Genomic DNA, 288,358 nt, shown 5'->3' on the forward strand with positions numbered 1-288,358 from the left:
GATGATGTTCTAAAAAGAACGAACCATTAATCTAAAGCTTAAAACACTAAATAAAGCTAAAAAGCTTTAAACTAAAAACCAAACTATGCATTCTTGTAAAAGAAGCAAGAATTACACTTAAAAGACTAAACAAACTAAATAAGTCGACTAAAAAGCTAGAAAGCTAAATAAGTCGACAACTAAGATGACCACTAAGAATAGAAGATGACCATTATATAATAGACATAATATTATTTTAATAAAAATGGTTAAAAACACATGGAACTCAAGATAATTTCAAATAATCATATTTGCAACAGTAATAGGGTTTTATATGACTATCATAAATTTATTTGTACAACAAACCACTTCTGAAGCAAATATAATAAAATTGAGATCCAAAATGTAGCTTCCACATGCACTATTGAACAACCCAGCCAACAAGAAACTATTGTCGTAACTAGTAATATTCCATTGGCTTAACTACTCCATTGGTAGTTACTATCATTATTCTTGGTGGTTACTATTGTTATTCAACTGTTGTGTAGACCACAACAATACCTCTGCTTTGACATGCTCAATAATATTTATCAAATCATTTTTGCTTTGCTCTCCTCCATATGGTATCAAATCCTCGTACATAATCAAATGATGAATCAAGTGATGAGAAAGGAGGCTAATATGCATAGTGGCGATTTGTGAAGGTATAAAGGATCCACAGAGTCCATGGTGGCGATAGAATTGTGATCATACACTTGTGACAAATGTGATAATTGCGTTGAATTCTCTCAAAGCAAAATGGTGTTGAATTTATCTGATTACAAGTCATAGAGATGAACATTTTCACTGTGTTGACAACTTCTCCTTGCCATGGGCAACCCTCTAATTTGCATATTTCCTTTTCTTTGTATTTTCTCATGGGATGGTAGTGTGGAATCCTATGCCTAGATGTTTGAGAGACACCAAGCAATTCTTGCAAACTGTTTAAGACCTGTAAGGTGACAATGAGAGGCGTGATATTGGTAAGTTTGTTTGGATATATGGCCTATACATATGCAGCAATGGAACAAACTTGAGGAGTGTGGAAAAATAAATAAAAATTTGACTCTAAAATTGGAGAAAGTGGCATAGTAATATGCACTATTAGGAGTTAGTGAGATAGTGGATGAATGTGTGAAGAAAAATAAAAATACTAAGGTGCATTCAACTAAGAGTTATTATGACACACTTACATATGACAACCTATGATAGATTTAATGACAAAATGGACAAGTGGTAGGGGATATCTTTGCATGGAGAAGGTGGGCGACCAAGTTGGGTAATGACAAGCTATAAAAGGATTTGTTATAAATAGTTAGTTATTATTGATTCTCTTACAATTGTAAGTGTTGTTAGTCATTATTATATAAAACATGTGCTAATAGATGGAGGACTCGGTCTAAATATATGCACTCTAAAACTTATCTATGCATTGGGCTTCTCAGAAAAAAGCAGTTGATCCTAAAAAGAAGATAACTATAAAAGCATATGATGATGAAGAAAGAGCAACTGAAGGATTGGTGGTGTTTCCCATTCAAGTCGGACCAATTCAGAAGGATACCATCTATCAAGTCTTGGATATAGACTTGTCTTATAATATACTCTTGGGTCGTCCTTGGATTCATGAGATGCAAGCAGTACCATCAACATACCACCAATGTCTCAAGTTTCCATACAATGGGCAAGAAATATCACATCTGCGTTGAATGTTATATTGGGGTCCTTCACTCGCACACCAACCCTCATCTGGTCAAGCATAGAGTCAATGCACTCATACACTTCTCTTTTCAACATGTGATTTCCCATTTGAATGCTTTCCAGTTTTAGATTTCTTCTTGTTCTCACTTTCTTCATCATCCTCACTATATTCACTTTCATAATCATCATAAGTACCTTCATCTTCGTCATTTTCTTCCTCTTTAATTCCATCTTCCTTAGCAGGTCCCTCTTCATCTATGAAGCCCCTTGTACCAGCTATAAGAGGTGCAACAACCTCTACCATACCTTAATATAACAAATTTTGGGCATGCAACTTAGGAGGTTTGAATTGTTGGGAAAATGGTGTCTCAACCTTGCATTTACATGACGTTACTATTTATAGTAAGTTTTCGTTTGAGCACGAAATGGTGCAAAATTCTCCCCAAAGCTTCTGGTTGGCTAGATAAGCATGCCGGTAAATTTTCATCACAAGATCACAACTAGTTTTGAAGATATTAAAGTTTCTGTTTTTGGAGGGTGCGATGAAATGTTTAAAATTAATTCTAAGGACTTTAGAGGCTCTGAAATGCCCTAAAACTTGGGTGCAAATGGTGTAGTGGTTTATGAGGTAATAGATCACTTTGTGAGCTTTCCGACGCTTCAAACGTTTCATCAATCAGACACATGGTTCACAAGTTATGGCCTTTGGAAGTTTGGACTTCTGAAACAGGAAATATAAAATGCATAGAACACATAAATGAGTTGTAAAAGAGAGGAACACACGTTGATGTGTGTTTTGACACGTCACAGGGAATCTAGAATGGAGATAAGGTCGGCTCTACTTTATTGGGTGGTTTTAGCCCATGGTTTTGTAATACTGTTTGATGGTTTATTGTATTGTATCTCCTATATATAAGGTGTGTGAGATAGAGGTTGTGTGTAAGAGTCTTATGGCTATTGAGTTACCTCGAGTCTTTGATTAGTGGTACTCCTGCAAAGAGCTTGATCTACAAGTATATTATAATTTGTTATTGATTGCTGAATAATATATTGAGCTACTTTTGGAGTTGGGATTTTTCTCCTGAAAGGGTTTTCCCCATGTAAATCACTATGTTGTTGTGTTGTGGTATGCATGATATTTTGTTTATTTCCGTTGTTTTTGTAAATGTTGTAACGGTCTGTAAATTATTTTGCATCACCCTCCTCTCAAGGTTAGTGTAGGAAGTTGTTCTACTACTTAATTTTCTTACATGAATGAGGAGCCATTTGGTGATATACAGGTTGTTGAAAAACTTTGCCAATTGTTTTTCATATCTCGCTCTTTTGTCTTCATCTAGAAGCTTCCTTCTTTGTTGTATTTCTCTATATAAGGTGGTCTTGGAGAGCATTATGTATGTTATGTTTTGCAAGTGAAGTTTTATGTTGTTGTTGTGGGTTGTTGGTCCTATACTCCTACTGAAGAAGCTAAGAATTGATATTGTATTGTAATTGATTAGTTTACTGGAATACAAAGTACTATGCTTTTGAACTATGGATGTTTTATCTCGAAAGGGTTTTCCCCACTTATATCTTGTGTTTATTGTTTCTTATCTATTTGCATGTTGTTTATCTCTCTTTGTATGTGTTTCTCCTTATATAACAATTTAAGATTTCTAAAAAATATTGCACTATCTCACCCACTAGATTAGTGTTAGGAAATGTTTTTCACACCTTTGCTTCCTTTCATTAATCTTCTCATCCACATTAATCAAATGAATCTTAATTATTTAATTAATCCATCCATTAATTCTTCTCATCCATTATAATTAAATAATTCAATTCTAATATTTTCTCTACAATTTTTCTTTTTCTATAATTATTTCCTTAAAAAATAAATATAATTACTATTTTATTTATTTTCCATCTATGCACCTGAAACTAAATATACTATTTATTTTATTAATAATTCTTCATACATATATATTACATCAATTCACTCAAAGTCACTCCTACTCTACCTATCAATCAAATCCACTTCACTCATCCATGCAATCAACTAACACATCCATGCAACAATTAACTTAACAATCCCTTCATTGGGACACATGTTAGGTGCCCATTCTTCCTATCCTCTCCAAAATTCTCATCCATTGGTTCTTTTGATCATTCTCCATTGTTGATCGATATCAAGTGAAAGCTAAAAGTTGGTCATCTTGCAACACATTAATCCTCCACAATTTTTGGGAATTTATACTATCATAGGATCATTTTGCTATCACAAGATTATGCTATTTTGAAGAGAAATCCACATATAAAATCATTGGATCACACACAAAGGATCAATTTAGCAGTATGAGATTATGTTAAGGTATAGTTGTTTAATTATTTTGCATGGTACATTGATCTCATGCTTTCTTGAAGTGATTGTTAAATGTAAAATTTGGTGCTTTCGTAGCATTGTTCCTATATATTTCACATTCCATCACGCACACCCCCTATTCTTGGCTCTTATGCATCATAAGATTTTGTCATATGTTGTACTATGACCCTACCAAATTAGGAAACCCAAATATACTATAGATATGCATTTTATAAATACATCTTACAACACTTCACAAAGTACCAAAATATGGCATGTGATGCCAATTCAAAATCTCATGTCCCACTTTAGTGGAACACAATTAAACAATAATAAAATAATTTTTTTAAGTCAAATAATCAATTAATGAAATTAGGAAATTGCAAAGGTTGAGGCAACTTGATTCCTAACACTAGATCAATATCACAATGAACATTTCAACTATAACAATTAACATTTCAATTATCACAAATCAACTATTCATTATAAGAATCAACTTTTCCACTATCATTGTTCACTTTACAACTATCATAATCAACATTTGAAATATTACAATTAATATTCATCCATCGTGGTCATTTATCAAATAGTATATACCACCAATGAAACATTACAACAACAATTCCTAGAATCAACATTACAATTATTTTGTTGACTTTGATGTGGCTTTTTTGTGGGTGAACTTGATTGAGAACCTTGTCTCCTTGGTATTTTTCACTTGTAGGGATATTCAACTATTGACAAATACTTCTTCTATTTATTTTGTTGGTCCATTATGTACATGCACAATAAGTCTTCCAAACCCTTGTTCACTCTCTCAATTTGGCCATCTATTTTTTTGGTAGGTCGAGATAACATTTAATTTGGAACTGCAATAAGGGTCGTCAAAAGCCTAAATGTTAATAACTCATCCTCATTAGAAATAATGATTTTAAGGATTCCATGCAACATGAATACTTCAATTATGAATCTTTTTGCGAAGCTTTGCTCATGATCCTTCACAATTGTTGGGTTGAAATGTGCCAACTTGGTTAGTTAATCAACGACAACTAAAATTGATGCATGACTATCTCAAGACTAAGGCAATGGAATGATAAAAATAATTGAGATCACAACTCATTTATGATGGTGAATGTCATAAGGTTGTGACTTTTGTTGGATGACAATATTCTACCTTAACTATTTGGCATTCTAGAAATTTGACAATACAATTAACAATTTATTTCATTATCCCTATCGAAAAGCATCACTTTTTCAAGTCATAATACCTTTAATAGCTCCAAATACCCCAACATTTTGAGGCTATTCAAATGTTGAGAATAGCACAACCACCAAATGTGCCTCCCAATAGTAGAGTAGCCATAAAAAAGTTCAACATTGGCCCTCAATTCTTAGTTTCACTCTACCAAGATATATTATCACAATCTTTCCAAAGAGGTACATTATTGAGAATAGTTAGATTGACCTTATATTGGAAAACCTTCAATAGTTTTTCAATAGTTTAAATTTGTTTTGTGTGCATTGTGTGTTGTTTGTCTTCTCTTTAATACAATAAACACAATAGTTGACCAAGTCATAATGTAGAATTAAAAGACCACTTTTTTCAATTACTACAACACTATTAGTTGCAGCTTCAAAGCTATTAGTCATGGCTCTCATTGAGAATAATTAAATAAATTAAACTCTTAAGAGCAATCCACAACTAAAAAGCAAATAAATCATGTAATACCGTAGGGATATACCAAAGAGACATGACTTAATGCACAAGTATCAAAGTGGTTTTCTTTGTACGACACCTCAACGAATTTATATTGATGTGACAACCTATTTGATAATATGGACCTCTAAATTTAGGTAGTGAACTTGTCGAGTAAACAAATATAAACAGGTACATTTAGAAATGCAAAGAGTGCAAAATTATTGAGTCCTTCCCCTTAAAATGCAAGCACCTTTAGGTGTTTTTCAAAAAGGGATAAAATGATGAATAAAACTAAGTTGAGGTTTTCACCTTCTGATTTCTTAATGTGTTACAACTATAATAGAATACATACTACTTCTAACCTTTGTCAATAGAGAGAAGAACACAATTTTTTGCTAATTTAGTTTATTAAAATTGTAAATTACAAAAAAACTCTTATTTTGTAATTTAGAAGAATAATATCATTAGAGTGAACTACTATTAACAAAGATAACTTTTAAAAAGAAAAATACTTATTGTGAACAACTATTTACCAAAAAGTAATTTAAAAGATCTAAAATCCATATAAATCAAATCCAATGAAAAAATATATTCAAATTCAAATATTCAAATAGAATTTCTTATAAATTATTCAATGTTTAGTTAATAAAAATTAATTAAATAAATAAACATTTTGAACCACATGAGATTATAAGAATGATACAAAAGTTAGTCAATGTAAACATTGATAGCAAATGGGGTAGCAAGCTAAGTGTACTTAACCTTAAAGGAAACTCTATGGTTTGAGTACACTTGAGTTGGAATAATATTGGGATGGGTGACCCTTTAGGAAGGCCCAATGCTTCACCTTTGTGAGCATTACATGTATGCAATAAGTGTTAAGTGTACCATTCATTCTTATGAGAGATGCTTTTTTGTGAACCACTACTCATGAAACATGGGTCAATGAGTTTGACTTGAAAACTACATAATTAAATCCTAATAGCAATATCATAGTTTAACTTGCTGTAAAAAATATCTCCTACTTATCAACAAAGACAATTATTAAGAAAAAATTAAAACAACAAAGGTAATAATTTTTGTTTCAAAAGTTGCACGTAAAATATAGCCAAAATGAAAAGCCCCATGGATGAAGATAAAAGTCACGAGCAAGTATGAATAAGAGATTAAAATACTATAATATTCATACAGCGGGAATTGGAGAAAGAATAAATAGTAAAAAAATTGGTACGGCTTTAGCTTTTGGTTGTCCGATCACGGAACAGCCACAGTGAGATTGCTCCTGGCCAAAAATTAGCTTTCAAACCAAGGCAGATGAAAAATTCTGAAGATGGTGTTTGGTTTATAAGGAATGTGAATATGTATATAAATAAGTGGTCCCTGAGATTTAACACATGTACATAAATAAGTGGTCCTCATCTTTCCATACTGCTTTACAGGATTTTCTACGACTTTTCACATTAATTTTGCCATGAGCCTTACTCGTATAGTTTTTTATATTTTCACAATTAACTATTAAAGGCCGTTCATAATGTTAGTTTAAATATATATTTTGAATTAGATTATGTTGACTTTTATCTTCAACATTTCATGCATCAGATTGTGATGATATCAGATTTTCGTAGCCATCATAGCTCATGCATTCAGAATTCAAAATTATTTCGTCCAATAGAAGATTGGAAATGTAAGCGATGGGATTTTCGTAGCCATCATAGCTCATGCATTCAGAATTCAAAATTATTTCTTCCAATAGAAGATTGGAAATGTAAGCGATGGGTACTCAGGAAATTTCTCAAATGCAACTTTAATCTCCAAAACTTATTAATTTAAGGCATCTCTACGCATTTAACTCTCATGCAGTAGTGTGGGGTCCATGCAATTTAAGGATGTTGATGACTGTTTCCAGATGGCAGCTCTCTGCACCATCTTTTAAATTTTTTCTGCCTACGTCGAGGTTTTAGTTGATCGTTGATTATACCAAAGACTGCAATAACATTCCTATGGGAAAAAAAACAAATCATTTAGGTTATGCTAAACCTTTAATCCTAAATGATCGTATTGAAGAGATATTTTCAATCACTAGTGAATAGGTTCTAACAGATAAACTCGGGGAACACAACTTGAAAAATGTCTGATCCCAATCTAAAATGTAAGGACACCGATGCCCAAGTCCTTATATGCCTGAAGCAGTCGATTAAATTACAATTGAGGATTTCTCACAAACCAAATATAGACGTATCATTGGCTTTTCAGTAGATAAAATGTTACGACACAACTAAAGCTTGTTTCAAAACAAACTCCCTACTCCAAGAGTACCATGATTAATTCCAAACATAAGATCATTCAATTAGAACGTTTGAGCTTGTGCGAGCTCTTCTAATTAGAACATTCTCGAGAAATTTCAGAACTGCTGACAGTCCAGGAATTCATCAAGAGCTTGGCTTTCTGGCAGTTCTTGCCCTCAAACGTTCTGCTATACCACCTTGTGGATAAGTGTTGCGTCTTGATGGCTTTCTCTGGTTTTTCTCCTGTTTGGACTCCTGAACAGAAATGATTTCAACATCTCCCCAATCATTCTCTGTTGCTGCTTTTGATGTCTCTATCTGGTTTTTATCCGGTTTGGGCTTCTCAGTTGAAATGGTTTCCACATCTCCATAATCATCCTGTGATGCTGCTTTCTCGGTTGAAAAAATGTCAACATCTCCATAGCCATTCTGTGTTGCTTCTTTTGATGACTCTTTCTGGATTTTATCTTTTTCAGGCTCCTCATTTAAAATGATTTCAGCATCATTCTGTGATGAAGCTATTTTTGATGATTCTCTCAGGTTTTTATCCTGTTCAGGCTCCTCAACTGAAATGATTTCAACATCTCCATAACAATTCTGTGTTACTGCTTTTGATGACTCTCTCTGGTTTTCATTTTTTTCAGGCTCCTCATTTAATATGATTTCACCATCTCCACAATCAGTCTGGGATGCTGCTATTGATACAATTTTTTCATCTGAATGATGCCTTTTGATATCACAAATGTTTGGTTCTTCAGTTAAACGGGGCAAAGAATCACTTTCGCCTCTCTCGGAACATTCTGAATTGGAGAAAGAATTCTTTTCCTCTCCCTTTCCACTCAATACATTGGGCAAAGAAGCAAATTTCAGAGATCTTTTTGCACCATTGAGTGAAGTATCATCTTTATTATCTTCAATGCGGCAACTAGAGGAAATGGTATCCGTGCTCTCTGATTGTGTGGAAGAGCATCGAGTAAGAATTAAGTAGTGTGCAACTGATTTGAAACCTTCATTTGTTACCTGAACCAGAAAACTATTAACATAAAACAAATTTGCATGGGTGCTAAAACAATAGTTGTAGATGAGATGTCATTAATGTTTTCTTCTAATCCTGGACAAATTATTTAAGGATGCTTTTAATTAATAAAGCAAATCCACAACCAATTAGAACATCCAATTTTTTTGCATAACTTAGTTCCATGAAAGATCGTTCAAACTCTAGTACTCATCACACAAAGCACTCAATATGAATGATTGCATATCACATCCAACAAAAATGAAATTACGGATGGTTAAGACGGCTTGCCTTTCTATATAGATAGCCAGTAGGAGCCCAACCTTTCTTAACTCTACACAAGCTGCAATTACAAATACCCCGACAAACTGAGCACATCCATTCTGGATTTTTGTTTACTTCCAAGACATTTTCTCCATATCTGCATTTAAAAATAAACATTTTCTTGATTTGTACAGGAAAAAAATGCAGATGCTTGAAATATTTATATTTAAATAGTGTAACTACTAACAGTCTCAAACGCTACAATACTTGTACTTGACATGGAATTAATCAACTTTGATCTAACAAATTAAACACAAGGTTGTAGGCTAATGACCTACATAACGACAGCTCAAAAGACTCGTAGTACCATATATATTATAAAGTTCAACCAATCAAGGCAAAAAAACATGAAAGATAACTTTAAAGACCTGTATGATGCCTTTCAATAGGTTTACAACATATTCTGAGAAACTTATTTCGTATCTCAAAACCATAGATCAAATAAAATTTTCTTGAGAGAAAATACAAATGAGCATTGCAACCTTCTCTGGAACATTTTCTTAATTGGGTTCTGCCAATGTTCATGTTTTCTACATTCTTTCATTATTCCAAATCAGATGTCAAGATTTTGTCAAAAAGCAAGGTTACCCACACCACCAAACGTTTTACAAAGATGTTGTCAATAGGTTTACAACATATTCTGAGAAACTTATTTCGTATCTCAAAACCATAGATCAAATAAAAATTTCTTGAGAGAAAATACAAATGAGCATTGCAACCTTCTCTGGAACATTTTCTTAATTGGGTTCTGCCAATGTTCATGTTTTCTACATTCTTTCATTATTCCAAATCAGATGTCAAGATTTTGTCAAAAAGCAAGGTTACCCACACCACCAAACGTTTTACAAAGATGTATCATTGACAGCAGTATGCAAAATGTCAAATGCGCAATCATAATCAGATTGCGTATTTTAAATACTCTTTGTTTAGGCAGCCCAAGACTGTTGCATATCACTAGGCCATTGGGATTGTCATTGTCATCCTCACTGTCCTCAAGCTCATCCATATAAGCAGTATCCTCTAAAAGTTTCCAAGTTGAAATCCAAGGAGCTTTATGCAGACTTGAAGACAAGGGCTGCTACGCACAATAAATCGCTGCTCTGTTGAAATTACACCCATTCATCTTGACCAACTGAATGAAGTTACAGCCATTAACCGGATTCACTCCAGAACTGTAAACAAAGAATGCTACACCGGTTGGTAGAAAACATCTCCAAAGTCATAGCCAGAAACAACCCCCACGTCTCATCTCACCTGCCAATTCCTCTACCACATCTTTTATTTTATTGATGACATATATTGCTCTCCCATTCAAAGACTTTTTTTGTCTTCTTCTCAAGCCAATTTTTGCAGTTTCAACTGATTGAGATGGAAACATCTACAACCTAGCCTTCAAATATGCCTTGAAGGGGAAGATTTTATGGCCAGTCTCATAACGAAGTTTGATGATGGCATTACTGTTGGAAGTATGTATTGGTGTGGTTGTCATTGATGTCAAATTTGTTGTTCCAAATTGGTCCGGAATGTTTGTGGTGCAGAGCTATCTTGCTATGTTGATGTTGCAGTTGTTCTATTGGTTGTTTCGAAAGTGTTTGAGTCCAAAAAGTGGTGTTGATATTGTTTATTATGATTATCTTTGTTTGATATAGTTTTGATATCATGGATATGATAGTTATGTGGTCCGGAAATATCTTTGTGCTCTCCGAGTGTTGTGGCATTGTTCGTTGTTGGTCGTGATATTCTATGTTAGACCTATCCTTAGGTTTGGATATGATTAGTAGGAAATTGTTTGATGTGTTATGGGTCTCACCGTAGCATGTGGAGATCCAAATTTAAGTTATTTGCATTGGAGAGTATGTTTTGACCGTTAATTGCTTATATAAATGTATAGCATGTGGATATGCTATTGGTTATGTTCCGATGATTGCAGATCAATGAATTGATCTTTGGAAGATGTGTTGTGGTCCGGAAATATCTTTGTGTTCTCCGAGTGTTGTGGCATTGTTCATTGTTGGTCATGATATTCTATGTTAGACCTATCCTTAGGTCTGGATATGATTTGTGGGAAATTGTTTATGTGTTATGGGTCTCACCATAGCGTGTGGAGATTCGGATTTAAGTTACTTGCATTGGAGAGTATGTTTTGACCATTAATTGCTGATATAAATGTGTAGCATGTGGATATGCTATCAGTTATGTTCCGATGATTGCAGATCAGTGAATTTATCTTTGAAAGATGTGTTTTGGTCCCCTCTTTCTCCAGGAGTGGATCAGCGTGTGTTTTTGGTTCGAGAAGTATATTTTGGCTCAGGTCAACTTGGTTCAAGCTTTGATGATCTATCTTGTATATAAGGATGAGTGTGATTGAGTTGTGTGTGGGAAAAATGATGATAAAGTGTGGAATGTAGATGTATGATGCTAAGATAGTCAATGAGGATCAGTGAAGAGCAGTGAGAAAGAGTTGTGTTCAAATGATATGCAAGCTGTGCTGAAACTATGACAGAGATTTGAGACAGAGTGTTGACGGTTTGTGGGCAGGTGCTCACCGTGGTTTTTCCCTGTTTGGGTTTTCAACAATTACCATTCTGGAATATTTGGATCTTCTTAATCCACCAATGTCAAGTATTCATTTTCTTTCTTGTTCCTAATGCCAAATCAAATAGTTGTACTTACAACGCTTAGACATTCCTTTTGAGACACAGCCTTGTATGCCATTTATAAATTTATAACAGTAGGTTCTACACATAAACGATAGAACTCTTCTGTAGTCACTATTTTCTGGCTTCTTTACCATTTAATTTTGGTTCTGCAATACGTCTACAGTATAGCCTCTCTTGTCTTTTCTTACCATTTTATCAATTCACCCATTTTCCATAAATTTCTTGTTTGCATACCATACTTCCCATCTGAACCCTTCTTTTGAGTGAGTATTAAAATGAAGGTTTGCTTCACTTATGTCAACCTATCACAGGAAAGCATTCTAAACTCAATAAGGATAAGAATCAATTGCAGCAGAACATCAAACAAAAGCAATAAATGATATAGATATGAGTCCAGCCAAACTTCTGATGCAAACAAGAGAAATATAGCAAGACAACATTCAAATGGCAAATGAAACAAAATCCAACTCAGGATAGGATAGATCCATCACCTCCTAGAAACAACTTGACAAAATACTAAGTATATCTTACACAGCTACAACTTGAAATTAATAATACAAATAAGATTTGGAAGCTTTGTTGACATATTGTCATTGATGTCTTGATAGCAATAAGGAAATATAACTATGTTCTAAACCATTTGATAGACATCAATGAACAGAAGGCGAAGTATGATAAACCATTTGTTAGCAGCAATATGCAATCAGAAGTATCAGCAATGATGTCTTGATAGCAATAAGGAAATATAACTATGTTCTAAACCATTTGTTGGACAGCAATGAATAGAAGACGAAGTATGATAAACCATTTGTTAGACAGCAATATGCAATCAGAAGTATGAGCAATGAGCAGCAGCATTACTGATACACAGCAATCAAACTTCTGATCGAACCAATGGGAGTCAATGATTCAGCAGAAAAAGATTAAGACACAGTTGTTCGCATGTCATCATTTGTTAATGGACAAATGATTCATTAATCAAAATGGAATGCAACGTTTAAGACATATCTTTCCAAAAGGCGTGATTAATTTATGAAAAGGTATGATTTGTTAAGTATAATAATTCTGAAATATGCGTTTCCATGGTTAAGGGATATGCTTTGTAACTTAGGGTGTTAGGTGTGATTACAATAGGCAAGTGTAAAATGTTTAAATTATTTTTAATTAAGAAAAGTCATAAACATAAGTCACAACCTTTCTATAAGAGATGTACACTCTAAAGGGCACATCTCTAAGAAATAGAAGATACAAAAGGATCGATTTGATAAGGAAGTAATGCTGTGTGGTAATGTGTGCTTGCTAGAACATAATATACATGCACCAGGAGTCGGTGATGAGGAAACAGTTTGCAGATTGAGTAAAGAAGTGTGTCTCAGAACTATAATAAAAATTCATAACAGACTTGTGAAGTGAGTAATCTGGTCTATGACAGATTCATAGGAGAAATATATGAGCAGAATTAAAGAGGAATTATAAGCAGACTTAAGAAGTTGTATGGCAAATTTATAGAAACTTTATGAGGAGATTATAATCAGTTTTTGTAGCAGACTTGTGATCAACTTATAGCAGATTTAAGAAGGAACCATTGCACATTAAGAAAAGAATTGTATCTCTTGTGACTACATTTTTTGAATGAGGGGTTGGTGCCTCTAATTGAATGAGGGATTGGTGCCTCTAATGAGTTGGTGCTCACAAATTGAATGAGGGGTTGGTGTTTCTACAAGTTGTAAAGGAACTATTATTCATATCAAGTAATTTCATTGCCATGGTTTTCTCCCTATTTAGGGTTTCCATGTATATATTATGTTCTTGTGTTCATTGCATTTAAGTAATTGTTATCTTTGATTAATAAAGTTTAAATTTGAAAAAGTGATTGTTACACTGATTCACAGCCCCCCTCTCTCAGTATAACTGTGGGCCTAACAAGCATAACATGCTCCCACATTTCACAAAAACTTCCACAAGCTTTTTCCTCGAAGCTTTACCATAGCAATGTATGCTGCTGCATTAATTGTGTCTTCTATAGCCATCACCCTTCACTTGATAACATGCTCTATAAAAAGCATGTCCTTGAGAAGTTGAGGTGATTGTAGTAATCAAATAATTACTTCAGACTCAGAATCAACTTGCCTTCATCTGTTTCAAGTAGTTAAATCTGCTGGAGTGGTTTGTACAGCTACATTCTCAAGGCAAAAGATAGAGAAAGCTTTGAAAATATGTAAAGCTTAAGATACCGGTAACTCATATGCCACTTTACCAATTGTATAGAAGAGATTATATACGGACAATAGAATTTCAAGGTGTCAATTTCTTTTTCTTTTTCTATGAGCATGTATTTCTTATAATAGTTTTAAAATTATTTGTATAATTTAACGTTTGAATTTTTAAAATACAAATCAATAAAAGAAATTACATTTCAAACAAATGAAGGTGGTTAACATGTGAGCTCAAGCAAGATAATCAAAAGCCAAGCCAAAATTAAGCAAAAGGAAAGACAGTCTGTATTTTAACTTTACTGTCATCATACATTTCATATTCCTTTCAAACTACCCATTTTTATTTTTCTGTGGACTTCACTATTCCCTTTTACATCCTAGTTGTAGCTGTTGATCAGGGTGCATGAATTTTCTGATGATCTAGCTTGCAAACAATTAGCGGCCAAAGGGGGTTCTGAAGGGGTCATTTGGGATCACCAAAAAAAAGGCTGGAGCATTTTTGAGGAGGCGGAAGCTATTGCCAAAAGTTTTACTATCATTGTTTTGGGGAATGCAGTCATATTGTGGATTGTCAATTGCCTTTTGAGACAAGGCTCAGTGGGAACCGAATGAAATAGAACATGATCAGAAAACTCAGGCTCAAATAACTAGGCTGACCCAGACAATTTCAAAAACTCAAGAAAAAGTTCTACAAATTTTCCAAACATTACAAAACACAAAAATTTGTACAAAATATTCTTCAAAATCATGCATATTACTGAATTTAGGGAACATATTACTTCTTTCCTTAATATATAGATCAAAATTAGAGTTCAATAACTCCAATGCACATCAAAGACCAAAAAGCAAGATCAATACATATCAACTTCAAGTTTCAATCAAAATAAAAATTACAAATTCTAATTCTAATTTTCATAATTTATAAATTTCTTCTACAACTAAGGCTCAAAAAGCTTGCTGCTACTGAGTGGATGTCCTCAAACTGGATGGTGTAAGTGCATCATGCTGAACAAATCCTCAGCCATAGGATCACATTGTAAATTTAATGAATCCTCCACTAATGGCACGCCAACCTCACCTTCTACCTTGTCAATTGCTGCCACTTCCACTTCCCATTCCGCTATCTCCCTCTCTTGCCCCTTCACCTTCTTTACACACAACTGAAGGTTGTACCACACAAAGACAAGGTTTTTTCGAGCACTTTTGAGTCAACTTCTTGTGCTTCTTTGCGTGAATGGCCTCAAAAACATTTCAATTATGCTCATCCAAAAGTGCTGTAGAGCCAAGACAGTATGTGGATTGCAAGGTTTTAAAGATTGTGTTGTTGCACCAAAATCTTCCCACCCCAAATCTGCAAATATGTTTTTGACTCGCTGCGAAGTAGCTCTCCTTCAAATGCATAGAGGTGAGGAAAACAGCCTCCTCTTTGACCTCTTATAAATCTGTAACTCATATATGATGCCTCTAAGGTTCTCATTGGGAAGTGGAACCATACTATCTATGTGCCCATACCACCCATAAACTCCTCATCTACTTCAAATTAAGCGTAGAAGAAAAACTTAAAAGTAGGGCAGTCGCGTGAATATATTGGTGGAGATGTTGACTCCACTCCCTTCAAAACTGTGCTAGATAGGTTCGTATTTGTTCTTATTCAACCCATACAAATGTTGAATTGCCTCTTTGGCCCTATCCATGGCTTTATATGATACCTTGAGATTTTTATCCATCTACCAACTATAAAAAATATTCAATAGTTTAAAATTTAAACACCTAAAACCAGTGTTCCATGGGCGTTGGGGACGGGGGGACCAAGGGCCTAAGTTTGGGGACAGCGGTGGGGGGGTGGCGGGGTGGTGGTGCTGATATAGTTATACATATACATATAGTACTTGAAAAACTAGTTTTGAAAAGATGTATGATAGTATAAGAATTACATTTCAAATGAGATTATAGGAAATTTGAAATACTAAATCTAAATACCAAGATTTCTTCAATGCTAATTGTGTTGTTATATGGAGCCTAATCAAACTCGGAGGTTAAATTTTCCCTACTTCTATCGACGCAGTTTCCCCCTATATTTTTCAACGGGGGTTTGGGGGCAGTGCCCCCAAGTTGGGGTCAAGAGGCATCGAGTTTCTAAAGGCGTCGAATGTTATTTTTCTATTGGCCCACGTCCAATTAGGGTTGCCCCTTAATCCCCAAAAAAGTCACTTTTTTTTAAATTTTAATTTTAAACATTGCATATATGTGGGGGCAACGGGAGACGTCTAGGCATCTCCCCATCCTTCAAGAGACGTGCAAACGTCTCTCAAAGAACGAGGAGACGTGGAGGCGTCTCCACATTTCCTTGGGAGACGCAGAGACATCTCCGGCAGCACTTGGGTGGTGGTGGCTGGGGATGTCGCGTCCCCGTCTCCGAGACATGGCCAAAAAGGGGGGGGACGCGTCCCCGTGGAACACTGCCTAAAACAAGAAAAGCATATGAAAATGAAATCAAAAAATTAATCTAAAGTCTACATATCTCAAGTCTCTTTACTCTCCCTTTGACTTCCAACATGGTTGTAATCAAAGCTTCAAGGCAAGAGTATGTAGAACCAGAGATCACAGCGATAGAACAGGATGAAAGCTTTGTTCCAAGATTATCATACAGCTTAAAGGTGGTTATGTTTGTTTCATTTTCTTTTAAGTCTTGTCTAGATTTTCAGTTCATTCAACTTAGTGTATTATCAGCTTTTATGCCTTGATGTATTCATCTTTGGATCGTGCATTGTATATGTGGATAAACTTAAGAGTAATCCTTCATGATGGTTGTCTAGAGATCTTAAGTCTCTTTACTCTCTCTCTGACTTCCAAACATGGTTGTAATCAAAGCGTCTAGGTGAGAGTATGTAGAGCCAGAGATCAAGGTGGTAGAGCAGGATGGAAGTTTCGTAGACCAAGACTATCATATAGAGGACAGGGTGATGTTTGCTTCTTCTTTTTTTAGTATTCTCTAGGTGTTTCAGTTCATTCAACTTTGGATATTATCAGCTTTTATGCCTTGATGTATTCATCTTTTCTTAGGTGTTTCAGTTTATGCCCTACCACCTTGTTCTATTGTGAGCCACTATAGAACATGTTGATGTTCCAAGTTCCACATCCTAGAATTCTAGAAAAATATCTGAAACTAACTCCCAAGGACATCAAGTTGGGTAACGAACAATGTTAATAATCAAAATGAAGGCAGATACAGCCCAATCAACAAGATCAGCAGGGACATTCAATGAAGCATCAAGTAACCATATGCAAATGAGAATGACTGAGCTGCAAGATCTGGTGGACAAGTACAAAATTAATGATCAGTTCCACCATCAGGTTGCTCAGTTGAAGACTCAATTCAAGGATACCCTCAGAGGTCTGTTGTTGAAAAGAACTAATTGTATCATAAATGCTAAAGAATTTGTCACCAAAAATTTGGATAAGCATTTGAATCCATTGCAGGCATGAAAGCCAAATAAATGCTGCAAATGTCACATGGAATACTATAGTATTTCTCACCACAAATTTGGATAAGATGCAATTGTCACATGGTACTATTGTTTTTGTCACCACAAATTGAGGAGGATCAGGCCCACCATAGGGTTGCTCAATTGAAGACTCAATTCAAGGATACCCTCAGAGGTCTGTTGTTACGAGAGTAAATTGTATCTTAAATGCTGCAGATATTATTACCACAAATTTAGATAAGCAGTTGAATCCATTGCAGGCATGAAAGCCAAATAAATGCTGCAAATGTCTAATTGCTTTTATCACCCATGGAGTATGCACTACTGGATGATGCATTTTCTGCCAGAGGTGGCAAAGATTGATCAGCTTGATGAGTTCTGTAGGTTATTGACAGCAATCAACTCTCATCTTTATTTCAGAGGTAAGGTTCTTAATTAAAAATTGACCATCTTCAAGGAGATGACAAGGCTCAAAGTACCCATGCAGCAAGATTAAGAGTCTTCATGAGATGTCATTCTTTCAATCCTTCGAATAATATGCATGTGCATGGACCTAGTGGTATAGAGTGTGTACAGTGTGTTGTCAGTTTGTTTTGGTGTGCATTTGGCAGTACAGAAGTGAAGTGATACAGAGTACAGGCCAGCGAACCAGTTGGCAAATTAGGTGAAGGTGTCATGAGCAAGAAAAAGAAGGGTAATTGAACTGATTGCAATCTATATAAGAATCACTAGACAGAATGATTTACTCATCTTTTAGGTTTAGAAGGTAATTCAACTAGTATGAGAGGAAATTTCTTCTAAAAGATCTAGTTTTTCTGCTGGTCTCTGTCCTTGTAGTGCCTTCTTTGCTGTTACTAAAGGTTAGAGAGGATATGGCTAGTGTTTATTCTCTGTATGAGGAAGCTAAGTCAAAGCTAAGTTAAAGTATGCTGAAGGAGGAGCCAGTTGAATTACCTAAGTGTGAGTATCGAGCAGATGGCTTGTGACCATAGCATGACCCAGGCCAATGTTAGTGAGCTTAACAAGAGTTGGGGAGGTTTAGTCTGCAGAGAAGCATCTGTACGGCCAGGAGAAAATCAATTCTAATGTCTTTTGGTAGCTACAGTACCAATATCAGATAATGAAGAATATCTGTTGGTCTGCAGGGATGCATCTGTAAGGCCAGAGGCAAGTCAGTTCTAATATCTTTTGGTAGCTCCAGTCCATCTATGTATCCTTACCATGAAAGAAAAGATTGATAAGGTTTGAAGCCAAATTTATGAAGTTGATACGTGGGAGAGAAGAGAAAGGCTGCTTGAAGAAAAATATGCCATGTGACAAATTTTAAACAAAAGGCATTGTAGTGACAATCTTGCTGACAGGAGGACGTTGTTTATTTTAACTTCGGTAAAAAAATAATAAGTTAATCGGATTCCAATTGCCTTAAAGGCAACATTGGAATCCGATAACAAGGCTGGGCCCTTCTCTCCCCTTACATGCCAAGCACAAAAGAAACGTATGCTTCCATTATAGGGCCGACCCTATATTGTAATGTGTGAAGTTAAGCCCTAAGTGGGCGGCATTGTACACTCCAAATGTGTGGACCTATCCACAACATCGTAATATGCAAAAATCAATATGTAGCGTGCAAAATGGTTTTGGCGCCCAAGGTTAAATGGGCCGACTTAGAGATAAGTCCAAAAGATGAACCCCATATATATACAAGCCACTTGCAAGGCTTAAACATACATTACATCATGCGAATTAGTCTGATTTGAGAAGTACAAAATATCTCTGCTCCTTATAGTGAGAATTCTTCCTCCAAAGGTCAGCAAGGTCTCCTTCATATCAGCGAAGACAAATAATGATGATCAATGAATACCTCTGCTCTGTAAAGTGCAATTCTGATTGTTGAATTGCAAGGAAGGTGTGCGAATTCATTCTAAAGTGTTCAAGTTCTCATTGATGTGTGAAATCACTATTGTGTGAACATACATTGTTGGGTCAGTGAATCATATTGATTGTACTGTAAATCCATTGAGGTCCTCTTGCTCACAAAGTTCTGAGATAAGTATTACATTCACTATGATAATTTCTGCCCTAGCTGGCTAACTTTGTAACTGTAAAACTGCCCTAATATAATCAGAACTTGAGTTCCTTTGTTGTTGGGTTTTTCCTCCAAGAGGGAGGTTTTCCCAGGGTAAATAGTGTTGTGCGCTTCATTTTGTGAATTTAATTTCCTTCTACTATGCCTGCTAATTTTGTTCAATTAAATCAAATCTGACCTCTGAACTAAGTCAGTATAATTTTGTTAAGCATTCAATATATGTTTTCTGTCCTATACTGCTAATCTGAGCACTAAAATCAACATGGTATCTGAGCCAGTTTCATACTAACCAGTGATCAGATTTAATCATGTAATTTCAGTCTAATGTTCTTTCCTTCTTTGGTGACAGATCCAAATAAAAATCAGGTTTGAAGCAACACTGAAACCAAAAGAAAGAATTAGGTTATGGCATGTTGGTCAATGAATTAGGTCTTCAAACTATGAACATCTTCTTTAGGCTGGAAACAAGTTTTATTGATCAGCGAACCTAATGCAAATGAGGGCGCATTTGCAACAATTAGGATATGATTCACCTTTGACCAATGGAGAAGCCTACATGGTAGTATTTGCAATTCGTGTGGAAGTCTTCGTCAGGTTGATAGTGAGTCTGGCATATTCAGGTGTATTCTCTCAAATTATTAAAATAAAAAATTTGTTCATTTAACATTTAATGTTTTCATTGTCATCAAAGTCCTCTTATTGAGAGATTCTTATATTTACTACTTGTTAAAGAATCTCTATTTAGTCCTTGTTAAACCGAATATTATAAGAGGGTTCTTGGTTAATTAAGGTTGTTGTTAAGGGTTTATTATTTCATTTGGGCTGCATATTCATATAGTGTTTAAGATCTGAATTGTTGAATTAAGCGAATAAATATTCTCTAAGCTAATGTTTTGAATCTGCATGCTTAATCTGAAAATTTTGAATCCACAAGTTAACTGAATACTATTGGAAGTCTAGTTACTGTTTAGGTTGCAAGGTTATTCTCACAGGATTACTGTTGAATACTATTGCAACATTTCATTCTTACATGATAAATTATGTTCAAGATATAGGATTGGAAAAGACGGTAGTATATTGTCCTTCCTGCACCATTTTGGGACAACTCAGTTACCAACCATATATTAATGTTAAGATCTCTCCCATTGACTTTCCATGCATAGTTGGCAGTACCGTTGATAGCTTTAGTGAATGTCATGAGCTATGGCATCGTGGTAGCTTGATTCTAGCCCTGTGTTTTGAAAACATACATTATAGGTTGTCATGTATCAACCTTAGCTGGTTTGTCATTTTGATTATATATATTGCAACTTACTAATTGCTATTGATTCATGGAAGTATCATTGCTTGGTAAGTATACTTCACTCTCCTTGTAAACATTCTATGTCACCATCATGTGGTACATCATTATTAAAAGGTATTAGTACTTCCTCATCTATGATCTGATTGAGTTTTGACTGTCAATTGAATGATTCTATAATAGTTACATAAAACTGACTTTTCAGTTGAGTATTTGTTATCATGAAGTGTGAAGTATTATGGAAATTAATGATATACACTATATCCTCAATTGTTGACTTAGAATTGTTCTAGTTGATAACTATCGTACTTTTTGTGATCTAATTGTAGACTCTATTAGGTCATACTAATGGTTGAATGCATGTACTCTCAAATTTGTGGAAACCCTGGTGAGGCAAAAAATGAACATGACTTAACCCTTATGAGTTTCTTTGTACATCCTTCATGAAAATTAGATTTTTGTTATAGCCTGTATGGTGATGTACAAGTTTCAGGTTGTATGTTACAGGCTGGCTCCTTTTAATTTGTGTCACATAAGTATTGTCTCAGCATTCTATGTATCATTGGTTATATTGTTAAAGGGATGCATCTAACTTATCATGAATATTGTGATTCTCACCCAAGGTCATTTTTATATAACCTCATATAGTAGATGATGTATGGCAAGGACCAAAGCCATACTGACATCAGAAATCCATAAGCTTGGATTGATGTGGCTTCAAAGGGACCTTTGAAATAAGGCATAAGGATCTTCACACTCAATTAGAAAAGGTTTGAAGATATGTCATGATAATAATTGTGCCATGGGTCCAATTCATAAAAGATGAAGTTGGCATTTCTCATCTTTGTTTATGAATACTTATGATACTATGATACTTGGCTATCAGTCTAATATTGAGGATTAAGAGGGAGCCCTATGATCTTCAATAAAACTCTTGACAGTTACTTCATAAGCCTAGGGTTTTGTAAAGATTCTAACATGTTCCTTAAAGTATTTGAAATGCTAATTTTGATTTCTTATGTGGATGATCTAACTCTGACTGATAAAGATAGTCTCATAATTTAATATAAGAAAGAATTAACTCAGAATTGAGATGGAAGATCTAAATCTAAAATGCATTACTTCTAGGTTAGAAGTGTGGCAAGGATCTAATGAAATTATTCTAAGTCAAGTTTTCTATTGATATGTTGAGAGAGTTAGAATTATGGATTGTAAACCTATATGAAAACTAATTTGAAGAAGTTGAGTATGTCTGCAGCCAACTATGATTTTGCAAATTCATCTGAATAGAGGCAGGTTGATTGGTGAGTGCTTCAGCTAATCAAAGCTAAGCATATTGTTGCAGCCAAGCATATCTTGATATATTTGCAAGACACAATTGATTATGGGTTGAAGCTGCCATCACAATAGAAGACTACTTAGGTTCAAATTGGTCAAGAAGTGTTACGGACAAGAAAAACACTTCAACCCACTGCAATCTCTTGGACCTACAGGAACAGTCCTCTACGGGGGGGGTGTTGGTGTTGGAAATAAGCCACACCCGAACCTACGATGGACTGGTCCAAGAGGGGCCAATAGCTCAGTGGTAGAGCACTCCAGCAGCATATGGAAGGTCCTAGGTTCGAGTCCTAGCTGGTCCGTGTCTCAACAGATGTGCCAAGATCCATTATCCAAAGAATAATTGTACAATGCAAACAAGATCAGAGATAACAAGTCACAACTTTCAGTTTTGGCAGTGCAAAATGAGCCATGCCCGCAAGGGGAGGAGACAAGTGAAGTGGCATTCCTAGAAGAGGGGTTCTATAAGTACATATTTGTTTCTGGTACATTCCATTTGTCATTTAAAGAAAGTGGTAGTAATAGAAAGAGCAAGCAAGATAACCTCTTCTTCCAAGTCTTCTCGTAAGCACAACATTATACCTGCAGCAGATTATGCCCTGAATAAGACCTCAACAAAGTGAGATGCTAAAGTGTTAATAGATGTTATCCGCACGTGCCTCCCATGTTACTATCTCCAACCAGAATATAGTAAGCTCAGCATCTAAGATCTATGGCTATTGGCAGTTCTCAGATTCAGTACACAAAGGTTGGTTGATCACCAGCCTAGTTTTCACGCAGATGCACCAAGTGTTCAAGGCTCTTGCAACCATTTCAACATTGCTTGTAGACCACCTATGGCAGACTCTTGAAACATCAGTTTAGCTTCACATTTTCAATATCCTGGACGCCTGGCTAGTGGGTTAGGTTTTGTCATATGTATGCCTGGAGGCCATAAAATCTTTGGTGTCAAGAGTTGCACACCTACCAATTTGTCACGCAGATGCACCAGTGGTCCAGGCTCTTTGCAACCATTTCAACATTGTCCGTGGGCTGCCTGTGGGAGATTACTGAAACATCAGTTTAGCTTCAATATGCTGGACCCCTTGAGATGGTTCAGTTTTGTTATATGTAAACTTGAGGAATTTAAAGCCAAGAACAGTAATAATCTATTGTATAACCACTGCTCCTTTTGGCTATATAATGCAACTCTTGTTCAAGCTTTTGGATTTCTTGCAATTTTTGTCTTTGTGTCCTCTGGTGGCTATATGATCTTTGGTGTCAAGTGTCGCACATCTAATATAGGAATGTAATGTCCCCAATTGGGTTACCTCGAGAAATACATGATTCTTCAATAGTCTGCAAGCTGAATTTCTTATATAATCACCACTAATGAATTATATCCAAACATATCTTGTTGCTGATCTGAATTCAGAGCATTAAAATGCAACCCAAGTATCAGTAATTAATGCAAACAGTAACTATCATAAACTTGATATCAAGACCCAGATCTGAAATAATGACAACAGCAGCCAATTATATTGCATTTACTGATAACACCTGCCCAACAGCTGATAGCAACAATGAAACAGTCTGATGTACTGCACAGCCTGATAACTGAATATAACAGTCCACAAATTCTGAAACAGCGAATACTATTTGCAATACTTGTGCAAGTATAAAATGTTGAGTAACATGTAACAATGACTAACATATAATATTGAAACCCTGAGCCATACAACTAATGATACTAATTCTGACGACTCATTTATTCTGGACATTCAATTGCAAACATCATTCAACATAAACAACATACTCCTGTGTTATACTTAGCAACAATAACCCAAAGAAGATGGTCAAGATTTATATTTCCCAAACAATATTCATCAAGAGTAACAACAGTAGAGTCAGAAGAGCTGTGAATGACCCAAACAAAAATTAATGAACACAAAGTGAGAAGAGAGAAAGAAATGGAAAGGGTAAAACCCTTAATATCTCCCTCAATATGCAAACAGATCACTTCAGGTTTTCAATTCACAGAACCCAAAATCGAAAAGATTCATAAGCAGAAATGTGGGGACAGATCATGTCAAGGCTGTTCAAAGAAGCAAGGTAGTTATAAAAAGAAAACATTGTCTCAGAGAAAAGGTTATTTTCACATAAAAAGACAAAATCAAAAGAAGATCAAAATGGAAGCCAACATATTACATTTGTAAAGGAGAACATTATGCTAATAAATGTCCAGAAAGACACAAGGCCAAGAATAAAGGTAAGATCAGAATGCTTAAGGAAGCTGGATTGGATAATCCAGATGAATATGAATATATCAATGATTATGCTTCTGATTCTGAGGACATAATATTGACTGATGAAGAAGAATATCAGTCGAATGAAAATGAAGAGTTTTTTGATTCTGCAGAAAAATCACTTTCATCAGAGTCTGATTCTGATGATACTGAAGTATCATTCTTTGTAAGAATGATGAGAGGACGATCCTATTCTACAAACACTTCTCTATCATTGGACAGTATTATTGCTGAAATTTGTAGAATACAAAAAATACAAGAATATGATGAAAATGGGAATGAGCTTCAGGAAAAACGCTTAGTGGTGAATTATAAACCTCTCAATAGTTGCCTTCAGGACAATCAACATCCTATGCCAGGAAAAGATTACATTTGGCAAACCATTCAGGGAAGTAATATTTACTCAAAGTTTGATCTAACCAAAGGGTTTTGGCAAATATCAATACACCCTGATGACAGGTATAAAACAGCTTTCTCAGTGCCTCAAGGATGGAATCAAGACAGACCCCTCTATTATTCAGCAGCACATGGATGTTATTTTCCGAAAAACATTCCAAATATATTTTGCCCTATATTGATGACATTTTGGTTTTCAGTCAAAGTCCAAGTGGTCATCCTGAGCATTTACAACAGTTTCTTCAGCTCTGTCAACAGAATGATCTTGCTATCAACCCTACTAAAAGTCACTTAGGCTCAGGAATCTATCATCTTTATTGGCATTCATCTTCTTCCCGGGGGGAGAATGGAGACGTAACAGCATATTCTAACACGAATTGCCAATTTACAGGTAACTAATCTTAAGGAACTTCAAAGATTTCTTGGGTTAGTTAATTATATTTCAGGATTCTATTCAAATATAGCTCAAAATAGAACAGAGTTAAATAAATTGTTAAAAAAGAATTCCTCCAGTTTGGACAACTATAAGCACAATGATGCAATTGAAAGGAAATGTGCTTCTTTACCACTTCTGCATCTGCCAAGTAACGGTGATAAGATCATAGAAACAGATGCAAGTGAAACAGTATGGGCAAGAATAAAAAAGGCAAAAACATCTCATGGTCAAGAGGAAATTGTCAGATATGTCTTTGGGAGTTTTAAGGGCCGTGAGTTAAATTATCACAGCACACACAAGGAGATTCTTGCTGTGATCAATTCCTTGAAGGCTTTCCATCTGTATGTGGCAGACAAGAAGTTCCTGATTTGAAGTGGTCTCCAGAATCTCAAAGGATTTTTCAAAAAAGAATCCAAAGATAAGGTAATCCGAGGACAACTCCTCAGATGAGCTCAATTTCTAAACATCTTTGATTTTGAGATAGAACATTTACCAGGAAATAAAAATATCTTTGCTGACTTTCTCTCTCGAGAAGGCTATCAACAAACAACTGGTAATGTTCATGTAATAAGAATTAGGGAAGAACGTTGGCATGAAGAAAGCTGCAGGGAATACAGCAGCAATCCTTTCAATCAAAGAGATCAACGAAATTTTGATCTAGCAAATGACTATCTCTTTGATCATCAAAGAATGATTCAGGCAAAACAGACACTAACAACTCCAGGAATTTGGAATGAAAGTAGTTTTTTCCAGATCTCAGAAGAATCAGAAGTTGTGGATGAGCAGATAAACAATACTTACACCTGAGATCAGATTCCAAATACCTATTCAATTTCTGAAATCTCACATTCAGAGACCTGAAAGATGGCTACATCAAGAAAAAGGTATGGAATATATCAGAGATTTATTTCAAGGACCATTCCCATATGAACATCTTCAGTTTGAATACTCAGGCTACCCAAGAGTTTGTGGAAAATGACACTGGGATCATATCAGGATAATCTGATTAATAGATATATGTGTCAGAATTATGGTCCTTATGGAGAAGATTCTATATTTCAACATTGGACATATGGAGCCCGAATCAGATATTTGTTCAACAATCGGCAGCCTATGTGGCTTCATACCAGAACTTATCGCCTAGAGCATGGAGATCCAGGAGCTCGATCAAGAGGCATGCATGGTCCATGCAAAATCAAGACCTTGCGCATAATCTGGAAGGAATAGGATCCACCACTCCATCCATGCTCATTGGGTGAAACACATAATGATGTAGACTGTACACGATATATTCATGGTATGGATGACAGTGACTAATGAGTGGGTCTGTCACTCATCGAAGTTATCAATCTCTTCAATTAAAAGATTGAGATGGACTAAAAGTTTCTCGCTGTATCTACATGTAGTGGTCCCACATGTTTGTCCATGTCTCTCATCTCCTGTTTATCCCACTATCGGTAGTTGCCTATCCACTAGTGGTACGGAGATTCTTTGCTTTTCGTGTGTCCTATTTTGGTTCATGGAACTCAAACTGCATTTTAACCTTGTTAATAAAAAGGCGATGGGATGGGTCTATAAAAGGTGCCCACTTGCTCATAGCAGGCATAATGTAAGTAGCCAAAGGAGTCCAAGCCATAGTCTAAAAGTTTGTGGTGTAAGAGTCTGTAGTGATCTCAAGATGAGAAGATGAGTAGAGGAGTATGTGATGTAGAGGGGATGCTCACTCCTACCGGGTTTGCTTATTCTTGATGTCTCCCTAGGCAGTCTCTTGAACCATCCAATGGTTCCACACTATCCCAGCCTTCCAAAGGTTGTAGGGCGCACCCTTAATGACCTTCCCAAGGTCCTTAGACTATGGTGACCACCTCTTGTCTTGTGAGTGTCCAACACTCCTTAATTGAGACTCTCCTACTCAACACCTTCTCACACCTTCACCAAGAGCCAACCCCCTCTACCTTAGGATCTTCTCTCACACATTCCCAACTCACATAGGGTTGATTTGCTTTTGTTTTCTAACCCTGTCCCTTCATCTAGGTCTTTGGAGATTACCGTTTCCAAGCTTAAGGACCAATTTGCTCTTTTAGGCCTACTAGGAGACCTAGTCCAATTAGCCCTACCGGTGAGGTATTTTACACTTACTGCCCGAAGTCCTGAACACGGGTATAAACTCTTTAGCTTTTCAGATACCCTTTTGGAAGCTTCATACAATATCACAAAATTGGATATGGGTTTGATTTCTAACCCACCTAACCCTTTTTAGGCCTAATTCCCTCCTTTTAAGCCTACAAAATAGGGTTCTTCTCAAATGCCTTCACCAGTCCAAATGGCCAAGGATTCTGATGATTGTCTCAGGTCTGTACACCCATGAGGATGTCCAATCCAACCTGGAATCAAATCCATCCAACGGATTTACCCATCTAGGGCCTGCTGTCCATGATCCCCATTGCTTGCCAACTCAACATGCCAAGCCTAGGGTATGGTGGTAAATCTAGAGTTTAGCCTCCCTTGTCTTAAAAACAAATTGAAAGCATACTTTACAAGGCCTCCTAGCATTCCACAAGGTTTCAGTATGGAGTTCCACCATATAATGCTAAGTATGAGCCATAGAGTCTTCAAAACCCTTGTTTTAAGGTCTTTAGGACCTGCCTGCAACAAAAATGACAAAACTTACAAACTATAACACTTCACAAACCTCAAATCACCATGAAATGAAAGGTATGTCTCTTCTCTAACAATTCATGCCTTGGTCCAGGCTTAGAAGTCCATACAGACCGTACAATGTCAATGAAACTCAACTCAACTCGCTGAAAACACAATTTTTGAAAGGCTAAACTTGCTTTTCTTCATTCAAATATTCAACCAACATTTTCATCGGTTGTCCCAAGCCTTATATCGGCCTTGGGTTGGTTACAAATGTCTTTAACTGAAAAAGACAACCAACTAGCCATTGGTGTTTGGAAAATGCAAATGTTGCAAAGTTGCTATGAGCAACTTTTGCAACTTTTTACAACTTTTACATAGTTGAGCAACTTTTGCCCAAATCAAACCTAGGTCACTTCTAAAGGTTCAAATGACCTTAAAACCTCCTAAACTTCATCAAACCAACCTATTCTAACACAATAACAACTTATTCTACCAAATGCTCTCATCGGTTGTCCCAAGCCTTATATCGGCCTTGGGTTGGTTACAAATGTCTTTAACTGAAAAAGACAACCAACTAGCCATTGGTGTTTGGAAAATGCAAATGTTGCAAAGTTGCTATGAGCAACTTTTGCAACTTTTTACAACTTTTACATAGTTGAGCAACTTTTGCCCAAATCAAACCTAGGTCACTTCTAAAGGTTCAAATGACCTTAAAACCTCCTAAACTTCATCAAACCAACCTATTCTAACACAATAACAACTTATTCTACCAAATACTCTATTTGGCACCCTTAAGAACCAATAGGCCAACATTGGTCAAACAATAACTCCTAGGGTCCTTACATCATCTGAGCACTTATTCAAAATCCTATTGACCTTATTACAAACCAAAATCACAAGATTCCAAACTCCTGGAACTTACACAACCAAATTCCTACACCAGTATGCTCTTCCTAAAACAGGAATCAAAAACTTAGACCTCACTTAGATCGTATATCTAGCTATCAAAAGTCTAGCATTGTAAGAAATGTGCGATTTAAGTAACAGAAGATGGTCTTGCTTCTGTCTCGCAGCTTATGTAAAATTTGGTCGTTGCTACATTGAACCTAAAGAGGTACATGCAAGCACAATTATCCCTATGCAAAATGTTGAGGTGAGGGTAGGGTTCATTAAGGCTATTCATAAGATTTATGATACTACAAATGTCGACATTATTTGTACTAAATGGACAAAATTTCCTACTCTTAAGGAATATCCATAAGAGATAGAGCTAGATAGGGAAGCTATGGCACAAAAGTATCCAATTCAATAGCAGACTATGCATGGGCCTACCTTTTTGACAACCATACTACCCAATGACTTAATGTCCCAAGTTTTTAGTTCTTAAGAGGAACTAATCTAATTATGGCTTCTACCACTTTATTGAGAGGAACAAAGAGGGCAGAGAAGCTTGCAGTTGTACATAGCACCTTACATCTCATTCCACAAAGATGGCAAAGGGTCCAACAACCCAATGAGATGTAAAGCTTAAGGATCCAACCCAAATTGAAGTTCTACAATAAACATATTCAGCTAATTGTTCATAAGAGATGCGAGAAGCTCAACACCCCCTTGCATATGGTTGTCTTTGCATTGAACCTAACACAGTATTTGTCTCTGCATTGAACCTAAAAATGGGGTTCATTAAGGCTATTCAGAAGATGTCGACATTATTTGTACTAAAAGAACAAATTTTCCTACTCCAAAAGAGATCAAGCTAGATAGGGAAACTATGGCACAAAAGTATCCAATTCTATAGCGGACTATGCACTGGCCTACTCTTTTGACAATCATACTAACCATTGACCTAATGTCCCAAGTTTTTAGTTCTTAAGAGGAACTAGTCTAGTTTTAGCTTTGTCCACTTTATTGAGAGGAACAAAGAGGGTAGAGAAGCCTGCAGTTTTACATAGCATCTTGCATCTCATTCCACAAAGATGGTAGAGAGTCTGACAACCCAATGGGATGTAAAGCATAAGGATCCAACCCACATTAAAGTTCTACAATGAACACATTCAACTAATTGTTCATAAGAGATGGGAGAAGCTCAACACCCCCTTGCATATGGTTGTCTTTGCATTGAACCTAAAGAGGTACATGCAAGCACAATTACCCCTTCACAAAATGTTGAGGTGAAGGTGGTGTTCATGAAGGCTATTCAAAAGATGTATTATATTGCAAATATCGACATTCTTCTTACTAAATAGACAAAAATTTCCCACTCCAAGGGGATATCTAGAAGAGATCGAGCTAGATAGGAAAACTATGGCACAAAATGATCCAATTTTGTGGACTATGCATGGGCCTACTTTTTTGACAGACAAACTAGCCATTGGCCTGTTGTCCCAAGTTTTATATTCTTTTGCTTCTAAGAGTTACTAATCTAATTATAGCTTCATCCACTTTGTTGAGAGGAACAAAGAAGGCAAAGAAACTTGTACTTGTGCATAGCGCCTTGCAACCCATTCCACAAAGAGGGCAAAGAGTCCAACAACCTGATGGGATGTAGAGATAAAAGATCCAAACCAAGTTGATCCAAACAGAGTCCAACAATTCTAGTAATGTGTTTGTAATGGACTTTGGAGATGACTAGAGGCATTCGGCCATCGGCCAATTGTAATTGAATTTTGAATATAATATAAACATTCAACATTTTGAATATTACACATTTTCATTGTTCAATGCAATATGTTTAGTATTTCATCCACTTTGTTGAGAGGAACGAAGAAGGCAAAGAAACTTGTAGTTGTGCATAGCACCTTGCAACCCATTCCACAAAGAGGGCAAAGAATCCAACAATCCGATGGGATGTAGAGACAAAAGATCCAAACCAAGTTGATCCAAACAGAGTCCAACAATTCTAGTAATGTGTTTGTAATGGACTTTGGAGATGACTAGAGGCATTCGGCCATCGGCCAATTGTAATTGAATTTTGAATATAATATAAATATTCAACATTTTGAATATTACACATTTTCATTGTTCAATGCAATATGTTTAGTATTTCAAAGCTTTGCTTGTTATTCCTTATACACTATTTATAACCACTTTTTAAGTATTATACATATTTGCAAGAAGATTTCCCACTCTAAGGGGATATCTAGAAGAGATCAAGCTAGATAGGAAAGCTAGGGCACAAAATGATCCAATTTTGTGGACTGTGCATGGGCCTACTTTTTTGACAACCATACTAGCCATTGGCCTGTTGTCCCAAGTTTTTGATTCTTTTGCTTCTAAGAGTTACTAATCTAATTATAGCTTCATCCACTTTGTTGAAAGGAACAAAGAAGGCAAAGAAACTTGCATTTGTACATAGCACCTTGCAACTCATTCCACAAAGAGGGCAAAGAGTCCAACAACCCAATGGAATGTAAAGCTAAAAGATCCAAACAGACTCCAACAATTCTAGTAATGTGTTTGTAATGGACTTTGGAGATGACTAGAGGCATTGGGCCATTGGCCAATTGTATTTGAATTTTGAATATTTGACATTTTCATTGTTCAATGCAATATTTTTAGTATTTCAAAGCTTTACTTGTTATTCCTTATACACTATTTATAACTACTTTTTAAGTATTATACATATTTGCACCATCATCCCCTCACCATCACCAAATCTAGGCCTTTAGTCCCCTTGTCCCCTATGGCAAATAGCATTGCTAAGTGTGATTTAACAATGAAAGAAAGCATGCGTCAACAAGTAGAGTGAATAAAACAAACACATAATGAAGGTAACAACTACATCCATCTTGGAGAAAATCCAAAATGGGTCATCTCCTCTCCTAGTCCTACCTCATGAGCTGAGACAATACTTAACTGCCTTCTAGAGTCCTTCATGACCTTTTCTTGCTGAAGCAACAATTGCTCTTGTATTTCCTAATCACACTACCACTCTTCTAAGACTTGTAGGTTGAAACAACAATAGCTTAACTCAACAAAATTTGCTTAGAAAACACTAAGGAGCATCATTAATTATAAATAAAATGTTTACAATAGCCTCTCCTAGAAGTATACAATGAACAAGAGTAGCAAGTGCCATAAAAGGGGAGCCCAAAAGTCTTCATTAATCAAAGCAAAAGCATTTGAAACAATTGCATCTAAACCTAAAACTCTAACTTTTGCAACTAAACCCAACTTTGATAATTGTCTCTACACATGACTACTTCAACTAGGATCGAACATACCACTCATGCTTGGTTTTTGTATGACATCAACACCCTAGTTGTCCTAATCCCTTACTACACCTCTTTATCTATTCTAACCTAAAAACCCGATCTCTACAACTTTATCTAGTCACCTTTCTTTCTAGAATGAGGCACTAGGAATGTGAAGTTCAAAAAAAATTGCATGAAACCAATATAGCTGACTTCACACTAACTTGATTGAACCAATTTCAGTTTACACCATTCCAATTACAAGACTTTAGGTCCTACAAAAGCTAGGATCACTTCCTTGTCCCTTGGATGACAATAGCCCTTGCTCACCTTTGCCTCTTCAAAACTATAAAAAAATCCTTAATGAATGATGATATAAACTATGGATGCAATAGTAGTATACCATCATGCCTAGTTTCAAAAGACAACCTCCAACGGACAATAAAGAAACAAAAAAATAAGAATACAATACTATTTGCAACCTCCCATCTACATAAGAGGAATAGCAAGCAACACAAAACAATTACCAACTGGCATTGGAACCCTATAAATATTCTTTCCTTTATATGCCCAAGTTTAGGGTATAATCAATAGAGTAACAATATTGGCTTGCCTATAATCATAACTAACTCCTACAATAACCTAGACTAACTTAAACATTATGCATACGAAATGATAAGCTCCTCCATTACCTTGATTTCATGCCAAAAGGGTAATTATATGAAGAAGGTTATGGGCTAAGTTGCCAAATTGGCCTATTTCCTACTGATTTCGGGTACCATTCGTCTTAGAATTGAATACTGCCAAGAATCCCTACAAAATCAGCTAGGTTCAAAGATAAAATTGACTAAAATGTATTCATAACAGCTGGTTGAACCCAAGCAAATCCAAAGCTAACCTAGCATTTTTTAGCAAATCATGACAAGGTTCCAAACGAGCAAATTTTTCAAGGCATTTTTCACTTTCTTAGCTTGCAAAACCCTAACCATTCATCCCAAACACAACAACCAACATATTATTTCTTGTGTAGCATCACAATGAAGAAAAACATTTCATGTGTTGCAGTTGCAACAAGGGAAAATGGTCATTTCATGTATTGTAATTGCAACAAGAGCAAATAGCAAACAAAAAAAAGAAGCTAGCAATGAACAAGAACAATTGAGCACTCACAAACAACAGATGTCTCAAGGATCCATCTACTCACTTTGATTGTAATATTTTTGTATGCTCTTAGGGTATGCAAAACAAACTACAAAATCTAAAAAATTTAGAGCAAGATTCAACAACAAAATTTAAAGCAATGTTAAATGTCTTTAAATTTGAATATCAACCTTATTTTATCAGACAAATTATATTCTTCTGCTATCTCACTTTAAACTTGATATTTCCAAGTTTCATAATACTTGGAAATTGTTTTATAATGATTTTAAAGACAATTAACATTTTCGTATATAAAAATTATTTATTTATATTATATTATTGTATATTTATCATTACAAAGAACATACCTTCTCCACCCCTCCGCCCCCCAAAAGAAAAAACGTCAAACCAACATATCCTAAATGTACCTTATTCTGTTTCAATAACTTAGGTAGAGAATTTTTTTTTTTAAAAATCACAATCTCAAATGTGAAAACAATTAGAAATTTTTAACACAATACTCGAAAACAATTTAAAATAATAAAAAAAAGTTGTAATCAGTAAATATTAAAGTCTTAGGTTTCATTTAACTGATGTATAAATGTACTAATCATATAGCCAGCTATAAGACAAAATAAGATTTACTTTGCAGCTAGAACAACCATGACCCAATCATTTTTTCTGTTGCAAGTTTAATAAATGCCATTTGTGGTTTGTGGTGACTAAAAATGAAAACCATAAGAAATAACATTTAAAATGTCCACCAAGTGGAAATGAATAACAACCAAGGACCATTGACCAATAAAATCACAAGTTTGAAGCACTCGCTGAGTAGAGGAAAATGAATATTTTCATTGGATTCCAAAAGTCAAGGCCAATATTGGCATAGGAAAATGGCTAAGTTGTGGTGTTGTTAGTCTTACCATCAAGGTTCAAACCTTGTTGGGATGTTTTTAGTCTCGCCATCAATATTCAAACCTCATTGGGGTGGTGTTGTTGAATGTTCATATCGAGGATGAGGTCCTCAATGGTTCATAGCTCCAAGTCAAAAGTGTTTACCCCTTAAAAAAAAGTCTAGATCAAGATGAATGTATCCACCTATGTGGTAGTTCACATCTCGCTACCAATACAATCCTCAATTCCTATCAACAAACCTATTTTCTGAATGGGAAAAAGCGAATCTCAAATAGAGGGGACCACAACCAAGGACCATGAAATCACAAGTTTGAAACACATACAATGTGGTGAAAAATAATTATTTCCATTGGGAAAATTTTGTCAAGATTGGGATAAGTGGATGCACTTTAGTGTTGGTTCACATCTCCACCAATACAATCCTCAATTCCTATCAACAAACCTTTTTACTTAATAGGAAGAAATGAACATCAAAAAGAGGAGGCCAGTTCGACCAGTACACTTAAATCTCCAAAGTTAAGGAAGTCAAAACAAATTCTCAAAACAGGGAAAGGAGAGGAGCAACCAAATTCTATGCATATCCCACCTCAATATAAAGACTAACATCTTTTATGGCTCTTGTATAGAAATATTTGCAAACATATGCAAGTACGAATAGAACAAAAACATAATCTTGATTGTTTTCCAGTTTCTCATCTAGATCAAATGCAAGCAAATGGTTGTAGAAGCAGTCAAGGAGATTTAATTTTACATTTCATCTCCTTTGTTTATTGCTAAAAATAACATATCCACTGAAATGATTATGGAACTTAATAACAAGAATCACATATACTTAGCACTACCATGCATAAAAGTGTCAAGATTCCATGCCTCCTAAGTTTGCTATGATAGGAAGAAAACATTTCCATGTATTTGAAGTTTAAACAACTAAGAATTTCTTCTTCAATGGACAACAAGAGCAAAGACTACCTCATAAACAGACAATCTCCACAAAACTGTCCTTGAACTAAGTTGCATGTGCTGCAGTGCGTTCGAAGCCCAAGTGTCTTCTGCCTAAAATCACAATATCAAAAATCAGTCTATGCAAGTACTTCAAACATATATCTGCCATAAAAACTATTAACAGTGGGTCATAGGAATCCAAAAAGCATATAAAACAGACATTACAATTTCTGGAGCCTCCCACATTAACTTCAAGTGATAAGAAAACAGTCATTCTGTTAACATTAGTGAAGGTACAAATACAATAAACATGTATAGCCTAGGGGCAAATGGCATTTTTACAGTATAATATGATAATGCAATTGAAAAAGGTTAAGGCACATGAGTATAGGTTGATTAGATTTAAATATGTTGCTTGGTTTGTGGAGGTTTATACTGCCTCCAGAGGTAAATGTGCATTAAGAGAAATGATATTAAGAAACTACTAATACCTGCATTGATGGCATGTCTTTCCTTTGACAGAGTCATAAATCCGATTGCCATCTGGTCCATATCCATCTTGAAAGAGAACCCATTCAGATTCACATGACCCAAGAAGCTTCTCGTGCTCTTCAGTGTAAATTTCAGTGTTGTAAGTTGTTTCACTTGTTTCATTCCACTTTGGGAGTTCTGCATAGCTAACAGGGGTTGCATTCTGCAGCCTGGATCACACAAGAAAAGGGTTATTTTCTGGAGAAAATACTAATTATATAAGTAAAATGAAAACCCCAAACCCCAACCTCCAAAGACAAGCAATGAGAAGATCATTATCAAAGAGCAGGGATAAATTCACAAAAAAAAATATAAATTATAGGGTTACTTTAAAGCTGCTTTAAAAAGGCAAAACATTTATATGCTATAAATTATAAAATATTAATTATAATTATAAACAACATGACATCCAAACCGATTCAAGATAATGTCCAAACATAGATGATTAAACTTTATTTTTCCTTTCATTCTAGCAATTCTACATAACTAACAGAAACTGCATTCTGCAGGTTAAGAATTGCACAAGAAAAAGCTTCACTTCCAGAACCAAAAGTAATCATAGAAACAATGTCCACCCTTAAAAAAAAGATGAGATATCTTCCACAGAAAAAAAAAATTCATAGCAGAAGACACATCAAATTACGGATTGAATTAAAGCAACTTTTTGAAAAACCCTTGAAAACTTTACAATGTGTAATGAAAATACCTTCAAGGAATATCTAGCCCAATAAAAAAGCATGAATGTTGGTACAAATGTTCAACTGAAAATAAATATGTTTATACATACATTATGAACTTAACCAATACAAATGGTGGGATTGGACCTGAAGATGACCAATTTGAAACATTCTTTTGTGTAACTACATCAGCTAAGGAAGGGTTTGAATGACAGGACATTGTGGAAGAAACCAAGAGTAATTATACAAGTAAAATGAAAAATCCAGGCTCCAAAGACAAGCAATGAGAAGATCATTTTCAAAGACCAAAGACAAATTCACAAAAAATATCTAAATTATAGGTTTATATTAAAGCTGGTTTAAAACACCTAAATATTTATATACAATAAATTATGTGTTATGATCAATAGGACATCCAAACCAATTCAAGTTAATGTCCAACCCTAATTACAATACAATTGAACTTGAGGCAACCTCACCCAGATTTACCGACAAAATAGAAAACTAAAAAAGATCAATTCAGTTGAAACAAAGTCACTACCCTAATTAGAATAAAATTGTATTGAACATGTCCAAGGATTTATGGTGAACTAATAATGAAGGACATTTGTAAAAGCATAAATCATGTTCAAATCTCCACATTGCAACAAGACAAACCATGAGTCACCCAAACACAGAAGATTAAAATATAACAATAATGAGATACATTCAAAGGTTTTTCTATTGCTATGAATCAATTACTCAGCTCTTGTTAAGGGAACCCTCAAAGGTGCTCTATTTAATGAATCACTTAGCCACCCCGTTTTTGAAGGTGCCCCATAATATCTCCAAGATATTGCAATTAAAAAAAAAACTACGAAACCAAAACCCTAAGCAGAATAAAGCAGGTATTCACACATATTACTCCACAACCTATTAAAGGTAATCTCGTATAAAATATACAGAACAAAAACACAAAACAAAGTAGAAGGGATATTTTCCAAAACCCTAAGCAGAATAAAGCAGGTATTCACACATATTACTCCACAACCTATTAAAGGTAATCTCGTATAAAATATACAGAACAAAAACACAAAACAAAGTAAAAGGTATATTTTCCAAAACCCTAAGCAGAATAAAGCAGGTATTCAGACATATTACTCCACAACCTATTAAAGGTAATCTCGTATAAAATATACAGAACAAAAACACAAAACAAAGTAAAAGGTATTCACACATATTACTCCACAACCTATTAAAGGTAATCTCGTATAAAATATACAGAACAAAAACACAAAACAAAGTAAAAGGGATATTTTCCAAAACAGGTAAGAAACCTCCTATTTAACGAACAAAAGAGCATTGCAGCATTAAAGTTAAAAACCATATCATCAAACAAAAACCATTTAGGTGTTTTATTTTTGTATAAACTTTAACTACATGGCATATTTAAAATTCCAGACATTTTTCAAAGAGTTTTAAACCCCCAAAATCCTCCACTTATGAGCAACGTGCCTAAGGTCCCTAAGTCAGCTGAGTTCTTCACCCTACTGATTGATGAAACCTCAGTGATTGAAGGACGACTAGAGTATTGAATACCTTAGAGAGTTAGATTGCCAAAAAAAAACATGATCTAAATAGTGCTGTTGGAAAAGCAATCCTCGCCATGTTGAGGACCATGGAGAACCTGTAACCTCACCGGTAGAGTGCCAGATAATGGGAGGTGAGAAGTCATAGGTTCGAGTTGCAGCTGGCCATGGAAAACAATACCTAACATACTAATTGGAGGTGTTATATTATGGCTATAAATAGCATAACATTACTTCAAAATGTTATAAATAATACTAGGCATATTAATGGGGGTGAGTAGGTTTTTCCATGGAAACCAACATTACTTAGAATTTAAAGGCAACCAGAATACTCACCAATAAGCAAGACACTAAAAAAACATTACTTCAAAGGCAAGTGAAAATACATAACCTCCCCAGTGGGAGGTGGCAAGGTAAAAAATGTAGCATTACTTAAAAAGTGACCAGACCACTCACTGATAAAAAGATTCGGATCTAATTGCTCCATTGAAAATAATATAACAAGCAAATAGAATATTTGCCCATAAAAATATGTTAAAAAGCGATTAAAGGCAGCAGGCTCAAACCCAAACCAATCCATTAAAATATAGCATTATTAGACAGCAACCAGAATACTAACCAATGATATAAATATATGATATTATTTCAAAAGAAAAAATCTCAGCCAGCTGCTAATGGGAAGCTACATTGAACCTTAACTGATCCTTCAAACAATAGCATCACTTTAAAAGCCCAGAATACTCACCAATAAATCAAAAGTTATAGAGTAATAAAAAATTTGCAATCAACTGTTCTTTAGTGGCATGAGAGTAAACACAATGGTCACCAATTAATTAAAAATTTAAAAGACAAATAAATTCAAGAAAGGAAAAACATTACTTAAAATTAACCAAAATGGTTTAAATGAAATTAAAAAAAAGCAATACTTAAACAGCAACGCCCCAAAAAACATAAAGCATAAACATAACGAGAACACTGACGAATGAATGAACATAAGTGAATAAAAGTACCTGGAAGAACGTCTGGGAGGTAGCGGGATCGAACCCCGGGGCGGTACACTTTGGGCTTGTGAGCGAGGGCGCTTCTTTCGAGTTTCCGAGACTTGTTTCGCCAGATTCAAAAGACCCAGCTCCTGCATTCGCTTCTTGTTCTCCTCAATGCGTGCATTCCTCACATGCTCATAATCTACTACCTCTGCATTCCTCTCTGTCACGGTTGCCATTTTTCGTTTTCTCTTTTTGCCGGGCATAATTGAAGCGAATAATGTATATAGGAGGAGTTGTTCTGCTAATGGTACCAGTTGATCTGACGTATTGTTTTTAATATTCCTAGTGGATAGAGAGTATAGGGCATTACGAAACAGCCCTCTCCAGAGCGCCAACGGCTATACTAGCTTGGCGTGCGCCGATGACAGCCGTCATTAATGGCTTTTTTCCTTTTAATAATTCCAGAAGTGCAGTTTTCTTGGGCATCTTTAGAGGCCCATAAAATTGGCGGACCGTATGTTTGGTGGTTCCCTGGGTTGAAATCCCAAGGAGAGTGAGCTTTTACTACAAATTCAAAAAAAGAAAATTCAAATAAAACTTTTATTGAAAATATTTTAGAATTGTTTGTTATAACTTGGGAAAGTTAAGATCGATCCACGTCATTATCCAAGCACGATAAAATAGTTGAATTCAAATAGAAAGTGATGTTTGAATAGAATGGAATGTAATGTTTTGGACGCGAAAGGATGATTAGCTTTCAAATTCACAGGCTTAAGATATATTCACCTTGTAGTCTTGTGTGAATATGGGCGATTAATATATTTTTAATCTAAGAAGTACATGTGAAAGATTAAGGGATAAATTCGAACCCCCCACCAAACAAAAAATGAAGTACATGTGTTAATCTAATGAACTTGAGGAGGTCCATTGCTTTTTACTTGTCTATTAGATTTAGTGTGTATCTTAGATTTATGTTTTCGTTTCATTATTAGTAGATAGTATATTTTTCGAAAATAATGTTAAAAGAAAAGATGAAATTGTTTATTTTATGTCTGCAACAACATATAGAGAGAGATAAATAAATCGAGAGGTATTATTCTTGAGATGCTTATTACATCTTAATGTGAGAAAATGATTAAAAATAGGGGCTTCCAAAGGATGTCTCTCAATGTATTTTAAAGCAAATGTTTTAGATATAGTCTTCTACTTTAACAATGTTAAAGTGCAATTAAGATGAGTAACCTTTGTTTTTAAAAATCCTTTAATTAAATAATTTGATCTGAAAGTTCTGCATTTGTCCAAGGGTAGAAAATTAGGGCAGAATTAACTTTAACTTCAAATTATTTTATGTTACCAAGGAAGCGTAATAGTTTTTCTCTAAACACATCATATAACTTTGCACCAATGCAAAATGCCAAGGCAATCCACACAAATCAGAAAATACACACAAAGAAAGGAGGGATGTCGACGCTGCCTTATTCAATTATACTGCTTTATGCCATGAAAGAGTAAAACAAAGCAAAATAATTATAATAATGGTGAGGCTTGTGCCAAACAACCACACCATGACTCCTCCTAGTCCCACTCACTAACTCACTTCAAATCTTCATGTAGCATTAGACAGGGCTAGAATTTGATGGTCACCCGTGCCTATCAAATGATTTTTTTATGATGGTTTGTCATTGCAATGTCTTTCATTTGACATTTTCAAAAAAATATTTAATTTAGACAAAGTAATAAAAATATTATTTTCTTTCACCGAGCAAAAAAAAATATTATTTTCTTTCACTGAGCAAAAAAATATATTATTTTCTTTCACAAAGCAATTAATGGTAATTTTAAAGTTTTTAATTGTGGTTGTCTACAATTTAGTTTTTGAAAAGATGATAATTAAAAATCCTTATCCTTTCATTATTCATATCACAAATATGATATCTTATACAGATAAAAAGAGTAAAAGTTTAGGAAACAATGACAGATCTATAATATATGCAAAAATAAATAAAAAATTACTATGTAGGTTTCTAAATTCAAGCTCAAAATTTTTGTTTATAATTAAAATAGAAACTATTCTAAAAAAATCATATTAAAATATCATATGAATTATGACAAGTTTCTAAATTCATATGAAAAAATATTTAAAATAAATAAATTGACTAAATTTCTAAATTCATGTAAAAAAATAGATACAAAATGCATATTTAAATATTATAAAATTAGAAACAACTATATCCTACCATTTCAAAATATTTGAAATAAATTTGTATTTTTATGACACAAGGGCATCCCGAATGCACCCTTTGAGTCAAATTATTGTCATTTGTCAAATTTTGGTTTCTTTTGGTTTGATTGAGTCAATGAGGTCATATAAAACCATTGTGGGTCATTTAGGACCATTATCAAAAGATTTGGATGATTAGATGTCAAAAATGCAAAAATTGTCAATGTTGCTCAATAGTTGTCAAGCAACTTTTGTAAAAGTTGTCAAATTAATGTACTTGTTAAGCATAATGATTGGTGGGTCGGTTGAGGTAGCTAATCTGAATGAAAATGTATTTAAATGTCACCCAAACTTGAATTTGGGGTTGAAGAAGTTTGAATGAAAGAGATGCGTCATTTTTCACTACTTTTTCCTTGTAATTTCTATGAAATTCGACTGTAATTTGCATTGTACAGATTGGTATAGATTGATATTATCCTGAAACCAATTGGAAACGTTGAAAAATGTTGTTATCTTTCAAATTATTTTTGTTTGGTTTATTTTCATTATGTCTTGTGAAAGTTGTGATCAAATTAGTGATTGCCATTTTTAGATTTTTATCATTTTACAGCAAGAAACTTTCTTGGTACTATTTTGTACAGCCTGGTATGGTCAAGGGAATGCATGGGGATGATGTATCTATGAAATACAAAACTTTTGGTTTTAGTTTGGAGTCATTTCATTGAGTTTTGCAAAAGTTAGAGCATTTTTTTGTGAAAACAGTCCCAAACCCTACCTAGGGTTTCCAACAAAAAAGAAAAATTCATATCTTTTGATTGAACCCTTAAAAATTGATATAACTTTGTGAAAACCTTATTTGCATTGCTACCTAGGTTTGTACCAAAGGAAATTGCAAATTTTGATCATATGTGTGAGTTATGCAAGATTGTTTGTTTCATGTTGTGGGAAGACTATGAAAGAACCTAGGTGCTTGAGGGTTTGAAAAAATCATTTCATTATTTGATCATGGTTGGATGGAAAATTTGTGAGATGTGTTGTGTTGGGCTTGAAAAACCCAAGATCCCCACTTTACATGTTGTTTTCATTGTTGAATGCTTATTAGGCCATTGTATCAATGTTTCCAAGTTGAACTAAGATGCATTTAGCCATTGTTTGAAATGAACCATTGTGTGAAAGGTGTCAAATCCGTCGTGTTTTTAGGAGAAGTTCTTCCTATGCATCAACATGGTAGCAGCTAAATCAACTTGTATTATTTGAACTTCAACAAACAAAAAAATGTTGGAGGGAAGCACAACAGTTAGAGGAATTGAAGAGGCTTTGTAAGGAAGCACAAGGAAAGCCAATCCGGTGTTGTGAGTTGGTGTGAGGGCACAACTGGAGTAAATAAGGTACTGCAGCATCCTAAATTAGCATGATTTTCAACGGACAAGTATATAAGGAGGCTTTCCCCTCTCATTTGCATATACATCAACAAGGATAGAAGGGTGAAGTTATAATCATCAAGCATTGGAATATTCATCATCAAGCATCTTTAGAAGTCTTCAAGGCTACATATTCTTCATTCATCAATTGCGGAGCATCATTACATCTTTCATTTGCAAGTATGTGTGTGTGATTAGGGTTTTGTCATGTGCATGTCATTTCATACGACGTATGTGATTACATTCAAGAAGCAAAGCGTCATTATCAGTCATTACAGATCTGAGGTATATCCTTCCATTATTTATTTCAATATTTGCAATATTTCAATCATGGTTAATTCCTTAATCAGGGTTTGACTTTGGTAAGCCCCTATTCCCAACCTATTTCCCTTTCTTTCTGTGTGCGAGAAACAGATACAAAGTTGCGATCTTCAGAATCAACATTATTTGCAGAGACGAATCAACCCCTTTTGGTGTGCGAAAAGTTAGGAGGACCAGGGCAAATTTCACTTTGGTCTCGACATTTTTGGAGCTTTTTCAGGGATCGGGTCCGAATCTTCTTCTATTCCTCAGATCTAGGTGTGTGCCTCAATCAGACGACTGCAACTGGTTGTTTCTGCATTTTTACCTTCATTTTAGGCACTTTACCTTGATTTCAACAATTCAACTCACAAAAGAGGGTAAACAAATTTACCCCTTGAATCCAATCAGTATTTTTAGTCCTTATATTTGCTAGTTTGTGACTAAATCTATTGGATTCAACCCTCTTTTGAATGTAATAGGTCCCCACGTAAAATATTAGCAATTTTCATCCTTCTTGGGCTGGAAACCCTAATATTTTCACCATTATAGGTACCAACACAGGAAAGAATTGAGAAGAGTGTGACAAAAAAAAATAGAATACGTAAGAGAAAATGAGATAGATAGGTATGTAGAGTTTAAAAGATGGGAAGAATGCATGGAGGATATGGAGAAAAACAAAAAGCATGGAATTATTGATTGATAAGTTTAAAAACTAAACATAACTATGGAGAGTTTTAAAATATGCTTAAAGAGGCAGAATTGACACACCAAGATAGGCTGATTACATTCGAGGAAATAATGAGGGAAGCATTGTAAGGAGGGGAATTGTCTCAAGTGCACATCAAAGGAAAAAAAATTCAAGTTGATGGAATAGGTGTAGAACTTAGGGGAGAAAATATGAGATTGTATGTTAAGATTGAGGAGGTTTAAAGACTAGAGATAAAAGAAGTTGCATAACTAATTGGTATGGATAGTCCAAAGACTAAAGTAAAAGAAGAATATTAATTGGAATGGACAAAGATTAACAAGAAGAATCATGCATAGTTTCACAGATAGGGCTACGTAGGAAGTTGAAGGACAAGGGAGGTTGCAGAACAATCAAAAGATAAAACAAAACATTAAGTAAAGAACACATTAAATATAAAAGAAAAGAGAGTTTGCTCCACAAGAAGAAGATAGCACATGGTTTGCAAAGAAGAAGAGTAGACAAAATAAATTATTTGTTGCTTGAATGAAGGCATAAGATGCAAAATTAAAACAGATATAGAGGAAGAATAAATTAGCATAGAATTGCGAGGACTAATAAAATCCACAAGTAGATATGTCAAATGCAATAAGGAATGTAAATATTTGACATAGATAGAGAACTAAAGTCTATGGAAAATTTGTATTTATCTTCTAGTTAGTTTTAATAAAATGAATTGAAAATTCTTCTAAGTTTGAATTTGTGTTTGTGAATGAGATTAATTGCAATATAATTGAATTGAGTTTGTTGTGATAAATCTCAGTCTGGTAAGACTCATGTTTACCTTCTGCATCAATCCATGAAAGAAATAAATAAAGAAAGATTCTTTTAAAGTCCACGATGTTGGGCAGTCTGTATATGGGTCTACAAATGGCTTATAGCAATATGGGACTTCCACGTACTCCTTGCGGGAGGCACCTAGCTATGCTACAAATGATGCATACATAACTTACCCTTTGTGGGATTTGAACTTGCGACCTCTCTTTCAAGAGCACAAATTCTCCACCACAAATTCTTCGAAGGATGTGAAAATAGCTTAATTTAAAGTCATATTGTGAAAAGCACACAAGTCAACAATCCATGTGAAAGGTGTAAATGTGATAGTAATAAAGGTCTTGCCTTCAACATTCCCTTAAGTATTTTTCTTCCAAGATGGGTATGGTGATTAATTTACTTCTGCGTGCACTTGTGTTTATCATGTCTAGGCCTTTTGTAATAAGAACTACAAGAGAATGAATCTGATTTAGGAGTATTAGAAAAAAATGTTCATAAACTATAGGACCATTTTATTGTCCTTGTTCTTCTCTTTGTTCTTTTTATTCTACCAATCTTCTATTCGATTTATGGGATCCCATCTGAATAACTTTGTCTTGATCCATTGTGAGAGAGACTATAAACTAATATAGGGTAGTCATTTGAAATGCATTAACAAGAGTACCTTTTTGTAGCATAAAAAATTGAGACAATGATAAAATAATCGAGACCCAACTTAGAAGAACCATTTGAGTGTCATCCTTTTCTATTCCACAAAATCTTAAATTATGTTAAAATTATTAGGATTAAAAATTACATGTTCCTCCTCTAAGAGATTATCTAGTATTGCATTTTAATTTTGTAATATGAATTTCAATAGTTGTGCTTAAAGACAAATGAAAGTGTAAATCAAAAGATGTTGCAAGGTATAAAATATTCAATAGCTTCATCATGTCTTATCTACCAATTAAACTTTTCTATTATATCTATAGGTTCAGGAACTATTTTTGTTGCATATTTAGTATATCCTTTACTTTTTATAAAATTAGTATTTTAAACTTCCATTCAAAGTAGTTTTAATGTGAGAGAATTGAAACTAAAACTAAAGTTGTAGGATGAAAAATGCAAAAAAGAAAGAGATAAACAAGATAGTAGCACACAAACAATTCCCCTTACACTATATGTGAAATGATTGGCACTTGTGTTCAGTGTATGTTACAATACAAAATATTAAATTAATGGAGTATTTATAGGGCCAAAAAGTGGGCCAAATACTAAAAGTGATGTGTTTATATAGTAGGGTCAACTAAATTACACTAATATGTAGAGTTTGAAAAAATATGGACTTAACAAAAATAAGACTCAAAAACTAGATTATTTGAGAAAGTTGAGCATATTAAAAGTTTCAAAAAGCATAATTGAACAACAAAACACCTAATAAAAATTAAACTCCAAAAATAGGGGAATCGAAAAAATTAAAAAAATACAAAATTGTGAAGTGCATGAAATTATGCCCCATTTAAAAAAAAATCTCAAAAAAAAACCTTTGTCTAATTGAAAATGAGATCCTTAAAGTTTCTTCCTAACTTAAAAGTGTGATGGAGAGCAGTAGAAAAGCTTGGTGGCAAGTTGGTGGTACTTAGGTGGTGGATGGACAATCTCATCAATAGAGATGGTGATCAGGTTGAGCATGAACAACTTTGTCAAGTAGCACCATTAACAAATGGTGGCAATGGCAATCGTCGGTAAAGATAAGGTGGACATGGGGTAACAAAGGAACATAGAATGAGCTAAGACACCAACACTAGAGCAATGCACAGTGGCAACCAACTGTAAAATGTCCTAAAAATAATCTATTCACTAATGAACACATTTAAACCATTGACTATAAAATAGATTTTGAATCTTTGATTAAGTAAAACAAAAACCAAAATTGACTTCTAAACCTCTCAAGCATAATGGAATAGCCGAAAATGCTACCCAAATTAGTAAAAAAATCACATCTAAAATACAAAATACTAAGAACAAATCCTGGAGATATTATTTTTCCTACCGAAACATTTAGATTTTTCCAATCATTGCAAGAGAAGAGCATACTAGGTTTTGTGAAAAAAAGCATGCAAAGTGATTAACCTTTTAGATCTTTCAAAAATATGAAATGAAGTGCTTTGCTTTGAAAATCACAATGGCATTGATACCATCTTAGAATCTATAAAATAGAGATTAATCCAAAACTTATGTAAGAGTTCAAAACATACACTTGAATCAACAACTAATCAAATGATTAGAATAGCAAAAAGGAGAGCATTTCAAGAATGAGAGATCAAACACAATAAGAAAACAAAAGATATCTCTAAGCAAGAAAGAATCATAAAAGAAAGCTTGGAATGACATATAGAGAAGGGATGAGGCAAAAGTGACAAATGTGATATAAACTTGAGTAACCAAGTATAGGCAAGAGTTACATTCATGGAAGATGCTCTATGCCCTTATAATGACCCACTTTATCTACCCGAACAAGTTAAAATAAACCTATATAATAATAATATCCAACATAATAAAATAAAAATCCTACACTAACAAAAATTAATTGATATTATCTTAACATTAATCAAATCTAACAAATATTATTTAGAGTACCAACACAAACATATTTAATAATGAAAATGGACTTGTTTAGACATCATTGAAAAACTACTATAAAAAGTCTACATATTAAATTTATATCAACTCCAAAATTATCTAATGTACTTAATGCTAGCTCTAATCTACTTTGTCTTGTTGATAGTTACACACTTTCATTTGTGTAACATGTTTTTGTTAAATGGGTAAAGCAAGTTTTGATAAGACCCTAGAAACACAAAACAATATACAAAAGCACAACTGACCCACAACAAAAACTAGACATGAGTAGGTTTTGGAAGGACCTAAATCCAATACACTAATGCAACCAAGCTACCAACACAAATATGCTCTTGTAGGCATCATAAACCATGTACAATTTGCAACAAGGCTACCAAACAAAACAAACCGAGAAGACCACCTATCAACCCCATGCCACACATTCTGAGCAAACTTAACCCAAGTTTGGGAGACACACACATGTTTAGGAAGACTTCTCGTCCTTTTAACAATCTTCCATTAGACATCATCCTCCAAAGAATTAGAATGGGGGCGGGGGGTGGAGGGAAGGGCTAGCATTAGCTAAAGACCAAAACAAAGCCCTCACAAGCACAAAAAGAGGAGTTAAATTTTGCACTGAAATATTCAAAAGAGAAAGAACAAAAAACTTAATGCCCAACAATAGGAAGTCCCAAGGTGGAATGGCCATTATTGAGTATTGAGAGGGAATCCCATCAAGAGAAATCTCTAAAGTCTTGACAATTGTAATGGAGGGGACCAGCAAAGGCTTGACACCCTCAAAATCAAAATCGTTGATAATCAAATGGTCATAAAGGGAATTCCTCCACCAAATTGACTGCTACTTCTTGTGGTGAGAACAAGAACATTTCAAATCAAGGTGTCCTATAACAAAGCATCTCCTACAAGACAATATCCCCAAGCATATCCTTAGAAATGTCAATGTCCATGAACATGCAAACATTGGTAGTATGGCCAAAGTTTGACAACATTGCATCCTCCTATAAAAAGTGACCAAGAGCATTGCCAATAAATTCTAAACAAGAAACTTCCCAAAACTGAAAAGGGAGATTAGATAGTCTTAACCCAAATAGGCATGACTCTTAAGGATCATGTTTGAAGTTTGGAGGGAAACTACAATTTGAGTGAGAAGGTAGTGTTGTCCCCACATCTAAACCCCAACATCCTCCAAAACCTATTTCCTATCAACTTTTGATAAGAAGGACACAATAAAATGAAATAATAAAAAATGAAAAACCCTAACATAGGAATATAGTTCAATCTTACCTGCAATGAGAGGCTTTTAGGAATCCAAAACCCATTTGCTCAATTTTGAGAGGAAGAGCCAAAAAACATTGAATCTACAAATTAGAGCATTGCTTTTAAAATATTTTTCATTATACCATGTTAGGTTATCGTCAAACTATATATATTTTTCGGATGTTAGTATTTATACCCTTCAAAAAGCTCATATGATCGTTCATGTGCGAGCTCAATATAAAGGACAACTCAAAGAAAACAAAAATATAATATTGTAGATTGTTCAACCAATTAGTCAATTTTAAAACTGTTGGTATTTTGGTATGGTTTTGTCATTGATGTCAACACCTACTAAACACTTATCAACTCTAGCACTTTGGAGAATCAACAACATTCATCGCCAAGTAAGTGACTTATGCACAGTCACCGGTATCTGGTACACCAGCAGGTTATAATGTTCATCGACACTTGGAATAGCATGAAATACACCTGGTTATGTCGAAGACATCGTTTGGACACTTTGTCTTGGAGTTTTGTTCATTGGCATATTCATATTTGCCTATTTGTTGTTACCGACAAACAAGTCCAGGATTTACACCGGCAGGTTTATCTTTTCCAGATTAGCACGACACGCTATAGAGATGTCTTATTATTGTTGCAAATGCATCAAGCCGACATGTTGAATCGGTTATTGCATCGGACATTGTTTTGTTTGTAAATTGATTTTATTGTAATATCCTTTAGAGCCGACCTACTAAAATTGGTCTTAGGTTATGATATAAATGTAAGATCTTATTTGTAAGATCATGTGTGGAATGTGAAAAAGAATTGTGGGAAGGTATATGCGAGAATAAGCAGAGCTATACACGCAGACATCATTTGAAGGTTGAAAGAGGGTTTTTGTGAAGACAATCAAAACTACACTGGTACTGAATCCAACATAGAAAGATGCTAATTTGAGCAGTACATCTTTATTGGATTTAACCATCCAATTGTAGTCAGTGTGACTCCTATTTGTGTTTGAGCAGTGAGCTCTAGGCACTTGGCCTTTCTGCATGTGCATACCCCATTTGTATACACATACTATCTGCAATAGTATCATCTGATTGTGGGTAAGGTTTCCCACCGTGGTTTTTCCCCTTACAGGGTTTCCACGTACAAATATTGGTGTTATGTGTTGTGGATGACCTTGTCTTTTTGTTTCATGCATTTCTCTTTACCGGTATTACAATTAACTGATAAAACTATCTACCGGCATAAAAAAATGGTTTACCGGTATTAAGCATTAAGTTGGTAAAGTTGTTTTTGGTTTGAATTTGTTAGACAACTGATTCACCCCCCCTCCCTCTCAGTTGTCTTTGGGACCTAACAATTGGTATCAGAGATGAGTCCTCTTTTTGCAGAAGTTTAACAGCTTGAGGAGATCCAATGTCTACTAACTATTTCAGGAAGGACAGTCCTAAACTTGATGGAACCAACTATGGCATATGGAAGATCAGAATTTAGACACATTTAAATTGCATTGGAAAGGACATCTGGGAAGTTACAAAGATTGGCTATACTACTCCTACTCCCGGTCAACCTAATCCACCTACCTTGGGAAAAGATGAAGAAAATGATTGCAAAGCAAGAGAAGCACTTTTGAGTGTATTAACAGATCAACAAATCATGGGATTATCATATAGATCAACTACTAAAGCTATTTGGGATCATTTGGAAACACTAAATGAAGGAGATTCCACAGTCAATATTGCAAAACTTGAAAGCTTCCGGGTCAGGTATGAAAATCTGAAAATGGAAGAAGATGAAAGGATTTCTGCTTTTATGGAAAGAGTTGATGAAATTGTTTTGGGTATTAAATGTCGTGGAGGAACCTTAAGTGAAGATGAAATTGTTTCAAAAGTTTTAAAAGGATTGCCACTGACATATAAAATGAAGGTTACTGCTATAAATGAGTTAAGAGCAATGCCTAATACATCAGTAACTAGGGATACATTGATTGGAAAACTTTCAGCTTTTGAAATTGAGGAATTTGGTCATGTTGCTACTATAAAGACAGATTTAGCTTTTAAGGCATCAACATCATTTGCACCATCATTTGACAAGTCTGATTGGAAAGCCTTTTATGCAAGAGAACTTGAGGAAAGCAAGAGAGAAAATGAAGAACTTGAAGAACTTGAAGCACTATTTGCAAGAAAAATGCCTAAAGGTCCAGTTGGAAGTAAGTATGAAGGTAAAACACCCTCTAAATGTTTTAACTGTAATAAGATTGGTCATATGGCTTCTAGATGCCCTGATAGACATGCTAGACTAAGAGAAGAAGCTAGGAGAACATACAAGCCTAACCTTGAATATCAAAGATACAAATTTAAGAAGAATAAAGATAAATCTTGTTATCTTGCTGATGAAGATCCGACAGACAATGGATGGGTTTTTGTTGCTATAACAGAAGATCAACCAGTAGAGCAGGCCCTGACAGCTAAAGTTGAAGTTAAGGATGAATGGATCATTGATTCAGGATGCTCACATCATATGACTAGAGATAAAAGTAAATTCTTGAACTTTCAGGAATATAATGGAGGCTTAGTGAGATTTGGAGATGATAAGGCTTGTTTGATCAAAGGTAAAGGTGCAATATCTCTTGATGGTAAGCATAATACTGACAATGTTTACTATGTTGAATGTTTAAAGCATAATCTTTTGAGTGTTGGTCAATTAGTTGAAAAAGGATTTCAGTTACAATTCAAAAATGGAAAATGCAAAATCATGAATAGAACTGGTTTGGAAATTGCAACCGGTAATCAAACTAGAGGTAATATCTTTCATTTGAATAACAGTGAAAAGACATGCTTGATTGCACGTATTGATGAAAGTTGTCTATGGCATAAGAGACTCTGTCATGTAAATTTTGATTGCACGGTAAAAATCAGTACTACTAAGACAGTTAGAGATTTACCTCAAATTGTCAAACCTCACAATACAGTATGTAAGGAATGTCAATTTGGAAAACAAGTTAGAGCTACTTTTAAAAGTATTCCAGAAAAATCAAATAATGTTCTTGACTTAATTCATACTGATTTATGTGGTCCAGCTAGAACTAAAAGTTTGCAAGGTGATAGATATTTCATGCGAATCATTGATGACTACTCTAGAATGTGTTGGGTTACTTTTCTTAGAGAAAAATCAGAAGCACTTGGAAAGTTCAAACTGCTCAAAGTAATGGTAGAGAATGAAACCGATAAGAAAATCAAATGTCTGAGATCAAATCAAGGAGGAGAATTTACATCTAAGGAATTTAATGCATTATGTGAAGTGAATGGAATCAAAAGACAACTATCAGCACCCCAGACACCAAGGCAGAATGGAGTTGTTGAAAGGAAAAACATAACTATCTTGGATGCTGCAAGAAGTATGTTATCAGAAGCAAATCTACCACATGTGTATTGGAGAGAGGCAGTAAGTACAACGGTCTATACATTCAACAAAGTTCACATCAAAAGTGAAACCGGTAAGACCCCTCATGAGCTATGGTTTGGTATTATTCCTACTCTTAAATATTTTAGAATATAATTTGGAAATAAATGCTATATTAGAAGGGATGAGTATATTGGCAAATTTGATCCTAGAAGTGATGAAGGGATATTTCTTGGTTATTCATCTAAGAGCAAGGCATATAGATGTTTTAACAAAAGATTGCAAAAAATTGTTGAGAGTACAAATGTGAAGATTGATGAACAATTCAGAGGAACTTCAAGGTATATAGACTCTGAACTGGCAACAAAGATTCTAACAAATGAACCTACATTGAACCCACCGGTACAGAATGAAGATCCAGTTACACCTATATCATCTGAAAGTTTTTGGCATAAATATTCATCGAGCAAAAAAACTCACAAGTTTTCAAGACTTGGAGAGTACTTTGTGAGTCTTCCATCTATGCTCCACACCACTTACTTGGTCTTCAAACCTTTATGTTCAAGATATTTTAAATGCCAAGAAAAGGTTGGAGGTTTTAGAAGGTATTGAGCAAGAAAGAGACCATAAATTCCTTGAGTTTGTAGCAACAAATGAATTCTTAATAGAAAGTAACACATTTTTAAAAGAATAGGTGGCTATTTTGCAAGAAGCCCTTTTGGTGGGTAAGTTTGAGTGGCAAGACATGAAGATACATTGGCATACCGTGAAATAATCCATAATGGTGAATAGGGTTGAAACAAACTCTAAATATTCTCATGCTAAAAGACATACTATTCAACAAACAAATTGTTAAGGAGTGAAGGCAAAGAAAAATAACAATGATTATATAACAACAAAAGCCAAACATGGGCTCAAGTTTGTAGGAATTGTGCTAACAAGGAGGCATACACGAATGGTAGGGTTGAAAGACAAGAAGTAAGAGAATCAAAAGAAAAGCAAGATAGAGAAGCAAATGTCATTATCAAAGGTATCAAAGACTGTGGTAAAAATAAAAGTACTCTTAATCTTAGTAGGGACTTTTAAAAAGACAAACTACAGTGGCAAGGGCAAATTTGTCAAGCTTGGAGGGTGGGAAAGATATGTGTTGAGAGGGATAGGCCAATAAAAGTCGTATTGGCAAGTGTATATGACAAACGACAACTTCTAAGAAAAAAGAAGTTTCTGAAGGGTTCCTATTTCTTTCTAGATGAGGACTTAATTGTCAAGCCAGTAGTAGAGAGAAGAGAGGAAGTGGCAAATATAAGAGCAACAAGAGAGAAAGGTAAGAGAGCATAATTTTACAAAGACAAAGCGGTTATTGCTTATTTTGGACCTCATAGAAATACATGACAACAAACTGGTAAAAGGAAATAGTAGAATTTTCTTCAATAGGTAGTAAAACAACGAAGTCAGCATGGTCAAGTAGAGCTGAAGAGTCAACTTTAAGTCATTCGTACCAAAATAAATAGCAATCAAAGGCTACCCAGGTTCCCTTAACCTTAGTTTGTTGGAATTGTAGAGGATATCCTTGGAGACGTGGATCTAGGTTAGGGCCTATTGCAGAAGGTAGAGACATAATTTGTCTCACAGAAACACATGAGCATGAAGGATGCAAGACTCCTATGTTTAGGTTACATAAATTTGGTGGTTTGGAACAAGGCAACATGGAATGGTAAAGGGCATAGTGGTATAATGGTCTTAGTGAAAGAAAAATAAGGGTGCATTATTCAATTAGAAAGAGAAAATTCAAATAAACAATATATTTGGTTCAAGATTTTAGAGTTTGAAAGTAACATTAGAATTGCAACATGTTACTTTGCCCCTCAAGTCTCAAAAATCTACAAGCATAATGGGATAGACTTCAAGGACCCTTTTGCAATCTTAAAGAAGGGTATTGCTGATTTTTCTCAGCAAAGTGATATCCCTTAAGTGGGAGACTTCAATTCTAAGACCGATAATGAGCAAGCCAATATTCTTTATTGTGAAGAGGACTACAATCCTATTTGGCTTATGAAAGAAATCAATCAACAATGGTCTAGATGTTCTAAAGACACGAAGATCTATAATAACTTTGGGGAAGAATTGCTTACACTATGTGGTACCTATAACTTGATCATTTGCATTGGTTTGAATAGGTGGAAGAAATTGAGAACTTTTACTTACTATTGGTTGACAGATTTTGTTCCCTTTCAAAATATAATCAAATAACTCAATGCCCACATAAAGAACAAACCATCAATCAACAGTTGGATAAGTTGCCACTACTTTTGCAACTTTCCTCTGAATTTTAGAGGTACAACTTGTTGGCATTTTGGCACTAAGTTGTCATTGATGTCAACCGGTGGAGATGAAAAGGAAGAATGTTAAGGTGTGCAACCAGTACTGGGTGCTATACCTGTTAACATGTGAAGAACTTGACCGATGAAGGAACTGGAAGGCCGTGTCTTGATTGAAGTAATACAATGTGATGCTGAGGTGGTAAGTAGGGTGTAGTTGGTGAAGTTTCACTCGCTAGGTTGATGAAATTGATATTCGTCATTAATGAAGAAACCGCATTTCTAGGAATCGTATCAGACTGATTGCGGTTCAAGGAAGAAGGAATGTAAGAGGAAGATCAGGGGAGTAGTTGGCGTCTGGATCAAAGACAAAAGATCGGATTGAAAGATCTCCTCGAGAAGGAAACAACAGGAGCATTAATGGCAATCTGTAAGATGCACATCTAAAATGGAGGATCACATTTCCCATATCTGGAATAGCGTGAAAATGATGGAGAAGAAAAGATGGACATCAAGGAGATCAAATCTTGTATGTCTAATTGGATCTAATTGGCCTCGAGAAAGGAGTAGAAAACCTAATCGCCCGGACTTCGAATCTGCCTTCTGGCGAGAACCTTTTGATTAAGGAAAGTGAACAATGAACAGAAGTGGATTGATGTTGCTGGATTGATGGGTGTGAAAAAGTAGTGCAGTAGGAAGAAGGAAGGAGGAGGAGACTGGAGGAGAGACTTCGATCAAGTTACAGTACAAGGTAGCTAACAGACTGGTGAGTAGCTTGTACAGGTGGTTGCACAATAGAACAATTGTGTTAAATAAGTAAGGTGTGAAAGTGTAGGCAACATCCTGGAGTGACACTGTGTGTGGACATACGGTGAGTTAGTTGATTCAAGAGTTGCAAAACTCATTTGCAGCGAGAAGCCTTAATTGTATTTAATCAGTATTTCAATATACATCGCCAAGTTTGAGCTTGGTGCAGGGGTTGTAGCTCCTTGAGTTGGTACCCTAGAGTTAGGGGTTGTAGCTCCTTGGGTTGGTGCCCTAAAGTTAGGGGTTGTAGTTCCTTGGGTTGGTGCCCTAAACTGTATAACCATGTTTTACTGTGAGGTTGGATTGGAGCAGTAGACTCCAACAACATTGCTCACCGAGGTTTTTCCCACATTGGGTTTTCCTCGTATATACCGGTGTTATGTGATGCTTCTTTGTGTGTGTGTGCTTGAGTTAGCTTTCTGCACTAATCCGTAAGTCTACTTTGCACTTAATTTACATATTGGTGTCACACATAGAAGAAAGGCTGAAAGAAAAAGTTTTGAGAACCACTGATTCACCCCCTCCCCCTCTCAGTGGTGCATTGTGTCTAACACAACTCCCTCTTATGATATGAATTTAGGGTTTTTAGGCTATGCTTTTAACCATAAAGCGGGAAAGGCAAGATTCCTAACTTACAACTTTATAGAACATAAGATAAAATACAAATGACAAAGCATTTACTCCACCGAACATTAACTGAGTTCATGTTGCATAATATCATTCAAAGATAAAAATTATACCACAATGAACAATAGAGGAAGAAGAACTATCCATGTTTCAAAATACGAAAAACTGAACAAGAAGCATTCACATAAGAAAAATGCAATTTATCCAAAGTAGCACAAAGTTTGATCTATTAGATAAATTGTTCGATAAAACCAAAACATAAACCAAATCATATTTTGTCTTTGGAAAACAACACAAAGTCCGTCTTTCCAAACTCCCCCCTCTCCTTCTCTATTCTATCATCTTTTTATACCTATAAACCCCTTTTTTCTGTTTCCAAGAAACGATTCTTTCCATAGTAACGATCTTTGAAAATGACTATTTTTAAACATGTTTTAAACAAAACAAAATTATCAGAAAACCCTATCATTAGCATTAATCCTTGCATTATAAATAACTACCAACTTCACACTTCTTTTTTATTAGCCGTCGGGTTCCGACTTGCAATCTGATTATCAATCATCTTGGCTTTTGTCTCTTCCTCGATAAGCACCTCGAGAACTGCTGAAAATTCATCTTCATCTAGTTTGAGTTCTCGAGCTAGATCAGTGAGCTCGAAGAGGATGTCATCCTGCATGTGCTCAACATCTAGTTGTATCATAGGCCCTTTCCCTTAAGTACCACGTCTGAAAAATAATTACCAAGCCCCCTTCTTGCAACAATTTCTTCCTCCAGATGTTGTTCGTGATTTCTAGCTTGCTCTGCAATCTTTTCTAGCAGAGTGATGGTCTTTCTATATTCGACAAATTCAATTTGTTATTTCAATGCAAGAGACCACAATCCTAGGATAATATTCCCTTGCTCAGTTGCTGACCAATTTAGGTCTAGATTATCAAATGGCAGCTGACCATCACGAGGGAGAACCATCTAAGGAAAGGAAACTCATAATGACATGCATTACTCTGATCGGCTCTTAAGGGTGGTGCATTAAATTTCTTGCAAAAATATGATAATATCAAATTTTACGGCCTTCACTGCCACCTTTACGTGCTTCCAAATGTTTAACATGTCATTAATAATGGTACTTGCAAATCTTTCCTTAATTTGCTTCTTGGAATTTGAGTGTCACATGGTGGCAAGTTGAGTTAGAACCATGACAAACAAATATTTGAATCCTTTGATACTCCGACATCAGGTTGCAAGGGAATGTCAAGTATCGGGATAAAATGGGAAATGAGGTTGATGTGAGCTTCTGGTTATCGCCCAATGAACATCGACTCCTCTTCAAGTATCGCGACATCGGATAAAATTAGAACACGACGATCCTAACACAAGGTTTCAATATATCAAAGCTTTACCAATAAGGTTTAGCCGATAAAAGGAAAGAAAAAGACAAATTAAAATGTTTTTGGATAGGGGCCGGTATCTTTGAAAAACAACATGGAGGCTAACAGCTACAAAACTTATGATGGGGCAAGTGTGGTTGATTATATCATTTGTTCACAAAGCTTTATTGAAAGGATATAGGAAGTTTTGATTGGTGAGCAAATTTGAGATTTAAAATCTGATCATAAACCCACTCACTTAGGTTATTTTTTGGTAGAAAAGAGGCAGCATGACAGGAAAATTAATTGTCATCAACAACTATCTTTAAAGGGTAGAATTCTTTTAACCCAAGAAAATTGTATAAAATTCAAGAATTCCCTTGAGAGGTTATTTAAGGAGAAGAATCCCCCTTTGCGATCTCTTCACAATCATGAGCTAACAAATTTGATTCAAGGTGCACTCAATGAGTGCAAAAGAGCCAAAAATAAGAAATCAATAACAAATTGTTTTCCGGTTAATGCTTGGTTTGATGAGGAATGTAATTTTCTAAGAAAATGTTGAAAGGGTCACTTAAGAATATCAAGTTGTATAAGCAAATTTTGAGGAAGAAAAAAATTGATTTCATGAACACAAGACGTGAAGAACTAAGTTACCTTGGAAAGAATAATCCCAAGCCTTTTAGGAGAGAAATCCAGCCTAGAAAGAGGTGGAGATGGGTATTAAGAATTTGGGGACTAGTAAAGCTAAGGAATTGGCTGAACTTCAACACCACAACAAAGCTTTTCACCGTGCAAGGCGTGGAGATGGGTATTAAGAAGTTGGGGGCTGTAAAGCCAAGGATTTGGTTGAACTTCAAGCAGAATATCTAAAGTGGGAGATGATATTTCTTGCACCTCACATAATGAGAATATTCAACAAGGATTTCCTAAGGAACGATTAACCAATCTAGCAATACCTCTTTTTAAGAGTGGTGACATCAATATCCTTCTAACTATAGTTTGCCATTATGATAAACCCATTGTTTACAAAGCTATTTGGTAGTATGATAGAAAATGCAATCAACACATGGGTTGAAGAAAAAGGGCAAGCAGGTTCAGCGTGTAAAAGGGCACGCAGGTTTCAAGCCTAAACACTTACGAATAACCATGGCATCACTTTGAGGCCCTTAATTGAAAAAGTTTGGGCGAATGAGAAAGAAGCTTTTTGTTGTTTTGTTGACTTCAAAAAAGCATTTGACATGGTCCCTAGGAATAAACTATGGCATAAAATGGAAAAACTTGGGATTCCTTTGCATCTTAGGGTAGTTGTCCATAGGCTTTATGATAAGGTTAAAGTTAAAATCAAAACTTCAACAGGCATCTCAAAAAGTTCTCAGAGCAACATTGGGGTCAAGCAAGGGTGCCCCTTATCCCTTACTCTTTTTGGTCTTTGTATTGATAAGCTTGAGGAATGGTTAAATTCATAAGGTGGTTATGGGGTTCACTTGGGGGAGTTTGTGATAAGGCTTCTTCTTTATGTTGATGATCTTATTTTGATTGCAAATTCTGCTCAAGGGTTGCAAGAACACTTATATGCCCTTGAACATTTTTGTAGTGTTGTGGGGATGCAGGTTAATATTAGCAAGACTAAAATCATGTTTTTTTATAACAAAAGAAAGCCAAGTCGACATAAGCTTCCCTTCGAAGACAATATTCTTAAAGAGTACAAATATCTTGGATTTGACTTCAACAAATAATTTAAATTGTGAAAGCTACATAAATAAGATAACTTTAGGAGGTTGGAAAGCATTATATGCTCTTCAAAATAGATGTAGGGACGCTGAACTTTGGGATTAGAAAGCTACTTATGTTTTTATGGTCTTCTTGTGCTCCCAATTGTGCTATATGGGTATGAATTGTGGGCTAGTAGGACTTTTATTTCAAAGTGGAAACAAATTGAGAAAATTCAAAAGCACCTAATCACAAGCAAGTTTGAAATTAAAAATTTGGTTAATTATGATATTTTATTAAGTGAAGTGGGGGTAGTCCATATTGAAGCAATTGCTATGATGTGTCGCATAGGATATTTAAAATTAATTGAAAAAATGGAAGCAAGTATATGGCCTAAACTTGTTTTTGGTGACAACTTGAGCAAAAGAGAAAAAGACATGGATGAGATATAACAACAGATGGATGAGTAAATTGAATATCTATTTAAATATGTGTCGCATAAACAAAAAAAAGATTAAGGCTTTTGTTATAGATAAATTCAATAAACATACTTGAAATGAAGAGCTAGGGAGAAAAAAATTTCTTATATTGAGGAGTTCAATATCACATGTGAGCTTTTTCAAACAACATACATAAACTTTTGTATCGCTTGGAGAGTCAAAATTCTTATTGCTCAACTAAGAACCAACTCTCATCAACTCCGATGTGAAATAGGATGATGGAAAAGACCAAAGGAAACTCGAGAAGAAAGGGTGTGTATATTTTGCACTTCAGATAGAGTTGAATTTGAAAGACACTTCATTTTGGAGTGTGATGCTTATAAAGACATTAGGAGCAATTATAATAATGTTTTGATAGCTGAATCTTGGTATAGTCTTTTCAATGAGAAGGTTTGTTGGGAAACTTGGGAACTCGGCTTATACAGAAAAAGAACCAAACGCAAAAGTCTATAATTACGAGACTGACAGTCAATATTTAACCTCGTGAACATAACATATCAAATTGAACGCTTTAAATTTTTACCGAGGTTTAATAGAAGGCCTTGGGCGTAATGAATGGTGTAAGTATCTTTTCTACGCGTGGGACTCGACGCCTCCCGGCGTAAATGGAAATATCGAGCCAAACCCCATTTAAAGCTAGCCGATTTTCCTGATTTAAGGACAAGCGAATTCTGTAATGCCCAAGCCATCAAGAATGCAAATCTGAATGATATTCTGCAGCGAAGCTAAGGCTTGCAGCATGCTGAAGACTAATGGAGAGCAGCATGCTGAATAATATATTGCAGAGAAACTAAGACTTCCAGGTTATTATACTCTTCCCTGTGGACCACTTAAATTTTCTGTAAAGGTAAGAGAAGTCTCTTTGCACCCACAGGTAGCTAAGAATTTCAAAGATTATTTAGACCAAGAAAATTTCATGGCAAAAGATGTGACTTTTAATTGTTATAAAATGTAGCATAAAAGCAGTGGAAACATTTTTGAAAAATCACAATACAAATGAGCTGCGCCGAAGAATTCCTCACGGCATCATTCAGAATGACAAGGTCTCACTGGTAAGATAACCTCGTTCCAATTATAAGCCATATCTTATATGACCTTCTAGATATTAATGAATGCAACATACCGAAACGGATTCCTTGGAGAATTATCAAATGGGATGTTCACTTCAATACCTACTCAATTTTCGGAAAGGAAGGTTCATAATACGAAAATCTTATAAACCTGGCACATCTATGTAAGACATCTATACTTCTTGTGGCACATGTTACCTTTTCTGGTTTTCTAAGAATAGAGATTCCTCGTAACCCTGTTATTAGATTCTGTAACTCTTGTTCCACGGGATAATCTATGATGATTTCTGCTCAAAAAAACATTAGCTTACAAAATTACAGCAGTAGATTCAGCCATATCTGAACTTCCAGAGCAAAACTTTTACGCAGAATACCGTCTGTATATTAACTAAAACTTAGGATATGTCATTGTAAGAGCTTGCAAAAGTAAGAATTTCAAGGTGTGCCCCATTTTACATTTCCACTTTAGGCACTTTCAAAAATACATCTCTTGTGATTGCCGGTGTCCCGTTGTTTGCTTTGACACCATGTGATTCAGTTTTAATATCCAACTTTGGGATTGGCTTCGAGGATTTTTTCTCTCTAGTCGAGCTCACGCTGTTTTTCTCAGATTCCTCATTTTTCCGCTTTGTCCCTTCTACCTTCTTTGGGGGTATGCAGTCTTCTACAACCCTATATATATGTACCTTCAAAGTGAAATTTTTCTTATCTTCCAGTTCAAACACACAGACATCTCCCTCCTCAAGATTATTATCAATCGCAAAACCCTTCCACCCACCACTAAGCCCGGGATTTGAACGGTCTCCAAGGTATTGCACACGCCATTTCTTTCCACGGGGTCCCAAAAGAGTAATTTCAATTCTTTGATCTGGTAGCCAACGTTTTGTGAAGTCCCTTGACAAGCCCTGCAACATAGCATCAAGACTGTGAGATTGGATTGGGTCCTAACTATTTAACATGTTTATTTGCCAAAAAGAGCTGTACATATCTTATGATGTAACCAAAATAAACGCGCTGTGCGGCTGTGCCAGATTAATGAAAAAATTGGAGATTCGATCGTACAACAAGGAAATAATAAAAAACTATTTACTGATAATGATCTTCCAGCGATGAACCTCAAAAGTTACCCCTACACATACTTGGAAAAGTATTAATCTGAAATAGAGACTACAAATATTACAAGTGGTTGTGATAAATGAACTCTGTATTACAATATGAATAGGGTCATTAGAATAGGGACTTCGATTGATGATGTCCCAGGTCTACATTACAATATGAAATAGAACCGACTCACTATTATCTATCACCGTGAACTGACACAAGGCCTAATACTGCTAAATGAGCTGGATTGGGCAATCCTGGGAGGGAGCACAACCCATCTTTCAAGTACTCTCCTAGAACCCAAAGTTCATTTTTTCCCCAAACAACATAAAAAGCTGGTATCAAAAACCATTCAAGGTCACATGTACTTTGGGAGAGGTGAGGTGGTCAGCTTTTTCGGCTAAACAACAACAGATCCACTATGCATTGCTCTAGGAGGGAGATATGGTTGTGGTGATCTATCAACCTCTGTGCAAATAGGTGTAGTATCCAACAGGGGAAAGGAGGCCATAAAAAATAACAAGCATTGGAGGAACTTTTCTGAGAACTTATTGAAGTTTTGCTACAGAAAAGATCAGTTTCCTAGGACCTTGAAACATATCAAACAAAAGCAGTCCCATAAGCAGAAAGCAGGTCTTTGACCATTAATGTCGTTTAGAGTTGAATTGATGTCCAAGAGGCAGTCCCATCTGTAAATTAGGAATGTGAGCGGATGACATTTATTGTTTATCTGGAGACCAAATATCCATCCTGTTGATTTTAAGATGCTTCACACCTCTGCCCAAGGCTTCAGCCTATATGAAGAATAAGAAGGGAGATCTTGAGCTGTTATAGAAGCCTCTTTGATGCAGGAGTATCTTAGGTGTAAGAGTAATCTTGCATGTCCAAAAACATTTTATTTCACATCATTTATTCATTTGCAAGTTTACTATAATGTTCCAGTTATCACATGATCGCCACAATTTATGATTCTTACAGCAAAAGCATATCAAAGTTCCAAATTAAATCACAGGCATATCAAAGACCATTGTTTTAACCATGTGACAACTATACGAACTTTGCAGCAACACTTGTTTACATTTCTAAGCTCACTGGTCCAAAGAGGTTCAAAATGAACCGGATCAAAACCCATTGCATATTCTTTATCTCATTTAAAATTTTTCCCAGCTACATGTTACCAAGATACGCACTTTGTCTAGAATTGAGTTTTACACCACTTTGCAGCCGACACAGATCTTTCCTAAGGCTAAAGGCCCACTATAAGCATCACTTGTGATCATTCTAAGCTAATCAATCAATAAAAAATGAGGAATTAATGTTAATTAGAATGTTCAGAGGCAAAACAAAATCTTTGTATTGACAGAGAATTATGTGACTTGCACATAGTGATGCCCATATATCATTGAAGGTCAAGGCCTTATGTTGTAAGCCTGTTGCAACAAATTGTAATGTGTTTCATTACTGTGAATTAATAAAGATCAATTTTATTATTTGTTGCGTCATTGAATTCTATTATTTGTGTTTGCTTCCCCCTTAATTCTACAATAAGTTTTAATATTGCAAATAAGTGAGTTTGCCAAGCGTAGGTTAAATATCCTTTCTTCGATCCACAATTTGCAGAGGCATTAATCGATTTTGAAATGAAGCCCTAAAATTCTTTTAGCTTGGATCTGATGCTAGATCTTTCTTTGTGCTCTACATGTAAAGTTGGGGTCTATGAAGGGAGGCTTCCTAAAAAATAGAGTTGGAGCTGCTGAAATGTTTTTGGAATATTTGAAATTTGGCAGTCCCACGAATTTGTATTGCACTTCAGCTTAAAAATTTAAGCTTCTAACATGAACTTTGTAGTGGAGATCAACTTAAATTTAGACTCAAATTGGTTATTTTTAAGAAAAGATTCTAAATAATAGCAATTTTAAAATTTTTTTTTAAGACCACTCTTCCTTAAAAATAGAGCTTAAGCCCTTCCATGAGACCCCTGCCTAAATTTGATGTTCATTGAATGCAATACGATTAAATATGGTTTTGATTGGAGTGTGAGATTCAATTAAAATGTTATGTTTTTATTACTGTATTTGTTTCATTTTTTATATATATTTATTATATTATATATTTAAAAAATATGATTTTTTTTTAATATTATGCCAAAGGCATATTATATTCACATATGGATTAAAATTTTTGAAGTGTTTGTGACAAAAAGCAAAAATTTATTATTTTCTCCTCTAATGCATTCAATAATTATATCTTCACTTCCACCTACCAACTACCACTCACTTTGAGTTTTAAGTGATAAATCAATTCTATCTATTTCCATAATGCAATCAATTATCATAATTATCTAAATCTAATATTATTAATTATGAGAGATAGAATTGTCCCTATATATAAATATAAAGATTGTTACATCCCACTTGTGCCCTAGTTATTAATATGTTGTGATTACACCATGTTATATGTGTGCCCTAGTTGATCTATGCTATACTTGCGAGATGTTTAAACGTGCCCTAGATTTTTCATGTTGTAACTAAATGAACATGCCCTAGATGTTCATGTTTTAACTGAGTAAAGATGCCCTAGATGGTATTTGTGCCAGTATGGTGAAATGAGGACTTACAACGGTTAGATTGGTGTTTTGATATTTATCATGATGATATTTAAGATGTTTTATTTATGTTAATAATATTTTTGAAATGTTAGAATTATGACAAGATTTCAGACTAATTGTTTGAACTAGGCCAAGTGTGTGTAGGAGTTCGTCGCCTCCAAGAAGGGAGGGGAAGTATCATCAGGTCGGGAGGTAAGGTTAGGAAGAACTTCCACCATCTGAAACCCTAACCCCGAGTCAGGTAGTCTCATGTTAACCTTGGTAATTTGCGTCAATCGTCGCGTCAGGTAACCCTAGTCGGTCCGTTCAGAGATTTTAGGGTATACGATCCTAAGTTATTGAGTGATTTCTGAGTTAATTTGTTATTATTATTAATTAATTACTTTATTAATATTTAAATTAAAAATTTATTTGGCTCTTGTTGATTGCATAAATATATTTAAATATTTTTGCAATATTAAGTCTTTTGTGCAAACTTTAGCCAGTTCAATTATGGCTATTTTTAATCATAATCAAGTATATGAAATAAAAGGGGGAGGCCTTGATATTTAAATAAATTTTGGAAAACTCCTTAAAGTTATTAAATGTATTAAGTGACATCAAGCAAAGGGTATTGAATTAAAATATCAAACCCATTCTTAACGCTATGAGCATTAATCAAATACTAAAACAATGTCATCTTAATAAATATTATTGGGCCTAGTATAAGTGAACCCGAGGCACATATTTGAAAAAAAAATTAAAAAAATTGGAAGTTCATTTAATAAGAAATGAATAGAGTTGATAAGGGGAGAATGTTTTTGGCGTGTTTGTTTACCTTGCTTGTTAAGATACAAGGACACGAGAGGGGCGTGAAGAAGAAAAGAAGAGGAATTCTCGTGAGTGCAGGAGAAATGAGGGCGAATGGAAGGAATAACGCTAGGGGGAGAGTATTTTAACAAGGATGATGGTAAAACGATAGTGATATCTGGATTTTCTTATGCTTCCTTTGGTCATTGAGGTATACATTTTGCTTTGCAAGGGCATAGGAGATGAGAAACGTGGAAGCCAAAGAGGTTTCTTGTGAAGACGTTGGAGGTTAAGCTCATTTGTTTCTTTCCCTCATTGCTTAGGTTATGACATACTTCTTTAACCCTATGTTTGAGCATTTTTGTGGTCTTCCAAATGAGCAAAGGAAATAAGAAGAAAGCGTTTAATAGAGTTGCATAATAGTAATATATTCTTTCTACACTTTCCTTGTGCATAATAAATTGAACTTTCTCTCTCTCTCTTATTCTGCTTTATAATGAGATGTCAAGATAATCTATGTTATTAGAATGTACCATTCAGTTTGAACTAAAATCTGACAATCATAAACAATATACCAGTTTTGAGGTGCAGAATGTTGAAATAATAGCTAGTTCAGATCAAATATAAGTATTACTTGTATTGGGTTGGACCCAAATGCATTATGTAACTTCTAACCATTAAGGATGTTGTTATGTGTATGTAACTTGCAAATATGAAAATTGTGTGTGACCCATAATGTAACTTGTGGGTGACTAATTGGCCTATCGGCCTTAGTCACATTAAATGTGCAAAATTAAATATAACTTGTAATTTGGTCTAGCCCTATAATGGGTGATGTAACTTGTGGATAGGGCTAACCCTATATTGAACATTGTAACTTGTAAATGCAATGGGGCTGACCCTATATTGGGCACCAAGTTTAGGTCATCATATTATTATTAATTAATTATCCTTGTGAGCCGACCTAGGATGAATTAGGTGACTAAGATCACATATAAATACAAGGTTCATTCATTCATCATCACACACAATGGAAGACATCGAATTACATCCTTGATCAACAACAAAATTATCCAGTCAGCAAATATAACTACAAGGACAACAAATTGCATCATAAAGATCAGCGAGCATCTCCCTATGACATCGAATTCATCTCCAAGAACAACGAACTAATTCTGGAGCAACAATTATCATTCATGGTCAGCGAATTGACTCCTTGATCAACGAATGGTCCTATGATCAACAACAACAAAACATCTTCAGTCAAGTATATTGCAAATAAGTTCATCATACTGTTGTGTATATGTTGATGTTCATATTGCTTCAAGTGTTGAAGTAAACTTGTAAAGTCACATATTGATTATTGCCTAATATAATTTGAGATTAATTGTTGGGTTTTTTACCTCCAAGAGGGAGGTTTTCCCAGGGTACTCTTGTTTTTCTGTGTGTTCATTGTGTTATTTCTGATTATTGCTATCAATCTGATCTAAAATTAACATGGTATCAGAGCCAAGTTCCTTCTATAAGGCCTAACAGCTTGAAGGAAGAACCTGCACTTCTTCTTGTGCAGATTAGGGCTGAAGAAGTCTACAATGAATCAGAAAGTTCAACAACAATGTTTGCTTGACAAATTGAAGGCATCGATGGGGCAATAGCAAGAATAAGATTTCAGGTGTTCTCATTCCTCTATTCTCAATTGTAGTGTCCACTTGGTTTGGAGATTTGCATCTGATTGCCTTATTGTTATTGGTGTCTTATCTTGTGCACAAGGCTCTCTCGCTTGTTAACTACTTCATCTCAAGGTGCTTTCATATGTCGGTTTGTGCACTTGTTTTTCAGATCTTAGTATTCCTTTTATTCCTTTAAGGGTTGCATAACTATCTTCCTAGGGTTTGTAACAATCACCCTAGTTAGAGCTTTGTTCTTGTGTTAAGAATTTGTTCTAATCCAGTTTGAATTATTGAAGTTAGTATTTGGTTATGCCCTACTCTCTATTTTGAGTATGTTTATCTCTCAACCTATTTGATGTAGTTTGCTATGAATATGTAATGATCTGAATTGATGCATTGATCTAAATACATCCTTGGCACTTAAGATTTTTTAGCATGTGTATTCAGATATAAAACTAGGAGTATTATGATGGATATAACAGCAAGCACAAATAGGAAGATTGAAAGTTGAATAAAATTATAGGAGATTCAAAAACATGGAACCTTAGTTGAAAACATATAGTATCCTCTAATCATTGGTGTGGTAGGCATGTAAAGGTAAGATGTCTTAGTCATCCCATTTAGTATCTATGCCCAATGATGACCCTTCTATCTTTTTCTGATGATACTAGTTCAGATGCATCATATTCTATCTAAATCTTGAAATGCTCAATAGTCTTGCTGGTGTGTCTCCTAACATCATACGGACTATAGTCTATGTTCTATAATAAGGTTGGCATGTAGGACTGAGATTATGTAACACTTGGTTCTCTTCAACTCTTCATAAAAGGCTCTCATGTTCTTTGTTATACATTTATTATAACCTTTCTCTGCTCTTCTTGTGTAGAAGATTGCCTTTAACTCTAATGCATTTTTCTATCATGGCTTTCACTATCCTCACATAATATTCATTGTGATATTATCTCTTCAATTTGAGCATACTATCTATTACCTTTTTGAAGTAAGTATTCTCTTGATGATGAAACCTAAGATGAATGGGGTATCTAACTTATTGAAGTTGTCTTTTGATCATACGTTTGTGCTAAACTACAATGTGTATCCTTTTGAGTGGTTGATACTCATTCTGATTTTATGCATTGGCTGGAAAGAAAATTTGGCTTATATACCTTGCTTATGGATTTTGTAAAATGTTAGGTTGTCAAAGTTTTCTGAAGTCATACACTTGCCTTAGTTTTCTGATGTGATCAAGCACAACTAACTCTTTGTTATTCAACTATGGAAAACAATTTTACATTTAAAGAATGTTGTGTAGCTTTACACTATGATTGAAGTTGATCATAGACTGACAATATCCTTTTGAGTAATCTTGGCATATGTTGTCAATGGTGGAAGTCTAGTCAATAAAGAGATATTTAATCATGTTGATGCTTCTCTTCAAGATATTCTTGAATTACCATGTCTTCAAGCTTAAGAGGGAGCTTGGTTTCTTCACTTCAAGGTATGCCATGATCATAATGATTGTGCTATGGGTCCATTTCGTAAAAGTGAAGTAAGGAAAATATTGGCATTTCTCATCTTTGATTTATGGTAACTTATGTTGGTTGCCTTCCTTGATTGATTCTTATATTATGCAATTTTCATGAGACTTGGTTACCACAATTTTACATTAAGAATCAAGAGGGAGTTCCATATGAAAGTTTGTGAGAAAATATGAAGCTAGATGTGTAGCTCATAGTTAGAAGGAAGAATTTGCTATTGCTGCTAGATATACGAATATTAGAACTATTATAGCTAATGTTGCAGGCTGGAAGTTGGATATAAAGATTGTTTTCTTAATGTTGTCTATATTGAATAACTAGAAGGTTATGAGAATCAAAATAGAGAATCTCATTAAAGAAAATCTATTTACGGCCTCAAGCAAGCTTCTTGAGCTTGGTATGAGAAGAATGACAAGTATTTGATTAGTTTAGGATCTTGCAAGAATGATGTTGATTCTAACCTTTACTTTAAAAGTATTCAATGGTGAACTGCTAATTCTGTTTCTTATATATATGTGGATGATTTATTTCTAACTGTTGGAAATAGTCTCATCATTAGATGTAAGAAAAAATTAGCCATTGAATTTAGAATGAAGGATCTAGGCCTAATGCATTACTGTCTAGGACTATAAGTATGGCAAAGATCTTATCCTTAGTCAAGAAAAATATGCCATTGATATGATGGATTGTAAACCAATGTCTACTCCTATAGAAATTGAGTTTATCTACAACTAACTCTGATTTTGCAAATCCATCGAAGTACAAGTAGTTGATTGGATCCTCAATGCATCTAGTTAACACTAGACATAATATTTGTTATGCAGCGAATGCCCTTCAGGCAGTTCATGAACAAACCTAAGCATGTTCATTTTGTTGCAACCAAGGATATCCTGAGATATTTGTAGGAAACAGTTGGCTACGGGTTGAAGTATCCAATCAACACTATCATCACCCTAAAAGGCTACTCAGATTCTGATTAGGCAGGAAGTGTTAGAACACTTCATGAATTTTGCTTCAACTTGAGTTCTACTCTAATCTCTTGGGTCAGCAAGAATCAGTCATGAGTTGCATTGAGCATTGCTGAAGTTGAGTACATTGTGAAGTAGTGTGTTCACAAAGCTTCTTGCTAGGTTGTTTGGGCAACCTTGGGAACCCTCAGTCATTAATTGTAACAATCACAATTGTATTGAGATGTTTGTTAATCTTGTGTTTCATGACAGGCCAAAACATGTGAAAACTCATTATCACTATGTTCATGATATGGTACATAAAGGTGTCATTCAGCTGAATATGTCAACACCGATGAGCAGATTGCAGTTGTTCTCGCCAAGCCTTATGTTCGAGTGAAGTTTGTGTGCTTTAGAAAGAGACTTGGAAATTGTGGAGAACACAACCTTGGCTGAGAGGGAGTCTCAGTCCTAGTGATGCATTAAGTTGCATCTTCCACCCTTTGCGGGCAATGGAAGGTGACATTGGATCCTTCTTTGGGAGAAGGTTGAGGTGAAAGACCTCCTCCACCCTTTGCAGTCAATGCAAGGTGACATTAGATCCTTCTCTGGGAGAAGGTTGAAAGACCTCCTCCACCCTTTGCGGGCAATGCAAGGTGGAAACACCCTCTGCGGAAAGCAAGGTGGCAGATTATTCTTCTCAGTAAAGAAGTTTTGAGGCGTAAGACCTCTTCTCACCCTCTACGGGCAATTCAAGGTGGATCCATCCTCTACGGGCAATGCAAGATGGATATCATGGAAAGGTCCATGATGGTTTGTTATTTGGCTAGAATCCTCCCTAGCTAAGAGGGAGTGTTGAAATAATAGCTAGTTCAGATCAAATATAAGTATTACTTGTATTGGGCTGGACCCAAACACATTATGTAACTTGTAACCATTAAGGATGTTGATATGTGCATGTAACTTGCAAATATGAAAATTGGGCGTGACCCATAATGTAACTTGTGGGTGACTAATTGGCCTATCGGCCTTAGTCACATTAAATGTGCAAAATTAAATATAACTTGTAATTTGGTCTGGCACTATAATGGGCGATGTAACTTGTGGATAGGGCTAACCCTATATTGAACATTCTAACTTGTAAATGCAATGGGGTTGATCCTATATTGGGCGCCAAGTTTAGGTCATCATATTATTATTAATTGATTATCCTTGTGAGCCGACCTACGATGAATTAGGTGGCTAAGATCACATATATATATACAAGGTTCATTCATTCATCATCACACACAATGGAAGACATCGAATTACATCCTTGATCAGCAACAAAATTATCCAGTCAGCGAATATAACTACAAGGACAACAAAGTGCAGCATAAAGATCAACGAGCATATCCCTATGGCAGCGAATTCATCTCCAAGAACAACGAACTAATTCTGGAGCAGCAATTATCATTCATGGTCCGCGAATTGACTCCTTGATCAGCTAATGGTCCTATGATCAGCAACAACAAATCATTTTCAGTCAAGTATATTGCAGATAAGTTCATCATACTGCTGTGTATATGCTGATGTTCATATTGCTTCAAGTGTTGAAGTAAACTTGTAAAGTCACATATTGATTATTGCCTAATATAAACTGACATTAATTACTGGGTTTTTCACCTCCAAGAGGGAGGTTTTCCCAGGGTACTCTTGTGTTATGTGTGTTCATTGTGTTATTTCTAATTATTGCTATCAATCTTATCTAAAATTAACACAGAAATGTACCATTCAATTTGTATTAAAATCTTTAAATCATAAAGAATATACCAGTATTAAGGTGCATAAATGTACCATTCAATTTGAACGAAAATTTGAAAAATTATAAAGAATATACCAGTATTGAGGTGCAGAAATGTACCTAGTTTGAACTAAAATCTGAAAATCATAAAGAATATACCAGTATTGAGGTGCAAAATTGTACCATTCAGTTTGAACTATAATCTGAAAATCATAAAATTATAACCAATATGGAGGTGCAAAAATATACCATTTAGTTTGAAGGGTTTGCATACCCAAGATTGCATTATGAAGAATTTAATCTCTTTATCGAGTTGTCTCAAAACTGTCTAACTCTAAAAAATTATAGCAACAGTAAGGATGATCTATTCATTTGAGATTTACCATCTCTAGATTATGTTAAAACTAAACCCCTAGCCTAAGAAGGTAGTGGCTAGAGGAGCACAGTTGCACCTTGATTCAGATAGCATCTCTATTAAAGAGAATACCTTCAAAATTGCCTTGACAACAGAGTCATGTCAGGCATGGTAACAATCCAAACTCAAGGGTCGAACGGACAGCTGGCGGCTCTTATGCCCCTTACTTTCCCAATCCAAGGAAATAGTTGTATTATTTAAACTCTTTTGCAATCTTGAATGAGCAAAATATAACAGAAACTCCTTAAGAGAATTAGTGCTGGTAACGAAAAGAATGTAAAACATTTATGTGACCAATAGTCTTTAGATGTGAGTGCAAATACGGTCTACTGTAAGTTAAAACTCACTTGTTCCAAACCTATGCCCTAGATACCTTAAATTGTAGTCGAGAAGGGTGTAATTATGATTTCACACGTAAGTGTGATCGCAACTATATGAAAACCTTAGAGCCAAGAAGGTCCTCATACCAAAGCGTTAATCATGATGGTTAAGTTATCTTTAGCTTGGTAAGATACGACTGGCTAGAGTAGAATTTCAATGCTCATTAAAGTAGTTGGGCATAATAAATTTTATGGAAGCCCTTAGAGTTTAAGTAAACATTACTTCAATGCAAAAAGGTTTGATAGACAAGGGAGCTTATAACACCTCTTAATGCAGATAGCCATAAGTGTATAAATACTTAGCTTCACAACTTCCTAAAGCAGTTTGGCATTCAAACAAAATAAATTGTTTCACTGAACAAAATAGTAGCAGCACGAATGCTCATAATACTCATAGAACGTAGAAGCTAATGATGATGAGGGAGATGGCAGTCTGTTGTCTACCTCATCTTTTCCTCTCCTAGGTAAGTTTACCGGTTAAAACCTTGCTACAATAAAACTAGAGGGGAACAATTTTCATCTTATATAAAGTAAGGCCTTTAACCTCAGGATGAGGTAGAGTACCAACCGATACAATCAAACATGCCAGACTAGGGAGAACTATTGACTGTTGATATTCATGTAATATTCATGTGTGGAGAAGGGCAGGGTATCGTATGTTTATCATTTGCAACTTAATGATGGATGCAAATTATAAAGACCAAAAATGGGTTATTTCTTTGTGTAACAACATTGAGACTATGGGAAATATGAATTAATCAATTATTGCATTTAAGACTGGTAAATTTGTACATAACATTGGTTCATAAAAAGGACTATAAATTCTACATATTCATTAAGCTTGGATTCATCCTTGTTCACATGAGAGAGCAGGTTGCTAGCTCAAGGGCACAAGTATGAACTCTGTATTATATTAACCTAGGGTTTGTCAATGAAAGGTTACATTCTAAGAGTATAAGTTATCTCGAGTTTGTTGACCAGCATAGGAAACTTGAGTCCAAACATGTATGACAACCAATGAGTCTCATAGAGTCAGAATGCAGTAGCATATAGACAAACATGAGGACTCAGATACCTTTAGGAATTTAATCCAACCAAGCAAGACGATGAACAATTAACTTCATGATCTTGCATGGATGCATTTTCATAGAAATCCTTAGCCAAGGTGATGTTATTTCTGTAAGCGTCAATCAGTTTGTTAATCCAAATACACAATCCAATCAGAGGTCATACTAGTTAGGGGTAGCCTATAGCGTATGACCTATTGATGATATAGCATTGGTAGGAATCCTACAGGCCGACTCAGCGAGATTAAATGTGTGAATGGCCTATTGGCCTTACACATTTGATGAATCTATCAACTTATATTAATCCTTTAATATCTTTATTAAGTCACATATACATTATCAGGTTTAATGATTAAACATACATTATCGAGTTTGACTTATCGGATTTGTTTCAAAGGGGCCGACTTTTGGTTAAAATCTGCCACGCCTCATCTGAAGGCATGTGATGCTTCATGAAGGTCGTACCTTCTAGATGAGAGTCGACTCTTGGATATCTCCTTTCGACAAATATATATGGACGTGGTCTTCCCTCTTTGGAACAAAGATGAGACAACAAGCTTGATCATAATCAGAGAGATCGAGTTCATGTACAAGCAGATCAATTGATGGTGAGAAATTTATGTAGCGTGCTCAGGGGTGACGATAAGAGCTTATTATCTATGGTTGGGAAGGCAACAAATCTGATGTTTGCCTGTGGTTAACGAGCACTACCTTAAAATCAACACGGTATCAGAGCGGGTTCCTTCTATAGAGCCTAACCGCTTGAAAGTAGATCCTGTGCTCTCAAGGGAAATTCAATAAAAAACAATTACAGATTTAAGATCTCTTCCAGATCGAAAGGCGACTATAGAGGATAATGCAGCGATTACACTCGTTGACCTTCGCCCTTCACAGTGGCGTCAGTCAGGCATCTAAATAAATCTAGTGGCAATCAAGGGATAAAGTCTGCCCAGGCCTTCAGAACAAGTATGATGGCCCAGAATCCTTTGCGTTTGAAGTTCCGTGGGGAATGTAGACGACAACCTGTGCAAAAAAAGTTGCCTGTTGCCCAGTCACAGGATTTCGCCCAAGATTTAAAAGCTCAACATTATCAACGTTGAAAGATGTTGACTTGTGACTTGAACTCGGGCTGTTGTGGCTAGAGAGGTTTTTGTGCTCGATACAAATTCTTTGAAGAAGAAGAAAGGGCTAGAGACGGAGCCCACAACTCTGTGGAATCGGTACTTGGATTGGCTTTATCAACACAAGGAGCTCGGATTGTATATTGATGTCAGCCAAATTGGGTTTACAGATGAATTCGTGGTGGCGATGAAACCCAAGTTTCAAAACGTTTTTAAGGCCTTGGAAGAGCTTGAGGTTGGTTTGATTGCCAATTTGGATGAGGGCCTCATGGTCAGACATTATTGGCTCAGTAAGTCTAGTATTGCTTCCATTCCTAATTTGCGGTAGCAGATTGATAGAACGCTTGACGTTATCTGCAAGTTTGTTGACGATGTAATCAACGTCAAGGACGACCTCTCTAATCAGAGCATTGCCCGATTCTTGTTGCCAGCTTCCCAATGTGAATTCACTTTGAATTTGGTTTTGGAAGAGTTGCAGAAGGATCCGTGGGTGGCGTAGACGGATGCAAGAGCTACACGTTGCACTGGCACTGCTCTCAGCGTGGTTGCGGGGTTGGTTGAGGCTTGTGTGCCTGGCATTGCTGCCAGAATTATGCTTTTCATTGGCGGTCCCTCTACCCAAGATTCAGGCACTAATGAATCTCTATTCAAGGAAGGAAGATTGCTTGCATTTCTTCGCAGAGGAAGAATTAGCATTCAGAGGGAGTCTGACATATCATCAGAAGTAACCTTGGACGAAGAGGTCAGAAGGTTGATATTTGCTTCAGAGGGAGCTTATTTTTCAGCTTCAAAGGGAGCCTAACATTTTAGCTTTAGAGGGAGCCTGAGATTTCAGCTTCAGAGGGAGCCTGAGATTTCAGCTTCAGAGGGAGCCATGTCATCATGAAGATTTGGTTAATACATTTTTCTTTGTGATGGAGAAATTTGAGGTGAAAGCCTTTGTTAATGAGTTCTTCTCTGAGAGAGAGAGAAGTTCGAGGTGCAATCCCTTGTTAATGAGTTCTTCTCTATGAGAGAGAAGTTCGAGGTGCAATCCCTTGTTAATGAGTTCTTCTTTGGGAGAGAGAAGTTCTAAGTGAAAGCCCTTGTTAATGAGTTCTTCTATGTGAGGAGAAGTTCAAGGCGCAATCCCTTTTTAACGCATTCTTCTCTGGGAGAAGTTTGAGGTGAAAGCGCTCGTTCCACCCTCTGCGAGTAGGTATGGTGGATCCACCCCCTATGAGTAGGCATGGTGGAGATGCATTCTTCTTTGTGAGAGAAGTTTGAGGTATCAACCCTTGTTGTGCATTCTTCTCTGTGAGAGAAGTTTGAGGTTCCAGCCCTTGTTCCACCCTCTGCGAGTAGGTATGGTGGATCCACCCTCTGCGAGTAAGTATGGTGGATGTCATGTGAGAGACTCCATGACTTAGCATTTGTGTGTATTCACCCTCTGAGAATAGCCATTGTCATCTGAGGTGATAAGCTTCTTTCATTCACATGTGTAGTCATTATGTTAGTCATCACGATGAGGTGATGTGACTTGTAGAGATTAAGAAGGATTCCTCCCTAGCTAAGAGGGAGTGTTGATGATATATCGTCGGTAGAAATCCTACAGGTCGACTTAGCAAGATCAAATGTGTGAATGGCCTATTGGCCTTACACATTTGATGAATCTATCAACTTATATTAATCCTTTAATATCTTTATTAAGTCATGCATTATCAGGTTTAATGGTTAAACATACATTATCTGGTTTGACTTATCGGATTTGTTTCAAAGGGGTCGACTTTTGGTTAAAGTCTGCCACCCCTCATTTGAAGGCATGTGATGCTTTGTGAAGGTCGTGCCTCCTTGATGAGAGTCGATTCTTGGATATTTCCTTTCGACGAATATATATGGACATGGTCTTTCCTCTTTGGTACAGAGACGAGACAACAAGTTCGATCATAATCAGAGAGATCGAATTCATGTACAAACAGATCAATTAATGGTAAGAAATTTATGTAGCTTGCTCCAGGGTGACGATAAGAACTTATTGTCTATGGTTGGGAGGGCAACAGATCTGATGTTTGCCCGTGATTAACAAGCACTACCTTAAAATCAACAGACTGACTAAGGATCTGTGTAGGATTATCCACCTGTTCAGATGGATGAGTTAGACTTTCGTTACCTCCCAGCGAAGGGTTGGGTCAATCCAATCGGATATGGCACGGGGGACTAGTAAGTCCATGGTTGGGCGAAAAAGCGCCCTGATGCTTTCCCTTGTTGTTCAATTGATGAAATTATGAGAGTTTTAGAATTTTGGCATCTGGAGAAAAGTTCTTTCTAAACCCTTCCTTTCATTTGAATTGAAATGTTTAAAGTTACTTATACTTCAACATAGATCTTGTTTATTTCAAGTTTCCAGTTATTTATAGTTTCTTTTTAGTTATTTGATGTTTAAAAAAAAAAAATTGGTGGTTTTTCCCTTTCTTTCAGCTGAAAAGATTTAAAAGTTGTTATTTCAAATTTGTATAGGTTGTTGCATGTTACAAAGATAATGATAACATAATAATTATAATTGATATTAATTTTTAACTTTTGTAAAGAATTTAATGAAAATATAAATATATAAAAATAAGAATACATTAAAATATAATTATAATTTAATATTAATTATAATAAGATAATAATAATTATAATAAGATAATAATTTAATGTTAATTACAATATAATAAGATAATAATTTTTTAACTGGAATAATTGAATAAAAATGATATTTTTTCACATACTTTGCCTATATTCCTCAAAAGATATGTTATATGAAAAAAAACTTCCCTCAACTACCACTCTCTCATGATCAATATAGTAATAATAATTAGTTTGTAACATTTAAAATATAGAAAAAACAAACAAAAAATAATTTATTATTATTTATAATTATTTAATCTTAATTATATGTTCACTTCCACCTCTCAACTACCACTCTCTATGATCATATAATAATAATAATGTAGTCATAATAATTTATTTTTGTTACAATATAATTTAAAATAGTTTTTTAAGTGAAATAATAAATATTAATATATTCTAATTTATGAGATGCTAATTTTATAATAAAAATAATAAATAATAAATTTTTATTTTTATTTCTCAAACATAATGAATATTTCTCAAACATAATGAATAGTGTAAATATCTTTTCTACACGTGGCAGTCGACGCCTCCCCGGCGTAAATGAAAATATCGAGCCAACCCATTTAAAACTAGCCGATTTTCCTGATTTAAAGACGAGCGAATTGTGTAATGCCCAAGCCATCAAAAATGCAAATCTGAAGAATATTTAGCGAAGCTAAGGCTTGCAGCATGCTGAGGATTAATGGAGAGAGCATCCTGAATAATATACTGCAGAGAAGCTAAGATTTCCTGGTTATTATATTCTTCCCTGTGGACCACTTTAAAGGTAAAATAAGTCTCTTTGCACCCAGAGGTAGCTAACAATTTAACAGATCATTTAGACCAAGAAAATTTCATGGCAATAGATGTGACTTTTAATTGTTATCAAATGTCGTATAAAAGCAGTGGAAACATTTTTTAAAAATCACAATACAAATGAGCTGCGCTGACGAATTCCTCACCGAATCATTCAAAATGACGAATTTCTCACCGAATTATGAGCCATATCTTGTATGACCTTCTAGATATTAATGAATGGAACATACCAAAATGGGATGTTAACTTCAGTACCCACTCAATTTTTGGAAAGGAACGTTTATAATACGAAAATCTTATGAACATGGCACATCTATATAAGACATCTTTACTTCTTGAGGCACAAGCTCAAATGTTACCCTTTCCGGTTTCTTAAGAAGAGAGATTCCTCGTAAACCTGTTGCTAGATTGTGTAACTCTTGTTCCACGGGATAATCTATGATGATTTCTGTTCAACAAAACATTAGTGTACAAAATTGCAGCAGTAGATTCAGCCATATCTGAACTTCCAGAGCAAAACTTTTAAGCAGAATACCGTCTGTATTTTAACTAAAACTTAGGATACGTCATTGTAAGATCTTGCAAAACTAAGAATTTCAAGGTATGCCCCATTTTACATTTCCACTTTAGGCACTTTCAAAATTGCATCTCTTGTGACTGCCGGTGACCCGTGGTGTGCTTTGACTCCATGTGATTCAGTTTTAATATCCAACTTTGGGACTGGGTTGGAGGAATTTTTCTCTCTAGCGTTATCTTCAGTATATATTATTTTTCTTGAGCTCACGCTGTTTTTTTCAGATTCCTCATTTTTTCGTTTTGTCCCTTCTACCTTCTTTGGGGGTATCCAGTCTTCTATAACCCTATATATATGTACCCTCAAAGTGAAATTTTTCTTATCTTCCAGTTCAAACACACAGACATCCCCCTCCTCTAGATTATTATCAACTGCAAAACCCTTCCACCCACCACTAAGCCCGGCATTTGAACGGTCTCCAAGGTATTGCACGGGCCATTTCTTTCCACAGGGTCCCAAAAGAGTAATTTCAATTCTTTGATCTGGTAGCCAACGTTTTGAGAAGTCCCTTGACAAGCTCTGCAACATAGCATCAAGACTGTGAGATTGGATTGAATCCTAACCATTTCGGACTATAACATGTTTATCTACCAAAAAGTGCTGTACATATCTTCTGATGCAACCAAAATAATCACGCTGTGCGGCTGTGCCAGATTAATGAAAAAAATTAAAAATTGGAGATTCAATCGTACAACTAGGAAATAATTAAAAACTATAACTGATGATGATCTTCCAGAGGCGAACCTCAAAAGTTACCCCTATACATACTTGGAAACGTATTAACCTGAAATAGAGAGTACAAATATATAAAATGTTACAATATTACAATTGGTTGTGATAAATGAACTCTCATGCTATAGAGTCTACATTTGAATAGGGACCTTGATTGACGATGTCCCAGGTCTAAATTACGATATGGAATAGAACCGACACTATTATCAATCACCGTGAACTGACACAGGGCCTAATACTGCTGATAGGTCCGTAGCCTAGGCTAAATGAGCTTGATTGGGCAATCCTGGGAGGGAGCACAACTCATCTTTCAAGTACTCTCCTAGTACCCAAAGTTCAATTTTTCCCCAAAAACATATAAAAAGCTAAATCAAAAACCATTCAAGGTCACATGTACTTTGGGAGAGGTGAGGTGGTTAGCTTTTTCGGCTAAAGAACAACAGATCCACCATGCATTGCTCTAGGAGGGAGATATGGTAGTGGTTATCTATCAACCTCTGAGCAAACAGGTGTAGTATCCAACAAGCGAAAGGAGGACATAAAAAATAACAAACCTTGGAGAAACTTTTCTGAGAACTTAATGAAGTTTTGCTACCGAAAAGGTCAGTTTCCTAGGACCTTGAAACATATCAAACAAAAGCAGCCCCATTAGCCGAAAGCAGGCCTTTGACCATTAATGTCGTTTAGAGTTGAATTGATGTTTAAGAGGCAGTCCCATCAAAAAATTAGGAATGTGACCGGAAGACATTTATTGCTTATCTGGAGACCAAAGATCCATCTTGTTGATTGAAGATGCTTCAAACCCCTGCCCAAGGCTTCAGCCTCAATGATGAATCAGAAGAGAGGGACAGGATCTCCCTGCCTAGAACTTTTGTAGAAGCCTCTTTGATGCAGGAGCACCTTAGGTGTAAGAATAATCTTGTATCACCCAAAAACATTTTATTTCACATCATTTATTCATTTGCAAGTTTATTATAATGTTCCAGTCATGACACAATCACCACAACTTGTGGTTCTTACAGCAAAGCCATATCAAGGTTCTAAATTCAATCACAGGCATATCAAAGACCATTGTTTTAGCCATGTGACAACCATACGAACTTTGCAGCAACACTTGTTTACATTTCTAAGCTCATCGGTCCAAGGAGGTTCATAGTATGAACCAGATCAAAACCCACTGCATATTCTTTATCTCATTTAAAAAGTTTCCCAGCTAGATGTTACCAAGATACGCACTTTGTCTAGAATTGGGTTTTGCACCACTTTGCAGCCGACACAGGTAATTCCTGAGGCTAAAGGCCCACTATATAAGCATCACTCGTGATCATTCTAAGCTAATCAATCAATAAAAAAATGAGGAATTAATGTTAATTAGAATGTTCAGAGACAAAACAAAATCATTGTATTGGAATAACATCAGAGAATTATGTGACTTGCACGTAGTGATGCCCATATATGATTGAAGGCCAAGGCCTTATGTTGTAAGCCTATTGCAACAAATTGTAATGTGTTTCATGACTCTGAATTAATAAAGATCAATTCTATTATTTGTCAATTCATTGAGCCGTATCGTTTGTGTTTGCTTTGCCCTTAATCCTACAATGCACATAGAGTTATGAATAGTCAGTTTGTGGCTACCTTAACTCTTAATCAAGTTACATAATCATTAGTACAGTTTTATATAGGTAGTTAAGTTGGCATGGGTAGCATCCAAGGCATAAGTAGGGTATATATAAAAGTTGTTATTATCATCATACCGAGTATTCTGTTGTTACTGAAAACTATTGGAGGCATCCGCTTTGAAGTGGTTTAGGATGCTACCCCCATGAAGAGGCATATTATTATCAAGTATTTGCAACATATTTCTTATATAAATTTCTATTGTGCAAATTGTTTCATTACAGCATTTATGTACTTGTCTGCATGGTGGGACAATCCTTGATTGGACTCTCTGGCCTTGACTACATTAGATGGCATCAAAGCATTGTTTTGCATATTGTTAAGTATAGGGTTTCTACTGTAAACGTGGAAGATTTTGAGACAGCCTGCAAGAAGCTTGTAATTAGATTGCCAAATTTGAGGCAGCTTGCAAGAAGCTTGTAAACAAAGCACCAACTTTGGGGCAGTTTGCAACAGTGATTGCAGACAGATCACCATCCTTGAGTTAGTTTGCATCAAATCCAAGGGCAAGATACCTCCACGGAGATGATAAGGTGTTGTTAATGTTATTGGAAGAATTGAGGATGTGTTTAAGATACTAAGAGCAATGAAGATCCAATTGGATGTTGTAGAAGAAGATAGAAAAAGAGGTCATAACCCTAGAAATGATGAAAGTGATGATGCAGAAACTAAAAGAAAAGAAAATGTACCAACTGCCAAATAAGATATAGAAGATCACGAGGAAGATAAGATCAGGTAGAAGTGTGGAAAACTATCTCCAAAATTCATAAGAGAGCTAGAGTTGATACACAAATAAATCTTTAAAGATGTACAGGTCCCACTAGAAAATAATATAAACAGCAAGATAGTACAATTATCCCCGATATTGTACAACCAGTAATAAAAATAAAACCATACAACATAGAATGGTACAGATTGGCTAGAAATGGTACGTCCAATATAGTATTAAACAATTTACTACTAAGCGCCAATAAAATATAAAATTCTAAAAACACCAAACTAGAACTGGAAAACATCTGCAAACTAGCAATCTTCAAGATCTTTAAATAATGAACTGAAACAAACCACAAACTTTCAACACACCAGTGATCCTTGAATGGAATCACTCCAATGAATCAAAGGGTTTCACTTTCTGTCCTTCAGTTCACCTTAGAAATCCAAATGGTTTTCGTCCTCCAAATTTGACAGGGTTTTCATCCTCCAGATCCTTGTTAATTTTGTGCCCTAGATCAGTAATCAGATTTATGTCTTTTAATTATGCCCTAGTTTGTTAATCAGATTTGTAATATTTTATTAAACCATAATTCAGTAAACTCATAAATGAAACAAGTAAACAAGAGACAAACGCAAATACCTTGGGAAAACCTCCAAGGAGGAAAAACCCAGCATTAAAGACCCACAGGTCAGATTATATATTCTCTCTTAATTGCACAAATACAATACTTAGCTTGCTTCTCCAAATCTGATCTCTTTTGTATGTCAGATCTGCACTTCTAAGCACTTCAAGTCTGCACCAAAAGAGGCCTATATCCTCTTGGACAAGTTTGCACAATCCTTGACAATTTCGCACAATCCTTGGATAAATTCGCACTTTTATTAGCAGAGCTAATTCGCTGATTGCATTGATGATTGAATTGTGTTTGCACTTTAACTTTATTTATATGGATCTTTTGACCAAGGTCGGCCTCAATCCTTTTTGGCGCCAATTTATATTTTGTGGCGTGAGTCCTTTTTGGTGTAGCGTGGAGGATGGGGCTGGACTTGTCTTGGGGCCACGCTACCCCTTAAAGATAGGACCCAGTCCTAAATGGGTTCGGATACCCATCTTTCCCTAGTTATAAACAACACTCCCTCTTAACTAGGGAAGAAGAGAATACATAATCTGAACCTTTAGAGTTCCATCTAGCACACAAGCATAGAATTACATCTTCCACCTAGCACACAAGCATAGGATGGTTCTAGCACACAAGCATAGAAGGTGTAATACACAAGTGGGTCTTTACATAATTACAATTTTCCATCTAGCACACAAGCATAGATTGGACACAATTCATTCTTGCACACAAGCAAAGAATGATCAAGGTGTTGCAGATAGAGTCACTGAGATTGGAGCTCCCTCTCAATCAGGGTTCTGTTTTCCACAATACCAAGTCTGTCTCTGAAGTATTCGAACTTCACTCTGGATAAGGGTTCGGTAAGGATATCTGCAACCTGTTCATCTGTGCTAATATACTTTAGCTAAATGGTGCCTCTTTGCACCTCTTTGCACAATATCCCATAGTATCCATCTTGTAATGCCTGTGGAGGATGACTTCAAACTTTAACATGCACACTTGCAAGTCATGAATACATACACAATTTATTCATGCACATCATGGAGTCTTTCCATGCCATCGATCACGCATATCCATCATTCATTGTCTTTACCTCAGTCTTCTCCCAAAGAAGAATGTAACATCATAATCTTCCATCTTGCACACAAGCAAGGAATGGAATAGACATAATCAGAATATTGTAGTCTTCCATCTTGCACACAAGCATAGAATGGAACTACATAACAGTCTTCCAGCTCGCACACAAGCATAGATTGGATCCACCTTACATTGCCCGCAGAGGGTGGAGAGGATCTTTTCTACCATCTTACATTGCCCACTGAGGATGGTTGATAAAACACAATGTATCACAGAGGTTGAGACTCCCTTTCAACCAAGGCAGTGTTCTCCATAGCTCCAAGTCTATCTCAAGCTTCAAGAGACTTGGTGAGAACATCTGCAACATAGGATTGTCCTGCCATAAAACATTGAATTGTCAGGCATCAATATACAACCCTGATAATAAATCAAAATAGCACAACAAGAATTTTGAGAAACCACACTGCTTCTCTTGATGCAACACTTGCAACAATGTATTTATCTACAACAATACTTAATGCAACTGCGGACTGTTCCTGTAGGTCCAAGAGATCGCAGTGGGTGAATGCTTGAAGAGTTTTCCTTGTCCGTAACACTTCTTGACCAATCTGAACTTAAGCAGCTTCAACCCATAATCAACTGTGCCTCGCAAGTATCTTAGGATGTGCTTGGCTGCAACACGATAAACATGTTTGGGCAAGCTCATGAATTGACTGAGAGCATTCTCTGCAAGACATATGTCTGGTCTAGTGTTAACTAGATACATCAGTGATCCAATCAACTGCCTGTACTCTGATGGATCTGCAAAATCAGAGTTAGCTACAGAAACACTTAACTTCTTTAAGTTAGATTCCATAGGAGTAGACATGAGTTTACAATCCATCATTCTAAATCTTTTCAAAATATCAATAGTATACTTTCCTTGACTTAGAAAAATTTCGTTAAACCTTTGCCATACTTCTAGACCTAGAAAATAATGCATTAAACCTAAGTCCTTCATTTCAAATTCAGAAGCTAGTTCTTTCTTACATCTAATGATAAGTTCATCTTTACCAGTAAGATGAATCATCCACATATCGAACTATAATTAGCATTTCATCATTGGATGACTTAAAGTAGATGTTAGAGTCAGCATCATTTTACAAAATTCTAAACTTAACAAGTATTCTTTAATACCAAGCACGAGAGTCCTGCTTGAGGCCATACATGGCTTTCTTCAATCTGCACACCTGAATCTCATATCCCCTTAAGATATACCAAAATAGCTGGAACTCCCTCTCAGCAGCAATTGTGTCCAATCACAACTTCCAAAGTACTTGAACTTCCTTTTGAGTGTATGCCCATCCCAATAATTTCCCTTGAAGATTTAGTATGCCCTGTTTCAGAAGCATTCCAAGCCATTGAAAGATCCAATCAATTTCCTGTACTCCGGGATAGGAAATCATACTCTATGATGAAATTGAAAAATGCTTGACTCAAGAAAAGAATTACATGCTAATACTCATAATAAAAGGTAATCAACCAACATAGGTTAGAGTATACCAACTCAGAAGGAGGCGCTCCTCAACTTCTGCACAATCAATCTTTTATGTTAATCTCAAGGATCCTGTCCATCTATCTTTCAATAAGGTGGACCCATAGCACAATTGTTGAGATAAGATGAGGATAAATTCCATCAAGAGATTACACAACACGATTGCCAATAGATGTTATCGATAGAAAACGAAAATTTTAAGAAATCAACAATTTTAAGAAATCAACAATACATTCTAAGAGCATCATCATAACCAAGCAACCTGTCATGCAATTATTTTAACAGATAACTGACACATAATAAAACTGCATTTGTCACAACATGTAATGACATGAGCTCGAATGCAACAGGGATGATATAAGGATGTTAACTCGGGATAACACAGGCACAAACTTGCTTGCAGACCTACAAAGATAAGCACCTGTCACAGGGAACCTCAAAACATGATTGGCCCAACACGGGTTAATTCAAAGAGAATATCATTTTCCTTTCACACAACCCAACAAGGGTTTTACAAAACTAAGTAAACACAAACCCATAAGAAGCAAATGGAACCCTTATTATTACAACTTGACAAAGAAACCCCATATAAACAATTGACAAAGTTATTCAACATGAATACTTAACCTTCAATTATCATAAAGTCTCTCATCACAAAGTTAATAAAGAATTAAGAAAAATACACCTGTTGATGCTTAGATAACACTGACACTGGAACCGAAAGCTTCCCCAAAAGAAACTATCTTTGCAGTCTATCTTCAAAAGCCATGATTCACAATCTCCTCTTGATGTGCCTTAGTACAGTCAGCTAGGGTTTGAAGATTGGTGGTGTTGTGACCTTTTCACACATCGCCCCATTGCAAATGGGGACCCTCTCTTTTCCTGCTTTCTAGGATTTTGTTAGTATCCTGTGACCTTTTGTTGCAGTTTCACCAAGCCTTGTCCAGCTCAGAGCATTTCAGGCCCTGACGATTGAAAGCTAGTTTTTGCAAGTTATGTGATTCCGAAGTGTGAACACCACCAGAGTGCTTAGAGAGGCCAAAGGACGAAGATCGCAATTGATTTGGATGAATTTGGACAACTTTCTATTTTTAGAAAGTTTGCTTTTTTGCTTTTTCCTATTTTTTAGGAAGTTTCGTTTTTGGCCTTTTTAGCTCGATCCCCGGTATGGCTATTTTTAGAAAGTTTTCCCTATTTTTTAGGGATGTTTGTTTTTTGCTTTTTCGGAAGGGAAACCTAGGGTTTACACTTGTGCCACTGACCTGCTTCGACCGAAACTCGAAAATTCCAAGTTTCGACCTAAAAAGCTAAATCCCTAGATTTTAGGCTTTTTGCTTTTTCGGGATGCAAACCTAGGGTTTACACTTGCACCATCGACCAGCTCCAACCAGATCTCGAAAATTCCAAGTTTTGACCTAAAAAAGCTAAATCCCTAGATTTTAGGCTTTTTTGCTTTTTCTGGAACGTAAACCTAGGGTTTACACTTGTACTACTGACCTGCTTCGACCGGAACCCGAAAATTCCAAAATTTGATCTAAAAAGCGAAATCCCTAGATTTTAGGCTTTTTGCTTTTTCGGATGATCCACCTAAGCACGGATTTCAAATTTCAAGTTAATCCGGTTAAATTAGATTAAACTGTGAAATTTTGAAATTTCTTTGAAAATTCTTCTAAGTCTAGCTAACAAGGGTTTTGAAGTGTTTCTGGAGGTTCAAACACCATCATGAAGGCTGAATAGGCCATGGAGGAGCAAGGGTCAAAGTCCGCCATGCCTTAGGAGGCCATGGAGGAGCAAGGGTCAAAGTCCGCCATGCCTTAGGAGACCATGGAGGAGCAAGGGTTGAAGTCCGCCCAAGTCTATAGAGGTCACAGTTCGCCCAAGGAGGAAGGAGACCATGAAGGCGCAAGGGTTGAAGTCCGCCCCACCTTGATGGAGACCATGGAGGAGCAAGGGTTGAAGTCCGCCCAAGCAAGAAGAGGGGCCATGGAGGAGGTAACTTCAAAGTCCGCCATGGGTTGAAGGGGCCATGAAGAGGCCAAGCCAAAGTCCGCCCAAGATGAGGGATGCCTAAAGTCCGCCCTAGGAGGTGTCTCCAAAGTCCGCTCAAGGAAGGAGCTAACAACAAAGTCCGCCCAAGCTCGCCAAGTGTTGGGAGCAACCTCCAAAGTCCGCCATAGGCTAGAAGGGTCCATGGGTGTCATAACCAAAGTCCGCCAGGGTGATGGAGACCTTGAGGGTGCCTACTCCAAAGTCTGCCCCACCTAGAGAGGCCATGAAGGAGTCAACACCAAAGTTCGCCAAGGTAAAGGAGGCCATGGAGGAGTCAACATCAAAGTCCGCCCCAATGACTTAGTCAATTTTTCACGTTAATAGAGGCCACAAAGGAGTTCTAGCCAAAGTCCGCCATGCCTTGGAGAGGTTGGCAAAGTTCGCCAAAATTTGAAAAAGATGGAGATAAAATCTGAAAAATCAACCTACACATGGAAGGTCAAACAAAGTCAACATGATGTCACAGAGATTTCAAAATTAAATCCAAAATGAAGAAATACCTAAATAAAAAAAAAATCCTCAAAATAAATCCAAAATGGAAAGTTTTTTGGGAATATCGAGGGAATATTAAAAAATTATTGAGATATTAATTCAAAATGGAAAGTTTTTTTTGAAAGGGAATATTGGAGGATTAATGAATATCTTCAAACTTAAATCAAAATGGAAAGTTTTTTTAGAATTAGAAGTATGAGTTGGATGATTTTAGGGGTTTTGCTTAAACTTGTCTACAAATACTTCATTATCAAATTCATTATTACATCAAGAAGTTCAAAATTACTAAGGAGAGCTTAGTAAAGTATGTCAGTTTGAAGATCATCTGGAGGAAATTCTAGATATTGCTGGAAGTGGGATAATATTTTTTTTGGCAGAAGGCTTACAGATTTTTGGAGAAAGGCATCTTTTTTGAATTTTCTCAATATTTTGGAGAAAAGTCTAGCCTTATTCCTATCCAAGTCAGAGGTAAAACTAAAATTGTGAATTTTCTGAATATTTTCCAGAATTTAATAAATGATTTTTTTCAAAAATTTTGGAGAAAGAAAATTATTTTTTTTTGGTTAAGTATGAAAGTTTTTGAAAATTTTAACACTTGATGGTAACTTCAACAGACCTCAAGGCTGAGGGTCTGGAGGTGAAAATTCAATTTTTTTTGGCTAAGTATGAAAATTTTCGAAAGTTTTAACACTTGATGGTGACTTCAACCAGCTTCAAGGTTGAGGGTTTGGAGGTGAAAATTCAACTTTTGTGGCTAAGTATGAGAGTGAAAAAATGGAAAATTTTCCAACACTTAGCCATTTCGCAGCCCCATTATTTTTTTCGAAATTCTGCAGAATTTTTCTAACTTAAAGTTTTTATCATTCATTTGCAGGTCTTAAGCACCATGAAGTTCCAAGTAGATAAAGATGCTCCTCCAGAGTCAAGGATGACTTCCAAGTGGAAGAACATCAGCGACACCAACCTCGGACACATCAATCTGAGGGAGTTTAAGAAGTGAATGTTTGGTCTAGACAACCTTGTGCCTACCACCATTGTGCGGAAAATGATGAAGAGTGGTATCGTGCACGCTGTCGGCTTCCTCCCCACCATGCAGTGCAATGAACTAGTAGTTGAATGTGCCAAACACTACAACCCCATCAGTAAGGATATTGTTGCACCTGATGGAAGAGTGTTGGCGAATGTCAGCGATGAGGCCATCAAAGAGGCCTTCAGGATCCCTGAGTACCACAACACAGTATATATGACCAAGGACGAAGCTGACAATCTGTACCATGATCACCTGGAAGAATATGATGCCATAGTTAATCATTCCTGGCTAGACAAGCCGAGGAAGGGCGCCTCTAAACTCCAGAGAAAAAGCCTAGTGCGAGCATACTTCAAGGAGGACATTGGGGACATGATTGTCTTGCTCAATAAAATAATAGGAAATCCTCAAGGAGCTCCATTCGAACCCTGGATGTATTATTTCATTAATGAAATAATCAATGGAGTAAAAATGATAGACTGGGCCCGTATGATCAGCGACAGTTTAGACAGCCAGCTAAGGAATTTGGAGGCAAATAGGACTTTCTTCATGAGTTCTTACTTGTTCTATTATTTAGCCAGGACCTACAGGTACAGAGGTCTCACTTGTAGAGGAGAAGTTGGGAACAAGGAGAACCAATTTCCGGTATATGATTGCTATCCCCAACTCCATATGGAGGAGAAGGTCCATTTCAAAAGGGTGAATGATGCCTTCCTGATGCACATTACCTAGACCCTTCAAGGTGGCCTGCACCAGAGGCTCTCTCAAGAGTCTATGGACTTCATCGGTCGGTTCGGGTGTTGGTACATCCAATATCCAAAGTTCACTTACCTCCGAATTCAGGGATTCTTTGGTCCTCCATACAAGCTTCCCAGCTTACCCTACCAACCGAGTGGTGTTGCTCGAGGTTGTGAGACAATTGGAGGAGTATATAGTGATTCAAAGGGATAAGCAGAAGAAGGCAGGGACATCCTCACTTACAATTGGTAATGGGCTGGAAACATGTCCATCATCACAAGCTGCAGCTACCGCTGAGAAAGAACTGGCCCGGTATCCCTTTTACCAATACAAGGCAAGAAAAGATTTCGATCCATTCCATAGGATAAAGAAGATCGAAGGGACAACGTTTGAGCACAGACTGGATCTGGAAGACTACTGGGCTAATGCAGCCGATAGTTTCGAGATCCGGAAGAGGTTTTGGTCAAGAATTCCTTTAAGTATGGTGAGAGCAACGGAAGTGTTCAAAGTTGCCGATCAGGTGGAAGAAAGCCTAGAACTTCAGCAGCTGGGTTTTGAGAAGATGAAGAATGAACCTTTAGTCTTGATAGATTGGACAGAGGGAGAAAAATCAGATCTAGTAGACCTCATGAGGTCAGTGGTTGAGTACTCAAGTTGGTGGGCATCTGAAAAGACAAAACAGTTGAAGGCCAAAGGTATGGTTCTAACTTATGAATTAATGGGAGTGGATGATACTCTGTCCGTCCACCCTTGTACCTCCGTCGGTGATGCTCGAAATCCGGAAAGCGTTGGATCTTGAAAGAGAAAGGAGTTGGGTGGAAGCTCCACAAAGTGCACAAGGAAAAGGGTTGTAGTTGAGAGAAGAGAATCCAGCGAAAGTCACTCCATCCTAAGTGCTGCTTCCATTGCGCCTAATCAGAGTACAATTGGGGAACAAGAGATGAACATCTATGTGAGTGATGATGAAGTAAGAGTGCTTTCTCAGCCAGTTGAGGAGGTGGTGGAGAAGGTCTTCCGAACTCCAGACAGAGGGCAGGATGAAGCCCCTATAATCTTCTTGGATGGCATACCAGCAGACCCAGGAGAAGCAGACGATGAGTTTGATCGGAACACTGTAGAACAATTGACCATTCCTGATTGGCTCAGAGCAAGGATAAAGGCCAAGGTTCCCAAGGATGTCCACTCAACCGAGGAGGTTACCGCAGCATTCTTGGAGAAGGTGAATGATCCCGCCGCAGCTAAACCGCCCAAACCAGCCAGGAAGTTCTCCTTGATCCAGAGAGACAGTGCCGGATTCAGGACAGTCCAGATAGCAATGCCCAAAGAAGGGAAGACTAGGGACAATGTCACCGCAGATGACTACAAGATCACCACCATAGAGATGGGTAAGCCTACCCAGGACCAGGAGATCCAATATTTTGACGACTCCTGTAATGTTCTAAAGACAAGGTTGGCTCATGAGAAAGAAAAGAGAAAGAAAGTGGAAGAAGAGAACCAGCAGTAGAGGAAGTATGTTCTTCACCTTACCAGCCCGCTCAACTATGAAGTCCCAGCTACTCCACCACAGCCTCTTCAGCAAGGATCAATGAAGGACTATGATGAGATGAAGGGATCATACACTCAAGAAAAGGAATGGATTTCAGATGCTGTGATATGTGCTGACACCCTAGTAGAAAACTTAGTATCAACACATGAGGCAACTTCTTTGTTGATTGGTCGTATCTAGGATCTATCATCCAATTGGGAAGAAGTGGATGAAATTCAGAATGAAATACTCCCTCACCTGAAAGTTATCTGAGGCATGTCAAAGAAGAGCTTAGTGGATGCAGGCATCATACAGACAGGAGACAAGTACGACTTCGGCACGTGGTACTATGCTCTGGTCACTCGGATTGAGGTTCTGAAGAAATCCAAGACCAAGTGTTTTGAGACAGAGGCAAGGGTTAGAGAAATCCTGGGCAAGGTATTCCGGGTGGCGTCAGAGATCTGGCAGAAGGAAAGCCTAAGGGAGAAGCATTTACAAGCAGAGAGCCTGAGAGCCAGGATTCAGACAAGCTTCTTCCGAGATTCAGGGATGATTGACAAAGGCGATCTTTCGAAGATTGTAAACTTCCTCTCCATCGATGACAACTTCCTCACCCAAGCGGTGGAGTGGGAAGGCATCCTTGCTACATGCGCCGACGATGTGGATCTCGTCGACTTCCAAATTGGCGGTTTGCCAAGTGTCACCATGGAGGAGGTCAAGCTCGTGGTGTCCAAATACGTTGAATCTCTGAAAGAGGAAAGTGGCCACTCACCTCAGTAAAATTAGCAGCTGCGCCACTTGTCACTCTTTCATTTGCTTGAACTGATAGAATTTCGGGAAACCCTAATTAGGGTTTAGGACTTTCAATCTTGGCCCTTGATCACTGTTTGATCTCGGCCATTCTTTTATTTTTGAGAAACTATATAAGGTTGCCTCCTCTCATTTGAAAAGGGTGAGGTTTTTGATGTATTGTTGCTTAAGGTCATTTCCAGATAATATATTGCATGTGCGCTGCTTTGTAATCTCTATTATTTGAATGATTTGCATGGTTTCAATTGCCTCAACACTTAGAAATAATTTAGATTTGCTTTCATTGTTGTTAATTTGAATGAAGGATTTGATAAGTATCAATTGATGGTGTATTTCCGCTCATACTTTTGGTAAATGGATGATTTCCATTCTACCGTGCAAAGTTAGTCTGAGCCCATCCCCTATGCATCCCAACATCTCGATCATAAGCACAATCCATTGAAGATTGCACTGGCCTTGTGTAGTTGTCCCTAGTGTGGTGAAGCAAGGTTTGGTTTCTCGAAAGCATCCAGTTGATACCGTCTCCAGAATTCGTAGGATTAGATTAGCCTTACTGAACCCTATCTCTTTTTCCCTTTCTTTTGAAAATCTAAATCCCAGAAAATCCCCCCCCCAAAAAAAAAAAGAAAGAGGAGCCTAAAATTGCTATATCCATCTAAGTCCAGCATTTCAAGATACTTGTCAAACGTAAGTCCCCCTTGAAATTTCAGCATACACTACCCAAGAAGCTACTTGTTCGCACATATAGACCTTGGAATCAGTAGTGATTTTTCAGGAGAGGATAGAATACCTTCGGGTATCCTATCCTAATGTTTGGTAGATGATAAAACAGACACCAACAGGTGGGAATACAACTGATTTTGTTAGCAATACAAAATAGCAGTTGCATGTCTAGTAGCAAATAAATCTACCATACCATCAAAGATTCAATCATTATTAAAATTGGATCGGATCACATCAAGGGTTAAGAGTCATGAAATATATACCAATCTAGGGTTTAGACCAATTCTGAAAATCAACAACTCTGAAGGTCTGAATAAGGTAATAACTCCACAGTATACACTTTGCATTCCAGAGATCTGAAAATCTGAAAGGAGAAATATCAGTTACTTGCTTCTTTGGTTCTTCACTCGAATCTCCACAATGAATTAAAGAATGACTCCTTGATGAGGACCCAATGATGCCCTCTAACTTCACCCGTCATTATCTTAATAAAAGACGAACAACAACCTGAAGGTAAGAGCTTACCGAAATCTGAGGGTTAGTATAACCTTAGCTCTGATACCATGTTAATTTTGTGCCCTAGATCAGTAATCAGATTTATGTCTTTTAATTATGCCCTAGTTTGTTAATCAGATTTGTAATATTTTATTAAACCATAATTCAGTAAACTCAGAAATGAAACAAGTAAACAAGAGACAAACGCAAATACCCTGGGAAAAACCCAGCATTAAAGACCCACAGGTCAGATTATATATTCTCGCTTAATTGCACAAATACAATACTTAGCTTGCTTCTCCAGATCTGATCCCTTTTGTATGTCGGATCTGCACTTCTAAGCACTTCAAGTCTGCACCAAAAGAGGCCTATATCCTCTTGGACAAGTTCGCACAATCCTTGGATAAATTCACACTTTTATTAGCAGAGCTAATTCGCTGATTGCATTGATGATTGAATTGTGTTTGCACTTTAACTTTATTTATATGGATCTTTTGACCAAGGTTGGCCTCAATCCTTTTTGGCGCCAATTTATATTTTGTGGCGTGAGTCCTTTTTGGTGTAGTGTGGAGGATGGGGCTGGACTTGTCTTGGGGCCACGCTACCCCTTAAAGATAGGATCCAGTCCTAAATGGGTTCGGATGTTGCCTTAAGGCAATCCGAACCCATCTTTCCCTAGTTATAAACAACAATCCTTATGTCAAGAGAGTTTTTGTCCTCAAGAAAAACGATAAACACAATTACTCAATCTTCAAGAAAAGAATTTGATAACAAGAACAATGGATGATTCCTCTTCTATGCCCAACTCTCCTTATATTGACTCTTTAAGGAAAAACAATTGAATATTATATTCGTTTTCTCTTTTCCCTCCAAAACATTTTTTGAGGTGTCTAAAAAGACTTTTCAATAAAACATTAATTTTGCGGCTTGCCCCTTTCTTCTAAAGACACTTTATTGATCTTTTATTAAATATACTTTTAAGTATCATTTTTATAAAGTTATAACATAATGAGACCAATACAACAAAAGCTAATATTTTTTAAATATTTCCCTCTTCATCCACTTCAGCCTACAAGAAACAATGATTTTAAATTGCTTTGCTTGTCAGTAGTTCCTTGCAAGCCTTCATTAGTCATGTCCAACTTATAACTTTGCCAAGGGCTGTCCTTCATGAAGAATGAGCTCACTATTCAACTTCCACTATGCTACCCTATTCAACGAATAGAAAATTTGGAGCAGGCCTGGGGTTCACCTTGCAAAACTTTGCAAAGTGTACTTCCTTACTTTCAGTCCTCAGCACAAGAAATGGAAATTTTAAACTCTTGGGAGGCCACTAGAACTGTTGTGTACAAAAACCAGTTTGACCCTAAAAAAAACAGAATAACTAATGAGAATGCTAAGATCTCTCTCAGACCAAGCCTATTCATGGATATTAGAAACTCAACTTTGACAGGGCTTAGAGGGGTAATCCTGTCCCCACTGCTTATGGAGCTGGCTACATTGGCCAAGATATTAATGATCTTGCTAAAGTAGGAGTTAGAGGGGTAATCTTGCTAAATGATCCCAGCTCTCTCATTGCTCTCGGAGCTCACTACATTGGCCAAAATATTAATGATATTGCTAAAGTAGAATCTATTGTTCCAGATTACGATTAACTGAAAGAAAAGCATCAAGAGGCAAGCAGGCCAAACCACTTATTTAGTGGGATGCATATACATTACTAGAAATAAGTTCCACATGTCCAATGGTGAGCAAGAGGGCACATCCACTTGTTTATACAAATTGAAAATAAGTAACAATTTTGAGCGCCTCCACTAGCAGTGGGAAAGCTTATACAAATTGAAAGTAAATAACCATTTTGGGCACATCCACTAGCAGTGGGAAAGCTTATGCAAATGCTAAGAAATAAGCAAGCTCCTTCCACTTATCCAGTGGTGGGAAATTACAACAACCATTTATTTCATGGGGTAAGTAATAGCAATAATCAAATTCAACTCACTGGCAGTAATACCATCCAATTTCACAATGACAATGCTTAGGAATTCGGAAACATCTCCACCAGTATGACCATCTGAAGCTTATAATGCTAGTCCATAAGCAAATGAACACTAACAACTATTGAAATGAAGTATTGCTGAGAGCAACTACTAAAAACACCCAAGGACAATGCCCAATTTGAAGAGTAAGCCCGCCCGCAATGAATTAACACCAATTACTTTGAGAGAATATTTGTAGGTAGACTAGTACAAGTTTGCTTGCTCCTTTTGCACTCGTGTTCAAGTCACTTAAGATTGGCCTACTAGCTGATGGTGCTCTATAAAGGCTGCTTTATAGCATGGCACACATCCCAAACTGTCATTTCACCTTATTCATACCCCAACACGACTTCAAACACATCAAGTAATGAAGAAAAGATAGTCGTAGGTCTGTCCACAATGATCAACAATTATTGCAACAAGTACAACAAGTTGTATGGCCCCAATTTGAACATTCAAACATGAAATGTGCAACCAAAAACAGATAACACTAGCCTCCAAGGATCAAAGCGCCTCCAACCAGCAAAGATAACTCCTCAAAAAGGCTGTGCTTGGACTTAGGAACCCTCACAAGCAAGCATCAATATTGTACAACCCCTGCAATCTTCAGTTTTGATCCTCCGTTGAATGGTACAGCCTCCAAAAATAGAGGGCATTGCATCTGAACAACAAGAAAAAGAAGTACTAAAACTCAAATTATACCCACAGTGCATGGTATGGCCTAGCAAGTAGAAAGGTACAGCCCAACCAATGAGAAAATCCTTCAATCCCTTCAAACACACCATCAAAATCTCTATAAACTCTACAAAACCCTCAAACAATCTGCAACATAAGAAAACATAAAAATCTCCATCTTTGCAAATTGAAATCTGAAGCACAATGGTTGCTTCTAGATGAAACCACACCAGTCTAGCTAGGGATTATCTTTCAAACCCCAAAAAAGAAATCTTGAGAGGGTTTTCGCCTATAGAAGATTGTGGACGAACCCAAGTTCATTCCAACAGCACAACAATATCATTCATCAACATGTTGCAAAAATGTGCTCCAACATCTCCTTATATAATTCTTGAAGGGAAATATCCAATTTGAAATTATAAAATAATTCAAGTTCCCACCAAAATGACCTTTAAAAGATTAATATCTCTTTTATTTGTAAATACCCCTTATTTCTCCTAAGTGGTTACTTGAGGAACATAAACACCTTTTATAAAATGATATTAAACTAAATTGTCAAATTAATAATAAACATCAAAAAATTAAATGAATAACTAAAAATATTCATTCAAGTTGCAAAAAGCACTACAACAACATCGGAATCCAACTCTGACCACACCATGATGACTTAGTAAATAGACTCGCTCTTTAAGAAGTTTGGAGAACACCCCAAGAGTTAGAAATAATAGAATATTAAAATAATGTTAATTTTAGTATTAATGCTCAATAGTGTATATTCTATTTTAGTTAGATCGTCTTCGATCTTCTCAGCAGTTTCTTATTAGAAACTTGCTATTCTTGTAAATATTCGTGTATTATTTATGAGCGTCTTGCTCATTCTGTTAATAGATCAATTCTTTGAAATCCATATGCTTTTGCATTTGTTTTATGGTATCAAAGCTATAGGAGAAATTTTTTCGAAAATTTTTTAATACTAATTTCCCATTAGTGGAAATTTTCGAAATATTTTCTGGTTTTTTTTAAAAAAAAAAAAAAAAATCCATCAAGGTTTTTTTCTGTTGCCTAGCTCCTGTGACCTACCTTGGGGTTGTACACTCGCGTTTTTCTTTCGTGACCTGTGTTCGCGCGACCTGCAGGGTCGTCGTGACCGGTGTTCCGTCTGTCTGCAACCTCCAGTGCGTCTGCGATCTCCGGCGTCGCGACCTGCAACCTCCGGCGTCGCGACCTGCACCCTCGGCGAAGCGACCTGCACCTTCGGCGACGCCATTTATTTTCTGTGAAATCCATGGATTCCACGACCCTCTGCAATTTTTGATTAAGGTGTTAACCTTCCAGTTTTTATCGAAAATCAATTTTTCTTGTAGATTCTTGGTGGGTTTTTCGAACCCTAATCTGGGTAGTTGTCCGTTTTTTTGGGGTGCCTCGATTTTCGAGCCCGCGGATCCAAATTCTGACAGTAGATTCCTTCTGGGTTTTTCGCACGAAGTTCTGGGTTGTCTTTGGTTTTTTCTGGGTCAGCCGGGAATCTTTTTGAAATCCATGCCTGTTGTATCTGTCTCTTCCTGTCTTTTTCAGTGTCTTGGGAAACGTGCACATGGCTTCTCTAACCAACCTGATGTTAGAAGGCAGTCAACGCTTTAATGGCAACAATTACAACATCTGGAAATAGCGTATGTTGACCATTTTTGAATATAGGCGTCTTGACCAGCATGTTTTGGGAAAAGAGCTTAGTCCTGGTACACCTGGTGCAGATCAAGATAAGTTTGATGAACGCAATCGGGAGGCAGTTATGCTTCTCAAACTCTCAGTGACTGATGATCAGTTACCGCAGATTCCTTCCGGCAAGACAGCTTCTGACATCTGGAAGCATCTGAAGGAATTGCATGAGACATCCAACAAGAGCCGAGCATTCTTTCTAAAGAATCAACTGTTCTCCATTATGATGGACGAATGTATGTCCTTACAGGAACACCTCACGAGGATTAAGGTTCTCCATTATGATGGACGAATGTATGTCCTTACAGGAACACCTCACGAGGATTAAGGACATTCGAGATCAGCTCGAAGCTATTGGTCGGACTATGGAGGAAGAAGACATGGTAGTAATCACTCTGAAAAGTCTTCCGAAATCGTATGAACACTTCATTGAGACCCTCAATATTACTTCCACGAATGTTGATCTGAAGTTTTCAAAATTGTGCACCAAACTTCTACAGCAGGATCGTTGGAAACAACAGTTTGGTAGTGGTACTACATCAGCCTCCTCGGAAAATGCTTTCACAGCCCAATCCTTTCACAAGGATAAAGGCAAATTTCAGTCCTCTCAGTCTTCTTAGCAGAAAGGCTCTTCTCAGACACAGGATGGAGCTAAGAAGAAGAATGTGCAGTGCAATTACTGTCACAAGTACGGCCATATGAAGAAAGATTGCCGTCAGAGGCTCGCTTCTGAACAAAAGAAGCAAGGAGGGTCACACCAAAAGGCGCATGTTGCTGAACATTCCGAGCAGAAGGAGTCTGCCTTTTATGCCTTTATGGCTAAGAGGTCTTCTGATCATGCCAGGTCTTCTGCTTGGTACATCGACTCTGGTGCCTCACGTCACTTTTCTCATCGACGTGACTGGTTTACAGACTGCTCACCTTTCAGTGATTCCGTTGTATTTGGCGGAGGTGAGGAGTATACAGTTGTTGGCAGAGGCACTATTCAGATACAGTCTGGTGGCAGGACTCTCCTTTTTTTGAATGTGTACTATGTTCCTGGAATGGAACTTAATCTGCTCTCTGTCAGCTAGATTATGAGGAATTCTCCTCAACTAGATGTGGTGTTTAGTGCTCACAAGTGTTCCATCATTGATCGGGAGACTCGTCTTACTGTTGCTGTTGGTCTAGAGGATCATGGCCTATATAGGCTTCTTGACACTGGTGATTCTCTTGAAGTGGCTCTGGCAGCTCGTGTTTCTCCTCTCAGCACTTTGTGGCATTAGAGATATGGACATCTCAACATTCAGTATCTCTCTCAGCTATCTCGGGAGGGACTTGTTTCAGGGTTACCTAATATTCAGACTCAGCATCTTGGAGTATGTGGCGCCTGTCAAGCTGGCAAACAGCATCGGACTTCATTCACACATGGAAAGTCTTGGCGCGCATCTAAGGTACTTCAATTACTTCATGCTGATATTTGTGGTTCTATGAATACATCTTCTGTTACTGGTTGCAAATACTTTTTGCTTATTGTAGATGATTTTAGTAGAAAGATGTGGGTGTACTTTCTTAAACATAAATCAGATGTATTTAGTATCTTTCAGAAGTTTAAGTCCTTTGTTGAAAAAGAGTCTGGACATAGTATCATTACTCTTAGGACAGATAACGGGGGGGGATTTTGTTCTTCTGCATTCTCCAACTTCTATGATACCCATGGCATCAAACGCCAATTGACTACACCCTACACTCCTCAGCAAAACAGTGTTGTCGAGCGTCGCAATCGTACGGTTGTTGAGATGGCTCGCTCTATGTTACAACACAGGAGTGTTCCGAATAAGTATTTGGCTGAAGCAATGTTTACTGCTGTCTACCTACTTAACCGTTCTCCTACTCAGGCTGTTAAGGGGAAGACTCCAGAAGAGGTTTGGTCTGGTCGGAAGCCTAAAATCAGCCACCTAAAGGTTTTTGGCTCTGTTGCCTATTTTTGGATTCCAGATGATAAGCGCTCCAAGTTGGATTCCAAAAGTCAGAAACTCATGATGACAGGATACAGTGATCACCATAAGGCTTACAGACTGATAGATATAGACACTGAACGTCTTATTGTTGTGACCATTTCACACATCGCCCCATCGCAAATGGGGACCCCCTTTTTTTTTGCTTGTTTTTCGCTTGTTTTCGCTTTCGTTTTTAGGGTTTTGTTAGTCCGTTAGTTGTCTGGATTTAGGGCTAAGCCTTAGGGTTTTAAATCTTGCCTTTTCAAGCCAGAATCCAGTCACTTTTGAGAGCTTTTGAGCTTTCTTTTCTAGAATGCAAATTTTGAATGCAATGATTTCGCCAAAATGGTCTAATTTTTTCAATTGGAATGTTCTTGCGGAGCTTAAACTTGTCTAAGTGTTGACCGTCAATGTGAATTTTTGTCTGATTGAATATTTTGACCAAATTTTGACTTTTTTGAAGTTTGATCCTGGGCATTGGAATTGATTTGTTTTCGCCTCGTGAAGTGTTAAAATGTGAAAAATCTTGTTATTTTGGCCTGTAGGAGCAAAATCGCTCCTGTCCCTCAGTGAAGGACGGGAGCTCAATTTCAAATATCTCATCGTCCCTGCAGAGTCCAGACAAATTTTACGTTTGAAATAATGGAGAACGACGAGATCTTTCCATTGAATATAAATTGAAGATTTTCATGAGCACAGAAATGCCTCCAGGGGAAAGATCGCTCCTGTCCCTCAGTGAAGGACCGGAGCTACAATTCAAATTTCGCCATGTCCATGCAAGATTTTGATGACTCAGCAATTGGAGGACGTCCGAAGGAAGATACTTTGCCAAATGAATATAATTTGAGATGCAAAAAATGAAGGAAAATGACCTATATTGACTAGTTCGCTCCTGTCCCTCTCCAAGGGACCAGGGCGAGGTACCTTGTAGCTCTCGTCCCTCTCCCAGGGACCAGAGCGATTTCCTCCATTTTGCAAAATCCAGACAAGGGTCAAGGCAAGTTTACGTTCAAAAACGAAGGAGAACATGAGATGAATGCATTGAATATAAATTGAAGATTTTTGGGACGTCCATACCAATGCTAAATGCCTAGTTCGCTCTTGTCCCTCTCCAAGGGACCAGAGCGATTTTTGATATAATTGCCTTTGTTGCAAAATTACAAACAATGTCAAGGCATGGACGGATCGAGTAAAGAAGGACGAATCCGTTGAATATAAACTTAGAGCATGGCCAAGTAAGATGAAAGCCACAAGGAAAAAATCGCTCCTGTCCCTCTCCAAGGGACCAGGGCGATACAATGGTGAAGATACGTCCCTCTCAAGTTCAAGGTCGTCCCTCCAAGGTTCGAGCCCGATCCAAGCCAGGACGAAAGGTGGCGAGGACATTTCAAGGCGCTTTCATCATGCGTAAACACTTAAAGGACGTTAAAATGAAGAAATTGACACCCTATAACATAGATCGCTCCTGTCCCTCAGGAAGGGACCAGGGCGATGTTAGATGCATTGGCCATTTCATGCAAAATTTACGTAAGGATAAGACATTACAATGTTTTAGAGGGTCCATGGTACGACAACAAGATGATAAACAAGAGTTTTGAACGTTAAATAATCACCAAAATGGATCTAGGAACCATATCGCTCCTGTCCCTCTCCAAGGGACCAGGGCGATTTGCTTTGGATTCCTTGTTTGTTTCAAGTTCAAGCTAAGTCAAGACGTCCTAAGATAGCATATGGTCCAAGGCGTCGTTTGAAGATAATTCGCAAGGGTTTTGAACGTCCAAACATCACCAAATAATGTAAAAGCCTCACATCGCTCCTGTCCTTTGGACAAGGACCAAGGCGATATCATCAAAAGCACGCACGTTCCTTCAAGATCAAAGCGAAGCAAGGTTAGGTAAGGTGAAGGACGACGTTTGGAGGACGTTACAATGAAGATCGAAGTGCAAAGTTGACAAGGTCAAGGAAAGGACATGGATCGCTCCTGTCCCTCTCCAAGGGACAAGGGCGATGGTCCCTTTAAATACGTCCAAACACATAATGAAGCGAATGGGAATGAGCGCAAAGGACAGAAGCAATGATTTTTCGAAGGTCAAAGATGCAAGATGGACATGAAAACAAGAAGATCGCTCCTGTCCTTTGGACAAGGACCAGGGCGATATGCACTTAAAGGACACCCATATGCGCACACAAGGCGATCAAATTCGAAGGACCATCAAGGTGATCGATTTTTAACGTGGAGATGAAGGAGTTGGACGTAAGAAATGCAAAAGTCAAGACAAAATGGTGAATCGCTCCTGTCCCTCTCCAAGGGACCAGAGCGATGAGGTACGTCCCTTTGTTTTCCAATTTTGGCGCCAAATAAACAAATTTAAATTTCCTTAAATGCTAAATCGATTAAAAAATTGAAAATCCATTTTTATTTAGCATTTAATATGGCGTTATCCTTTATTAATTATTTTTTGCCTTTATTAAAAATCGAAATTCTCATTTAAAAAACGCAAGGCATTAATAATTAATTATTTAATTAATATAAAAATCGATTTGAAGCGCCCAATTAGGCAAGTCGGCCTTGTTATTTTATTGCAAATCATTTAAAAAATGGTTTTATTTGTCAAGTCGGCCTAAGGGGTGAAAGGGTATGAGCGCTATTTATAAGGGGAGTGAAATGTTCATTTTCACATAATCATTTTTACCTTTCTTCATGCGAATCAAGAAGAGGCGAATATAGTGCGAAGTGTGTTCAAAGGTGGTGCGATTTCAAACCAAAGGTGGCGCTAGTATCATCTTGTGTGGAGTGTGAATTGCGTTGAAGGCCAAAGGTGGTGCGAATTTGAAGACCACACCAAAGGCGAATTTGGAGATCATTTAAGACCACGTCTAAGGCAATACTTGAAGATCACGTTCCCTCCAGAGGTGGCGAAGTATATTTTGAGGGAATCATATTGAAGATTATCTTATACCTCAAATTTTGCCTAGGCAAATTTTGTTTTTGCATTCTAGAGTTAGCTCTCTGTCAAGGTATGGCGGTTTAATTATTATTGTTTTATTCATTCATCGTCATATTTCAAATTTTGAATTTTAAATCTCTTAGCTCAATCGTTGTATTTTAGGAAATGATAACTCTAGGGACTTATCATGAGGTTTCCTAAAATCTATCTCTCTTATCTACGTTATTTATTTCAAAAATCTATTTCTTATAATGAAATGTTGTGTAGGTATGGCGACCCCAAAGGCGGGAGCATCCACCAGTCGCTCGGCTCTCATGAAAGAAGATCAGAAGACTGAAGAGGTGGAGACCAAGATCGTGTCCAAGTGGAGCAACATTGGAGATACAAACTTGGGAAACTTTAGCACGAAGAAGTTCCGAGAGGTCCCTTACATCGGCAAGCCGTCACCTGTCGCCCGGAGAATAATAGAGAGTGGCATCATTAAGGCGGCCGGTTTTCCTCCAGCCATTCAGTGTCACGAGTTGATGATCGAGTGTGCCCGTCATTACAATCCACAGTCCAGGACAATTGTGTCCAATGAGGGAAACACTTTGGCGTACCTTTCAGAGGAGGCCATAAGTGAAGCCTTCCATCTTCCAGAGCACAGGGACATGATATACAAGAGCATTGAAGGAGCCAGATCAGTGTACGATGATGATCCAGATGCTTGCCTAAGCATAATCAACAAGAACTGGCTACTTAAGAGTCGTCCCCGTCTGAGCAAAGTACCGAACACACCACACCGGATTGATTTCCAAGAGGAGTACAGAGATTTGATTACCATGCTCAACAGAGTTACAGGAGCACCTCATGCCTTCTATTTTGAGAAATGGATGTTTTATTTCATCCAGGTGATTGTTCAAGGAAAGGGTACAATACATTGGGCTAGGATAATTAGCCATTGCTTAGACGTACAATTGAGAAGACTCGGGGCTACTAAGTCCTTCCACATGAGTTCATACGTCATCTATGCCTTAATCAGGAGCGTCGAGTACGCAGGACTACCTCACAGAGGAGTGATTGGAAGAAGACCCGGCGAGGTCAGAGTTTGTGAATCCTATACCTACTTGCATCATCCACCAGGGAAGAACTACAAGTTAATCAATGATACTTTCACGATGAACATCACCAGGACGTTGCAAGGAGGGATTCACAACAGATTATCTCAGGATGCCCAGAGTTAATCAAGAGGTACGGTGCTTGGTTCATTCAGTTTCCCAAGTTCACTTACATTAGAGTGTATGGATGTCCTTTACCTCCATACATGTTGCCGAGGTACCCGACAGATAGAATTGTGTTACTTGAAGTAACAAGGCAGTTGGCAGCATATGTGAAGGCATTCAGACACAGACATCAGAATGGAGTTCAGGTACCTATTATTTTGGGTAATTCAGTTGAGGTATGTCCCAATGTCTCAGCCATGGATGACGCAGAGAGGGAGTTAGCCTTGTATCCTTTTTCATCTTTTGCTTGGAGGAATAGTTTTGATCCTCATGGACATTTAGAGGAGACAGTCGGTAGAAGATTTAGACATGAGTACCAAATTGAAGATTTTATGATGAATCTCCTAGATGATCTCGAAGTGAAACGTAAGATACATTCTAGATTGCCTTTGGATTTCATCAGGAAATGTAAGATTTACAGAGTAGCCGACCAAGCTCAGGACAACGGCAGGCACATCCAATCTTCATATGATAGAGAGAGCAAAACAATAAGTTTGAATTGGAATGAGCCCGAAGCCGTGGATTTAGATGATTTGATGGCACCAGTCTTGTCTTGTACTCGCAGATGGGTAGACATTCAACATCAGAAGTTGAGAGAACAAGGCATAGCCATGTCTTTTACTTTGGAAGAAAAGCCAGCCGAAGGTGGAGCCAGTGTTAGTGAAGGCAATCCTAATCCTAGGAATTCAGGTGAAGGTAACCTTCGATGTGCCAGTGAGGGCAATCTCCATCCGAGAGGTTCAAAGAGAAAGGAAAGATCAGAAAAGAAAGAGCCTTCCAAGAAAAAGCAAGGTGCTAACAAAGACCAAACACCAGGTACTTCTTCCAGGCCAGAAGATAGAACAGTTCGAGTGGAAGAATCCATGGAATCGATGGTACAGAATGACAGACAGGAGGAAGAACAGGCACAGCATGTTTCATCCGATGGATCTCTCCAAGACTATGATTTAGATAATGATAATGAAGTAACATCTCCTCCCAGACAAGAAGAAATAGTACACAAAGAAATTCAAGTTCAAGAGACAAGATCAAATATCCCAGATTGGTTGAAGGAAAGATTGACTAAGGTGATCGTAATTGAGGACGAGGACAGTGCAATCGATCTAGAGAGCCTTGTTGGACGCTCACATATGACAACAGAGAAGAAGAAGGCTACAAAGATGTCCAAGATGATTCGAGATGAGACTGGATCTAGAAAACTGCAGATAGCTACACCGGCAGCAGACAAATATGAGGGTGAGATCCTAGCAGAGGACTATCATATACAGACTATTGAGTTAGGACCATCCACAGCAGAGCAGACTTTAGATGATGCCACCGACACATTTGAGGCATTGAAGGATAAGTTTAGAGAAGAAGTAGAAAAGAATAGAAAGCTTGAGAGAGAGAGAGGTGCATGGAGAACATATTTCAGTCACATCAATGAACCTTTGGGACGTCAGGATCCAGTTAGATCACCATTGCAGGCATTGCCCCTTCAATCAATCAATGAAGCAGAAAGATTCAGGAATATGGTTCAGCGTACATGTAATTGGATGGATAGATCTCACACGGTGGCCATTGAGTTTATTACAAGGATGTCGAAGATCACCCATCAGGCTATCCAAGTTCTAGAGATAATCCACAGATTGATGGCAACAGTAGCTGCATTTGCCCATACCAAGGACGTTGTCATCCCTGTCTTGAAAGTTATAAGACATACATCTAGAAGAATTTTAGCACAAGAGAGGATCTTAGAAGGTGATTCTCACAGTTTGTTTCAGTGGTCAACCTTACTCCATATAAAGAGTGTTCTCTTTGAGGACATCAGTGTTAGATGTGGTCAAGTTGAGGAGGTGATCAATCCGATCCAGGACAGAGTATTTGAGGTACTTCGTACCATTCTTGGCAGGAGGATCGAGGTCGAGACAGATGTGGATTTACAAGAGTTTGAGGATAGAATCACTATCATCTTTCGCAAGGACGCAGATGTTACAGATGAGCAGTATGATCAGATGTATGCCACCATGCTCCTGATTGATAGAACAAAGGAACTTGAACCTACTTGGGACACAGCTCTTCTAGATGCATTTGATCAGGTTATCCACTTAGAAGAGAGTATCAAGAATCTTCCCGAGATTCCAATCACAGAAATCGAAGGAATTGTGACAAAATTCATTGCATATGCTAAGAAGGAGAATTGGAAAGGGAATAAGATTCTAGATGAAAGGTTGTTACAGATGACATGACATCTTATTTCTCATTGGCTGATACCTCCTAGATTTTTGTGCCAAATTTAATATTTGGCTATGTATTTAATATTGTTCAGTAAAAAGGAGGTCATTTGTAACAAACCCTAATTAGGGTTTAGGTGTCATGATCTTGTCCGTTGATTTACTTTCAATCTGGACCTTTCATTGTAATTGGGGATGCTATTTATACCCCCATTTTCATTTCATTTGTAAGAATCAGTTAATAGAGAATAGAGTTAAGAGTGAAATAGAGAGATTAGAGTTGTAAGCAATTTTTATTTTGTAGCAAGATTGAGTCTTGAAGAGAGAAATTCAAGCAATTGTTGTATATGATGACTTGGAAATCAATAAAATATTGAAGTTATGGTGTTTTGTTGCAAATTTCTTAAGTTATCTTCATGGTTGTTGGATGTACTTGAATCACGCTCAATCAAAGTAGTTTGTTAATTTGAAAGACTAAGTGTGAGATTTGATATTTGGTAGGATTCGCAATCCAAACCACTAGCTTCTTGCTGATTGTAGGAACGCCTTGCGTGGTCGACTGGAAAACACTTTGCATCCTTAACCTTCAAGCATTTTTGTATCTAGGATATGTACCTTCATAGTAGTGTCCTTGGTCTTTGATGCATTGAACACCATTATTACCTTAGAAGATCGCACTAATTTCAATTGAGTTGTTATCTTATGGCAAAATTGAAGTTGGTTGAGTCTTGCCAAATCTCATTCATGCTAAGTCGTTCATAGGGTTAGGCTAGATTAGACCTCTTAAGCCCTATCTTTTTCCATTTTTTTTTAAAGTTCCTTTTAGATTAGTGAAACCTTCGAACTATTGAATCCGTAAGAAGCCTTGAAGGAAACAGCAAATCACATCATACCACTAAAAGCTTGTCCACACGTGGAGACCCCACTAAAAGAACCTTGGAGTCCACCTAACTGATCCTTTTTGCAGATCTTCAGCAGTTAGAGACTATTTTCTCAAGAGAGGATAAGATGCCTGTCGGTATTTTATTCTGTGTATGATTGTGTACAAAATACACGTCAACAGAATTGGCGCTAGAAGGAGGGCTTCTTTAGTTTCAAAGTTCGAAGTCCGAAGATTTTGAAAAGAGAAAAATATTGCAAACATGATCATGAAGTACGATGGTGTTGCCAGATGAAGGACGGAATCAAGTGGTGCAACCCAATTTGCAAGTAGGCGATACCCAAGAAGACATCATTTCCCAATTGAATCAAGTAGCTTGGAACGCAAGGAGAAGTCAAGTCGAATATAACAGAGTCAGAATCATCTTAGAGCAAGAGGAAGATATAGCCGAAGGACATCAAAGGGTCATAGCTAGGAATCTTCGCAATCAAAGGAACCCACAATAATCCTTGCAAGACTTCACGCTGGATCGCATTGGTTCTTTCTCGCCCGAGAAACATCAAAGGTTGTTGAGGTCCACACCAGGCATCAAGGATCTAAGTGAACTTCAGTTTACTTCCAAAGCAAAGCGAGTTAAAAGAGAGGACACTCCCAAAGAGTTCGAACTAAGATTGGAAGAATCTCCTGAGTCATCACAAGTTCTTCAAGAACAAGTCCAAGCGGCAATCCAATCTAGTATCCACGCAATTTCACAAACAAAGAGCCAAGCTAGTTCATCAAGTTCAGTTTCAAGGAATACAATGGCTCATCGTGCTCCACCACCACCTCCTCCTCCTCATGTACTCAATGGTGCGACGTGGCTAGTCAACAATCCATCACCATTGGAATTTGCAGTTTATCATGATATGCCGAAGAATCCAGAACACTTTTGTTCCAAGTTCAATGTTAGTGATTTCCATCGCACAGCAGAAGATCACATCAAGATGTTCGAGGACCTTCTTCGAAACAGACAAATTGAATATGGAGATGTGGCATGTAGGCTTTTTCCCTACTCATTGGGAGAAGAGGCATACTTTTGGTTTATTCATTTGCCTACAGGATCCATCAGGACTTGGGATGCGATGAAAGACGCGTTTATTGCCAAGTTTGGCATCCCAACTACACCAGCAGAGTTATACAGACAGTTTGTTGAGGTTCGAAGGAGAGAACATGAACCTATTACCTCCTTCAATGACAGATTTCACCGAGCATACACAATGCTACGTCCTCCTTATCTTATTGCAGATCCAAGGGAAATTTACTATGAAGCCTTAGATCATCTCACAGCTATGTTCGTAAGGACACATCCAACTCCGAATGATCTAAATGCGGCATATACAAGAGCCATTGAAGTAAGTAAGCACATGGGACAAAACATCACTGGACCACTACTACATATGGGACCCGTCGCAGCACCTAACCAGATGCAGGCAGTTGGCACGGCTTTGGCCAACCAAACTCCAGTCATGAATCCAATTCCGCAAGCGACCTATCCAAGCGTACAGCCGGCAAATCAGTTGGTCCTTCACCCAGGAGCTCCAATTTCTCAAGCCCCACCCGCTCAACCTGTGTACCTGCAAAATGCTACAAATTCGTCAAGGACACAAGAAGAGAAAGACGAAATGAAAGAACTAATTGAACAAGTCAAGAGGTTGTCAACTGAGGTAACTCACTTGAGGAACCAGAATAATCAACTCCAGAGCATGCAGAGGGCCAACCATGGCCAACACACGAACAACCAGAATTTCCAAGGGAATAATAATCAAGGATTCAGAAACAATTATCAAGGAAATAACAATCAAGGTTTCCAAAGAAGACCATGGAATACAGCTCCGAACAATGGAAATGTGGTGACGCCTTTGGACAATCCACCAAATGCGCAAAGTCAAGAGAACCCCTCTTCGGGCAAAGTGTTTTTAGCCGAAGCAGCCTTATCCAGTTGGTGCAGACTCCACAACACGAACCAACATTCCGAGTTGCAGTGTCCTGAGTTCAAGATTGCGGCCGACATTTTCCAACAAGAGATGCGTACTACCAATCCGCCTGAAAATCCTCCCACTACAGGGTACGAAATTGTTCCAACCACGCAGTATGGTCAAGCCATGATCGTTGAAACCTGCAGATATTCGCAAGAAGAAATTAGTCAAGTACAAAATGGGAGATTTCCTCCAGAATCGGCCAATGGACCAATGGTGCCACCAGGATCTCAGTTTCCGCCAGCATCTGCAAATGGACCTGTAGAGGATTCAGAATACTATTTCCCACCATTGAACGACAGTGTCCTAGTAGAGGGAATCAAGGAAGTATTCCACCAAGCGTCAGGAGGTGCAAACCAAAGAGTTTATCACAGGAATCAGAGAAATCCCGAACCATTAACAACATCGATTCCTCCAAACAATTTTTCGACTCCGCCGGATCCCCAAGCCAGCAACGTCCCTGAATATCCACAAAACACTCAAGAATACAGACAAAGAAATATTTCACCCCCCGCGAGAAATGAAATGAAAAGATTGGCCGCCTTGGTGTTAGATGAACTCAAGAAAGTCAAGGTAAGTTTACCACTCTATGAGTTGCTCAAAGTGTCTGAAATCAAAGAGGCAGTGATTAATAGTTTGAGTGAACCTAGTGCAACAAGGTCAAGTGTTCAAGCCGCTATCAATGTGACTCAAGAGGAGGCCGATTCTCAAGAACAACCCGAACAAAACGAGTGCATGGTTCAAACTATAACCTTCCCAGCTAAAAAGGAAGATATGTTGGAAGGAAAAGTATTACTCAAAAGAGGCGAAGCTAAGAAAGCTCAGCCTACAGTCGAAGAGAACCTCACTACTAACTTGGTTCTTCCCGAAAAGGAAGTCGCAATCAAGAAAGATGTGGTTAAAAAGGGAAAATCCGCAAACCAAGCCAGTCACTCGAAAGAGGAGAGCCCAGCGAAGGAAGATCACTCGAAGATTAATCAAGTTAAACATCAAGAATCAAGTGAAGGAAATTCAGTGCCTTCTCAAGGAAAGGACGAACCGGCCCCGTTCCTGTTATCAGTCAGAATATTTGGAAAGCTATTACACAATTGCCTTTATGATTCCGGAGCCTCAAGCAATGTCATGCCTTTAGCCGTTTGTCAAAGACTTGGAATAACTCCCGCACCTACCAAGAGAAAGGTCACTCAGCTTGACAAGACAGAAGTTCCAGTCATGGGAGAATTGAACAATATTCACATGCAATTGGCCGCAGACCCAAGGGTCCAGAATTTTATAGATATATCAGTAGTGGATATTCCAGATTCATATGGAATGCTCCTGAGTCGAGATTGGTCCCGAAAGTTGAATGGATATGTATCGACCGATTTCGCACACATGTGGCTACCATGGAGAGGAGTCCCGAACCAGATTAAAATTGATAGCACCCCAAGGTTGAGATTGATGATAACTGAATATGGAGAGGACAACGAAGTTCTATTTTTAGAATCCGACCTAGGAACATATAAACCAAAAGTAGAGGAGATCTTAATGATACAAGACATACAAGATGAAGATACCCAACAAGAGGTCATGGAGTCAACTGAGATCGTCATTGAAAGCGATCAAGGATCCGACCAAGAGGACGAAGGGATGTTTGAAAACTTCAGAAGGTTTGTGCAAAGAAACATCCAGCAAAGTGTGCAACTTGGCAATCTAGCATCTGTTCGAGAGTTGCTCCTTCCGAATTGGTGTAGAATTCACAATGCCGTCCACTCAGAATTATCTTGTGCTTTATGCCAGACCGCATTGGAGCAAGTGAACAAAAGAATCCCGCAGACACTAATTGTAGAGGAAGCTCAAGATTCAAAGAATGAAAGCTCTACAGACACCGAAAGTTCTGTAGAAGATGAAGTTTCGTCCGATACAACAGATGAAAGTCATGAAAGTCCAGAAACAGACAATCAAGAAAATCAGATATGGACACTAAGGTTCGACGGATCTAAGTCCAAACAAGGATCCGGAGCCGGATATGAATTAATTAGTCCTAAAGGAGAAACATACCTTGCCGCTCACAGATTACAGTTCCCTTGCACCAACAACGTAGCAGAATATGAATCTTTGGTTCATGGATTACTGTTAGCCATCCAAAAGGGGGCAAAGATACTGCAAGTATACGGAGACTCAGAAATCGCAATAAGGCAAATCAGGAAGCAGTATGTCTGTCATGACAAAAGGCTAACTAAGTATAGGAATCGAGTCTGGGATCTAATTGAAAGTTTTGAAGCTTTCAATATCAATTCTATTTATAGACATCAGAATCAAGTGGCCAATTCACTTGCACAGGCCGCGAGCTCATTGATTCCATTAGCAATGGAAGGATTAAAGAAGTTTACCATCGAGTTAATATCAGTCCCTTCAGTCCCAGATAACATCACCAATTTCCAAGTTTTCGAAGACGACAAGCACATTCTAGACTTCCTAACCAGCACGAACGTTTTCTTAACACAGATCATAGATGAAGATGAAGTGGGTGAAGCTGAGTTCGATGCCGAAGGAGTCCTGAACTTAAAGACAAACACTATTCCGAAAGGAATGGTTGAATTAGAAAGGATTTTTGATCCTGACAAGTTGAAAGAAAAGAAGAATCACAGCGTAGAAGGCAATATGTGCGACGCAATCAATCTAGGTGACGAGACACAAGTTAAGAATGTTTTCATTGGAAAGTCCTGCACAGCGGCTGAAAAAGATGGAATCCTAAAGAACATGAGGGACTTCCCAGATGTCATCGCATGGAGCTATGAAGATCTCAAGACCTACGACACTGCAATTATCACTCACACAATCCCGTTGAAGCCAGGAAGCAAGCCATTCAGGCAAAGACAAAGACCCGTCAATCCTTTGTTAGAACCGCTGATATACCAAGAAGTGAAGAAGTTACTCACAGCTAAAATCATCTTCCCAGTAAGACACTCGACGTGGGTCGCCAACCTGGTGCCTGTTAGAAAGAAAAATGGAGAGATCAGATTGTGTGTGGATTTCAGAAATCTTAATAGAGCGTCAGAGAAAGATAACTATCCGCTCCCATCATTGGATGAAGTACTACAGATCGTCAATGGATCGCAGATGATGTCCTTCCTAGACGGATATTCAGGATACAATCAAGTCCTAGTCGAACCTGAAGATCGAATAAAGACTGCTTTCACCACCAAATGGGGAACATTTGCCTATAAGAGAATGCCTTTTGGACTCATAAACGCCGGGGCCACATTCCAGAGAGCTATGGATATCGCTTTTAGAGATTTAATTGGCAAAAGCATTATTATATATATGGATGATATCACAGTTTTCTCTAGGCAGAGAGAAGATCATGTGGACGATTTGAGAAGAGTCTTCCAAAGATGTAGAAGATACGGTGTCTCCCTTAATCCGAAGAAATGCATATTTGGAGTCACAGAAGGAAAGCTTTTAGGACATGTCATTTCAGAGAAAGGAATATCTATTGATCCTGAAAGGGTGAGGGCCATATCTACTATCAATTTGCCAGCAAGCAAGAAAGAGCTCAAATCATTTTTCGGCAAAATCAACTTCGTCCGAAAATTCATTACCGGATTTGCCGAGATTGTCAGGCCATTGAATGAAATGTTAAAGAAAGATGCAAAGGTTGAGTGGACTCCACAAGCCAAAAGAGCATTTGAAGAAATAAAGACCGCAATCATGGAGGCACCAGTTTTGATTAGCCCCGATTATCTCAAACCATTTTATTTATATTCCTTCGCTTCTGATTACACTTGTGCCGCCATTCTCACCCAAAGAAGTGAAGAGAGGGATGAAAATCCCATTGCTTTCATGAGCACCCCGTTGAAAGATGCAGAATTGAGATATCCAAACATTGAAAAGCAAGCATACGCATTAGTAAAGGCAGTAAAGAAGTTCAGACATTACCTCCTGAGAGCCAAGATTTATGCAATAGTGCCTGATGCGGCAGTCAAGACTCTTCTCATGCAAAACGAATTAGGAGAGAGAAGAGGAAAGTGGGTCGCCATTATCCAAGAATTTGATATTGAGATACAGCCCATGAAACTTGTTCGAGGACAAGCTTTGGCACAGACATTAGCAATAGATGGGCCAGGATTAGTCCAACAAATTTACGAATTAGAGGATGTCACGCCTGATGAATGGTACAAAGACATTGTGACATATTTGCTTAATCACAGATGTCCTGCTCATATGACACCTACACAAAAGAGAGCATTAAGATTAAAGTGTCAACATTACATGCTTCAAGGATCTGTTTTATACCGCAAGAACTATGAAGGAGTGTACCTGAGATGTGTTGGCAAAGACGAAGCAAAGCAAATAATTGAACATTTCCATTCCAAGTTTGGAACCGGACATGGAGCCAACCTCGCCACAGCTCACCAGATCCTAAGAGCAGGATATTACTGGCCTACGCTTTTTAAAGATACATTCAATCACATTAAGACGTGCCTCACATGTCAAGTCGCAGCTATTAGAGAGAGAAATCCTGCCATGCCGCTGAATCCCGTGATTGAAGCCAGACCATTTGCTAAATGGGGAATGGACTTTATTGGTGTCATCAATCCCGCATCCTCAGCACAACACAAGTACATCATTACAGCTACAGATTATTGTACTAGATGGTCAGAGGCACAGGCACTTAAGGTTTGTTCTACTGAAGTTGTAATCAAGTTTCTAGAGGAGAACATAATCACAAGGTTTGGATGTCCTTATGCGTTGGTTTGCGACAATGGATCGGCATTCACATCATTGAGATTCTCAAATTGGGCTTTTGAGTACGGGATAACCCTCAAGTTCTCATCGAATTATTATCCTCAGGGTAATGGATTAGCAGAATCCACCAACAAAAATCTGCTCAGTGTTATCAAGAAATTATTAGAGAGAAGTCCAAGAGAATGGCACACCCAGTTGAGATTTGCTTTGTGGGCAGACAGAATCAGAACAAAGAACGCATTAGGCATTTCGCCTTATTTTCTAGTCTATGGCCAAGACCCAGTCTTCCCCATGCAACTCAGGATTCCAACCTTGAGATTCATTCAGGAGTACATGGGAGACACTGATGCAGTGCAGGCCAGGTTGACACAGTTGATGAATTTAGAAGAGAAACGAGATCAAGCACTAGAGACCTTTGCTAAACACCAAGGAGTGGTGAAGAGATGGTTTGATCGACAAGCAAGAGTCAAGGCGTTCCGAATTTCAGATCTCGTCCTGTATTGGGACAAAGCACATGAGAAAAGAGGAGAACATGATAAGTTTGATAGGCTTTGGAAAGGCCCTTATCAAATTTCAGAGATATTGGGAGAGAACGCATTTAGGTTGCAGACTTTAACTGGAGAAGACATCCCGTTGCCTATCAACGGGAGATATCTCAAACATTATTTTCAATCCTAAAGTGCCAAGGCCTTCCCTTGTACATAGCTAGTTTAGTTTGCTTTCGTCGTTTTCCGTTTGTTTGTTTTTCTCGCGTTGGTTTGCCTTTTGTTTTTCTTAGTTTAGGTGCTTTTGTTTTTTTTAGGTTAGTTGTTTTGTCCTGAGGGGTATCCATTTGACATTGGGTGATTTTGTTATATAACGCTCTGACTTCCTGCCGGATTGTTGGATGCATTTGGAAAATCATGAAGTCTTTTGGAATTACTAAGGGAGTTTCTTTTAATGAAGCTTTGAGTCAGGACATATTTGCATCGAAGTAGATTAGCTTATTGAACTCACGTATTTTTGTCCTCCAGTTATTATATTTTCACACACTTATAATCTCCGAGTCATTATGGTTTACAGGCGAAGCTGTGATCAGTGAAAAATCTAAAGTCTAGCTTCAGCGCCACCGCAATCCTCAAACCCTAGTGAGTTTCACTACTCACGAGCCAAAGAATTGACAGAACTGAAAAGCAGTATCAAAAGAAAAGATGAAAAAATGAGAAAAATCAAAAGAAAAGAAATGAGCTAAGAGGAAATATCAAATTGGCTAAAGGGAATATGCGAGTAACTCCATCGGGGCTATAGACGCCTGACTGGCAATGGAGCAATGTTCGTGAGCTTGCGACGATAACCTCGTCGGGACTATGGACGTCTGACTGGCAGCGAGGCTCTATCCAGGATGCTTTTGGAGTTCAGACAAACTACGTAGCTTATCACAGGGGAACCTGAAGATCATGATTGTCTTGTTGAGGGGAATTAACGCATTTGCACACACATGGGTAACTGTGGACTTGATACTTTGTCTCAATATGATGGTCTCTTCTTGTAAGTGTTTCTTAACTCCTGGTTTTGTTGAGGGAGGTTTTCTGGGTCTTCTTTTAGAAAGATTGATTCCCAAATGTTTTGCAACATTTCTCAGTGGTGTCGCCAGATGTTGTGACCATTTCACACATCGCCCCATCGCAAATGGGGACCCCCTTTTTTTTTGCTTGTTTTTCGCTTGTTTTCGCTTTCGTTTTTAGGGTTTTGTTAGTCCGTTAGTTGTCTGGATTTAGGGCTAAGCCTTAGGGTTTTAAATCTTGCCTTTTCAAGCCAGAATCCAGTCACTTTTGAGAGCTTTTGAGCTTTCTTTTCTAGAATGCAAATTTTGAATGCAATGATTTCGCCAAAATGGTCTAATTTTTTCAATTGGAATGTTCTTGCGGAGCTTAAACTTGTCTAAGTGTTGACCGTCAATGTGAATTTTTGTCTGATTGAATATTTTGACCAAATTTTGACTTTTTTGAAGTTTGATCCTGGGCATTGGAATTGATTTGTTTTCGCCTCGTGAAGTGTTAAAATGTGAAAAATCTTGTTATTTTGGCCTGTAGGAGCAAAATCGCTCCTGTCCCTCAGTGAAGGACGGGAGCTCAATTTCAAATATCTCATCGTCCCTGCAGAGTCCAGACAAATTTTACGTTTGAAATAATGGAGAACGACGAGATCTTTCCATTGAATATAAATTGAAGATTTTCATGAGCACAGAAATGCCTCCAGGGGAAAGATCGCTCCTGTCCCTCAGTGAAGGACCGGAGCTACAATTCAAATTTCGCCATGTCCATGCAAGATTTTGATGACTCAGCAATTGGAGGACGTCCGAAGGAAGATACTTTGCCAAATGAATATAATTTGAGATGCAAAAAATGAAGGAAAATGACCTATATTGACTAGTTCGCTCCTGTCCCTCTCCAAGGGACCAGGGCGAGGTACCTTGTAGCTCTCGTCCCTCTCCCAGGGACCAGAGCGATTTCCTCCATTTTGCAAAATCCAGACAAGGGTCAAGGCAAGTTTACGTTCAAAAACGAAGGAGAACATGAGATGAATGCATTGAATATAAATTGAAGATTTTTGGGACGTCCATACCAATGCTAAATGCCTAGTTCGCTCCTGTCCCTCTCCAAGGGACCAGAGCGATTTTTGATATAATTGCCTTTGTTGCAAAATTACAAACAATGTCAAGGCATGGACGGATCGAGTAAAGAAGGACGAATCCGTTGAATATAAACTTAGAGCATGGCCAAGTAAGATGAAAGCCACAAGGAAAAAATCGCTCCTGTCCCTCTCCAAGGGACCAGGGCGATACAATGGTGAAGATACGTCCCTCTCAAGTTCAAGGTCGTCCCTCCAAGGTTCGAGCCCGATCCAAGCCAGGACGAAAGGTGGCGAGGACATTTCAAGGCGCTTTCATCATGCGTAAACACTTAAAGGACGTTAAAATGAAGAAATTGACACCCTATAACATAGATCGCTCCTGTCCCTCAGGAAGGGACCAGGGCGATGTTAGATGCATTGGCCATTTCATGCAAAATTTACGTAAGGATAAGACATTACAATGTTTTAGAGGGTCCATGGTACGACAACAAGATGATAAACAAGAGTTTTGAACGTTAAATAATCACCAAAATGGATCTAGGAACCATATCGCTCCTGTCCCTCTCCAAGGGACCAGGGCGATTTGCTTTGGATTCCTTGTTTGTTTCAAGTTCAAGCTAAGTCAAGACGTCCTAAGATAGCATATGGTCCAAGGCGTCGTTTGAAGATAATTCGCAAGGGTTTTGAACGTCCAAACATCACCAAATAATGTAAAAGCCTCACATCGCTCCTGTCCTTTGGACAAGGACCAAGGCGATATCATCAAAAGCACGCACGTTCCTTCAAGATCAAAGCGAAGCAAGGTTAGGTAAGGTGAAGGACGACGTTTGGAGGACGTTACAATGAAGATCGAAGTGCAAAGTTGACAAGGTCAAGGAAAGGACATGGATCGCTCCTGTCCCTCTCCAAGGGACAAGGGCGATGGTCCCTTTAAATACGTCCAAACACATAATGAAGCGAATGGGAATGAGCGCAAAGGACAGAAGCAATGATTTTTCGAAGGTCAAAGATGCAAGATGGACATGAAAACAAGAAGATCGCTCCTGTCCTTTGGACAAGGACCAGGGCGATATGCACTTAAAGGACACCCATATGCGCACACAAGGCGATCAAATTCGAAGGACCATCAAGGTGATCGATTTTTAACGTGGAGATGAAGGAGTTGGACGTAAGAAATGCAAAAGTCAAGACAAAATGGTGAATCGCTCCTGTCCCTCTCCAAGGGACCAGAGCGATGAGGTACGTCCCTTTGTTTTCCAATTTTGGCGCCAAATAAACAAATTTAAATTTCCTTAAATGCTAAATCGATTAAAAAATTGAAAATCCATTTTTATTTAGCATTTAATATGGCGTTATCCTTTATTAATTATTTTTTGCCTTTATTAAAAATCGAAATTCTCATTTAAAAAACGCAAGGCATTAATAATTAATTATTTAATTAATATAAAAATCGATTTGAAGCGCCCAATTAGGCAAGTCGGCCTTGTTATTTTATTGCAAATCATTTAAAAAATGGTTTTATTTGTCAAGTCGGCCTAAGGGGTGAAAGGGTATGAGCGCTATTTATAAGGGGAGTGAAATGTTCATTTTCACATAATCATTTTTACCTTTCTTCATGCGAATCAAGAAGAGGCGAATATAGTGCGAAGTGTGTTCAAAGGTGGTGCGATTTCAAACCAAAGGTGGCGCTAGTATCATCTTGTGTGGAGTGTGAATTGCGTTGAAGGCCAAAGGTGGTGCGAATTTGAAGACCACACCAAAGGCGAATTTGGAGATCATTTAAGACCACGTCTAAGGCAATACTTGAAGATCACGTTCCCTCCAGAGGTGGCGAAGTATATTTTGAGGGAATCATATTGAAGATTATCTTATACCTCAAATTTTGCCTAGGCAAATTTTGTTTTTGCATTCTAGAGTTAGCTCTCTGTCAAGGTATGGCGGTTTAATTATTATTGTTTTATTCATTCATCGTCATATTTCAAATTTTGAATTTTAAATCTCTTAGCTCAATCGTTGTATTTTAGGAAATGATAACTCTAGGGACTTATCATGAGGTTTCCTAAAATCTATCTCTCTTATCTACGTTATTTATTTCAAAAATCTATTTCTTATAATGAAATGTTGTGTAGGTATGGCGACCCCAAAGGCGGGAGCATCCACCAGTCGCTCGGCTCTCATGAAAGAAGATCAGAAGACTGAAGAGGTGGAGACCAAGATCGTGTCCAAGTGGAGCAACATTGGAGATACAAACTTGGGAAACTTTAGCACGAAGAAGTTCCGAGAGGTCCCTTACATCGGCAAGCCGTCACCTGTCGCCCGGAGAATAATAGAGAGTGGCATCATTAAGGCGGCCGGTTTTCCTCCAGCCATTCAGTGTCACGAGTTGATGATCGAGTGTGCCCGTCATTACAATCCACAGTCCAGGACAATTGTGTCCAATGAGGGAAACACTTTGGCGTACCTTTCAGAGGAGGCCATAAGTGAAGCCTTCCATCTTCCAGAGCACAGGGACATGATATACAAGAGCATTGAAGGAGCCAGATCAGTGTACGATGATGATCCAGATGCTTGCCTAAGCATAATCAACAAGAACTGGCTACTTAAGAGTCGTCCCCGTCTGAGCAAAGTACCGAACACACCACACCGGATTGATTTCCAAGAGGAGTACAGAGATTTGATTACCATGCTCAACAGAGTTACAGGAGCACCTCATGCCTTCTATTTTGAGAAATGGATGTTTTATTTCATCCAGGTGATTGTTCAAGGAAAGGGTACAATACATTGGGCTAGGATAATTAGCCATTGCTTAGACGTACAATTGAGAAGACTCGGGGCTACTAAGTCCTTCCACATGAGTTCATACGTCATCTATGCCTTAATCAGGAGCGTCGAGTACGCAGGACTACCTCACAGAGGAGTGATTGGAAGAAGACCCGGCGAGGTCAGAGTTTGTGAATCCTATACCTACTTGCATCATCCACCAGGGAAGAACTACAAGTTAATCAATGATACTTTCACGATGAACATCACCAGGACGTTGCAAGGAGGGATTCACAACAGATTATCTCAGGATGCCCAGAGTTAATCAAGAGGTACGGTGCTTGGTTCATTCAGTTTCCCAAGTTCACTTACATTAGAGTGTATGGATGTCCTTTACCTCCATACATGTTGCCGAGGTACCCGACAGATAGAATTGTGTTACTTGAAGTAACAAGGCAGTTGGCAGCATATGTGAAGGCATTCAGACACAGACATCAGAATGGAGTTCAGGTACCTATTATTTTGGGTAATTCAGTTGAGGTATGTCCCAATGTCTCAGCCATGGATGACGCAGAGAGGGAGTTAGCCTTGTATCCTTTTTCATCTTTTGCTTGGAGGAATAGTTTTGATCCTCATGGACATTTAGAGGAGACAGTCGGTAGAAGATTTAGACATGAGTACCAAATTGAAGATTTTATGATGAATCTCCTAGATGATCTCGAAGTGAAACGTAAGATACATTCTAGATTGCCTTTGGATTTCATCAGGAAATGTAAGATTTACAGAGTAGCCGACCAAGCTCAGGACAACGGCAGGCACATCCAATCTTCATATGATAGAGAGAGCAAAACAATAAGTTTGAATTGGAATGAGCCCGAAGCCGTGGATTTAGATGATTTGATGGCACCAGTCTTGTCTTGTACTCGCAGATGGGTAGACATTCAACATCAGAAGTTGAGAGAACAAGGCATAGCCATGTCTTTTACTTTGGAAGAAAAGCCAGCCGAAGGTGGAGCCAGTGTTAGTGAAGGCAATCCTAATCCTAGGAATTCAGGTGAAGGTAACCTTCGATGTGCCAGTGAGGGCAATCTCCATCCGAGAGGTTCAAAGAGAAAGGAAAGATCAGAAAAGAAAGAGCCTTCCAAGAAAAAGCAAGGTGCTAACAAAGACCAAACACCAGGTACTTCTTCCAGGCCAGAAGATAGAACAGTTCGAGTGGAAGAATCCATGGAATCGATGGTACAGAATGACAGACAGGAGGAAGAACAGGCACAGCATGTTTCATCCGATGGATCTCTCCAAGACTATGATTTAGATAATGATAATGAAGTAACATCTCCTCCCAGACAAGAAGAAATAGTACACAAAGAAATTCAAGTTCAAGAGACAAGATCAAATATCCCAGATTGGTTGAAGGAAAGATTGACTAAGGTGATCGTAATTGAGGACGAGGACAGTGCAATCGATCTAGAGAGCCTTGTTGGACGCTCACATATGACAACAGAGAAGAAGAAGGCTACAAAGATGTCCAAGATGATTCGAGATGAGACTGGATCTAGAAAACTGCAGATAGCTACACCGGCAGCAGACAAATATGAGGGTGAGATCCTAGCAGAGGACTATCATATACAGACTATTGAGTTAGGACCATCCACAGCAGAGCAGACTTTAGATGATGCCACCGACACATTTGAGGCATTGAAGGATAAGTTTAGAGAAGAAGTAGAAAAGAATAGAAAGCTTGAGAGAGAGAGAGGTGCATGGAGAACATATTTCAGTCACATCAATGAACCTTTGGGACGTCAGGATCCAGTTAGATCACCATTGCAGGCATTGCCCCTTCAATCAATCAATGAAGCAGAAAGATTCAGGAATATGGTTCAGCGTACATGTAATTGGATGGATAGATCTCACACGGTGGCCATTGAGTTTATTACAAGGATGTCGAAGATCACCCATCAGGCTATCCAAGTTCTAGAGATAATCCACAGATTGATGGCAACAGTAGCTGCATTTGCCCATACCAAGGACGTTGTCATCCCTGTCTTGAAAGTTATAAGACATACATCTAGAAGAATTTTAGCACAAGAGAGGATCTTAGAAGGTGATTCTCACAGTTTGTTTCAGTGGTCAACCTTACTCCATATAAAGAGTGTTCTCTTTGAGGACATCAGTGTTAGATGTGGTCAAGTTGAGGAGGTGATCAATCCGATCCAGGACAGAGTATTTGAGGTACTTCGTACCATTCTTGGCAGGAGGATCGAGGTCGAGACAGATGTGGATTTACAAGAGTTTGAGGATAGAATCACTATCATCTTTCGCAAGGACGCAGATGTTACAGATGAGCAGTATGATCAGATGTATGCCACCATGCTCCTGATTGATAGAACAAAGGAACTTGAACCTACTTGGGACACAGCTCTTCTAGATGCATTTGATCAGGTTATCCACTTAGAAGAGAGTATCAAGAATCTTCCCGAGATTCCAATCACAGAAATCGAAGGAATTGTGACAAAATTCATTGCATATGCTAAGAAGGAGAATTGGAAAGGGAATAAGATTCTAGATGAAAGGTTGTTACAGATGACATGACATCTTATTTCTCATTGGCTGATACCTCCTAGATTTTTGTGCCAAATTTAATATTTGGCTATGTATTTAATATTGTTCAGTAAAAAGGAGGTCATTTGTAACAAACCCTAATTAGGGTTTAGGTGTCATGATCTTGTCCGTTGATTTACTTTCAATCTGGACCTTTCATTGTAATTGGGGATGCTATTTATACCCCCATTTTCATTTCATTTGTAAGAATCAGTTAATAGAGAATAGAGTTAAGAGTGAAATAGAGAGATTAGAGTTGTAAGCAATTTTTATTTTGTAGCAAGATTGAGTCTTGAAGAGAGAAATTCAAGCAATTGTTGTATATGATGACTTGGAAATCAATAAAATATTGAAGTTATGGTGTTTTGTTGCAAATTTCTTAAGTTATCTTCATGGTTGTTGGATGTACTTGAATCACGCTCAATCAAAGTAGTTTGTTAATTTGAAAGACTAAGTGTGAGATTTGATATTTGGTAGGATTCGCAATCCAAACCACTAGCTTCTTGCTGATTGTAGGAACGCCTTGCGTGGTCGACTGGAAAACACTTTGCATCCTTAACCTTCAAGCATTTTTGTATCTAGGATATGTACCTTCATAGTAGTGTCCTTGGTCTTTGATGCATTGAACACCATTATTACCTTAGAAGATCGCACTAATTTCAATTGAGTTGTTATCTTATGGCAAAATTGAAGTTGGTTGAGTCTTGCCAAATCTCATTCATGCTAAGTCGTTCATAGGGTTAGGCTAGATTAGACCTCTTAAGCCCTATCTTTTTCCATTTTTTTTGAAAGTTCCTTTTAGATTAGTGAAACCTTCGAACTATTGAATCCGTAAGAAGCCTTGAAGGAAACAGCAAATCACATCATACCACTAAAAGCTTGTCCACACGTGGAGACCCCACTAAAAGAACCTTGGAGTCCACCTAACTGATCCTTTTTGCAGATCTTCAGCAGTTAGAGACTATTTTCTCAAGAGAGGATAAGATGCCTGTCGGTATTTTATTCTGTGTATGATTGTGTACAAAATACACGTCAACACTTATCTTTAGTCGTGATGTTGTATTTGATGAAGGCAGAGGATTCTTTCAGTCCCCTTCTTCTGAGCAGAGTTCTGAGGACTAGCCTCACAATGTTCTTATTCCATTAGGTTCGCCTGATGGGAGGGATGATGCACTTCCTGAGTTCCCTCCGGAGAATAATCCTCCTCCTGCTGCTCCTGTTCCTGATCCTGAGCCTCTTCCAGCTCCTCCAGATGTTCGCACTTCGACTCTCCGGCCTAAATGGTGGGCCAAGACCATTGGTGATCTCAGGGATACTGAGCTCATTGAGGGTAGAACCTCCTGTAATAAGAGCAAACAGCAGCATACAGTCAATTTTGCTCTCATGGCTAACATACACAGTGTTTTTGAGTCTCAGACATACTCAGAGGCTAAAGGTATACCTGAGTGGGAACAAGCTATGGAAGCTGAGTTCCAGAGTCTTCAGAAGAATCACACTTGGGCCCTTTCTGATCTTCCTTCAGGGAAGAAGCCCATTAGCTGCAAATGGGTGTACAAAGTAAAATACAAAGTTGATGGAACCCTAGACAAGTATAAGGCTCGTCTTGTTGCTCGTGGGTTCTCACAAAAGAAGGCATTGACTACGAGGAGACTTTTGCACCTACAGCCAAAATGAGTACCATACGGCTTGTTCTTGCCTTGGCAGCCCAATTTAGTTGGAAAGTCCATCAGATGGACGTCAAGAGTGCTTTTTTGAATGGTGACTTACAGGAAGAAGTCTACATGACACAACCCCCAGGATTCAAGGTTGCTGGTCAAGAACAGAAGGTCTGTAGGCTAGTCAAACCACTCTATGGTCTAAAACAAGCTCCTCGGGCTTGGTACATGAAAATTGATAAGTACCTGACAAATCATGATTTTTAGCGGAGTCCATCTGATGCAAACCTGTATATCAAGCATACTAGTAATGATATTCTATTTGTGGTTGTCTATGTGGATGACTTAATCATTACTGGCAGTTCAGGACATTTGATCATTGGGATCAAACAGGATTTGTGCTTCACCTTTGATATGACAGATTTGGGACTTCTACATTACTGCTTAGGAGTTGAAGTCTGGCAGACTGAGAACGGTATCTTTCTCTCTCAGTCCAAGTATGCCAGAAGTCTTGTGGACAGGTTCAGTATGCAGGATTGCAAACCTGCCTCTACTCCTATGGAACCCGGGCTCAAACTTTCAGCTCAGTCATCTTCACCAGTTGTGGATGAATCTCTGTTCAGGCAACTAGTGGGCAGCCTCATCTATCTTACTGCCACTAGACCTGACATCAGTTTTGCAGTGAGCTACATTTCACGCTTCATGACAGCTCCCAAGGCTGATCATTGGATAGCAGCGAAGCGTGTGCTGCGTTATGTGAGTGGCACTCCTGATTATGGACTTCTGTACACTCGGAGTTTTGATCCTCTATTCAGTGGTTACACAGATTCTGACTGGGCAGGTTCGGTTGATGACCGTAAGTCTACAGCAAGGTATGTGTTTAGTTTGGGATCTGGTGCTGTCACATGGACTAGTAAGAAGCAGCAGGCAGTGGCTCTCTCCTCGACAGAAGTAGAGTATCGAGGAGCAGTTAAGGCATCTTGTGAGGCAGTTTGGCTTCGACGAATGCTTGCGGATATGCATGTCTCCCAGGCAGGTCCTACTCCCTTGTTCTGTGATAATCAGGGAGTGCTCAAACTCGCCAAGAATCCAGTCTTCCATGAAAGAACCAAGCATGTGGAAACTCATTGTCACTATATTCGACAGCTGGTTGAAGACGGATCCATCCAGTTGCTGTATGTTCCTACCTCGGAGCAGCCAGCAGACATCTTCACCAAGCCCCTTGGTCCTGAGAAATTTGTAAAATTCAGGGGGTCTATAGGTGTAGTTAATAGATTGAGCATTAAGGGAGGGTAATAGAATATTAAAATAATGTTAATTTTAGTATTAATGCTCAATAGTGTATATTCTATTTTAGTTAGATCGTCTTCGATCTTCTCAGCAGTTTCTTATTAGAAACTTGCTATTCTTGTAAATATTCGTGTATTATTTATGAGCGTCTTGCTCATTCTGTTAATAGATCAATTCTTTGAAATCCATATGCTTCTGCATTTGTTTTAAGAAAAGATAGTTATAGGTCTGTTTGCAGCGATCAACAATTATTGCAACAAGTACAACAAGTTGTATGGCCCCAATTTGAAAATTCAAACATTAAATGCGCAACCAAAAACAAGTAACACTAGACTCCAAGGATCAAAGCACCTCCAACCAGCAAAGATAAGTCCTCAAAAAGGTTGTGCTTGGACTTAGGTAAGCCCACAAGCAAGCATCAATATTGTACAACCCCTTCAATTTGTAGTTTTGATCCTCCCTTGAATGGTACAACTTCCAAAAATAGAGAGAATAGCATCTAAACCATTGTTACGAGAAACACACCGGCAACGACGTGACAAGAAATGGAATATTTGGAGGTTGCACATAACAAATGGATTCTAATACATATAAATTTTCAAAAATATTCATTATAAAATTTTATCCCACAAAAAAATATTTAAATTTCATTCTTCTATTTATAAAATAATTTATATATTATAAATCATTTAATAATATATTATATTTTTATATAATAGTTTAAAACAAATTTAATTGTATACCTATAAACAATTTTTTAATTAATGAAAAACAAAAATTATGAAATATATTGGGTTGACCATGCAATGCAATGAAAGTTGCAACTTCGTGTTAATATGGAGGTCTTTGGTTCGAATCTTCAGGCCAACTTATTGACAGGAGAATGTCTTGACGCCGTTTCTAGAGGCCCGTGTAGATTGTTGATCCTGCTGACGATAGAGAGACACAATTACTTGAGAGGGGGGTGCTAATACCCCACCCGATGTTGATGAGGTTGTGGGCGTGGGCAAGTGTGTGCAGTTGTTTGGTGCCAGGTCACGAGGGTCGTGAAAAAGGAGGCGGGAGGTGGAAGGAGATAGGAGGCAATGGAAGGACAAAGATGGAGGAGGAATGGAGGGATAAGGAGGCAACAAAAGGACGAAGGTGGAGGAGTGGAGGGATAAGGAGGCAATGGAAGGACAAAGGTGGAGTGGAGGGATAAGGAGGCAACGGAAGGACAAAGGTGGAGTGGAGGGATAAGGAGGCAGAGTTAGGAGGCGGGTATGGTGAGATAAGGGGGCAGAGCGATAACAACAAGAGACAAATCAAGGAGGTGTTAATACCTCAAAAGAATTGTAAGCATAGGGATGGGATTCCCCATTGTGACCCCCACTGGTTCATAGCTCCAATCAAAAGTAGCTATCCACCAAAAAAGAAAATTATGAAATATATTTTTATATTTTAATTCAATTATAACTTTTTAAAATTTTTTTTAATGCAAATTGCTACCTGAGGGGGTAGCTCCCTATATTAAAGTAGATGTTTGCTGCTATATCCGATAAATCAAGTACAATAAATAATAATACAAATGATAATGCATACCAGACAAGGCAGTAAAATATATCTTTATTCGCACAAGCAATTATTATAGAGAAGAAGACAATTGATGGTCGGCCAAGGATTACAATTCACTTGACTATATTGTACTACCTTCCTTGACGGTATACAACATTTTTAAAAAACCCAACAGTTGTCGAGAGGAACACAACTGTTTACTCCCTAAGGTATCAGTTTAAGATTACAAAAGTAAATGGAATACAACAAGTACATGAACACTACAACATATATTATTCACAGAAGAATTCATATGGCAGAAAGATAGAGTTTTATTTCATAATGTAAAACTGCATACAACAATCCTAATGTCCTTGTTCTCGTTACAACGTAGCATATATACTACTCGGCGATTGATGGAGATACCAACTAATCTTTCCAAAAACCTTACATGGCCAATTATTAACTAACTATTTTGTCCTTAATGAGAGGTTGGTAAACTCGCGGATAAAACAAAGAGATCCCACACGTACCAACTATTCATGTAACAAAACATTCATATATATCAAAGCATGAGTAACAATAACAAAAATGGCTATAACAAAAGAATAATATCTTTATTGAATTCTCAAGAATATGCCAGTACAATACCATCCTTGCCGAGGTTCCATCCATATCATATATAGACTCGATGGCTGGCCAAGTTGCCAGCCGTCACTAACTACCAACTACCCCACGAGAACCTCTCGGCGACAACATAACAAAACATAAAACCCAAACCAACTACAAACTAACATGTGTTATTGACCCCTAACATCAGTCCCCCAAAAAAGTAATCATCTTCCAGACGACTAAGACAACAGGAGCTGGAATACAAAACAAAAGACTAAGATTGAGAAAGGGGAGGAGGCATCCCTATGGTGGTCGAAGAAGAAGGTTGTTGCCCGGTGTGGAGTCTGAGGTTCTTTTCTACCATCAGTTGTCATTCCCGTGCCTTCTTCACCATGTGTGCGGCCTCCAACAGTTTTTTGTCCTTTTGCTCCATTTGTAGAGTAAGCTCGGCCACTTGTGTTGCCAGTACCTGTACCTCCTTCTGCATGCTGCAACGGGCCTCATAATTAGTCACCTTCGTTTCTAGCTCAGTCCTCAAGTTCTTCTCTACTGCGGCTAACTTCGCACGCTTCTCCCCTCCCTTCTCCAGTTTTGCTGCATACAGCCGCTGTGTCTGCTGCTCTATTTGACTCTGTCGCATTTGTAGGTAGACATCATGGAAAGATCCTTCCATACTGTGCAAGGTGGCACCCAAGGTGTCCACCCCCTCCACTAGTCGCATGTGCATCCATTCTTGTACCATCTCCGGTGTACTACTGGCTAGCCACCCCTGTTGCTCAAAGTGGCATGCAAACTCATCCGCACATCTGGAAGTCATGAAGTGGCACAGCTTCTCAGTGTCTGCAGAGTTGTCGGCATCCATCTGCCCAGTCAACTGTGCCATTCCACGTGCTATATCTGAAATCCCCTGTAGCTCTCCAAAGAACTGCTAGAGTGAACTTGCTGGATCGCTAGGGTCTATTGGGGTGAGGTGAAAACCTACCAGTAGTCCTCTAGACCCGCTCTCCCCAACATCGATGATCTTTGGGCTCTGTCCACCACTTTCTGTTGCTCTATTCTGCTCCTCAACAAACATCCTCTCATCCTGATCTGTGATAGGGGTGGTCCTATGCTGTGTCTGGCTCCATCCAACTGCCATGGCGTGTGGTGAAGGCGAGGGGGGAGGGTGAGGTGTGAGTGCAAACTGCCCCAGCCACCCATCCAACGATGCATCTATATCCTCATCCGTCAGTGTCTCTAGTATTGCCAACTCCTCCAAACCATCTCCCATCATCGGTACATCCCCCGACTCATCTCCCTCTGCTGGTACTGTACTAGTACCTGTCATACTAGTATCTGTTGTACCAGTACCGATTTTTTGTACGGTTGCTTCTTCTTCCTCTGCTACGGCCGTCTCCTGAACCATTTCATTCAGACTATGTTGTACGGCCTCCTCTACCACCGTATGGTCTGCCATACTCCTGCCACCTAGGTCACTAGCTGTACAATCAGGCCTACTAGTACGTTCTGCGACTGGTACAACTTGCGACTCGAGTACAACTAGACTGATCTGAGGCAATGACACCCGTCGTTGTGCCGGTGGTTTGCCTTCATTAATTTTTCGGAATAGCACCCCTACTGGTCGTACGTCCCCTACTGAACTGGCCACTGTAAGTGCTTCTTGCAATACCAAGTGTGCTGAAGAGGACAATTTTGGGGGTGTAAATTTCACTCACGTGCTCTTCTACTGTGCTCACAGCCCTCCATGTTGCTCTTCCTCTTCCTCCTCTTCCTATTGCTGCGATTCCGCTTCCCCTTCATCCTCTCCTGTTGTGTGTGGTGCCATACAGAGCCCCTTATCTCCACTCTCCTGCTCAGTTTCTTTGGCCTCCTCAGAATCCTCGGCGCTATTGTCATCTTCGACTTCAATGGACACATCCAGCTTCCTCCTCTTTGTCGGCTACGTGGTGTCACCAAGTGTGTCCAAATGGGCATAATAGTACATGGACAACTTATTAGGTTCCACCCTTCCGTGCAGTTCGAAAGTCCCCCACATCTTTGGCGGTACTTGCAGGTGTACAACATCCAAGAATAGATTGATGGCGTGGTGGCACATGTAAAATGTTTTGTGTTCCAACTTGAGGAAATCATGAATCCTTTCCGCCAAAAGCTACCCTCAGTTGTAAACTTTGCCGCACTTAATACCATTCATTAACCCTATCATCCAGATGGCTATATTGGATGCACGGCTGGCCCCTGTGAGCTGACTTTTTTCCAAGTCCATCAACATTCTCCATTCTCTTGGTGCGATAAAAGCACGCTTCAATCCCCTACTGTCAGACCAAGCGCTCTTCCATTGCTCTTCTGTGAGGTCATCTCTGCATACCAAGTCCAGTAGCCACTTCTTTTTCTCCTTGGTGAGCTTCTTGGCCGGTTTCATTGCATATGCCCCCTTCTCAGGTATACCAAATACCCTCCTGAAATCTTCCGCCTTGAAGGAAACTTGTATCGTGCAGCCCTGGAACTGAATGATGGAAGCCCTTTCCTTGCGGTTGTATCCGGACACCAAAGTCCGTAACACCGGCTCAAAATCCTTGATGTTGAATGTTGGCATTTGGATGGTATGGTCTACCTGTGCTTTCCTGAGGGAGTCCTTTATCACATGGTCGAGAGGGGTTTCCTCCCACCAAGTACGACATTCGCTGCCAATGACGCTCTCAAAGGCTACATTCCCGGTAGTGATTCCCTCCGGATCTTCTGCACTTTTGGCCTGATTTGGCCTTCTTGCTGCTGCTAGTTGGGTCTGTAGCGGTCATGGTTGCACTGTAGCTGCTTTGCCCTGTTTTCCTGTTTTTGTCCAGTCCTTGACCGTTATTATAACGGTCTGCAAGTGTGACCCGCCAATTTGTACGAACCATTGAACCAATTGTTGCACCTTACGGACTAGTCCGTACACTTTCCTTCCCTAACCATACAACCTCTTCAACCTATGCCAACTCTGCACGAATGGCACGAATTTCTACACAGATACCCTCAAACTTTTTATGCAACTGCTCCCTCCGTGTACGAATGCCTGTCAGGAGGGGATTGTACGGATCCTGCCCGTACAAAATGCATGTTTTCTGGTTGTACGACCTTCCTTTTTCCCCCGTTGATATCCGTACAAGACCGTACGGATTAGTTTCCTGTGATGTTGAGTGTACGGTATGTCTCCCCCACGCATACGGTTTCCTTGCCTCGTGGGTCGTACACCGTACGGATTGTGCAAGACTTCCTTATTTGTCGACCGTACACTGTACGAATGATTAACGTACTCACAGTCTGTTGGTCGTCGTACGTCGTACTGATTCTTTCATGTCTCGTCTGGTCGTGCACCATATGGACTATCCCCCCCGTACGGATTTCTCACTCCTTCCTCAGGCCGTACGTCGTACAGTCCGTCAAGGCTGTACAGATTCTCTAGCTTTACCTTGCGAATTCTTTTTGCCTTATCCTTTGTCGTTCGTACGGATTCTTCAGCTTGTGGTGGCCATACGGTTTGTGCTTGGACTAGTGTGAGATGTACGGACTTGTACGACCTTGCTTGGCACCTTCTTTTTTCTCTGCAATTTTCTCTTCGACAAAAACTGCTTTCCCTGTCCCGATTTTGCCTGTGTATTGTGTACAAATGAGCTCTGTGGGGCTTTATATAATCATTTGATCTTTTCAGGGTTAGGGCTAGGCTTAAATATTTCATTAACTTTTTATAAAATAATTGCCTCTTTATTAATTGTATTTTTTCCTTGCACTTTAATTTTTTTCTGCTTATAAACCCTGACCTTTTTATTTCTTCCACATACTTTTCATTTCTAATTTCCAGTACTCCCTTCTTTAACACTTGTTTTAAATTCTTCAGGCAATAATAATTTTTAAATTCAACCTTCCGTACCTTCAATATATTGGAGTATCCTAAGGTTCGTTTCCATCTTGCATTCAGCCCTTCCTAAACCTCCAGATAGCTTGTTGCTTTCTTAGATGCCTCCCAATTTTTTCGCACCCTCAGTTCCCTCTTTGTTGTACGGATGCCTAATTTTTTCTTTGTTGTTCCCTTGCCATGCGTTCTGTTTCCCTTCCGTCTTTTATTTAGCCCATTGCCAACATCTTTGTTTCCTATGTTCCTTTTTACACCTGAGGGACCACATTGGGGCCTTACCCTTATCTCCGAATCGTGCAACCACGTACATATGTGCGACATCCTCCCGTAGCATTCTTGTGCACAACACGTCCCCATGTACTCCAGGTCCCATATCTTGTCAACTAACAGAGTTGGTCCCACCCCCTTATACCGTCCGTCAATGTAGCGGTCTCCGTACTATTGATACCATTTTACTTTTTCTCCGTCAACCTCCGGAGGTCCTGCGGGGTTAGGGATCACCCGGTCTAGTGAATTTGGTCCGACTTCCAATTCGCTTGGCCGAGAGTCGATGATGAATAGGTCTTCTGTTTTCAGATCCATCTTTAAGGAGGGTCCTAGAGTTGCCCCGTACTCTTCTAAGTCAAGTTCTTTCTCCGGGTCTATAGGTTCCTCTTTATTTTCATTCTCAGCTTTCACTCGGGCTTCAACCTCTTCATCGATATCATATGCTACGTACCCTTCTCGAAGACCTTCATATGGGGCCCACTTCTTCCAATGTCCTGAAATCCATACCCATACAGTTGGATCCCTAAAATACGTGTTTGTGAGGTGCTTGTGGTTCCTAGGAACCGCAACAACTTCCACCCGCTTTGGCACAAGCCATTCTTCCATGGCTACAAAATACTTTGCCCACTCTTCATCTATCCGGTAGGGCTCTGCTTTTACCATCGGGTCTTCGTCGACTTCCTTGCTCTGGCCAATGGTCCAGTCCCCTTTTGTAGCGTATCCAAGCATGTTAATCCCGATCACAGGTTTGTTCCGTTCTTTGTAGACTTTTAGTTTCGAACCATTCACTGGGTCCCTGATTGGATTGTTATCCAAAGTGGATAGCTTCACCGCCCCATTCTTGCCGACCTCTCTGATCTTATAGGGTCCGATCCAATGAACTTTTAACTTCCCCGGTCAGAGTTCGTTCCGGCCACTATACTTCAAAACCAATTGCCCCGGCGGGAAGTTGACCCGCCCTAGGTGCTTGTCATGCCAGCACTTCCGCTGTCGTTGCGCTACCTCCATTGCCCATTGTGCCATTACCCTATGTTCGTCAAGTTTCACCAGGCTGTCAAGTCTTGCACTCAAGCTTTCTTCATCACCGAGTCTATTATCCACCGCCACCCGGAGGCTAGGTACGATGTACTCGGCAGGTACCACTGCCTCCTGCCCGTGCATGAGCTAGAACGGGGTATGCCCAATAGTGACCTTGTAGGTTGTGCGGTAAGCCCGCAGTACAACTGGTAGCCTTTCCTACCAGTCCTCCTGATCCAATACCCCACATGACTTATAAATTATTGATACCAATACCTTGTTGGTTTCTTCTGCTTGTCTGTTCGCTCAAGGGTAGTATAGACTAGAGAGATTGTGGAAGATTTTGAACTCTACGGTCATGGTACGGATTACTTGGTTGACAAAGTGCACTCCCCTGTCATTGGTGATTTGAAGGGGTATCCCGTACCTAGTGACGATCTGTTCATACAAGAACCGTGTCGTACTTAGAGTCGTGTTATCTGGTAAGGCTCTGGCTTCTGCCCACTTAGTGAGGTATTATGTAGCCACTACAATATATTTGCACCTGTGCATGCTACTCGGCTTCAAGGGTCCTACAAAGTCTAGACCCCACCGTTCGAATAGCTCCTGTGGCTGCGAAGGAAAGAGGGGCATGAAGTCCCACTTGAGTGGTTTTCCTGCACGTTGGCAAGTGTCACACCCGACCACCCACTCCCAGGCGTCAGTGTGTAGAGTTGGCCACCACAGACCGGCCAGAAGTACTTTCCTTGTAGTTGCATCTGGTCCCATGTGTCCACTTGCTAACCCGTCATGTGCTTCCTTCAAAACACTGGGGATTTCCTCCTCCATAACACATCTTCTCAGGATTTGGTCGGTGCCCATTTTATATAACAGGCCATTGATCAACTGGAAAGTCTTACTCTTCAGTGCTAGCTTCCGCCGTTCCCCCGGGGACATCTCCTTTGGGAATGTGGAAGTAGAGAGGTACTGTCCGATCTTCTCGTACCACGATGGTAGTACTGCAATCTGGAACAAGTGTGCATCTGGGAAGTCCTCGTTCACCCCTTCGACCGGTTCTCCTGATCTTATCCTTGATAGTTGGTTGGCTATCACATGGGACTTGCCTGGCCGTGCAATAATGGTGAAGGTGAATTCTTGTAGGAGTAGTAGCCATCTACTTACCTGACCTTGGATAATTGGTTTATTTACCAAGTACATTAGTGACTGATGGTCCACGTAAAACGTAAACGGAGTAGCCAATACACCATCCCGAGTGCCTCCCTCTTCGTTGTGATGTTTCGTTTAGCCCTTGACAAAAGTCAACTAGCGAAAAAAACGAAGTGATCCAATCCTTGCGTCCCTACTTGTGCAAGGGTAGCACCAATCGCGAAGTTGGAGGGCATCGACGTGTACGTGAAACTCCTTATTCCAATCTGGGTACACCAGTATTGGTGCACTCACCGACTGATCTTCAATTCCTTTAAGGCTCCTTCCTGCTCCGTACTCCATACGAACGGCTCTCCCTTCCTTGTCAGCTTGTCTAGGGGCCAAGAGGCTTGTGCAAGGCCTTTGATAAATCTCCGGTAGTAGCCAACGTGGCCCAAGAATGACTTCATCCCTGTCACATTTGTCGGATTCTCCATGTTGACGATCACTCCTATCTTATCTGGGTATGTCTTCAGACCTTCTTTACAAACAATGTGGCCTAGGAGCTTTCCTTGTGGTACCATAAACCTACACTTCCTCGGGTTAAGAGCTAGCCTAGCTTTCCAGCACCTCTCCATACATTCTTCGAGTGCCTTTAGATGGGTGTCCTGATCACTGAAAAATCGAGCAGTCATCCAAGAATGCCCTGAAATTTCCCACGGACATTTTGTCAAAAATGTGTAAAATTATTCTCTGGAAGGTTGCCGGTGCATTACATAACCCGAAGGGCATGCGATTGTAGGCGTACACCCCCTCCTCCACCACGAATGTGGTCTTTAGCTTATCTTCTTCCGCAATGCTTATCTGATTGTATCCTGAGAACCCATCCAGAAATGTGTATATCTCATGCCCAGCCACTTCTTCCAGAATGTTGTCAGTGAATGGGATTGGGAACAGATCTTTTATTGTTACTGCGTTTAGGTACCTTCTTGAGAGAAATGACTATTGGGGAAACCCAGTTACTTGTTTCCACTTTGAATATGATCTCAGCTTCCAACATTTTGTTGATTTCCTCATTCACCTTGGCTGCGTAGTTCTTGTTCATCCTGTACGGTCTCCTCCGTACGGGTTGGGCTCCGGGAACGAGGGATATGCGATGTATACACATTTTGTCAAAAATGTGTAAAATTATTCTCTGGAAGGTTGCCGGTGCATTACATAACCCGAAGGGCATGCGATTGTAGGCGTACACCCCCTCCTCCACCACGAATGTGGTCTTTAGCTTATCTTCTTCCGCAATGCTTATCTGATTGTATCCTGAGAACCCATCCAGAAATGTGTATATCTCATGCCCAGCCACTTCTTCCAGAATGTTGTCAGTGAATGGGATTGGGAACAGATCTTTTATTGTTACTGCGTTTAGGTACCTTCTTGAGAGAAATGACTATTGGGGAAACCCAGTTACTTGTTTCCACTTTGAATATGATCTCAGCTTCCAACATTTTGTTGATTTCCTCATTCACCTTGGCTGCGTAGTTCTTGTTCATCCTGTACGGTCTCCTCCGTACGGGTTGGGCTCCGGGAACGAGGGATATGCGATGTATGCACAATTCCGGTGGTACCCCCTTCAAGTCCTTGTAGGTCCAGGCAAAGACGTCCTTGTATTCCAGAAATATCCCCTACGAGTATCACCTGTGGGTCCTTGTCCTTGCCTAGATTGACTTTTTTCACATCCCTTTCCTCATACTTGATGGGTTTGTCTCGTTCAAACTGGTGGGTTGGTGTGTCATCCACCCGTGCCATTCCCTCCTGGTACCTCCCGTACTTCGGGGGAAATGACTATTCTTCCATACAGCCACTTGATTCCCCATTCTCGCATATTTGCAGCATGTGGCACTCCAGGTGGAAGACCTTGTAGTCCTCCATCTGCCAATGGAAGAGTCTGGCTAGCGAACTAGTTCCATCTTCAGAGCATCCATCCAGTTCCAGCACTCCTTCGTTGGGTTTCCTCCCTCCTCTGTCTCCTTCAGAACCCCACTCCCATCTATTTGAGTCCTCCGAGTCTGAGTTAGACGACGCAAGCTCTTCATTGACGGACTGATTCCTCAGGTCAATCACATACTTATGACCTTCGCTCTCGATTGAGAATGTATTCTTCTTCTAGTTATGATTGGCTCTAGCCATGATCAGCCATCCCCTTCCCAGGAGGGCGTCATATGCTTTTCTCTCTAGTGGAATGACTTCGAAGTCCAGAAGGAATTGTTGTGTCCCGATCACCACCTTTTGTGCCATGAGAGTCCCAAGGGGTTTGATGTCGTGCTGATCCGCACCGACGAGATGGAATGTTGGTGGCAAGAGCGTAGGCTAGACCTCTCCAAGTTTCTTCCGGTAGCACATTGACTCCAAACCCGCCATCCACAATTGTGTTTGTGAGCTTCTGTCCCATTATGTCCATCTCCACCATGGCAGGTTTCCGTCCAATGCTTACCTTGAGCAGCATAGGGTCTATGGCATCCGTACCAGGTTCCTTCACTGGAGCTGCACTAGGTGGTTTTGTCATCGTTCGGTGTTCCTGGTCAACGGTGATGTCACCGGCTGCATTTGTCAAGGCCATCCTCAACTGTGCCATGGTCTCTAGAAGGTCAGATACTCGTACGGGTATAGTGGTCTGTAACATCTGCTTAATGATAATCTTTTCTGGTCTTGACCGAAGTGGGCTACTGGTAGCCGGGTGCGAGGCCCTCCGTTCTTCTGCCATCGCCCGCTCAATATTTGCCCTAGCTTCTTGGAGTCTTTCCTTCTCCGTGCGAGGGTCAGGATACATGGCTTTCTTGTTTTGCAATCTTGTGATTGCCAGTAAGCCTTCCTCCGGTTCTTCTACCTCCAGCATATTCACCCCTTTTTGCTTTGGACACTCTGTGTCCTCATGATTCCCCGGACCGCACCATTTGCACAGCAAACTTCCTGCGTCATCTCCATTTTGACACTCCCACGCAAAGTGACCCCATTCGTTGCATTTCCGGCATTGGATCATGGGTCGTCCCTTTGCGTCGTATTGAATTCTACTCCTCGACGTGTTATTAATGGGCCTGTTGTTACCCCGCCGGTTGTTTCGATACCCTCCAGGAGAGGCGTCAGAGTTTGCTGTCGGCTTCGGAGTTGTCACTGGCAGTGTGACTTGGTTGGGTTGGGCGTAGAGCACTTGTGTGCTCTGTGCTTTCAAGTTGTACGGGCATTCCTTAAATGGAATGTCCCATTACTTGGCAGATGTCATAGAAGGCTTTTCGAGGGCAAATCCCCTTAGTGTGCCCTTCTGTCTTACAGTCGGTGCACCATAATTCCTTTCCTTCCTTGCCACTTTCTTTGTCAGCCTTTAGTTCTTTCATCATCCTCATCATATCCCTTCAGAGTGCTTGCATGGTTTTGGACTCCCCATCGCTGTCGTCATACGTACTATCACCATTGCTCACCCGACGCTTCCCTCGGGATGTCTTATTTTCACTCTCAATATCCATCGTGCGGTTGTATGCTTCGTCATACGAGGGCGGAGGGACCACCTTCATCTTTCGTCTGAGGGACGGTACCAGTCCTTCAACAAACCATCTCTTCTTCAGGCCATCAACTGGCTGGTTCTCCATTTTGTTGAGTAGTTCCCTCAGCCTTCTGTTATAAGCCTGCACACTTTCGCTTTTTCCTTGCTTGGTATTGTAAATTTCTGCCACTATTTCATTGTCATCCCGTAGGAGTTTGAACTCCTCTTGGAAAGCCTTCTTCAGATTGTTCCATGACGTTTTATACTGGGCATCTAGGTCCGTATACCAATCAATTGCTATTCCTCGCAGGGTGGCTGGAAATGCCTTCAACCAGTAATCCTAGTCGTCCTGGCCATTTGCCTCCCAAATGGTCACACATGTCTTGCAATGTCGTACGAGATCCTCCGACCCGTCGCCCATAAATTTTGGAAGCTTCTGTTTCTCTGGAGTGTGTGCCATTGTTTTTGTCTGGAGGGTTTTATGTAACGTTTGGAAGTTACTATATGCTCGGAAGGTATTGTGTCTAGAAGGTACCGTACGCTCTTGACCTGGTTGGACCCTTGTCTGCGGGGCTTTGGTCACCCTTGCTCCTATAGTCCCTCCTTCCCGGGGTTTCTGGATATGACCCTCCTATTTTGGTTTCCTCTGACAAGGACAAATTCCTAATGCCGAATAATGTTGCTTCAAAAATATCAACGATCTCTTTGTGCAGGTCCCGTACTACCTCCTCTCCTTGTTCAGAATACTCTGACGGGTTGCTCTGCGACTTGGCTCTGAAGTCTTCTTCACTCGACATCGAGTGTGGGGCCTGGTCGGTGAGATCTTCCTCCGCTATGTTTGGAAGTGGCAGGTTCCTGGAGACCTCCACCAACTCCTTCCACGTACACGGCCTTTGTCTCTCCCGACTGCGACTTCGATTCACAGTCCTACTTCTGCTATGTTCAGCAACCTCCCTTAGCCGTCATCTCCGCTCGACCTGCTCTTTTATATGAAGAGATCTCCGTACAATTCCCTCGTCTACTCCTCAGGTGGTAGTGGTACGTTTGTCTTTCTTTAGCCGTAGGGGCATTAAGTGCCAGGGGTACGACGTCGACTTGCCTCCCTTTCCTCTTCCTCCCTACGGTTCCGCTCTTCGTACCTTTGGAGTACTTGTTGCCAACAGAGTTCCCATGCAATTTCCTCCCTTCGGTCTTGGAGTGCAATCAGATTTCTGGCGAGTAAATTCCCTTGTGATAATGATCCTCCAGGTTCCCCTCAACAAGACAATCATGATCCTCTAGGTTCCCCTGTGATAAGCTACGTAGTTTATCTGGACTCCAAAAGCATTCTAGATAGAGCCTCGCTGCCAGTCAGACGTCCATAGTCCCGACGAGGTTATCGCCGCAAGCTCACGAACATTGCTCCATTGCCAGCCAGGCGTCTATAGCCCCGATGGAGTTACTCGTATATTCCCTCTAGCCAATTTGATATTTTCTTTTCTGTTCATTTTTCTTTTGATTTTTTCTTTTTTTTTTTTTCTCATTTTTTCTTTTTGATACTGCTTTTTAGTTCCGTGAATTCTTTTGGCTCGTGAGCAGTGAAGCTCACTAGGGTTTGAGGATTGCGGTGGCGCTGAAGTCAGATTTTAGATTTTTCACCGATCACATCTTTTCCTGGAAACCACGACTCGGAGATTATAAGTGTGAAAAGATATAATAACTGGAGGACAAAATAGCTAAGTTCAATAAGCTAATCTTGCTTCATTGCAAATACGGCTTGACTCAAAGTTTTATCAAAAGAAACCCCTTTGTAATTCCAAAAGACCTCATAATTGCTCAAATGCAACCAACAACCTAGCGAGAAGTCAGAGTGCTTCATGACAAAATCGCCCAATTTCAAATGGACATCCCTCAGGACAAACAACTAACCTAAGACAAGACACCTAAACTAAGACCCAGAAAGCAAAGCGAAAAACAAACAAAAGCAAAACAGAGAAACGAAAACGAAAGCAAGCTAAACTAGCTATGTACAAGGGAAGGCCTTTTGCATCCTAAGACTGGAAATAATGTTTGAGATACCTCCCATTGACAGGCAATGGGACATCTTCTCCGGTTAAAGTCTTCAATCTGAATGCATTTTCTCCCAAAATCTCTGAAATTTGATAAGGGCCTTTCCAAAGCTTATCAAATTTGTCATGCTCTCCCCTTTTCTCGTGTGCTTTATCCCAGTATAAGACAAGATCTGAGATCCGGAACGCCTTGACTTTAGCTTGCCGATCGAACCATCTTTTCACCACTCCTTGATGTTTTGCAAAATTTTCCAGTGCTTGATCTCTCTTTTCCTCAAGATTCATTAACTGTGTTAATCGAGCTTGAACCGCATCAGTGTCTTCCATGTATTCCTGAATAAATCTCAAGGTCGGGATCCTGAGTTGCATGGGGAAAACTGGGTCTTGGCCATAAACCAGAAAGTAAGGTGAAATTCTTAATGCGTTCTTGGTCCTTATTCTGTCTGCCCAGAGGGCAAATCCAATTGGGTATGCCATTCTCTTGGACTTCTTTCTAGCAGCTTCTTGATAACACTGAGTAGGTTTTTATTAGTTGACTCAGCTAACCCATTACCCTGAGGATAATAATTTGATGAAGATTTGAGGGTTATTCCATATTCAAAAGCCCAATTCGAAAATCTCAATGATGTGAAGGTTGAGCCATTGTCGCAAACCAACGCATAAGGACATCCAAACCTCGTGATAATGTTTTCCTCTAGAAATTTAATTACGGCTTCGGTAGTACATACCTTGAGCGCTTGTGCCTCTGACCATCTGGTACAATAATCAGTAGCAGTGATGATATATCTGTGTTGTGTCGAGGATGCGGGGTTGATGACACCAATAAAATCCATTCCCCATTTGGCAAATGGTCTTGCTTCGATCACTGGGTTTAGTGGCATGGCAGGATTTCTTTCTCTGAAAGCTGCGACTTGGCAAGTGTGGCAAGTCCTGATATGATTAAATGTGTCTTTGAAAAGCGTAGGCCAGTAATATCCTACTCTCAGAATCTGATGAGCTGTAGCGAGGTTGGCCCCATGTCCGGTCCCAAACTTGGAATGAAAATGTTCAATTATTTGTTTGGCCTCTTCTTTACCAACACATCTCAGATATATCCCCTCGTGATTCCTGCGATATAGAACGGATCCTTGAAGCATATAATGTTGACACTTTATTCTTAATGCTCTTTTCTGCGTGGGTGTCATGCGGGCAAGACACTTGTTGTTGAGCAGGTATGTTACAATTTCTTTGTACCATTCATCAGGGCTGACATCCTCCAATTCATAAACTTGCTGGATTAATCTGGGTCCGTCAATTGCCAATGTCTGTGCCAAAGCTTGTCCTCGAACAAGTTTCATAGGCTGGATTTCGATATCAAATTCTTGGATAATGGCGACCCACTTGCCCCTTCTTGCTCCTAGTTCATTTTGCATGAGGAGGGTCTTGACTGCTGCATCTGGCACTATTGCATAAATTTTGGCCCTTAAGAGGTAATGTCTGAATTTTTTAACGGCCTTGACCAGTGCGTATGCTTGTTTTTCAATGTTGGGATATCTGAGTTCGGCATCTTTCAGTGGGGTGCTCATGAATGCAATTGGATTCTCGTCCCTTTCTTCACTTCTTTGGGTGAGAATAGCGGCACAAGTGTAGTCAGAAGCGAAGGAATACAGGTAGAAGGGCTTGAGGTAATCAGGACTGATCAATAATGGCGCTTCTGCGATTGCCGTCTTTATCTCCTCGAATGCCCTCTTGGCTTGTGGCGACCATTCGATCTTTGCATCCTTCTTCAGCATTTCATTCAAAGGTCTGACTATCTCAGCAAATCCAGTGATAAATTTTCTAACAAAGTTGATCTTGCCGAAGAATGATTTGAGTTCTTTCTTACTAGCTGGCAAATTGATAGTAGATATAGCTTTTACTCTTTCAGGATCGATGGAGATTCCTCTTTCTGAAATGACATGTCCTAAAAGCTTTCCTTCTGTTACCCCTAATATGCATTTCTTCGGGTTGAGAGATACCCCATATCTTCTACACCTTTGGAAGACTCTTCTTAAGTCATCCACATGATCTTCTCTTTTTCTAGAGAAAACTGTGATGTCATCCATATATATAATAATGCACTTTCCAATTAAATCTCTAAAGGCGATATCCATGGCTCTCTGGAATGTGGCCCCGGCATTGATAAGCCCAAAAGGCATTCTTTTGTATGCAAATGTTCCCCACTTGGTAGTAAAAGCGGTCTTCAGTCGATCTTCAGGCTCGACCAAAACTTGGTTATAACCTGAATATCCATCCAGTAAAGACATCATCTGCGACCCACTGACAATCTGCAACACTTCATCCAGTGATGGTAGAGGATAATTGTCCTTTTCCGAAGTTCGGTTGAGATTTCTGAAATGAACACATAATCTGATCTCTCCACTCTTCTTTCTAACAGGAACCAGGTTGGCGACCCACGTCGAATGCCTTACCGGGAAGATGATTTTGGCTGAGAGCAGCTTCTTAACTTCTTGATATATTAAAGGTTCCAATAAAGGATTAACTGGCCTTTGTCTCTGCCTAAATGGTTTGCTTCCTGGCTTCAAGGGGATGGTATGAGTGATAATTGCAGTGTCATAAGTCTTGAGATCTTCATAACTCCATGCGATGACATCTGGGAAATCTCTCATATTTTTCAGGATTCCATTTCTTTCTGGTGCGATGCAGGTCTTTCCAATGAACACATTCTTAACTTGTATGTCATCACCTACGTTGATCGTGTCGCACATGTTTCCTTCCATGCTGTGGCTTTTCATCTCTTTCAGTTTGTCGGGATCAAAGATTCTTTCTAACTCCACCATTCCTTTTGGAATAGTGTTTGTCTTCAAATTCAGAACTCCTTCAGCATTCAATTCTGCTCCCTCGGCTTCTTCTTCGTCAATGATTTGAGCTAGGAAGACATCCGTGTTGGTCAAGAAATCCAGTATGTGCTTGTCATCTTCGAAAACTTGAAAATTGGTGATGTTATCCGGGACTGAAGGTACTGATGTTAATTCTACCGTGAACTTCTTTAATCCTTCCATTGCTAACGGTATCAAAGAGCTGGCGGCTTGTGCAAGGGAATTAGCCACTTGATTTTGATGCCTGTATATAGATTTGATGTTGAAGGCCTCGAAACTCTCGATGAGGTCCCAAACTCGATTTCGGTATCTGGTCAACCTTTTGTCATGACAGACATACTGTCTCCTGATTTGTCTTATAGCTATTTCTGAATCTCCATATACTTGCAGTATTTTTGCTTTCTTTCTGATAGCCATCAGTAACCCATGAATCAAGGATTCATATTCAGCTACATTGTTGGTGCAAGGAAATTGTAATCTATGAGCGGCAAGATAAGTCTCCCCTGTTGGGCTAATTAATTTGTAGCCTGCTCCGGACCCTTGTTTGGACTTAGATCCATCGAACCTTAGTGTCCATATTACATTCTTTTGGCCTTTGGTTCCTCGGTCCTCCTGGCTTTCGGTTGATGTGTCGGATAGAACCTCGTCTTCCAAGGAGCTTTCATCTTCTGAATATTCCATTTTTTCCACAATCAATGTCTGTGGGACTTTTTTGTATACTTGCTCTAATGCAGTCTGGCACAAAGCACAGGATAGTTCTGAATGGACGGCATTATGTATCCTACACCAGTTGGGAAGGAGCAAATCTCGAATGGATGCCAAGTTACCCAGTTGTACGCTTTGTTGTACATTTCTATGTACGAACTTTCTGAAATTTTCAAACATTCCGTCATCTTCTTGGTCGGACCCTGGGTCACTCTCCACGACAATTTCTGTAGATTCCATCACTTCTTGCTGACCATCTTTGTCTTGCGGGTTTTGTATCATCAGGACCTCTCCTATTTTAGGTTTGTATGTCCCTAGATCTGATTTTAAGAACAGGACTTCATTGTCTTCCCCATACTCAGTTATCATAAGTCTCAATCTTGGAGTACTGTCAATCTTGATCTGATTTGGGACTCCTCTCCATGGTAACCACATATGTGCAAAGTCAGTTGACACATACCCATTCAATTTTCGTGACCAATCTCTACTTAGAAGCATCCCATATGAACTAGGAATATCCATGACTGATATGTCTATGAAATTTTGAACCCTTGGGTCCGCAGCCAATTGCATATGGATATTGTTCAACTCGCCCATGACTGGAACTTCTGTCTTGTCAAGCTGAGTGACCTTTCTTTTGGTAGGGGCGGGAGTTATTCCTAGTCTCTGGCAGACAGCCAGGGGCATCACATTACTGGAAGCTCCTGAATCATAAAGGCAATTATGTAGTAATTTCCCAAAAATTCTGACTGATAGCAGGAATGGGGCCGGTTCATCTTTTCCTTGGGAAAGGACTAAGGAATCCCCACTGTGTTCTTGATGTTTTACTTCATTCACCTTCGGATTGTTATCCTTTACTAGGCCCTCCTCTTTTGAGTGATCGGTCTTGTTTGGAGATTTCTCTTTCTTGACCACATCTTTCTTAACGACAACCTCCTTTCCTGGAAGATTCTGACTAGTGGTGAGACTTTCTTTGATGGCAGGTTGAGTTTTCTTAATCTCACCTTTTTTGAGTAATATTTTGCCTTCCAACATATCTTCCCTTTTAGCTGGGAAAGCTATGGTCTGGACCATGCATTCGTCTTGTTCGGATTGCTCTTTGTTATCGGCTTCCTCTTAGGTCATATTGATGGTAGCTTGAGCTTTGTTGGTCGAGTTCTGAACATTCGACCTTAGTGCGCTTGGCTCACTTAAGCTGTTAATCACTGCATCTTTAATTTCTGAGACCTTGAGTAGCTCATAGAGTGGTAGGCTAACTTTGACCTTCTTGAGTTCTTCCAACACCAACGCGGCCAATCTTTTCATTTCGTCACCCACGGGAGGTGTAATATTCTTTTGCCTATATTCTCGCGTATGCTGAGGATACTCTGGGTTATTGCTGGCCTGTGGATCTGGAGGAGTAGAGAAATTGTTTGGAGGAATCGATGTAGTTAGGGGTTTCTGATTTCTCTAATTTTTATGATATACCCTTTGATTCACACCTCCTGAAGACTGGTGGAATACCTCTTTTATCCCTTCAACTAGGACACTATTGTTCAAGGGTGGAAAATAATACTCTGAGTCTCCAACGGGTCCGTTTGCGGATGCAGGTGGGAACTGGGAACCCGGAGGTACCATTGGTCCATTAGCAGATTCTGGTGGGAATTTCCCATTTTGAGTCTGATTATCTTCTTCTTGTGAATATCTGTAGCTTTCCATAATCATGGCTTGATCATACCGTGTAGTTGGGACCATTTCGTATCCAGTCGTGGGCGGATTTTCGGGCGGATCGTTGCTATGCATCTCTTGCTGGAATATGTCAGCTGCAATTTTGAATTCAGAACATTGCAACTCGGAATGCTGGTTTGTATTGTGGAGTCTACACCAACTAGACAAGGCTGCTTCAGCTAGAAACACTTTACTGGTAGGATGACTTTCTTGATTCTGGGAATTTGATGGGTTATCCAGTGGCGTCACTATGTTTCCATTATTAGGAGCAGTATTCCATGGCCTCCTCTGAAAGCCCTGGTTGTTATTTCCCTGATAATTGTTCCTGAAACCTTGATTATTATTTCCTTGGAAATTTTGATTGTTTGTATGTTGGCCGTGGCTAACCCTCTGCATGTTTTGGAGTTGATTATTCTGGTTTCTTAGATGAGTTACTTAGGTTGAGAGCTTCTTGACTTGTTCGATCAATTCTTTCATTTCATCCTTCTCTTCCTGTGTTCTTGATGAGTTTGTTGCGTTTTGCAGGTACACAGGTTGTGTTGGTGGAGCTTGTGAAAGTGGAACTCCGGGATGAGGCACCAACTGGTTTGTCGGCTGTACACTAGGATATGTTGCTTGTGGAATGGGATTCATAACTGGAGTCTGGTTGGCCAGTGCCATACTAACTGCTTGTATTTGATTTGGTGCTGCGACAGGTCCCATATGCAATAGTGGCCCAATAATATTCTGTCCCATGTGCTTACTGACTTCAATAGCTTTTGCATATGCTGCGTTTAGATCATTTGGTATAGGATGTGTCCTTACGAACATGGCGGTAAGATGATCTAGGGCTCCATAATAGATTTCCCTTGGGTCAGCAATGAGGTAGGGATGTCGTAACATCGTGTATGCGCGGTGGAACCTATTGTTGAAAGAGGTGATTGGTTCATGTTCTCTCCTTCGGATTTCAACAAATTGTCTATACAGCTCGGCCGGCGTGGTTGGTATACCAAACTTAGCAATAAATGCATCCTTCATTGCGTCCCAGGTCCTGATTGACCCTATAGGCAAATGAATGAACCAGAAGTACACCTCTTCTCCCAATGAGTAGGGAAAAAGCCTACATGCTACATCTCCATATTCGATTTGTCTGTTACGAAGATGATCCTCGAACATCTTGATATGATCCTCTGTTGTACAATTGAAATCACTGACATTGAATTTGGAACAAAAGTGCTCTGGATTCTTTGGCATATCATGATAGACTGCAAATTCCAACGGTGATGGATTGTTGATTAGCCAAGTAGCGCCATTAAGTGCATGAGCAGGAGGAGGAGGAGGAGGAGCATTGTGTGCCATCGTGTTTCTCGGAGTTTGAAAGCCTGACAAGAGACTTGATGAACTGGCTTGGCTTGTCGGTTGAGAAATCGCCTGCATACTCGCTTGAATTGCTGCTTGTACCTGTTCTTGAAGAGACGGAGCTTGTGATGACTCAGGAGATTCCTCTAATCTTAGTTCAAATTCTTTGGGAGTATCTTCTCTTTTGACTCGCTTTGATCTTGAAGTAAACTGAAGCTCACTCAGATTTTTGACGCCTGGTGTCTACCTCAATATCCTTTGATGTTTCTCGGGCGAGAAAGAACCAATGCGATCCAGCGTGAAGTTTTGTCTTGCGGAGATTACTATAGGTTCCTTTGATTGCGAAGCTCTCTAGCTGCGATTCTTCGGTGTTCTTCAGCCCTATCTTCCTCTTGTTCCAAGATGATTCTCACTCTGTTATACTCAGCTTCACTTCTCCTTACGTTCCACGCTAGGTGATTCAATCCCGAAACAATATCTTCTTGAATGTTGCCTATCTCCAAATTAGGTTGCACTACTTGATTCAATCCTTCATGTGGCAACACCATCGTGATTCATGATCATACTTGAAATGTATTCTCTTTTTAATTCTTCGGATTTTGGTAGTTTTAAGCCCTCCTTCTAGCGCCAATTCTGTTGACGTGTATTTTGTACACTATCAAACACAGAATAAAATACCTAAAGGTACTTTATCCTCTCTTGAGTAAAGCCTCCGAATGCTGAAGATTTCGCGAAAAGGATCAATCGGGATGACTTCAAGGTTATTTTATGTAGGGTCTCTACGTGTGGATAAGCACCAGTGGTTGTTGTGAATGTTGTTTCATCAAGGGGCCTTACGTTTTCCGAGCTGCAGGAACAAGATTTCTTAAAACTAACAAGTTCTCAAAAAGATCAAAAGGTAGGGTTTGCAAGAGATGAATTCTAATCTAATCCTAAGAATGACTCAATGTAGGCTAGACTTGGTAAGATTCTACCAATTTCAATATTGCCAAAACATAACAACTCAACTGAAATTGATGCAATTTTCTAAGGTGACTAATGATTTTCCAATTCATCAAGGATCACAGACACTACCATGAAGGTACATATCAATAGTTCAATGATGATTGAAGGTTTAAGTAATCCAAATATCTCCAGTTGACCACACAAGGCGTTCTTACAATCAGTAAGAAGCTAGTAGTTTGGAACGTGAATCTCACCAAAGATCAAGCCCAACACTTAGTCCTTCAAATTTAAATATTACTTCGACCAAGAATGATTCAAGAAAGTAAGCAACCATGAAAGTAGCCACAAGAATTGCAATAAAACACCATAACTTCAATATTTTATTGATCTCAAAGCCAAAATAGACAACAATTGCTTAAAATTCTCTCTTCAATGCTCAATCTTGCTACAAAATAACTTTCTTCTCTCCAAAAGCTCTAATCTTCTAATTTCTAACTTGCTATCTTCTAATCTCTAATGACAAAATGAAAATGAATGAGGGTATATATAGCATCCTAAATTACAATGAACGGCCCAGATCAAAAGAAGATCAACGGCTGAGATTCCGACACCTAAACCCTAATTAGGGTTTATTACAAAAAGTTACCTTTTTATTGAACAATATTAAATGCATAGCCAAATATTTAATTGGCACAAAAATCTAGGAAACATAGACCAATGATAATTAAGGTGCCACATCATCTATAACAACCTCTCTTCTAGAACCTTGTTCCCTTTCCAATGCTCCTTTTTAGCATATGCAATGAATCTGGACACAATTCCTTCAATCTCAGCAATAGGAATCTCTGGAAGATTCCTCATTCGTTCCTCCAAGTGGATGACCTGATCGAAAGCCTTGAGAAGAGCTGCATCCCATCCAGGTTCGAGCTCTTTGATTTTCTCAATCAGGAGCATAGTAGCGAACATTTGATCCCTTTGCTCATCTGTGATAACATTCTCATCTTTGCAAAAGATGACCTTGACCTTCTCCTCCAACTCTTGAAGATTCACATCTGTCTCATCTTCAATCCTCCTGCTAAGAATAGAACATAACACCTCAAACACCTTGTCCTGAATTGGATGGATGACCTCCTCAACTTGATTGCATTTGGTGCTAATGTCTTCGAAAAGAACTTCCTTCATCTGGAGTAGAGTTGACCACTGGAGTAAATTATGAGCTCCTCCATCCATTATCTTTTCTTGTGCTAGGATCTTCCTTGGTGTTTGCCTGATTACTTGCAGAACAGGAATGATAACATCTCTAGTGTGGGCAAAGGCGGCTACTGTTATCATTAGGTTGTGAATGATCTCAAGGACCTGGATAGCTCGATGGGTGGTCTGCATCATTCTTGTTGCGAACTCAATGGCAACGGTATGAGATTTGTCAATCCAAGAGCTCATAAGCTGAACCAAGCTCTTAACTCTCTCTGCCTCGCCAACTGATTCAAGGGGAAGTGCTTGCACAGGAGATACCGCTGGATCCTGACGTCCCAAAGGCTGATTGAGATGGCTAAAGTAGCTTCTCCAAGCACCGACCTCTCGCTCAAGCTTTCTATTCTTTTCCATTTCTTCTTTAAGCTTGTCTTTAAGTGCCTCAAATGAATCAGTTGCCTCATCCAGCATCTGCTCGGCTGTGAGTGGACCAAGCTCAAATGTTTCTACATCATACTCTTCTGTAAGGATTTCACCTTCATACTTGTCCACTGCCGGTGTAGCTATCTGTAACTTCCTGGACCCTGTCTCATCTCTGATCATCTTGGACATCTTGGTGGCCTTCTTCCTTTCTGTTACTCCCTGAGAATTTCCTACAAGGCTCTCTAAGTCAATTACATTATCTTCATCTTCGATCACAATCACTCTTGTTAGCCTCTCCTTCAACCAATCTGGAATGGCGGATCTAACTTGTATCTCTTTAGGCAATGGTTCTTCTTCTCGAAGAGGAGATGTCACTTCATCATTATTCTTGTCTTCATGTAGCTCATTAACTTGAGGAGATTGACTTGATGAACGTTGAGACGCCTGCCCTTCTTCGTGTGTATCATTCTGTACCATTGATTCCATAGATTCCTCAACTTCAGGTACCCTCTTCTCCTGTCCTACATTCTGACTTGTCCTTTTTTCATGTCGAGAAGATGTACCGGATGAGCGATCTCGATTGGCTTCTTGTTTCTTCTTGGAGGGTTCTCTTTTCTCAGGTCTTTCTTTCCTCTTCGCACCTCTAGGATGGGGATTGCCTTCACTTACACTTCGAAGATTACCTTCACTTGTGCTTCTAGGATGAGGATTGCCTTCACTTACACTTGCTCCTCCTTCCCCTGGTCTTTCCTCCAAAGTAAAAGTCATAGGTATGTTCTGTTCTCTCAACTTTTGATGTTGCACATCAACCCATCTGCGAGTACAAGACAAAACTGGAGCCATCAAAGCTTTTAAGTCAAAAACCTCAGGGTCATTCCAATCTATCTTCACTGCTTTGTCTTCTCGGTCATAAGATGATTGGAGATGTCTGCCACTGTCCTGAGCTTGATCAGCCACTCTGTAAACTTTGCATTTCCTGATGAGATCTAAAGGTAACCTGGAATGCATCTTTCTTTTCACTTCTAAATCATCTGAGAGATTCATCAAAAAGTCCTCTATCTGAAATTCGTGCTTGTACTTTCTACCAATTGTTTCTTCTATATACCCATAAGGATAAAAATTCTCTCTCAAGGCAAAGAACGAAAATGAATATAAGGCCAACTCCTTCTCTGCGTCATCCATGGCTAGAGCATTAGGACATACCTCAACTGAATTCCCTAGTATGATAGGCACAGGAATTCCATTTCCATGCCTGTGTCTGAATGCCTTTGCATAAGCCGCCAACTGTCGAGTCACCTCAAGTAACACTATTCTGTCTGTCAGATATCTTGGCAACATATATGGAGGTGAAGGACACCCATGAACTCTAATATATGTAAATTTTTGGAATTGGATGAACCAAGCACCATACCTCTTCACAAGCTCTTGTGCATCTTGAGATAGCCGATTGTGAATCCCGCCTTGCAATGTCCTGGTGATGTTCATCGTGAAGGTATCATTGACTAACTTGTAGTCACTTCCAAGTGGATGATGCAAATGGACATAAGAATCACAAACTCTGACTTCTCCGGGCCCTCTTCCGATCACTCCTCTGTGAGGTAGTCCTGCATATTCAAAACTCCTGATCAAGGCATGTATGATGTACGAGCTCATGTGGAAGGATTTGGTAGCCTTCAGTCTTCTTAACTGCACATCCAAGCAATGGCTAATAATTCTAGCCCAATGAATTGTTCCTTTCCCTTGAGCTATCACTTGGACGAAGTAGAACATCCACTTTTCAAAATAGAAGGCTTGAGGAGCCCCTGTAACTCGATTGAGCAAAGTTATCAAATCTCTGTACTCCTCCTGGAAGTCGATCCTATGTGGTGTGTTGGGAATCTTGCTCAAGCGAGGACAACTTTTGAGTAACCAATTCCTATTGATAATGCTCAAGCAAGTGTCTGGATCATCTTCATACATGGACCTAGCCCCTTCCAAGCTTTTGTAAATCATATCTTTATGTTCTGGAAGATGAAGAGCCTCACTTATAGCCTCCTCTGAAAGGTAAGCCAAAGTGTTTCCCTCCTTGGACACGATTGATCTTGATTGTGGGTTATAATGGCGGGCGCACTCGATCATCAGCTCATGGCACAAGACTGCTGGAGGGAAACCGGCCGCCTTGATAATGCCACTTTCAATTATTCTCTTTGCGACAGGTGATGGCTTTCCAATGTAAGGGACCTCTCGAAACTTCTTCACACTGAAGTTTCCCAAGTTGGTATCTCCAATGTTGCTCCATTTTGACACGATCTTGGTCTCCAATTCTTCATTCCTTTGATCTTCCTTCATGAGAGCTGGACGACTAGTGGATGCTCCTGCCTTTGGGGTCGCCATCTTGACACCTACACAACATTTCATAATGAGTAATATATTTTGCAATTTAAACATTTAGGAAACTTCATGATAAATCTTTGAATTATCATTTCCTAAATTTAACTATGCAATTTGAAATTCAAAATTCAAAATTTCAACATTGGACAAGGGTGATCTCGCCATACCTCCACTTGAGGATTAATTCTAAGAAACGATGCAAAATTAGGAAAATTTGCTAGGCAAAATGAAGATTGAAGACTCCCTTTAGCAAAATGCGCCTCCCTCTAGTCTTCGCAAGTATTACTTCCTATCACCTTTATCCTCCAAAAAAAATTCGCTCCCCTTAAATCATGTTTCACACTCCTTGTTGTTCTTCCAAATCGCACTTGAAACAATAAGTGAATGATTTGAATAATGAAAACACACCCCAAATATATAGAGCGCTCACCATTTCAATTTCCCATGGGCCGACTTGGAAAAAAATAAATAAAAATTAAAAAAGAAAGAGGCCGACTTGACAAAATATTAAAATAATACCCCAAAGTGCTCCATTTTTAAATTTAATTTAATAATAATTAACTTCGAAATGCCTCAATTAATAAAAAAAAAAAAAACGATTTTCCAAGGCTCCAAAATTAATTATTAAATGCCATGCGCCTTTATTAAATGTCAATTTAATTTTTTTAAATATTTTGGAGTTTTAGCGAAATTGGCATTTAATGTGATTTGGAGGACATTGGCACCTAGGCATGGTAAAAATATCAATTTGTTAATAACCTCGCTCTGGTCCCTGGGAGAGGGACAGGAGCGCCTTTTCATTTTTGGCCTTGTATTCCTTGCTTTCACGTTCAAAATCTCTTCTTGGACGTCCAAAATGGGATTTTCATTTGGAACTTTGAGTTTGATTTATTCGATCTTTGGAAGGAGTGTTCCTTAGGACATTTTCGCCCTGGTCCCTTGGTGAGGGACAGGAGCGATTTTGTCTTTGAGTCCTTATTCCTTATCTTCCAAATTGCCAATTCATGTTGTGGGGTAAGCAATGATCTCTTTCGTCCCTTCAGTGCATGTTCAACTCGTTTTCTCAAGACTAAATGGGCTTTCCAAAGATTTTCGCCCTGGTCCTCCAGTGAAGGACAGGAGCGATTTTTGCATTTGAGCCTAAGCTTGTCGATTCTTGGGGGCAATTCCTTGTTCATCATCTTTCGAAAGATATTTCTCACTTTGCACAACCTTGTCTTGGCGTGATTTTGGAGGGGATTTGTTGATTTTATGAAAATCGCCTTGGTCCTTCAGTGAAGGACAGGAGCGATTTTAGTTTATTGCACAATCTCTTGACCAAATCAACCTCTAACTACCCTCAAGGCATAAAACATGATTCTCCATTCTATCTTGAGTCCTGGAAACAAGAAATAGTATTTCAAACGTTAAGTGTTTAGGCATACTTGAAGATTTCGCTCTGGTCCCTTGGTGAGGGACAGGAGCGCCCTAGCCCATTTTCATCGAATTTCGTGGCCTTTGCAACTTCATTCCATCTTGAAGCACTTTAAATATCATTGCAATCTCGTGCCTTGGCCTGGCTTCGTCCCAATTTGAGGAGGAAGGCTTGTTAATGTGTTTTTCGCCCTGGTCCCTTGGTGAGGGACAGGAGCGCCTTGGCAATTATGAGCTCTCTTATGCTTTGCTAACTTTCAAAATTATCTTCAATGGACCGATTATGCCTCCCTTCATTCATCCCAAACATGAAACTTGCTTTACCTTTGCCAGAAATTTGTCTTGTGAGAAAATCGCTCTGGTCCCTTGGAGAGGGACAGGAGCGCCTATTGCCATTTGGGTTGATTCTCTTCTTTGTGGCCTACTCAAGTTATATTCAACGGGCAAAACACACTTCCCTTGACCTCTTCAAATCGCAAAATCACTTAAATCTTGCAAGGATAATGCAAATTTGGAATTCAAGCTCCGGTCCTTCAGTGAGGGACAGGAGCGCCTTTTGTCCTCAAGGCCAAATCTTTTCACTTTTCATCTCAAATTTCCTTTGCTGGGGAAGATATCATCTTTTTACAATCCATGAACGAGAGCCCAAATCCAAAAAAGGTCCAAGAAGGTGTGTACAAAGAAAATCGCTCTGGTCCCTTGGTGAGGGACAGGAGCGAATTCATCTTGCTAGACAAAAAGTTCAATCTTTCATTGCTTTTAACTAAGTCTGGATACTCCATTATGCTCATTTCATTCTTCCTTGTGTCCTTAATGCTTCAATTTGATCAACCAAGGCCAAAAATTGACCAAAATAAATCATTTCGCCCTAGTCCTTCAGTGGAGGACAGGAGCGAATTTATCTTAATCCTTCAAATTTCATCATTTTCAAACCTTCAAAATCCTTAAAATCTTCAATTCACGTCCAATCATCTCCCCTGGAGACCCTGCACAAAACAATTTAAAGGAAGTTAGAGACAAATATGCACTAAATAACATTTTCGCCTTGGTCCCTGGGAGAGGGATAGGAGCGATTTCACCTTTATAAGCCAAAATATCCACAATTTAAATCTTCAATCACTTCACAAGGCATAATTAGGTCATCCTCAAGGCCGGGAACCAGTTAGCAAGCCTTCAACAAAATTTGATCAAAACTTTACCTAGGCAAAAATGTACAATTCCATCATTAAAATGCTAACACTTAGACATAGCTTGAATTTGCCCTCAAAAAAAAAACAAAAAAAACCCTGACTGGACCTAACCTGAGACATACCTGACTTTCTGACAGGCTCATCCTATTTCAAAAATTGCAATCTTCGGGAGGATGCTTAATAATCTTCAAAATTTGACTGGACTCGGCTTGAAAATATCCAAAAGAAACCCCCTTTGTTTAACCCTAGTCCAGACAACTCACTCACTTACTCAAAACCCTAAAAGCAGAGAGAAGAACAGGCAAAACAAAAGCGAAAAGAGGGGGTCTCCATTTTAATGGGGCGATGTGTGAAATGGTCACAACAGGTCCCTAAAAGCCGCCAAAGTTGAAGGATCAAAGGAAAATCAAATGTTTTTTACAAAGTCAGCCTCCAAAGTGCAATTAAGAGTTTCTTTTTTAACAATGAGATAGGTCGGCCTAGGGAAGTCTAAGATGAAAAGGCACAACCCTTCAATTTCTAACGTCTATATAAGAGTAGTGATCTCCATTCTAAAAGCATCAATCAAAACAAATAACTACGATCTGCTCTGCAAATTGAAGATAGCGAACTGCAAGAGACAACATACAAGGGCGAATGTTCTCTTCATTAGCAAGGCAAACTCCCTCTACATCAGCAATAGAGAAGAAGACATCGATTTGAAGATCAACATTCAGGTTTTCAAGGCAAATTTGAATCATTACACATGAGTGAGGGGAGTGAATTCACCTACAGCAGTGATTGTGATTGCAAAGCTAATCATTTCATTGATCACACACTTTTAATCGATTTCAAGAGCAACATTCAAATCTTTATCCCTGAGATCAATATTTTGAAGAGAAGATTCATCCACAATCTGCGATTTTGACAGCAAGTATCAAGGGTGAAGTTAACCATATTGGCGATTTTAGACAAGGGTTTGATCATTTCATTGATCAAACACATTCACAAGGGGTCAATTGGAGAATCCTTATTCGGATTTTGAAGACATCTCAGATCAAAACCTGTGTATAATTAACCCCCATATCTGCACATATAAGGTAAAATAAGGTCAAATCAGACCTTAACAATTGGCAGATTTTCATTTTTAAGAGTGTATTTCTAAGCAAAACACCTTCACAAACCCTAGGAGTTGGTAAATTGCTATAAAGGATTAAAAATCTAAGCTCATTTTGTTATTCTCAGGTCTGATTCTATCATAAGGGCTGTAGCTTTCGGATTTTAGTAAAGGTTTTGTTTTCCTTAAGGGAGGTAAGATAGGATGTTTACCCAAGTTGAATATCAATCATACTCGCATCTACATATTTCATCCTTCAAAACTTTAAGAGCCATAGCTATCTAGTGACAAGCTTGTATTGTTTGCAGGTCAATGACTGAAGCGAAGGCACGAGTGTTAATTTTGATCAGATTTGTAGATAAGTGTAGATTTAAATTTTTGTCTAATTTAACTTAGAATGATTTCCAAAAGATCAATGTTCAAGTACTGATTAATATCAGTATTTAAGACAGCTATGTATTGATTAATATCAATACTTATATGTACGGACTATACATATATCTTTACTGCTATATTCAATTGCCTTTATTTACTGCTATCTCTTGTTCCACAGGACAGATAGACAATCAACTCTAACTATGCCCTCACCGACAGTAGGAATCAGTGTCGACTATTCCCTAGTTGACTACCTTATGGACTGCAGACAATTATAATATCGCTGTTATATTTGCCGACTCTTCTCTATACTTTATATCAACTTGTTCCTTTTTTTAATTCAGTAATATATCGTTTCAAAATGGTTGTATATAAGTATAAGAGCCACGAGGGAGACACGACTCTTCACCACGAGGCCAATGACTATAAACAAATTCATTATAGTAATCGGGAACATAACTAAACCGATACAACAGTGATTGGGTTATATAAAACTAAACTGATAGACAATATTAATCGTTATATATAAATAAGCCGATATACAATGGTAATCGGAATATCTATCTGACCCGATATACAATAGTTTGGTTCGTATAATTAAAAGAAGCTATATTAACTAATATTAACTTAATAATATGATCGATAGAATCACTTTAGGTGAAATCAATAATAACAAGAATCAATCTTGTAACACAAATTGATAATCGAACTGATTATACTACTTGACAAATGAATCGACATGAATGAAATACGATGAAGTATAGTTATAAAAGAAATCTGAATAGTTTAATAAGATTAATTGATTGATCAAATGTGTAAGGCCGATAGGCCACTTACACATTTGATCTACAGAGTTGGTATTTAGGATTCCGAATGAAGCTACATCTTCAACAACAAGGAAACAAGAGGCAGGCCCAGATGAAGATTGAATTCAAAGATACACTCTTTGAAACCCAGCTTACTTCCAAATGGCGTAAGATTGGCGACACCAACTTCGGACACACCGATATGGAGGATTTTCGAGACCGAGTGTTTGGAAAGGGCAAATACACCACCTCAAAGATGGCAAAGAAGCTCACAAGGAAGGGCATTGCTCACATTGCATGTTTCCCACCAGCAGTGCAATATTGTGAATTGGTCCTAGAATGCGCAAGGCATTACGATCTTGAGAGGAGGGTTATAAAGGCACCAGATGGGAGTAAGATAGCATACCTCACCGAGCTATCTATAGGAGAAGTGTTCGATGTGCCGACACATGACAAGCTCATCTACAAGAGTAAGGATGATGCGCTAGCACTATATCAAAGCAAACCAGATGCATGTGATGACATCCTCAACAAGCATTGGGTCATAGAACCGTGTAGTACTAAGAGAGTACCCAAGAAGACGCTCCTCAAATTGGATTTCAAGGAAGGAATAACTGAACTCGTAATGATGCTGAACAAAGTCATGGGAACCCCACAGTCTGCATCTTACGACTCTTGGATGTGGTATTACATAGAAGAAGTGACTAAAGGAGCCAACATCATCAATTGGGCTAAGATAGTTAGTGACAACCTACATGAGCAATTAATGAATGTTGAGCAAACTAAAACATTCTACATGAGTTTATACTTGGTCTACATCTTCGCAAGATATGGGAAATACAAAGGTTTGAATTGTAGAGCACCTGTTGGATCGGCAGAAGGACAAATGCTTTCATATGATGCATATCCACAGTTGCAACTAAGGAATAGTGTGTCAATGTGTAGCTAGGTCGGATCCCTTCTAGGGCCGACCTAGTACACCTAAATGCTAATTGGCTTGTCGGCCTTAGCATTTTGGCAGCTTACTTTGCATGTTAACTCAATTGGGGCAGGCCCTATTTGGGCGATTGATTAACTTGTAACTTGTAAGACTCATTGATATGTATCTTGTAGATGGGTTCTGACCCATATGTAACTTGTGAATTCAAATTATATCTTGGCGCCAAAATATGCAAGGCTGACCAAGGGATAATGATGAGCATCATATCATATATAAGCAATGTAACCAAGGATCACAATATACAACACAAGTGAACTATCTATCCTCTCATATGCGAACTATCTCTAATTAATAGCAGCATCATCAAGCGAATTATATCCGAATTATAGCAGCATCCTCAAGGTTGAACGAACTTGCATACCAAGCTGGGCGAACATTACCTAAGGCTGAGCAAATACCATCCTGAGCTGCCGAACTTGTTCAAGGGCTTGTGAAGTATGTCAAGGTTGTCAAATTCTGTCTCAGATTGACAGTGACCTGCATATACACTCTGTCTTCCAGATTCAGATAAGCTTTGCTATAGTTGATGTGTGCCCTAAGACGGGTGAAGTTGTAATCTGCCACTGTGTATTTGTTCAATCTGATTTGAGACATTTCTTGTTAGGTTTTTCACCTCCAAGAGGGAGGTTTTCCCAGGGTATCACTGTGTTATGCGTGCATTTCATGTTTTTTGTTTCTTACTATCAATCTGATTGCTAAAACTAACATATTGTTGCTCATTTCAAGAGGGTGAATGATGCATTCACCATGCACATTGTGAGGAGATTACAAGGAGGCACTCATATCAGATTGTCCAAGGAATCAATGAACCCGATAAAGAAGTATGGATGTTGGTATACTCAATTTCCAAAATTCACATACTTGAGGATACAAGGGTGTTCTTCTTGTGCCTATCAATTGCCAAGATATCCTACTGACAAGATGGTATTGTTAGAAATATCTAGACAACTGTTAGAATGTGATGCAATCAAGAGGGAAATGAAGAAAGCAAAGACTACTTTCTCAATCTCAGTGGGAAAATCACTTGAAACATGCCCTACCTATTTGACAGCACAAGCAGTGGAGGAAGAATTGCAATACTATAATCTCAGGACTCACACCTCGAGAAACTATTTTGATCCTTACCATAACATCTGAAAGGTGAACAAAGAGAAGTTTCCCCACATCATGCACGTGGAGGATCATTGGGCCAATGCAACGGATGATCTCGAGATAAGAGAAAGAACATACTCAAGGTTCTCTCTCAAATTGATTAGGCAAACAAAAGTATTGTGGGTACCAAATCAAATTGAAGGAGATGAAGATGTTATATTGCCACACTACAAGAAGGAAAGGACAAACCCCTTCCTGCAAAAGATTGGTATGCTCCTAAGGTGACTCAATTGGAAATTGTCAATCAAATAGTGCAAGACAACACTAGAAAATGGATATTGTATCATTCAGATAAGCTGAGAGCAAAAGGTGTCACTTTGACATATAACTGGATGGATAATGAAGAATCATCATCCCATCAATATGAAGATTCAGAGGAGTCCGAAGATGAAGATTATCAAGCAAACACACAAGGGGAGAGTGATCAATAGGATATCCCTGAAAGTTCACAAGCACAAGTAAAGAAGAGGAAAAGAATGGATGATGATGCAGCTCAGCAAAAGAAGCAAAAGCTAGCAAACACTCCATCTACCACTAGCATTCATTCTGAAAGAGAAGTGAACATATATGTAGATATGAGTGTAGCTTCGAAAGGAAAGAGTGTCTTGCGAGAAGATGAAAGAGTTATTCATGGTGCACAAGATAGGAGGAGCGTCAACGAATCCAACAGCACTAATCAGCAAGAAGAACAAGAGGTTAATTCACCACCACATGATGAAGAACATGTCTATAATGAACAAGTCGACATCAATGAAGAAATACATGACATGGATGTTGATAATCAGAATCAAAGACAGTGTGAGGATACATTCAAAGCTTTTGAAAGCAACCAGCAACAATCTAATCTAGAAGAGTTGGATGATCAGGCACCCGAATGGCTAAAGGAAAGAATGAAGAAGAAACCGGTGACAGTAATAGATGAAGCTAGAGATTTGGATGCTTTGCTTGCAAGAGGAAAACGAAATGAAGAAAAGAAACCCAAGAAGTATTCCAAGATAGTGAATGACGCATTTGGCTCACGAAAGGTGCAAGTAGCTATTCCAAAATATGATAAGCCAAGGGATCAAATCACAAAAGAAGATTATGACATTAGAGAGATAGACATTGGTCCTATCACTTGTGATCAAGTTGTTGAAGAGATTAGAGGATTGGCCTGCAACATGGAGGAGCAATTGGAGTTTGAGTTAAGAAAGAAGAGGCAATTGAAAGAAGAAAACAAGCAATTGATAGATTAAATACATCATATGTCCTCTAGGCAACAAGAAGAAGCACCTCCTCCACCTCAAATACTTTCTAAAGAGGCAGCTGAAGGGGCAGAAGAGACAAGGATGATAGCTCAAATCACCAAGACATGGATCGAGAATGCTTTTCAGCAAGACAAGACATTCACTCATGGGTATCTACAAACTTATGATAGGGTCACCACATTCTTGTGCAGGATTCAGAATATTATGGAGATTAGGGATGAATTTCATTTCATTCGAGATAAAACTATCCCATGTTTGCAAGCATTGAAGGAAATTCCCAAACAAATGCTAATCGATGGCGGAGTAATGGAGGCAAAGGCAGTGTACGATTTCAATAGATGGTATTGCATTTTGATGACTAAGAAAGAAACCACTGACAAGGCGAAAAAAGATTGCATCAAAATGGAAGAGACACTTAAAGCAATTCAGGAACAGTTCATCATCTCAACTAGAGAAGTGTTTCTCCAAGATATGCTTGATGAAGATGGTTTAGTGCTAATGAGCTAGATAATCAGATAAGGTCTATCTTCTTGCCTACAATAGGTTTCTCAGATGCTATTTTAACTAGGGCATGTTCATTCATGACATTCATGGAGATGTTTCAAAAGCAGGAAATGGAATGGCAAAAGATCTTTGCCACTTGTGCTGATGCATTGGAGCTGATTGAGTTCAAACTCGATAATTTGCCTAATTTGTCCATTGAGGAGCTCAACTTAGTGATGTCCAGATTCATTGCATTCGCCACCAGAGAGAGGGACCAAGGGAACGAGTTCCTAGAAGAAAGTTTGTTATGAGACTGCATGTGGTGTTTATTTCTCATTGGAGGAGGTTTCCTCAAAGTTTGTGTCAAAAAATGTGCTTGATTTCTATTGGTTTGGTTAGTTGGCAACAACTAACCTTAATTAGGGTTTTGATCTCAACCGTCCATTTCAAGGCAATCTTGGCCCTTTATTTCATTTTGGAGCTCTATATAAGCTGTCATTTTTCATTTGTAATGTATGAGAAACTTGAACAGTTGTTGCTACTTGGCTGCTTGATTAATAAAGACATTAAAGTGTGGTGTTTTCTACTTAAATCTTTGGAGCATATGCATGGTTATTCATCTTCTCAATCCCAAATTTTAGAATTTTGTTTTAAGTATTAGAATTGGATGATAGAATGTTGTGTATGATTTATGGTGGAACTCTTAATCCATACCACTAGCTGTTTGTTGATTGCAAATATGCCTTTTGTGGTCAACTGGAATATTTGAATGCGTTTAAGTTCAGTTGTTATTATATCATTGATATGTATCAAATTGATGGTGTCTTTGCTTGATAATAACTCGAAATCTATTTTATCTCCTTAGAAGATTGCATTAGCCTTAGTGGAGTTGTTCTTGTTTTGGCAAAACTAAGACTAATTGAGTTTCGCTAAAATCATCCTTCATCCTTGCATCCCTAAAATTAGTTTTAGTATCTCGCAACCCTATCCTTTTGCTATTTTTTTGATAAACATCTAGTAGCAGTAGAAAAGATTCATTGCATATCGCCTAAACATCATTCCTCAAACATTAAGAAAACATAAGGTCCCTTGATGAAACAGAAAACATAACGACCAACTGTGCTTATCCACACGTCGTGACCTAACATATAGAAACCTTGGAGTTGTCAAAAGTGAACCTTAAGCCAATCTTTAGCATTTGAGTAACTTTGATCAAGAGAGGATAAGATACTTTTGGGTATTTTATTCTATGTTAGCATGTGCATGAAAAACACATCAACACCGACCCATAGAATAGTAGGGGCTCCGGGTGGGAGGGCCCTAAAATTCTATGGTTTATTAATCAGCTCGCTAGAATAACCTGGGTAGGGAATTCTAGTGGGGGCCTCTACTATTCTTTAATAGAACTTGCCCTGGTATGTGCTGCTATCCCATGGATGGGAAAGCACTTATCCTCTACTTAGTTTATACGCTTTTAAGGATTGTTGTTCTTGATCTCACATCATGTTTCATACTTATTTGTGGAATGTTTCTTTTGTCAAATCAATCTGATTGTAAATGCTAATTCATTGGTCTCTGCTTTCACCATTGAATAGCATTTAGTTTCTAGTTCATATTTTATTCAATTACATAACAAAAATCTCATTGTGAGATAGGTACTTTTAGTCTTCTACTCCTACCTCTGAGATCAAAAAGCTCAGTCTAGATTGTTTTCAAGAATTTTGATAATGTGCAAAACTTTCAAAAAATAATGTGTAAGGTGTGCATAACCAACAATCTAGTTTATTTTTTTAGATTTTGGGATTAGTTTAAATCGGGGAACCTCGCTGCTAAGTTGAAGAGAGTATTTCCTCACACACCATTCTATTTTATGTTATGATGAAAGTGACAAATTAGAATGCAAACAAGGCTTTCAATGAAGAGCAATATGAAGATAATTGATTGTAATTTTATATTAATTTGACATTTGACATAAAATTATCAATTATCTTTATTACTATCAATTGTGTTATACATGATGCATGTGTGTGTATAACCGACGACCTCTGCCTCAAATAGTTGCGATTCATAGTTTTAGATTGGGACAAACTAAAAAACTATTGAGAGCTTTCATAAAAATTATTTCAAGCAAAACCTCACGAAAAAAACTAAAAATTTGAACAAATTTCTAGTTCTATATCAAATATTGATCACTAAACCCATTCTTCTTGTAACCACAGCCATAACGTGACTCTAATAACACTGCATTCACACTTGTATGTTAACGTATGCCATTTAGCATGTTAGATGAGAAAAAAGAAAACAATTAATTGATTGATAACTTACAAGCCAAAATCCTTGATATACTTGTGATTGCTTCATGACTATCAAGTTAAATGGTTTGTCTGACTGAAATGATCGTGCATCCTTAAGAGCCTTTTCCCTTTCTTCTTGTGTTACTTCACGCCTACAAGAGACATAATGTGCACTGACATACTTTTTACCTTCATCATTTGGCGTTTGAATTTTCAGCGATGTAATCTTTGTTTTCTTGACTGGTTGAACAGCAGCAGCCATGTTTGCATTGTTACATGTAGTGCCACAGAATTGCAGAGTTAGAAGCTCATAAAATCACACTTTCTTTTGCTTGAGAAAATACTGAATTTAAGTAAGATCTAACAAGCTATTTGACACAAAAAATATCTATATGGTAGCTACAACATTTGCAAAGTGGTTTGGAAACTAAAAATATTGAGACAAACCTCTTTGCACGTATGTCTTAGCTACCATTCAGAATCCTTAAAAATCTCTAACAGGGATACTGAAAATGGTCAATCATAAGGCCATGGATCTATGAATCAAATCATACAAACATCACATAGAACAAAAAACTGCCTTCTACATGGCTTCCCCAAGTAAGGACATTTTAATGGGAAAGACCTGACAAAGGAATACATGTGAGCAGAAGTTATAAACTGCAGCTTTAATTTTTTTACAGAAAGAACTGCTACACGAGTATACATATCCCTCTCTAGCATACTGAAAATAAGGTAGCTCTACACAACTTTGGGTTTGTTCACATTACATAAAGCTCAGAATAAATGAACTAGTTTGATGGCCTAACTAGAACTTATACCATTAATTCTTTTTGCATATACAAATTTTCAATCTTAAAAAATGTACAAGTTTCATATTTACAGCTACAGTGTTGAAATAATTTCAAAAAACTTTGTACTTACCACCACACAAGCGATTGTCCTGATTTGGAACATGAGATTGACAAGATCGTGCTCCAACCACATATTTCTTCAAATTATTTTTTGTTAATGCCTCAACTGATTCTCTCTCAGCATCTAGGATAACAGCCTTCCCTAAAGAATTTCCAGCTTTCTTTCCTTGATCCACAGAGGGAGCTGTTTCCAGTTTAATTATATCTTCCTCAAGGCTGACTGAATCTTTTGAGTTGGTACATCGCTTCCTCTTTCTTGAATTGTCAATTTGGGCAGTGCTGCTCTTGATAAAAGTGGCACTTATGGGTAATTTGCAAACTTCACAATCTCCATTCCTCGTATTTTGATGAACAATGCAAGTCTTATCTGCCAAGCCCTTAGAAATTCCTGCACTTCCTTCTCTACTCTTCTGCAGCACCTTTTTTCCACCATTCATGGAGCATGGTTCATATTTTCTGACATTGAATGCATCCCATTTTTCACAGCCACTTCTCCCAAATATTTTAACTGTGAAATATGATTCTCCAACATATTTAAAAACAAGAAAGTCTCCAAGATCCAATGAATGGTCAGATACAAAAGTTTGCCAGCCTTTTTCAAAAGTCATTCCTGTACTTGTGCAGCAGACTGTTACAATCCAAATTTGACCACTCGGCCCTATAAGAAAAGCATTTTGAAGACCATGCCATTGGAAACGCTCCACAAATGCTGGTGGGATCCGCTGCCATAAACAGACTAGAGTCAGGTTTTTATCTCAAACATGAAGTACTTTTGAAAAAATAGAGCAAAAAAACTCTATAAACCACAATATCATCATAGTCAAATAGGGAAAACAAATAATATAAATTGATCAAGAACATCCAGCATTAGTGATATGTGCACACAAGAGAGATATTCCCTCAACAAAAGAATTATCAAATCATTTGATACAAAGTCTTATTAAGGAATACAAATATGCTTCTAAAAGGAAGAAGGTTTAAGAAAAATGAAATGTCTAGCAGGATAGCATATGGAAGCTTATAAAATAAGTACAAAACAAATAAACACAATACTATACTACTATACTGTTGTTTATAACTAGGGAGGCGGATTCCAATTGCCAATGGCAACATTGGAATCCGCTTAAGGGCTGGGCCCTTTTATCACTTCAAAGGGTAACGTGTACCCTTTAGGGCTGGGCCCTCTCTCACGCCACATTGTGTGTCTCAACACCCAAATGTAACGTGGGAAATACAATGCAATATGTGATAGGGCTGGGCCCAAAATGAAACGTCCTAAGGCATAGGGCTGGACCCAAATGTCAAATGTGGGAAAGGCAATTAAGAAAATAATATTAAATTATTTTATTGCAAGCCGACCTAGATGTCTACCGCCAAAAAGGAAGATATATATATAACAACTTCAAGATGAAGTAAAACACATTCATACTTTACTAGCAAATGTGATATGCTCTTCTACTTTAGTGATCTGCTTTCCTACACTTGGCGAATCTGCTGTTCCACACTTTGGTGAACTTCAAGGACATTTGGTTATAATTCTGCTTCAGCCTGTTGAAGTCATCTTCTGCTGATTTGCTCCTTGGTCACCTATAGCTAGGGCATCATCCTCTATCACCTTGGCAACTTGTTGTTTGGACAGCAATCAGAGATAAGTGTTGTAATCAGAATATTGTATAATCCATAATCAGATCTGAGGATCTCTTCTTGCTGGGTTTTTCCTCCTAGGAGGTTTTCCCAGGGTAATGTTGTCTTGTCTCAATTTCATCTGTTTGTCTGTCATTCACTAAGTTGAAAACCCTAACAACAAACATCTATTTTTTTGAGTTTATTGTTAATCTGAAAGTAAAACTAACATATACTACATAATCAAAGAAAGAAAGTTTCCCTATTTATTTTCCTTGAAATGGGGGAAAAAAGCTGCTCAAAAGATGACTGTGAGACCTATTTTGCTTAAGTTGGCAGTGTAGCCTTACAACCAACCAAGTATGTAGTGGTAGTTCATCTCCTTGTAGCGCATGTCTAAACATAATAATAGTGCATACATCAAAACAAAATTTGAAATTCTAGAATAGTACGCTTGGGATGAGAGAGTGGAACTTCTTCCAAGTGAGGTCACTTATACCTCCTCAAACTGATTAACCAAGCTAGGATAGAAGATCAAGTTTGAAAGCATGATCTTCTATCTGTTGAGTAATGGTATAAGGTCCATATCAAATGGGATTGAGCTTATGATGGTATTGACCCTTAAATTTTTGCTTATCCATAAAAACTTAGACTTCATCCCCAACATGGAAGCTGGAAGGAATGTGATGCTTATCATGGATCTCCTTGTACTTAGCCCAAGAAGTCCAAAGAGCTGCTTGCACTTGTGCATGAATCTTTGCCATGTTTTGAATAAAATGAGAAGCTTGTTCATGTTCCCTCTGTTGGTGTGATGAATGTTAGTGTTTTAATTTGCTTCTTTTGGTGCAAAACAAAACAAAAGAAAATGTGCAATAGAACTACTCTTAAATTTAGAATAAGAAGCTCCTTATAAGTAAAAACGTAAACTAATTTGCACAATATATACTTGCTATCTGCAATCTTTATAATATTTTATAAGATTTTCAATGTTCATGCTGAATAAAAGTAAATGTGTTTCTTTTATTAAGTCAAAAGACTGACACACACTTTCAACAGTAGGCAAAAGGTTTTTTTTATATTTTTTTATTGGAAAAAAACTTTAAAGTAAATGTGTTTCTTTTATTAAGTCAAAAGACTGACACACACTTTCAACAGTAGGCAAAAGGTTTTTTTTATATTTTTTTATTGGAAAAAAACTTTACAAATACAAGTTTACATTGTTCAGCTAAAGTAGATACTAAACAATGCAAATTCACATAGAGATTGGATAAACTTAAATACAAAAAAACAAATTCTTTGGTAAATTAAATCATGAGATCAATACAAAGCCACAATCTTTAACTTTAAGCAAACCACTAGGGAAAGCTTGCAACCTGCTAAAAGCAATTTAATCTCCCTCAACACACATAACAAACATTTCAATAGCAATTTAAAAGAAAAATGAGAGTAATAAATTCTAATGAATGAAAATAGAATTCTTAATTAACAATAACACTAAATAGCAACTTCAGCAATATATTCACAAATTATTATACTGTTGGAAAATAGTCATTGATGTCAAAAGAGATTATTGGATTAATTCAAATTGTCATTAATGTCAAGATGAAAACACTGGTCCAAGAAGGAAATCACTAATGAGGATTGAAAGTGGTATGACAAAATTTATCTTAACAAAAGCAGCAATGAACAATGATAAAGATGTATTGAATTCATGATAGCCAACTCCCTTGTGATAGCACTCATGAAGTATTGAAAGAAAAGATATTATTTATTTTATGAGGCCAACCTATTGTAACGTTTTCACACATCGCCCCATTGCAAATGGGGACCCTCTACTTTTTAGGTCCTCTTGGTCTTTTGGTTGTGTTTCTTTGGGTCTTTTCACAACAATCCCTTCGATCTCCCCGGACTGCAAGTGTTTTGGTGAAATTTGATCAAGTCTGCAAGTCGTTTGAGTGAATTTGGCTAAGTCTTGAACTCGTTTGGTCCATTTTAGAGTTTCGCCCTTAAGACTTAGATTTGAGGTCTTTTCCTTAGGGTCTTGAAAAAAATGAACATTGCATTGGAATCAAGAACCTTCAACGAATCTACCAATGAAATTTGAGCAAATTCTGAGCAACTTTCTATTTTTAGAAAGTTACTTTTTTTTAGGGAATTTCATTGACTCCCGAATTGTCTTTATTTTGCCAAAAAAACAAACTTACTATTTTTAGCAGTTTCTACTTTTAGTAAGTGTCGCCCTATCCTAGCTTGCCCAGATATGATGTTTTGAAGTACTTACTATTTTTAGTAAGTTTGTTTTTGGCAGGTTCTTCATTGGCAAGGGTCTCGACACTGAAGACTAAACATTCCTAAATATTTCCCTAAATCCGAAAAGTTTGAAAAAGCAGACAGTTGATCAAGAATGGCTAAGTGTGGAATTCATTTCAGAAGTAGAAAGGCATTGAAAAATCTTCCAAGGCAAAGAAAATCACTTCAATCCTAAAATGGCATCCCAATCTGGAAATGAGCAAAAATGGCTAAGTTTGGCGAAGTGCAAGGAAATCTTTGCCATGGCAGAATGTATTTCCACATGTGCATGGGTGCCAAAATGGAGTCATGGAGGATTTTTCCTTCATGACCAAAATTCCTGCAAATAGTCAATCTAGCGCTCAAGCATGGGAGATGGGCGATAAAATGTGGTTGTGGAGGAATTTCCTCCGCACTCAAATTCCTCCTCATGAGCAAAACAACACCCAAGTCCTGGCAGGAGCACTAGAACAGGGTGATGAAGGATTTCTCCTTCCCAACATGAATTCCTCCATGAGGTAGATTCCACACCTAAGGCAAGAAATTCACGTTGAAGCAAGGGTAAGGAAGGAATTCCTTCCAAGCAAGATTTTCCTCCACAAGGTCAATTCCACACCCAAGGAAGTTGGAAAGAAGGGCACGGAAATTAAGTCAAAGAAGGAAATCAAAATTCCTCTCTCAAGGTAGAAATTTGCCCAAAGACGAAGAGATTTCAAGACGAAGAAAAAATTGGCCAAGGAAGAGAAATTTCTCTCTCCTGAATTCCCTAAAAGATAGGAAAAGTGATTGATTGGTCAAAAATATCCTTCAAAACAAGACAAGCACAAAAACATGAAAAATTCCTTCAGGATTAAAAATTCTCTCTTCAAGAATTTTCTCTCTCAAGAAATCCAGATGTGCAGGATTCCTATAGGAGTGGATAAATTTGTTAAAATTTTTCCAAGACAGGAAAATCTTCAAAAATGTCTTTTGTAAGCTCGGAATGGAAAGATTCTTGTAAAAGATGAGTTGGGGACATGCAAATAGAATATTCCATAATAATGAAGCACGACCATGAAAATTATAAATGACGGCAGGATCCATTTGCATTGCGAGAATCTATTGAGTACATTAAGGCATAGGCCATTCATTGTTGGAATATTTGACCAAGGTGGTGGCTAATTCATTGCATGGCAACCGCCGTACTTAATGCAGTGGTGGAGCATCTTTTGCATGTAATCGATTTTGGAGGTGATGGTGTATTTATTACACATAAGGCGAATTTGAAAGAAGTGGTGCATTTAATGCACAGTGGGCCCCATTTTGGGCAGGAAAGAATTTATTGTAAATGAGCATGATGGGCATTTAATATTTATTCCCACCTTGTTGCATCATGTGTGTGGAATCTTTTGGGTCAAACCCTAATTATGGTTTACATGTAATCAAGGCTTGAAGCCTATATAAAGGGGTGACCCCTTCATTTGTAACCAGGGAGATTTGTATGAAATTGTTACGATAAGTTTTTGAGATAATAACAGTGAAACATTGTTCTTTGATGGTGTCCACATAAGTTATTTTTTCAAAACTTGCATGAATGTTTTGATTTGAATGGAGAATGTAATGGTGTTTGATGAATTTTCATGGTTCATACTTTTTGCATCTTGTTGATTGTAAGTTGCAGTGTAAAGTTACCGCGAGCCACTAAATTTGTGCTAAGTTCGATTGTGGATAGTTGTTTGGATTGCACCATTTTGAGTATTAAAATGCACTTTCTCGATGTGAAAATCCTTCAACATCCTTGGAAGATTGCACCAATTCTTGAGGATTTGCAGTTAATATTGGCGAAGCAGAACTTGGTTTATTTGGAATTTGTCCATTAGAGCACTATCTATTGATATCATTGCCCTTAGGAGTAGATTTAGATCCTTCTAACCCTTTCCCCTTTAATTTATGTTCATTCCAGTTCAGTTCACTCAAAGTAGAAGCATCACAAAATTGCTATATCTGATGATGAAGCTCCAGCCACAACAAAGAAGTGAAAGAATGATCCACACGTAAGTCCCCTTGGATTACCAGCATATCACATCAAGCCAACTAAGTCACATCCACTATATAACTGGAACCTCGAAGTCAATCGTTTGAACTTACTGCAATTTTAGCATACGATTGAAATTTGATCAAGAGAGAGTAAAGTGACTATTGGGCAACTTTATTCTATGTTGGACGTAGTCACAAAATACACACCAATAGAATTGGCACTAGAAGGAGGGTTGAATACACAAACTCCAGATTCTATCATTTCAAATTTGTGGAGTTTATCTTAAGCCATTTCTTTTTACCCTCCTCCGTAGCCAACATAATTGGTGCTAGAGGGAGACCCAAAAATCAAATTGTTCATTTTCACAAGTGGAGAAATTCAAGTTGGCTAGAACCAGTATGAGTTTTGAAGTGCCAAATCAGAGATATGCTAGATCTCTTATATGTCTGAAAATCCAAAAACAGTAAAAAATCGAAAATAAAAAAAAATAAAAAAAGAATTCTCAATGGATGGGTGACCATTTTATATTTCTTGTTATCAGGACAATCTCCTCGTGGACATCACTCAGATTCAAGAAGATTTGAATGCACAATTGCACCTCAGGAATTTGTCTCGATTTGCCTTACCAAGGAAGTGTTGGATTCATGAAACCACCAAGCATGATGAGATGAATTGCTTTACATTCTTGTCAAGGATAGAGTTGGTTCTACAAGGGAAAATCTTCTTTTGGGATGTTCCAAAACCAAAATTGTGCATAAAGACGGACGATGAGGGCAATGGAAATGATCCTTTCTCAAGATTCAAGTTGAGAATTCAAAATCAAATAGAGTTGGGCAATGAACGACCTGAAAGCGTGTTACTTCCTCGTTGTTGTCAAATTCACAATGCAACTCACTCAGAATTCACTTGTCCAATATGTGAAGAGGCCATCAACCAAGCTAGATGTCAACTAGGATTATTAGAATTACCAAGGAAATGCACCTAGAACGAGCATCTTAGTCCTACATCAAAAGAACAAAGCCTTGCAACAACATCATCAAGTTGTCAAGGAAAAAAATTGGAAGATGGTACAATTGAATCAAGCATTCAAGTGGATGAAGATTGTTCCTACATCACACTAGAACAAGAGGTCGTTGGAGTAAAGATCAAAGAAGCAATGGAATACATCCAAGCAAGGAGAACCACCCAAGGCGACCGCCAACATATGGAAGTGAATGAATATATAGAATTGCAAGTTATTGAAGATCATCACGAACTAGAAATGGAGGACTTAGCTCAAAGTAGAGATGATGTGAGAGATTTCCAAACTTCATTCATCCAAGGAGGAAAATATGAAGAGGGAAGTGGTTCCAATGCACTTCAAAAAGGAATAGTTCTTGATGAAGTCCTTTCGTGCATGCTCAAGATGGAAGAAATGATAAGCAACTTAAGGAAAGAAGGAATATTTAATGATCATTGGGTCACCAAGATGGAAGCAGAATATGATGAGCAATATGGATTGGGGCTAGACCCATTACTAAAGATTCAAAAGGAGCTAGTGGTTGAAATTCTTCATTTTTCCAAGTTTCCATTTGAGTCTGGATTTTGCCACTGTGTGCCTACTGAGGATTGGAATTCCAAGTTGCATGTTATGGATGCAAGTGGCATGATACATCACCAACTTCAACCTCCTGATGAAGCAATTGATAACACACAAGAATTCTCGCCCACACACGATAACCACCAGGTTGTCTCTTTCCTTGCTCCTGAGTTTGAAAGCTATGAATTTGATTATGAAAATTTAGGAAGAACTTGTTTATGGATTAATCATGGCCCAATTGAGTTGCCCCAACTGATAATATTTCCTGAAGTTTTGCTTGAGTTTGAGATTTGTATTATGAAAGATTACTTCTCTAAGTTTAAAGATGAATTTACAAGGCTTCGAATCATGATTAATGCCATGTTATTCCTGTACATCCTAAGAAATCATGTTAGAGGTTGTATACATTTAGGTCTTGTGAGTATTGCCCGTTTAAAAAATTTGTTCCTGTTAGACTAGGTTTCCCTTTTGTGGGTTTTGGTTTGTTTTGTTTTGGGTTTTCCCTTTCCTTTTTTGGTTTTGGTTTGTTTCATTTTGTTTTGCTTTGGGTTTTGGTTTTTGGTTTTTCAACCTTTGGTGCTGGTTTCCCTTGAGCTTGCCCGCTCAAGGGGTTTTGCTTAGGTTTAGGGTTTTGGAGTGGCCTAAAATGTTTGGAGTCTTGTTTGTGAGTAGGGTAATGATGTTTTCCCTTGTGCAAGCCTGGTTATATTCCACTATTGCTATATCTTGACACAGGAATCTTGAGATTGTCATTCTTTACACGCCTAATCAATTGCTCTAAGTTATTTAGATTTCTTGGGAGAAGTTATGGCTGGGGTAATGATGTTTTCCCTTGTGCAAGCCTGGTTATATTCCACTAATGCTATATCTTGACACAGGATTCTTGAGATTGTCATGCTTTACACGCCTAATCAATTGCTCTAAGTCATTTAGATTTCCTGGGAGAAGTTATGGCTGGTGAAAATCCTACATCTTGCTTTAGCGCCACTGAAATTTCCAAACCCTTAGTAAGCTTCATTGCTTATGAGCCAAAGGAATTGACAGAACAAAAATGCAATATCAAAAGAAAGAAAACATGAAAAAATGAAAAGAAATATCAAATTATTGGCTTTGGGAATATGCGGATAACTCCACTGGAGCTATGGATGCGTGGCTGATAGTCGAACAATATTCGTGGGAATTTTAGAGACAACTTTGTCGGAGCTATGGAGCAATATTCGTGGGAATTCATGGCAGACTTTTGGAGGTGATTTATGGTAGATTTGTAGCAACTTTTGAAGGTAATCTATGGTAGATTTGTTGCAGATTTATAACAAACTTTTGGAGGTGATTTATGGCAGATTTGTAGCAAACTGTAGAGCATTTTACAGCAGACATAGAACAAATTCTTAGCAAATTTTATGAAGTGGACTCTCATGCCTTGAAGAAGCAATCTCAAGAAGACTAAGACTTTGTTGTGTTAGAGATTGGTGTCTCTTGTTGGGTTAGTGGTGCAAGAGCACATGAGGAATTTTGTTGTGTAGGTTCCAGGAGTTTGGAATCATGTGATTTTGGTTTGTAATAAGGTCAATAGGTTTTTGAATAAGTGCTCAGATGTTGTAAGGACCCTAGGAGTTACTGTTTGGCCAATGTTGGCCTATGGGCTCTTAAGGGTGCCAGGTAGAGTACTTGGTAGAATAAGTTGATTTTGAGTTAGAATAGGTTGGTATGATATAGTTTAGGAGGTTTTAAGGTCATTTGAACCTTTAGAAGTGACCTAGGTTTGATTTGGGCAAAAGTTGCTCACCTATGCAAAAAGTTGTCAAAGTTGCAAAAGTTGCTCATAGCAACTTTGCACCATTTGCATTTTCACACACCAACGGCTAGTTGGTTATCTTTTTCAGTTAAAGGCATTTGTAACCAACCCAAGGCCGATATAAGGCTTGGGAAAACCGATGAGAATGTTGGTTGAAGATTTGAATGAAGAAAAAGAAAGTTTAGCCTTTCAAAATTGTGTTTTCAACGAGTTGAGTTGAGTTTCATTGACATTGTACGGTCTGTACGGACTTCCAAGCCAGACCAAGGCATGAATTGTTAGAGCAGAGACATACCTTTCATTTCATGGTGATTTGAGGTTTTGAAGTGTTATAGTTTGTAAGTTTTATCAATTTTTGTTGCAAGCAGGTCCTAAAGACCTTAAAACAAGGGTTTTGAAGACTCTGTGGCTCATACCTAGCATTCCATGGTGGAACTCCATACTGAAACCTTGTGGAATGCTAGGAGGCCTTGTAAAGTATGCTTTCAATTTGTTTTTAAGACAAGGGAGGCTAAACTCCAGATTTGCCACCATACCCTAGGCTTGGCACGTTGAGTTGGCAAGCAATGGGGATCATGGACAGGAGGCCCTAGATGGGTAAATCTGTTGGATGGATGTGATTCCAAGTTGGATTGGACATCCTCATGGGTGTACAAACGTGAGACAATCATCAGAATCCTTGGCCATTTGGACTGGTGAAGGCATTTGAGCAAAACCCTATTTTGTAGGCTTAAAAGGAGGGAATTAGGCCTAAAAAGGGTTAGGATGGTTAGCAACCAAACCCATGTCCAATTTTGTGATATTGTATGAAGCTTCCAAAAGGGTATCCGAAAAGCTAAAGAGTTCATACCAATGTTCAGGACTTCGGGCAGTTAAGTGCAAAATACCTCACCGGTATGGCTAATTGGACTAGGTCTCCTAGTAGGCCTAAAAGAGCAAATCGGTCCTAAAGCTTGAAACCGGTAAACACCAAAGTCCTTAAATGAAGGGATAGGGTTGGACAACTAAGGAAAATCAACCCTAAGTGTGTTGGTCATGTGTAATGAAGATCCTATGGTAGAGAGGGTTGGCTCTTGGTTAAGGTGTTGAGTAGGAAGGTCTCTGATAAGGAGTGTTAGACACTCACTAAACAAGAGGAGGTCACCTTAGTCTAAGGACCTTAGGAAGGTCAGTAAGGGTGGGCCCTACAACCTTTGGAAGGCTGGAAGGTGTGGAACCATTGGATGGTTCAAGAGACAACCTAAGGAGACATCAAGAGTAAGCAAACCTAGTAGGAGTGAGCACCCTCTCTACATCAGTTAGTGATCAGTAGTGGGGATTGGTGTCTCTAGTGGGTTGGCACCTAAAAAGATAAGTGGCGATTGGTGTCTCCAATAAGTTGGTGCCTACAAAGTTTGTAAGAGAAGTTTTATCTAAGTAATATTTTGCCATGGTTTTCTCCCAAAAGGGTTTCCATGTAAGTCTTGTGTTCTTGTGTTCTCAAATTGTTGATATTGTGGAATTGATATTATTGTGGCTATTAATTTGAAAAAGTGAAAGATTACCTTATACTCACCTTCACCCAGTATAAGTGTGTGCTCATCATTGCGATCAACCAATAGATTGGGATTCGAATCAATTTGAGATTGTGTGATCAAATCCAACTATGCTTGTATCAATTCATTTAGCAACATTATGGAAAAAATGTCAATAGTATGTGCATCTCATATACACGAGACAAAAGGAATTTACATGGAAATCCTTACAAGAAAAAACCCACCCAAAAAAGAGATTTAACAACTTTATAAACTAGGAACTGTTATCAATAAAGCTTGCACCCTTACTAAAGTTGTGAACTTCAACTGCCTATTGAAACGTGGGAACACTTCAAGGTTGTGGGTAACCTAAAACTGAAGTGAACCTCTAGAGTAAGCTAGTTCCTTTTTGAATTCTTCATCTAAACTAACAATTTCTTCAAAGAAAAGAGTGAGGAGGACATATAAAACTAAAATCTAACCCTAAGGTGATGCACCAAATATGTAAAAAAAACAAAACTTAAAAGCAAGTAAGAGTGACACACAATATGACAGTAATAATAAAGCTCTCTTTCACAACCCAGAAAAAGATAACTTTTGCATCAATGATTTATAAGGAGGCTGGATAATCACAGTCCTAGGAGAAAAGAAAACTTTCACAATCTAAAACTGATAACTACTGACAAACAGCTTATAACCTGCAAATGATTATTCTCCTGCATAAAGGTACCAACTTGAAAAGATACAGCTCCAAGGATAAGAATCTCACAAGAATCTACACTAAACAATAAGGACCCACAATAACAGAAGAAAATGGGAAGGAATGAACTAATTGTTACTGCAAAAAGGTATCACCAATCTGTACTATTCCTGAAAATGTGTTACAAAATCATTCATTTTCTGCAGAAAGAACTCTAAAAATTACAGTCTACCAAGAAAATGAACAAGTAAGAACCCTTACAATAGAGAAGGAAAGCAGTATATGTTGCTTCCAACAGCTGCATCCCACAAAGCAAACCCTAACCACTTGGTCGAATTCAACCCAAAAAGCCCACTTTTAGGGTCAAAAACAAGTGTAAAACCGAAAAGACTTGAACAAAAAGTCAAGCCACCCCATCCTCTGTCATAAAAGCTCCTAAATGCACCATAAATGGCCCCAAAATATCTCCTGACAGGCCTACAAGCCTTCATTAATGTAAATAATATCTTCTTGACCCTATTAAATGAAAATAAAATATATATCTTATAAAGTGACTTTTTGAAATTTATCATTTAACTAAACATTTGTTTTATTTCATGTTTATATTTAAAATAAAAAATGCTAATAAATGTAATAATAATAAAACCATTTAATAAAGTGACCTATCTATCACTTTAACAAACATTTTATTATTCCATTTATTATTATTTTGATTTTAAATATAGAGATGAAATAAAACAAACTAATTAATTAAAATGAAAAATTTCAAAATACTTTAAAATTAATATATATTATGTATTTTCATTTAATAGACTTATGCTCACAAGTCTTCATGAAAGAAATATTTATTAAGTGATTCATTAATCTCACTTAATAAATATTTGTATTGAAAATAAAATATTAAGTGATATTAATGAATCACTTAATAAATATTTACAATATAAATATTTATATTCCTTTCGATCCCTTAGGCAAATCACGGGGGATTAAGCATAAGAGGACAAGAAATAAAAATGTAAGACAAAAATGTCTTAACCTATCGACACATATTTAGGGAAAAAGAAAACCCTAAAAGCTTATTTCATCCTCTTGTCTTTGGCATTCGATAAATTTTTTCTTTCTGCTGGAAACCGAAGTGGCCGCCATGAGGGTTTGGAGGTCGAAATGATCTGCAACTTGTTGAAATTGGGTGTTGGGCATGAGAACCTTCTGGAAAAATTCGAAGAGTCTTACATTGATTCTGGGCAGATCGAAATTTCTTTGGCGTGCAAACCGTCTGGTAAGTCATGAAAACTGAGATTTCGACTTCTATTTTGGAATGAAAGTTGCTTTGGTTTAATTGATTTGATGCATATTTTCCCTTAATGCTTTTGTTGTGCTAGGCGTGATTCTAAGTGCTAGGTGCCGCTATGAGAGCCTCTCCTCCTTGGATCCTTTTTCTTTCGAAATTCTAGAAAACAAAAAAGAGCTCCAGGGGCATACTTTCCTCCATAAAAGAAAGTCGATTTTCTAAGCATTCCACTTGACTTTTTTTTTTTTTTTAAACGTGAAAATATTTTGCTCTTTGATTCTGCTTTTCTTCTTTTGAACCTGTGCTTCTTTAGCGGTCATTAATGGGTTTCCTGAAAAATAAACTCGATTTCCTCCATTTCGACATCAAATCTGCTCTTTAATGGCTTGGACTGCGTAATATTGCATATCTTATGATTTGAATGCTGTTGCAATTTGTGACTATTCCGAATCTTGCGTTGAAGTCTGCTAACTTCACTGCTGCATCCTTTTTGGCTGATTCTGAGTGTATTAACTCATGACTTCATTGAACTGTCTTTATGTCTCCTGTAGTTGCTTCTAAACATGTGCTTATCATAACAACATCACTGTGATTAGGGCTGCCTTATCACTTTACTCTAAAGAATGCTAACTTGATCTTTCACTTTAATAGTAACTCTGAAAATTACAAATACTGCTCATAAGACTTTGAACTTTCCCAATAATACTATGATAAAGATGATTGCAGCTCTCATAATTCAAAACTCTCTGCTGATATGTATACTGTCACCATGTCGCGACTATGACTATATCTTCGTTGTAAAGTTTGTGCCTTTCGATGTTGAGACTGTTAATGAACCTTCTTGATTTTGAAACTCACTGTTCTCTTTGATAAATGCTTGGCGAATGCCAATGTGCCTTGGTTCATGACTGTATAGTGTCTTTTATTATCCCTCTAAATCTGACATTGAAGAGCTGGAAAATTGCTTTTTGAATGTTGCAACACTATGATTGTTGAGTAGCTCTATCTCTTAACTTTGGTGATTGTTGATTGGTACCAAAAGACACATAGTAACAAAAGCTCTTACAGTTGTTCCTAGCTAAGAAAGAGATGACTGCAACTACTATCATTAACCACCATAGATCATTAGATACTATATGCTGCACATCTTTATTTCCCTGTGCATATGACTGTCCAGGCTGCTCACAGTGGCTCCATGACTGTGTATTGGACGTGGCATTGTGTTTCTATACTATAAATACTCTATTCATCATACTTTGAGCTAAGCTATCTTGCTGCTTTTGCTTGTAAATGCTATTGTAGGTCCACTAATGGTTTTCTTTATCTGAAAAAGTAACCATTCTCTCCTTCTGAGGGCCTTAGGATTTCACTCTTCTAGATCTCTGTGTTCTTGAAAGACAGTGAATACTCCCTATCTAGCTGATCCTTCCAAAGATTATCCTTCATGCACTATAAAGACAAAAAACTTCTATCCTTTGGCTTGTATTTACATCTTTTACTGCAAACAAGATGAATAGACTGTTCTCCATGTTACTTGATCTTTGGGCCTAAGATATATTGACTTAGACCCCTACCCTAGGACAGGGTCTAATGGATCTGCACCAACATCTCTTATCCTTCATATGTTATCTTCAAAGAAAACACGGTATTATCTAATGCATGATATCTTCTATATTCTACTTCAAACCTGCTCGAATGCATTAGCCTCTGTGTGCCTTCAATATGGACTGATGCATGCTTTGCTTGAAAAAAAAAACATCACTGCTCTTTTTCAATGTAGTTGCATTGAACAAATACTACTGTTCTGCAATAGTGTAAGAATCAATTTACTGTCATGAATGATGATTGTTGATACGATTATAGGCATGCTAGGCTCAACCCTTGTGGGAGCCCATTTTACCCCACATGCTGAAAATGAACATGATCAGATCTGTAGTTGCACATGAAGCAAACATGTTAGAAATAATATGCCTATGTATGATGATTTTCTTGATTTCCTCTGATTTGATATTTCCCCTTCTGAGAAATCTCTGTGATGCTGATTATATGCATCTGATGTAATCTAAGATTTACATATACATGCATGTGTTAGTATACATGTTAGGAATGTAATCAGCCATTGCTTAGAACAAAATGTTCTAACTCATTGCATATTTTATTCTTTTGTAGATACTAGAAGGCAGACGCAGACAAGGACGGAGCAGCAATACAAAGGCAACATCAAGGCTACTCCAACCGTACCAGTCATTCAGGCAATGACTGGTTCCACTCTCAACATGCTCTCTTTTCTTTTATACTCATGCATACATGCCTATGTATCTCTTTTTTGCACCAGTTGTGTATAGCTAGTCTCACGGCTCTTTGTGTGAGACGCATGTGTTTGAATATCAATAAAAATACTTCCTTTTTTAGATGAGATGTCTCTCTCTTTTGCTGCTATGAACTAGAAGCATGAAATGTAATCTTTAGTTCACTCTTCCTTAGTGCACTTGGAGTGCAATATAACAGAAGTAATATGTATCTTTGTTCCATTTTGTAAAAACAAGCATAACTTAACCTATTTTTCAGCTAGAAGCGAAAAATAGGTAACATGAACAAAAATCCAAATGCAAAAAGACTCTTCTACAATACTTTATCGATCTATAGACTACAATGCACCACCTCTACAACCAAGCTTTGCAACATCACATCATAAGCCAATCTCTCATCAACCTATTTCATTTGTAATAGCAATAAGATCCCAACTATCTAATTGCTGCATGGAATACCAACAATCGCACAAACATAACATGATTATAACATGATGTCAACATACTACACCAAGACACCTAGTACCAACTATGACTTTTATACACATATAATTAGACACTTCCACACACTTAGCCAAAGGTTGTTTACCTAAATGAATACGTCTTCCTACACTACAACTAAACACCAAACTAAGGCTTGCAATAGGAAAGATAAACTATGGCACCCATGAGTATCCTCTAGAACATTTAAATGTCCTTAACTATCACCGTGTGTACTCCAACAATGCTGCATATGCAACTGTACTATCATACTCACTTGAACAACTACTCAAAGTAAGATGTGGCACCAAATTCTTCACTAAACCCCTTGCGGTTGCAACCTTAACAATGTTGGACAAATAGAAGCCTCCATGCTAAACTGTATTGTTTGAAAATCACCACAACATACCATATAGCATTTTGTAACTATCTACCGATCCACAATCAAACATTGTTAATCCTAGGATCTAACCAGTCCACCCCTCTATTGGCAATATGTGCTATATGTTGTCATCGATGATAGTATCATATTTGTATAGAGATGTTGAAGAGGCTGAGAAATGGTTGTATAGAGATGTTGTATGGTGATGGATTGGTGCAGTTGAAGAGGCTCATAAATAATGTAAAATCAGCATGATTAGAGTTAAGCAAGATAGTCCGAATGACCAGCAAATGTATTCATGACAATATGATAGCCCGGATGTATGGTATGTACTTGGTAAAGAGAGTTGCACATTGTTTATACTTTGGATGAGGAATGCAATCACTTTGATTGGTTTCTCCATGTTTCAAGGAGTCAAATGAAGGTCAGTTGTACTTCTGTTTTTACTTGTATTGGTGAGGAAAATTGTTTGTGAGCCTGTATTTTGGCTCGCATTCCTCTACGTTGCATGATCTAGTTGTGTGGTTTTGGAGTTAAAGTTTGGTAGTCTGCAAGGTGTTTATTTCCTAGATTTCATGTTATAAACACTCCTACAAAAAGAGTTAGAATTGTTTGTTCTCCCGTGAGCACTTGAACAGAGTCAAGTGTCTCAGATGTTCACCAAAATGCTCCACATTCCTCTGGAGTGATAGGTATGATTGTGTGAACTTGGGTATGTGATCAATAAGGTATAAGATTTCATCCATACGAGTTTCAGTTGATTAATAAGGTATAAGGTTTCATCCATATGAGTGGCAGTCTGGGATGCTCTATTTTCATCAGTTTAGTGGGTTGCTCTACTTGCGCCAACACTTAATGATCAGTTACTTTTGAAGATGGTTGTAGGGATGTTGTGGATAGTCTACATTACTTACATCTTGGTCTGCATGTTGTTTTTTATTTCTCCCCAATGGTGCAAAGGTGTACAGTTGGCAATTTTGGCGGTGTTGATATTGTTTGGGCCAATAGGTCGAGTGAGTTCATTTGGGATTGGATCCTGATTAATTATGATTGCTTTGGAAGATGTGCTTGTGATGTTTTTGGGCTCTGTTATGACTTGAGTTGATCTGCAACTCATTCTATTTAATTTTGCATATGCTTGGAGCCGACCTATGTAATACTACACGTTTCATCTAAAGCTCTTTTTGGAGCTGACCTATGTTATCGAAAAAAATGTATAGTTTAGTAATGTTAATTATTGATAGTCAGTTAGCCGACGGGTAGGTAGTTGGAGTCGCGACGGTTGTGTCGCACCCCTTCGGCTGTCATATATTGTACCACCTCCGGGTGTTGGAGGACATGTAATGTTGACGACAGAATATAATATGAACATCTCTTGACATTAATGGAAAGCTTATTCTGGTACTTCTTTGGTATTTGCATTGTGCATTGCTGTTCAGTTTCTGTATTCTTCCTGTTTACCACCGATAACCCACACTGAAGGCCGAGAAAGAATATATAACGCCGTGCAAACCGAACGAAGGAAACACCGCCGAGGGAACGCAGGAAACACCACGCGACGCCGACGGCACATCACACCACCCCGCGCAAAGGGAAAAGGAACGCCAAGGATAGAAGAAGCCCACGCCGCACACCACCGAAGGCCACGGTAAAGCACAAAATGCCGTACGAAGAAGACCACGCCGCACGAAGGGAAAACCCCACGCAATCTCTGAAATGGTCCTTCATTCATTCGTTCTGTTTGTCAGTTGTTGTGATATTAAACTTGTAAATCCTTGCAAATAGGGCTTCAGGGCAGCACCATCCTCCGTGTCACTTTGGGAGTTCGAGTTAAGAAGTAGGATATTAAACTGGCAGGGAAGTCGTGGCACAGGGCAGGCTGAAAGAGAATGTATGGCTTCATAAGGAAGATGTGTTCTGTATACTTCCTGCTTTTCCATTTTCTCCTCCTGCTTTTGCATCTCCATTTCCTTTAGTTGGGGACTCGTTTTGAAAATTTATTGTCTGCAGCCGTCAGATTGTTTGTCGGGTTCGTGAGACTACAGAGCCACAAGTAGACCAGCCGCACGGCGGCAGCAAAAAAAAAAAAGAGGCGGCCGTTACAAATCAGTTACAGGAAGAAGTTAATGGAGTCGGCAGGTAAAAGAAATTGGAAAAAACAGTTGCAGGATAGCAGCCATAGAAATAAGGATACGCGAGTTCTTCCTTCGGGTGTTCGCATAGCCGGTAGCACAATGCACACTAGGCAGAAGAGAAAGCCACCACAGCAGCATGCCGCACGAGGGAAGAACGCATTGACCCCACAGCATATCACCTTCGAGGGATTGAATGGGTCCGAATGCAGGAAGTGGTGGCAGGATACACCAGATGATGATTTGGTGAAGAAGAGCCTTCGGAAAGCAGGAGTAGAGTGGGCCATCCGAATGCCTGTGTTTGCTATCCGTGAGTATGAGGGAGCATTACGATTCATGGTTGATACCTTTGATAGCTATTCACGGATGAGTACTTTTGAGTACCTTGGGAAGGATCTCACGGTATCCTTCAAACCGGCAAATTTTACGAGAGTGTTTGGCATTCCAGGAGTACATGGCAAGAAAGTGGAATTGAAAGCTAAGAAGATGACGCGGGAGGCAAAAGAATATTGGATTAAACGAGTATCCCGAGACTTGACCACAACAGAATTGGAGAGCATTGTTGATGCCACGAAGAACCGTGGGATGCGTAGGTCTTTTGTTGCAGAGGGCCATTGGCGGTGCATAATGGACGTCATCAAGAGCAGGTTGACGGGGTCTGGTAGGGCATCGGACATCGCTCTCCCACAGATCATATTGATGAATGGACTTCTGAATGGCGTTGTGTATGATTGGGCTACATTGTTATCAGAGCGGATGTGCGAGTTCTTGATGATGGAGCATCGCACATTTTACATGCCCCACTATGCCATCGGATTGTTTCTGGAGGCCACACGAGAAGTAGTACCGGAGGCAAAATTGGAGATACAGCCGCAGAGACCATTGGCTGTAGGTGAGCCTCCTATTATGCATTGGAGACACCTTGACATTGGCCATTCTTCCGCAAAACGGAAAAGGATAGTAGAGACCCCCTCAGCAGAACTTGATAGTGGAAGAGAGACTTCCAGCAGCGAAGAGACTTCGGAGGAAGAAGATTCGGCGGAGGATAGCAGCAGTAGGGCGACAGAAGAGGGGAGGATGGAGCCCGCAGGGGAGCGAGTCTTGTTTGCGCCACCCTCACTACCACTTGGCACACTTGTGAGGTCATCCGCGGGAGTGGGAGGCACGTCCATTCCAGCTTTTGGGGAGGGCCGCACACCCGTTGCACTTGGGCCAATGCAACAGGTGGCATCACCTTCCATCGTACCACCTCCGCAGGCTAGTGCGCCACCCCCGGGACCGCCTCCGGCCATAGAGGCACGTACAGAAGGCATAGCGGAGTCGTGTGGATCACCGCAGCAAGTAGTGGCAGAGGAGGAGCACAGGGAGGTGGTCGACGCAGAGCCGCAGGTGCGGTTGGACGTTGTGGGATCCGAGGCAGTAGTGACTTTGTCTGCCTCTTTGTTGGAGGAGCCCCTAGAGAGACACACTTTAGAGGTGGAGAGAGGGCTGGAGGGGTTCAATACGGATCCATCGATGGAGGCTATGGGGAGTTGGCTGACCCGGTGATTTCGGATGACGGTGATGCCACCAGTAGGAGCTGCTGTACTCTCACCTCGGCGAGAGCCTCTGACGGAGGTGGTAGACTTGGAGGATTCATCGGGTGAGACACCGGTACCAGCAGTAGGGCATGAGATAGGAGAAGTCATCCCTGCTATCCAGGAGCAAGCGGGGGTAGAGGAGACACCTTGGTGCCAGCAGGCAGCAGTTTTATCAGCATTCGAGCCCCCTGCACCTATATCGGGGTCCCAACCTTCGGGGCAGGATGGGGAGGACATTGAGGCTTACTTAGCAGATATGGTGACGAGGGGTCGGCGAGTGGTGGCAACGGCTCAGACACGGGCTTTGCAGCAGGTTGTGGAGGAATTAGAGCAGGTCCTCCAGTTTATGCGGGTAGGCTGTTCAACAGCTTTTGCTGCATGCTTTGAGTCACAGGGGTGGCCAGCTATTCAGACAGATGCAATGCTTGAGGCTTGGAGTGTGCCTCAGCCCGTCGTGGAGGCCAGGGTGACTACTCTCGTCCGACAGATTGAGCAGGTTTACAGGGATGCCTACTATGCACTGCGGCAGACGCAGCATGAGTCCGCGGTCCGCGAGGCCAGACAGCAGGCTTCCTGGGCAGCCGAGAGGACGCAGTTGTTAGCACAACTTGAGACAGCCTGTGCAGAGAAGGTTGCGGTTGACATCCGCCTGTCAGAAGAGCAGAGTGTGCGGAGCCTTGTGCAGCAGGAGTTGGATGCTGTCACTGCAGAGCGGGGTTTGTTGCAGACTCAGTTGGTCGGTATGACAGAGTCCGCGGATACCAAGGAGAAGGAGTTGCTGGAAGCTGCGCATATGGTGAAGACGGCTTTGGAGAAGGTGTTGGTGGCGGAGCGGGATGTGGCAGCACGCACACAGCAGGTTTATGACCTCCGCGCCCGCCTAGCGGCCCAGACACCAGCATCCCAGCCTTCGACTTCAGGGACGCTTCCTCAGCCCCCTCCTTGACTTTGTTTTGGGTGTATATATGCATTGTCTCCATTTTGTTGTTAGTCGTCGGAGACGACTTCTTTTTTGGGGGGGATGATGTTATCGGAAAAAATGTATAGTTTAGTAATGTTAATTATTGATAGTCAGTTAGCCGACGGGTAGGTAGTTGGAGTCGCGACGGTTGTGTCGCACCCCTTCGGCTGTCATATATTGTACCACCTCCGGGTGTTGGAGGACATGTAATGTTGATGACAGAATATAATATGAACATCTCTTGACATTAATGGAAAGCTTATTCTGGTACTTCTTTGGTATTTGCATTGTGCATTGTTGTTCAGTTTCTGTATTCTTCCTGTTTACCCAGTGAGGTAAACAACCTAATTGGTGTTTTGAGGTGTTGCAGAAGATATAAATAGAAGTACAATCATTTGTGAAGTGTGTCAAGGTAGCTAAAAGTGAGTGTGCGAAAAAGGGACTGCAACATCCACATGTGATAGATGCTTCATTTATAGCAGTTCATGTCCATGTTTTTCATTGTAATCTTCATGTATACAGCTATCAGATAGTGAATCTCCTCAACAGGTCTATGTATCTTTGTACCTTGCTCAGCAAGTCCATCAAGGAGTGGTGAGCTTCCTTGGGCAGTGAGCCTTTAAACGAATTTGTAAAACTTGTTCATTTATATTGTGAGATAGCTCTCACTGTGGTTTTTCCCTCATTGGGTTTTCCTAGTATAAAATTTTGGTGTTCTTGTGCTGATTGTTGTGTTGCGTACTTTACTTTCAATCTTTCTTTCTACAAATCTGATTTAATTTTAAATCTACAACTGGAATGGTTTAAGTAAATGCTGATTCACCCCTCCCCCCTCTCAACATTCTGATGTGTTCAACACTCTCTACAAATGATCAACACACCAATGTTCAAACACTTTTGAAGGCTATCTATTAGTTAATGAACTTTTTGTTTAAGTGGTCTCAACTCTATATCCCCCTTGGATTAAAGAGAGAGAAGCTAGTGAAAGAAATGCAATCAAGTAGGTTGAGCAAACACTTTGGAAGAGATAAAGACCTATGGCTTGGTGGGTGAAAATTCCTTTTGCCTAAATATGAGAATAGCTGTGAATAGGATTTTGATTCTGCTTATAAAGTATGTCGAATTGCAAAATGAGGGCAGCAAAATAAAAGCCCATATGTGCCTATGTATGTGCCTAAAGAACCATGGACTAATATTTCAATAGATTTTTTCCTTAAAGCTGCCATGAGATCAAAAAGGATGTGATTCCATGTTTGTAGTAGTGGACCACTTTTTTAAAATCGCCCAAATCATACATTATTAAAGATAAACAATGCAAGTTAGGTCATTCATTTGTTCTTAGAAAACTATTGCAGTATGTTATTCCAAAAACAATAGCAAGGACACTAAATTTTTAAGCCACTTTTGGAGGACCTATGGAAGAAATCGGATAGCAAGCTGCAATATAGTTCAATGTACCACCCTAGGATGGATGATCAAACAAAGGTAGTGTTGGTGTACGTTTTATCATTCACCAAACATTAGAAAAAAAAAGTCAAGGACACTCTACCCTCTCTTGAACAAAATCACTATGTATGCCAAGATTGCAAAGAAAGACCACACGACGACTCCAAGGTTTATATGTGCGAACGGACGACTTTATGTTGGATAGCTCCCTTGGTTATGTATGCTGAAATACAAGGGGGACTTACACAGGAATAAAAGGATAAGGATTTAGTTCTATGTTACTCCTAAGAACTCAAGAGACGGTAAAGATCAGGCAAAACCAATAACAATACTCTACTTCGCCACGCTAAGGACAACTACACAAAGTAAGTGCAATCTTCTAGGGTTGTGCTAAAGATCTTCATACTGCGAACAATACCATCCAACGAACAATATTTATTCAAAGTAAGAGTTAAAGCATCCACAATAATAAGCTCAAACTAACTTTACACATTGAAGGAAAAACGTTCATTCAAAGAAAGTATGAGCAATTGTTTCACCAATCTATACTATCAAATACTTCATTCATCTAACAACTTTAAAAGCAAATTTACTCTAAGAAAATCTATTCTATTGTTGAAGAAAATATGCAACCACGTGATAACAATAAGGCTTCAAAGCAAACTGCAAATGAACTTATATTACCAAAGTAGCTCTTAGCAACAATCTCATAAATCTCTCCACACAACAAAATGAGAGAATAAGAGTTTATATAGAGTTCCAAAAAGCAAATGAAAGGATGAGATCAAAACATAACAACCCCAATTAGGGTTTCCCAAAATAACATCAAGGACAAATGCATGAAGGACAAGTGGCGCGAGGAGAAATCTCCTAGGAAGGTGCATCCTTATCCTCTCGAGTGGTAGTTTGTTCAATGAACCTGGACACGATCAGGCTGACCTCCTCCATTGTGATATGTGGCAGCATATTGACCTTGAATTCCAATCCATCCAAGTCATTGGCACGCGCGGCAAAAGCAATCTCCCATTCCAACTCTTGCTTCTGGAAGGCATCCCGGATGGACAAGAAATTTGATGCCTTGGTCAGATTCTGCTTCAGGACTGGTTCAGTGATGGCAAAGAAAATCTCTTGGGTTCTGAGCTTTAGACCTTCCAGCTACATATCATTTTCTCGAATGGTCTCTTTCTCAAGCAGATCAGCAGCTATAAGGAAAATCTTGTTTTGAATTTCTCTAATCTGTTCCTCAGCCTTAATACTATCAGGCTTCACTTTTTCTAGGATTTCACTTGGTGCAACTAATGCCTAGTGCCATGTGTTGAAATCATATGCAGCTCTTGCTGCGATTACTTTACCATCAATCAATTTCTGCTTAGGAATTCCTTTCAAAACTCTTAAGGCATGGGATAATTATGTCCCAAACATCATGAAGGTCGTCCCACGCTTCTGCCATATTCGCAATCCTAGAGAGCAAAAAATTAATCTTTCCACAACTGTGACTGCTTCTTCACTTTTGCTCGCGATCCACTCCTTGGCCTCTCTAGCTGTTATCTTTTCTTCTTCAAAATCTTTGATTGCTTCCCGTGAAGAATTCAAAAGCGGAGGAGCCACCGCATCACCTTGATTAAGAGGCTTAGTTAAGTGTTGAATTTATTCCTTTAGGTGCTCAACTTCCCTCTTGTATTCTCTTTTCTTTCCTATCTCCTTTATCAATCTCGCTTTCTTGGAAGTAACTAAATTATCCAAGTCCTCAACCTCTTGACCCTTTGTAGTTGGTCCTAAGTCGATGGTGGTAATTTCAACTCCTGAGGCTTCGCCTTGTCCACTTTCGGTACAACAATCTGAACTATATGGCAGCTATTTTCATCCCTCTGAATTGTGGAAAACCTCTTGGTTGGCTTCTTTGTAGCAACCTTCCATAATCTGGCCAAGAAATCGGTCGTGTCATCTTCTTCCTCGACTACTTCCATAGGTACTTTTATTTTCAACCTTACCTTCAACCAATCAGGAATCATAGGTTGTTCAATGCCTTCCTCCTCTTGATTTCTTTCTTCACATGGAATATCCCGACCTCCTCGAAGAGTGGAAATCATTCCCTCCTGAAATTCCTCCCCCCTAATATCCATTTCATTTTCTGATTCAAGTATCTTTGTGCCTGTAGGAGATGGGGATTCTTCGTCTTCCTACTAGATTGACTCCATATTTCCCTCATAGATTGGAGAAGGAATCTTTATTTCAGCCAATGATTCATCCTCAATAGTTAATACATCGTTCACATTCCTGGACGTGGCAGAATGGGATGCCTCTGAACTTTTCTTCTTCTGGGCAGGTTCCTCGTTTGCAACTTTCTTCCCCTTTGACCTTGAAGAGCTCTCAATTGCTTCCTTCCTTTTCCTAGAATTAATGTTTTCAACTGGCTTGGCACTTTGAGATGCTTCTGCATTTGAAGAATATGATTCATTTCGCCCATCAAGTAATAACTGAGGGTCAAATTTCTTCGCCTTAGCACTTGGACTTGCTGATCAACCCACCATTGTGAATATTTGACAACTGACCGCATTAAGGTGGCTAAACCTGCAAGCTTTGGTTCTGAACATTTCACGGGAGGAAGAGGCCAATTTTCATCAAAGTGAGGCTGAGTGTACTCTCCATCATCCTCTAACTGATCAGGCACACGGGATAGCTTTGTTGTTCTGATCAAGCTTACTGGCAATCTAGACCATGATCTTTTCCTGATATCAAACTCGTCTACAACATTTGCCCAAAAATCAACCCGATGCATGTACTTCTCTCCATTCACCTATCCAATATGGTTGTGAGGATCGAAATTAGCCCTGGACCAATAAAATGTGAATGGATACCACTGAATTTATAACCTGGCACTCTCAGCTACCTGTGTCATTGGGCAAGACTCCAACATATTTTCAATGAAAAATGGAAAGGAAATGGCTGCCTTCTGCTTTGTTCTTTAGAAGCCTTGATATGTTTCCAATTGTCTAAGGACTTCGAGCAAGATCATTCTATTAGTGGGATAAATCAAAAGTCAGTAAGGACATTCGGTAAATCCTTGGACTCTTATGTATGTGAATCTTGGATACTGTGTAAACTAGGATCCATACTTTCTTATCAAGCTCTTAGCCTCCTGAGTGAACCTCTGATGAGTTCCTCCCTACAATGTCCTAGTAATGTACATAAAAAATGCATCATTTACCCTTTTGAAGTGGACCTTCTCCGTAAGATGCAACTGCAGATAGCAGTCATAGGACTTAAATTCATTCTCACCATTGCCTACCATGCCTTTGCCAATTAGTCCTATATATCTGTAGTTTCTTGCCGGTAAGTAGACAATGTAGGAGCTCATGTAAAAGGTCTTTGTCCTTTCCAAATTTTTCAGCTGTTCATTCAAGTTGTCGCTAATTATCCTGGACCAATAGAACATTCTGACTCCAGAGGTGATCTCGTCAATGAAATAGTACATCCATGTTTCAAATGGCGCACCCTGAGGGTTGCCGATTACTTTATTCAGCAGTAAAATGATATCACCATAGTCCTCCTCGAAGTCAATACAAAACAATTTCTTCGACACTCTCTTGAGGGTGGGCCTTGGCTTCTCCAGCCACAACTTGTTGACATTTGTTGCGCAAAGCTCAAGCTGGCCCTCATAAAGTTTTTTGGTTTCTTCTTTAGTTTTGAATGAGGTTTGGTTGTAACTTGGGATCCCAAATGCTTCCTGAATGGCTAAATCTTCAAGATGAACCAATACTCTCCCATCCGGCGCAATGATTTCTCTCTCTTGGGCATTTTAGTGTATGGCACATTCCATAGCTGGTGGAAATCCACCTGCTTGGGCAATGCCATTTCTCATCATCCGACGAGCAATAGGTGTTGGCAAGAGTCCATCTTGCCTATACATTCTCAATTTGAAATCTTTGAAATCCACGTGCCTGAGGTTGGTGTCTGTAACATTTTTCCATTTGGAATTAATCTTTGACTCCAACTGCAATCCTTTATTGGCGAACTTCATCTGAACTTTTCTTGAAGGTCCTCCTTTGGTGGTCATCAACCTGCAATAAACATGAAAAAATTTGACATCACTTTCAAGAAAATTTAAGATTCTAACTCTGATTTTTGGACCTTTTGCTCCATTTTTCAACCTTCAGCCTGTCAAAAAGCTAAAAAAATCAGACTGAAAATGGAAGAATTTGGCCTAACACTTAGCGAATTTTGTGAGAAAAAGTGATTAAGATAGAAGGATGAAAGAAATCAGTCAAACTCAGATTTTGAACCTTCAAAATTATATTTTTGACTGAATTTCTCGACTAAAAATCTATCTTCACTCCTAGAAATTCTTGGTAAATTTCTTCTTTACTCAGAAAATTTACTTCCTCTTTCGAAAATCCTTCTTCAAAAATCTATCTTTCTTAACCTCAAGAGAGAAAACCTTTTCACCGTCGAACTTCAATCTTCAAACTTCAGAATGAATTGAAAGTGACAAGTTGAATTGATATAGAGTTGAAGAGTTCAATTATTTTAGCAACTTCATGTTTTTCTCTTAGATTCATCGAACCTAGACTCTTCCAAAATGGAAACTTAATCTTCTCTTTGAATGAGTTGGCATGGAATCTTCTATATTCTTCTTGAGTTTGAAATTTTTCCCGAGTGTTGGATATTTTGAAAATTTCTTCCAAGTGTTGAGTTTATTTTTCCAACTTCAAACTTGTTTAAACCTTCGTCCATGGTGGATTTCATGTGCTTCATGCCATGTTTGTCTGTTTCTCTAGCCATTTCTTCCTTTCTTCTTGGCGAACTTCAACACTAGTTAGCTATTGTGCATGGCGGACTTTAACTTTTGCAAGCCATTATCGATAGTAGACTTGACGAGTGTTTGGACATCTTTCACCAAGGCGGACTTTAACTTCCTTATGCCATCCTTGCCATCTCTCCTTGATTTCTTCTTGGCGGATTTCAGGCTTAGCAACCCATTATGCATGTGCTAGGGTGGAGTTCATCTTTACCATGCCATTCTTCTTTGGGCAGACTTCAACATCTTTATGCCATCTTTATCATATGCTAGAGCAGACTTTGAGTTTTGAAAGCCAAGTGTGGGCAGACTTGACTTCATGTTGGACATTCTTCACCAAGGGTCTAGGCGGAGTTGGCACTTTTTTTGCGACTTCTTGGCGGAGTTTACTCTTCATTTGCCATCTCTTTTGGGTGGACTTCAACATCAGCATGCCAAAAAGGTGGGCAAACTTCATGGTTTTCAAGCCAAGTTTGGGCGGACTTTGTAACTTGTATGCCATGTCGGAGTTTGCACTCTTCATGCCATGTTCTTCAAACCATGGCAGACTTTAGGATTGCTTAGACATTGCCTTGTCTAACCTTGGGCAGACTTCACTTGACACGGCCAACTCCATTGATGCCACACTTTGAACTTGCCTGAGACATGGTCTTCTTTTGTCGTGGATGAATTTTTGTTTGTCTAGAACATTTAGAACAACACCTCGTCTGGAGATTTTCCCTTGCTTTTTGTACTTGGAGACACAAATTTTTTATTCTAAAGATAGGAATGTTGATGCCATGACCCGAGGGACCCAATCCTAGGTCAACTTTCAAAAAAGCTGAAAAAGAAAAAAAGAAAAAGCAAAAAAGCAGGGAAAAAAAGTTGCTTCTTGGATTGGTCCCAAAGTGCCAAAAAAAAAAATCCCACAAAAATAGGAAGGTGCCAGAACTAACCCTAAGCAATTGCATTTTTCATCCTCTGGGCCTTCTGAGCACTTTGACGATGTCTAGACCAAGGAAGCAATAATCATTTGGGGAATTAATCGGCAAAACGAAAGTGTAAGATTTTTTTTAAAAATCGGGAAAAAATCAGATTTACAAAAAATGTAAAAAATTGTAGAAAAACAATCAAAAACTACTTTTTTTATATTTTAGGGTATTTCCATAGCATAGAGATATTGTAGGCAAATAAAATAGACACTTGAACACATGAATTGCAGGAAATAGATTTTCGTTGTTTATATTCATATCACTGATTACGTTGCACAAAATATACTAAACCATAAATAATATCTAGATGGTGATAGATGTCAAAATGTCAATTGCAATATAGTTTGTGACTTTGAACAAAGTCAACTTGTAAACTAAGTACAAATTTCCAAAATATCAAATGTAGGCAATGACATGCTAGAGGGCAGGAGGCCCTGATGATGATCCTAATTCGTTCAACCCATTGAGGACCAAAGTTGGCTTGCTTGATATTAAAATCTTCAGTCTCAAATGGACGATCAGCAACAACATCATATGTGAGATGTTTTAATCAGAAATTATGTTTGATCAGAAATTTGTGTCAAGTGATACATTACCTGTTATTGTATTGTTTTTTAAAATCTGAAAATTACTGCACAAGAGAGGTTTTATATTCACTATGACTGCACAAGAGAGGTTTTATGTGAGGCCATTGAAGGAGGAAGGGATTGTTGAAACTCCAGGTTATTGTCAAAATCCCGAACAAACTGGCAATTTTTCTCAAATCATGCTTCATGGGCATTTTGTCAAACAGTTTGTATGCAACCTCTTCTGTTGAATTTTCTAACTGTAATTATTATTCAAATATTCTTAATGGTTTGGGAATGTACTTGCATTACAAAGTCATCTTAATCATTCGTAACATTTAATTCATAATCCCAAACAATGACCTTTCAACATATACTTACATAACAATATTAGTTTCATACATACATAATACATACAGAAAAAAAAACATACATGTGCAATAATGGCAAACTTCTTAAAACATATACATACATAACAATGGCAAACTCATATTAGTTTCTTAATTTATACATAGAGAGGTTTAATATTAAAACTAAAACATATATTTAAACATATATGCGTTTCCAGGGCTAAATGAAGGAACCCACAAGGATTCCACAAGGATTCCAGGACGATTCAGATTCAAAAATGAATCGTACCTGGAATCTGCAGGAAAAATGGAAGTACCGGTAACTTAGATTAAAACATATACATACATATTAAAACTAATATACATACATATTAAAACATTTATTAGAAGCAGTCTCATATTAGTTTTAATATGAGTTTCCCGCAAACGTATACATACAGAAAATTCATACATGTAGAAATTGTTTCCCGCAAGTCTCCATGGTCAAGGAATTTACAGTTTAGAATCTTTGGAACTAGTATAGGAAGAATTGTAAATACTAAATAGAAATACCTCAAAATTTGCAGTCGTCGGTAATGCCCTGTCTCGCGACCAAAAAAAACCTTCTAATTGCTTCCTTTCAGATTTCTATTTGCTTCCTTTCGACTTCAACTTCATCTGTAAACTTAGGCTATTTATCAATTTTTCTGCACATTCTTGGGTTTTCGCAGCGAGTTTTTTTGGCGAGATTTCGCGCAGCGATTAATCACGTTTTCTTGCCAATTAAAATGGAAAAAATCATTGAAAATCGGAACCGATTTTTTGGGGGAATTGATCGGGAACAGTCCCGATTGCTGATTAATCGGGTTTTTTTCCTGACTATTGCTTCTATGGTCTAGACACTATTTCGAGCATGATATCCCTATTTGACCTGGATGACTTCTCAAAACTCTAACTCCAGACTCTCAAAGAAATGGGCTTACGAAATTGCAATGCTAAGACAAAACCCTAAAAAGCAAACAACCGGGGGTCCCCCATTCACAATGGGGCGATGTGTGAAATAGGTCACAACAGGTAGTAAATAGGAGCTCAGGCAACCTACTAGGATGCTTAGTTGGTGACAACACAAGGCAACGGGATTTGGTTCTACCCCAAGATGAATCTGCCTATAATTCTAACACTAACAGATCTATAGGTAAATGTGATATTCATATTGTGTATGGTATAAATCCTAAAGGAATTGTGAATTTAGTTGATATGCTAGTAGGCCCAGAAGTTAGCCAAGATACTGCAAATCCTGTAGAGAGCATTCAAGGGATACATGAATAGGTTTGGCACAAAGTGCTTGCAATAAACAAACAATATAAGAAAAATGGTGATCTACATAGCAGGGGAAAATTCTTTCAAAAAGGAGAATTGATCATAGTACAAATGTAAGGAGGGGTATCCCTCAAGGTAATTATAAAAATTTAAAGCCCACAATAATTGGTCCTTGTAGAATCTTGAAAAGGATAAATGATGACACGTACATGATTGATTGATGTCCCCATATTTGGCCCAAGTTGCTCAAAAGGAAATAATTTAATTAATTAAAGTTGTCTAAACCATAGATGAAAAAATCTACAAACAATCGTTTAACTCCCAATTTACCGCAAGCCATTTATGGCCACAATTTAATTTGCAAAAAACACTAGCGATTTTTTGAAAAAACTGGGGTGATTTATTGGAAAAAATCGCAAAAAATTGGGAGAAAAACTCAAATAACTCTGCATATGAGATGAGCTGAAAATCGATTTATTCGTTCATCAATGTGTATGAGATGAGCTGAAAATTTGAAAGGCTTTGTCTGCACATGCCAATGCCAGCTATTGAACAAAGTATCTATTTTATGGAAGTTGTCAAGTATAGCAAAACTTTAATTCTACAAAAAGGAGATTCAAGGAATGCAAATCCTCTATAATATGTATTGAACTCAAATTCATTTAGAGGTTGCACTTATTTTTTGGTGTATGATATGTATTTAACTCAAACCCTTGATATATATATGATGGAAATCAGTAATATGTTCTACAAATTTAGTGTATATGTGTTTTTCAAGAATATTTTAAGAATTATATATTTTCAAATGTTCGATAAATTTGCCGAGTTTTTGCCGATTTTTTCTCAATTTTTTGCCAAGTCCGGAGTTTTCAAAAATTTTGGGTTAAAAGAGTTATTGCCAAGTAAGAGTTTTTCATCTTTGGTCTAAACTAATGTTTTCAAGCAACTTGCATTTAATTAATTATGTTTTAAATTGAATATTTTATTTTTATAAAGCGACTTTACTTGGGGCCCAAAATAAAGTAAATTATTATAAAGTCACTTTTATGGAGCAAAATGAATAATTATTTAAAAAGTGATTTTATAATTAAAATTCCAGAAAGTTCCAAGGGGGTTTTAAAAGGAGGATGTGGAAACTCATTTGAGCATTCTTGGTTATTCCTCTTGGAAAAATTCTCTTCAAGAGTCTGAGCTTTTGTTCAACTATTTGGCTTAGGGGCCCTAGGACGAAAACCTTAAGGTGAATGTTGGTTTTGTGGATGAAAACCTTAAGGTGAATGTTGGTTTTGTGGACCAAAACCCACTTAATCAATCTTTGGCAAATTCATGCAGAGTTCATACATGTGCGAAATGATTGGATTGAAGGAGAAATATATTGAAGATTTGTGAGCAAATATGGATTTGGAGCAAAAATGATTGATATTTTACAAGTTTGCCAAGTTTACAAATTCCACATAAATTTATAATATTTTGCTTGCAAATGCAAATTGGTATGTGTTGTTAAAGACTCAAAGCAATGCCAACATTGCCTTATTGGGGATTTTCCAAGCTAATTGCAGCTTGAAATAGGAAGTCAAGACTAAAGAAAAGATGTCAAAAAAGTTTGAAGATGGGAAGTTAAGGGTTTTTTTTTTAAATGCATGATGAGCCTATAAATTGTCCATATTATTCCATGATTTATGACATTTTATCCCATGTTTACAATGCCAATCTAATACATTTCCAAATATTACTTTGGTTTTATGAAGCATTAACTAGGATTAATGGTGTTTGATATGCATATGTATGTCTAGCTAGTTGATGTCAAATAATGGTAAAATATTATAATAAATGGTTATTGTTGAATGTAAAGTATTTTGGGAGGATTAACATGTTATTTTTGAGTGGTTTGAGTCGCTCATACGGCTAGAAAGGAGGAGGAACAAGTTGGTAATTGACAAATGTGGCAACTGATTGGAAGTGCTGAAAAAGTCAAAAAACCAATTTTAGTAAAACGGGCATATCTCACTCATTTCTTAATGAAATCCAGATCTTCAAAATGATTTGGAAAGTTTAAAAAAAAATCTAAATGCCTCTGATTCACAATAGTTAAGGAGCAACATTCACCAGAAGTTTACTGAGACAAACTAGCAAATTTCCAAGCAGTAGTTACGGAATGAGTTCTAATTCAACTTGGACTCTGCTACCTCTTGACGAGTTCGTGTATTTGGAGTTATTGAAGTCAAGGAACATTGAAGAAACTTGTGAAAACAATATTTGGTGATTCATAAATAATTATAACATGTTTTGTACACATGTTCAGTCATGACTATATTTTATAGTTTTAAGAGTTTGAAAAGAATTAGAACTCTCTCAACTCTTTTTAGTCTTTATTATTAGTTTGTTGAGGAATAAGTCATCTCCTTCTTGTTGTGGGAGAAATGACATTTGTAATAAGTTGTTGAGTTTGTAATTAATCCAACTCTCAAGCTTCATGCATAACTCTGAGATCTTGTTGAGTTGTGAGAAGTAGTGTTGAGAGAGTGTCCACTTAGTTTTGAGTCTTGTTAATGGTGTCTATGTTCAATCAGCAAGTCTAATATATGTCCATGTAATATTTTATTTGCAATAAGAAGATGATTTGAGCAATAAAACTTGTAGATTGGATGTTGAATGCTAATGATAAATTAAAGCAACTCAAGCAAGGGCCACCTGAGGAATTGTGGCTCCATCATAGTTAGAATTGTAGTAGTTCATATTGTTATTCATTATGCTTTACTATTGGTAGTGCGTTATTTAAGATAGGTTTTGTTTTAGCATATTTGGTTTCATTAGTTTTAGAACAGTCAACTTGCAGCCACTGTTGTTGCAAAAAACTAGTCTGTTTGTAGCCACTGCTGTGTAGTTAGTTTTATTTCCAGCATTATGATGTTTTCAATTCAGTTTATTGTTCTGACTTTATTTTCTATACACAACTACTAGAACAACTTAGAAGGCTTCCATAGTGCATATATAGTGTCGATTCATTTCAAGTTCACGTCTATGGGTTGATAATTAAATGTAGCTTCTAATCCATGAAGGATTGCTCGGTGTGGATAAAAATCCCAGAGTTGTGAATTAGTATTCCAACCTCAATTGCAAATAAAAAGCTCACCATTGGGATCTCAAATTGATATAAAGATACACTTGCATTGTAGGCACATTGTGACTGCTGGAGTAAGTTTCCATTCTTTTTTGGGCAGAAATATATCAAGTGTATGGTCACAACCTACATATAAGGATTGTGCTAACAGTTAGGTACCATCCACCATATAAATTATTGCCAATAGAACATGATAATGGTTTCCCTATGATCTGCAGTTGCTATTGATACATTACTTCATAGGTGCAGCAATGAAGAGGGTTTCATACAGCTAGTCTCTTGTGTCACTTATATAAATGACATCATTATTTTCAAGGTACCATTGTAAGTTGAGGCTTGAATATACGATGGATCCATATGGTATTTGCAATTCTTGTACCACTGTCATAACAACAATCTGAGTTTGGATTATAATGCGCAGCCCTTTAGAATCACTGTCATAGCTAGGGCATTGATCATTATGGTGACTCCATTACTGGTCCAAACTTGCACTTCCAATTTGAGCAATGGTTTCAAGGGATATTTTTATTCAAGTGCAACGTTTCATATTCTCCCTAGCACTACCAATTGTGGAAGCTATAATTCAAGTTTGCAGTTCACTGTATGATTAAGAGTCTAAACAAGTTGAAGGTTTCATGGCAGGCCTAATAATTGTGTCATAATATTCCAAAGAGATTTTCAGTGCCTTTGTGGCAGATTTATTTCAGAATCTAGCGATTCAAAGACATACATTCAATCCCAATGGAGCTGTATAATCAGTTATTTTCTGCTGATGATTACATGTAAATCAAATAATATAAAATTTATGATCCACAGCATTTCCAAGACAGCTACGGCAGGACTGTGGGGGCATATTTTGGAGATGGCACTCCGAGGACCACTTTTTAGGAGCAATGAGAGGATATATCTATAGAATCTAGATATATGAAATTTCTAAATATATAAAGAGAGAGATACTCAAATTTCTACAAGTTAATGGACACACCAACAATATGTTGGATGATGTCTACAAAAGCCTGTATGCCAACCATGTTCCAAAAACAATTGTTTTTCAACACTTCTCAGTTCTCACACAATACCACACTGTACCAGACCATGGCCAATGCATCTTTAATCTCTTTTGCAGCTGACAATAATAACTGACTCTAATACCCTATCAAGAATTTTGAAGTTCTTCAAAATTCTTTAACTGAATTTTCTTTAGAAACTATACATTATACTTTATAATCGCAAATGTTGTATTAACTTTGTCTCCACTCATAACCAATGACAAGTTCTTCAACTAAGTGGAAGCAGAGTACATATTTATCTACTGAGTTAAATGTCATCATTTGGCTCCTAAAAACGTAGAGGAGTTGATCTTAATGTATTTCAACTTGTACCTCCTATCACATAAGCATATCAATACAATGAGTGGGAGATGAGAGAATGGGATGTAGCCCTAAATGTCTCAGCATGGATGCTTCTATTGCATGGCTTTTCGTAGTCTCTTTAGTGGAGGAGGGTCCTACTTAAGACTTGCATGGTGCAGCTAGCGACAATGACCTTGGGGCTACTTCTAAGTGATGATATTGACACTCTCAATGAAGAGCAATATGAAGATTACCGGCTGTAATTTTGTATTGATTTTTCATTTGATGCTGAATTATCAAATATCATTGTTACAATCTGTTATGTTACATATATTATATGACCATATGTAATATTCCCACTTTGAAATAGAAAAATAATAACAATAATAAAATTGAAATATTAAAAATTAAATTAAAATATAAAAAAATAATTAAATATAATTAAAATTTAATTACGTTGATGAATGGTCAAAAGACATGAAATGAAAAGTTGACTCCCTCAAACACGAGTTATAAATGGGAGAGGAGAACCTCATTTGAGGGGGGATAATTTGGGAATCAAAAGTGCAGATCTTATTTAAATAAGAAGTGCAGATCTGATCGTGAAAGATTGTGTCCTCTTTAAAGGACAGAAATAATGAAGAGTTGCACTCTTTCAAAGGGTGGTAATGGTGAAAGGGTGTGCCTCTTGCCAAAGGGCATACATGACGAAGAGGTGTGACCTCTCCCTCACATTGAGAGATATAAAGGAAAGGAATCAAAGCCTCTAGCGACATCACCGTCGATCAGATCAGATCAGAACTATTATTAAGTTATAGGCAGTAACATCCTTGTGTCTTGGTGGTATGCATAGGGATGTACTTAATATGCATACTTAATATACTATGTTACCCCGAGTTTCCGGGATAAGGACGGCAAGGGACAATGAGACGAGTTTCCGGGATGGGGACACAGCGAGACGAGTTTACGGGACGGCAAATTTTTTTGACAATTTTCAAATATATAAGGAAATTTTAAATGTTCATATGAAAAATAGATAAAGCATGTATATATACATTATATTCATATGAAAACATGGATAAAGCATATACATGTACATTACAAAACCTTAACATACCACATTTGTGTTCAGAATTCATTGTCAATACTCGATATGCATTCATATTTCAGAATTCATTGTCAATATGCCAGCACTTGTTTGCTTCATTGTTTCTTTCTGGTTGGAGGATATTCTGATAGTCTTCCATTACTATTATGACCTACAACTGCTTCTGTATGCAATACAAAGTTTTGGGTGTTTGTGAAATTCATTACCAAGCTATTATTCATATTTCTAAGTGCTTTTGGCTATGATTCATACTTGCTTACCTTTCATATCAGTGAAAAGTCCAATATTGCAGACCTGCAACCATGTTTTTACGCACCACCGAGTTCTAAGTGTTTGTGAAATTTATTCCAGGCTGTTGTTCATCATTTCTAAGTGCTTTTGGAAGTGATTCAGACATGTTTACCCATCATATGAGTGAAAATTCAGTTTTATAGACCTGTAATAAAATTAAAAATGTTTTTTTTTGAGCATTTGAATCTTTTTTATTTTTTAAAATGTGCTGGGAAAAGGGGGACTGCTGGCCATCCCCAACCATATTGGGGACGGGGGGACATCCTCTTTGAGAATCACTGTCGGCCCCAAGTTTCTGGGACATTTCCCACAGATTTTGCAATTTTGGGGACATGAAATGAAAAGTTGACTCCCTCAAACATGAGATATAAAAGGGAGAAGAGAACCTCATTTGAGGGGGGATAATTTGGGAATCAGAAGTGCAGATCTGATTGTGAAAGATTGTGTCCCTTTCAAAGGGCAGAAATAATGCAGAGTTACTCTCTTTCAAAGGGTGGTAATGGTGAAAGGGTGTGCCTCTTGCCAAAGGGCATACATGACAAAGAGGTATGACCTCTTCCTCACATTGAGAGAGATAAAGGAAAAGAATCAAAAGCCTCCAGTGGCATCACCATCAATCAGATTAGATCAAAACTGTTATTAAGTTACAGGCAATATCATCCTTGTTCTTGGTGGTATGCATGGGAATGTACTTAATATGTATGCTTAATATATGATGCCTGATCATGTTCTTATGCAGAATTTAATAATTATATTAATATAGACTGCAATATGTACGACAGTCGTACTTAATTTCATATATATTCATAATACATGAGAAGTTAGTATACTCATAGCCTAATCCTTGCTTTTCTGTTAATGCCTACGCTAGGATTGGATATGGACTTGTTAGGGAAAGGCAGTATAAGTAGCTCGCAAGGTAGATAAGACCTACAGTGGAATGGACGTGTGCTACATCATACAAAGGCAATGGATAAGGCCTATGGTGGAATGGGCATATTTTACATCATACAAAGGCACTATTTGTGGAGGATGGTTTTTTGGCGCCCTAACAATGATACTTCCCAATCTCCGCTAAGGTTGATCATTAGGATCGATTAGGGATTAGACTTGGCTATGTTGATTATCCCTTGTATGATGTATGCTAATTGTTCCCTAGAGCTAACAAATGCATAATAAAATATAATAAGTATGATGAGATGTGTTTAATTATTGGAAAATAGGCTATCTCTTAATATGGGACATTACATCATACCAAATTTGGATTAAAAAATCATCATATTCGCAAACCTGAAGGAGCAGTTGCCCCCTCCATGGATTACCACTATCAATTTATGTTATGAAAAGCTGAGTTTCAACAAAGCTTCTTTGTGAAAATTGAAAAATTGAGTTGCATTGCAAGAACGCAGAAATACAAAACGTTTCAAAGAACATAAGGAATATTGTCAAAAGCTCACATCTATATTGTGAAAAATGTTAAGTCCAACGGTCATCTGACCATTCCTCTCCTCCCCATCTTTTCATTTTCTGGCTGTCTCTTCATATTTGGAGAGTTAAACATTTGTATAAACGCTGAATGTAAACTCTGTATTCTGCGCTAACAGTGAATCGAAGACTACCCTGTGTTTCTCATAGATGTAGCCTTGAATGGTGAACTACACAATTCACTGTGGTGTGTTCATTTTCTCTACAATAGTGGTTTGTTTAAATCTGATTTTGTATTTCTTTATCTTCTCTTAATTCTCAACAAAAAGCGGAGTTCAAGTGCAGGAAGCTTCCAAAAACAATTGTAATGTCCCCATTTTGAAATAGGATTTAATAATAAATACTAATAATAAAATTAAAATAATTAATGGGATCACATGTTAGTGTAACGGTGAAATGGTTGCATTGTTTGTGGTGCAACCCAGGTTCAAGTCCCTGGCTGATCTTGGAGAACTAAAAACTGAGGATGAGACCCCTCAACAATGTGATCTCACTGGTTCATAGCTCCAGTCAAAAGCAATTACCAAGCAAAAAAAATAAAAATAAATAATTAAAATTTAGTTAAGTTTAATGAATGGTTAAAAGGCATGAAATGAAAAGTTGTGACTCCCTCAAAGAGAACTTCATTTGAAATAAATTGAATCTACAATCAGAAATGCAGATCTGATTTAAATACTAAGACCAGAAATGAAGGGACATGACCCTTTTAAGAGATATCTCTTTCCAAGGAGATGTCCCCTCAATGAGACATGAAGGTGGAGTATAAAGAAGGATAGGTAGGATGGAGTAGGATTGAACAGCAGACATAAGCAGAGATAAATCCTAAGGGCAGTTAGCACTGAGCAGCAACAATAATATATTAAGAGCAGTATAAGGGACAACAAATTGAATAATGCAACAATCAGTGACTACACAACAATAGTATGTATATGCATCTATTGCAGAATCAGGCAAATTGAACAAGGCCTAAAATTGATATAAGGAGCAGGTCAGAAACAAAGATAGTAATAAAATAATAAGAAAATATCTAGATTGAATAGGAGAAGATCGAACAGGAGATAGTAGCCTTCCAGCAGTTCGAACTTTTGAAAGAGATTCAATATCCCTAGCAAATTACCGCATAAAAATGAAGTATCCTTCCATAAGACAGGTACAGTGACCCCAAGAAGGATCAGTCCCATTTGTCACAGCAGAACTATACTTATTCCAGAATTACTACTAACAGTTATTGAGACTGTGGTAAATTAGATATCATTGCCATGCATTACATGTCTACATGTTATTTCTACATATGTAAGAATGTATGAATATATGAATTTATGATAGAATATGAAACATGATAAGTGACTAAAACCCACCTTGTAGGAAGGGGCCTGGGGTGTAAGCAAAAAGGATGTACTAGACTGGTAAGAAGTTGTTCTAGGGTAGATCAAGAGGGTCCCTAGAACCAGAGATCACTTATCTAGAGGGCCAAGTATTCCACTTACGACCTGTTGACACGTTTTTTATGACAGAGTCGAACACAGAATAAAGTTACCAATGGTCACTTCACTCTCTCTTGATCAAAGTTTAACCGTATGCTAAGATTGTAGAAAGTTCAAACGGCTAACTCCAAGGTTTCTTCGTGTAACGGACGTGACTCAGTTGGCTGATGTGATTGCTGGTAATTCAAGGGGCCTTACGTTTGAATCATTATTTCACTTCTTTGACGTGGCGTGGAACTTCATCATCAGATATAGCAATTTGGTGATGCTTCTACTTCGAACGAACTAAAATGAACTGAGAATAAAGGGGAAAGGGTGTAGAAGGATCTAAATCTACTCCTAAGGGCAGTGATATCAATAGATAGTGCTCTAGTGGACGAACTCCAAATAAACCAAGCTCTACTTCGCCAAGATCAACTACAACTCCGTGAGAACCAATGCAATCTTATGAGGATGTTGAAGGATTTTCAAATCGAGAAAGTGTATATGAATACCCAAAATGGTGCAATCCTAACACTGTCCACAGCCGAACTTAGCACAAGTTTAGTGGCTCAGGCTAACTTTACACTGCAACTTACAATCAGCAAGATGCAAAAAGTATGAACCATGGAAATTCATCAGACACCATTACATTCTCCATTGAAATCAAAGCGCTTTATCTAACAATTGAGAAAATAAAATTCTACTCTAAGTGAGGAAGGTGAAACCATGCAAGTCTTGAAAAAATAACTTAAGTGGATACCATCAGAGAACAATGTTTCACTATTATTATATCAAAACTTATCACAACAATTTCATACAAGTCTCCCTCCTTTACAAATGAGGGGGGTCACCCTTTTATATAGGCCTCAGGCCATGATTACATGCAAAACCCTAATTAGGGTTTCACCCTAGAAGATTCCCCACACATGATGCAACAAGGTGGGAATCAACAATCAATAACCCATCATGCCCTTACACAATTAATTCAAAATACCCAAAATGACATCCATTTGTGCATTAAATGCACCATTTTTACCAAATTTGCCCACATGCACTGAATGCTCCATATGCACAAATCACCCCATCATGCCATAAATGCACCATCATTTCCACATGCGACGGTTGCATGCAAAAGGAACTTGCCATAATGCCTTAAATGTGACGGTTGCATGCGAAAGATGCTCCATTAATTCTTCATGCGTTGACCCTACTGCCACTTGGCGAGAAACCCTTGGAGAGAGAAAACTTTTTTTGGGAAGAATTTGATCCATGAAGAATTTTCTTGAAGTTTTTCGAACTTTCCTTGCTCTGGGAGAGATTTTCAACATTTTTCCGCCATCTCCTATTTTTTAGGAACTTTCCTAAAATTTAGGACGCAGGTTCAGGAGAGAGAGAGAGAGAGAGAATTCTTTCACGATTCCAAATCTGCAAGAATTTTCAGATTCTGATAAGATTTGATGTCTAAAAATGGAAATTTCAAAAAAATTCCCGAGGGGATTTCTGCTTTTCCTTTCCTCCTTGACCCTTAGATTTTCATGCCTTAGACAATTTCCTTAGTTTTCCGGCTTGGGTGTGGAATTCACTTTGCATGGTGGAATTCATCATTTCATCCTTGCCTTAGCCATTTCAATACCTTTCCAAGGCGTTGATTCTTTCCTGTCATAGAATTTGGCTTTTTAAGATTTCCCATGCCTTGTGTGTTTTGGTGTCTTTGTTTCACTTTGGGCGCTATGCAGGGAAAGAAGTCACTATTTCTTGTTTTCCTTTATTTGGTGCCCTTGTCAATTTCTTGGGCGGAATTTCCTTCAAGGTAAGGAATTCATCCTTCCTCCCTATTTTCCATCCTTACCTCTATTTAACGCTCCTCCTTGATCTAGGGCGCAATTCTTCACGAGGCAAGGAACTTCTTCATGTTGCAATCTTCCTTGGTCATCATGTTTTGGCGCCCCCTGAAGAATAGGGCACAAATTCCACCTGGGCATGGATTCTTGCATTTTTCAACATTTCCAGGAGCACTTCATTTTAGCGCCCTATGACTTCCTTGGGCGCTATTTTCCTACTACCATGGATTTTGGTATTTTCTTTTCTCTCCATGGATACCTCCCTTTGGCGCCCTCCTGAGGAATAGGGCGGAATTTTGACCAAGTGATGGAATTCAATGTATTTTCATGTTTTCCAAAAGTGATGGAATTCAATGTTTTTTCATGTTTTCCAAGACTCCTTACCTTTGGCACCCTTCATCACCTTTGGGCGCTAGATTGCCTGAGGGAAGGAAATTCATCTTTCTTCCTTCCCTGATGCCAGACTCCTTCATTTGGATGTCAGATTGACTTACTGAAGGATTTTATGTTGCTTTCCAGACTTGGATGATTTTTTGAGCTTTCCACTCCAGGACTTGATGCCAACACTTAGCCATTTTTGATTGATTTTGTTTGCTTTTCAAACCTTCCGGATTTAGAAATAGTTGTGAATGCTTGATCTTCATCGCTCGCCTGAATAGTCCTGACAGAAATAATCTTTCCAACAATAGAAACTTTTCAAAATGTCAACGTTAGACCCTAAAACAGGACACAAAATGACTTACTATAAATAGAAAGTCACTAAAAATAGTAAGTTTGATTTTTGGTAAAATGAAGACATTCTAAGGCTCAGTAAAATCTCTAAAAAATAGGAACTTTCTAAAAATAGAAAGTTGCTCCATTTTGGCTCAAATTTTACTAGGAGGTTCCTTGAGGGGTTCTAATTCTAGTGATATGTTCAGTTTTTCCAAAACCCTAAAAGAAACCCCTATAATCTAGGACTAAAGGAAGAAACCCTAAAATTGACGAAATAGGCCCTAGACTTCACCAAAATCACTCAAACGAAAAGTAGACTTGACCAATTCAACCCCCCAAACACCTCCAAAGCAAAGAGACTAGAGAGACTGCTGCGAAAAGACCCAAAAAACAAAGCCAAAAGACCAAAAGGGCCTAAAAAGAAGGGGGTCCCCATTTGCAATGGGACGATGTTGTGAAAACGTCACAACACGACCCTCGCCCAATCCCACAAGGTGGCAAGTGTCTTTAGGAAGATGAGATGTGGATGGGGAATGCAGATACAAGCCACCAAGGGAGAGGGTTGTGGTAGGCAACCCTCTTAGGATTGGTATAGAAAAGTGTTTCAGGTGGACCCTCCATGTCCCTTCTTTCAACTTCAATATGCTTACATTTTTATGAATATGAGAAGTTATCTAAATATTGAATATATCTATGTGTATATCTGCATGTGTTGTTTCAATTATGATTGCAGGTTTTGGACCTTGGACTGCACCATTTAAAGATATTTATTTGGTAAGATGACATCCTAACATTGATTGGTCACAAATGTGATCTTAGGGCAAGTTTTAGAGCAATATTGTAGGGGGGACATTACAACAATCAAGAATATCATGTCTTTGAATAAACCCAAATGTCATACAAAGCTAAGTTTCACTATTTCACTAAACAAAACATTCCTAAAACTCCTAAAAATTGGTTTGGAATTGTTCAAATATGTTTGAATGAGCCGAAAATGTTTCAGGAAATTTCTTGCCTCCATATAAAGGCTTCTAAAGGTTCCCAAAACACAAAAGCGTTTCGAAGTTTTGTTTAGAAGGTAGACACAAGAAGTCGCAAAAGAAATGGGTTTCAATATAGTTATTTTTGGATATATGTCTTAAGAAAAGAAAGCATTTCATAAGCCAGGAATGTATTTGAGGATCCAAACAAATGCATAATATGTAAGTTTTATGCAGTGTAGACAGCAAGTAGAAGAAAACTACAACAGTAAGTTAGGTGCCATGGGTATTTCTTTAATAGCTTACAGAAAATTTTAGAACCTTTTTTCCCAAAATAAAGGCGTTGCTATATTTTAGCTCGGTAATCCTAGTTATGTACAAAAATGGGGGCTTAGGGCAAGTCCTCATGCGGCTGCTCAGCTTATTTTGGCTAGCAGAAGCTGCTCAACTTTTTGAGGAGCAATTTGTGGAGCAGGTGGTCCCATGGATAGTAAAAAAGCTGCTTATTTTTATGCAATCCTCTAAAATCATTTTGTAAATGAAATTATTAGCAATTTTTTTGCAAATAAAATTTGTAAGCAAAATTTTAGGCAAATAAAAATGAGAGGAAAAAAATAGTGAAACCACATGTCATTTTTTTCAATAAGTAGCCACTGCTTATTTCTAGCCCCCTTTTTTTCAAAGCTTTTATTTTCAATCTTTAAGCAGCTGTTGCTCGAGTAAAACAGATAGAGATTCCAATTTATACTTTTCTCCTAATTAAAATTTTACATGGGAACACTCTAGCTGCTTAAATTTAAGCATTCATCAGTAACAACATGGAGACATAGGTTAAATTATGCAATCACAGGTTCTAATTATCTTTTTCAAATAGATGAAAATTACATATTCCTTCTTAAACTTTTTCACTAAATTTTTTATCTAAAAGTTATCTATCAAGTAAAAAAATAAGAGTAACAGAAATTCATGAGACCTCCTGGAAAAAAATCATGTCTAAATTTTGTATGCAGAAAATATATATAAAATGTAAGAAACTCCATGCATTGAACTTTGCAGTAACAGCAGGCTCCCGCGGAGGGAACTCTTAACAATAATTTTTATTCTGCAGGTGGTCCCATGAATCATAAAATTCTTGTTGTTGAAATTTTCCACATTCATCTACATTTTCTTTAAATCATTTTCACGGATATAATAGTAATAGTACATGGTAAGAGTTTTCCGCAATTCATAAAATATACAGTTCAATTTAAAAGCTTACTCTATTAATAAATTAATAATAAAATATACAGTTCAATTTAAAAGCTTACTCTATTAATAAATTAATAATAATATAGTACATTTTCCTTTATACACAGTACATTAATTCAGAAACTTAGATTCTTCTGAACTCGACTGTGTAACGGGGTTCTGTGTTTCATAAATACTTCTAAATTCATCTACATTTAAATCCAGAAGAGTGTACTAATACTTCACGCACTATGAACAGTATAACCTGAAATCTAAAATTATAAGTCATAAGTTAAAGTAAAGATGGTTACCAGAACATTAGCGAAATCGCCGAGCAAAACTTTGAAAAAATGGGAAGGAGGGGTAGTCAAATCATCATCATCACCATTATTACCGCTATTGTTGTTCCTCTCAGAGTGAATGCTGAGGCATTTTTTAGTACACTCCAAGCAGGCCTCGAATTTTCGATGCGCTTCTTGAAAGCTTTTGATGTTTTTCATCACCGCCATTATTACCACTTTAACACGCGGCTAAAATTTGGCTGTCCGAGCTGCAGAGCAGAAAGATACATTAATTATTTCAGAGACATTTTTAGGCTTATTATTGGCGAGGAAGCTCTGACAAGTAGTGGGAATGGGAGTGGGAGACGAATGTCGTGCAGACAAAAATAAAGCCGTTGGGGGCAGTGAGTTAATCTGCGCCGTTCGTATGGTTGCGGGCTGATCGTTGATTCCTTTTGCCGAGAAATATGGGCACCAATTTCCCGCCTTCGCATCAGCATCCGATGCCTTATGATTCAAAGGATTAGGATTTTCAATGAGTATATCAGCTCAAACTAATATTTAAGCTATAGTGGTGGGCCCTTCTCACACAATTGCACTATCTACTTGTATGCCACCCAAGGGAGCAATTGTAATTTACATTTATTTTTGGTTAATGTAGATATGTACAATTTAAAAAAAAAACCTAAAAATATTCTTTAACAAGAGGTTGGCTTAAAGTATTTATTGTAGGTTGGTCTAAAGTATTTATTGTAGGTAAGAAGTTACACGAGGTATTGGAGTGTGTGTCATATTAACGTTACGATAAATTTTTATTTAAACTGAATATTTTAGGAAAGGTAAAGGGTCTTTTATAGTTAGTATTTATTGTAGGTAAGAGCTTACACCTGAATATTTTAGGAAAGGTAAAGGGTCTTTTATAGTTAGTATTTATTGTAGGTAAGAGGTTACACGAGGTATTGGAGAGTGTGTCATATTAACGTTACGATAAATTTTTATCTAAACTGAATATTTTAGGAAAGGTAAAGGGTCTTTTATAGTCCATGATGCCATGGGTTTATAGATATGATTGTAAATTTTGAAAATTATAAAGAAAAATATTTATAAAAAATCATGTCATAGAAATTAGATATGCAAGTTTAAATAATCTATTTGTTACTTTAGTAGAATTTCACAACCCATGCGTGAGTGTTTTATAATATATTTGTTATATTTTAATAAATTTATAGTATGAATTTAATATTAAAAATTTATACAATATTATATTATATAAATACTAAATATATATTACTCAATTTATTAATGTCGCTATAGCAAGGGGTGGAGTGTAAGTTAATGTTGACAAAAACTTTTATCTTTGAGCTTCAATTTGACAACCGTTTCATGTCAAAATATTAATATTAATTATAAACATAATATTTTCAAAATAAACACCAACAAAAATAAGTTTTATATACATACAAAATAAGAATAAAATGTAAATGTTATTATAAATATAATTTAAAGTAAATAAAGACATTTCTTTATATAGATTTATTTCTTTAATAATTAATTAATATTGAGGAGGATTCTAAAGGGGTGGAGTATAATAGTGTTAAAGTGACTGTTAATTAAAATAATTTTATAGCCCACAAACTAAAAATTATTAATAATTAAGAAATAATCAATATGATAAAAAAAAGAGTGTAAAAAACTAAAATATAAAATATAACTTAAATTTTATTTATTTTATTAGTTATATATTATTGTCTATGAGATTAAATTCTATATTGTAAACTAGGATAAATAATTTATTTTCATTTCTTGATGTAATTTTTTTTATAAAATTATTATGAGTAATGGCATATTAATAAAAAATGTTAAATAAAATAATTTTATAGTAATAATTAAGAAACATATAACATGATAAGAAAAAGTAAAATCTAACTTATGAATAGTAATACTTCCAAAATAATATTTTTAAATTATTTTTTAAGGTTATAAAGATAAAATCTAAAATCTAATTTATAAATAAAAATTTCCTTTTTGTATTTTACTAATTATATATTTTTTAAGAATGGTTTGGATATATTTAATTTGTTGACAAATTAGACTCATTTTTTCTTAGTAATAAGATTAAAATATATATTAAATAATTTCAACATAAGTAATAAGTTTTTCTCTTTTTTCTTTTTTCTTTTTTTTTTAGGGGAGGGGGGGTATGTTGTTGGTCTTTAGTTGGTTTGAGCATGCTAAGTGCTATTATTGTTGGAGCAATTTTTATGTTTTATAATTTGTTTTGATTTTTACTTCTTCCAATATTAATAATAAAAAAAAAGCATAAATAATTTTATTCATTTGCCTAACAAGAAAATTTATAAAATTAGTATGAGTAAACTATAAAATTGTTTTGATTATTAAATTAAATAATATTATAATAAAATTAACCATACTTGTTATATTTATTTAATTTATAATACTAACATAGATATCTTAAATACATTGAAGTATTAAAATTGTTATTGACAATAACTAAGTGCCTTCATATTGGTTATTATTTATATATTAAACTATTAAGATATCTATACTATTTATTTGTATATTAAATTATTAATAATTAATTTAAATTTATCAATGTTGAGATGCATTCTACAATGACAAGGGGTGGAGAGTAACGAGCTTAGCATGTTAATGTTAAGAAAAACTTTTACTTTTCGCTTAAATTTGAGAATCATTTACATGTAAAAATATTAATATTAATTATAAATATAATATATTCAAAATAAATGACACATAAAAACAAAGATATGACCTCATCAAATTTATAAGTTTTATATAAATATTTTTAAAAAAAAACATTTTAAAAAATTAATCTACCATTTCATAATTAACAAATATACTTTCAAATTATTAGTAGACATTAAGAGTAATTAATTTGCTAAAAAATATTTTTAATTATTTTTTTTAAATGATAAAAAATTTAAAATTTAATATAAAAAAGTAGATGTAAATGTTGGTGTAATTTATATCTCATGGAATTACACTTTACTTAAGTTAACTTAGGATAATGCATATCATAGTAATTTGCATAGGAAACACTTAGGGAATTGCATATATAGGGAATATAGTTGTAGGAGAAATTCCACCTTTGGTTATCACATTTTCATATCCTCTTAGGTGGAATGATAATTCCACCGAGGTGGGTGATCCACCTTTAGTGGAATTATCTATTATTTTATCCTACCTACCCTTGAATCTCATTGGGCCACATATCATTATTGTGTACTTTGTCTTTATAAGCAGACTCGTGTACATTGTATGTGAATCTAGTTGATCGATCTATTTGCATCTTGATGAGAATATAATTTGTTCTTGTCACATATTATTTTCTCTTGTTCTTGTACTTCCTATTGCCTCTACATTATGGGTGGCTACCTTCATAGCCATTTCTTAGAGCAAATAATCAAATATTATAAATTAGAACAAAAATTGAATTAGAAAAGAAAAAAATAATTTAAATACAATAAAATTTAAATGTCAAATATAATTTAAAGTACAAAATTAAATAATTTTAAAATAGCTCCAATTGATATCTCTCAAGATTTATTTAGATAGATCTATTTAAGACATCTATACTAGTTTATTTATTATTTTATGTATTATATATGCTATGTAGAAATTGTTGGGATTGGCATGTCTGAACCTTTGCAAGTCTTAGCATTGGCAATTAAATTTATTTATTTAATATTTGATTTAATTTTATGAGCCTACTAGATAATTTTGTTTGTACATGTTATTTTGTCATCTTGTAGGAGTTGATGTGTTGACTTGTCATCATTCTCAGAAGGTGACATGGAGTTTTTGTCCTCACATGAGGAAGTAGGCGTCCCACTTAGAGGATCTTGGATTATTGATAAGTAGGTGTCATGTGTCATGTAATGACAAATTTATGATAGAGTTTATGACTTATATTATGACACACCTACTTATGATGACTTATGAAAACCTATGGTAAATTTTATGATAGAATGGATAAGTGTCAGGAGACACCTTTGCATGGAGAAGGTGGGCACTCAAGTTGGGTAATGATAGGTTTGTAAGAGAATTGGTTATTAATAGTCATTTATGACAAATTTTCTTACATATGTAAGTGTTGTAAGTTGTGATAGTTTCGTTGGCTAATGTAAGATGTGTAAGAGCATTTGTCATACTAAACATGGTAAATTAAGGGCACCCAACTTTGGAAATTTGAATGAGGAGTCAAAGGATGATGTACATTTGTCATTTGCATGCTTACATGTGGTTGAAAAATTTACCAAAAGGATTTGGAAACCCATCTCATTTGGCTCGGTTCAGAAGTTTCCTCCTTTGTTGTATTTCTTTATATAAAGTTGTATTAGAAAGAATGATGTATGTTATGTTTTGCAAGTGAAGTGTTATGCTACTAGAATTAATCAAGATTTTGGGTTGTTGTTTGTATAATCTTGTTAAAGAAGTTATGTGCTAATAGTGTATTATAATTGATAAACTTACTAGAAATACAAAGTATTGTTCTTTTGGAGTGTAGTATTTTTCTTCCAAACGGGTTTTCCCCATGTATATCATGTGCTTATTATGGTATATTAGACTTATTTATTTAATAGTTGATTTAATTTTATGAGAAGGACTAGATGAATTTTTTTGCACTTTTTATTTTGTCATCTTGTGTGAGTTGGCATGTTGACTTATCATCATACTAGGAAAGTGATATGGATTTTTTTCCTCGCATGAGGAAGTTAGAGGATCTTGGACTATTGATAGGTAGGTGTCATGTGTCATATAATGACAAATTCATGATATAATCTATAACAAATATTATGACACGCCTACATATGACAAATTATGACAACCTATAACAATTTTTTTGACTGAATGGACGAGTGTATGAAGACACCTTTGCATGGAGAAGGTGGGCTCCTAAGTTGGGTAATGACAGGTTATAAAAGAATCAATATCAATAGTAATTTATGATAGATCTCTTACAAATGTAAGTGATGTTAGTGTTAGAGTAAAGGTATTAGTTTACTTAATTAATTAAATCATATTGATTTAATAATTAAGTCACCTTTTCTCTATTTCACTTAAGCTAAATTTAGGAAGCTAAACTTAGGAATATTAAAATAATTAATTCATTATTAATTATTAATTGCTTTTAGGGTTTATGTTTTTAGGTTTTGATCTCCTTTTATAAGGATTGATCCCTTTTGTAATTCATTAATCTGATTATCATTTATTGCATTCTTTTGCTCTAGGTTTTCAAAGCAATCTTTGTATTTTGTGAATCTTCCATTGCTGTGACAGGTTATTTGCATACAGGGATTCACTGGATTCTGTGAGGTTGTATTTAACAACTTTTACATGGTATCAGAGCTTCAGACCTGAGGCTTTCCTGTTCTTCAGATTGAGAGATTTTATCAGAGCAGGTATTTTGTGCAATTTTGGTTGATTTGAACCTCACCATTGAATCTGACACATGGGATATAGTCAAGATTGACCTTTTGTTTGTCAATTTTTTATTCACGGAGCCAGATCTGTGAGGGTTTGAAGGCTCAATTTTTTTTTGTGATCCAAAGGGCACCTATTTTTTGGAGCAATTTGGGCCCAAAAGGACCTCACGATTGGATTCAAAAGGTTGATTCCATGAATTTTGATATATAATTTGCCTATTTTCAGTGACAGGGGCATCTCGGACATGATTTTTTGGCACGTTTTTTTGAGACACGAAAATCCATACAATCGTACCTGCACCTGCGTCAAAAATATTTTCAAAAAAAAAAATCAACTGGCTAGTAAAAAAATAAATAAATTTTGATTGCTAGGTTTTTTATTTTTTTTGTTGAAAAAAGAATCAAGTTGGTGCATCATGTTAAAAGTTTTTTTTTAGTTTAAAAAAAAAGTCAACCCTTTGCAACAAAAGTACATTGCATCAGTGCTGATGTCATCATGATATCATGCTGATGTCAACGGTATATTCAGCAGTACGAACAACTTGCATGGCCCTCTGTGATCCTCTTTGTGCCCTAAAAGAGAGGTTTTTTTCTTTTGGCCATAACTTGGGCATACGATATCATTTTTTAGCAAATGAAATATCGTCAGAAAGCTGGTTTCGTCTACTTTTCAAATATGTGAGTTTCATCACATGTTTTTGTTTTTGGTGTAATCTACAACCATTTTAAGTCAGAGGTGTTGTTTTCAATCCCAAGCTCATATTGTTTCGTTAGTTTCTCTGTTTTTCGCGATTCTAGCAGCTTCAGGACGATGTTTTAGAGATATTCACAGTCATCCATGCATTTCTTCTAGATTTTACTCTAGGTACATTTTATTCAATTTTTTGTGTTTTCACACTCTGGCGATTTACTTGGACATATGAGATCGTGGAAGCTTCTCGTTTGTGTGGGATGACTTTTTTTTTTTGTTCTTCATGTATTTCCAACCTTTTGTCTTCTTTGAGCATTGTATACATCATTTTGTAAGCATTTTCTTTTTTTGCAAATGCACTAAGATAAAGTGCCACTATGTTTTGCATGCTTGGGATCTTGCACATTTTGTGTCTTATTGTACTCGCACTCCATTATAAAATGTCATGGGGGGGGTTTGATATTTGTCTTTGTTTGCCATCTACCTTTGTCACGTGAGTGTTCCTTCCATGACATTAGCCTCATGATGTGTGTCAAGTGAGAGTTCCTTCCATGACACTAGCCTTTAACTGGCATTGAGTTTCAGTGTACTTGTCACCTCTCCCTTGTCAGCATTATGGGGGGGTTCTCCTATTGGTTGTTGGTTCTAATGCTTCCTTGGTTCGTTAGAGTGAGCTATGTATTAAGTATTTGTTCCTATGTACTAGACGAATGCAGCGGCTGGTCACCCATGCATTTCGGTGAGATGAAATACTTACCATATGGACACTCTTGCATTCCTATTTATGGAGGCGACTTCCATTTTTTATTTGATCAGTTCTTCATACTATTGGTACTTGTGTCATCTATATCTTTGGGTTCCAAATGTTTTGCCTGTGTTTGCCATCTGATTTAGATTCGAGTAGTGTCATTGAGGGCACTCATGCAGATTCATGTCTTCTTGATCCTGATCATCTTTTATTTTAGAGGAGGTTCTTATTTCAACATCATAGCAGTCATTCAATGACAGTGTTTGCAACTTCTTCATGCTTCAGTAATTCTTCATGCTCGTCTTTCGTTCCTATTTTTTGGAACATTCTTGTTTAGAGGCTTCTTAGTCCTTCACTTGAGATTTCATCTCTTCTTGGAGAGGAGTTTTGTTCCCACTGGGTTTTCTCCTTTTTCTCCACTTTACAGAGATTTCATTGTACTTGGGTACCTCATCTGACCTTGTTGTCAGGGCCCATTTTTAGCTTTCTAGCATCTAGTCCTTATTTGTTTTTTTATCTTCTCCCTAACTTCATCTTAAGGGGGGGTGTTAGAGTAAAGATATTAGTTTACTTAATTAATTAAATCATATTGACTAAACTATTAAGTCACATTTTCTCTATTTCACTTAAGCTAAATTTAGGAAGCTAAACTTAAGAATATTAATAATTAACTCATTATTTATTATTAATTGCTTTTAGGGTTTACGTTTTTAGGTTTTGATCTTGTTGGTTGAAAATTTTGTACACTTGGAGAAATATACAAAATTGTGGTTTCAACCATAGCACACGAGTAAAAACTCTCCTAATTAAGGGAAGGCTCCCCCTATCTATCTAAAACTGAAATAAAAACAGGATGGGACAGCGGTCTTCCTTCTTTCTTCAAGGAAGCCTATATCCTTTTCTCTCCTTAGAAAAGTGATAGCAAGAAAATGTATAATAATGGTAACAACTTCAAATTAAAATGAGAGAAAGGAAATGAAGTTTCCTGAAAGCTCAAAGACTCCCGTCACTTCCTTCAGGACGGGACAGCAATATCAAGCTCAAAGACTTGACTATTGGAAGTCCTATCTACCCTTTTCTGTACTAAATTTTACAACGAATAAACGACAACAGCTCAAAGACTGGAATAATCTATTCTTTCAACACAAAGACAAGAACTAATGCAAGCTCAAAGACTTGTTGCTATTTCTTATCAAACAATAATTTTTCCTCAAGAATAGACGCAAGCTCAAAGACTTGCTGCTCCTTTTAGAGATTTTCCTATTTTAATTAATTTTTTCTACTTGCAGCTCAAAGACTTCAAATCAGATTAGACTAAGCTCCTTTAGAAACACTTTGCATGGAAGAAATAAAAAGATTCAAACTCAAACATGTAGCTCAAAGACTCAAAACTTGAGTAATCCTTCTTTATTATTCTTCAAAACTTTCAATTCACATACATAAGCTCAAGGACTTCTTGTTGTAAATTTGGCAGAGTTTTTGCTTGCTTTCCCAAAAGATGATAATTACAATTGACTCCTCAAGTATCCTAACTAACTTGAGATAAAGGTGGGAGGATCCTAACTAACTTGAGAGATTCTCTCAACCATCAAGACTCATTCAATAACTAACTGAGACTGCAATAACTAACTAAGAGTTACTCCAACTAACTAAGACTTATTCCAACTACAGTCCTAATTGGACACAACTTGTAGTTGCCTTACATGTAATTACAAAAGTGCAAGTAATGTGTAACTTGCATTTTACAAAAAATACTTTTACATGTAACTTGTCAAAACAAAATTACAACTAAAGATTACAAAAGAGGGAAAATTCAACTAAGTGTTGAAAAAAACACTTAAATTGCATTTTGTGAAGACACAAATCCTTGAAATTTTTGGATGCTCGCTTGTAGTTCATCGGGATTTGGTTCATGGGTGTTCTTGGCAACAACCATGGTCTTCACAATAGTGTCGTGACACCGGAGGAATGCAGAATTGTTTTTATCCAGAATAGACTGGATTTCATGCAGAAAGGCTTGATGTTTCATCAATGCTTGAATCGAAGCTGCTGAGAATTGTTCGCTCCTCCATTCATTATGAATCCTCATCTGTAAATCAGCAAAAACTTCTTCTTCTGGAATCAGCTCTCCATCCTGACTTACTATGTTGCAAGAGGCCCTTTCACAATGTGAGACAATATCTCGGAAAACTTCATCCCGGAATCTCCTTGCATCATTGATCTCCTCAATGAGGGATTTAAGAACAAGGGTCTTGTTTTCCATGAGTTCTTCAAATTCCAAGTACATGACCCTGGAAGAGATGATGGCGTGCTCCTGCAAAATACTCAGCTGTTGTTGGGGCACGGTACGCCAGATTGTTAGACTTTTCTCAACACTTTCCAAATTCTTTTTGAAAGTGTTAGAAGTCTGATCCAGTTTCTCCTCAATGGTTTCCAACTTAGACATTATTTGAAAAATGTCTTTTACTACTTGTACACATTGATCATGAAGTTGATCAACCTAGGAATCCAGTGCTTGTACTTTTTAAGCAGCCCTTTCCACTTCACGAATCAATTCTTGGGAACCAGAAGAACCTATGGAGTTACTCCCTTCAGCAGCAGGTTTTGTGATTTTATGAATGGCTGCCATAAGCTGTCGGTTTTCCTCTTCTAGCTTGTCTTTCTTTGCAAGAAGATCGTCACACCTTTGCACCAGTGAAGCAACAGAAAACTGAGCATCATGTTTAATGACCTCATGTGTTTGCTTGCCCAATTCTATCCTTGTAACCTTATAATCAGCAGCTGACATTTCATCAAGTGGCTTATCTGCAATAGGTTCCACAATTTCAGCTACTTTCATCTTGTTGCTATCAACAGTTACCCTAGAGATAGTCTTGGCCTTCTTAGCAACTTTGGATCTGGACTGTTTGAGTTGCTGGTAGTCAAAGGCATCAGGTGAGATCTCTTGCTTTTTCCTTTTCGGGGTGAAAGAACTAAGCCATGGAGGCAAAGTCATCAACTCACTTCTAGTAGCAGTCGTAGGCAAAGGAGAAGCAGTTTTTGTTTGAATTACCATGGTCACCCTGGGAGGAATATCTATTTGGACAGCGACCACGGTTTGCTTAGTTACCAATGGACATGAAGATTGCCTCATGAATTCTTCAAAACCAGAAGTGGAAGTATCAATTTTTGATAACTGAATGCAAGTGGGATTATCTTCAGGAACTTTGAACACACTTTCTTGTTGTTGATCAGGAGAAGGCTCGTATGCCAAAATGGGAACTACATTCTGAGGAGACTCATCTACGAGCAAATCAGGAGGAGAAAGAGGCATCTCAATGGAAACTGGAGGAATGACCTTGTGAAGCGAGTCTGAAACTGGAGACTTAGGAGCATCAGCAGATTACTGCCCCTCTTCTGGATTATCCAGATCGATCACCTGAACATGGAATCATGATTTCTCCTTCCCACGAATAGTCGTCTCCTCGGGAGGAAGCACTACTGCACGACTGACTCGTAACTTGATCCTTGTGCCCAAAGATGAAGCACCCTCCTTGTTATCAATCTGAATCTCAGACTTCCGTCCAAGAGGCCCCGTAGAATCATCTTCTTTACCAACCTTGATTTTGATAAGTCTAACAACATTACTTTTCAGCCATGCATTAGTGTTGGCCAAGATAGGCTGAAATATGTCAAGGATGGAGACGCACTCCTTGTGTGACCATTGGATCAAAGGAAGTGGAGCTTCCTCAACCCTCCGTGAAGTGTATTTAGGATCAAGTATATGCCCGTTATCGATCATCCCTTGTGGGATATCCACCAAGTTCAAGTCAACAATTTGCTCAACAGTGAGCCTGCAGTAATCCATCTTCAGAACTTCGGCTTCTGTGCGAAGATCTACCCAAATGTCTTCAATGTGATGAACATGCACAAAGGATTTCTTGATCTTCTCCTTCATACCTCTATAATCAAAATCAGCTCTAGGTTTGAACCTCTTAAGCTTGATTTCCTGCAATTCAGCCTCCATGGCCTTAGCCTTCACAGATGTGACAAGGGAGTTGACCAATTTTTAATGGGTTTGTGGTAGAGATCCCCATTCCAACCTTGTGTCTAGCAGACTGAAAAATATGAACAGCCATGATCTGTCTTCCCAACTCCATAAGAATTATCTTATCGGTTGGGTATCTTGGAAGCATGTATGGCTGACCATCATAGCATCCAATCCTCATATAAGTGAAGGTGGGAAATTGCAGGAACAAACACCCATACTCAGACACCTTGACCCATGCCTCATCTAATACTCTTTTGTTCCCGAGATCCATGTCAAACTGACACATGAAATATCCGAAGAATGCATCTTGGACCCTTCTAAAATGCAGTCTGTTGGGTTTCAATGGCAACTGGTCATAATATTCCCAAACTGGTATAAGCGAGCGATCACCCTTCGTAGAAAGACCTGGAAAGTGTCTAAGTGATGCTGCTAGATATACCAAATAAGAATTCATGAAGAAGGTCGTGGTGGTAGGAACTGCTGCAAGTTGTTCGCACAAGGCATCGCTGATGACTTCCCCCCATGAAATGTGATGTGACTGCCGTATGAACATAATAAATTGATACATCCATGGCCAAAGATATTGGAATGCTCAAGGCTCATCATCCTGCTAAAAAGAGTGATGGTGTCTCCTATCTCCCATTTGAAATCACAACAGTACAACTTTGCCCACCTTGAGAAGGAAGGACGTGGCTCTTGGATCCACCTATTGATGTGTCACTTGCAATCTTTTTCCCTTTTCACATAATACCCTGCTGCACTTTCTTTGATGATTTCCATATAAACAGGTGCAGGAGGTATTCTGAAGACCTTCTCAATTGTATCCGCATCAAGACGAATTATAGCTTCACCATCATCATTTTTTATGACTCTTGATTCCTTGTCAAAATGATGGGCGCATGCAAGAACGAACTCAGGTTCTAGGGCAGCAACTGGAAAGGAAGATGCATGATGGATATGGTTGTCCAACAGCTGCTGCAAGTTGTTATCATGTGGATCTTCTACCCTGTTGATGAATTCTGCCATATCAACGTGCCCTATCTCCGTGTCTCTGATGCGATCCAAAGGACAAGAAACCTGGGAAGGTGCAACCTCATTCTGATATTTGTCATATTTGTATTTCATTTTCTTTGGAGTTGGAGATGTCGGCAAATCTGACATTGATTGTGAACCTAGAATGTTGTGATGAAGACTTAAAAGAGTTGAGGCAACATCATAGTCAGCTGCAAATATCATTCTTCCTTCTTCAAATGGGTAAAACTTTGATTTTTGAATTTCACGATTTTGAGAGAGGAAGAGGGGAAATATGTAGAAATGGGAAAATCTTGACTTTGACAAATTTCAGATCTTGGGAGAATTTTCGCAAGTATACAAATTGGAAAGGACATACATGCAATCGGGGTTTTAAAACCTGAATACAAGTACACTTGTAAATTCGAAAATGGAGAAATGAACGAAAAATGAGATTTTGACTTGCGGGAAATGATAGAAATGGAAAGTACGGATATGGGGAACATGAATGGATAGAAATGGGAAAATCCAAGAAAGTCATTTTCATGAGAATGGGAAGAACTCTTCGACATGTAATCTGGTTTTTAAAACCCGAATTTGCAAGGGAGGGGTATTTCACACTTTTCAACTTGGAATTTTAACCAAAAATGGTTAAATTCATTAACCGTAGGGGAAGAACAAGAATTTCCAGCGAACTTGTAATCAAGATTAAAAATCCCGAATACAAGTAAAGAGGGAATTTTGAGAAGAACAATGCAATTCAAAAATTGCATACCAAGGGGAAGATTTTTTTCACAAAAACCAACTTTTGGGGGAAGAATCAACACATGCCAAAAATGCAACTAAGAACGAAAATAAAGAAAACAAGAAAATAAGAAAATGAAGGAAAGAAAGGAAAGAGAACATACCTTTCTTAAAAATGCAAATGCTTCTCCAATAATGCAACAATCCTTGGAATGAAGAAGCAAAACCGGTCAATAAACCCAAACCGCAATGCCAAACCCTTTACACGTTTTTGCAAGAATGTCTTATATGAAAAACATGGCAGCAAAATGCAAACTTAGAGGCACAAGGAGAGGTCAAATCTTCCTCAAATCCCAACGCCTTAGAATGGAAAGCAAAAACGATTCATCTTATCAAAGATTCGTGGCATTTAAACCCTTCAAATTTGCAGCCAAAGGAATCACGTTTTTGCTAAAAACGTGGTATTCAATGCATCATTAATGGATCATTAAATAGCTTGAATCTTATCCCAAACTCCACGCCTAGGTGAGAGAAGGGAAAATGATTTAGGAGAATGCAGACTTGTGGAGTAAAAAACGCCCAAAATGTGGATTGAAAGAACCACGATTTTGCTAATTTAGCTCCACAACCAGTAATAATAAACTCTAAATGGTGAAAAATGTGTTTGTAAATGCATGAGAATAGGATAGAATCCTAAACGCCTTGCATCTCCAGCAAATCTCCCCAAAAAATCGCTTTGACATCTTCAACAAATCCATTTTTCATTCAAATCGGGTTTTGGAAGACAAACAACAAGTTCGAATTGCCAAAAATCATGCAAATCGGGTTTTGGGGAGGAAATAACAAGTTTTATTTTCACTTTTTCCACTTACAAGCCAAAATTGGGTTTTTTTAGACAAATTGCAAGTTTTATTTTTTACTTTTTCACTTACCAAGCCAAAATCGGGGTTTTTTGGACAAATGACAAGTTTAAAATTGTCAAAAATGCACTTGCAAGGCAAAATCGAGTTTTTTTGGAGCAAACTGCAAGTTTAAATTACTTGTAAAAGGGAAATAAAATCCCTGCAACAAGTTAGAAATACTTGCACATATGTAATGGGGATTTAAAATCCCTATTACATGTAAAAACCATTAAAGTGGGGGTTTTTTGACCAAACTGCAAGTTTACTTGTTGCAGTTGAGCAAAAAAATCCCTATTTTAACTAAACATGACCAAAAAATAATAAAAAAGATAAAAACAACAAAGGGGAAATTTAAAACAAATTACAAGTAACATATTTGAAATAAAAGTGCACATGTAATAAGTCAAAAATTCCCCTACAAAGACCAAAACAATGAATATCATTAAAACTTGCAGTTTGAAGAAAATTCTCCACCTGCAATCGGGGTTTTAAAACCCGAAATTGAAGGAAAGGCATAGCAAACGAACCCAAAATTTGACGAAATTCGAAACGTAGTTCGAGGATGGACTGAGGATTAAGCCAGTCCAAGGATTAGTCAAAATTTTGCCTCGAGAAGAGTGCCATAGAGTAGAATTTTTCATTTTTTACAAAAATTTCATGCAATGGTCCTTCATTTTTGAAAACAAAAATGAGGACAACAGATCTTCTTTTATAAGGATTGATCCCTTTTATAATTCATTAATCTGATTATCATTTATTGCATTCTTTTGCTCTAGGTTTTCAAAGTAATCTTTGTGTTTTGTGAATCTTCCATTGTTGTAACAGGTTATTTGCATACAGGGATTCATTGGGTTTTGTGAGGTTGTATTTAACAACTTTTACAGTTAGATATGATAGTTTTATGAGATTTGTAAGATGTGTAAGGCATATGTCGTACTTAATTATAGCACATTTTGGGCATCCAACTTTGAGGATTCAAATGGGTCAAAGGATGATGTACATGTGTCATTTGAATGCTTACAATTGGTTGAAAATGTGCCAAATAAATTTGGATGTGCTCATCTCGTTCGACTTGGTCTAAAACCTTCATCCTTTGTTGTGATTTTATATATAAGGTTGTCTTGGAGAGCATTATGTATGTTGTGTTTTGTAGAAAAGTGTTATGTTATCAAAATTAATCAATATTGTGGGTTGTTGTTTGTATACTCATGTTGAAAAGTTAAGTCTTGATATTGTATTATAACTAATAAGCTTACTGGAAATATAAAGTACTATACTTTTGGAGTGTGGGGTTTTCCTCCCAAAACGATTTCTCCCACATATATCATGTATTCATTATGGTATTACTATTTACATGTTTATTATCTCTATGTGAATGTGTTTCTTGTTAAGATTTATAAAGAAAATTTGTAATATCTCCCCTACTATATTAGTGTTAGGAAATATTTTTTTGCACCTTTGCTTCATTTCAGTTAGTATCAAAGTCTGGTCAATTTTAATTATGTAATTGTTGGGTAACATATTTTTTGTAAGTTGATCTTAGTTTAAGTGGGAGCTTTCCCTAAGTATTTTCAAAAGCTTGTTGTGGGAAAAAGATGGAAAGCACATCAAGAAAAAATTGAGATGGGGAAGTTTAATGACACTAACTTCAAACTGTGGAAATTAAAAATGGAGGATATGCTCATAATGAGATCTATGGGTTGCAATTACTGAAATAAAACCAGTCATTATGGCCCAAGATATTTGGGATGTGCCTAATTGAAAAGCTAATATCTTCATAAGGATATTGTTGGGAAAATGGTGTCTCAACCTTGCATTTACATGAGGTTACTATTTATAGTAAGTTTTCATTTAAGCATGAAATAGTTTGAAATTCTCCCCAAAGCTTATGGCTGGCTAGATAAGCACTTGGGTAAAGTGACATCACAAGATCACAACTTGTTTTGAAGATATTAATTTTTTCGTTTTGGAGGGTCCAATGAAAGGTTTAAACTTAATTTTGAGGACTTTAGAGGCCCCAAAATGCCTTGAAAAGTGGGCATAAACAATATAGCAATTTATGAGGTGATAGAGCACTTCACGGTCTTTCTGGCGCTTCAAACGATTCATCAATCAAACACACAGTTTGCAAGTTATGGCCTCTGAAAGTTTGTACTCCTGAAATGGGAAATATAATTTGTATCAGACACAAATGAGTTGTAAAAGGGAGGAGCACATGTTGATGTGTGTTTTAACACGTCATAGGGCATCTAGATTGGAGATAAGGTCAGCTATACTTTATTTGGTGGTTTCAACCCATGGTTTTGTAATACCGTTTGATGGTTTCTTGTATTGTATCTCCTATATACGAGGTGCATAAGATAGAGGTTGTGTAAGAGTCTTATGTCTATTGAGTTACCTCTAAATCTCTGTTTAGTGGTACTCCTGTGAAGAGCTTGCTCTTCAAGTATATTGTAATACTTTTTTTTATTGTTGAATAATATATTGGGCAACTTTTGGAGTGTGGGTTTTTTCTCTCGAAAGGGTTTTGCCCACGTAAATTATTGTGTTGTGGTATGAATGTTATTTATGAGTATTTCTGTTAAGTTTTTGTAATTGTTGTGATGATTTTTAAAAAAAATTGCATTAGCCTCCTCTTAAGGTTAGTGTAGGAAGTTGTTCCTCTACTTAACTTCCTTACAAGTGGTATCAGAACTTGATCACCTTTGGTTTCAGTTGTGGGTTGTTGAGTTTTTTGAACTAATCCAAATTTGGGTGGGAGCTTGTACAAAAGACACTTTTTGATCTAGTTGCAAAATTTTTTAGATGACAAGTTTGTTAGGAAAAATAGAGATGGAGAAATTTAATGGAAAGAATTTTGAGTTGTGGAAGTTGAAGATGGAATATCTGCTAATAGATCGATATTTGTGGGATGTTGTTGATGCGAATGTCCAAAGGCTCTCAGATCCTACTACGACAGCTCAGTATGATGTTATGGACAGAAAATCCAAGGGTCTAATCAGACTGTGTCTGGCAGAGTCCGTTCTGATCAATGTCCATGAAAAAAACTTTGCAAAGACGCTATGGACTAAGCTTGGTGAAATGTATCACGCGAAATCTTTATTAAATAAGATTTTCTTGAGGAAGAAATTGTATTCCTTGAATATGGAAGAGGGTGGACAAATTACAGACCACCTGGAAGCATTCAATATGTTGGTGGCTCAATTAATATCTGTTGGTGTTAAGATGAACAAAGAGGAGAAATTTCAGATCTTGCTTTGTTCTTTGCATGATTCGTGGGATTCTCTTGTTATGGCTATTGGTAGTAATTCTATTGTTTTGAAGTCTAAAGATGTGGTGGGTGCCCTACTTGGTGAAGAGATGTGAAGGAAGGTATCCCTCAATTCAAAGGAAACCCTAATTGTTCATGGAAGACCTAAGGAGTGTTGGCCAGTTGGTCAACACCTCCTTGGGATTCGTGACATGGATTCCTCTTGCCTCATGTGGATCCTTGTCTCTGGCCACTCTCCCACTCATTGACAGCTCGAGCTATTGGCAAAATGACAGCAGTGATTCTAACAATTGGTATCAGAGCATTGGGTTACGGGTTTAAAACTCAGGAGGTCACCCTGTGGTCTCCTTAAAACAAGTTCGCAGAACCCCAGTCGGTGTTGAGGGGGGATTGTTGGCCAGTCGATCGCACCTCCTTAGGATTCACGACATGGCTTCCTCTCGTCTCACATGGATCCTTGTCTCTGGACGCTCTCTCATTCATTGACAACTTGAGCTTTTGGCGTAATGACAATGGTGATTTGAACAAGGAGAAAGGCAAGAAGAATGAGAAGCGCGATAAGTCCAAATCGAGAGGGAGATCAAAATCTCCTGAAAAGTCCAAAGTCATTTGCTGGAATTGTGGTAAACCAAGTCACATCTGTAAGGACTGCAAGGAAGAAAAGGAGATGAAAAAGAAGTTTGATTCTGATTTTGAGTTTGAGAAGAAAGTTGTTGATGCATTTATTGCAGCTTTGGCAACTAATGCAAGTAATGATGTCTGGTTAATTGACTCAAGTGCATCTTTTCATATGACTTCCAATAGAGATTGGTTTTCTAAATATGAAGAATTTAATGGAGGCAAGGTGTACTTGGGTGATGATTCACATTTAGACATTGTTGGTCGAGGTAAAGTTAGGATCATATTTTCTGATGGTAGAATAAAAATGATTAATGGTGTGTTTCATATCCCTGGATTAAAACAAAATTTGTTATCTGCGAGCAAATTGATAGATGTGAGTGTGTAGGTAGTCTTTTCTGAAGCAAGATGTAAGATGATTAAGGGTGCTATGGTAATTGCCAAAGGTGTTAGGTTCTACACTTTGTATAAGGTAGACGCATACACTATTGAGTGTAATAGCACTTTTGTAAAAAGTAAATATGTGGATATTTCATCGGAACATTTGAGGGTTTCACCTTCAGCAGATGGAAATGACTTTTGGGTACCTAAGTGAAGCAGTCATCGGTTAGGAGGGACCTTAAAGAGATCAATCTGGACCGGTCAACAAGAGTAAGCACAACAGAAACACAGAGATATGATGGAGACAATGCAGAATAGATTGTTTTATTTCATGAAAAATGATTATAACCAACCAGTAAATACTGGGTTACAAAAACCGACTCACAGGCCTACTAAAACATGCTCAAAGTACATAATAGGTCACTATCGGGACCTTTAATCTTAAGATCTATCTTCTACGCTCTGTCTAGCTACTTGATCGTTACATTCTAATGCTCAATACAATGATTGATATGATCCAAGGGATCTGGTCGGCCCAAAAAGGGGTCAAAACCCGACGAACAAGACCTAACGTGTAAAATCAACAAGGTCAGCCTCCGCCAAGAGATTCCTCCAGAAAATCCAAAGGATGAAGTGTAGATCATGGGAAAAGGTCAGCCACACGCCAAGGAACATTGGAATCAATGCTTAGGGCTCTGCAAGCTACTGAAGGGGTCTCATAGATCACAAATGCAAATAGGTCCAGGCAATCGGTAGTAGGAAACTATCAACTAGTAACAGGAAACTGTCATGGAAACCGATAACGATAACTTGCCAGAAAATGATCCAAATGCTTTGCGGTTTGGGAATAAGAAAGATGATCAAGTCTTCAAGTAGAATCCAACTCCACATGATCCAATGATCCAAATCCGAGACACACAGAAATAAATGATGAAACTGCAAACAAAAAGCAAAATAGAAAGGAAAATATTTTTGGTTGATGCAAGATTGCTATGAACCGAGGATGCTCCTAAATCACTAAGGGTGCTCTTTCTTTTGAAGCATAGTTACCTGTAGAGAAGACTATGTTATGGCACCAAAGGCTTGGCCACATTAGAGAAAAGGGTCTAAGGGCCTTGAAAAATAAAAACCTCGTTGAAGGTTTGAATGATTGTAATATTGACTTTGATTTCTGTGAGCATTGCATTTATGGAAAATAAAACCACGTTTTGTTTTACTCGAGTTCTCATAAATCTTGTGGTGTTTTGGATCTTATTCATTCTGATGTGTTTGGTCCTGCAGATGTTCCTTCGATTGGAAATTCCACATATTATGTTTCATTTATTGATGATTTTAGTAGAAGGACATGGTTATATTTTCTAAAGAGTAAAACTGAAGTTTTCAACCGATTTAAATAATTTAAAGCAATGTTTGAGTTGCAGACTAGAAATAAAATTAAATGTTTGAGGACTGATAATGGTGGTGAATTTTGCTCTAATGATTTTGATAGATTATGTAAAGACTATGACATTAACAGATAAAAGACAACTCTGTATTCTCCACAACAGAATGGAGTTGCAGAAACAATCAACAAGACACTGATGGAGAAGGTTGGGAGTATGTTGAGTGGTGTTGGTCTAGAACAAAAGTTTTGGGTTGAAACTGTTGCCACTGCTTGCTATCTGATTAATAAGTCTCCTACATCAGCCCTTGTTGATAAAACACCTATGGAAGCATGGTCGGGTCACAAGCCTTCATTGAGACATCGTAGAGTATTTGGTTGCGAAGCATATGCACTTGTGTCGAAGGAGAAGCAAACAAAGTTGGAGAAAAACGTTGTGAAATGTATCTTCATCGGGTACAATTATGGTGTGAAAGGATACAAGCTTTGGGACCCTATTGCACAAAAGGTAATTTGTAGTAGAAGTATTGTTTTTTAGAGAAATTAAGTCTCCTTCTGTTACATTGCAGCTAGAATAGATTAAAAGGGAAGATGTGATTCAATTCCCTTCTACGTCTGAATGAGTTGAATCGAGACCCCAATATAGGCAGGAAGTTGAGGAGAGCTCGTTTAGTTTTGAATCTTCAGAAGAGGAGGAAGAACCTCCAACTTAGTTTGTTTGAAGGTCTACAAGACATAGACAACCACCTGAAAGGTATTCACCTGATGATTGGTAATGTATTTTTTATTTGAATACTAATATGGATGAACCAAAATCTGTAGAAGAGGCATTAGGTATAAATGATGCAAAATCTTGGAAGATTGCTATGGAAGAAGAAATTACAGCTTTGAAAAAGAATGACACATGGGATCTTGTACCATTGCCTGAAGGGCAAAATCATGTTGGTTGTAAATGGGTGTTCAAGAAAAAGATTGGTTTAGATGGAAGCATTGAGAAGTATAAAGCGAGGTTGGTTGCAAAAGGCTACTCTCAGGTTGAGGGTGTTTATTATGGTAAGATATTGTCTTCTGTTGCAAAAATGACATCCATTAGATTTTTGCTTTCTATTGTTGTTGCTTATGATTTAGAGGTTGAGAAAATGGATGTGAAAACTGCTTTCCTTCATGGTGATTTGGAGGAGGATATTTATATGACACAACCAGAGCACTATGCGGTAAAAGGTAAAAGTAATTTGGTTTGTAATTTAAGAAATCCATGTATGGCCTCAAACAAAGTCCTAGGATGCGGTGCCAAAAAATTTGATACATATGAGTTGAGTTTGGGATTTGAGCGTTCCAAATCAAATCATCGTGTTTATTATAAATATGATGGTGATTATTTCCTATACATTGCATTGTATGTTGATGATATGTTATTCATTGGTCAAGGGAAAGGTATGATTTTAGAACTAAAATCTGAGCTCGCTGCTAAATTTGAAATGAAAGATCTTGGTGCAGCAAAACACATTATTGGGATGGAAATTATAAGAGATAGGGAGAGTATAAAGCTATGGTTAGGCCAGAGTAAGTATGTGAGTTAAGTGTTATAGAGGTTCAACATGCAAGATTGTAGACCATTATTTGTTCCTTTTACAGTTGGAATGGAATTATTTGTTGCAGATTGTCCTACATCCCCATCAGAGATGGAAGACATGAGTAGAGTTCCTTATCAGAGTGCAGTTGGAAGTTTGATTTATGCTATGGTGTATACTAGACTAGACATTTCCCAAGTAGTGGGAGTTATTTCCAAATATATCTCTAAGCCTGGTAGAGTTTATCAGGATGTAGTCAAAAGAGTCTGAAGATATTTGAAGGCTACCTCATAGTATTCTTTGTGTTATCACGGTAATTTAGTTGGAGATGTGATTTCCTTTGATATTGATGGTTATGTGGATTCAGACTAGGCATGTGATATTGATAACAGAAGATCCACCAGTGCTTATGTTTTTACTTTATTTGGTGGTGCAATTAGTTGGATGAGTAAGTGATAGGTTGTGGTTGCTTTGTCCACTACTGAAGAAGAGTATATGACAGCTAAACATACTTGTAAAGAAGCCATTTGGCTTAAGAGACTATGTTCAGACATTAGAATAAAACAAGGAGCCGTGATAGTTTATTGTGACAGTCAGAGTGTGATCTGCATAGTTAAGAACCCGACATTTCATGCCCAAACCAAGCACATTGATGTTCAGTATCATTTTGTCAAAGCTATGGTCGAAGATGGAAGGGTGAAGCTGGTTAAGGTAGAAACTTTGATGATAGTTGCAAATTCTTTAACTAAGGTTGTGAACATAGAGAAGTTCAGATGGTGTTCGAAGTCTATGGGCCTTATGGTCCCAAAAATTGATTCATTGTGTTGATACTCCCTTTGCTCTTGCAAGGTGTTCAACAAGTGGGAGATTTGTTGGAAAAATGGTGTCTCAACCTTGCATTTACATGAGGTTACTATTTCTAGTAACTTTTCATTTCAACACGAAATGGTGCGAAATTCTCTTCAAAACTTCTGGTTGGCTAGATAAGCATTTGGGTAAAGTTTCGTCACAAGATCACAATTAGTTTTGAAGATATTAAAGTTTTCATTTTGGAGGGGTCCAATGAAAGGTTTAAAATAAATTTTGAGGAATTTAGAGGCCCCAAAATGCCCTGAAAAGTGGGCATAAACAACGTAGCGGTTGACAAGGTGATAGAGCACTTCGCGAGCTTTCCGACACTTCAAACAATTTGTTAATCAGACACATGGTTCGCAAGTTATGGCCTCCAGAAGTTTGTACTCTTGAAATAGGAAATATAATTTGTATCGGACACATAAATGAGTTGTTAAAGGGAGGGGCACGTGTTTATGTGTGTTTTAACACCTCATAGGGCATCTAGATTGGAGATAAGGTTGGCTATACTTTATTGGGTGGTTTCAGCCCATGGTTTTGTAATATCGTTTGACGGTTTCTTGTATTGTATCTCCTATATATGAGGTGCATGAGATAGAGGTTGTGTGTAAGAGTCTTATGGCTATTGAGTTACCTCTAAATCTCTGATTAGTGGCACTCTTGTGAAGATCTTGCTCTGCAAGTATATTGTAATATGTTTTTGATTGTTGAATAATATATTGGGCGGCTTTTGGAGTGTGGGGTTTTTCTCCCAAAAGGGTTTTCCCCACATAAATTACCATGTTGTGGTATGAATGTTATTTATGAGTATTTTTGTTAAGTTTCTATAACTATTGTGATGATCTGTAAATTTTTTTGCATTACCCTCTTCTCAAGGTTGGTGTAGGAAGTTGTTTCTGCTACTTAACATCCTTACAGATATGTTTGGCATATTTTGTTCTATTGAATGTACATGCAAAGAAGAGTGCAAAAGATATTTGGAATAAGCTTGGAGATATTTCTTAGGATAAATCCCTAAAAATTAGCTATTCATGAGAAATAAAATGTATTATGTGAAGATAGTAACACTCAAATAAAATAGGCAGGCAACCCATTGAAGTAGAATCGTAGACTAGTACATCAATTAAAACTAGTGAAACAAGAGATCTATGTATCATTCACTCACCCAAGCTCACGAATTTGAGTAGTCAACTAAATATGGAGGATCTATTGTCAATCATCTCAATGCATTCAACATGATAGTTACTCAATTGGATTCTATTGGCGACAAGATAGAGGAGTGAGATCATTACATGCTTCTATTTTATTCTTTGCGAGAATTATGGACCACCTTATTATGGCTACTAGGAGATAACCACCAAGTTCAAAATGAATGAGGTGGTAGTTCATCATTACTTTCTGAAGAGATGTAGAGAAAACCTTTTGATTCAACTAAGGAGGCCCTTACAGTTTGTGGAAGATCAAAAGAGAAAGACAAGAAGAAGGACAAGAAAGATAAAATAGGTAGATCTAAATCTTGTGAGAGATCTAAGTCTGCCAAGAAGTCTAAGGAAAAGTGTTGGAAATGTGGCAAAATCGACCGACGTTGTAAAGAAAGTAAGGAGGAGAAAAAGAAGAAGAAAAGAAATCCCTCTAATTCAAATTCAAACAAATCCTCTCACAATGATTGTGAAGCCTTTGTCATAGCCTTGGCAACACAAGCATTGGTAGTTGTGTTTCTAATAGTGTTGGGATTAAGGTGTCCCAACTTTGGCATCCTAACATTGGCTATTTGATTTTAATTAATTAAATGGTGTACATAATTGTTTATGTCATAAGTTGTTGTAAAGGGGTGGAAATAGAGTTCACAAGTTTATGTACGCAAACAAGGAATTAAACCTATTTCCAATTATTACATTTAAGGTGTAGGATGAACTCAATTAGCTCAACCTCCAATTCGATGGGAAAGAGGTTGAGCACAAGGTGAATTTAGTTCTCCTTGATTGAATTGAAAATTAGATATGAAAGTAATGTAAAAGAAATGCAAGATCTATGACTAAAGATACGAAATTGACAATAACCAACATGCATAGACAGTTTCATATCAAATATGTTGAACAATGGTGCTTGGGCGCCCTTGTCCATGACATCCAATGCATACAATAAAGATATTTTTTAGGATCAAGATGTTGTTATAAGTCTTTCCCTGAAGTTTTGTCAAAAAGTGTTGGACAATGGTGCTTGGGAGACCTTTGTCTTACTTTTTTGCCTTTGCAGAAGTTAGTTCTATGTGTCTTTGTCTGCTCTCTTAATTCTATATTTGATTTCTCTAGATTATGTCACCTGCACATAGTAAAGGGAAAATTGTTGTTGGGCTGATAGGAGTTTTTCTAGGTCAAACCCTTGGTTTGGAATTAACCCTATAGTTGAAATGGAAATCATGCCTTGAAAAGGAAGAGACTAGATCTAAAATTGAAAAGTTGAATTGGAATGTTATACCCGCTGGACAAATTGTTTGTGTCCCCCTTCAAATTCTGGACATGGACTAATCACATCTTGTGAATCTATTTATCTTTGGTGTTTGTATCGGGATTTAACAAGTCATTTTGTTGGCGCAACGACAAACATGTTCTAACAAATGGTATCAAAGCAATGTCACAGGTTCAAATCCCTTGGGCCACATTGAGGGCAACATTATTAGACTAATCTCGGATTTCCTTCTTAGGATCTGGGACATGGGCTAACTACCTCCCATGGATACGTTTGTCTGGCATTTATATCAATCATTAACAGGTTGATATTTTGGCATAATGACAAACATGTTCCAACAAATGGTATCAGAGTCAGTTCACGAGTTTACATCCCCTTGGTTGATACCAAGGGGGGATTGTTGGACTAATCACTGGTGTCCCTCTTTAGATTCGAGACATGAAATAACCGCCTCTCATGGATCCATTTATCTCTAGCATTTATATCAGACATTAACAAATCAATCTTTTGGCGCAATGACAAATGTGAACTAACTTCACAAATCTTGCTTCGAAGTCTTCATGAAAAGGTTGATGTTGTCATGTAGGAATGCATAGAAGTCTTCATAAGAACTTGATCATGGATTTCATCTTGAATGCTTTAAATTTGAATACTTGACCTCTCCTTCACTACCTTGATGATGTTCAATCACTTGCTCACTTGAATTCAAATAATTGAATGGGAAACTTGTGGATAGATGTAAAATGGATGTCTCAAATGAAGGGGTAAGGCTTGATTTTATACCTCACCTAATGAAACATGTTTAAAATTATGAAGTAGGTTGACACAAATAAGGAATTCTCGCTTGCATTTTCCAATCATTGAAGGGTCCAAAACTAGGCCCTTTTATCTTGTACAAGGGCTCTTGAGCACCACTATCTAGAGGACAAGGGCATTTGGGTACCCCTGTCTAGTCCATCAAGGCTGAACAAAGGGCCAGAGAGTAAGGTGAAAAAATTGAATTGCTAGTTTGAAGCTGGTGTGAGCAGAATCAAGCATAATCAAAGCATAGAAATCCAAAACGCTAAATTGAGGCCTAAGTGAGTATGAAATTGTATAGGGATAGAATTTACAAGGCTACAGTTATTAACTTCCTAAGTTTTCATTCACTTTGTGGGATCTCTTGTTGAGGTGGCATCTCACAGGGCAGGTGATGAGATGATATAATTCCTATTTTTTAGGAAGTTTGTGCCCACTTGGAAGATATTATATTTTAGGATGGTATTGTCATATATTTCCATTTTTTATTGGACATTGTTTTGGAAATTTCTTATGTTAACTAAAGAGACTCGTTTTGCAATTCTATTATGGATTGGAGTTGTCTTTTAGCAACTAACATTTATCACACGTGTTAGGTGTGTGGCATGCTGAGTTGACATAGCAGGTTGAGATTTTGAGTGAGTTAGCAAGTGATGATTTTGTAAATTGCTATTTTCATTTAGTCTTGACTATGACAACATGACATATAGGACTCTTGCTCACTTCTAGGTGTGAGAGTTAGTTTTGGGAATGTTTGCCATCCATACTTCATGTTGGAGTGATTATATTATATGTGGTGTCTTAGCTCATTTTGTATGATAGGTTGAATATTTTAAGAGACGTCATTATGCTACTAGAAGTATTCTAGAATCCTATAATAGTGGGAAGACTCTTGAAGAGCATAGCTCTGAGATTGTGTTGTAATTGTTGTTGTTTATTAATACAATTGAGTCAAATGTTTAGAGTGTGGTTTTTTTGCTTGTAAGATTTTTGCCATGAAAATTGTGTGTTATGGTATTCACTCTCCTACATAGATTAATGTACGAAGCTATATTTTGTCACCTAGTTTCCTTCTCAGTTGGTATCAAAGCCTAATCAACTTTGATATCAGTTGTGGAATTTGTTGGGTTTTTTATACTAATATAATTTTTAGTGAGTTTTTGCAAAAGTGATGTTGTTGATATCTAATTGTAGAAAAATATGGAAAGCAAATATGGTAGGATTTAAATGGATAATGATTATTTTGGTGAAGCACTAGTTGTAGCTTTAGCAACACATGCATCAAAATATGTATGGCTAATTGACTCTGGAGCATCTTTTTACATGACCTCACATAGAGATTCATTCTCAAAATATGAAGAATTTGATGGTGGAGAGGTGTATCTTGGTGACAATTCTCCTTTGGAGATAATTAGTCATGGAAGAGTTAGAATTGAATTCCTTGATGGTAGAATTAAGAGAGTTGATGGTGTGTTGCATATCCTGGATTTGGCATGAAACCTCCTTTCAATAAGTAAATTGAATGATGCAGGTGGAGGATGTAAGATGACAATAGGAGATATGGTTTGGATAGAGGATTTCAAGCAGGAACCCCATACATGTTGGATGCATGCACTATCTAGTGCAATAGTTCTTCTAATAAGTCAAAGAAAAAATATTTAGATTCTTCATCGTTATTGTTAGATGTGATGTCCTCTACTTGGACGCTGTCATGTTTTCAGAATTTATCATACAATATTGAATGCATTATCAAGTTATTATAATTTTTTCAATTAATTCCACATTTTATCATTCATATCCCTCTATATTGTGATCTAACCTTGTTACTACCTAACCCTCAGGGAGGAAGGGGTAATTATGTTACTAGGGCACTAAGAAACCAAAATACAACACACTCCCTTGAGGTTTATGGATGCAAGCCCTTACCCCATCTCAAGACTATTGCCTTAAGGTTTACAAGACACTAATACTTACCCCATCTCAGGACCACCTAATTGGTTGGATTTGGACTGCCTCTCCCTTAGCACAACTCTAGCCCATCCTCCATAGGCATTAGCAGAAATATCAAGGACTAGGCTATGAGAATACTAACTTCTCATGGATTATGAATATATATGAAATTAAGTATGTCTATCATACATATTAAAGTCTATATAAATATTACTACTAAATTTTGCATAAGAACATTATCAAGCTTCATATATTAAGCATACCTATTATGCGCATCCCCATGCATACCACCAAAAACAAATATGTTAATGCCTGTAACTTAATAATAGTTTTGATTTGATCTGATCCATGGTTATATCACTAGATGTTTTTGATTTGTTTCCTCTATATCTCTCAATCTGAGGGAGATGTCACACCTCTTCATCATGTATTCCCTCTGGCAAGAGACACACCCTTTCATTGTTAGCACCCTTAGAAAGATTGCAAATCTTCATTATTTCTACCCTTTGAAAGGGACACAACCTTTCACAACCAGATCTTCATTTCTTATTTAAATCAAATCTATATTTTTGATTCCCCAAATTATCCCCCCCTCAAATGAGGTTCTCTTCTCCCTTTTATATCTCATGTTTGAGGAAGTCACAACTTCTCATTTCATGTCTTTTGACCATTCATTAACTTAATTGAATTTTAATTATATTAATTTATATTTTAGTTTAATGCTTAATACTTTAATTTTATTATTATTAAATTCTATTTCAAAGCGAGGAAATTACATTGGATGAAGCAATGAAGATATATGTTGCATTTAATTTTGATGGCCATGCTTCTTGGGTACCTAAGGGTGCTCATTCTTTGGAAATGAAGCTTCCAATAGAGAATATGATGTTATAGCACCCAAGAGTCAACCATATTGGTGAGAAGAGTCTCAAAACCTTGAAACATAAGAGCCTTGTAGAAGGCCTTGAAGATTACAATCTTGAGTTCGACTTGTGTGAACATTGTATCCCTGGTAAAAAAAATCATGTACAAAATGCAATTTTATAAAAGTTGTCATAAATATTTTAGGGTGTTGGATTACATCCAGGAACGTGTGTTTGGTTTTATAAACATTCCTTCGTTATCAAGATATATATACTTTGTTTCTTTCATAGATGACTACAGTAGAAGGACAGTTGTTTATTTCCTCAAAAGTAAGGTTGAAGTCTTTAGTCAATTTAAGGCTTGTTTAAATCCTTGATTGAAAATCAGACTAATAGAAAGATTAAATGTTTGAGGAATGACAATGGTGGTGAGTTTTGTTCTATAGAGTTTGAAATTTTCTATAAAGAGCATGAGATTTAAGGACATAGACAATTCCATATACCCCTTAGCAAAATGGAGTTGTAAAGAGAATAAATAGGACATTGATGAAGATGGCTCAGAGTATGTTGAGTGATACTAGCCTTGAGCATAAGTTTTGGGATAAAGTTGTAGGTATTGCATGGTATCTTAGCAACAAATCTCCTACATCATCTCTTGTTGATAAGACACCCATGGAGGCATGGTCTAGTAGAAAGCCTTCAACGACACATCCCAAAGTATTAGGTTATGAGGCATATGTACACGTGTCAAGTGAGAAGAGCCCTAAGTTAGAAAATAAGGTTGTTAAGTAAATATTCATCAGCCATGGTGTCACTGTAGAAGGGTACAAGCTTTGGCATGTAGTGGCCCAAAAGGTTCTTTATAAAAAAAGAGTATAATTTTTAGATAGACGTAACCTTCCACTGTAGTATTGTAGTTAGAGAAAGAAGAGACAAATAAGGAGATATTTCTTGTTCCACTTACTCTAAAAAAAGAACAACTATGTACTCCCATTAGAATCGAAGATGAGGAAATCGCAAGAAGATCTAAAAGTTTTGAAGAAGAAGAAGAAGAACCTCAACCTCAACTATTGAGGAGGCCTACACATGAGAAGTGACAACTAGAAAGGTTTAGTTATTCATTATTATATCCAAATTGTGGTTTTGCCTTGATTGGTAACATTGATGAGCCTATGACTATTAGAGAGGCTATGGTTATGGATGATGTAGAGTCCTAGAAGAAATTCATGGATGAAGAAATGGCTACATTGAAGAAAAATGATACTTGGGATTTGGTACCCTTTCCTAATGGACGTAAACTCATTGGTTATAAATAGGTGTTCAAGAAAAAAATTGGATCTTGATGGTAGTGTTGAAAAGCGTAAGGCATAGTTGTTCATAAAGGGTATTCTCACAAGGAGGGGATTGATTTTGGTGAGATTTTCTCTCCTATAGAGAAGCTGACATTCCATTCATTTTTTGTTATCACTTGTGAAGACAACATTCCTTCATGCTAATTCGGGGGAAGATATTTATATGTCACATTTTGAGCATTTCATGGTTGAAGATAAAGAACATCTAGTATGCAAGTTGAAGAAATCTTTATATGGTTTAAAACAACATCTTAGGATGTGGTACCACAAATTTGACACCTATGTATTGAGTTTGGGATTTAAGAGATTTGATTCTGACCATTGTGTGTATTTCAAAACTAAAGATGGTTGCATTCCCATTATTGCATTTTATGTAGATGGTATGCCATTTTTTAGGAATGGTAATATGATTTTAGAATTGGGTATGTGTACCAAGGAAATGAACAAAAAAGTGGCCACTACAATTGTTTTTGCCTAAAATGGATGAAATGCATGTGTCCTTGCTAGATTCAAAATCCACGTATGTGTGAAGGCGCAAAAAATATGAGCCAAAAACATGTGTTATTTGAATTAAAAACATGTGCATGTTATTTTAAATAAAAAACATGTATGTGCTTTTATGAGAGCAAAACACACATGCGTTATAACTTGTATGTGTTATGGTAAACAAGCCAAACATGTACGTGTTTTGTTGACATAAATCTAGAAAAAGGAAGATGCCCCTAGATGTTAATGCCTTTGGCCTTCTCTTAGTTTTTTTTTCCATTAGGATATATACATAAAATATATAACATTAAAGTATAAGTTATATTTTCTCTTACTTTAAGTTATATTTTATGTATATATTGATAGGATGTTTGTGAATGGTTTCATATCTCTAGGGATCATAATGCAAATTCTACATTTTAGAAGATCTTATGATTTTTCAGACAGTCAAATTTTAGTAATCGATAGACTCATATCATCATTATCTTGCTATCTCTCTATCTCATTCTCTTTGTCTCCCCCATGCTCTAGACCTATTTGTTTTCTATCTCTCTCCTTTGCTTACCTCTCTACTTCTCTCTATCTCACTCTCTCCTCTCTCCCCAAGCTCTAGATCTTATAATTTCTCAAACTTATTCTAATTTTTAATAACCATAAGCTCTTATTATCATTCTCTCTCTATCTCTATTTTACTCTCTTTGTCTCTCTCAATCTCTAGACCTATCTCTCTTCCCATCGGTCTCCCTATCCCCTTCTCTCCTCCATCTCTTTATCTCACTCTATCATCTCTCCCCAAGCTTAAAACCTACCTCTCTATACCCTTCTACTATGTATCTCGCCTCTCTTCTCTACCTACCTCACACAAATTCTCTCCTCTCTCTCACCTCTTTCTCCCCTTCCCCAACTCTCTTTTTTGTAGTACCCCTCCATTATTTTCTTCAGATACTTATTATTTTTACTTGTTAGATTATGTTTGACTCATTATGTGTGGTTTATTTCCTTGGTGTGTCTGTGTGTGGATATATTCATGTGATCCCTATTATTGGATTGTTTTATGATGCTTATATGTTTTAGGACATGATTACTATTATATTTTATTTGAGATGGATATATTGATGTTAGTGATGGTATACTTATGACTTGGATTATATATTGGTGATTTATTATGATGCTTTATGTAGACATATAAAAATGACCACTTTTCCCGCACACATTTCTGGCGCCCACTGTGGTGCATAACCTCATTTATCAAATCATTTTTGATGCAGGACTAACTTTGTAGGTACATGGAAAACTTGAATTAGCACGTTGATACCATCCTCTAGTGCGTCCGGTCTATCCTTCAGTGCATATTGTTCACTGTTTAGCGTGTTGGACCTAAAACTTAGCGCATCCCGCCTTAACCTTAGCGTATAACACTTTTGCTAATTCCTATTAAGCCTCAACGCTTTAAAACATCAATGCAGCGCATCCATACAACAATGTAGCGCATCTGGATTTTATGTTAGTGCATCGGTGCGATTCTGTAGCGCATCTGGTCTGTAGATTAGCGCATAACAAACACAGAGAAAAACACAATTGTAACAAAGACAAAAAATTAGACTTGTAGAAGTCCACCTTGAAAACTCTTTTTGCTAACTGGTTTTTATTGCAGGTCACTAACATTTGTTTGCAGGGTTGGGAGATTTCCTTTTACTAAGTTTAGGCATTTGATTAAATTTTTCTTGTTTCTAACTTTGTTAAGTTAGTTATTTGAAGTTTTCTTCATTTCCTTATTAGTAAAACTGAACTCATTTTCCTTTTGGGTTACTTAAAAAGAACAACAAACAAAAACCTTACCTTGCTTTCATAGGAAGAGAAAACACTTCGTTTTGGGGTTTAAAAAGAACAAAACAAACTTTATTTATTCAAAGTCTTAAAAAGAACCTCACCATCCTTTGGTATCTAAAAGGATCCATTTTATTTTTTTGCATAAGTTAAAGAACCTCATTTTTCCAAGTTCTAGATAAAGCAAAAGAGGGAAATCCTTCCCCTATCGAATTCATTTTTGTTGACCATATCGAAGAATTTGCTTTGTTGACCAGGATTTCCTTACTTAAATTAGAAAATCACTGATTTGAAAGTTAAAAATAACACCATGCCTTTTTGGAGCAATATCTCCCAATAGAAGTTAGCAAACAACTGAATTGTAAGGTTTAAAATAATCATTTTGTGCCTTGTCTCGAAAGTGGAAGGTATATGCTCTCCACTTAACTAGCTGATCAAAAAGCCAAACCACTCTTACGATTTATGTATTTCAAGCATTTAAAACCTTTAGCAGGCCTGCCCTCCTAAGTTTCTCTTAGAGCGCCATTTAAATGGTCGGTGAGAGGGGAACGACCTAAGTGGAAAATGACTTTATCGCCAAGTGTTCCAACCCACTATAATCAAAAGTGGAGGGTAACGAAAGTCCCTTCAATGGTTTTTCTCAACGATTAGCCTTCCTCCAGTATCTTTACAATGCGTAAAGCTTTTGTTCTAAAGGTTGGGAAGTCTCCCGAGGGAGTTTATCACTGGAGACTGAACATGAAGTTTGATTACGAACCTTAGCATTAGAAACCTTGAGCCGAGTTAGTATCCAAACATCCTCAATATCATAGTGCAAGGGTGGGGAAGAATCCACCCCCAAGATTACTCACCATATATCTCCCAAGATAGCTACTCAATTGTGAAACAATTCACTTTGGGTTAATTTCTGGCAAAAGACAAAAAAACGGGTGCCCCCTAGGGGGTGACACGACTGTTTGAGTTGACGGAGTATCGAGACTAGTGGGATATGGTATTGTTGATGACATTTAAATAAAGAGTCTATCTGAATTGTATTATTTGTATCCAAACTAGAGAAAACATTGGAGATTTGAACACATCCCCGCAAAACATGCACTCTTTGTTTATAATAGGCAAAAAATGGTTATCTTTTTCGTGTTGTGTTTGCAATTTATACTTTGAAAATTATCCATCAAAGTTAAACAAGTGTTGAAAATTTCCAAGAAAATAAAAATCAGAACAAACAAAGCAATTTAGTGTGTAGGAGCAATATCCCAGCGCATCTGAGGCAAACATTAGCGCATCAAAGCTGAAACTTCGCACATTCATTCTCAAAAATAGCTCATAACAGTCTGAACATTTAGCAAAATTTTCACTAGCGCTCTTAGGCACCATATTAGCGCTTTGAAGCATCAACCTAGTGCATTGGGGGCAAACTGTAGCGCTTTGAGTCTAAACATTAGCTCTTATTAAGGAAATATTAGCGCATAATCATCCCTATCATAGCAAAATTCAATACTCTGGTTTAGCGCGTAGCACAGGCAGCTTAGCGCATTGGTGGCTTTAAATAGCGCATCTAGATTAAACTTTAGCACATCCAGTCTTTGTCTTAGTGCATAGGTAAAACTTAAGGATATTGAGAAGGTTGTTGGCATTATAACAGACAATGAGAGATTGTTGGCATTTCAATAAGGATATTGAGAAGGTTGTTGATGATTATGGATATAACTGATTAAGGATATTTACTATCTTAATATTATTATTTTGTCATTGATGTCAAGAAATTGATTTTCTAATTCAGTATGATGTTGCCATATCTTAAGAAGTATGTTTTGATGAGTATAAAGAAGTCGGTAAAAGACACAGAAAGAATATGATGAATAAGGGGAGAGATAAGTTATTCAATGGGCAACTATTACCGAGTTAGACAATGATGAGATCATGATATTTTAGATTGTTTTGATATCGTACATATTTTGTTGTTTGTAAGGATAATACTATACTATATTACCGAGCAAAGAACCTAGTCGGTAAACCCTAAGGTTATAGCTATCGGTTAATGAAGGCAGAATGTCTATCGAGTGAAGTTTAGTATTCATCGAGTTGCAACCGAGTAATAACATAATGCATTAAATGATTGAATGCGTTATTTAATGAAGGAAGTTGATGAGCTGAAGTTGATTAAATGATTAGTAAGTCGTGCATGAAGATTGTTAAAGAATCTATGGCAAAGGAAGATCGGCAAGAAGATCTACAACTCAAATTGAACCACAATACCCTAGCACAAGTTCCAAGAAATGTATGCAAGTTCCAAGGCGGGGTAAAATGTTTTTCAGATCGAAGGATACAGTGAACCTAGTCAATATTGAAGATCTGATGACTATGATTGATCATGGGAAATGTGATCAAGGAGATTAAGCGGTTGGCAAATTGTTTATAAATAAGGAATTGTTGATAAACAATGTATGAGGGCAAGTGTAAGCACAGGGATGCTACACAGTATTTACCGAGCACAGAAGCTTGAAGACCTATTTTGAAAACAGAGTATAGAGCCCAGTAGAGGGACAAGATAAGTCCTATGACTAGATTGTATCGAGCAAATAAGAATCTGCTTTAGCATTTTAGATGTGAAGTTGCAGATAGATTTTTATTACTGTTATTTTGGAAAGTGACAGAAAATATCTTAACCGAGTGGACTTAACAGTCTTATTTGTAAATCTTCTAGCAAGGTGACATTCTGATTGAGTGTTTGAAATCCTTTGACAAGGTCACTTCTAACAAGGTGAAGATCCTAACAGATCTGATGGAAATCCCTTAACCGGGTCACATTTAGCAATGTGTTTTGTAATCTTTAACAGGATTTGCTTTTAACTGAGCATACTCTAGAAGAGTATATTTCTTAGTGGGTCCGAAATCCCACAGTGGTTTTTACCTATTTGGGTTTTCACGTTAAATCTGGTGTTATATGTTTTGTGATCTTATCTGTTTATGAGTTTGCATGCTTTATAGTTTTTCTGATAAGGTTACCGAGGTTGAAACTGTTGTTTTTATGGAAGATTAAGTTTGTATGATTCACCCCCCCCCTCACATCTTATTAGCTTGGCATCTATACTAAACATTTAGTATCAAAACTATCACATAATAGTCTGAACATTTAGCAAAATTTTCACTAGTGCTCTTAGGCACCATATTAGCGCTTTGAAGCATCAACCTAGCGCATTGGGGGCAAACTGTAGCGCTTTGAGTCTAAACATTAGCGCTTATTAAGGACATATTAGCACATAATCATCCCTATCATCAAAATTCAAAACTCTGATTTAGCGCGTAGCACAGGTAGCTTAGCGCATTGGTGGCTTTAAATAGCGCATCTAGATCAAACTTTAGCACATCCAGTCTTTGTCTTAGCGCATAGGTAAAACTTAGAAAATAGAGAGCAAAAATGAGCATTTTTGAAAAAAAATTATCATCAATTTTGGATACCCTTTTGGATTCTCAGTCGACCTCACCAGGAAAAACTTGAACCAAAACATTAGAAAAATATTCCAAACAAATCAAACAAGTCATTCTTAGAACAACAGTTGTCAGAATCCAAAACTAGCTAGGGATAACACTTTCTCCTATCAAAATCAGGTAACATCATCACATTGATCAAAAGGTCCACCAATTAAATTGATTCCATCAAACAAAACATACCTAGTTTAAACCTAAGTTGTCAAATCGAGTCTCCATATAGGGGAAACTCTTATTCCATATCATTTCACGCACTTTGTCGTGGGGGGCATCTAAACCTCCATTTGATAAAGTAGGATTAAGTTTTCAAACAAAATACCATAATCTAACCAAATCAAAGGAAACCAGTGATCACTCGTGTATGACCACTCCTCATATTTTGAGAATAAAAAGTCTTCATCACAACACTAAGTTGAAGAAATGACAACCTAGTTCCCAGAAACTTGCCAAACGGAATAGATTTCTCTACATCAATAACCAAATCTTCAAATCACATCACACCTTTCTCTGCCATATGCGCTTATATCTTCAAGACAAATCAAATGAATTTGATGAAGAACCATTGAGAAGTAGATCCTTTTGCCAAAAATCAGCATTTAGTCAACGCTTAAATCGTGGAGGAAAGATCAACCTAACTTTCTTCCCAGAAGTTTGCATCACTTATAACATAACTCGATTTGAACCCCCAACCCCTGAACAACACGAAGAAGAAGAGTTTGTCCCTTTTGTCATGAAAAGTTTCTACTAGATGCCCATTGTCACTCACTCTCAATGAAACAAGCAAACTGAACCACAACCAGAGTCCACTATGGGTCGAAGATTATCAAATCCTTTTGAGTATCCAAATCTAGAGGAAATAGATATTACTGAGGAGCTCCTTCAAGAATGTCAAGAAAAACCTTCATTCCAAAAACTTATGGAAAAGATCATAGAGGCTGACAAAGAAAAATACATGCTCATGCTAACAAGCAAAGGAGTTAGGATTCCTAAAGACTTTGATACTGAAATATTTGGGACAAGGTCTCAAAATTACACTTATCGAGAACAATAGAGAGAAGAGGAAACACGTGACCCTGAACAAAATATGCCTGAACAACATAACATACCAGAACATACCCATACCCGAACTAGGGATAATGAAAGAGAAGAACCCTTCCCTCGGAAAACCAATACACCCCTGGTTGCTCTTACACAACAAATGCAAATGTTGCAAAGACAAATGCAGGACATGCAACAGGGGACCACAATACGGTATTCCTTAAACGAAATTTGTCCTTACCTCTTTGAAAGAAGATTAAACATGATACCTTTTCCCCCGAATTCAAACATACCCAAATATGATAAATATGATGGTAAGAGTGATCCCCGTGATCATGTTTGGGAGTTTTGTACCATGAGCCTTGAATTTGCCCACGATGACACTTATTTGATGAGGCTATTCCTAAGAAGTTTGGGAGGACAAATAATGGAGTGGTTATCCAAATTTACACCTCCCGTCAGATCCTATGATGAGTTGGTCAATAAATTTATCACTCAATACTCCTACAATATTCAACATGCAATCACCATTCTAGATGTATGTAATACCAAACAGAAAAACAATGAAACATTCATGGTGTTTCTTCAACATTGGAGACGGATGGTTTCGAGATATCCTCGAGATGTGCTCGAAAAGGAAAAGATGGAAATTTTCATCGACAATCTAAATAGTGAGATGAGTTACATACTCAAGCTCCAACGCATACCATCTTTTGCCAAGTTAATCAAAAACAAAATACAAGTAGAGGAAGCATGTGTAAAAAAGGGAACATTAAAGTTCTTCAAAGAAGGAGCTAATTCACCCAACTCTCACTTTAACAACCAGAACAACAATAACAACTTAGACAAATCTAGGTTCTGGACCAGAAACAAAAACACCGTTAATGAGGGAGGAACTGATGCTAATGATATGAAGTCCAAACAACCAGTATTGGCTTTATCTGGTAATCCTCAGGCTACTAAGAATCAAAAGGGTGTTAACCAAGGCACTAACACTTATACACCAAATACCAATCAGGGACCTTCAAAACAAACACCACCAACAATACCCAAGGCAACAACACAAATCGAGGACCTAATCCAAATTCGAGGGGTAACACCAACAATTTTCCAAATAAACACATTTACACACCATTCGGGCAATCCTTAGAATCAACATTCTGAGAAATCCTGGCAAACAAGATCATCACATTACCAGCCATAAACAACTTCGAACCTCAGATTAAACCACCTTGGTGGAATGCTGTGATTTTCATCGAAACAAAGGACATCACACAAATGACTTCATGAGGCTTAAAAACATTGTTCAAGATATGATCGATTGAGGTGATTTAACAGTTGATGGTCTCAAAACGAATGGTGATCATGACGCTTTTAAAAATCCTCTTCCAAATTACAACAAAGAAGGAGCTTCATCATCAAATGATACACAAGGAGCTTGCATAAATCATCTGCACAACAACACTATAAATCATATATCAACAGAGGATAATCAGATAAATATCATAAAAATCAAAGACAAACAAGACCATACATCAATCAATGTGACAACTCGAGCTCAAAAAAATGTTTTGAAAGGGTATACATCAACATCAACCACTATCCCTAAGACTCAATATGATTTGGTAAGTCAACTGTGAAGAACCCCTGCTCAAATATCTATACTTGAGTTACTCAAACTTTCACCAAAACATAAAGATATCCTGGAACAAGCACTAGTTGAAACAAAACGTACCTCAAGATCTGGATATTGACAAATTTCAAGCCATGGTGGCTCACATGATAGGGCCTCATAATATCACCTTTTTCGAACGTGATAATATCTCTTTAAGCCATCCACATAATACTCCCCTTCACATTGAAGTCTCAGTCTACAAACATCGAGTTAAAAGAGTATTAATAGATGAAGGAGCTGGTCTCAATATCTATACCTTAAAACTTATCCGTGCATTAGGCTTCTCTAAATAGTCTATTGATCCACACAAAAATATCACCATCAAGGCATATGATGATGAATAGAGATCATCCAAGGGAACAATGATACTTCCTATTCAAGTAGGACCGATACAAAGAGACACTATGTGCCAAGTCTTAGACATAGACCTCACATATAATATTTTATTGGGTTGTCCTTAGATACATGAAATGCAAGCAGTACCGTCAACTTACCACCAGTGTATCAAATTCCCATATAATGGGCAAGAGATTTCTATATCAGTAGATAATAATCCCTTACAACATTGCAATGCTATGGGGGCAACCCAAGATAGCTTGGTTCCATACAACAGGGAAGCTCAAACTTCCTCAGCATTAGACCAGCATCAAGAAAAGCTCAAATCTTTATCCATGGATTTCAAACAAAAAATTAAAATCAAAGAGCAAGGCATGGGAGAATACTCTTTCAAACCCATGTGTCTAACCAACTTACCAACATCACCAAAATATCATGGACAACCTTCTGCATCGACACATAAAGAAACACAACCCATCACCAAGTTTGATGGTAAGTTCATTCAATTGGGTACACTAGCACACGAATCATAAGAAAAAGACATCCTTAGTTGGCTATACAAGGATGAGGGAGAAGACATAGCTGCTACTATGGAGACAGCTATACCAACACAATAGTATGGAAAAGGATACCTGATCATGTAACAGATGGGATACAATGGCAAAGGACCTATAGGCAAGCATCAAGAAGGCATTATAGAACCATTGGACCCTCATTCACAGTTTTCTCGAGACAAGACAGGATTGGGATATGGACACAATCAACCCCCAAGACAAAAGAATAATAAATATCAAAAACCTCAGTGGAAAGAAAAGAAGAAATATAATGAGGACTTATGGAAAGAGGCCCTACATCAAGCAGTAGAAACAATAAGGAAAGAACCAGAACACCAAGAAAAAGAGAAACAACAAGAGGAGTTGGCCATTCAAAGAGAAGAAGTATCTTATGAGGAAGTACACCACGTTCAAGAACCTATTCAAAACAAGGTAGAATCACCTCCTGAAGCAATCACTACTCCCCAATGAGAGACAATATATGAACAGATGCAAAGAATACAAGGTGTGCACCCTTGGTCTTCTTGTGTCATGCAACACAATACTTGAGCTTGTGACATGGCTTAACTGCGTCCTGTGTGTAATACCCTAAAAAATTGTCATCTAAACCATGGCCCCCTAATCTTGACTACATCACCAAGGTCCTAATCGAAGACAGTTAAATCAATCTTGAGCATCTAATTAATTAATTCCTCGATCATCAATGCCACATGGCAAATAAATCACTCTAAATTAATTAAAAGTTTATTTAATTAATTAATCATTCCAAGTAAATCATTTTAATCAATTATCCTATTTATTTAATTAAATATCCTAGCATATTTAATTAATAAATAAATTTGCCATTAATCATCAAAAGGAATTAATTTTTTTTAAAAATGAATTAATTTGCAAAAAAGGAATTAAATTGAGAAAAGAAATCAACTTGAGATATTTCTTTTTCTAAATTTGAGATAACTTGAGAAATCTTAGAAAAGCAAAAAAAACAATTAAATTGAATAAATCATTTTCTCTAAATTTAAAATCAAAGAAATCTTGAGCAAATAATATATCAAGTGCATGAAATAATATCTCTAAATTGAATAATATATTAAATTGAGTTGCATTAAAATGGCTTTTTCTAATAAAAATATAGAGCAAATAAAAGAAATATGCATGAAATTAACTAATTTTATATCAAGTGCATGACTTCAATTGATTTTATCTCCAATGCAAACTCAGACTTATAATTCAAATGCATTAAATTAGGCTTTAATTGAATTTATCTCAAAATAAACTCAATCTTAATCTCCTCTGAAACTGAATTAAAGCACCCAATCATTTCAATTTACCTAGATTGTGCTTTCTCTTGAAGAGTATCAACCACTCATCATTAATCAATCTTGACCATTGGTCTCTCTCTAGATTCTCTATGAATTCAACCTTTCATCTCTCAATCAAGAGACCCTGGAGATTTATTGTTATTATGCAGTTTTTGCTCTAGAGTCATTCAGAATATTATGTATTGAGATTATTGCATCTTAGTTTTTTGCATATTAGTTCAATCATGATTGCTTGCATCCATATAGCTTAATCTTGCATCCATCTAGCTTTTTTTTTTATCGGTAATATTTGTATTTAAAACTAAACAGTACAACTTCAATAAGATAATTAAATATCAAACCACTTCCCCAAAACCCACCCACATATTTCATCCAAACCACCCAACAAAAACCAAGAAATTCAAAACCAATAACTTGCGCCCACACTAACCCCACACCCCAATGCTACGAGTACGATAAGTCACATATTACATCTTGCCATACAAAAATTAGACAAATTCTGTTTTAACAGTTCTTAAAGAAAACAAGAAAGTTTAAATTTTTCAACTGAAAATTTAACTAAACCAAAATAGAGGAAAATGTCAGCTAGAAGTACCCTGGCATGCAGTGACAAATTCATCTCCCTTGCTTCAACTCTCTTGCAGCCAAAGCGATCGATTCGGCAACCACTCTGAATCAACAAGAGCCTCCTCTTCCCATGGAGGCGTGTGAATCTCCTGTCCTTCCCTCTGCATCCTCGCTTGCTACCCCTCGTGAAGCTAGTTTTTTTGAGTCATCACCGCTTCCACCCACCACACCACCCACTGCATTATGTTTTTCCATTTTTGCTGATAATTTCCTTATTATCGGCCTCCCATGTCTCAAGTCCTCCACCACTCTCTCCCCACCCTCCAACCGAATATCATCTTCAATACCCATAATATGGATAAATATTAACCCTTCCCATCCTTACTTCACATCATCCTTAAAGTGAGTTATGGCTTCTTCATGGTGGTGAAGAAATTGGATTCGCGAATGTCTCACCCTCAGCTCCTCATTCTCCTCTAGGATACCTTCGGCAAGATTAAAACCCCATCCTAGCACCGCCCACTCTAGCAGGGACTCCAAGTTTAGTAGGTACTCTCTTGGAACAATTCTCTGCAAGACTTTCCTCACCTCTTCACGGGTGTGTCCCAACTCCAAACCCCACGCCATGATGAGCGAGTAGATATTAGCACTACACCTCTAACAATGGCCGATAACTGCCACCTCTTCTCCCAAAACCAGCTGAATTGCCTTCAAGAGTAGAGGGTCTTTTTCCAAGAACATTTTCTCAAGATTCTTGAGGGGGACGGGTCCTCGAAAACCCGACATAAGCTTGGATGATTCCAGAGTGAAGTTGGCTTCCATTTCTAAACTCACTGAAGTTTGCAGAGAATTATGATGAAAACTGATTAAAACTTGTCTTCACCAACTTACCAACTCTTTTCATTAAATGTGCGGGCAGTACCAAAATGATATTCAATGCATAATACTCCACCATCACTTCCAATTCAGAGAACATTTCGCAATAAATGCTGATTAACTCAACCTTATGCAAAAGAAAAGTCGGCTTTCTGACAAGAAATTTGAATTGTTTGACATACCAACTTGGCAAGCGATCTTAACTCCTTTTAACAGTTTCTTTTTTGCTATCCCACCACCTCACCTCCCCTAGCGCAAGATCACACGCATCATTCGACAACCCATCCACAATAACATTTCCTTCTCTTTTCACATGCGAGATGCAATAATTTTGGAAATATTTCAGTTTTTCACTTATATTATGTACATATTTGTTCAATTTCCAGCACGGTGTGTGGCCTTTAATCAACACCTGGACTACAATTTGGGAATCACCCTCCAAGTGTACCTTCGTCACCTTCATATTTGTTGCTAATTCAACTACTAGTAAGGCCACCCGAGCTTCCGCCTCATTATTAGTACCATTCCAAAGACTTCTTGCACTCGTACAAAGGATCTTAGCCCTTCCCACATATCTTGAAATATTATTTTATTTCTCTCTTTCCACAATTCCTAGACCACAGTGGAAGGCAAAATTGTCCATACACTCGAAAGAGAAGATTTTTTCTTCTCCACAAACCAACTCCTAAGGAAGTCAGTGATATTTTCTAGAAGGGGTACTGACCATCCTAATTTACTCAAAACAAACCTCCACACTCCCTGAGTGAAATCACACTTTAAAAGCAGGTGATCTAATGATTCCTAATGTTTTTTGCACATGGCACATTGAAAGGACCCGTTGAAACCCAGACGCAACATCCTATCTCCTGTCAGAATCCTTCTCTTCAAAACTAGCCAGGTAAACACTCCCGCGTTTGGGAGACACTTAGAATTACAACAAAGTTGGGAAGACTAGTTCGGTTGGAGGTTTGCATTCTCAATAATATTATAGAAAATTTTAACTGAGTATGCACCTAATTTTGACCCACACCATTTGATGACATCTTCCTTCGTGTTAAGAGTTGGGGAGTACTCATCTAGAATATTTTTAAGGCAACTCTTCTACTGAGGAGATAAAGGCATCTCATCCATGTTTTTCCATTGCCAAACCTCTATTCCATTAGAAATCTCTGCTTGTACATAATCCTTAACTGTTGTTCCCCAAATGTCTTCAGTAACTTGTTTAATAGTATCAATATTCTCCCTCAAATATAAAGTTGGTGTCCCATCCCAAGAGTCTATCGAAAACTTGCCTTTCTCCCCATTCCCTACTTGCCAAGTAATGTGTTTTGTAATTAGTTTCCTACAAGATAAAATAAAGTTCCAGATTGTTGAGCCTCGAGGGGGTTCACGAACAGTAAAAATCCTCTCAGCCTCTAACGAATCCAGATACTTATGTTTGAGGATATGAACCCATTTATGGTCCGGCTTTACATACATCTGCCAAATACGTTTCGCTCCCATGGCTTCGTTTAGAAGGAACCACTTCCTCAGTCTAGCCCCTCCCACCTGACGAGGTTGACATACTTTATCCAAGACAACCAGGGGAATTTTGTCCCGATCGCCCTTCCCATTCCGATTTTTTTTTCTCATAAACTGGTTGATGCTACTGGATATCTTGTTTGGAATTTTAAAACACATAATGGAATAGATAGGAATTGCTGACAAGACTGATTTCAATAATAATAGCCTACCCATAGAGGTAATCCATTTGCATTTCTAGCCCTCTAACTTATTCACACAATTGTCAAATAATCTCTGCCACAGATGAGTCCTATTGGGCCCCCAAACAAAGGTGTTCCCAAAAATCTCCCAGGAAGGGTGCCAACTTTCACACCTAATATCCTAATAATTTCTCTTTGCCTTCTAGAATCCGTATTAAAAATTAAAATATCAGATTTCTTCTAATTCACCTATTTCCCGGATGCCTCACAAAAAATGTTGAGGGTTCTTTTAATTTAGTTCAAGCTTCTTTTAAAGAAGAGTCTCCAAACAATATTGCATCATCTGCAAATTGTTGATGTGTTATAGGATCTACACCATCAGCTACCTAGACACCCTTCCATCTATCCTCATTTTTTAGTTTCTGGATGTATCTTCCCAAAACTTCTGCCAGGATAATAAAAATAAAAGGAGAAAGAGGATCCCCCTGTCTTAGTCTCCTAGAAGATTGGAAAAACCTTGAGGGCTACCACTGACTAAGATTGAGAACCACGGTCCATTTATGCATGCTTTCACCCAGTTTATCCAGTGAGATGAGAAACCAAAATTTTCCAAGACACAGAACAAGAACTCCCAATCTACCATATCATATGATTTCTTGATATCTAATTTGATGAGAATTCATTCCACCTTTGCTTGCCTAATAGAGTGAATAGCTTCATGTGCTATTATAATTCCTTCCATAATTGATCTTCCTGGTACAAAACCACTTTTCCTCTGATATTATATATTTGACTAAGGGTTTCAATCGGTTCATTAAAACTTTGGTGAGCACCTTATAGATCACATTACACAAAGCAATGGGCCTAAAATCTCCAAAAGAGGAAGGCTTCTCCACTTTAGGGATTAGAGTAAGGAATGTGCAATTTAGCTCTTTCTCCACTTTTAGATTTACTCTCACTTCTTCCACCACTTGCCATAATTCATGACCCACAATTTCCCATTATTATTGGTAAAAAAGGGCGAGGAAACCATCTGGTCTCGGGGCTTTGTCGCCCCCCATTGAAAAAAAACTTGTTTCACTTCATCCATTGAAACAGGTTTTTACAAGAATTGATTTTGATATTCTAAAATTAATTTTGGGATATTACTCAGAAGATTTTCCTAGTGTCAAGAGTCCAGGTTGTGGTTCTTAGATAACATCTCAATAAAGAAATCCACCTCTTCTTTAATGATATCCTCTAAGTCATGTAAAACATCACTATTCCTATTCTTTATACTAGTCACCTTATTCCAAGATCTCCTAATTTTAACTGAATTATGGAAGAAGTTTGTATTCTTATCACCTTCCTTTAGCCAACCTTCCCTTGATTTTTGCTTCTAGTAAACTTATTTCCTAGCCAATAGTTCATTAAGTCTTAATTCTAGAAGCTTCTCCTTGTTAAAAGAATCCAGAGTCATTCCATGATTCAAAATAGAGCACTCCAAATCCATTAACTCCGATTCAACCTCACTTTTATTATCAAAGATGTTTCCAAACTTAACCCTATTCCATTCCTTTAATTTACCTTTGAGGTGTTGCAATTTTTTGAAAAATCTGAATGCCCCCGAACCTGTTCTCACAGGGGCCTCCTTCCATGTTAAAGTGACAAAATCCTTCAAGGATGAGTCACAAAGCCACATTTTCTCAAACTTAAAAGGACATCGGATCGGAGCACAATCTAGACAAATGGGGAGCTCAATAGGAAAATGATCAGAAGCTGCCAAGGGTAATACCCTAGCTTCAAAAAGGACCTGGGTTTAGAAGCCCAATTACCCCCCACAAAAAGCTGTCCAACTTCTCGACTATGTGTTCCCTACCTGCCCTCCGATTAGACCAAGTATAAAACCCTTTGTTGGTCTTAATTTCTTATAGGCCATTATCTGAAATGAAAATTTGAAAACCCAATGGGGATGCAATAATACCCATTCTACCTCCTTTCTTATCACCAGAATCCAAGATTGCATTAAAGTCTCCCCCAAGCACAACTAGGTCTTGAGTAAAATTACTTAGGATAGTTGATATTTGAATCCAAGTATCCAACTGTAGATTAACTCTCGTAGGTCCTTAAACATTGATATAAAAGAAGTCACAATTAATACCAAAAGAGTGGACCTTACACACCCGCCATGCATGAGAGTTAGTGATTTCTTCTACCTTGATGAGGTTTGGATTCTAGATTATCCCCAGCCTACCCGAAGAACCCTCAGCACTTGAAAACACTCCTTCCCAGAATCTCCCAACACCTAGCCAAATCGCCGCATCTTCCCTAGTAAACTTAGTTTCTTGCAAACATACAATATCTGGTTTCACTTGGTCAAGCCCTCGCTTGATCAGACAATGCTTGTCAGGAGCATTGCAACCCCTGACATTCCAACTAAGGATTTTTATTGTCCTTTAGGAAGGGTAACTCCCTTCCCTACTGATAATTTAGACTGACCTTTAGCATTCCCTGCCATCGCAATCCGGATTCTATTTGGTTTACGACCCTTGGATTTATTTTCTCCAATAGTCACTTTATCAGTTTGAGAATCCGATTGCAGTATAGTTCTGCATTCTAGTATGTCCTCTCCATCAAAAGCACCCCAATCTTATTCTTCTACTTCCCAAGGACTGTCACCATTCTATTCTCCCGACCTTGTGCCTGCACCAGCGTTCAGGATATCACATTTCTCCTAGGCATGAAACTCCTCTCTATGGGATGAACCCCCTGGGAACCCCCCATACTCGCATCTATAACATTCAAAGAAGCCTCCATCGTATTGAGCACTTCTTCCACTAGCTGTGTGGAATCCAAATGGGATGTTGGATAGGTCCCTCCTGCTTTACCATCTAGCTTTGGGTCCTCTATTGGAGGTCCAAGTTTCACTAATTCTGGCAGTGGCTGGGGTAGCTTCCCTGCCTTGTGAGGGTTTTACTGTCCATCCTCTCGATGTACCTCAACAAAATGTTCCACTCTAGCTTCCAAAGGGTCATCAATTTGTTTTCCTTTAGGTCCGTTCAAGCAAGCCTCTTTTGAGTGACCGTCCTTGTTACAGACCAAACATTTCTCCAAAAACTCCTCAACTTCAACCTGTTGCATCCAACTCCCTACGTTTGTGTTGATCTCTATCCATGTCGGGAGATGGAAATTGGGTTTCCAACTAACACAAATCCTCGCATAAGAACTAAAATCTTCTTTAGAGATGGCTTCATCCGATTTAAGGTAAAACCCTAATTTGTTTCCAATCATCTGAAAAAACATCCTCATTCCAGTATTCCCTGGGGAGGTTATATAAATTTAGCCAGACTGGAACCTCCTCCACCGAAGCTTTGATAGGGTTAAAATTTGGCTCCCAATCCCTTATTGAAACTCCTCTTCCTCCCAAGAAAAAGGGGTCATTCTGTAGGATCCAATTCTTGTCTTTGTTGTTTTCTGCTATGATGAGAAAATAACCATTTGGCATAGTCTTAATCTCAATCTTGAAGGGCCACATTTCTTCACACCACTTTTTAACATGACAAAACACCGACCAATCTCCAAAACATTTCAGGAAAAAACCTCTGTCTTTGAAAAAAGCCACTACATCACTCCAGCTTTGACTATCTAGAAAAAAATGATAGCTTGTGGTTATCATAAGGTTTGGGTTTCGACCTCTCAACCAGCCCAGATCTTGGGATCTTCTCAGGCCTCCATTATTTCTCCCGCACCCTTTGCTAGTCTGTCTTTTGACCAGCCGTAAAGGTATTGCGATCACCAAGATTAGGACGATGATCCCCTTTAGGTCTAGAAAAATCTCTCTGCCATCTATCCAGGTTTCTGACATCAGGTCCAAATTCTACAGATATATTATGTTCCTCCCATATGCCCATTTTGATTTCAACCAAGATCAGAAACTTGGATTCATGAAAAATTTTGGTTTCTCATTTTGTTTGAAATCCCTAAACTCCCTAGGATGCAGGCCCTATCTCCTTTGCAATGCCATCATTTAAGTTTTAATTTTTAGAACATCCTCTTAAACATAGCATTGCTTCTAGATTAAATACCATAAGAACTCTAGCTCTAATGTAAGAGCACCAACATTGCTACCATGCTTTCAACAAAACTTAATTAAATATGCAATTGTGAGTTCTTCTTCAAATGACTCATAGTTGCAACCCCATCTGCATCCATCTAGCTTAATTATCTTAATCTTGCATCCATTTAGCTTAGTTTTGTCCTCATATAGATTAAATCCTTCATCTTGGTGTAGTCTAGTCACTGCTATTGCTTAGATAAATATGAGAGCAAATCTATACTCGCATATTTTAGAAGGCAATAGGTCGATTTGTTATGGTTTTTATATTCATTGATTATATCTATCTAACCATGCATGCAATGATTTATTAAAGTGTTTGTGTTTTACAGCGTATAGATTACCACTTTTCACACACACATTTTTGGTGCCCACCATGGGGCAGGAGATTACAATTTTTAGGCCTTGCAGATCATTCCATTTTATTTTTTTGAATTATGTCCGTACAATTCCTGCAAAAGATCGTATGAATTTATGCAAGGTATAGGACAAGAATTTATACTTTGTTGTACGATATGTTGTGAATACTTGTACGAATAAGTGAGAATACTCATATGATACTCTATTTTATCATATAAAAAACATACTGCATTTTAGGGTTTTTTTAATTGAAATTTGGTAATACTAATACTAACCCTGATTTGTTTTCTGTATGCCTAAGAGATTTTTCATAGCCTAACCAGTTTTTGTAGAACATTTGTCCAAGAACACGCCTGTCGCTCAAAAATAATATGACTATTGATTCGTTGTTTTTGCTGGTTGCCTGAGGAGATTCAAGTAAAGTTTTTGTATTCTTAATTGTTTTGTAGGCACTTAAATTGTGATATGGTAAATGAACAAATCTATTTTTGGTGTTTGAGAAGAGTCTAAAAGGTAGGAGAGTATGCTCCTATTTATACAAACAATCAAAAATCTATACCGTTGAAGCTTTTCTAGTTTTGAGATTTGTGTTCCTTTAGCAGGCCTGTCACAGTGGGAAAAAATAATCACCCTATGAGAACGACCCAAGTGAGTACAAATAGACCTAAGCACTCCAACTCACTATAATAAATAGGCCTCTTGGGACTAAAGTCTTAGAGGATGGAGTTATTTGAGTTTTCTCTTTGAGATCTCTCATATCGGGCATTTTGTAGGGCCTCATAGTCTTAATCATGCTTGTGTGACTACATCTTGTTTCGGTACCTTGTCGGGCTATAGGCCTCAATCATGCTTGCGCGACTTCAAGGGGTAATTTCAAATGAAAGTCCTTATTAAGAAATTTAAGATAGAAGCTACTTGGTTCACCTCCGAAAGGGGGATAATCTTTGTGCAAGAGAGATAGTAACTCTCCCAAGATACTTGCCATATCGTGCCCCCATTAGCATTTTGAGTTGGCTAATACGGCGTTGAGAATCCATTGCGTGAGACTCAGTGGTCGTATTCTGATTAGCTATTGGGTGTGTACCTAAGCTTGCAAGCAAAGGTTTTCTCTCTCAGCCAAGTTCCTTAGGATTAGCGTGTTGTGCTTGAAGTCACTTTACATCTTGCATGTTTTCTATATTTTTGTCCTTAAAACTAAAACTAAAACCCTGAAACTAGAGAAAATAATCAAAACATCAAAAAAACTCAGTGGTCAAAACTCTGTTCTTGTCAGAAAATCGTCTATGTTCATTCCTAAGTCATACGAGTCTTCTAGTTTGTCGTACTAGCCTCTGTTAATTGTTGTTTGGTTAACCTTAAATTGTCATATGAGTCTTGACACATAGGGTTCATCTTTTCTAGTTTGTCATACTAGTAAATGAGAATTGTCATATGGTAAGTGCTATACTCTCGTATGAGTCGAAACAACTTAAGGTAGCAACTCGTACGAGATTTCCAGTTTGTCATCTAGAAGTCCTTAAATTGTCATTTGGTTCTTGATAGTTTGTTGTACTACCTACTAGGAATTGTTGTCTGATAAGTGTTAAATTGCCGTACGAGTCCAAACAGCTTAAGGCAGTAACTGGTATGAGATTCCCAGTTTATCATCTTGTAACTAGTAAATTGTCATCTGGTTCATAATATTTTGTCATACGAGCCTCTGATTTCATTAGCCGAGAAACCTGTGTTTTTTTGTGCCTTTTCAAATCTATCATACTTGCCTAATCAGTCCTACAGTGAGCATATGTATTGTCTTTTTCATCCCAAGTATAAAAATCTTGATAGTGTACCCCTGCTATTGTGTTACACGATTTTGTCGACTATATCCTAGCTAGTTCAATCAATCATCCATCAATCTGATCAATTCGATCCGCTTAGAGCACGTCTTATATAGGATAGATCGTTCCCAAAACCAGACGTGGTCTCAATCTCTTCATCCACTCATTACCTCAAATAAACAACTAGCTTCGATTTGATCTTGACATCTATATCACTTCTAGCTCTTGGTCACATCAATTGTAAATGCTTGTTCGAACTAGAAGCTCTTCTAAAAAAATTTGACAAAAGTAAGAGGTAGTCTTACTCATTACAAACTAATCCATTCTTGCAAATCAAAATTATCATAAATCTCCATGGCTACCTTGACCCAAAAAATTCAAGATCTCAAGACAGAAATATATGACATTCAAGCCCAACAAAAAGATTCAATGGCCCCTCTTGAGATAAAATTTCATGATATAAAGAACACCAGACTTCAAGAATGCTAAAACAATTATATAAGGTGGAACATAAAGTAATTGAAAATCAAAAGCCAAATATCATACAAGATCACAAGACACTTTCACCAAGACAAAAAGACATCTATCCCCTAGATAGACAGTTTACACCTTTGGGGCAATCTATTGAGTAAGCTTTGGAAGAGCTTCTTGAGTACAATCTTATCATATTGCCTAACAAGACCACATGGGGATGTGAAGTTTTGAGTCATTATTGTGCATGTCATAGGCATAACAAACATAAGAGTTCAATATGTATGGAATTAAAACATAAAATTCAAGACCTCCTTGATGATGATGTTATTGAAATTTAAGATCCTAATAATTCACCTAAGGAGAAACTAGATGCCATTACCAAGCATGATCAAAATTATGAACCTGTGTCTAGCAATGGTCCACATATATCCTCCATCACTTCCATGATGCCTCCATCTCCTAAGGATTCTCAACAACAATCCATACCATATCCCTCAAATAATGAACCTAATGATGAAACTTCTCATGTTGACCCTCAAGGGCTATCCATGGTACAAATACAAGCTAATCTTTTTTTTTCATACAAATCCTTTATATAATTCAGATATCTTAGATCCTATGCCATCATGCACTCCAATTCCAATCATACCCACTCCAGAAGGCCCCATTCGAAATGCTTCCCCATTATGCAAAAACATGAACACCTTCCAAGAATTACCCATGCATATCAACAATACTACCCCTTCCTTAGAAGTGGCTCCATGTCAAGAGGATAATTTGAAAAATGAAGAAACAAGTCCTATCATAAAGAAGGATCAAGACACCGAAACTTTTCAATCTCGTCCAATGGTTGAAAAAGATCCTACCTCCCTAGAATCCCATGATGATACTCTTATACCTTTCCATTTCTTCCAAGATGATCCCCTTCTATCTCGAGAGAATATCATCCTTCCAAATCCCATTCCTAATCCACTTCCTAAGCAAGATCATGATACCTCTTCCATCTTTTCAAAAGATCCTATTCAAAATGAAGAGTCAAAGACCCTTCCTACTCTATCCAATGGTCCACTTCCATGTCAAGATCAAAGTATCTCTTCATCTCCTTGTCATAATCCTCCATGTTCACCTCAAGGATCCATCATTCCTACAAATCCCTCTCATGATCCTATCATTCCTTACATCCCACCTCCACCTCATAATGGACTCGCATCTTCTTCCCAAAGCAAAGTGTATCCTATAAGTCAAAATATTTATAAAGGCAAAGGGGTAGACCTTCACAAGAAAGAACCTCTCCATATTAAAGAAAATATTAAGGATCATGGCCTCAGTGACATTCATAAAGATGTTGGTATCCCTACTAAACCAAAATATAGATACACGCCTTCCCCTTCACCCCTTCTATCCATTTTAGGCCCCTATATCCCTCCATCCCTTATGCAAGATCAACAAAGGCATACATCTTTGAGCACCTTCCGTCCATCCAAAATACCTCCATATCATTTGTATTCATCCACATATTCTTTTCCTTCTTCGAGAAATTCGGATGCCAAGCATAAAAGTCATAAGTCAAGTAATCCACATGTATTAAAGGATCAACATGTCCCTTCTAATCGACATGTCAAAACAAAGCAAAATATGATCCAAAAAGAAGAAGAAAAATCTTAAAGGACACAAAGGCCCATTGAGAAAAGGAAAGAAAAATCATAAGTTATATGGGTTCTTAAGGCACTTGTAGAAGCAATGCATTCCAAGGAACTACAAAAGCCTGAAAAATAAAAAACCATGTGGATCCCTAAGTGGCTCCTTGAAGCACAACAATCTAAAGAAAAATCCAAATTGGCATCCAAAATTGTTATTCCTCCATCCAAACTTTCCAAATCTATTTCTCCACCACCTCCTTCATCCATTTTGGATCCTTATGTCCTAAAATTCCTAGTTGTTACTCCATCCAAATCTTAAAATTTGAGATCCACTTTTCCTCCATCACTCCACCCCTCAAGATATGTGCCAATGTTGATCCCGCCAACATTTCCATTCACTCATGCACCAACCTTTCAATATCTAATCCATTATCCAACACCTATTTTTCACCCTTCCATCCCCCTTATCCAATCCTTTGCATAAGACTTTACCCTAGTTTCATTTCATCATCCTACCAACATCTTTGAGCATACCTTCATAGCCATGGTTTATTACAAAACATATTTCAAGGGTACCATCCAAAGAAGTGAGATACTGGAGTCCTTCTTCCATATCCTATAATGCATCCATTATCTTCCAAAGAGATAGATTGGGGGCAAGATAATCTACCACAGTTGGATTGCTTTGAAAGTGATAAGGTTATAGTTGAATTCATGGGTTATAGAGTTGGATTTCCCCCTGATGATCCACAAAATCCAAAAACTAAGGAAATCGACATTGGAGATGATGAGCATGTACACTTAGCCAAGTCCTTATATCCTATTGGAAAAGACATTTTTATCTGATTCTTCAAACAAAGACCAATGAACTACCTGCACAAAACTCCCTGACCCTATGAAAAACATGCACCTCAAACGATAATATATCTAAGGGTTGGGTTAGTTTAGGTTTTGCTTTTCGTATTGCATATCATTTTAATCAAAGCACTGCATCACACATAGTTTCTTTTTTAAATGCATCACATTCATAATTTTTTGCATTTGCATATATGAGCATTAATAAAATAAGGCAATTGTCCAAGTTTATCATTTGTTTGCATTCAAGACAAACAAAAGTTGTCTCTTTTTTTAGATATTCGGACATGAAGTCTTTGAGGTCCTAAGGTCATTCATTTTCAACATCATCCCATGACGATGCTTAACTTATGGTTGGGTAGTGATTTCACTATTTGAGACTTATTAACCCAAAATCTATCAATTGATATATCTGAAACACATTAAAAAAATCTCTAATTCATTCTAGACACCTAGTTGATCATATGACTAGTGAAAAATATAAAATTCTACTTCAGCGCTGCTGTAATTGTCACACCCAAGTATATTTCATTACTTACAAATCAAGGCAAGAAAAATAAAAAAGAATAAAGTGCTATGCAAAATATTCATCTCAAGACAAGAGAGAAATGATATATAACTGAAATATCAAGCAGGCAGATGCGACAATTTTTTTTTACTATGGGAACATGCGAGTAACTCTATCATGGTTATGAACGCCTATTGGAAATGGAAAAATATTTGAGAAATTACAGTCTATAACCTCGTCGGAGCTCTAAAAGCTTGTTGGTAGTGAGGCTCTATTCAAGATGCTTTTAAAGTTAGAATAATCTACACAATGAGTCATATAGGATGCTAAGGATCTTTAGTGAACTCCAGAGCGAGAATCAACTCATTTGCACGCACAGGGGGAAAAAATATATATCAAAGTTTCAAGAACCAATGGGGAATTTTTTTCGTGTCTCCATTTGTAAATCCTAGTCACTAAGTGTGTTAATTTGGATGTTCCAAGGGACCTTAAAGATCGATTGACCGCTTATCTATGAAATGTTTTGTACCTTCAATTCAATTGGTGTATTACAAAATGCTAAACAAACACAGTCATCCTTGTTCAAATAGGAAATGTGTCTTCATCATGCATATTGCATTAACATAGATCATATCAAAAATTCATTATCTCCACATGCATTCTACAGATAATCATATCATATAGGCCTATATACTGGGGGCATAGCTGAAAAAAAATAAAAATAAAAATCATAAAAAGTCCTGAAAAAAATCATAAAAAGAGAATATCTACCAAGAAGGTGAAAACATGGTAAATAGGCACCTCTTGTACTAAAGTGCTCCATCTATCAATACAAATTTTACATTTCTTGTTTTATTTCCCGCTTTCTTGCATCTTTTCTTTAGCTTGTACATATCCTTCAGTCACTTTTGTGACACCTCGGTTCTTCTTGGAACCCTCATGGCTTGAAACCGATCAATGTCTTAGTCTTGGGGTAATCAACCGATCAGTCTAAATGTCCTAAGCAGTTTAATCATGTCATCTTTATGCTAGTTGTACCAGGTCATCCAATCCGAGTCAGTTACCTGTCTCCTAACCACTGCAGGGTTTTACCACTGAATAAATAAGGAAAACAAGAACAATGAAAACAATCACTAAAACTGTTTGAGATATGATTGAAATTTTCTTTGTATGATGTCTTTTAAATTGATTTTCATTTATTATTCCCTCTGAGTAACTCAAGGAAGTCTATCTTATTGCTGTTGGAAATAAGCCACACCCGGACCGACAATGGACTGGTCCAAGAGGGGCCAATAGCTCAATGGTAGAGAACTCCAACAATGTATGGAAGGTCCTAGGTTCGAGTCCTAGCTGGTTCGTGTATTAACATGGTATCGGAGCCAAGTCCAGGCTAGGAGCCCCAAGCACATGAGAGGTGTGGCTTAAGGGGGGATGTTGGTGTTGGAAATAAGCCACAACGGAACCGACGATGGACTAGTCCAAGAGGGACCAATAGAACAGTGGTGGAGAACTCCATAAGCATATGGAAGGTCCTAGGTTCGAGTCCTAGCTGGTCCATGTCTCAACATATCTTGACTGAGAGGAGCAAGGACTGGGGGTATAATACTTTTCTTTGTTTTCTGCTTGTAGGAATGATTTTGATGATCTGAAGACATCTCATAAGTTGGGTGTTTATGATAAGTGCCTTCACATCAAGGTGAAATTGCCACACATACCTCGACTCCATTTTTTTGTATGCTACAGGGAGGTTGGAACCATTTCCTTGTCTGTTTTGAGTAAATTTCTTTATTGTGCAATCTGGATGCATACTTAATATGTCCTAGGATATTTACGATAAAAAGGTCATTGCAGACAAGATAATCAATATTTCATATGAAAAGAAAGAAACTCTGCTTTGTCTGGTGTGTTTGCACACAAGAAACATTCAGGTCATCCTGGCTCTTCATGCCTTGGTGCTTATGTTCGCTTGCTAAATCAAAAGGACGTGACATTCAGGACATCCCAACTCTTCATGCCTTGGTGCTTATTGTTAGAGTAATTGGGTCTTTACTTGATTAATTAAACAATATTTGTTTAATTCTTTAAGTTCCCAATTATCTTTTTACACTTAAGCTAACATTAGGTGCATATTAATTAATTATTTTATTAATTATTATGTGCAAGCCTAGGGTTTTCCCTTTTTAGGGTTTCTTGACCTATTAGAGGTTATTTTTTCTTTTCATTATAATATCTTTTCACAATACTTTTTGGTGAATTTGAGCTCATCTTTTGAGAATAGTTTTCCTGTGTTTTGTGTGTTCTTCAAATTATTGCTTCATCGCTTCTCCTTGTAACAGGTTATTCGACTTGCAGAAGATCTTTAGGCTACTATGGGGTTGTATTTCTCAACTCCTATATGGTATCAGAGCTCAGATCTGCAGCTACCTGTTCCTATTTTTTGAGAATTTTGCATTTGAAGTAGATCTGGGGTTTCAGGCATTTTTTGTGTGCTTAGGGTTAAGGTTTTTTTTTTAGCACTTTGGGCCTAAACGGACCTCGCCATCGTGCTCAGAAGGCCCAAAAACCCCTAAAGTCATATAAAATTTCTCTATTTTTGACTCTTGAGCATCTGGGTGATTTATTTTTCTCCCAACCAGGCCGTACGACCCTAGCACACAAATCGAGAATTTTTTTTTGAAGGCATGCAGGCCGGATTTTTTTTATTTAAAAACAAAAATCACCAAAAAAAAATTAAAAAAAAATCACAAAGCATTTCACAAAGGCGAAAAGGCAATTTTTTGAGGTTTTTGGGCATCAGACCTGACTGTCTAGCGCCACTCCGGCAGCCCCGCCACCCTCTGTCCACCCCGGCCCCCGCCGACTGCACACTTCGGCAGCCCCGCCGACCTCTGGCAGCCCCACCGGATGTCCCCTCCGGCAACCCCTCCGCCCAGCCAGCGCTCCGCTCAGCCCGGGCTGCACCACCTCTACCCGGCCCCTGCTGCCACCTCTGCGTGGCCAGCGCTCCGCTCAGCCCGGGCTCGAGCCCCACCTTCGCCCAACCCACCACTAGCTCCTCCTCTCTAGTCTTTTTGTGAGGGGGTTGGTTTTTTGGGCTTAGATTGTACATCCGAAGTCAGTTTTTGGCGAACAAATAAGCATCAGAAAGGTGATTCCGAGCCGGACCTCGTGGTGGTGGATTTTTTTCCTGAATCTTCTATTTGACTGTAGTTTTTACCAGTCAAAGTCGGGCTTCTTTTTTGCACTTCCGGGGCCGTAGAATGGACAAACAGACTCTGTTTTTTCGAAAACGAATAGGCGTTGGAAATCTCTCAGTATGCTCTATTCAGATTTGTGATCTTTTTTCTCCTAATTTTCACCAGATACATGAGATATCAGTTTGAAGTTGTTTTGCTTCTGCACTACTTCCTTCTCATTACTATGTACTAGGGTTTGAGTTTCTCTATTGTGGGGGGGTGTTTTTTTCTTGCTTTCTATCATTTATATCAGAAATCAAGAACACCTAAACTCTCAAACCAAACAAACCCTTCTGCATCTTCTGTCTATTCTGAAAGATCACATAATAAAAACAACCAACAAGCAGGTGCAGGTGTAGAGTTTTTTTTTGTTCTCATGGTAGATCCTTCAGCTGAGTTGTTGACTTCACACAACTATCACACCTGGAAGCCCCACATCACGAGGCTTCTCAGGGCACGAGGGTTGTGGGCTTCTTTGGATGAGGTTCAACCAGTACTGCAATGTCCTTATGAGATTCTTATGCACAGGAACAAATTGGACGAGGCCATGGGTTTGATCTCTTTACATGTCTCCGACAGTCTTCTGTTTCACCTTGATGAGTTGCTTACTCCTTGGGATATGTGGTTGAAGTTTGATTCTCTCTTCGGGAGGGTCAATGAGATTCGGGTATTACAGATTGAGGTAAAGTTGATTTCTTTGTCTCCTAATTCTTTTCCCACTATTGAGGATTTTTTGAACAAATTCAAGACTACTAGATCTATTCTTCAAGGATGTGGAAAGAACAAGACTAATACAGAGTGCATTCATTTGATTCTTTCGAAGCTACGAGGTCACTTTCAGTTTTTTGCCTCTGCTTTCTACTCCACCATGGATGGCTTGGGTACTCGTTTCAACATGCCTACCTTTAATGTTTTTTGTGAATTATTGTCTCATGAGCAGTCTCATCTTTCTCAGCTGGATAAGCTCTCAAGCTCCAAGAACAAAGCATTGGTTGCTCAGTCTTCTAAGGAGAAGGAGAAACAAAAGAAAAAATCGAAGCCCAAGAAGGATTTTGCAGGCAGTGAGTCTTCCTCCAAGCCACCTCCTAAGTTTGATTCTAAACCTTCGTCTACTCCCAAGCAAGGGAAATCTTCACAGTCTGGTGAGTCTTCCTCCAAAACTAAGAAGAAATCAAGAGACACTTGCAGTTTTTGTGGCAAGGAAGGACATCCCGTTTCCAGGTGTTGGAAACTATTAGAGGCTTTAGAGGAAGCCATGCAGCAGCATCACGTTTCCTCACCTCAGGCGTCTTCTCCTTCCACAGGGAAAGGTCATGCTCTTACTGCTCGGGCTACGACCTATGGGTCCACATGGATTCTAGATTCTGGTGCTTCTCACTATATGACACACACTCCACAGTTGGTCACTTTTCTTGCCTCTTGTGGTATTTCACAGATTGCAGTGGGTGACTCAGTTCAGCTTTCAGTCTTGGGTTCAGGTTCTATCACTTTGGATGGGGGTACTCTGCAGGATGTTCTGGTTGTCCCTGACATCTCGATGAACCTCGTGTCCATTTATCAGATTCACCGCTTTGGCTCTGGTAAGACAGTTGAGTTCTCACCGCATGATGTGGTTATTCAGGACCTCCATGACCCTGATTTGGTTTTGGCTACTGATCGTGTGGATTTTGCATCTCGTCTCTACAAATTTGATGAATTTAAGCCCTCTTTGGGTCTAGGTTCATCTCTAATAGCTAATGCAGATTCAGTGAGTAAGCTTTGGCATGAGCAATTGGGCCATGTCAATCACAGATATCTTCAGTAGCTGAGTACATAGGCACTTGTTCTTGGGCTCCCGCAGATTTCCTGCACTGATGGTGTTTGTCATGGTTGTGTGCTTGGCAAGCATCGCCGAGATCCCTTTCTGATGGGAAGAGCCTCTCATGCTTTGGCACCCTTGGAGTTGATTCACAGTGACCTATGTCATTTCCCACTCCTTCTTTTTCAGGGGCCAAGTATGTACTCACGTTTATTGATGACTTCTCCAGACACACATGGGTGTACTTTCTTAAGTACAAGTCTGATGTCTTTGATTCATTTCAAATCTTCAAGACATATGTAGAGAAGCAGTCTGGATGTTCTATTCAACGGATACGTACAGATAATGGGGGGGAGTATGTGAATCAGGCTTTCAAAGATTTTTGCACTAAGCATGGTTTGCAGCATCAGTTTACTGTTCCCTACACCCCTCAGCAGAATGGTGTCGCTAAACGTAAGAACATAACTTTACAGGAGATGGCGAATTGTATGATTCAGTCCAGGTCCATGGATTCGTCTTTTTGGGTTGAGGCCGTCAATTGTGCCAACTATATTCAGAATCGGATGCCTCACAAGGCTATTCGACATATGACTCCTGAGGAGGCTTGGTCTCATGACAAGCCTGATGTTTCCTTTTTTCGAGTGTTTGGCAGTGAGGCATAAGCCTTTATTCCTGATGCTCAGAGGAAAGCCATGGAGCGGAAGAGCCGACCACTCATTTTTGTTAGCTACTGTGAGGATGTTAAGGCGTACAGGTTGTTTGATCTTGATTCCTGAGAGGTCTTGTTTCGACGGGATGTTCAGTTTGATGAGCATCTTCCCACAGTGGATATCCCGACTCCAGTGTCTACTCCTCTGCCTACTCCGACCCCTGCACCCCTTCAGGATATTTTTGAGAATGATTCTGATAATGGTGCTGATGATCCACCATCCCCACCTCCACCTGCTCCACCTCAAATGCCCAAGTGGGCTCGCCTTATTGTTGAGGCGGCCGGTCCTATGGCTGGTGATCCTTCAGATACTCGTCGCACTCGTTCTCATATTGTGGGTTCTAGTCTTTTTAGTCATGCTATTTTAGATGATCCTTAGAAGTTTTCAAAGGCGACAGGTCACCCTGAGTGGGATTGTGCTATGGAGGAGGAATATTCTTCTTTGATGAAGAATCATACTTGGGATCTCTATCCTCTTCCTAAGGGTAGAAAGATGGTTAGGTGTCACTGGTTATATCGCACTAAGTATGTTGCTGATGGTTCCATTGATAATTACAAAGCACGTCTTGTTGCGAAGGGGTTTTCACAGGTTGAGGGTATTGATTACTTCGAGACATTTGCCCCTGTTGCCAAGATGAATTCCATTCACTTTGTACTATCTCTTGCAACTTCTCGGCATTGGCCTGTTTTTCAAATGGATGTGAAGAGTGCCTTCTTGCACGGGGATCTACAAGAGGAAATCTATATGAAACAACCTCAGAGATTTGTACAGGATAGTTCTTTGGTTTGCAGACTTTGGCGTTCATTGTATGGTCTCAAACAGGCCCCTCGGGCTTGGTATGAGAAGATGGATTTTTTCTTGCTCTCCAATGGGTTCTCTCGTATTCACTGTGATCACATAGTGTACATTCAACTTCTTGAGGGTGACATACTGATTCTTGTGATATATGTTGATGATCTCCTCATCACGGGTAGCCCATCCTCTATGATTTGGCATATTCAGCGTGCCTTGATGGATCAGTTTGAGATGACAGATCTCGGTCTTTTGCACTATTTCCTTGGTCTTCAGGTGATTCAGTCTTCTGATGGGATCTCTCTCTACCAGTAGAAGTATTCTCTTGACATGCTTCAGCGCTTCGACATGCTTGATTGCAAGCCTGCTCCCACTCCATTTCAGTCAGGGGTTGTTTTTACCACCGCTTGCCCCACTCCTTCGGTAGATTCTACACTTTACAGGTAGTTGGTTGGCAGTTTGTTGTACCTAACTCACACCCATCCTGATATTTCCTTTGTGGTTGGTCTTGTCTCTCGATTCTCCCATGATCCTCATGAGAGTCATTGGCAAGCTGCCAAACGTATTTTGAGGTACATTCAGGGCACTAGTTCTCATGGCATTCACTACACATCAGGGGAACCTCACATTGTTGGCTTCACTGACTCTGATTGGGCTAGTGATGTCACTAATTGGAAGTCTACTTTTGGCTTTGTTGTCTGTCTTGGCTCTGGTCCTATTACATGGTCTTACAAGAAGCAGACTACTCATGCATTATCATCTACAGAGGCTGAGTACCGAGCTGTTGTGCTCGCTAGTCAGTAGATCTTATGGCTTCGACAGTTGATGGTTGAGTTTGGTTTTCCTCCTGATAGTCCCACTATTCTTTGGTGTGACAACCAGAGTGCTATTCATAATTCTCGCAACCTGGTAGAGCATCAGCGGATGAAGCATATTGAACTTCACATGCATTTCATCCGTCAGTTGATTTAGGATGGTGTTCTCATTTTGGAGTACATTCCCACTTCCGAGCAGGTTGCAGACATCTTCACGAAACCTTTTGCATCACCATGCTATCTTTATTTGCGCTCTATGCTTGGGGTGAAGGAAGTTATCCTTGGGGGGTCTTTATGAGGCCTTCCTTCCTTCTTCTTCTTTCAGCATGTTCTTTTATCTCTTTTTGGAGGAGTTTTTTTCCCACTGGGTTTTCTCCTTTGTCTCCGTTTCATAGAGATTTCATTGTATTTGGGTACCTGATCAGACCTTATTGCCGGGACCCATCTTTCATGCTTTCAGTAGTTGTTCTAGGTTTTAGCTTCTCCCTAAGTCTAGCTTAAGGGGGGTGTTAGAGTAATTGCATCTTTACTTGATTAATTAAACAATATTTGTTTAATTCTTTAAGTTCCCAATTATCTTTTTACACTTAAGCTAACATTAGGTGCATATTAATTATTATGTGCAAGCCTAGGGTTTTCCCTTTTTAGGGTTTCTTGACCTATTAGAGGTTATTTTTTCTTTTCATTGTATTATCTTTTCACAATATTTTTTGGTGAATTGGAGCTCTCATCTTTTGAGAATAGTTTTCCTATGTTTTGTGTGTTCTTCAGATTATTGCTTCATTGCTTCTCCTTGTAACAGGTTATTCGGCTTGCAGAAGATCTTCAGGCTACTGTGGGGTTGTATTTCTCAACTCCTATACTTATCTATCTCCGATATTGTAAAATTCTCAATGATGATAAATAGCATACCAAATCCAGTGACTAGAGTTTTAGGTTGCATTCATATTAAGCTTTGTGCATTTCAAGAGCTTTCAACATGATATCTTTACTTTTTCTTTCCATCCTGAGTCCATTTTTGGGATCAAAATCAAAATCTGATGTCAATTTTCTAGTCAAATTCTCACAATGTTGACCACTTGGCACTTCCATCTTTAGCTCAATCTTCACATCACTTTGTGCTCAAATCTTTTCTGAATCAACTCTGATTTCAAATTAATTCTTACATTAATCTTTGTGCTCAGATTATCATCGCTAAATCATTTTATTAAAATTGCCTAAAATCACTACGATCTCACTATCTTTCGATTTCGCTCCCGAGGGGGCATACTCATTACATCAACATTATCAGTGATTAAATCATTGAAAAGTCAAGAATTTTTTCAAATCTTCATCTACATTTGAGCAGAAAATCTTTTCACTCAAAGATTAATCGAATATAAATCAAATCAAATCAACTAAAACCTTGTTTCTAGGGGCATCTTAACTACATCACATCATATCAAGTTGAGATTCTTCAATGTCAAATAAAAAACAATCTCTAGGGGCATATTAGTGATTGTCCTCATCTGAATCAATCCTCAAATCGGTGTTCAGTTTCATCATATCAAATCAAGCTAGACATTATGTTTCTCTAATCGGTTCTTGTTCAATCAAGTTCGAAATCGGTATTATCTCTTTGCTCAATCGATTCTAGTTCATTCAAGTTCTAGATCAGTACCTGCTTATTAATCCATCAAGTTCAAGATCGGTATCTCGCTCTTCATCGGTCCTAGTTCAATCAAGGTCAAGATTGATATCGCTTTAATCAATTTGTTTAGTTTCAACGCTTTAAATAAAGCTGAACATATCACTCTTTATCGGTTTGTGATCCATCAAGTTCATAACTGATATCTATTTGACATCAACTATTCTTTGAATCAATGTGCTACTCGAACATCAATTCAAAGAGGGGCAAATATAATATCCTAAAAAATGGTCATCTAAACCATGGGCCCCTAATCTCGACTACATCACCAAGGTCCTAACCAAAGACAATTAAATCAATCTTAAGCATCTAACTAATTAATTCCTCAGTCATCAATGTCACATGGCAAATAAATCATTCTAAATTAATTAAATGTTTATTTAACTAATTAATAATTCCAATTAAATCATTTTATGCAATTATCCTATTTATTTAATTAAATATCCTAGCATATTTAATTAATAAATAAATTTGCCATTAATCATCAAAAGGAATTAATTTAAAAAAAAGGAATTAATTTGCAAAAAAAGAATTAAATTGAGCAAATGAATCAACTTGAGATATTTCTTTTTCTAAATTTGAGATAACTTGAGAAATCTCAGAAAAGCAAGAAAAATAATTAAATTGAATAAATCATTTTCTCTAAATTTAAACTCAAAGCAATCTTGAAGAAAAGGATTCAGTTGCATTAAAATGACCTTTTTCTAATAAAAATATTGAGCAAATAAAAGAAATGTGCATGAAATTAACTAATTTTATCTCAAGTGCATGACTTCAATTGATTTTATCTCTAATGCAAACTCAAACTTATAATTCAAATGCATTAAATTAGGCTTTAATTGAATTTATCTCAAAATCAACTCAATCTTAATCTCCTTTGAAATTGAATTAAAGCATTCAATCATTTCAATTCACCTGGATTGTGCTTTCTCTTGAGGAATCTCAATCGCTCATCATTAATCAATCACGACCGTTGGTCTCTCTTTGGATTCTCTATAAATTTAGCCTTTCATCTCTCAATTAAGAGACCCTGGAGATTTATTGTTATTATGCAGTTTTTGCTCTAGAGTCGTTTAGAATATTGTGTATTGAGATTATTGCATCTTAGCTTTTTGCATATTAGTTTAATCATGGTTGCTTGCATCCATCTAGCTTAATTAGCTTAATCTTGCATCCATTTAGTTTAATTTTGTGCTCATATAGGTTAAATCCTTCGTCTTGGTGTAGTCTAGTCACTGGTATTGCTTAGATAAATCTGAGAGCAAGTCTATACTCGCATCTTTTAGAAGGCAATAGGTCGATTTGTTATGGTTTTTACATTCATTGATTATATCTGTCTAACCATGCATGCAATGATTTATTGAAGTGTTTGTGTCTTACAGCTCACAGATTACCACTTTTCACACACACACACACACACACACACACACACACACACAAAGTGGATTCTATAAGTCTAGTGGTTGTATCGAGCATTAACAGGTTGATCTTTTGGTGCAACGACAAACACACTTGTAACAAGTGGTATCGAACCTTGGTCACAAGTTCAAACCCCTCGCTTGCACTGGGGGGGATTATTGCAAGGTGTCCACCCTTGATCTCCTTGTGTTGTGCAACATAGTGCTTTGGTTTGTGACATGGCTTAACTACCTCATGTGGATTCTATAAGTCTAGTGGTTGTATCGGGCATTAACAAGTTGATCTTTTGGTGCAATGGCAACCGCACTTGTAACAATTTATTATTTTTTTAATTATGTTTTCGATTTAATGAATATATTCTTGTTATTGAATATTATTTAATAAGTGTTTTATTACTGTGCATGTGACTATTTTTATCATGGGAATTATTTTATAGTGGAAATTATATTTTATTGTGGAACTAATTATTCTATTTTAAATTTATTTTGGTGGATAATTATATTTTTAGTTGGAAATAATTATTTATTCTTCGCATACTTTTTGAGTGAGAGTTAATTATTTTAACTGGCGTTTTAATATTTAAATATTATTGTTTAATTATTTTATGAGGATTTTTATTTAGAAATTAATTTAATATCATATTTAATATCATTAATTTAATATTTTATAGGTGTTATTTTTATGATTTTCAAATTAGGGTTTTGCTTTTCTTTTGTACATGATTTTGTGAAGCTTTATTTAAGTTTTTAATTGATTTTTATTTATAATTTTTTATGATAATTTTAATGTTGACGATTCTTTTTACGAAGTTTTGAGAAAAGAATTATTATTGCAAATCGAGGAAATTTTTTGGAGGGGAATTTTGGAGAACGATTTGCAGTTTTTTGGCATCGATTGAATAATTGTTTTTTAAGTTTGATTGGAGCTTGGATTGGATTTGTTTTAGCTTGATTGTTGGAATTTTGTTGCTGATTTGAAGAGGGTTCATGTTCAAAGACTCGTATGCAAATTTCTCTTTTTTTCTTCTATCTTTCTTGATAGGTTTCTTGGTAGGTTTCTATCTCCCAATTTGATTTCAGTTTTATTTGTAGTTTTGATTTGAATTGATTATAAGGGAGGATTTGATAATGTTTTTTGATTATGTTTATTGATTGAAATTAGTTCCTTATTCTTGTTTTGATAAGACCGCAATTTGCTTAAATCGGGTGTGGGAATTGAATGTTTTAATTGATCGATTTTGCTTAATATTTAATTGAAAACCTTGTATGAATCCATGTGTCTAGTTTTTTCTATGATAGTGGGACATTATCAGGCCTTTTCAAAATGGGTTTTTGTTAGATTTCAATTTTGAGGTTTTATGTTATGTTTTTCTTTATTTTTTTGCATTTGCGAGCAACTACACAACTATAGAGCTCAATTGTACACATTCAAAGCTTCAATTGTTAAACTTTGAGATTCAATTGTACACATTCATAAGCCCAATTTCACAACTATAGTGATCAATTAAGAAGGTATTCTAGGGTTTGATTTGGTTTGCAATTTTGGTCAATTTTGGTTTCATGGTCGTTCCAAAGGCTTAGGGTGACGGTGTATCCTATCAATTTTGGATTTCTGTGACTAATTGGAATTAATTTGGTTGGATTGGTATTCATATGCCCTTCCATAATTTTTCTTGTGAAAAAGAGAAAAGATTTTGAGGTTATGATTCAGTTTCAAGACTTGACCTTGTGATGGGTCTTTGTTTGGAAGCCCTCTTTGTTGATTGTGCAATCTATTCATGTATATGGATTATTGATGTTCCTATTTATATATCATATGTTTCATGATTCTTATTTTCAGCCTTTGAGGATAGGTTATTAGGTGCATTAAGGGAGAGTGTCTCTCTATAGGATTTGGGACCCAAAATGGCTACCAGGATAACCCACAAGAGAGTTGATTAATAGTGATAACATTAATAAAACCCTTGTTGATTGTATGACTCATGGACACCAACATGTTGTGGAGACATTTACACATTGTGCTAGTATCTCGCAAATCAACATTTTGCAAGTGGTTGTTTGAATATTACACCTGTGACTAACAGAGTTTGTAATGCCTCTTCCCATGACCATCGACATCAATTTCACTCCCAACATAGATATCATCCCTCTCTTGCTTCATTTTACCATGATAACAACTCAGTCAAACCTCTCTAGCTTCAAGATAATTCTGAGTGCTCTTTATTCATATCATTGAAGCTCTCTAGTCATATTTTCCAACACTCTTGGCTCTTATTTATGCTTGAGGCTCTCACCACTATTTTTACACTTTGAGGAGGAATTCATGATTCTTTGTCTTCATTTGGCAAGCTCTCCACATTGGGTGTGGAAAAGGAGTTCGTCTCTTCTTTTTATTATCTCCATTAGTATAATCATTATTACATTTACTTGCCATGTTCCATTATTAGGTTTTATAAATCTATCTTCCTGATTGTCCATGAAGGAGGAAATGCCAAAGCGGGGGTCTTACTATGGTAGACCTCTAAACACAACCCCAACATTTTTCCTTTCTAGTTTGTGTGCAGGTTTTTTTTTGGAGAAGAAATGCTTTGTTGGTGGCTTCAATTATGGATAGGTTGTAAGATCATTTCTTTCCTCTCTTTCATTTAACTTCTTTAATATCCATGGTCATTTTTTGCTTTATGTTATTCATTTATCTAGTTTCACTTTATTTAGAGCACGTATATATCATTTTAAGCTCTTTGTACGGAACTCTATACTTTGTCTGTATGGGATGTCAATGTGTCATGTTGTGTTTAAGACCTGCATACACATCCTTAGATAAAGAGTTGATAGAGGGCATCAGGAAGCCTCTACGACCTATCTTTTGTTATATATAGGGTACTTGATAACCTTTTCTTTAATACTCATCCCAAGTAGAGAGGTTTATTAGTGAGTCCTTAATTGGTTGATATCTGCCTATTGAAGTGGTTTATTTTTCTCCCTCTACATTTTAATGAACCTAACATGAACTTAATATTATGTGTTTAAACATTAAAGAATTTAAAATATCCAACATCTTTTATCTAGTTATTCTATAACTTCATCTCTGCATCATGAGACCTTGAGCCAAGTGGTGGCTCATTTGTTAACATGGCCACCACAACTCCTATCTCATCCCGTAGCCAGAGGATGAAAAACATTGACATATATTTTATAATTGTGGATTCTCCTTATAGATTAGAACCATCACTGTTGTACATCCCAGCTAAGATAAATAGTCACATTGTCACAGGTGTGATGGTAGATCTCATATGTCGTGTCGGTTTCATCACAGAGGAAGCCTTATTAATCAACGATCTACATAGGGAGAGATATGACAAGTGTCATGCTTGTGTTCACACCCACAATGAGCTCTTCATTCCTCCTTTGGGCAATACCACTTTGACAGTCCTCATGAGACCCAAGGTGGTGTTGATTACTTTTGTTGTTATATTGAATGGAAAATTAGGGTTTCACAAGTTATGCTTTGTAAACTAAGAAATGACGTAACTTTCACATGCATTACATTAAAAGGGGGATGAACACAATATATCCAATCTTAATTCTATTAGGGAGAGGGTTGAATACTGATTGAAGTCTTATTACCCTTTTGTTTGAGTTGAAAATGCAATTGAAATTGTATAGTTGAATCTAGGACAAGTATTTAGGAAATTGAAGTAAATTTATGAAAATAGGATGTTGCAGATATTCAATAGTCACAGATAGGGATATTGGTAGAAGAATAGAATTAATTTTTTTTTGTGAAAGTTCGGGTTGATTTTCTACGACCAGGTAGTAGAGATTCACCTTGGTTCTCTGATTTTTGCTTCATCAAAATTTAAACCTGTTCGTTGTCATCAACTATGTTAGAATATTTGAGTACAACTCTTGAATCAATTCCCTACAAACAGAAAGAGAGGAAAAAGGTTGTGGATAGGGATTTGCCTCTGGTCAACGTCAGTTTAGGAATTAACCTTGAAATAGAAGTAATAATTGTAATGTAAAATTGCAACAAGATGTTTTCCTTTTGAGGGAAAGGCTAGATCTGAAATGACATGCTTGTAATTGAAATGTATACCTTGATGAAGCTTTCTTGAATCCTCATGCAAGGATTTTAAGAGGTCTTGTATAATGTCTTTATATAAGGTTGAGCATGGATGACATATTGACTGCTTGAACCTGGCTTTACTGATGAATACTAAGAGGGGGGGGGGGTGAATTAGTATACAAAAAAATAATGTAATTAGACTTTTAAACAGTTTAGTAGATAACCAATGCAACAAATTCATTAATAAACCAGTTAAGATAAGTGCAAACCAAATAGCAAACAAAGAATTCACCCACAAAATCACAATCACCATAACACAAGATATTTGACATGGAAACCCAAATGGGAAAAACCACGGTGAGCAGAAAGTCACAAGTAACTATCTGCAGAATAGTAACCAGACCGGTTAAGGTCATACAATGTTCTTCACCAAAACAGATCCTGTTAGGAATCTAGATCTCTATTAGTAGATAAGTCATGTTAAAGACTACCTTGTTAAAGGATTTCAGATCCATAGTTGTGAACCACCTTGTTAGAGGATTTACAAAGGCTTTGCTGGGCCTACCCAGTTAAAGGGTTTCAGACTTGTCGAAGATATTAGTAATCAACAAGTGAATGATCTAGATAATATCACAGTATGCTTAGTTAGATCCTTGACAACTCATTGTTAATGCATTTAAGCATTACTTTAGTCTTCAATATCTCCACACTCTATCTCTTCATACAAACCTAATCTTCTCTTCACTGATCGCACATAACCTTTTCAATTCTCTCTCTCTCATACATGCAAACCCTAGACATGATGTCTTTATAAAGGAATCTGACTTCATGTCGGTCCAATAGAATTAGACTACAAGTTCCTAGGTACAGTGTATCTAGACACATTTGGTAACATGACACAAACACACCGCCAAAGTGTCGGTGGATGATAACTCATCACACATTACAGTAATACTAGTTGGTAAATCATCATAGATATATACAGGTTAATACAATATACTGATTACCGGTTCTCAAAAATGAAGATTAGAAGATCATAGTGTTCCGATCAAAAGTTAACTACCGCTTGGGTCCTTCGTACCGCTTGGGGTCTTCATACCACTTGGCATCTTTAGTCAATCTGTGACTGGTAAACCATCTTCTGCAAAATACCGATAGTCTAAAGACTATACATTCAATAATACACAATACCGGTTGGAACAATTACCGGTTGGCAATATTGCATTATAACAGACAATGAAAGATTGTTGGCATTTCAGAAGGATATTGAGAAGGTTGTTGATGATTATGGATATAACTGATTAAAGATGTTTACTGTCTTGATATTACTATTTTGTCATTGATGTCAAGAAATTGATTTTCTAATTCAGTATGATGTTGCCATATCTTGAGAAGTATGATATGAAGATTATAAAGATGTCGGTAAAAGACACAGGAAAGAATATGATGAATAAGGGGATGAATAAGGTATTCAATAGGCAACTAGTACCGAGTCAGACAATGATGAGATCATGATGTTTAGATTGTTTTAACATCATACATATGTTGTAAATATAAAGGTTAATACTATACTATGTTATCAAGCAAAGAACCTAGTCGGTAAACCCTAAGGTTATCGCTATCAGTTAATGAAGGCGGAATGTCTACCGAGTGAAGTTTAGTAGTCACCGAGTTGTTACCAATTTGTAACCGAGCTATAACATAATGCATTAAATGTTTACATGTGTTATTTAATGAAGGAAGTTGATGAGCTAGAACTGATCAATGATTGGTGAGTCGTGAATGAAGTTTGTTAACGAATCTAAGGCAATGAAAAGTCGGCATGAAGATCTACAACTCAGATTGAACCGCAATACCCTGGCACAAGTTCCAAGACTAATATGCAAGTTCCAAGGCGGGGTAAAACATTTTCAGATCGAAAGATGCATTGAACCTGGACAAGATTGAAGATCTGATGGCTATGATTGATCATGGGAAATGTGATCAAGGAGATTAAGCAGTTACCTAATTGTTTATAAATAGGAAACTGTTGATAAACAATGTATGCGGGCAAGTGTATGCACAAGGATGCTACATAGTGATTACCGAGCACAGAAGCTTGAAGACCTGTTTTGAATAATAGAGTATAGAAGCCCAACAGATAGACAAGATTAGTTCTTTGTCTAGATTGTATTGAATGAATAAGAATCTGCTTTAGCAGTTTAGATGTGAAGTTGCAGATAGATTTTATTATTGTTATTTTGTGAAAGTGACAGAAAATCTCTGAACCGAGTGGACTTAACAATCTTATTTGTAAAACCCTCTAGCAAGGTGACATTCTGATTGAGTGTTTCAAATCCTTTAACAAGGTCACTTCTAACAAGGTGAAGATCCTAACAGATCTGAGGGAAATCTCTTAACTGGGTCACATCTAGCAATGTGTTTGTAATCTTTAACTGGATTTGCTTTTAACCGAGCATACTCTAGAAGAGTATATTTCTTAGTGGGTCCGAAATCCCACAGTGGTTTTTCCCTATTTGGGTTTCCATGTTAAATCTGGTGTTATGAGGTTTATGATGTTCATATGCTTTTGAGTTTGCATGTTTAACAATTTTGGTTATATTACTTAAATATATGTTACCGAGGTTGAATCTGATGTTTTTATGGAAGATTAAGTTTGTATGATTCACCCCCCCTCTCTCATCTTGTTGGCTATTGGATCTGTACTTATATTAAGTATCAAAACTATCAATTGGTATCAGAGCTTTGGACTCCGGAAGGAAAGTTTAAAGGAACTTGAGTTAAAGATCCAAAGATGTATAAGAGGGATGCACCGAAGCTGAACAAGTCAAGTTTCTCTACATGGCAGAAAAGGATGAAGCTACATCTATTAGGAGTTGGAGAATATGTGGTATAATATCTGGAGAATGATTTTGTCACACCAAGCACCTATCCATTGATTATGGAAGAGATAAAGGCAAAGCAAGAACATATTCAAGCAATGATTGAAATAACATCTGCATTGACCGATTCAGAGTTTAATGATCTAGAATGTTGCAATGATGCAAAGGCAATGTGGGATAAGCTCATATCAGTATATGAAGGAGATGAACATGTTCAAAGAGCAAAAGTAGATAGTCTAAGAGGACAACTTGAATCTATGAGGATGAATGAAGGTGAGAATATAACTCAGTACAGTACAAGACTAAAGGAGATTGTCAATCAAATCAAAGGAGCAGGTGGAACTATTGAAGAAAATGATATAACAAGTAAATTGTTAAGAACCCTTCTACCAGCTTATGCAATCTGAGTCTCTGCAATCAATGAATTGAGGTCTGTACCTAATATGTCAATTTCTTTAGATGCTACTATTGGTAAGCTACATGCATTTGAGTTAAGTAATTTTGATAACAGTGGATTTTCGGTAAATAAAGTTGAATCTACATTTAGTTCTTTTCATCTTGATGAATCTAATGATTTCAATGAAAGAAAGTATAAGTACTCTGAAGGAGATCACAGTGGAGTAAGTGAAAGATTTCGTAAGAACATGGAGGCAGTACACAAATTATATGAGGAAATCAGAAAGCAAGAAGAGTTTGAAGCACTATTAGACAAAAGGTTACCGAGAGGCAAAGGTAAGTATAAAGGAAACCTACCTTTGAAATGTTTCAATTGTGATAAAATAGGACATATGGCTTCTAACTGTCCTGACAAAGATTCTACTAAAAAGAGAGATTACCGAGATGATAGACAGAAAGGTAATCATTACAAAGGACACCAAGACTTCAGAAGAAGAGATAGAAAGACATGCCTAATAGCTGATGAGGAATCCAATGATGATAAATCAGATGAGACTGATATAGAGGAAGTAGTTTATGTGGCTATCAAGGATGGATCTGATGAAGAGAGGTATGAAGAAAAAACCCTAATATCTCACATAAACACTAATGATTCTTGGATTATAGATAGTGGATGCTCACATCATATGATAGGAGATAAACACAAGTTTGTTATATTAGAAGATTATGATGGAGGCTATGTTAGATTTGGTAATGATGTACCATATCCGGTGAGAGGTAAATGATCTATAACACTTCTTGATAATGCAAGATGCAATGATGTTTATTGGGTTGAAGGTTTCAAATACAATTTGTTGAGTGTAGCACATCTAAATAACACAAGTTACCGAATAGAATTTCAAAAGGGAATTGTCAAAGTTCATGACAAAAATGGAAAGTTAGCTACTACCGGGACACAAACAAAAGGTAACACATTTCACCTTGACTCAACTCGGAATAAGTGTTTGCATGAAAAGTTAGATGATACCTGGTTATGGCATAAAAGGTTTTGTCATGTCAATTTTGATAATCTGATCAAAATAAGCAAGAAGCACAGAGTAAGAGGTCTACCGAGTCTTGAAAAACCTAAGAATGCTATGTGTCGAGGATGTCAGATGGGTAAGATGACAAGATCAAGCTTTACAAGTAAGTCTTACACTTCTAAAGGAATTTTAGATCTAGTGCACACTGATTTTTGTGGTCCTATGAAAGTTCAAAGTTATTATGGTGATAAATATTTCATATTATTTGTGGATGACTATTCAAGGATGATGTCAGTAATGTTTTTGAAAGAAAAATCAGAAGCTTTTCAAATGTTTAAATGGTACAAGGCAAGAGTTGAAAATGAAACAGGAAGACAACTGAAATGTCTTAGATCAGATAGAGGAGGAGAGTTCACATCTGATGAGTTCAACTTATTTTGCAATGATCATGGTATTAAAAGACAAGTCTCTGCACTGAGAACTCCACAACAGAATGGAATAACTGAGAAAAGAAACAAATCTATTGTGGATTGTGCTAGAACACTGATGATTGAAAAGAAGGTGCCACAAACATTTTGGAGAGAAGCAATAAACACAATAGTTTACACCTTGAACCGAGTTCAATTGAAGAAAGGTACTTTGAAGACACCATATGAAATCTGGTATGATAAGAAACCTAATGTAAGCTATTTTAAAATCTTTGGAAGTAGATGCTATGTTCATAAAGATGATAGAAATGGCAAATTTGATCAGAAAAGTGAAGAAGGAACGTTTCTAGGTTATTCTTCTAGAAGCAAAGCATTTAAATGTTTGATCAAATCATCTAACAAAATAGTAGAAAGTGCAAATGTGAAAAATGATGAATTTGCAGAAAGAAATGATGAAGGAAATTCCAAGGAACCAGAAGACTATGATGAATTTGTCTATGTTCAACCGAGAAGTCCTACCGAGAAGACTGTTGAAGAAAATGAAGAGAATATCCAGTTACCGAGTGATGAAGAAGATCATACAGAGCCTACCGAGCCCGTATTAGCCAAGTATGTCAGAAGACATCATGCACCAAGTCAGATTATAGGAGATAAGGATGATCCAGTGATGACAAGAAACAAACTGAGATAGAACACATGTTTAATATCTGAATTTGAACCGAGAATAGTGAAAGAGGCATTTAACAGTGAAGATTGGATAAATGCTATGACAGAAGAGATTGATCAAATCAAGAAGAATGACACATGGACACTAATCCCAAGACCGAATGAAAAAAATATAATCGGTACAAAGTGGATTTTCAGAAACAAGCTAAATGAAAAAGGAGAGGTCATTCAAAACAAAGCAAGACTAGTTTGCAAAGGTTATGCTCAAGAAGAAGGAATTGATTATGGTGAAACTTTTGCACTTGTTGCTAGACTTCAAGGAGTAAGAACATTGTTGGCCTATGCTACTTTCAAAAATTTCAAGATATACCAAATGGAAGTCAAATCTGCATTTCTAAATGGAATATTAGAAGAAGAAGTTTTCATTGAACAACCTGAAGGATTTGTTAAAGACAAGAATAAAGATCAGGTATGTAAATTGAACAAAGCTTTATATGGTTTCAAACAAGCACCAAGAGCATGGTATGAAAGATTGCACTCTTATTTGATTAAGATTGGTTTTATAAGGACAAGTGAGAACAACAACATGTACATGAAGAATGATGAAAATGGAATACTGATCTCAACCATATTTGTTGATGATATTATATTTTGTGGAAATGACTCTTTATGCAAGAACTTTGGAAATGAAATGAGCAAAGAATTTGAGATGTCATTAATCAGTGAGATAAAGTATTTTATAGGTTTACAGATACTGCAAAAGAAAAATGAGATTTTCATTACTCAATCCAAGTACATAAAGGAAATCTTGAAGAAATTTGGAATGGAGGATTCAAAACCAGTAAGTACTCCATATGACTACCAACTGCAAATTATCAAAGAATGATGAATCTGCATCTGTTGATGAGACACTTTACCGATCCATGATTGGAAAGCTACAATATGTTGTTCACAACAGACCAGATATAGCACATGCAGTAGGTATAGTTGCAAGATTCTCTGCAGATCCTAAAGAAACACACATGACAACAATCAAAAGAATTTTTAGATACTTGAAAGGCACAGAGGATTATGGCCTAGTATATCAGAAAGGAAATGATTTTGATTTAAAATTTTATACTGATGCTGATTGGGCAGGCAACATTGATGATAGAAAAAGCACAAGTGGAGGAGCTTTCTTTTTAGGAGAAAGACTAGTGAGTTGGCTTAGCAAGAAACAAGGATGTGTTTCACAGTCAACAGTAGAAGCTGAATACATTGCTGCAGCATTGAATTGTACCAACATTGCATGGATCAAACAACTGTTGGAAGGTATAAATGAGAAAGTTATCGAGCCAACAACTATATTCTGTGACAATACTAGTGCCATTAATATTTCAAAGAATTCTGTTATGCACTCTAAGACAAAGCTTATATGTATCAAATATCATTATCTTAGAGAAGAAGATCAAGAGAAGAAAGTGGTATTGGAGTATGTTAGCACAAAGGAACAAATAGCAGATATCTTCACCAAACCACTACCAAAGGACACTTTTGAATATCTCAGAAGTAAGTTAGGGGTCCTACCCCTATCTTCTACTCACTGACCAAGTTCAGTGAAAGCATCAATCCGATGACTCTAATGAATATCTTTTGGGAGTTGATGCTGATTTATACACTTTAGGATGTTTTCTAAAGGTGTACAGGAAATAATACAGGGAACAGGAATTGAAGACAAATGCTCTGACCGAGACTCAGTTGATACACAACAATAGGAAATAACTTCTTACAGAAAGTAATTATGTTTTAGTTCTTTACTTTTTGGCATTGTTGTCAAAGGGGGAGAAGACTAATATAAAGAGGAAGAAGACCTATCAGGGGAGAAGACTAAAAGAAAATTGACCAGACTATAGATTGGAAAGAAGACTGAAAACAGGAGAAGTCTAATGTATGGGGGAGAGCATTTTAGCATTTCAGAATCACAGCAATCCAAATCTTTTAAGGTCAAATCAATTGGTTTTTCCATCAATGCCAAAGGGGGAGATTGTTGGCAATATTGCATTATAACAGACAATGAAAGATTGTTGGCATTTCATAAGGATATTGAGAAGGTTGTTGATGATTATGGATATAACTGATTAAAGATGTTTACTGTCTTGATATTATTATTTTTTCATTGATGTCAAGAAATTGATTTTCTAATTCAGTATGATGTTGCCATACCTTGAGAAGTATGATATGAAGATTATAAAGATGTTGATAAAAGACATAGGAAATAATATGATGAATAAGGGGATGAATAAGGTATTCAATGGGAAACTAGTACCAAGTCAGACAATGATGAGATCATGATGTTTAGATTGTTTTAACATCATACATATGTTGTAAATATAAAGGTTAATACTATACTATGTTATCAAGCAAAGAACTTAGTCGGTAAACCCTAAGAAACCTAGTCGGTAAACCCTAAGGTTATCGCTATCAGTTAATGAAGGCGGAATGTCTACCGAGTGAAGTTTAGTATTCACCGAGTTGTTACCAAGTTGTAACCGAACTATAACAGAATGCATTAAATGTTTACATGTGTTATTTAATGAAGGAAGCTGATGAGTTGGAACTGATTAATGACTGGTGTGTTGTGAATGAAGTTTGTTAACGAATCTAAGGCAATAAAAAGTCGACATAAAGATCTACAACTCATATTGAACCGCAATACCCTGGCACAAGTTCCAAGACTAATATGCAAGTTCCAAGGTGGGGTAAAACATTTTCAGATCGAAAGATGCATTGAACTTGGACAAGATTGAAGATTTGATGGCTATGATTGATCATGGGAAATGTGATCAAGGAGATTAAGCGGTTACCTAATTGTTTATAAATAGGAAACTGTTGATAAACAATGTATGCAGGCAAGTGTATGCACAAAGATGCTACATAGTGATTACCGAGCACAGAAGCTTGAAGACCTGTTTTGAATAATAGAGTATAGAAGCCCAACATATAGACAAGATTAGTTCTATGTCTAGATTGTATTGAAGAAATAAGAATCTGCTTTAGCATTTTAGATGTGAAGTTGCAAATAGATTTTATTACTGTTATTTTGTGAAAGTGACAGAAAATCTCTTAACCGAGTGGACTTAACAGTCTTATTTGTAAAACCCTCTAGCAAGGTGACATTCTAATTGAGTGTTTGAAATCCTTTAACAAGGTCACTTCTAACAAGGTGAAGATCCTAATAGATCTGAGGGAAATCCCTTAACCGGGTCACATCTAGCAATGTGTTTGTAATCTTTAACAGGATTTGCTTTTAACCGAGCATACTCTAGAAGAGTATATTTCTTAGTGGGTCCGAAATCCCACAGTGGTTTTTCCCTATTTGGGTTTCCACGTTAAATTTGGTGTTATGAGGTTTATGATGTTCATATGCTTTTGAGTTTGCATGTTTAACAGTTTTGGTTATATTACTGAAATATATGTTACCGAGGTTGAATCTAATGTTTTTATGGAAGATTAAGTTTGTATGATTCACCCCCCCCCCCCTCTCATCTTGTTGGCTATTGGATCTATACTTATATTAAATATCAGAACTATCATTACCAGTTGAGCATAACTCATACATCAAGAAAGTGTGTGTCCATCAATGACAATCAAAACATCATCAAAATGCCAACAAACTCCCCCTTTGGCATTGATGGCAACACAGGAAAAATTTTGACATCTTAGTGTTTTTACAACAATAACACAAAAGATGCGACAATCAAAATTACTCCCCCTAAGCATATACACTACCCCTTTTGCAAAAATTACAATGTACACTACTCCCCAAAATGGTAACATGAAAGTGCATGAAATGGTAACATTCACCAAAATTTTAATGTGCACTACTCCCCCTTTGCCAACAATGACAAAGTAATGCAAACTATCCTTTTTATAAAATATCATAGAGTAGATGTTCATGACAATAAGGAATGAAATTTCTCAAAAATAGATTTAAAGTTCTGCACAAAAGTTTTCATGTCCAATGTCCATGACTAAAGTAATGAGGTAGCAACCTCACTTCCAGTCTTCATCTGGAATGCCAGTTCTTCCAATGCATCGATGGTACTCATCTCTTGAGTTACCGCGATGACTTCCAAGTTGAGAAAACATTTCTGAAGAACCTGCAGTTTTGGCAATAGGAGCAGTTGAAGCTCCTGCAAATCTTGAGTCCGGTTTCTGATCTCTAAATCCATTTTTGCAGTTTGATGCTAAAAATGATGAACAATTTGTCCATAGGTAGTGAATAGATCACAGGTCATCTTGAAGGTGTTGATATATTCCTGTAACTTCGATTGGAGTTTAGCTTTCTGTTTGAGCACATCTTCACAAAATAGATGGGGTTGGCAAATTTTACTGAAAAGTAATTTACCCTCTCCCATAGAAACACTGATATCATTCTTCTGCTTCAGTAGTTGTGTCCCGAGTTCATTCATTTTCTTGACTAAGGCAGTATTGAGTGCCTTTTCATGGTTCTTTCTTGTAGTTGTTTGAGCAACATCTTCCAAGCATTGTACCTGGTCTTCTACTATGGTACAAAGAAGTTTGAGCTTTGATAGAGAGGAGTCAGTACTGGGGAGGTTAGTACCAGGAATGAGACTGGTAAGGGTGTCAACTGCAATTTATATGACATCTTGTTCTTTCTTCCTCCACAATTCTTCCAGTCTCTCTTGTGCAAGTTTTATGCCTCGAAGTAGGTCATACTCATCTGCTGATTGAGTCATAGATGCAAGAGTTAGATCAATAGGACTGGTGGAATCAACCTGCTTGGTTTGATCACTGGTTGCCTTAGGAGTCTACCCTCCTTCTTTGGTCTTGATCTCCGCTTGTTTTCTCTTCTTTGCTTCCTTCTCCTCTTCCACTCTTTTCTTTTGTTCTTCTTTCTTCTTCTCTAACTCTTTCTTTTTCTCCTCTTCTTGTTCCGTCTCCTTTTCTTCCTTCTTCTTATCCTCTTCCTGCTTTTTCTTCTCTCCCTCCTTCTTCCTTTCTTCTTCCTTCCTCTTGTCTTCTTCTTTATTCTTCTCTTCTTCTTTTCTCTTGTCTTCTTATTTCTTTTTCTCTTCTTATTTTCTCTTATCTTCTTCTCTCTTCTTCGCTTCTTCTTTTCTCTTATCTTCTTCTTTTTTCTTCTCTTCTTCTTTTCTCTTATCTTCTTCTCTCTTTTTTTCTTCTTCTTTTCTCTTATCTTCTTCTTTTTCATTGTTAGGAGTGACATCCTCATTATCTAATGCATCAACATCAATAGTGTCAATTTTTTTTGTCACTTTTTCACCTTCACTGTCAAATACCTCATCCAGTTTGCCTAAGGATAGGTCAGGTGCTTGATCAGCCTGCCTAGCGGCTTCAGATACTTGGTGTATTTTGACAACAACTTTAGCATGTATGTGTGTATCCTTTTCTACTTCAGAAGTTTTACCTTCTAGTAACCTGAGTCACCTCCTTCTTATAAAGAAGATGCCTTTATTCTTATCCATAATTTCAAATAACTTAGAATTTGAAGCATCAGGAAAGTATTGTGCAAAAATTTTCTCCCTGATCTCCTATTCTCTTTCAATGGCAATGCACCATTGTATTATCCAAAGAATTATACAAATAATCTGGAGTAACGGACTTAATCTTATAAGGTGACCGATCATTAATACATAAATACTTAATGACCTCCTGTTCTACCTCCTCTTTCTCACTATCATTAAAGTCATCAAAATGTTCCTTTAATTCATCAAGCACTTTTCTCCTAATATTCTTTAATGTCCTCTGATAACATGTCATTGGCTTATAAGAATAAATGTCTATATTTACCGGTGCAGAGGTTGCTGGTACATTACCGATAGACTTCAGATTTTTGCTTGATTGCCTTGTCTTCTTTGTTTGAATCTCTAGTTCAGTGTCTTCTAACTCCAGTAAGTGATTCCTAGATTTCCTCTTCCTCTTGAATACTTTTGCAAGAATAATCTCAGGTTTCTTTTTGGCTGGTGACCACTTGGTCACTTTCAGACTAGCAGATGTAACCGGTGTAGATGCTGATGGCACTGCTTTGCCCTTTTTCTGCTTCAGTTCCTCAATCAGTGTGACCCTCTCCAAGTAGGTACTAGTTCTTTTATTCTTTGCATCCAGTGGTGAGGCAAGTAGGGTAGAGGCATACCCGATCAACATGTCATTCACCACTTCATACCCCATAGGGCCAACTACTTCCTTTCTTGGTTCCGCCACTTCCATTATGCAGTTTTCTATCCTTATTGTGAAGTAGATGTCATATTCATACTTCTTCACAATATCACCAGATATCCTCATTCTCTAGCTCATCTTTCGTTTGAATTCATCAAAATACTTATTTAGAACCTCGGGATATGTCGTTCCCACTACTTGTAGACTCTCCTTAATCTGTCTGGAGATCGGTAGGTCAGTAGACCATTGAACATCACCTACTATAGGTAAATAACCTTAAAAATAAAAGAATAGACCGACCAGAAGTTGGCCAAACTTGAACCTCAGAGATTTATCTTGTTTGATGGATTTCAGGTTCACCAACAATTGCTTTTGTAAATAGGTACATAGGTTATATTTAGTACCTTCATTGATCATCCTATAAGCAACATTCACCGCAACAACAGGGACATAGTTCATTCTACTAGCATAAAATATCCTGTAACCAATCACCATGCAAGCATATTTTACCAAATCATCAAAAATGGTGTTGACGGTCATTGCCCGTTGGTCACTCATAGAACCGGTGAGCTGTGTCATTTGAGTTTTGGTGACCTTCCTTAGAACTGGTACTTCACCAACATTGCAGAATCTGGTTACGACATGAATTGCTTCTAGTGTGATATCATGGGTCCGCTTGAGATACATCTTGTCACCATGCACTCTGCTAAGGATAATGCGAATATGTTCTTCTGTAAACTCTTCCATAAAGTATACTACATTGTGTAGGTTCATCTTCTCAAGGATACTATACTCTGGTTTGATCTTCTTGTCATCTCCACATAACAGACTTAGCTAGGAGTGAATTACTAAGGATCTTACATCTTCCAATTTACAGTCTAGATACCCTAAAACATCTCCCTCAATAATGACTCCAACGGGAATTTGAGATAGGGCATTGTATCTCATTTTCTTTTGAAGAAACTTAGGCAATTCTTCAGGTGCACTCAAACTAGAATGCGATGTAGAAGCCATAACCAAATGATAAGAAAGAATTTCGGAAATACCTTCAAAATCTGAAATTTAGGTTTTCCAATATCACGCACAGTACACCACTTCAATTGCTAGCTCAACACTTAGTGTTCTTCACTGGTTGCTTGAAGATGATTGCAATATTTCGCACATGATTTCTCCAAATGCAAAATTAATCGCTCTGGTTGCTCCTCTCTTGAAGATTCTTCTTTTGAAAACAGATAAGTGAAAATGACAATGAAAATCCCTTTTAAACAAACTCTCACCTACCATAATAAATGCATCACCATTAGGGCACAAACCCTAATTTTTCCTTTTACCGCTTCAACTCTTTTGCTGATTGACATGTAACATATACCGATAACAGTCTTTACCGATATAAACCAGGGGTTTGAAATATTTCACCGATATGTTCCCCCTAAGCTTTTCTGAAGCTCAGTTTGTCGGTCCAGAGACTTCCACACTAGGTGCAGAAACTGGTTCATCTTGTGACTCTTCTTCTGTTTTCTTTTTCCAAGTTTTATTCATTTCTACTTGAATGGTTTCAACATCAATCTTTCCTTCTCGAGTGATCGGTATATCACCCAATAGGTTCTTTCTTAGTCTGCAAGTTCTGGCAGTGTGTCCCGGTTTGTTGCAGTGATAGGATACCATTTCAGGTGTTCTCCATGGTCCATTATTCATACTTCCATTCTTCCTTCTGCATGTTGCAGCAGTGTGACCGCTACCACGACAGATCAAACAAGTTGCTCTCCAACTAGTTGTCGCTTGATAACCAACTGACCGATGGTCATAGGTATTGTACCAGTTGGGATTCTAGTTCACAGGAAGTTCCGGAATAACTCCTTGAGTCCTTGGAGGATATCTCCCAGTATTGTGCAAAACTAACTTGCATTCAAATGCTCTATGATCAAAATTATTGCATGCATAAGAATTTCCATTGAATCTATTGGATCTAGGCATATTGTTATGAAAATAGGGAAAATTGTTGTAGGCCTTGCTTCTACACACATTGGCAGTATGTCCTTCTTTGAGACAATTAAATCAAACAATTTTAAATTTTTGCTTACCTTTATCCTTGGATGTTGGTTTCTTCTTTGATGCTTCAACTTTTATTTCAAAGGTCTAACCTTCCTCATACCTAGAGAAACCAAGTCCAGTGGTATTCTTTACTAGCTTTGTCAATTCTAGCTTAGCAGTACTCTGATTGAATTTGGCAAGTATTTCCTTTGACTCAGTAAGTTCCTTGGAAATAACAGCATTGGATTCCATCAAGGTTGCATTCTTTGAAATAGCCATGTTTAGTTCACCTTGTATTTCTTCTTTTTCCACTTTTCTCTCCTGGAGATGAGCGGTAAGGTATTGATTTTTTGCTTCAGCTTGGAGATCTCATGATCTTTGTCTTTTACCAGATCTTAAGCTTTCCTTCTGTTTTCAAGCTCTTGACACATTCTGATAGTCAATCCTTCCAACTCTCTTCTTAGGTTGGCTTTAGATTCATTCAATTTTTCAACTTCTTCAACTAGGGCATCCATGTCTGCTTCATTAGAAGAGGTATTTTCAGTAAGTTCCATCATTTTTTCAGCATGCTCTCTTCGTTTGGCCAAAGAGGCTTTATACTTGACTTTGAGTTCATCATAGGCTCTCTCAGTCTAAGTGAGATGATGAGTAAGTTCCCTCACACTGTATTCCCCCATATCTCCTTCCAAGTGGTTAGACTTAAAGAAAGGTTGGCTCTGATACCAATTGATGAATACTAAGAGGGGGGGGTGAATTACTATACAAAAAAATATTGTAATTAGACTTTTAAACAGTTTAGCAGATAACCGGTGTAACAGATTCACTAATAAACTGGTTAAGATAAGTGCAAACCAAATAGAAAACAAAGCATTCACCCACAAAATCACAATCACCATAACACAAGATATTTGACGTGGAAACCCAAATGGGAAAAACCACGGTGAGTAGAAACTCACAACTAACTATCCGCATAATAGTAACCAGACCGGTTAAGGTCATACAATGTTCTTCACCAGAACAGATCCTGTTAGGAATCTAGATCTCTGTTAGAAGATAAGTCCTGTTAAAGACTACCTTGTTAAAGGATTTTAGATCCATAGTTGTGAACCACCTTGTTAGAGGATTTACAAAGGCTTTGTTGGGCCTACCCGGTTAAGGGTTTCAGACTTGTCGAAGATATTAGTAATCAACAAATGAATGATCTAGATAATAGCACAATATGCTTAGTTAGAGCCTTGACAACTCATTGTTAATGCATTTAAGCATTACTTCAGTCTTCAATATCTCCACACTCTATCTCTTCATACAGACCTAATCTTCTCTTCACTGATCGCACATAACCTTTTTAGTTTTGTCTCTCATACATGCAAACCCTAGACATGATGTCCTTATAAAGGAATCTGATTTCATGTCGGTCCAATAGAATTAGACTACAAGTTCTTAGGTGCAGTGCATCTAGACACATTTGGTAACACAACACAAACACATCGCCAAAGTGTCACTGGCTGATAACTCATCACACATTACAGTAATACCGGTTGGTAACTCATCATAGATATATACCGGTTAATACAATATACCAATTACCGATTGTTAAAAAGGAAGACTGGAAGATCATAGTGTTTCGATCAAAAGTTAACTACTGCTTAGGTCCTTTGTACCGCTTGGGGTCTTCATACCGCTTGGGATCTTTAGTCAATCTGTGACTGGTAAACCATCTTCTGTAAAATACCGATAGTCTAAAGACTATACATTCAATAATACACAATACCGGTTGGAACAATTAACAGTTGAGCATAACTCATACATCAAGAAAGTGTGTGTCCATCAATGACAATCAAAACATCATCAAAATGCCAACATTTACTTCTTCTCCAATGCTTGATGCATGTCTAATTACTTGCTCACTCGAAATGAGTTTTCTAGAGTGTAAGTAGGATCTTGATTTTTCTTAGGAGGTTGCTTAGATTTCAAATGAGAGGGATTGACACCATTTTATACTTGACTACCCAAAAATTATTTAAATTTCCAGGATCAAATCTCCCTCTCACTTGATGTGATCATTGTGAGGACCAAATTTGGGTCCTGATTGAGAGGATCAGGGCGTTGGGCACCATGGTCCTAAGAATCGAGACTCAAATTTGGGAAGAAGGTAGGGAAGATGATGAAATTGTAGGTTTGTGAGGTGGTGTGAGTAGAATCAAAATAGTCATTAGGAATTGAAAGACGAAGTACCAAGGTGAAGTCTAGGTGGGGATGAAATTGTATGCAGATAAAATTTATGATGCTGCATTTAGCCCCCACTTTAACAAGAGTATGAGACTAAACATACTCATGGTAAAGTACAAAGTCACATTGAAATTTTTTTACCAAGATATTAAATAAATGAGACACACCAAGCCCCTAGGGACTTTAGGATCTTACTACTCTAATATAAAGATAAAAGGGACAACACATGAAAGGGAAAGAGAGAGCATGGCTATACTGGCCTGGTAATATTTTCTTACTATGAGTCATGAAAAGGAAAAATACAAAAATACAAATTGAAAGGCTCAGTTTGTAGAGTAACTTGAGTATGAAAAATATATCATGGTGTGTGCATAAAGTGTAACATTGATAAGAGTGTATGCCCCTACGTTAAAATGATTGCATACTCCTTATCATGAACAA

General features: G+C 37.6%; 2 protein-coding genes and 1 long non-coding RNA gene across 6 annotated transcripts; 1 reads left to right on the forward strand and 2 right to left on the reverse strand.

Moving 5' to 3' along the window:
* Positions 1–7,873: 7,873 nt before the first annotated feature.
* Positions 7,874–39,755, reverse strand: LOC131077560 (uncharacterized). Its single transcript, XM_058015081.2, has 5 exons — positions 39,199–39,755; positions 35,904–36,113; positions 35,440–35,523; positions 9,345–9,474; positions 7,874–9,058 (listed from the first exon to the last, which is right to left on the reverse strand). Exons 1-5 carry the CDS (start codon positions 39,435–39,437, stop codon positions 8,183–8,185), a joined length of 1,539 nt encoding a protein of 512 aa, XP_057871064.2. The 5' UTR covers positions 39,438–39,755; the 3' UTR covers positions 7,874–8,182.
* Positions 39,756–60,186: 20,431 nt separating this feature from the next.
* LOC131077562 (B3 domain-containing protein Os01g0723500) lies at positions 60,187–205,297 on the reverse strand. Of its 4 annotated transcripts, none has more exons than XM_058015083.2 (4): positions 204,872–205,289; positions 160,904–161,615; positions 160,011–160,219; positions 60,187–61,232 (listed from the first exon to the last, which is right to left on the reverse strand). In XM_058015083.2, the coding sequence occupies exons 1-4, from the start codon at positions 205,067–205,069 to the stop codon at positions 60,780–60,782; spliced, it is 1,572 nt and encodes a 523-aa protein (XP_057871066.2). In that variant the 5' UTR covers positions 205,070–205,289; the 3' UTR covers positions 60,187–60,779. The 4 variants fall into 4 exon arrangements, with proteins under 4 accessions (XP_057871066.2, XP_057871068.2, XP_057871065.2 ...); XM_058015085.2 differs by lacking the exon at positions 60,187–61,232 and adding an exon at positions 70,313–70,475 and having other exon boundaries at positions 204,872–205,290; XM_058015082.2 differs by lacking the exon at positions 60,187–61,232 and adding an exon at positions 76,831–78,289 and having other exon boundaries at positions 204,872–205,297.
* LOC131077563 (uncharacterized) lies at positions 77,030–176,119 on the forward strand. Its single transcript, XR_009113600.2, has 2 exons — positions 77,030–77,167; positions 175,871–176,119. It is a non-coding gene; the product is annotated as an uncharacterized LOC131077563 (long non-coding RNA).
* Positions 205,298–288,358: the final 83,061 nt, after the last annotated feature.

Source organism: Cryptomeria japonica, chromosome 6 (genome assembly GCF_030272615.1).
Source record: "Cryptomeria japonica chromosome 6, Sugi_1.0, whole genome shotgun sequence".
Taxonomy (NCBI): Eukaryota; Viridiplantae; Streptophyta; class Pinopsida; order Cupressales; family Cupressaceae; genus Cryptomeria; species Cryptomeria japonica.

Excerpts from the sequence above, each read along its gene's own strand:
- LOC131077560 (XM_058015081.2), bottom strand. The coding sequence starts at position 39,437 with ATGCCCGGCAAAAAGAGAAAACGAAAAATGGCAACCGTGACAGAGAGG. Across the intron at positions 35,524-35,903 it reads AAGACATGCCATCAATGCAG|GCAGAAGACACTTGGGCTTC; the intron begins GTATTAGTAGTT and ends TTGTGATTTTAG. Across the intron at positions 9,059-9,344 it reads CTGGCTATCTATATAGAAAG|GTAACAAATGAAGGTTTCAA; the intron begins GCAAGCCGTCTT and ends TTTCTGGTTCAG.
- LOC131077562 (XM_058015082.2), bottom strand. The coding sequence starts at position 205,069 with ATGGCGGTGATGAAAAACATCAAAAGCTTTCAAGAAGCGCATCGAAAA. Across the intron at positions 161,616-204,871 it reads GCGATTTCGCTAATGTTCTG|CGGATCCCACCAGCATTTGT; the intron begins GTAACCATCTTT and ends TGTTTATGGCAG. Across the intron at positions 160,220-160,903 it reads GGACAATCGCTTGTGTGGTG|TCAAGAAAACAAAGATTACA; the intron begins GTAAGTACAAAG and ends CTGTTCAACCAG.